The sequence below is a fragment of the Pseudophryne corroboree genome, chromosome 11 (assembly GCF_028390025.1).
Source record: "Pseudophryne corroboree isolate aPseCor3 chromosome 11, aPseCor3.hap2, whole genome shotgun sequence".
In the NCBI taxonomy this organism is placed as follows: Eukaryota; Metazoa; Chordata; class Amphibia; order Anura; family Myobatrachidae; genus Pseudophryne; species Pseudophryne corroboree.
In genome coordinates this window covers 361,212,144-361,500,501 of record NC_086454.1, presented here as the reverse complement: position 1 = coordinate 361,500,501, position 288,358 = coordinate 361,212,144, and the positions used below count along the sequence as shown (strand labels likewise).

General features: G+C 48.4%; 1 protein-coding gene across 1 annotated transcript; it reads right to left on the bottom strand.

The window, feature by feature from the left end:
* Positions 1 to 58,282: 58,282 nt before the first annotated feature.
* Positions 58,283 to 284,868, bottom strand: URI1 (URI1 prefoldin like chaperone). Its single transcript, XM_063946044.1, has 11 exons — positions 284,699 to 284,868; positions 202,478 to 202,512; positions 193,497 to 193,575; positions 192,611 to 192,746; positions 148,299 to 148,390; positions 148,135 to 148,195; positions 143,684 to 143,861; positions 142,531 to 142,777; positions 142,179 to 142,321; positions 68,152 to 68,383; positions 58,283 to 59,139 (listed from the first exon to the last, which is right to left on the bottom strand). Exons 1-11 carry the CDS (start codon positions 284,768 to 284,770, stop codon positions 58,954 to 58,956), a joined length of 1,461 nt encoding a protein of 486 aa, XP_063802114.1. The 5' UTR covers positions 284,771 to 284,868; the 3' UTR covers positions 58,283 to 58,953.
* Between the last annotated feature and the right edge of the window lie 3,490 nt (positions 284,869 to 288,358).

Genomic DNA, 288,358 nt, shown 5'->3' with positions numbered 1-288,358 from the left:
AGAGCAGCGGGGAGACGGAGGGAGAGCAGCGGGGAGACGGGGGGAGAGCAGCGGGGCGACGGAGGGAGAGCAGCGGGGAGACGGAGGGAGAGCAGCGGGGCGACGGAGGGAGAGCAGTGGGAGACGGAGGGAGAGCAGCAGGGAGACGGGGGAGAGCAGCGGGGAGACGGAGGGAGAGCAGCAGGGCGACGGAGGGAGAGCAGTGGGGAGACGGGGGAGAGCAGCGGGGAGACGGAAGGAAAGCAGCGGGGAGATGGGGGAGAGCAGCGGGGAGACGGGGAGAGCAGCGGGGAGACGGGGAGAGCAGCGGGGAGACGGGGAGAGCAGCGGGGAGACGGAAGGAGAGCAGCGGGGAGACGGGGAGAGCAGCGGGGAGACGGGGGAGAGCAGCAGCTATAACACAGCATATGCAGGAGGATAGGGCACAGCTGTTGCTCACGTCAGCGTCCACCCGGCTCCAGCAAGCGAGGTCTTGCTTGCTGGTGGCAGGTGGGCGCTGCCATGAGGTCTGCCGGTGGTGCCACATCCTCCTACAATGCTGCTGTAGCGCTGCTCTCTCCCGTCTGCCCGCGGCTCTCCCCCATCTCCCCCACGTCTCCCCCTCTTGACTCCCTCATTTCAATTTGACTTTTTTTTAAGTCGGATTGAAATAACCATTGAATAGCCCTTGTCGGATCCATTCCGACAAATGCATGTCGGAATGGATCCGACTTTAATTGAATATACTCCTCAGACTGTGAAACGGTCACGCAACGCCTGCGTCTGGGTCACCGCTCCCCCCATCACCTCCCACAAAAAATGTTGTTCACAGATATATTGCGTCGGCTGTGTATGCAGGCTGATATCACAGCTGGGAGAGCCAGTCCAGAAGTTTGTCATGACCGACACATCAGGCGTCTGATCGGTAAGAGTGTATACGTACCTGAATCGGCCGCCGTATCCATCAAGTCGGTCCAGTGTGTACCAGCCCTTATACTCATGTGCAGTGGCAATGAAATCGCTCCACTGCGTACAAAATCGCCACTGCGTTCATTCCAGGCCCTTAGTACGTCTTGCGGGCTATGTTCATGTGTTTATGAAATGGATCACACGGGACAATATGTTCAATTCAAGAGAATGATAATGAGCGGAAACAGCTAAACTAATAGGGAAGGGGGTCAGGCCCCTAATTAGGTGAAATCTCCGTAACAAGAGGACCACCACGTGGTAAACGAAGGGGCTTAATGAACAAATATGGCTTCTACTCACCCTGGGTTAAGCCGACGACTCATCCCTAAATCTTCCTAGTTAACTTGCAAAAGAAGCTGACGGGAAAGTTGAGCCATTTAAGGTTGTCGTATAATTTCAAACACTGCAATTAAAGGCTTATTTAAATAATGTTATCACCAGAATATTATAACTAATTAGGAACTCACTACACAGTTCATAATAATGTACAAAGATAAATAAATAAATAAGTAAATACACTTTAAAAAGTTTTCAGGGACATTTAAATAATCACATCACCTGGCTGTCTAAATGTTCTCTGCGATTTCCAAAGTTCTGAGGAGCAGCTTTAAAAATATGTATATTTCATGTAAGTGCGGAAGGATCAATTAAAGAATTAAAGTTAATGCTCTTCGTTTTCATCGCACATAATGAATATATTACCCAAACGAACCAATCTGTTTTCCAGAGAAAAGCATTCATTATATTAGCAATCAAAGTGTATACACACAAAATTCAAATTTATGAGTTTCAACATCCCGGCAATAATTGGAGCACTGTATTTTGAGGGTATAACCCGGCTCCCGGATGATTAACTGCCGAAATCGAACGGTGATTATTTATTTATTTTAAATTCCAAAGCCGTCAATGTTATGAAGCCTCCTCCTCCACCTCATTATAATATTAATAATATAATCATCCATATTGCATACAACAATGTAATCTATACATATAATAAAACTGTAAGGGTTCGTTCCGGCATCACGCAAACACTACAGGATGAATTTGGATGGCGTTTTAACTATTGTATAGCTTACTGACCTAGAAAGAAACTGAGGTATGTATGATCTCGAAGTGACGTTAGGGAGAGGAGCAATAAAGGAGAAACCAAACGCTTGACACTCGGTGTTCCGATCATGTTTCTGAGGAACTTGACTCCGCCCAAGTTATGCAACGGAACCCAACTTAAAGTGACTGCTCTGCAGAGGAACCTAACTGAGGCAGAGATTCTAATGGGATGTGGCGCAGGTGAGACTGTGTTTTTACCACATATACCCTTGTCCCCAACAAGTTTCCTTTTCAAGTCAAGCGCCTGCAGTTTCCTGTAAGCAGCTGCTTCGCTATGACGATCACCAAGTTGCAGGGGAAAACGCTCAGGGCTGCAGACGTAGATGTCAGGACCAGCTGCTTCTCCCACTGGCAGCTTCACGTGGCTTGCTCACGAGTTAGTAGCCCCAAGCGTCTTTTTGTGCTAATCCCAGAAGGAAAAACTACAAATATTGGCCCTCATTCCGAGTTGTTCGCTCGTGCTTTTTCATCGCATCGCAGTGAAAATCCGCTTAGTACGCATGCGCAAAGTTCGCACTGCGACTGCGCCAAGTAACTTTACTATGAAGAAAGTATTTTTACTTACGGCTTTTTCTTCGCTCCGGCGATCGTAATGTGATTGACAGGAAATGGGTGTTACTGGGCGGAAACACGGCGTTTCAGGGGCGTGTGGCTGAAAACGCTACCGTTTCCGGAAAAAACGCAGGAGTGGCCGGGGAAACGGTGGGAGTGCCTGGGCGAACGCTGGGTGTGTTTGTGACGTCAACCAGGAACGACAAGCACTGAACTGATCGCACAGGCAGAGTAAGTCTGGAGCTACTCTGAAACTGCTAAGTAGTTAGTAATCGCAATATTGCGAATACATCGGTCGCAATTTTAAGAAGCTATGATTCACTCCCAGTAGGCGGCGGCTTAGCGTGAGCAACTCTGCTAAATTCGCCTTGCGACCGACCAACTCGGAATGAGGGCCATTGTTTACAAAGAAATGTTGTGATCAATGTGTACAATATAAAATATACATCACCAGATAAGATGCCACTACTGTCTTTGTAAAATTAGTTCCGCTGAGCAAAAACAGACATCCACACGAGCGAAGCCGCAGGAAAAAGCTATTTATTTGTTAAAAAAAAAAGTTTTAAATAACTTGTGAGTTTTATTCATTGATCTGCCCCTTGGTTTACAAATTAATCTATATATTTTTAAATGACCGAAAAACGTCAAAGTTTTCAATTACTCCTAATTTAAATGGTTAGTCCCAGCTTTTTGTCCTTTGTTTTCTCCCGCAGGCTATTTTCGGGCAGCTGTTTGTTTTTAAAGTCCAGATACCCTTCCAATACGGGTTCCAGTGCAGGGGCGTCAGAATGGGGGGGGGGGGGCAAAGGGGCCGCTCGCCCCCCGCAAAGATAAGAGAGGCTCCTATCAATTGCAGCAGAGGAGCGGCAGTCGGTCAGGTGAAATGCCGCTGCCGCTCATCCTCACTATCTGGTGGTCCGGGACACCTCCAGTGTGCCATCTCCTCCCCCACAGTGGCGCTGCGGCAGCGCGGCTCCTCCGATGGTCTCACACTCCACAGTGATAGCCCCAGGGTCGGGTCCTCATCAGGCGAGGCTGACCTAGCCGATGCCTGTACTGTCCCTGTTCTTCTCTCCGGGTCTCCTGTCAAGCCGTCTGCGGATGGATCGGGGGGATAGACACTCACTCGGCGCTCCTCTGGTCCACGCTTCTGTGCCGCCTGCTCAGCGGGATCACCTCCATCAGCAGTGTCCTGATTGTCAGGCACCTCTGCAGGCAGCCCTCACTCCGGCACAGGGGTCCTCCCTGCTCTCCTCATCACAGCAGTCCCGCAGTCATTGCCTCAAGGCATTATGGGAAAGGTCCCCACGGGGAAGGGGATCTGGGCTTAGGTGAAGGGACCTAGGCGCTAGTCACCACAACTACCAATCAGCTAGTGGTCATTTTCCCCTTTTCCCGGGCTTCCGGTGCTGCTGGCCGCAGGGGAGAGTCTGCCTGAGGCTGCGCAGACTGAGAGGCCCCCAGGGAGAAAGGGTGTAGGGGTCACTGCAGCTCTACTATAAAATCCTATGGGGCTGCACCAGGCTTGCCGACTTTCTGGATGGCCCTTGCGGGATGGGGCAGCTGGGACGGCATTACAGGGGGCATGGTCTCATTGGAGGTGGGCAGTTCGGCGGCATGGACGCGCGATCGCATCATCGTGGCCCCGCTCCTGCTATTCAGTACCCTGATTAGCGCCATTGAATAGCGGGGGTGGGACTAGTATGACATGATTCAGCGTAGATTGCGTCACCGGCCTCCCCGGACCACCCACTGTAAAGGACAGCTGCAGGGGTGAGGCCGGGTCTGGGAGTTTAACGTGACAGCAGCAAGTAGTCAGGTAGTGTACGGTATCTCTGGATGCCCCCTCCCCCCCCCCTCCCTCTGCCACTCTCCCTTTCCTCTTTCTCCCTGACACTGTCTCTCTGTCCCCTCCCTACACTCACTCTCTTTGACATCATCTCCCTCACTTTCTTCCTGACACTGTCTCTCTCTCCCTGGCACGCTCTCTCTCTCTCTGTGACAATGTCTCTCCCTGATGCTGTGTCTAGCTCTCTCCCCCTGCTGGCACTGTCTCTCTCTCTCTCCCTGACACTGTCTGTCTGTCCGTCCCTCTCTTTGACACTGTCTCTCCCTCTCTCTCCCCCTGACAGTCTCTCTCTCTGAGTCAGTCACTCTCTCTGACACTGTCTCTCCCCCTGACACTATCTCTCCTTCTCTCCCCCTGACACTATCTCTCCTTCTCTCCCCCTGACACTCTCTCTCTCTCTTTCCCTGACACTTTCTTTCTTTCTCCCATAAGGGGGTAATTCTGAGTTGATCGCAGCAGGAACTTTGTAAGCAGTTGGGCAAAACCATGTGCACTGCAGGGGAGGCAGATATAACATGTGCAGAGAGAGTTAGATTTGGGTGTGGTGAGTTCAATCTGCAATCTAAATTGCAGTGTAAAAATAAAGCAGCCAGTATTTACCCTGCACAGAAACAAAATAACCCACCCAAATCTAACTCTCTCTGCACATGTTATATCTGCCTCCCCCTGCAGTGCACATGGTTTTGCCCAACTGCTAAAAAATGTCCTGCTGCGATCAACTTGGAATTACCCCCAAGGGGCGTACACACTAGGTGATTTTAGCCTAAAAAATAAACGATAACGACATAAATGTCATTATCGTTTATTTTTATGCTTATATCGTCCAGTGTGTATGGGGGCAATATCTGTGACCGATGAACGACGCGCGCTCCCGCACGCCGTTCAGCAATCACCAATATTGAGCTGACATGTAGCTTAACCCATCAATGTCGGGCTGAGCTGCATGTTCGGAAATGCCGGCGGTGACATTACTGGTCGTTATCGTTGAACGATAACGATCAGTGTGTACGCACTATGTCATTGAACGCTCGCCTACTGTGTACCCGCCTTCACACCCTCTCTCTCTCTCTCCTATCGTTTGCTCATTCCCTGTTTTTCCGTGAAAACCTCTCTCTCCCTGACCTGACTCTTTTCCTCGCACCCCTCTCTCTTTCGCTCTAAGCCTGTTACCCGATTTGTCTTTCTCACTCTCTCCTGCTCCCCAAGGGCATTGAAGTGACAATGGCGGGGGTCAGGGGAGGCCCTGTCAAGATTTTTCTATGGGAACCACAAAGTTCTAGTTCCGCCCTGCCTTACACCACCCTGCATCAGCCGCCTTGTCACAGCCTATCCTCTCCTCCTCCCGCCTACCTCCCCCCCTTTTTCCCTACGGCCACCAAATTTTTGCTGGACTACTGCCTAAATGTGAGTGACGGCTTGGGAGCCCCCCAGAGCCTGCGCCGGAGAGACAATGCAACCTCCTCCCGGAGACCTCCAGGTAACTGCTCTCTTGGGCACACATTCTGGTGCTGATGATATACCTCTCTCTCCAGGTGTCTCTCTCTCTCCATGTGCCTCTATCTCCATGTGTCTCTCTCTCTCCCCATCTCTCTCTCTCGCCATGTCTTTCTCCATCTCTCTCTCTCCATTTTTGTTATGAGGTATAACACAGAGGGGGCGACATTTAGATATTTAGAGGCGCCAAACTGAAATGATATCTTTCCCCCCCCAACCTAAAACGTTCTGACGCCACTGTTCCAGTGTATAGGTCGACAGTGAATAGGAACTCCGTCGACAGTCAATAAGCCAACCCCATATGGTTGACACGCATTAGGTGAACAGATACACAAGGTCAAGAGGTCGACAGGTAAAAGGTAGACAGACAGCGCTTTCGGTTGACAGGTACAAATATTCACATATTACATCCTGGTAATAACCGGGGCACTTTATTTTGAGGGTACGTTTCATGTTCAAAATGGTCTGGATAGTGTTATTTTTAAGGATTTTTTTTTGTTCAAATGCTAATACGGTCACTGCCCTGAACCCTCCTAATAAAAATCATAATGTACCCACCTGTGAGACGAACTCCGCATCACAGGCAATTCCGATCATCACGTAGTTGGGCGATTTTCCTTTGCAACTGCGTGTGCACGAAAATCTCTGAACTCCCCCGCAGCACATACGTGGCATAAAGGCGATGTTGCGATCGGGATCAGATATGTTGCGGAAAAGTGATGGGCGTTCCTGGGCAGAGATGGGAGGTGGCTAGTAATGCACGCATTAATGGGCCACTCAGTGTATGTGCTATGGGAGTAGCGCAGGTGTGTATCGATGCAAGCGGCCGTGTTCCCAGACATCCAGCCGCAGGGGTAGGAGGCCGTGCTTAGACGGAGACACTGCACCTGCCGCGGGGCTGCTGCGAGTTTCATGCTCTGTGCTGGAACACTGTGACTTTACAGGCTGTCAGGCGGCTATGGTTACAGACACAATAATGAACTAACAGAACAGTGGAGTCCTCCGAGGCAATACAAATTTGTCCGTGTGTGTCCAGGATTTTAAATCGGAAATGTTGGAAGGTATGTAATCCAGAAACAAAAATACAGGTATCCCCCAGCACACGGAATGACGTCAGCAGCAATATTTGAAAATGGTGGTAGATAATTCAGAGATCATAGTTACATATATTTGCAAAGATATGGTAAGCCTCCAGGCCAACGTCACGATGTCTCTTATACTGGAGGTCCCTATTACGAAGTCTAAAGGGGAGATCCAATTATCCCCGGTAAAACATCGGGTCCAAAAAAAGTCCACTGTTTAATCGATTTTTTTTTTTTACAGGCTATCCAGATGGATCGCCTGTAAAAAAAAACAAAAAAACACTTCTCCCGAAAACACACAGGTTCAGTGAAACCTGTGTGTTTTCGTGTGAAACAGCCCCGGTTTCGGGCAAAAGCGGGGCTGTTTCTGGGGATTCTGCTTCGCCTGCTAGCTCCCAGCGGGACAATTAGCCCCGGTAAATTACCGGGGCTAATTGGATATCCCCCTAAGTCTAGCGCTATAACATTTTATTTAGCACTTTTTTTTTAACACTTTCAAATAATTTACTAATATTACTCCTTTAAGCATTTTAATGACACCTTTTACTTTTGTATCACCTTTTACTACAAAACATTTGCTTCTTATTAACACTAGCAGACACCTTAGCTTTTCACTGGTGTGCTGCATACTTGCCTACTCTCCCGGAATGGGCGGGAGGCTCCCAAAAATCGGGTGACCCTCTCAGCCCCACAGAAGAGAAGGCAAGTCTCCCGATTTTTCAAATCCCCCCCCTCCCCCCGGCCGCCCATCACGCACCCTGTGCACGACATAGCCCTGAAAACAGCCAGGATGTCGACATGTATAGTGTGCTGCCCTGGGGTAGCTGGCCTTCACCCGCATGTAGGGGTTCCACATCTTGGACTTATTATTAGGGAACTACAGTATCAGAGACACGTGACGTTGGTCTGGAGGCTTACCATATCTTTGCAAATATATGCAACTGAGATCTCTGCATTATTTACTAGCATGTAGTTTTCAAATCCTGTAGCTGATGTCATCCCATGTGGTGGGGATACTGTTTTTTTTATTCTTGTTTAGAATAACCCCTCCCTTTCATGAGCCTGGATGCCATTACTAATTAGATTAGGCAGATACCTAAATTTCTTATCAAATTTTTTTTATTGCAGGTATGTAATCCAGAAACATCAACATAATGGTCAGCATCTGTTGTTTGTAATCCACACTACAATTGGGCTCGGCTCTCACCATGGCCCTATACAGTGTGTATACAATTCAGAGCCTATCAGGTGCCTAGTGCACCTCACAGATCCCATTCTCTGCTGGCTAGTGTACGTAGCATACAGTCCCCATTCTCTTCTGGCTAGTGTATAGTACAGACCCCATACTCTGCTGGCTAGTGTACGTAGCATACAGTCCCCATTCTCTGCTGGCTAGTGTAGCATACAGACCCTATTCTCAGCTAGTGTATAGTACAGTCCCCATTCTCTGCTGGCTAGTGTAGCATACAGACCCCATTCTCAGCTAGTGTATAGTACAGACCACATTCTCTGCTGGCTAGTGTAGCATACAGGCTTCATTCTCTGCTGGATAGTGTAGCATACAGACCCCATACTCTGCTGGCTAGTGTAGCATACAGACCCCATTCTCTTCTGGCTAGTGTATCATACAGGCTTCATTCTCTGCTGGCTAGTATATAATACTGACCAAATTTTCTGCTGGCTAGTGTAGCATACAGACCTCATACTCTGCTAGCTAGTGTAGCATACAGACCCCATACTCTGCTGGCTAGTGTAGCATACAGACCCCATTCTCTTCTGGCTAGTGTAGCATACAGACCTCATACTCTGCTGGCTAGTGTAGCATGCATACAGACCTCATACTCTGCTGGCTAGTGTAGCATACAGACCCCATACTCTGCTGACTAGTGTAGCATACAGACCCCATTCTCTTCTGGCTAGTGTAGCATACAGGCTTCATTCTCTGCTGGATAGTGTATAATACTGACCAAATTTTCTGCTGGCTAGTGTACGTAACATACAGATCCCATTTTTTCTGGCTAGTGTATAGTACAGACCCCATTATCTGCTGGCTAGTGTAGCATACATACCCCATTCTCTGCTGGCTAGTGTAGCCTACAGACCCGATTCACTGCTGGCTAGTGTAGCATACAGACCCCATACTCTGCTGGCTAGTGTAGCATACAGACCCCACATCTGCTGGCTAGTGTAGCGTACAGACCACATTCTCTGCTGGCTAGTGTACATAGCATACAGACCCCATTCTCTGCTGGCTAGTGTACAGTACAGACCCCATTCCCTGCTGGATAGTGTATAGTACAGACCCCCTTCTCTGCTGACTAGTGTAGCATACAGACCCCACATCTGCTGGCTAGTGTAGCATACAGACCCCACATCTGCTGGCTAGTGTAGCATACAGACCCCACATCTGCTGACTAGTGTAGCATACAGACCCCATACTCTGCTGGCTAGTGTAGCATACAGACCCCATTCTCTGCTGGCTAGTGTAGCATACAGACCCGATTCACTGCTGGCTAGTGTAGCATACAGACCCCATACTCTGCTGGCTAGTGTAGCATACAGACCCCACATCTGCTGGCTAGTGTAACATACAGACCCCATTCCCTGCTGGATAGTGTAACATACAGACCCCATTCTATGCTGGCTAGTGTAGCATACAGACCCCATTCCCTGCTGGATAGTGTAACATACAGACCCCATTCTATGCTGGATAGTGTAACATACAGACCCCATTCTATGCTGGCTAGTGTAGCATACAGACCCCATTCTATGCTGACTAGTGTAGCATACAGACCCCACATCTGCTGGCTAGTGTAGCATACACACCCCACATCTGCTGGCTAGTGTAACATACAGACCCCATTCCCTGCTGGATAGTGTAACATACAGACCCCATTCTATGCTGGCTAGTGTAGCATACAGACCCCATTCCCTGCTGGATAGTGTAACATACAGACCCCATTTTATGCTGGATAGTGTAACATACAGACCCCATTCTATGCTGGTTAGTGTAACATACAGACCCCATTCCCTGCTGGATAGTGTAACATACAGACCCCATTCTATGCTGGCTAGTGTAACATACAGACCCCATTCCCTGCTGGATAGTGTAACATACAGACCCCATTCTATGCTGGCTAGTGTAGCATACAGACCCCATTCCCTGCTGGATAGTGTAACATACAGACCCCATTCTATGCTGGATAGTGTAACATACAGACCCCATTCTATGCTGACTAGTGTAGCATACAGACCCCACATCTGCTGGCTAGTATAGCATACAGACCCTCACATCTGCTGGCTAGTGTAGCATACAGACCCTTCATTTGCTGGCTAGTGTAGCATCCAGACCCCATTCTCTGATGGCTAGTGTATAGTACAGACCCCATTCTCTGCTGGCTAGTGTAACATACTGACCCCATTCTCTGCTGGCTAGTGAAGCATACAGACCCCATTCTCTGCTGGCTAGTGCAGCATACAGACCCCACATCTGCTGGCTAGTGTAACATACTGACCCCATTCTCTGCTGGCTAGTGAAGCATACAGACCCCATTCTCTGCTGGCTAGTGTAGCACACTGACCCCATTCTCTGCTGGCTCGTGTAGCATACAGACCCCATTCTCTGCTGGCTAGTTTATAGTACAGACCCCATTCTCTGCTGGCTAGTGTAACATACTGACCCCATTCCCTGCTGGCTAGTGAAGCATACAGACCCCATTCTCTGCTGGCTAGTTTATAGTACAGAACCCATTCTCTGCTGGCTAGTGTAACATACTGACCCCATTCCCTGCTGGCTAGTGTAACATACTGACCCCATTCCCTGCTGGCTAGTGTAGCATACAGACCCCACATCTGCTGGCTAATGTAGCATACAGACCACATTCTCTGCTGGCTAGTGTAGCATACAGACTCCATTCTCTGCTGGATAGTGTATAGTACAGACCCCATTCTCTGCTGGCAATTGTAGCATACAGTCCCCATACTCTGCTGGATAGTGTAGCATACAGACCCCATTCTCTGCTGGCTAGTGTATAGTACAGACCCCATTCTCTGCTGGATAGTGTAAAATACAGACCCTATTCTCTGCTGGCTGGTGTATAGTACAGACCCCATTCTCTGCTGGTTAGTGTAGCATACAGTCCCCATACTCTGCTGGCTAGTGTAACGTACAGATCATATTCTATGCTGGCTAGTGTACAGTAGGGATCCCATTATCTGCTGGCTAGTGTACGTAGCATACAGACCCCATTCTCTGCTGGCTAGTGTACAGTACAGACCCCATTCTTTGCTGGTTAGTGTACAGTAGGTACCGCATTCTCGGCTGGCAAGTGTAGCCTACAGACCCCACATCTGCTGGCTAGTGTAGCATACAGACCCCATTCTATGCTGGCTAGTGTAGCATACAGACCCCATTCCCTGCTCGATAGTGTATAGTACAGACCCCATTCTCTGCTGGCTAATGTAGCATACAGACCCCATTCTCTGCTGGCTAGTGTAGCATACAGACCCCACATCTGTTGGCTAGTGTAGCATCCAGACCCCATTCTCTGCTGGCTAGTTTATAGTACAGACCCCATTCTCTGCTGGCCAGTGTAACATACTGACCCCATTCCCTGCTGGCTAGTGAAGCATACAGACCCCATTCTCTGCTGGCTAGTTTATAGTACAGACCCCATTCTCTGCTGGCTAGTGTAACATACTGACCCCATTCCCTGCTGGCTAGTGCAGCATACAGACCCCACATCTGCTGGCTAATGTAGCATACAGACCACATTCTCTGCTGGATAGTGTAGCGTACAGACCACATCCTCTGCTGGCTAGTGTAACATACAGACCACATCCTCTGCTGGCTAGTGTAGCGTACAGAGTACATTCTCTGCTGGCTAGTGTACAGTACAGACCGCATTCTTTGCTGGCTAGTGTACAGTAGGTACCGCATTCTCTGCTGGCTAGTGTAGCATACAGACCCCACATCTGCTGGCTAGTGTAGCATACAGACCCCAAATCTGCTGGCTAGTGTAGCATACAGACCCCACATCTGCTGGCTAGTGTAGCATACAGACTCCATTCTCTGCTGGATAGTGTAGCATACAGACCCCATTCTCTGCTGGCTAGTGTATAGTACAGACCCCATTCTCTGCTGGCTATTGTAGCATACAGACCCTATTCTCTGCTGGCTATTGTAGCATACAGTCCCCATACTCTGCTGGATAGTGTAGCATACAGACTCCATACTCTGCTGGCTAGTGTAGCATACAGACCCCATACTCTGCTGGCTAGTGTAGCATACAGACCCCATTCTCTTCTGGCTAGTGAAGCATACAGGCTTCATTCTCTGCTGGCTAGTGTATAATACTGACCACATTTTCTGCTGGCTAGTGTACGTAACATACAGATTCCATTATTTCTGGCTAGTGTATAGTACAGACCCCATTATCTGCTGGCTAGTGTAGCATACATACCCCATTCTCTGCTGGCTAGTGTAGCATACAGACCCGATTCACTGCTGGCTAGTTTAGCATACAGACCCCACATCTGCTGGCTAGTGTAGCGTACAGACCACATTCTCTGCTGGCTAGTGTACGTAGCATACAGACCCCATTCTCTGCTGGCTAGTGTACAGTACAGACCCCATTCTTTGCTGGCTAGTGTACAGTAGGTACCGCATTCTATGCTGGCTAGTGTAGCATACACACCCCACATCTGCTGGCTAGTGTAGCATACAGACCCCACATCTGCTGGCTAGTGTAGCATACACACCCCACATCTGCTGGCTAGTGTAGCATACAGACCCCACATCTGCTGGCTAGTGTAGCATACACACCCCAAATCTGCTGGCTAGTGTAGCATACAGACCCCACATCTGCTGGCTAGTGTAGCATACAGACTCCATTCTCTGCTGGATAGTGTAGCATACAGACCCCATTCTCTGCTGGCTAGTGTATAGTACAGACCCCATTCTCTGCTGGCTATTGTAGCATACAGACCCTATTCTCTGCTGGCTATTGTAGCATACAGTCCCCATACTCTGCTGGATAGTGTAGCATACAGACTCCATACTCTGCTGGCTAGTGTAGCATACAGACCCCATACTCTGCTGGCTAGTGCAGCATACAGACCCCATTCTCTTCTGGCTAGTGTAGCATACAGGCTTCATTCTCTGCTGGCTAGTGTATAATACTGACCACATTTTCTGCTGGCTAGTGTACGTAACATACAGATCCCATTTCTCTGACGTCCTAGTGGATGCTGGGAACTCCGAAAGGACCATGGGGAATAGCGGCTCCGCAGGAGACTGGGCACAACTAAAGAAAGCTTTAGGTCACCTGGTGTGCAATGGCTCCTCCCACTATGACCCTCCTCCAAGCCTCAGTTAGATTTTGTGCCCGGCCGAGGTTGGATGCACACTAGGGGCTCTCCTGAGCCCTTAGAAAGAAAGTATAGATTTAGGTTTTTTATTTTCAGTGAGACCTGCTGGCAACAGGCTCACTGCAGCGAGGGACTAAGGGGAGAAGAAGCGAACTCGCCTGCTTGCAGCCGGATTGGGCTTCTTAGGCTACTGGACACCATTAGCTCCAGAGGGATCGACCGCAGGCCCAGTCCTTGGTGTTCGGTCCCGGAGCCGCGCCGCCGTCCCCCTTACAGAGCCAGAAGCAAGAAGAGGTCCGGAAAATCGGCGGCAGAAGACATCAGTCTTCACCAAGGTAGCGCACAGCACTGCAGCTGTGCGCCATTGCTCCTCATACACACTTCACACTCCGGTCACTGAGGGTGCAGGGCGCTTGGGGGGGGCGCCCTGAGCAGCAATAAAAACACCTTGGCTGGCAAAAATACCACAATATATAGCCCCAGAGGCTATATATGTGGTAAATACCCCTGCCAGAATCCAGAAAAAAGCGGGAGAAAAGTCTGCGAAAAAGGGGCGGAGCTATCTCCCTCAGACACACTGGCGCCATTTTCTCTTCACAGTGCAGCTGGAAGAAAGCTCCCCAGGCTCTCCCCTGTAGTTTTCAGGCTCAAAGGGTTAAAAAGAGAGGGGGGGCACTAAATTTAGGCGCAATATTATATATACAAGCAGCTATTGGGGAAATTTCACTCAGTTATAGTGTTAATCCCCACATTATATAGCGCTCTGGTGTGTGCTGGCATACTCTCTCTCTGTCTCCCCAAAGGGCTTTGTGGGGTCCTGTCCTCAGTCAGAGCATTCCCTGTGTGTGCGGTGTGTCGGTACGGCTGTGTCGACATGTTTAATGAGGAGGCTTATATGGTGACGGAGCAGATGCCGATAAATGTGATGTCGCCCCCTGTGGGGCCGACACCAGAGTGGATGGTTAGGTGAAAGGTATTAACCGACAGTGTCAACTCCTTACATAAAAGGGTGGATGACGTAACAGCTGTGGGACAGCCGGCTTCTCAGTCCGTGCCTGCCCAGGCGTCTCAAAGACCATCAGGGGCTCAAAAACGCCCGCTCACTCAGATGGCAGACACAGATGTCGACACGGAGTCTGACTCCAGTGTCGACAAGGTTGAGACATATACACAATCCACTAGGAACATCCGTGACTTGATCCCGGCAATAAAAAATGTGTTACACATTTCTGACATTAACCCTCTAAAAATGGGTTTTTATGTTGGGGAGAAAAAGCAGGCAGTGTTTTGTTCCCCCATCAGATGAATGAATGAAGTGTGTGAAAAGCGTGGGTTCCCCCCGATAAGAAACTGGTAATTTCTAAAAAGTTACTGATGGCGTACCCTTTCCCGCCAGAGGATAAGTTACGCTGGGAGATATCCCCTAGGGTGGATAAGGCGCTCACACGGTTGTCAAAAAAAGGTGGCACTGCCGTTTTAGGAACGGCCACTTTGAAGGTACCTGTTGATAAAAAGCAGGAGGCTATCCTGAAGTCTGTATTTACACACTCAGGTACTAGACTGAGACCTGCAGATCGTGCTGCTGCAGCGTGGTCGGTGACCCTGTCAAACATGAGAACATATTAAAGACGTTGTCTTATATATGAGGGATGCACAGAGGGATATTTTGCCGGCTGGCATCCAAAATGAATGTAATGTCCATTCTGTCAGGAGGGTATTAGAGACCTGTCACTGGACAGGTGATGCTGACTTTAAAAGGCGCATAGAGATTCTGCCTTATAAGGGTGAGGAATTATTTGGGGATGGTCTCTGGGACCTCGTATCCGCAGAAACAGCTGGGAAGAAATATTTTTACCTCAGGTTTCCTCACAGACTAAGAAAGCACTGTATTATCAAGTACAGTCCTTTCGGTTTCAGAAAAGCAAGCGGGTCAAAGGCGCTTCCTTTCTGTACAGAGACATGGGAAGAGGGAAAAAGCTGCACCAGTCAGCCTGTTCCCAGAATCAAAATTCTTCTCTCGCTTCCTCTGAGTCCACAGCATGACGCGGGGGCTCCACAGGTGTAGCCAGGTACGGTGGGGGGCCGTCTCAACAATTTCAGCGATCAGTGGGCTCGCTCACAGGTGGATCCCTGTTTCATTCAAGTAGTATTTCAGGGGTACAAGCTGGAATTCGAGTTGTCTCCCCCCCGCCGTTTCCTCAAATATGCCTTGCCGACAACTCGCTCAGGCAGGGAGGCTGCGCTAGAGGCAATTAATAAGCTGTATTCCCAGCAGGTAATACTCAAGGTGCCCCTACTTCAACAAGGACGGGGTTACTATTCCACACGGTTTGGGGTACCGAAACCGCATGGTTCGGTGTGACCCATTTTATATTTAAAATCCTTGAACACATACATAAAAAAATTCAAGTTCAAGATGGAATCGCTCAGGGCGGTTATTGCAAGCCTGGACGAGGGGGATTACATGGGATCCCGGGACATCAAGGATGCTTACCTGCATGTCCCCATTTACCATCCTCGCCAGGAGTACCTCAGATTTGTGGTACAGGATTACCATTACCAAGTCCAGACACTGCCGTTTGGACTGTACATGGCACCGAGGGTGTTTACCAAGGTAATGGCCGAAATGATGATACTCTTTCGAAAAAAAAAAGGGAGTTTTAATTATCCCGTACTTGGACAATCTCCTTATAAGGACGAGGTCCAAGGAGCAGTTGCTAGTCGGAGTAGCACTATTTTGGAAAGTGCTACAACAGCACGGTTGGATTCTAAACAGTCCAAAGTCACAGCTGGTTCCTACGACACGTCTACTGTTCCTGGGGATGGTTCTGGACACAGACCAGAAATAAGTGTTTCTCCCGGAGGAGAAAGCCAAGGAGCTGTCATCTCTAGTCAGAGACCTCCTGAAGCCAAAACAGGTATCGGTGCATCATTGCACGCGAGTCCTGGGAAAAATGGTAGCTTCCTACGAAGCAATCCCATTCGGCAGGTTCCATGCAAGAACTTTTCAGTGGGACCTGTTGGACAAGTGGTCCGGATCACATCTTCAGATGCATCGGCTGATAACCCTGTCTTCAAGGACCAGGGTATCTCTACTGTGGTGGCTGCAGAGTGCCCATCTTCAAGAGGGCCGCAGGTTCGGCATACAGGACTAAGGATGCCAGCCTTAGAGGCTGGGGGGCAGTCACACAGGGAAGAAACTTCCAGGGACTTTGGTCAAGTCAGGTGACTTCCCTACACATAAATATTCCGGAACTGAGGGCCATTTACAATGCCCTGAGTCAGGCAAGGCCTCTGCTTCAAAACCAGCCGGTACTGATCCAATCAGACAACATCATGGCAGTCGCCCATGTAAACCAACAGGGCGGCACAAGAAGCAGGATGGCGATGGCAGAAGCCACAAGGATTCTCCGATGGGCGGAAAATCATGTGTTAGCACTGTCAGCAGTGTTCATTCCCGGAGTGGACGACTGGGAAGCAGATCTTCTCAGCAGACACGACCTCCACCCGGGAGAGTGGGGACTTCATCCAGAAGTCTTCCAAAGGATTGTACACCATTGAGAAAGGCCACAGGTGGACATGATGGCGTCCCGCCTCAACAAAAAGCTATAAAAGATATTGCGCCAGGTCAAGGGACCCTCAGGCGATAGCTGTGGACGCTCTGGTAACACCGTGGGTGTACCAGTCGGTTTATGTGTTCCCCCCTCTGCCTCTCATACCAAAGGTACTGAGAATAATAGGAAGGCGAGGAGTAAGAACGATACTCGTGGTTCCGGATTGGCCAAGAAGAGTTTGGTACCCAGAACTTCAAGAAATTATATCAGAGGACCCATGGCCTCTGCTGCTCAGACAGGACCTGCGGCAGCAGGGGCCCTGTCTGTTCCAAGACTTACCGCGGCTACGTTTTGACGGCATGGCGGTTGAACGCCGGATCCTAAAGGAAAAGGGCATTCCGGAGGAAGTCATTCCTACGCTGATTCAAGCCAGGAAAGATGTAACTGCAAAACATTATCACCGCATATGGCGGAAATATGTTGCTTGGTGTGAGGCCAAAAAAGGCCCCAACAGAGGAATTTCAACTAGGTCGATTTCTGCATTCCTACAAGCAGGAGTGTCTATGGGCCTAAAATTAGGCTCCATTAAATTACAGATCTCGGCTCTGTCGATTTTCTTCCAGAAAGAACTAGCTTCAGTACCTGAAGTTCAGACATTGTAAAAGGAGTGCTGCATATTCAGCCCCCGGTTGTGCCTCCAGTGGCACCTTGGGTTCTCAACGTGGTGTTGAGTTTCTTAAAATCACATTGGTGTGAGCCACTAAAAACCGTGGATCTAAAATATCTCACGCGGAAAGTGGTCATGTTATTGGCCTTGGCTTCGGCCAGGCGTGTATCAGAATTGGCGGCTTTGTCATATAAAAGTCCTTATCTGATTTTCCATATGGATGGGGCAGAGTTGAGGACTCGTCCCCAGTTTTTCCCTAAGGTGGTATCAGCTTTTCACTTGAACCAACCTATTGTAGTGCCTGCGGCTACTAGGGACTTGGAGGATTCCAAGTTACTGGACGTAGTCAGGGCCTTGAAAAATTATGTTTCCAGGACGGCTAGAGTCAGGAGAACTGACTCGCTGTTTATCCTGTATGCACCCAACAAACTGGGTGCTCCTGCTTCTAAGCAGACTATTGCTCGCTGGATTTGTAGCACAATTCAGCTGGCGCATTCTGCGGCTGGACTACCGCAGCCAAAAATCTGTAAAAGCCCATTCCACAAGGAAGGTGGGCTCATCTTGGGCAGCTGCCCGAGGGGTCTCGGCTTTCCAACTTTGCCGAGCTGCAACTTGGTCAGGGGCAAACACGTTTGCAAAATTCTACAAAATTGATACCCTGGCTGAGGAGGACCTGGAGTTCTCTCATTCGGTGCTGCAGAGTCATCCGCACTCTCCCGCCCGTTTGGGAGCTTTGGTATAATCCCCATGGTCCTTTCGGAGTTCCCAGCATCCACTAGGACGTCAGAGAAAATAAGATTTTACTCACCGGTAAATCTATTTCTCGTAGTCCGTAGTGGATGCTGGGCGCCCATCCCAAGTGCGGATTGTCTGCAATACTTGTACATAGTTATTGTTAACTAAAGGGTTATTGTTGAGCCATCTGTTGAGAGGCTCAGTTGTATTTCATACTGTTAACTGGGTATAGTATCACGAGTTATACGGTGTGATTGGTGTGGCTGGTATGAGTCTTACCCGGGATTCAAAATCCTTCCTTATTATGTCAGCTCGTCCGGGCACAGTGTCCTAACTGAGGCTTGGAGGAGGGTCATAGTGGGAGGAGCCAGTGCACACCAGGTGACCTAAAGCTTTCTTTAGTTGTGCCCAGTCTCCTGCGGAGCCGCTATTCCCCATGGTCCTTTCGGAGTTCCCAGCATCCACTACGGACTACGAGAAATAGATTTACCGGTGAGTAAAATCTTATTTTTTTCTGGCTAGTGTATAGTACAGACCCCATTATCTGCTGGCTAGTGTAGCATACATACCCCATTCTCTGCTGGCTAGTGTAGCATACACACCCCACATCTGCTGGCTAGTGTAGCATACAGACGCCACATCTGCTGGCTAGTGTAGCATACACACCCCACATCTGCTGGCTAGTGTAGCATACAGACCCCACATCTGCTGGCTAGTGTAACATACAGACCCCATTCTATGCTGGCTAGTGTAGCATACAGACCCCATTCCCTGCTGGATAGTGTATAGTACAGACCCCCTTCTCTGCTGACTAGTGTAGCATACAGACCCCACATCTGCTGGCTAGTGTAGCATACAGACCCCACATCTGCTGGCTAGTCTAGCATACAGACCCTATTCTCTGCTGGCTAGTGTATAATACAGACCCCATTCTCTGCTGGCTAGTGTAACATACTGACCCCATTCCCTGCTGGCTAGTGTACAATACAGACCCCATTCTCTGCTAGCTAGTGTACAGTAGGGATCCCATTCTCTGCTGGATAGTGTACAGTAGGGATCCCATTCTCTGCTGGCTAGTGTAGCATATAGACCCTATACTCTTCTGACTAGTGTAGCATACAGACACCATTCTCTGCTGGCTAGTGTATAGTACAGACCCCATTCTCTGCTGGCTAGTGTAGCAGACCTCATTCTCTGCTTGCTAGTGTATAGTACAGACCCCATTCTCTGCTGGCTAGTGTAGCATACAGACCCCATTCTCTGCTGGCTAGTGTACAGTAGGGATCCCATTCTCTGCTGGATAGTGTACAGTAGGGATCCCATTCTCTGCTGGCTAGTGTAGCATATAGACTCTATACTCTTCTGACTAGTGTAGCATACAGACACCATTCTCTGCTGGCTAGTGTATAGTACAGACCCTATTCTCTGCTGGCTAGTGTAGCATACAGACCCCATTCTCTGCTGGCTAGTGTAGCAGAACTCATTCTCTGCTTGCTAGTGTACAGTACAGACCCCATTCTCTACTGGCTAGTGTACAGTAGTGACCCCATTCTCTGCTGGCTATTGTAGCATACAGACTCCATACTCTGCTGGCTAGTGTAGCATACAGACCCCACATCTGCTGGCTAGTGTAGCATACAGACCCCATACTCTGCTGGCTAGTGTAGCATACGGACCCCATACTCTGCTGGCTAGTGTAGCATACAGACCCACATCTGTTGGCTAGTGTAGCATACAGACCCCATACTCTGCTGGCTAGTGTAGCATACAGACCCCATACTCTGCTGGCTAGTGTAGCATACAGACCCCATACTCTGCTGGCTAGTGTAGCATACAGACCCCATACTCTGCTGACTAGTGTAGCATACAGACCCCATACTCTGCTGACTAGTGTAGCATACAGACCCACATCTGTTGGCTAGTGTAGCATACAGACCCCATACTCTGCTGGCTAGTGTAGCATACAGACCCCATACTCTGCTGGCTAGTGTAGCATACAGACCCCATACTCTGCTGGCTAGTGTAGCATACAGACCCCACATCTGCTGGCTAGTATAGCATACAGACCCCCACATCTGCTGGCTAGTGTAACATACTGACCCCATTCTCTGCTGGCTTGTGTAGCATCCAGACCCCATTCTCTGCTGGCTAGTGTATAGTACAGACCCCATTCTCTGCTGGCTAGTGCAGCATACAGACCCCACATCTGCTGGCTAATATAGCATACAGACCACATTCTCTGCTGGATAGTGTAGCGTACAGACCACATTCTCTGCTGGCTAGTGTAGCATACAGACCCCACATCTGCTGGCTAATATAGCATACAGACCACATTCTCTGCTGGATAGTGTAACATACAGATCATATTCTATGCTGGCTAGTGTACAGTAGGGATCCCATTCTTTGCTGGCTAGTGTACAGTAGGTACCGCATTCTCGGCTGGCTAGTGTAGCATACACACCCCATTCTATGCTGGCTAGTGTAGCATACAGACTCCATTCTCTGCTGGCTAGTGTAGCATACAGAACCCACATCTGCTGGCTAGTGTAACATACAGACCCCACATCTGCTGGCTAGTGTAACATACAGACCCCATTCTATGCTGGCTAGTGTAGCATACAGACTCCATTCTCTGCTGGCTAGTTTATAGTACAGACCCCATTCTCTGCTGGCTCGTGTAGCATACAGACCCCATTCCCTGCTGGATAGTGTATAGTACAGACCCCATTCTCTGCTGGCTCATGTAGCATACAGACCCCATTCTCTGCTGGCTAGTTTATAGTACAGACCCCATTCCCTGCTGGCTAGTGAAGCATACAGACCCCGCATCTGCTGGCTAGTGGAGTGTACAGACCACATTCTCTGCTGGATAGTGTACAGTACAGACCCCATTGTCTACTGGCTAGTGTACAGTAGGGACCCCATTCTCTGCTGGCTAGTGTAGCATACAGACCCCACATCTGCTGGCTAGTGTAGCATACAGACCCCATACTCTGCTGGCTAGTGTAGTATGCAGACCCCATTCTCTGCTGGCTAGTGTAACATACTGACCCCATTCCCTGCTGGCTAGTGAAGCATACAGACCCCATTCTCTGCTGGCTAGTTTATAGTACAGACCCCATTCTCTGCTGGCTAGTGTAACATACTGACCCCATTCCCTGCTGACTAGTGTAACATACAGACCCCATACTCTGCTGGATAGTGTAGCATACAGACCCCATACTCTGCTGGATAGTGTAGCATACAGACCCCATTCTCTGCTGGCTAGTGTAACATACAGACCCTATTCTCTGCTGGTTAGTGTAGCATACAGTCCCCACATCTGCTGGCTAGTGTAACGTACAGATCATATTCTATGCTGGCTAGTGTACAGTAGGGATCCCATTATCTTTTGGCTAGTGTACGTAGCATACAGACCCCATTCTCTGCTGGCTAGTGTACAGTACAGACCCCATTCTTTGCTGGCTAGTGTAGCCAGCATTCTCAGCTGGCTAGTGTAGCATACAGACCCCACATCTGCTGGCTAGTGTAACATACAGACCCCATTCTATGCTGGCTAGTGTAGCATACAGACCCCATTCTATGCTGGCTAGTGTAGCATACAGACCCCATTCCCTGCTGGATAGTGTACAGTAGGGATCCCATTCTCTGCTGGATAGTGTACAGTAGGGATCCCATTCTCTGCTGGCTAGTGTAGCATATAGACCCTATACTCTTCTGACTAGTGTAGCATACAGACACCATTCTCTGCTGGCTAGTGTATAGTACAGACCCTATTCTCTGCTGGCTAGTGTAGCATACAGACCCCATTCTCTGCTGGCTAGTGTAGCAGACCTCATTCTCTGCTTGCTAGTGTACAGTACAGACCCCATTCTCTACTGGCTAGTGTACAGTAGTGACCCCATTCTCTGCTGGCTATTGTAGCATACAGACTCCATACTCTGCTGGCTAGTGTAGCATACAGACCCCACATCTGCTGGCTAGTGTAGCATACAGACCCCATACTCTGCTGGCTAGTGTAGCATACGGACCCCATACTCTGCTGGCTAGTGTAGCATACAGACCCACATCTGTTGGCTAGTGTAGCATACAGACCCCATACTCTGCTGGCTAGTGTAGCATACAGACCCCATACTCTGCTGGCTAGTGTAGCATACAGACCCCATACTCTGCTGGCTAGTGTAGCATACAGACCCCATACTCTGCTGACTAGTGTAGCATACAGACCCCATACTCTGCTGACTAGTGTAGCATACAGACCCACATCTGTTGGCTAGTGTAGCATACAGACCCCATACTCTGCTGGCTAGTGTAGCATACAGACCCCATACTCTGCTGGCTAGTGTAGCATACAGACCCCATACTCTGCTGGCTAGTGTAGCATACAGACCCCACATCTGCTGGCTAGTATAGCATACAGACCCCCACATCTGCTGGCTAGTGTAACATACTGACCCCATTCTCTGCTGGCTTGTGTAGCATCCAGACCCCATTCTCTGCTGGCTAGTGTATAGTACAGACCCCATTCTCTGCTGGCTAGTGCAGCATACAGACCCCACATCTGCTGGCTAATATAGCATACAGACCACATTCTCTGCTGGATAGTGTAGCGTACAGACCACATTCTCTGCTGGCTAGTGTAGCATACAGACCCCACATCTGCTGGCTAATATAGCATACAGACCACATTCTCTGCTGGATAGTGTAACATACAGATCATATTCTATGCTGGCTAGTGTACAGTAGGGATCCCATTCTTTGCTGGCTAGTGTACAGTAGGTACCGCATTCTCGGCTGGCTAGTGTAGCATACACACCCCATTCTATGCTGGCTAGTGTAGCATACAGACTCCATTCTCTGCTGGCTAGTGTAGCATACAGAACCCACATCTGCTGGCTAGTGTAACATACAGACCCCACATCTGCTGGCTAGTGTAACATACAGGCCCCATTCTATGCTGGCTAGTGTAGCATACAGACTCCATTCTCTGCTGGCTAGTTCATAGTACAGACCCCATTCTCTGCTGGCTCGTGTAGCATACAGACCCCATTCCCTGCTGGATAGTGTATAGTACAGACCCCATTCTCTGCTGGCTCATGTAGCATACAGACCCCATTCTCTGCTGGCTAGTTTATTGTACAGACCCCATTCCCTGCTGGCTAGTGAAGCATACAGACCCCGCATCTGCTGGCTAGTGGAGTGTACAGACCACATTCTCTGCTGGATAGTGTACAGTACAGACCCCATTGTCTACTGGCTAGTGTACAGTAGGGACCCCATTCTCTGCTGGCTAGTGTAGCATACAGACCCCACATCTGCTGGCTAGTGTAGCATACAGACCCCATACTCTGCTGGCTAGTGTAGTATGCAGACCCCATTCTCTGCTGGCTAGTGTAACATACTGACCCCATTCCCTGCTGGCTAGTGAAGCATACAGACCCCATTCTCTGCTGGCTAGTTTATAGTACAGACCCCATTCTCTGCTGGCTAGTGTAACATACTGACCCCATTCCCTGCTGACTTGTGTAGCATACAGACCCCATTCTCTGCTGGCTAGTTTATAGTACAGACCCCATTCTCTGCTGGCTATTGTAGCATACATACCCCATTCTCTGCTGGCTAGTGTAACATACAGACCCCATACTCTGCTGGATAGTGTAGCATACAGACCCCATACTCTGCTGGATAGTGTAGCATACAGACCCCATTCTCTGCTGGCTAGTGTAACATACAGACCCTATTCTCTGCTGGTTAGTGTAGCATACAGTCCCCACATCTGCTGGCTAGTGTAACGTACAGATCATATTCTATGCTGGCTAGTGTACAGTAGGGATCCCATTATCTTTTGGCTAGTGTACGTAGCATACAGACCCCATTCTCTGCTGGCTAGTGTACAGTACAGACCCCATTCTTTGCTGGCTAGTGTAGCCAGCATTCTCAGCTGGCTAGTGTAGCATACAGACCCCACATCTGCTGGCTAGTGTAACATACAGACCCCATTCTATGCTGGCTAGTGTAGCATACAGACCCCATTCTATGCTGGCTAGTGTAGCATACAGACCCCATTCCCTGCTGGATAGTGTATAGTACAGACCCCATTCTCTGCTGGCTCGTGTAGCATACAGACCCCATTCTCTGCTGGCTAGTTTATAGTACAGACCCCATTCTCTGCTGGCTAGTGTAACATACTGACCCCATTCCCTGCTGGCTAGTGAAGCATACAGACCCCATTCTCTGCTGGCTATTGTAGCATACAGACCCCATACTCTGCTGGCTAGTGTAGCATACAGACCCTGCATCTGCTGGCTAGTGTAGTGTACAGACCACATTCTCTGCTGGCTAGTGTACAGTACAGACCGCATTCTTTGCTGGCTAGTGTACAGTAGATACCGCATTCTCTGCTGGCTAGTGTAGCATACAGACCCCACATCTGCTGGCTAGTGTAGCATACAGACCCCACATCTGCTGGCTAGTGTAGCATACAGACCCCACATCTGCTGGCTAGTGTAGCATACAGACCCCACATCTGCTGGCTAGTGTAGCATACAGACCCCATACTCTGCTGGCTAGTGTACAATTCAGAGTCCTTCCTCAGGTGCCTAGAGAACCTTACACAGCCCATTGCCTGGTGGCCACTGTACAATGCAGCACCCACCGCCCAATTATGGTGTTTAGTGCAGAACCCACTTAGCATGATGTCTAAGTATTAATTACAGAGAATAGATCCAGGTGACCTGGTATTAAAATTTGTAGCGCCCAGTCCCTGAGGACTAGAGCACGTTCACCTCACGTCTCCATCCAGTTTGAGCTCTGCCTCTAGGTTCTGTTATACTGACTGACAGCATCTTACACCGATTATAACCAATTAGATAGCACAGGAGGACAGTAAATGGGATGCCGTCAGCCAGTAGTAACATACATAGTATTTGAGTTTGAATTGAGGTAAATTGCCCATCGTGTTCAACCTGTTTTAAGTTGTGATGATTCTACATACTTGCTAAATAATGTTTTATGACTAGTTAGCTACTATAACTCATGTTACCCCCGGATTAACCACGTTGATATTTTAAGTATTATAACCTTGGATAGCTTTTTCATTCAGAAATTTATCCATTCCTTTTTTAAATCCAATTACAGAGTCCGCCATTACCACCTTCCCTGGCAGGGAATTCCACATCCTGATTGCCCTAACAGTGAAGAACCCTTTCCTCCGTTGTGTTCAGAACTTTCTCTCCTCCAGTCGCGAGTGCCCACGTGTCCTAAACTGTGTTCTTTTAATAAATAATTCCTCTGATAACTCTTTGTGATGTCCCTTTACATATTTGAAGATATTAATAATATCTCCTCTTAGGCGCCTCTTTTCTAGTGTATACATATTCAGCCTAGTAAGCCTTTCCTTATAGTCCAGTCCTTCTAGGCCTTTAATCAATTTAGTAGCTCGCCTTTGAATCCTATCGAGTTCACTGATGTCTTTTTTATACAATGGTGCCCAAAACTGACACAATATTCCAGGTGCGGACGTACCAATGCCTTATACAGCGGCATGATTACATCCGAGTCCCTTGTCTCAATTCCCCTTTTTATGCACGCTAGCACCTTACTTGCCTTCTTTACTGCGTTTTGACATTGTGTACGGTTATTAAGTCTATTATCAATGAATACCCCCAAATCTTTTTCCAGCTCTGTTTCCCCTAGGCGTTCCCCATTTAATATGTAGGATGCAAGTTTGTTTTTAGTCCCAAAATGTATAACCTTGCATATGTCTGTATTGAACCTCATTTTCCATTTAGACGCCAGGAGTTCAAGTTTAGATAGATCATTCTGCAAGGACTCCACATCCAATTCTGAATTAATTACCTTACACAGTTTAGTATCATCTGCAAAGATTGACACTGTGCTTTCCAGGCCTATTTCTAACTCATTGATAAATATGTTGAACAGTAGTGGTCCGAGTACGGACTGATAATGTCAATTATTATCTTCAAACATAAAGCTATACACTATTTCCGTGGAGCCGCTATGGCCGCTAGACCACGTGCACGTGCTACGCACTTTGTACGCTATTTGCGTACAGAGTCCCGCACGTGGTACACACAGCGGGCGCACACACAGTTGATAACCCTTAAACCTTGTTAATAAAACACAGTAAGAATATGCTTATACTCTAAACCTTAGTAGTCAAATACTGTAATGATGTAACGCTTAAAAACCTTAACAATGTGTATGCTGTTTGAGCGATTGAGACGCTAAGAGAGCCCTTTGCAGGAAAGTGAAAACACAACACCGGGTTTGGTTAAAACCACAGCAGCTCTAACACTGCCGTGGATTATTCAGAGAAAAAGGGGAAAACAGTACAAGTTATACACTACAAGCTACCACAGAAATCTAACAGAATAACAGAGAATAAGACGAACAATGGCTACAGAGAATATACATACGTGGGGAATCTTTCGCAAGTGCGACCTGGAATCCAGTCCTCAGCTATTCAGGTAGAAAGCCTTCAGAGTCTTGAGGCTGGCCAGGCAACAGTGGTCTTTATATACACAACATACATTCACAATACAATGGTACCTGTAATCTCATTGTTCATTGGACACAGGGATGTGTCTCTACATTACAGCAAATGTCATAGGTGGATTTGAACAGGTGGGCTGTGTCTTTCCCCAACTGCTCTGGTGGGAGGTATCCTCAGGATTCCCGCCGCATGTGTAATTTACAGCAAATACAGCAAATGTTCATAATCTACTTCTGTACATAACTATACGCAGGAGCGAGCGATCCTTTCCTAACTAACATCGGAATGTTACCCTTAAAATACCCTACAGCTGGATACTAGACACCACCTTTCAACCTTTATCTGACCCTTCCTATCATGCAAAGAGGAATCCCTCTGTCCAGGAACAGTTTAAACTAATCATACTCGCTGACATGGTCTAGGGCAGTGGTTCTCAAACTCGGTCCTCAGGACCCCACACAGTGCATGTTTTGCAGGTCACCCAGCAGGTGCACAGGTGTATTAATTACTCACTGACACATTTTAAAAGGTCCACAGGTGGAACTAATTATTTCACTTGCGATTCTGTGAGAACTGCAAAACATGCACTGTGTGGGGCCCTGAGGACCGAGTTTGAGAACCTGTGGTCTAGGGGAATATTATCTACTAAATGCACTATTTGGGTTAAATATGCTACGATCGAGTCGCACGCTACATGCTCACAAACTCCGCCGTAAATACACATCTTATGCGCACGAGACGCTGGAGCGTCCCCTATGCAACTTGCGGGTATGTGTACGCACGGGGGAACAGGTGCACGAGCAGCGTGCATGTGCATGAGGGGTTAGTACAAGGGGTATGCATCATGATATTTTTCGACTTTGACAGGACCCTTGTGGTATTCCGCTGACTACTGGGGACCAGGTTGAGGACTTCCCGTTGACCACTACTCGGCTGTACCCTGCTATCCAACCAGCTGCTTATCCATGTGCAAATAGTTTTTCCTAGGCCAATCTCCTTTAATTTGATCATCAGTCTCCTGTGAGGAACTGTATCGAAGGCTTTTGCAAAATACAGTTCCTCACAGGAGACTGAACAGAAGTTGCTTCCATCAGATGAAGGTAGCTGATAGAGGGGTTGCGAGCTGCAATGTCTATGATCATTATAATGGTGCAGTCTGGCAATCGGTACTGGCAAAGGTCCCAGGGAACTGGAAGGAGGAGGATGGGCGGTCCCCAACAGAGGGGGGAAATGCATTAAAACAATAACATCCCTCTGCAACATTTTGCATATATAAAGTGAAAAGGTGCTTAATTGGCTTCTTAACCCTTTGCAACCTGAGAACCCGGTTAAGACTTGGCATTGGGTTAGGTCAGTTCTAACTATATCGCAGTTTGTTTCATTTCAAGTATCGTATTAGGATTATTTTTAGATTGTTTACGGCTGTAAATTCCCCCCCCAAAAAAAAAAAAAAAAAAACAGGGAGAAGCATCTGATCAAACCACACACTGAACCTTCGAATCTATGCCCAATTTTTTGTAACAATTTTTTGAGTGCCCAAATTGGACATAACTCATGGTCAGATCATCATTCCATGTCCCAAAGATCCTGATCAGAATTTGATCAAGCTCTGCGGCCTTCTGGTTCCCATATATCCGATTAGGTCTACAGTGACATAGCTGGCCGGCATATCACAGCATCGCTGGAGAACATTAATGTTTGACTGGTAAAATTGTTTTGCGTTGGTGGAACCGAAACTATAAATTTTTTTTAGAAAAACCATTTTAAGACTCATCTTTCAAAATGTCGTTTCTGAAGAGCAAGTTCTATATTAATTAAAAAAAAATATCCAAATTTAATTTTAAAATAATTGCCTTTTTCCCCCCTTGAATTAGTAATAAGCTGAACTGTTGGGAATTGGCAATTGGCTGATCCCTACCCTACTTGTGTAACTGCAGACAGTACAGTATTTGGGGATTGATCTGAACGGTTCAACAAATGGAAACGTCAAGCTGCCTTTGCAATTTTCCCTCTGAATTAATTTGATTAAATGTATATTATTTTTTTTAGAAAATAAAATTTCGGACTTTTGGAATAAACTTTTTCAAACCCAGAGAGAATGCAACTCTAAGGGCAGGAAATATATATACACGTTTCATAAAAATCTTTACGGCTTTTTAGCAAACCCAGACGCCGTCTTATTACAAAGACTAATATTTCGGGTCTCATTATTAAAAAACAAAAGAAATCGGCCCATAAAATGTTTTACACCTCGCAATGAATCCGTGATCGTACTGGTAATGCCGTCCAGAAAATAGAATTTGCATTTTTATAACCCTGTTACTTAAAAGTGAATTGGTAGTAGGGACGGCCCTGCACTTGTGTTCACTGGGTTCTTTAATCCCAGCCAGGGCTGTTTTATGCCTGAGAGCACCTTATGATGCTGTAACTAACCTCCAGCCTCCAGCAGCAGGAGGTAAGCAGACCTCCAAATCCAGCAATGTCATGCTTTAGAGGTTCACTCTCTGCAACAGCATGAATGAAGAAAAAAAAAATAATGTGAAAAAAAAAATGGTTGCCTTGGAAACACTGGAGTCTTGGTAATTATTACTGTAACTATGTCTGCACACCCCACCTATAACAGAAATGAATAATGAATTCTAATCACTGACTGGCAGGTCTCTGTTCCTTCACTGTGCTCTCTGCCTCACCCTACTGGTCAACAGTATGAAATGCAAGCTCTGCAAGAAATATTTGTTCTTTTATTGTGCAGTAAGCAAGGAAAAACAAATGAAGAATAATATACTATTATTTGTTTTAGACCATGTTGCACCTACTTTATTTTAGCTATATATATATATATATATATATATATATATATATATATACACACACCATACATTTGAGATATTATGTGTTCTTTATATAGTGCACCCATATTATGCAGGGGTGTGGTTCATAGGGTCGACCATACTTAGGTCGACAGTGTCCAGGTTGACCACTATTGGTCGACAGTAACTAAGTTGACACCCAAAATAGGTCGACACAAGCATTAGGGCGACATGACAAAAGGTCGCTATGAGGTTTTTTTTTTTAAAAAGTAGTGTCGTTTTCTTCATACAGTGACCGGGAACCCCAATCAGTAAATCATGCTTCGGGCAAGGTCACCGCTCCCAATTGTAGTCAACGTGGATCGTAAAGTATGAAAAAGTAAAAAAAAAAAAAAAAATTGTGAAAAATGTCGAACTTTTGTCATGTCGACCTAGAACATGTCGACCTAGTGACCATGCCGACCTAGAAACCCTGGCGACCTAATGCATGTCGACCAATAGTGGTTGACCTAGTGACTGTTGACCTAGAGATCGAATACCATTATGCAGCGCTTTACATAAACTTTTCGGCCATTCACATTACACACACGCACACTAAGATTACTTACTGTCAGGAGCCAATTAACCTGATTATATATTTTTGGGATTGGGATTGTGGGAGGAAACCCATGCAAGCACAGGGAAAATATACAAACTCCACACTGTTATTGAGATCATTTTCCAATGGGGTCGGCTCTTCCCAATTTATAATCCACAACCACTGGGGTGCTTATCAGTCTTAACAGTACTAAGTATAAATACAATATATCAAATCCTAAATAGTAATGAATGAAGTTATCAAGTTTTTAGATCTTCAATACAAATGTATTGACTCACATGTACATCGCAAGGGTAGAAGCCGACGTTTCAGTCTTTTGAGAGACCTTCGCCAGGACAGTCTAGCAAAGAGAAGACATTTCAGGCTTCTGAGAGACCTCTGTCAGGACGATATAACAAAAAAAATTTCCTTGGTATTTTTCTAGTTGGATTGTCCTGATGAAGGTCTCTCAAAAGACCAAAACGTTGACTTCTACCCTTGAGATGTGATTCAATAAATTTGTGTTTGGAGAGCTAAATACCCGGCTAGTGCACTTTTTTTTACTAATTAGGATTATAAGTTAATATACTTTATATTATTATTATTCTTTAGATGGCGCCATAAGGGGTCCGCTGCACCTTCCTATGTACATAAATGGAAACAGAATGTACAGCACAAGAAAAAAGTGACTGCACCAGCAGTCATAATACTCAAATAAGCAGCAGGACGGCACAACCCAAGGGTTAGGTGCCATTGTAGGCAGTAGGGAGTAGATGATGGTATAAGGGAAGGCAAAGCACATGAGGGAAGAGGGCCCTGCTCGTGAGCACTTACATTCTAAAGGGGAGGGGCAGATATATATATATGAGTGACACAAATAGTATAGACAGTGAGCAAGTACAGAGGGCTAGGATGAGAGATGCCTGGTTTTGATAAAGAAGTGGGTCTTGAGAGCCCATTTGAAGTTTTGTAGAGAGGTGGAGGGTCTGAGGGGGAGAGGGAGTTCCAGAGGTAGAGATTTGGGAGTGGGAGGAGGCAATCAGTAGGCAGGAGAGGTGGTATGCATTTGTGGAGCGAAGTGGGAGGGCAGGAGTGTGAAGGGAGACAAGGTCAGAGATGTAAATGGGAGAGGAGTGGGTGAGGGCTTTGTAAGTGTGTGAGAGGCTTTAATTGGGGTAGTGGAGCCAGTTTAAGGCTTGTAGGAAAGAAGATACTGAATGTGTGATATGAAGGAGAGGAAGGAGTCAAGGATATCTTATTCTACATATATATATATATATGACTGTTTTTCTACTGACTGTATGGAAAGCTGCACAAGATTTATTGATTGTGTCTAATGTATAATATTTGAGATGTAAAGCAGTTCTGTCATGGCTGGGATACATAGTGTGCATGTTAGTCATCCTGTAACATGTATGGTGATGTGTAAATTAGGTCTGACAATGTTTAAAACAGAAAACATATCTGTAATCTGCTCAGAGATCTTTTTAAACCTTTTTATCACCAGTAGCGATAATGAAATGTATTGGTAGTTCATCAAATTGTGGTAGATACAGGGTTTTTGATTGGAGCCCGTTACTGCAACCCACATTCCTGTGCTTCACAAATATGACACAATGTTAATGAGTAAAGTGTAAAGCACATTGTAGGTAGCTCTTTATAACACGTTACCCCAGTATAAGTGGTGATGGACACAAGACCACCCTCCATGCCTTCCTGCTTTGTTGGCGTATCTGTCTGTTATAACATGCAATGTTAGTTTAAAAATCCTGTTGCTATGTTATTACAGATAAGTGCCTCTGTCATTTATTAAATATATTCATTTAAATTGCTACTAAGATTAAAATTCAAGTGCAGACCTTATAGAGGTTTTTAAAGGGCAGGTCGCTAAGCTTTAGATGGCGGCTGCCTTTCCCCTGATGACGCAGGGTGGTCAGAATGCAGCGCACACCATGATCTGGGTGGTTGTTGTTGGCAATGCTTGGCCATGGTATTCCTCACAATCACCTATAAATACCTCGCCTAATCCTTTGTACATCTCTACCACCTCTCCATCCACACTCCCACCCGCCCACTCCACTCCACCAATGACCACTGCATTGTGATGCTCCACACCACAGAGAGTCTGATTGGTGGAGGGAGAGTCCCACTCTCCCTCCACCAATCAGACTCTCCGTCGCTCTCCAGAGTTTCTTATGGACACTCAAAGCCAACTTCTTTACTAAAGCCTTCTAGCTCTCATCCTTACCCACTGCTCCATGCTCCTCCCACACTGTCTCTCCTCTCTGAGTCACCCCTGTCTGCTCCTCCCCTTTAGATTGTACATTCTCACGAGCAGGGCCCTTTTTTCCTTGTGTGCTTTTCCTTCCCTCACTTATACCATCATCTCATCCCCACTGCCTTTGGGTTCACCGGCCCTGCTTTTCTAGGTATTATGACTGCATGTGCAGCTATGGTTATATAGCCTGTCTCCCATGTTCTGTACTGTAATTATTTGGCACTTTATCTTGTTTGCACGGTTTCCGCTAATGTACTGTTTTAGGCGCTGTGAAACCCTTGTGGCTGGGTACACACTGGGGCGGTATCGGCAGATCGTTCAGTGTTTACAGGTAATCTGCGCGCTCACGCGGTTCTTAGCAATATCTTCCGGTTGGGATGCTGCACGGCCCCCTTGACGATACCACATGCGTCGCCATGCAGTGTAATGAAGAACGGAACTAGGGATCGTTCCGTTCTTCATTACATCATTCTGAGCGTGTAGCGGGAATACAGTATGTCGGCCAGCACATTGCCCGGGTACACATCGCCCGGGTACACATCGCCCCAGTGTATACCACAGCTTTAGTTTGCATAGGTAACATAAGCAATACCTTGAAACAGGTACAAGCGACAGTGAACTCCGCTGCTCCATAGAGAATCAGCCCTCTCCTTACGGGCCGAGGGACAGCCAATCACAAACGGTAAGGCTGGGGAGATGGTTGTCAAGGACCAACCTACTTGGAATGACGATATTTCGGCAGCTGGGTAGAGTGCCCCCTTATAAGAAATGTTTTACCATTTAGAGACTAACTTCACTGAGCTGCGAAAAGCTTTTTTAATTTTTTATTTTATAGCAGGACAATATGAAGCAGCCGTTGGTTTCGGTTACATTGCTAGAGATACACTATTAATCTGCTGGTGCGGAGTGAACAATTAGCCCAGGCAGGCCATCTATCACCTCTGGACTCATTTGTGATAGTGCGCTAACGCGTTGCCATCCAGAGCAGGTTATTTAGACGTTAGAACCCTTGCAATGATTTACTGGACGTAATTGAGGAGGCTCAGTGGGAGCGGGCGCGATTCACATACCGGGGGTTAATGTGGGTTACAAGGCAGCTATTTGTAAGACAAAAATATTGTGCAGTGCAGACGCACACACGTCTGACAGGCTCACCCTTCTTCATCTGTTACACGTGTCGTCTGTGGCATCAGACCCGTCGCAGGCACCGCACAGTGTCTCCACTAATTACAGGCTCGCCGGAATAAATGTCTGTGTATATAACAGTCAGTATATATTTGTAACAGTCAGTGATACAACTCAACCTGCATATATGTGTATATACAGCATGTATGTATGTATGTATGTATGTATGTATGTATGTATGTGTGTATATATACATATATATATATACACGTTTTTTTTCTACTAAATTCCTGATTTTATATATATATATATATATATATATATTAGATAAGTAATCACTGTCTATGCTTAGAGTCACCTAATTATACATGGCTGCAGCTGGATGGGTCTTCTGGGGTCACATCATTTATTGGAGACCACCTGTGTACACTTAACAAAAACAATTTCATTGATTTCCAAAATAAGAATACACCTGTCACGCAGCTGGTTAGCGCATCTCCAAATAAGAGCTTCATCATGAAGTTTAAACAACATCCAAAGTAAATAGAATATGTTCTTGAAAAGTATGAATGAACACAAAAACTAAGCGCCAGGGTGAAAGGGGCATTTGTTAGGTAGGCCATGGGAAGTCCTATGGCATCTCTGAAAGAGTTTTTGTCTTCTTTGGCAGTGATAGGAGATATTGTCCATGGGCCAATAATAATAACCCAGGTGCCCTAAAAAACAAAGTGAAAAGAGAAAACCTTTGCTGAAGAAATCTTAATGAATTATCTGCTAGAGTTCCTCAGAGGGCATGTGAGAGACCCAGTCGGCGGAGATTGTATGGTCTGGTGAGACCAAGATTGACTATAGCCGGGTACACACTGGGCGACCTCCCCTAGTTAGCAATCAGCACTTTATCGCACCCCCCGAACATGCAGCTCAATGATATAGTTAAAGTTGAGCTGCATGTTTGGTAGATAATGCCTGAATGAGAACGACCCGTGGGTGCGCTCATCGTTCATCCATACACACTGGACAATATGAACAATACATCTTTTTTTTTTTTTTTTTAAAGAGTGCTATGGTAGACTTACCATGGTTAGCGCTGTTTCTGTGAGGTACATTGGGTTCCACAGGGAAACATCGGGGTGTAGAATGGATCTTGATCCAAAGGCACCAACAGGCTAAACCTTTAGGCTGTCCCAGGATGCATTGGGGCCTCCTCTATAACCCCACCTCCAGGCACTGAGAGCTTAGTTTCGTTAACCAGTCCAATACAGGAGCAGGTAAGAGAGACGGCAGATGTTAGTCACATAGAACCACATTCTCACGACAGGAGAGGGTACCAGTGGCTAATGCCATACAAACCCAAAGAAGCTAGGTGCGTCAGGGTGGACGCCCTGTGAAACCTAATGTACCTCGCAGAAAGAATGTTAACCATGGTAAGTTCACCATAACACTCCTTTTCTGCTGCAGTGTACATTGGTTTCAACAAGGAAACATCGGGGATGTCCTAAAGCAGTTCCTCAAGGGAGGGGACGCACCTTAGCGGATATGAGAATCCGGTGTCCAAAGGAAGCATCCTGGGAGGCGAAGGTATCAAAGGCATAGAACCCAAGAAACATGATCATGGAGGACCATGTAGCCACTTTGCAAAATTGTTCAGCGGACGCACCACAGCAGGCTGCCCAAGAAGGTCCAACCGACTGAGTAGAATGGCCATTAATAGCAGCAGGAGCTGGGAGTCCAGACTGCGCATAAGCTTGTGCAATCACCATTCTAATCCATCTGGCCAAGGTTTGCTTATTCGCAGGCCAGTCACGTTTGAGGAAACCAAACAGGACAAAAAGCGTCTCTGACCTCCTGATAGAGGCAGGCCTCTCCACATAGATACGGAGAGCCCCAACAACATCCAAAGATCGTTCTTATAAAGGCTGGAACCACAATCTCTTGGTTAAGGTGAAAAGATGACAATACCTTAGGCAAATAACCTGGGCGAGTTCGGAGAACTGCCCAGTCATGCTGAAATTTCAAAAAGGGCAGAAGACAGGACAGAGCGCCTAAGTCCGACACCCGTCTTGTAGAGGCAATAGCCAGCAAGAACAGGACCTTGGCCGCGAGCCATTTAAGGTCTACCGATTCAAGAGGTTCAAATGGAGACCCTTGCAGGGCATTTAGTACAACAGCTAGATCCCATGGAGCCACAGGCATAGGGAGGCTGAATCCGCAGTACACCCTGAGTGAATGTATGAACGTCAGGTATAGACGCAATTTTTCTCTGAAACCATTCCGACAAGGAAGATAGGCGAACCATGAGGGAGGACAGATGAAGGCCTAAGTCCAGGCCTCACTGCAGAAAAGCCAGAATTCTGGAAGTTCTGAATCTGTATGTATCATAATTCTTATCTGCACACCAGGTGAAGTAAGAATTCCAGAACCTGCAATAAATCCGGGCAGATGCTGGTTTGCGGGCCTTCAACATACAGTAGTTTGGACAATCACCTCAGAGAATCCTTTGGCCCTCAGGAGTGATGCTTCAAGAGCCATGCCGTCAAAGACAGTCTGGCCAGGTCTAGGTAAAGACAGGGGCCCTGTACGAGGAGGTCTGGGCGTTGAGGAAGTAGAAGGGGATGCTCCTTCGACAGACCCTGCAGGTCTGAGAACCAATGCCGTCTGGGCCACGCTGGAGCGACTAGAAGTAGTATTCCTCCTTCTTGTTTGAGCTTCCGTAGTACCCTGGGCAGGAGTGACACTGGAGGGAACATGTTGGGCAGCCGAAAGTCCCATGGAACCGCCAGTGCGTCCACGAACGCTGCTTGAGGATCCCTGCTCCTTGATCTGAAGACCAGAACCTTGTGATTGTGTCGAGATGCCATAAGGTCTACGTCCGGTAGGCCCCACCTGTCCACTAGGAGTTGAAAGACTTCTGGATGAAGACTCCACTCTCTGGCATGCACGTCCTGGCGACCCAGTTCAGGACACCCGGAATGAACACTGCCGGTATGGCTGGCAGATTCTTTCCCAAGAAAGAATTTTTGACACTTCCATCATTGCCATGCAGCTTTGAGAGCCGCCTTGGTGGTTTATGTGTGCCGCCTTGGTGGTTTATGTATGCCACCGTGGTGGCGTTGTCTGATCGTACTTGAACAGGCCTGTTCTGTACTAGAGGCAGGGCAATAGATAGTGCATTGAACACTGCTCTCAGCTCTAGAATGTTTATCGGGAGGACAGATTCCTCCTTGGTCCAGCGACCCTGAAAAAAGTTTTGCTCCAACACCGCTCCCCATCCCCTCAGACTGGCGTCCGTCATCAGCAGGACCCAGTCGGGGATCCAGAAGGTATGGCCTCTGCTCAGTTGCTTTTCCTGGAACCACCAGGTCAGCGACAGACAAACCTCCGGAGTCAAAGTGATTATGTGAGATCTGATCCGTTGAGGTAGGCCGTCCCATTTGGAGAGAATTAACCTCTGTAAAGGGCAGAAATGAAATTGAGCGTACTCTGCCACGTCGAATGCCGACACCACCAGGCCAGGTACTTGCATCACCGAAAGTATCGATACTCTGGGGTGACAAAGGAAGCATCTTATCCTGTCCTGAAGCTTCAGAACTTTTTCTGGAGTCAGAAACAGCCACTGACTGTGTGTGTCCAGGAGTGCCCCCAGGTGCACCATGCTCTGAGCTGAGACCAGCAAGGACTTCTTCCAATTGATGAGCCACCCGTGGGCTTGCACGAAGGTTACCGTCAATTGCAGATGACTGAGGAGGATATCGTGGGAATTTGCCAGAATCAGCAGGTCATCCAGACACGGCAGGATTATGACCCCCTGGTGACGGAGATGAGCCGTCATCACGGCCATTACCTTGGTGAAGATCCGAGGAGCCGTAGCCAGTCCAAATGGCAGAGCCTGGAATTGATAGTGGAGGTTGCCAATAGCAAACCGCAGAAACTGCTGATGCGACATGGCAATAGGTATATGCAGGTAAGCATCCTGTATATCCAGGGATCCCATATAGTCTCCGGGTTCCACGGCCAGTACAATGAAGCGCAGTGTTTCCATACGAAACCTGGACACTCTCACAAACTTGTACAGAGATTTTAGGTTGAGTATAGGCCGGAAGGACTCATTGGGTTTCGGGACTAGAAACAGGGTTGAATAATAACCTCTGCCTCTCAGAGACTGAGGTACCGGCACAACTACTCCTGTACTCAGGAGACTGAGGAAACTGACAACCGTTTGCAAAGCTTGCGCCTTTAACGGTTGCAAAGGGAGAACTCTGGTGCAAAACTGGTGAGGGGGACATCTCTTGAAAGAGACCACTTACCCGTGAGAGACAACTTCCAGCACTCATATGTCTGAAGTGGTCTTTAACCAAACTTGAGGGAACAATAGAAGTCGGCCCCCCACTCTGGGGTTTCCCGGGGGGAGGCCCGCCCCGTCATGCAGCAAGCTTGTCTGGTTTAGAAGCAGGATGACAGGCTGCCCAGGATTGTTTCGCGTTGGGCTTGGTGGTTTTGGGAGCACGAGACTGTCTCGGGTATGCCTGACCTTTTGTTTTCCCTTGAGGCCAAAAGGAACAAAAGGTGGTACCTATTGCCTTCTGTGCAGAAGGATTAGTATATGGGAGAAAGGCAGTCTTAGCAGCTGCTAATTCAGACGCAATTTTATTCAGGTCTTCCCCAAAAGTTCGCACAAGTTTTTCATTGTTTTTTTGTGTGTGTATGTCGACATAGGTCAAAATGGACACCGTATAAGTGTACCGCGTCCCCTCGCATGGATCGCTGCGCTCGTCACACTATTATATTCCCCCTCCACGTCCACTGGGATGTTAAAAGTATGAACAACTCGGTTTCAATTAAAAAATCACGAAACACTCATGTCGACTTTTTGACCTGTCGACAATTTAAATGTCGGTATTTAGACCTTGTCGGGATTCTGACCGTAGGTCAATGGTTGTCGGTATTTTGACCGTTGGGATTTTGATTGTAGGTAAATTGATCGCATCCCCTGCCCGTGGGTAAAGTACAGAGCATATATTGGAATAATGGGCCTTAGTCGGAGTGTGACGTACACACGATTTGTGGCATTTTTTGGAAAGACACGGGCAGTGGGTGTGCAGATGCGGCCAAAGTACAGGGAGCGGTGTGGGCAAATATATGTAGGTGTCTGGCTGTGGGGGGTGTCCGCATTGTGTATATTGCAAACCGATGATGATGATTGTTTGCACAGAAACACCCCCATTTATGCAAATGCACTGAAGCTGCTGTAACTGTTTTAAAAGTCACCTTACACTGCGGTGCTCACGCGTTTCGCACAAAATAAGAGCGCATCATACTCAGCTGGGGAAGGGGAATCCTACTCTTATGTTCTTAAGCCTTGTCATAAAAAATTACATTTGCATCTGCTTATCATGACAGATGCACTTGTGTACTTATTGCATGCTCTAATTATCCATTATGTACAAAGCATTTGCATTGTGATTTTTAGTCATTTTAAAACCCAGTGTGACGTCACGCCTCCAGGCGTTCTCCAGCCGCGCCTGACCCAGGTATGTCTAGGGGAGGGAGATCTGCTTATGTGACCATCTCTGAATCAGTCGCATAGTTACAATTCTGTCTACTTACACCTCTGAATAAGGCCCATTCTTTAACTTCATCAAGAGCCACTCCAAGCATACATCACTCAATGGCATGTATCACTCAAATTTCATACACAATGGAGGAAAGGATTCTTCACAGTAAGAGCAGTACGGATTTGGAATTCTCTACCAGAGGATGTAGTAATGGTGGACTCACTAAATAAGTTTTGAAAATGGATTAGATACATTCCTAACTGAAAGAAATATTCAAGGTTACAGCATCTAAATGATATACACTGCTCAAAAAAATAAAGGGAACACTAAAATAACACATCCTAGATCTGAATGAATGAAATATTCTTATTAAATACTTTGCTCTTTACATAGTTGAATGTGCTGACAACAAAATCACACAAAAATTATCAATGGAAATCAAATTTATTAACCCATGGAGGTCTGGATTTGGAGTCACCCTCAAAATTAAAGTGGAAAAACACACTACAGGCTGATCCAACTTTGATATAATGTCCTTAAAACAAGTCAAAATGAGGCTCAGTAGTGTCTGTGGCCTCCTCGTGCCTGTATGACCTCCCTACAACGCCTGGGCATGCTCCTGATGAGGTGGTGGATGGTCTCCTGAGGGATCTCCTCCCAGACCTGGACTAAAGCATCCGCCAACTCCTGGACAGTCTGTGGTGCAACGTGGCATTAGTGGATGGAGCAAGACAGGATGTCCCAGATGTGCTCAATTGGATTCAGGTCTGGGGAACGGGCGGGCCAGTCCATAGCATCAATGCCTTCATCTTGCAGGAACTGCTGATACATTCCAGCCACATGAGGTCTAGCATTGTCTTGCATTAGGAGGAACCCAGGGCCAACCGCACCAGCATATGGTCTCACAAGGGGTCTGAGGATCTCATCTCGGTACCTAATGGCAGTCAGGCTACCTCTGGCGAGCACATGGAGGGCTGTGCGGCCCCCCAAAGAAATGCCACCCCACACCATTACTGACCCACTGCCAAACCGGTCATGCTGGAGGATGTTGCAGGCAGGGCCGTCTTTTCATATGGGCTCAATGGGCACTTGCCCAAGGGCCCCATTAGTATAAGGGCCATAGTCTGATAGCTGAGGGTCCCCTCTTTCCAGGGGTACCAGATTTTTGAAAATAGGCCCTAGGGAACCGGAGATATATGACTTCAAAGCAGTGGTCCCCATCCGAGCCTGTTAATTGCTCTTCCTAGTCAGATCTCTTGGGCTTTGTCTAACTTAGAGTTTTTCTGAGGGTATACTCCAAAAGCTGGGACTCTCCCCTTTCAGTGGACACTGGCAGCTTGTCTTTACTATGCGCAGAACCAGAGATATCAGCCTTCCAGCAGCTGCTCCCTGCTCCAGCTCCACACGTCTGATATGCAGTTTTATATGTTTGTTAGTGGATTGCTCTGGCTCCTGAACTCTGATTCCCAAGTGCCCAGTATCTCCTGAAAGGTGGGACTCTCTAGATTTTTTAGCCCATTCAAAGCTAAGAAATCTTTTTCCAGAAATTTTAGATATCTGCAGTCAAGCAAGCTGCCCTCCCACCTGAAAATGACGACTATAAAGCCCACTCCAATATCCACCCCTCCCCTGCATATTAAACACCCCCTACCACCCTGGAAGTCATGTACTGGGGCCCCTTCATTCAGCCCAATGTCCCCTTCTACAGTTTAGTGTTCTCTCTTGCCCCATCTCCACCATCTGTGCAGTAAAGAAGTACATGCTGAGTGGAAGATAGAACACCCCCTACCGTTCGAGGGACATCACAGCTGCCGCTGATAGCACCCCCCACCCCTACCGCTGGAGGATGGGTAGGGGCCCCAGTGCATAGCTGTGCCCAGGGGCCCACACTGCTGTTAAGATGGCCCTGGTTGCATGCAGCAGAACGTTCTCCTTGGCGTCTCCAGACTCTGTCACGTCTGTCACATGTGCTCAGTGAGAACCTGCTTTCATCTGTGAAGAGCACAGGGCGCCGGTGGCGAATTTGCCAATCTTGGTGTTCTCTGGCAAATGCCAAACGTCCTGCACGGTGTTGGGCTGTAAGCACAACCCCCACCTGTGGACGTCAGGCCCTCATACCACCCTCATGGAGTCTGTTTCTGATCGTTTGAGTAGACACATGCACATTTGTGGCTTGCTGAAGGTCATTTTGCAGGGCTCTGGCAGTGCTCCTCCTGTTCCTCCTTGCACAAAGGCGGAGGTAGCGGTCCTGCTGCTGGGTTGTTGCCCTCCTACGGCTTCCTCCACGTCTCCTGATGTACTGGCCTGTCTCCTGATAGCGCCTCCATGCTCTGGACACTACGCTGACAGACACAGCAAACCTTCTTGCCACAGCTTGCATTGATGTGCCATCCTGGATGAGCTGCACTACCTGAGTAACTTGTGTGGGTTGTAGGGAGGTAATACAGGCACGTGGAGGCCACACACACTACTGAGCCTCATTTTGACTTGTTTTAAGGACATTACATCAAAGTTGGATCAGCCTGTAGTGTGTTTTTCCACTTTAATTTTGAGTGTGACTCCAAATCCAGACCTCCATGGGTTAATACATTTGATTTCCATTGATAATGTTTGTGTGATTTTGTTGTCAGCACATTCAACTATGTAAAGAACAAAGTATTTAATAAGAATATTTCATTCATTCAGATCTGGGATGTGTTATTTTAGTGTTCCCTTTATTTTATTGAGCAGTGTATATTGTAAGCTCCACTGGGGCAGGGACTGATGTGATTGGGCAAATATTCTCTGTAAAAGCGCTGCGGAATATGTGTGCGCTATATAAATAACTGGTAATAAATAGATAATATATAATTTTATAATACAGGTTGAACTCAATTGACATTTTGTCTTTTTTTCAACCTCACCAACTATGTAACTAAATACAGGTTGAGTATCCCTTATCCAGAATTCAAAATGCCACATTTTTGGGTCCCCTACTGAGATAATGACACATATATATGTATATTATATATCTATATATACACATAATATATAATATATATGTCATTATCTCAGTAGGGGACCCAAAAATTTGGGATTTTGAATTCTGGATAAGGGATACTCAACCTGTATCTATAATAGGTGTATGGTTTGCTGTGCCCTTGGACCCCAGGAAGGCCCAAACCGCACACCCAGCTCCTATATAATCATATTGTACTTACTTCTTCAGAGTCTCACGTCGGCAATCCCGCAGATTTGTGCACGCTAAGTAGACAGAAAAACCAGACTGAACTGCCAAGGGGGCCCGCACGGTGCCTGCACACGGGCCCCTCTCCTCTCTCAAACCGGCCCTGGACACAATCTCCGTCCTGCCCTCTCCTTTACACTTTATTCTGTCCAAAAATAATCATTGTTTATCAGCAGCAGTCAGGAAGTGAATTGGTTAACGAGCTCACTTATTATAAGAGAACCATTAATTTATTGATCATCAATCATTCATACATCTCAGGAACACAGGTCGGTGGCCAGGCATTTGCTCCCTGCTCAATTTCTCCAAATACTCAAAATGTACCTGTAGAAATCTGCTAAGTGCTGAAGTCAAGATTATCGAAGTGTTAAAGGTCGTCAGCGCCTCAAAGTGGGAGTCAAAACTGCGGCAAAACATTTCCTGACGGAAACTTAATTGGACTTACTTTATTGAAACAAAAATCTTTGTACGGACTTGTTAGCTGGGAATAGCCTCCTGCCTTCTGCAAGACCACGTCTGCAAACCTCTGCACCCCGAGGATGAGGGGGGTGATGACTTGTGTCGTACAAACAAGGGTCAAAGCGGAACGGAAATAAAAACAACTTTAACTCTTAGAGTTTGCTGAAGCCCCAGACTTTCACGGTATTGATTTGTTTCTTTTTTGTACTTCGCTTTGTGAGATTCAATCCTGTGATTGTATTAGAATCTAACTTTGCAAAAGTGGACATTAAGCAAAAGGTTAGAAACAGGAGGCAGCACCTTATATTAACTAGGCAAACACTACAATTTATTGTCCCGGTTGCCGGTATTTTGGACCCAACTTTTGGAATGTAAGCTCCCACGGGCCTCTTCCCGCATGTGCTTATCCTTCTCTTACTTAAACTATCTTGGACGGCACCTAACTCCGCGGTTTTCTGCCACCGGGTACTTATGTCAGTGTCATATGCTGAGCAGCCATGTTTATTTACCCTGTACTTATCCTATATTGTCTTGTACTGTAAGTCGCTGTTTTCCTGTTTTGATTATTTGTTTATGTACTGTGTAATTGGGGGCGCTGCGGAACCCTTGTGGCGCCATATAAAGGATAATATGATAACTACCCAGTTATATGGGCTTGTTGTTTTCCCTTTTCTCATAGATTATGGCAGAGTAAAAACAAAAAAGTTCATTTTCTCGGTATCCAGTCTCTAGGTTGACAGTAACTAGGTTGACAGGGTTTATATGTCGACCGGGTCTCTAGGTCGACAGGTCAACACGAGTTTTTCACTTTTTCATACTTCACAATCCACACTGACTACGATTGGGAACGGTAATCTGTGCCGAGCGAAGCGAGCCATGCGAGGGGTTCCCGGTCACTGTACGGCAAAAACTACACAAAAAATAATAATTAAAAACTCATGTCGACGGTTTGACATGTCGACCTACGGACCCTGTCGACCTAGCATCCTGTCGACCTAGTTACTGTCGACCCTCCATACCACACCCATTTTCTCACCACCCCCTGCATAGAAATTATGGAAAATGCAATTTTATAAACAAAATAGAGAACGTTGGAGAAAAAGCAGAACTCACTGCAGCACACCGGCAAAGTGACTTCCCTTTCACTTCTCTGAGCGCCTCGCCACTATAGCCAAGCGCAGACATGTAATATAGATTTGTTAGTACATTGGAAGCAGCTTAGGATGGGGATCTGGGGGTAAAGGAATGTTATAGCTAGAGATGAGCGGGTTCGGTTCTCAGAGAACAGAACCCCCCTGGACTTCACGTCATGAGACCGGATCAGAGTCAGGCTCGGGTTTTCCCGCCTGACTGGAAACCAGAACGAAGCAAAACGTCATCATCCCGCTGTCGGATTCTCGTGGGGTTTGGATTCCATATAAGGAGCCGCGCTTCGCCGCCATTTTCACTCCGGCATTGGAGAGTGTAGAGAGAGGACGTATCTCCGTCCTCAGTGGTGGTGTATTGTGCTGCATCAGTCCAGTCACAGTGGTGGTGTCCTCTGCTGCCATATGTCCAGTGCTGCCGTATAAGTCCAGTCCATTGCAGTGATGCTGTGTTGTCCTGCATCAGTCCAGTGGTGTCCCTGTGCTACCATATATGTCCAGTGGTACTGCCGTATAATTCCAGTGATACTGCCGTATATATATATATATATATATATATATATATATATATATATACCCTGTTGCAAAGCGGATTACTGAGGCCATAACAACTATGCTGGTGTTAGACGTGCGTCCGGTATCCCCCATTAGTGCAGTGGGACTGCAGTGCCAACCCTAGATGGGCCAGGTGTTTGTGCCGCACACTTATGTCGCTTAGCTTAGTCATACAGCTATCTCATTGCACCTCTTTTACTTCTTGGCATCATGTGCTGTTTGGGTACTATTTTTTTTTTTAAGTGCCCTCTCTGTCTGACACTGCAGTGCCACTCCTAGATGGGCCAGGTGTTTGTGCCGCACACTTATGTCGCTTAGCTTAGTCATACAGCTATCTCATTGCACCTCTTTTACTTCTTGGCATCATGTGCTGTTTGGGTACTATTTTTTTTTTTAAGTGCCCTCTCTGTCTGACACTGCAGTGTCACTCCTAGATGGGCCAGGTGTTTGTGCCACACACTTATGTCGCTTAGCTTAGTCATACAGCTATCTCATTGCACCTCTTTTTCTTCTTTGCATGATGTGCAGTTTGGGGCCTAGTTTTTTTTAAGTGCCATCCTGTCTGCCACTGCAGTGCCACTCCTAGATGGGCCAGGTGGTTGTGTCACTTAGCTTAGTCATACAGCAACCTCGGTGCACCTCTTTTTCATCTTTGCATCATGAGGCATGGTTTTTTAAAGTGCCATCCTATCTGACACTGCCGTATAAGACCAGGGGTACTGCTGTATTAGTCCAGGGGTACTGACGTATAAGTCCACCAATTGCAGAATTTTTGAAAAATGACAGGGGCTTGCAGGTGATTCTGTCAGTGGACTGAAAAATTGTGGGCCACTTTCGACATTCAGCCACTGCGTGACACTACTAGATGGGCCAGGAGGTTGTGTCGCTTAGCTTAGTCATACAGCAACCTAACATAACATAATAACATAGTAATTGAGGTTGAATAGAGGCAAATTGCCCATCGTGTTCAACCCGTATTATGTTGTGATGATTCAACATACCCGCTGAATAATGTTTTATGACTAGTTAGCTACTATAACTCATATCACCGCCGGATTAACCATGTAGATATTTTAAATATTATAACCTTGGATATAATTTTCATTCAGAAATGTATCTATTCCTTTTTTAAATCCATTTACAGAGTCCACCATTACCACCTTCCCTGGCCGGGAATTCCAAATCCTTATTGCCCTAACAGTGAAGAACCCTTTCCTCCGTTGCGTTCGGAACTTTCTCTCCTCCTGTATACGGTTATTTAAGTTTATTATCAATGAGTACACCCAAATATTTTTCCAATTCTGTTTCCCCTAGACGTTCCCCATTTAATATGTAGGCTGCGAGTTTGTTTTTAGTCCCGAAATGCATAACCTTGCATTTGTCTGTATTGAACCTCATTTTCCATTTAGACGCCCAGAATCCAAGTTTAGATAGATCATTCTGCAACGACTCCACATCCAATTCCGAGTTAATTACCTTACACAGTTTAGTATCATCTGCAAAGATTGACACTGTGCTTTCCAGGCCTATTTCTAGGTCATTGATAAATATGTTGAACAGTAGTGGTCCCGTACGAACCCTTGTGGTATTCCGCTGACTACTGGGGACCAGGTTGGGGACTTCCCGTTGACCACTACTCGCTGTACCCTGCTATCCAACCAGTTACTTATCCATGTGCAAATAGTTTTTCCTAGGCCAATCTCCTTTAATTTGATGATCAGTCTCCTGTGAGGCACTGTATCGAATGCTTTTGCAAAATCTAGAAAGACCACATCCACTGCTTTTCCCTGATCAAGATTATTGCTCACTTCCTCGTAGAAGCTAATTAAGTTAGTTTGACATGACCTGTCCCTCACAAACCCATGGTGGTTCTTGATAATAATCCTAGCGGTCTGTAGATACTCCTGTATGACGTCCCTTAGAATTCCTTCCAATATTTTCCCCACTATAGATGTTAAACTAACTGGTCTGTAGTTTCCCGGAAGATTTTTGGATCCCTTTTTAAATAATGGCACTACCTCAGCTATACGCCAATCCTTCGGTACCATGCCTGATCTAATTGAACTATTGAAAATCAAGTATAGGGGTCGTGCTAGTTGTGAACTAAGCTCCATAAGAACCCTCGGGTGAAGTCCATCAGGACCAGGTGATTTATTAATCTTAATTTTGCTTAGTCTCTCCCGGACTACTTCTTCACTTAAACAAGTATCTAACCATGAATCATTACTGTCACAATTGTTATGCTCTACTCCCACCATCAGTTCTTCTCTGGTGAATACTGATGAAAAAAATGTATACAGTATTTCTGCTTTTATTTCGTCATCATTTATCAATTCTCCTAATTCATCTTTTAATGAACCTATATTCTCCTTTTTTAACCTTTTACCGTTTATGTATTTAAAAAACTTTTTAGGATTGGTTTTACTCTCTATAGCGATTTGCTTTTCATTTTCCATTTTAGCTATTGGTTTTTTGTATTTTTTATTACATTCCTTGTAATACTTGAAAGACTCCTCCTTTCCATTAGATTTAAATGCTTTGAAAGCCCACTTTTTTTTCAATCCAGTTCTGCCTTAACCTTCTTGTTAAGCCACATCAGTTTGAGTTTAATACTCCTGTGTTTACTGCCCATGGGAATAAATTTATGAATATTACTATCCAGCAACCCTTTTAAAACATCCCACATTTCCGAAGTGTTCTTGTTATTAGACAGAACCTCCCACTCAATGTCGTTAAGTGCACATCTCAGCATACTGAAATTAGCCTTCCTAAAGTTAAAAGTTTTGGTAGAACCCCTGTAGCTATGTTTCCTGAAACTGATGTCGAATGTAATCATATAGTGATCACTGTTACCCAAAGTCTCCCCAACTTTAGTGTTTGATATAATGTCCACATATGTAGTAATTAGTAGATCCAGGTTAGTTTTACCCCTAGTTGTGTCCTCAGCTAATTGAGACAAGTAGTGATCCTTTAACATATATAAGAACCTGTTGCCCCTCGCTTAGCACATGAATCATTACTCCAGTTTATATCCGGATAATTAAAATCCCCAATCACAAGGATGTCCCCCAATCCCGCAGCCGTTTCGATTTGCTGCAAGAGTTGTCCTTCCTCATGTATGCTAATATCCGGCTGTATGTAGCACGTGCCTATGTCTAGTTTTTTTCAATTCCCCCACTTGAGATTTCAACCCATAGTGACTCGGTGCACTTCTTTTTCTTCTTTGCATCATGTGCTGATTGGGGACTAGTTTTTTAAAGTGCCATTCTGTCTGACACTGCAGTGCCACTCCTAGATGGGCCAGGTGTTTTTGTCGCTTAGCTTAGCCATACAGTTACCTCATTGCACCTCTTTTTCATCTTTGCATGATGTGCTGTTTGGAGCCTATTTTTATATCTGCCATCCTGTCTGCCACTGCAGTGCCACTCCTAGATGGGCCAATTGTTTGTGTCGCTTAGCTTAGTCATACAGCAACCTCGGTGCACCTCTTTTACTTCTTTGCATGAGGTGCTGTTTGGGGCCTAGTTTTTTTAAGTGCCATCCTGTCTGACACTGCAGTGCCACTCCTAGATGGGCCAGGTGTTTGTGCCGCACACTTGTGTCGCTTAGCTTAGTCATACAGCCACCTCGGTACTACCTTTTGGCCTTAAAAACAATATGTGAGGTGTGAGGTGTTCAGAATGGACTGGAAATGAATGTTATTGAGGTTAATAATACCGTAGGATCAAAATTACCCCCCAATTCTGTGATTTTAGCTGTTTTTATGTTTTTTCAAAAATCATCCAGATCTAAAACCAAAACACGAAAGGGTGGTTTTGGAAAACCAAACCAAAACCAAAACACGAGCGGGGAATTAGAACCAAAACCAAAACACGAAAAGTGCCAGCCGCACATTTCTAGTTATAACATAGTTTATATAAGGCAGGCTTGTCCAGCGTTGTGATTGTGAGACGCTGTCTGGCAGTGCATCAGTGCATCCCTGTAGTCACAACACTATACTGAATACAGTAAGGGACAGTCTACTAACAACTCGCCACAATACTACCGTACTGAGTAATAAATTATGTTAAGGCAGCGTGTGTAACTCCAGCTGCTGTGGAACTACACACGTCAGCATGCCCTGCACAAGTTTTTGCATGCTTTAACAGCAAAACTGTGGCAGGGTATGCTGGAATGTGTAGTTACACAGTAGGTAGCATGCCAGACATTAACTACCCCTGGATTGGAGCATGGCGAGTAGCTTGTATACTGTCCCTCTCTACCAGTCTGCTGCCTAGTAGTAGATTGTGTGCAGCAGATTCAGCACACGCATCACAAGGGGATAAAGCCAGCAAAGATATGCGTGGTAAGTAGCATCCTGTTATTGTGAACTGGTAGCACTACGATAAGGTGTAATGTGATATGGCGGAACTAGACTGTGGCAGAATGCAAACTTGGGCACTGTAATGTGGCATAATGTAAACTATGGGAACGACAATGTGACATAATGTGAACTGGGGCACTGTGTGACATGTGAACTAGGGGCAGTGTGTGGCATAGTGTGAATTACAATGTGGCATAATGTGAACTAGGGGCAGTGTGTGGTATAGTGTGAACTACAATGTGGCATAGTGTGAACTGGGAAAAATACAATGTGGCATAATGTGAACAAGGGGCAGTGTGTGGCATAGTGTGAACTACAATGTGGCATAATGTGAACTAGGGGCAGTGTGTGGCATAGTGTGAACTGGGAAAAATACAATGTGGCATAATGTGAACAAGGGGCAGTGTGTGGCATAGTGTGAACTACAATGTGGCATAGTGTGCACTAGGGGCAGTGTGTGGCAGTGTGAACTATAATGTGGCATAATGTGAACTAGGGGCAGTGTATGGCATAGTGTGAACTACAATGTGGCATAGTGTGAACTAGGGAACTACAATGTGGCATAGTGTGAACTATAATGTGGCATAATGTGAACTAGAGGCAGTGTGTGGCATAGTGTGAACTGGGAAAAATACAATGTGGCATAATGTGAACAAGGGGCAGTGTGTGGCATAGTGTGAACTACAATGTGGCATAGTGTGAACTAGGGGCAGTGTGTGGCATAGTGTGAACTACAATGTGGCATAGTGTGAACTATAATGTGGCATAATGTGAACTAGGGGCAGTGTGTGGCATAATGTGAACTGGGAAAAACGTTATCTTGAAACTTGTTAGGTATTTATTTAATGTAATAACTAATCTTTTTTATTTATTTTTACTGAAATGAAGGCGTGGTGGAGCACTGTTACTTTAATGTGGTTAAACCAGTGGTTTAAGTGGGCCGGTAGGCAGCGGTATGGCATACGGGCACTTCGCCACTGACCCTGATTTGTTTTTATTTTTTTAATGTATAACAGTGTGCAGACTCGGGTGTGGATCATAGGGTCGACAGTGACTAGGCCGACACCTGAAATAGGCCAACACGGTCATAAGGTCAACATGAACAAGGTCGACAGGTGTTTTTTTCCCATTTTTTGGGGTGTCGTTTTGTTCGTAAAGTGACTGGGAACCCCAATAAGTGCACAGTGTTCCCTCGCATGGCTTCGCCATGCTTCGGGCAAGGTGCCTCCGTCCGCTACCGCTGCGCTCGGCACAGATTACTATTCCCATGCGCAGTCCTTGTGGATCATAAAGTATAAAAAAGTTTAAAAAATTACAAAAAAAAGTGAAAAACTCATGTTGACCTTTTTCCATGTCGACCTCGTGACCATATCGACCAATAGTGGTCGACCTAATGAGTGTCGACCTAAGTGCAGTCGATCTAAAGACCGGATCCCGTAGAGGCAGCAGTGCTGAGCAGCAGGAGGTGGGGGGAATGAGCAGCAGGAGGAAGGGGGAGTGGCCAGCTCTCCGGCATTAGTGTTCCCGCCACCGCCAGCACCACTAAATCCTGCTGGGCACCCATCTGTGGTGCACACGGTTTGCACCACCGCGGCTGGAACCCACTCCCGCCACAGCTGGAGCCCAAGCACGACACTGCTGCTTCTCCCGTCTTCTCCACCCCGCCATGTCCCTGCGGTGAGTACTGTCTTTATCTGGGGGTGTAACAGATCAAGGAGCAGTAGCAAATCCACACCTGTCCTAACATAATGTGTATAAGGGGCTCTACCGTGGCATAATGTGTATAAGGGGCTCTACCGTGGCGTAATGTGTGTATGGGGCTGTACATGGCATAATGTGTGTAAGGGGCTGTATCTGGCGTAATGAATATATTTGGCTGTACCTGGTGTAATGTGTGTAAGGGGCTGCACCTGGCATAATGTATGTAAGGGGCTGTACCTGGCATAATGTATGTAAGGGGCTGTACCTGGCATAATGTATGTAAGGGGCTGTACCTGGAATAATGTGTGTACGGGGCTGTATCTGGCGTAATGAGTATATTTGGCTGTACCTGGTGTAATGTGTGCAAGGGGCTGTACATGGCGTAATATGTGTAAGGGGCTGTACCTGTGTAATGTGTGTACGGGGCTGTACCTGGCATAATGTGTTAGGGGCTGAACCTGGTGTAATGTGTGTAAGGGGCTGTAACCGGCATAATGACTATATTTGGCTGTACCTGGCGTAATAAGTTTACGGGACTGTACCTGGTATAATATGTGTAAGGGGCTGTACATGGCGTAATGTGTGTAAGGGGCTGTACCTGGCGTAATGTGTATAAGGGGCTGTACCTGGCGTAATGTGTGTAAGGAGCTCTACCTGGTGTAATGTGTATAAGGAATTCTACCTCACATATTGTGTGTACGGGGCTATACCTGGTGTAATGTGTATAAGGGGCTGTACCTGGCATAATGTGTGTAAGGGGCTGTACTTGACATAATGTGTGTACGCAGCTGTAACTGGCATAATGACTATATTTGGCTGTACCTGGTGTAATGTGTGTAATAGGATGTACCTGGCGTTATGTGTATAAGGGGATGTACCTGGCATAATGTGTGTACGGGGCTGTACCTGACATAATGTGTGTACGCAGCTGTAACTGGCATAATGACTATATTTGGCTGTACCTGGCATAATGTGTGTACGGGGCTGTACCTGGTGTAATGTGTGTATGGGGCTGTACCTGGCATAATGTGTGTACGGGGCTGTACCTGGTGTAATGTGTGTATGGGGCTGTACCTGGTGTAATGTGTGTATGGGGCTGTACCTGGCATAATGTGTGTACGGGGCTGTACCTGGTGTAATGTGTGTATGGGGCTGTACCTGGCATAATGTGTGTACGGGGCTGTACCTGGTGTAATGTGTGTATGGGGCTGTACCTGGCATAATGTGTGTACGGGGCTGTACCTGGCGTAATGTGTGTATGGGGCTGTACCTGGCATGTGTGTATGCGGCTCTACCTGGCGTAATGTGTGTACGGGACTGTACCTGGCGTAATGAGTATGTTTGGCTTTACCTGGCATAATGTGTGTACGCAGCTGTATCTGTCGTAATCAGCATATTTGCCTGTACCTGGTGTAATGTGTGTACGCGGCTCTACCTGGCGTAATGTGTGTACGGGACTGTAGCTTGCGTAATGTGTGAATGCGGCTCTACCTGGCATAAAGTGTGTACGCAGCTGAATCTGGGGTAGTGAGTATATTTGGCTGTATCTGGCATAATATAAGGGGCTGTACCTGGGGTGATGTGTGTACGGTTCTGTATCTGGCGTAATGGGTGTACGGGGCTGTACCTGGTGTAATGTGTATAAGGAGCTGTACCTGGTGTAATGTGTATAAGGAGCTGTACCTGGCGTAATGTGTATAAGGAGCTGTACCTGGCGTAATGTGTGTACGGGGCTGTACCTGGCGTAATGGGTGTACGGGGCTGTACCTGGTGTAATGTGTATAAGGAGCTGTACCTGGCGTAATGTGTGTACGGGGCTGTACCTGGCGTAATGTGTGTACGGGACTGTACCTGGCGTAATGTGTGTACAGGGCTGTATCTGGCGTAATGTGTGTACAGGGCTGTACCTGGCGTAATGTGTGTAAGGGACTGTACCTGGCGTAATGTGTGTACGGGACTGTACCTGGCGTAATGTGTTAGGGGCTGTACCTGGCGTAATGTGTGTACGGGGCTGTACCTGGTGTAATGTGTGTATGGGGCTGTACCTGGCGTAATGTGTGTATGGGGCTGTACCTGGCGTAATGTGTGTACAGGGCTGTACCTGGTGTAATGTGTTAGGGGCTGTACCTGGTGTAATGTGTATAAGGAGCTGTACCTGGCGTAATGTGTGTACGGGGCTGTACCTGGCGTAATGTGTGTACGGGACTGTACCTGGCGTAATGTGTGTACGGGGCTGTATCTGGCGTAATGTGTGTACAGGGCTGTACCTGGCGTAATGTGTGTAAGGGACTGTACCTGGCGTAATGTGTGTACGGGACTGTACCTGGCGTAATGTGTTAGGGGCTGTACCTGGCGTAATGTGTGTACGGGGCTGTACCTGGTGTAATGTGTGTATGGGGCTGTACCTGGCGTAATGTGTGTATGGGGCTGTACCTGGCGTAATGTGTGTACAGGGCTGTACCTGGTGTAATGTGTTAGGGGCTGTACCTGGTGTAATGTGTGTACGGGGCTGTACCTGGTGTAATGTGTGTATGGGGCTGTACCTGGCGTAATGTGTGTACAGGGCTGTACCTGGTGTAATGTGTGTACGGGACTATACCTGGCGTAATGTGTGTACGGGGCTGTACCTGGCGTAATGTGTGTATGGGGCTGTACCTGGCATAATGTGTGTACGGGACTGTAACTGGCGTAATGTGTGTACGGTACTGTACCTGGCGTAATGTGTGTACGGGGCTGTACCTGGCGTAATGTGTATAAGGAGCTGTACCTAGCGTAATGTGTGTACGGAACTGTACCTGGTGTAATGTGTACGGGACTGTACCTGGCATAATGTGTGTACGGTACTGTACCTGGCGTAATGTGTGTACGGTACTGTACCTGGCGTAATGTGTGTATGGGGCTGTACCTGGCGTAATGTGTGTACGGGACTGTACCTGGCGTAATGTGTGTACAGGACTGTACCTAGCGTAATGTGTGTACGGGACTGTACCTAGCGTAATGTGTGTACGGTACTGTACCTGGCATGTGTGTACGGTACTGTACCTGGCATAATGTGTGTACGGTACTGTACCTGGCGTAATGTGTGTACGGTACTGTACCTGGCGTAATGTGTGTATGGGGCTGTACCTGGCGTAATGTGTGTACGGGACTGTACCTGGCATGTGTGTACGGGACTGTACCTGGCATAATGTGTGTACGGGACTGTACCTGGTGTAATATGTGTACGGGGCTGTACCTGGTGTAATATGTGTACGGGGCTGTACCTGGTGTAATGTGTATAAGGGACTGTACCTGGCATAATGTGTGTACGGGACTGTACCTGGCATAATGTGTGTACGGGACTGTACCTGGCATAATGTGTGTACGGGACTGTACCTGGTGTAATATGTGTACGGGGCTGTACCTGGTGTAATATGTGTACGGGGCTGTACCTGGTGTAATATGTGTACGGGACTATACCTGGCGTAATGTGTGTACGGGGCTGTACCTAGCGTAATGTGTGCACGGTACTGTACCTGGCGTAATGAGTATATTTGGCTGCACCTGGCGTAATGTGTGTACGGGACTGTATCTGGTGTTATGTGTTAGGGGCTGTACCTGGCGTAATGTGTGTTAGGGGCTGTACCTGGCGTAATGTGTGTTAGGGGCTGTACTTGGCGTAATGTGTAAGCAGCCATTGGCATAATGTGAATTTTGGCTCATCCTGTGGGAATTATGACTCATTATATGTGGCATAGTGTTTATGGGGCACCAGAACTAGATAGAATAAGGGGTCCTACTACTGAGGTGCATAATGTGTATAAGAGGTATATGGTGAGGTATGCTACAATTAAGGACACGCCCCTTTTAAATTGTCATGTCCCCTTTTCCGGAGCACGCACGCTTGAATTATTACACCCTTTACCCTTCACTGTTCCATACCCCCACTTCAAAATTTCCACTTCGACCCCTGGGTAGAACTGTAAAGTTTTTGAAGTTGGATATGTGTGATATAAACAGAATGTATAACCCGTGAGGTTCACAGAGGAGGTGGATGAAACAACGATCATGAGATTACAGGCTATGACCTTACACCTAGTTCCTAGTGATTTGATTGGCTGAATGTTGGAGTAGCTCAGAAATGGCGGCCCCTGATGAGAGACGCACTGTACTGTAAAAGGTCAGCAGGCGATGCCCCACTGTTGTCCTGCCCACTTTATTCCACTCTGTGTGCCTAGTGTTGGGCAGAGCACAAGTGCACCCACATGCCCAATAGAAGGGCTTCTCACTGATATTTTGCACAATGGGCAGGAGAGGGGGCTGGGGTGTTTCTACGAGGACTCATTTATTTCAGTGTTTGCTAGAGCTGTAGGAAAGGGTAAGCTGTCTTTTTAGCAGGAAAATATAGAGGACACATTGGGGTCATTCAATTTGCCAACAATTGAATAGCTGCGGGAATTAGCTCCCGGCGCTATTCAATAAAGCGCCATGTGAAACTTAATTGTCGGGATTTCCTCTTGCACCAGAAATCCGACAAAAGTGCTGGCGTGCGGCCGGCGCGATGCTGATTCTGTCGGGAATCAGCACCGCGCTGGGCAGTTAAGTCGTCGAATGCCCGTTGTCACGACAAATCAACCTGTTACGTCTGGGAGAACGGGCATTCGCCGACTTAACTTGAGCAGAATTAAATAGCGCCGGGAGCTAATTCTTGGCGCAATTCAACTGTCATCAAATTGAATTGACCCCACTGTGATATACGTGCACATTGCAAAGGTTCATCAGGAGGAGCGGAGATCCAGTTTGTGATTTGTAGTTTTAGATTTATGTGAACTAAATGGATATGTCCCTATTCCAGTCTCATTGCCTATGTAACAACCATGTCATGACAATTATAGTGTTAACTAGCATTTTGGAACCACCATTTGCCGGGACGCTAGCTGTTGTTATCAATGTTGCAGGTTTTTTCCCTTCCCTTTCCATCTCTCTTCTCCACCTTCCCCATCACCACTTTTTCCCTCTCCTTTTCTTCCTCCCATCTTTCTCTCCCTTCATCACTTTCTACACCTCTTCCTCCCTCACCCTTCCTCCCATCGCTCTCTTCCATCTTCTTCCCATCTCTTTTTCCCTTCTCTTTTATCCTTTTCATCTACCCCTCTTCCTCCCACCTCATTCCTTCCCCTCATAACTCTCCCTCCCGCATTTTCCCATCTCACTTTCCACCTTCTCCCAACTCTCTTTCTTTTCCGTCTTGCCTTCTTCCTCCCATCTCACTCCCTTTTCCTGCCCCCTCTCTCACCCGCTTATGAATTTTTTCCCTCCGTTCAGGATCTTCTCCTCAGGCGGGGGAGTGAGAGCTTGGATTGGAAAGGCCGTAGCCTTCAGGCAGCCAGTGAGAGCTGTGATGGGCGGTAGGGGGGCGGGGCCTCCGTCCAGCTCTTACTGTGCAGCTGCTAGACTGACGTATTAGACAGTTATATAATAAATGAAACATAGCAGAAAATACTTGTTCACAAGACAATTGGCTTACATTCACAGTAGAAACTTTATTTTTTTACATTTAACATTGTGAAAAATAGAATTCAAACAATTCACAAGAATTTTTTTCTTTGGAAAAAGATATTATTACAAAATACTATTTTTCCTTTGATAAACTTCCAAGTGAATGTCTAAAAAGCAGTATTGTGTGTGTAATGGTACAGAAAGCGCTCTCACATGGAACTACAAGTTTGGGAATACAAAAAGTTCTTGTTCATTGCTGTTTTACAGGAGTTTCAAATATCGGAGTTTAACAATTCAGAGAAGGGAAATCCTGCAAATTTACTAACAGAAAAAAATAATCCTTCCTTGAATTCAACTAACTTTCCTCATAAACTTTCTATATTCCAGACAGAGAAAGTCCAGACAAGGCCCATCACAGTCCAGGTACAGAACTCTCTCACCCGCTCTGAAGACATTTTTGGGGACTAGAAAGGTGTCACCAACAGCTGCCATATTACAATGCACGGTGCTACAGCCGGAGCTGACATTTTATGAGAATAACAATCAGCCTGTCACCTTATGTGCAAATACAATCTAGGATTCAAATAGTACAACGGTTCTTTGGGTCTGTCTGTTTTTTGCTTGTATTTTTTTGCAGGCCTGCTGCTGGGGTGTGTGTAAGATGGATGAAGAAGTCACTGAGGTCAGGAGGCCCTGGAGGTTAAGACCTGGCTTACACTTGTGACCTGAGGTGAGTCTGTATGGTCACTGTTAGCGATAGATAATAAGTTGGCTGTGGCAGAAATGGTCACTCGGATGTTGATGAAATGTGTGCACGCTGAAGGAGGAGTCAGAGAGGATGGGACAGGCCTAAAGAGAATTTCTTGCTACAGCCATAAGCCATGTAATATACCGTGTCAGAATGCTGTGTACTGATATTCAAGCCCAATATTTAATGAAGTCATAGTAACCATTGGTGATACCTTTCGTATCACCACAGGTTAATAATTATGTCATTCAAAATCACCCTCTAATAAATTACTTCAAATTGACACAGTGGAGGCGGCCATTTTGTTGGTCGAGCCAACTGTTACCAGAATGCAGCCTACTAATTCACCATGAACTAGTGACACCACAAATGCCTCTCTCAAAAGGAATCCCACTAGTTCCTAGTGAACGGACGCTGGGTCAGGATATAAAATGTCTGCCGCCACTGGGTGAAAAGTCCACTTTACAAGGCAATGCTGAGGAGTGACTGGTGACCTGGTTGCGGCCTACCAGTTTTTAGGCTTATTATACTGGGATGTCAGTACCTTCTGAATTCAATGAGGGGGAATGCAATTATTTCTCCCTGCAGCTGCCACTAGATGGCGCCAATGGAGGAATTCAATTGCTGCTCCGTTGGGGCACGATGAGCCACAAGGAGTCACATTTCAGCTCACAGCCCCCGAGCTGGAATGTCTGATAAGTGACCTGTCTGGGTGCCCAAATGACACTTTTCGCATATACGCAGTTAAACCTGGCTTGTCTGGGCACAATTTAAAAAAAAAAAACACAATTAAATTGCACCCCGCGATCCAGTCTTTAGACATGAGATTGGGCACGTAAAACAATTGAATCGCCCCCAACGTAACTTTGACAATGTCAGTGAAGTACCGGCTTCCTCCTTGTTCCTTGTAAAACAAGGGTCATACTCCCAAATTATTATGCACTAAAACTGACAATCGTAAAACGACTAAAAGGTTAAGAATTGAGGTCTTCATAAAAACATTCCAGTCCCAAAATATTTGACTGCTGAATTTGGTCAGATAATAAGTAGTTTACTCCCGGTATTGAGTAAAGAAAAGGTAGAACGTTTGCATTTCATTTCGCAGTTCAACACAGGGCTGAGCTGTGGTATCGGACATACAGTACATGTTTTATGCATATCCCTGTTTGAGCCTAGGTGTGTCACTATGAAAGGCAATACCTATATATGTTACTCCTGAGCTAAACAACGGTCTGGTGACATAAAGGACTGCAAGCCCCAGCTAGGCAACCTAAAAATATATATATCTGATAAAGAGTTATAACTCCACCACTGAGTATAGTGTCCTGAGCCACGGGGTTTGTTCTCAACTCTCCGCAACGTTAAATCACAAATAAGGTGCAAACTGTACCACTCAAATGAATTGCATATTTATTGAGAAAAAAAAGAAAATAAAAATCAGAATTCTTCTGAAGATTATCAAAATGATCAACTCAATCATTTTACATGACAGCGAGTACACAAAACGCCATCTGGCACAGACGGAACTGGTAAAAAAAACAAGTCAGACCTGTGTGTCTATGGGGGTCATTCAGACCTGATCGCTTGCTACTGTTTTTTGCAGCGCTGCGATCAGGTCAGAACTGTGTATGCACCGCAATGCGCAGGCGCGTCGTACGGGTACAATGCGGATCGCCGCTCAGCGATCAGTTTGTGCGAAGGATCCATTCGCACAGCAGATCGCAAGGAGAGTGACAGGAATTGGGCGTTTGTGGGTGTCAACTGACCGTTTTCAGGGAGTGTCTGGAAAAACACAGGCGTGTCCAAGTGTTTGCAGGGCGGGTGTCTGACGTCAAATCCGGTCGCGGACAGGCTGATGTGATCGCAGCGGCTGAGTAAGTCCCGGGCTGCGCAGAGACTGCACAAAATCTTTTTGTACCGCTCGGCTGCACATGCGATCGCACACTGCACAGCTAAAATACACTCCCCCTGTAGGCGACGACTATGCGCACGCAGGACTGCAAAAACCAGCTAGCGAGTGATCAGGCCTGAATTATGTCCCCGGAACGGAGGATACAACAGGTGTTAGTTACTTTGCTGTATTCTAGCCGCTTTGAACTTTGAGACTCTCTTTGCCCCCTCTTCAGGGACTTCAGGCGTCAGTTCTTCTGACCTCTTCTCTTGGATGGTGGGCAGAGCCGGGTGGGCAAGACTGGTCACTGGCACAGCTATAGAGAAAGGGTCCTTTTCTATTATGGTTCCTGAAAATGCCTGTAACACAATTATACAGTCATTATATAATGCATACGTTTATACACATACTATTGTCAAGTAGGAATCCTGATGCAGCCAATAGGAATAGTGGGAGAGAGACTTTCTGGCATCGTCAGGATTTTGCAAACTCTCCTCTTACAGGCTCTCTCTATACAACCACAAAACGGAATTGCTCTATCCAGTGAGTGCAGAGCCCTGGCGATTGGACAGCTCTTATCCAATCATCAGCCTTCTTATATAAAGGGAAGAAGAGGCCAGCTCTTATCCAATCACCAGCCTTCTTATATAAAGGAGAGGCCGGCTCTTATCCAATCACCAGCCTTCTTATATAAAGGGAAGGAGAGGCCAGCTCTTATCCAATCACCAGCCTTCTTATATAAAGGGAAGGAGAGGCCAGCTCTTATCCAATCACCAGCCTTCTTATATAAAGGGAAGGAGAGGCCAGTTCTTATCCAATCACCAGCCTTCTTATATAAAGGGAAGGAGAGGCCAGTTCTTATCCAATCACCAGCCTTCTTATATAAAGGGAAGGAGAGGCCAGCTCTTATCCAATCACCAGCCTTCTTATATAAAGGAGAGGCCGGCTCTTATCCAATCACCAGCCTTCTTATATAAAGGGAAGGAGAGGCCAGCTCTTATCCAATCACCAGCCTTCTTATATAAAGGGAAGGAGAGGCCAGCTCTTATCCAATCACCAGCCTTCTTATATAAAGGGAAGGAGAGGCACAAGTTGCAATTCTCAATGTAGCTGGTGCGGGATGGGAGGGGGGGAGGGGGTTATAGGTAATCCACCATGGTTTTACCCATTACCCCTCACCACTACTCCATGCAGATGAGGGGGCAGACAGGTAATGGAACACTCCCAGAGCATGCCTCTGTCCGTCCAGTTGGGATTGCCATGTGGGAAACCAGACCAGGGATTAAGTTCCAAGGGACAGAACCTCCCACCAAGGCCTAGCAGAGCAAGACGGCAGCTGTTAGCACATTAAACTATCCTATGCCTGGTGCAGGGCTGCTATCACTTGCTACACAGTCCCCCTGGCACCAGGCACCGGGATCTACATACAGTCCAGTGCTGTAACTAGCCCTATCGCAGAAAGAGCCATGGGGCGTCCTGGACACTATCTACGGCAGCTGTGATCAGGTACCCCCAGAAGTAACACATTCCACCCTAGGCATTTCCAGCAGTGAAGGGGACAATGAAAATGGAAAATAAATAAATAGGGAAAATAATGAACCAGCAATAAAAGAGATTGGCTGCCACAAGCCAGGAGATGCTGTAGAAAAGAAAAACGAAGTTCCCAGGCAGCCAATGGGGTTTAGAGGGGGAGGAGCCTGACGTTTTTGCTGGTAAATGTAAAGTGCCCAAGCTCCCTGCAGCCGCACTCTATACCCCATGGTAACACAGGAATATTGTTTTTCTTCTATTTTCGCATTTTGCTTTGGAGAATCCCAATACACACTTTTCAGTAACCCATTACTGTGCGCTAATAACAAGGTGTTCCTATTCTTGGCTGGCGCTGAAAATAATACATCTCCAAATACAATCACTTTGTTTCGTCAGTCATTAAAGAGATCCTTTTCTGTGGCAGAGGCTGGACCCGCAGGTCAGGAGAGAAGTCTCAAACAGACAATGATGATGTGATAACGCCGTCCTGACGTCCTCTCCATATCGTGGCTAATTTAAACCATAAATTAATCAAAGTCAGTTTGTATTTTAGGTAAAAAAATAAAAATGAAAAAAAGAGTCAGATCACAAGAAAGGGTTTCTTATAATTCGGTGTGACTTTGGTGCAACGTGACCTTCACCTTACACAGTGACAGGTCCTACTAAGGAATGGGTGGTGAGGTCCAGCAAGGACGTCTTGTGGGGTGTTCCCCTCATCTCAGACGATGAATACACTGCGGATTCTGCTTAGGGTAAGTAAAAGCCCATTTCTAATCCTGATAAGTGTGTGTAAGAATGCAGGGCCGTAGAATTGTAGAAATCTTTAGCTATAGGGATCAGACTTACACTGCAGTTTGCTATTTAAGAGGTTAATTTGCCAGGATCGCACTCGTCTGCAATATTTGGGGACAACCCCAAGCCAGGGGAAAAATAAGATTTTAAACCTACCGGTAAATCTTTTTCTCGTAGTCCGTAGAGGATGCTGGGGACTCCGTAAGGACCATGGGGACAGACAGGCTCCGCAGGAGACACGGGCACCCCAAAAAAGACCCTAGATCTGGGTGTGCACTGGCTCCTCCCTCCATGCCCCCCCTCCAGACCCCAGCCAGAGAAACTGTGCCCAGAGGAGACGGACAGTACGAGGAAAGGATTTCTGTTAATCCAAGGGTAAGATTCATACCAGCCACACCAATCACACCGTATAACCTGTGATAAACTACCCAGTTAACAGTATGAAAACGACATAGCATCAGTTCAAAACCGATGCAACTAAAACATAACCCTTATTTAAGCAATAACTATATACAAGTCTTGCAGAAGTAGTCCGCACTTGGGACGGGCGCCCAGCATCCTCTACGGACTACGAGAAAAAGATTTACCGGTAGGTTTAAAATCTTATTTTCTCTTATGTCCTGGAGGATGCTGGGGACTCCGTAAGGACCATGGGGATTATACCAAAGCTCCCAAACGGGCGGGAGAGTGCGGATGACTCTGCAGCACCGACTGAGCAAACAGGAGGTCCTCCTCAGCCAGGGTATCAAACTTATAGAACTTTGCAAAGGTGTTTGCCCCTGACCAAGTAGCAGCTCGGCACAGCTGTAGTGCCGAGACCCCATCGGGCAGCCGCCCAAGAAGAGCCCGCCTTCCTAGTGGAATGGGCCTTGACCGATTTTGGTAACGGCAATCCAGCCGTAGAATGCGCTTGCTGAATCGTGTTACAGATCCAGCGAGCAATAATCTGCTTTGAAGTGCTTCTGTTTCTCTGACTCTAGCCGCTCTGGCCACGTAAATTTTCAAAGCCCTGACCACATCAAGGGACTAGGAATCCTCCAAGTCACGTATAGCCACAGGCACCACAATAGGTTGGTTCATATGAAAAGATGAAACCACTTTTGGCAGGAATTGAGGACGGGTCCGCAATTCCGCTTTATCCATATGGAAAACCAGATAGGGGCTTATATATGACAAAGCCGCCAATTCCGACACTCGCCTAGCCTAAGCCAAGGCTAATAACATGACCACCTTCCAAGTGAGATATTTTAAGTGGTTCAAACCGGTGTGACTTAAGGAAACTTAACACCACGTTAAGGTCCCAAGGCTCCACTGGAGGTACAAAAAGGAGGCTGAAATTGCAGCACTCCCTTCACAAAAGTCTGAACTTCTGGGAGAGAAGCCAATTCTTTTTGAAATAAAATAGATAGAGCCGAAATCTGAACCTTAATGGAGCCTAATTTTAGGCCCAAATTCACCCCAGTTTGTAGGAAGTGAAGGAAACGGCCCAGATGGAATTCTTCCGTAGGAGCATTCCTGGCCTCACACCAAGAAACATATTTTCGCCATATACGGTGATAATGTTTTGCTGTTACGTCCTTTCTAGCCTTATCAGCGTAGGAATGACCTCATCCGGAATGCCTTTTTCCGCTACGATCCGGCGTTCAACCGCCATGCCGTCAAACGCAGCCGCGGTAAGTCTTGGAACAGACATGACCCCTGTTGCAACAGGTCCTGTCTTAGAGGAAGAGGCCACGGATCTTCTGTAAGCATTTCCTGCAGATCCGGATACCAGGTCCTTCGTGGCCAATCTGGAACAATGAGGATTGTTCTCACTCCTCTTTTCCCTTATTATTCTCAACACCTTGGGTATGAGAGGAAGAGGAGGAAATACATAAACCGACTGGAACACCCACGGTGTCACTAGGGCGTCTACCGCTACTGCCTGAGGGTCTCTTGACCTGGCGCAATACCTCTGTAGCTTTTTGTTGAGGCGGGACGCCATCATCTCTATCTGTGGCAATCCCCACGACTTGCAATCTGTGCGAAGACTTCCTGATGAAGTCCCCACTCTCCAGGATGTAGGTCGCATCTGCTGAGGAAGTCTGCTTCCCAGTTGTCCACTCCCGGAATGAACACTGCTGACAGTGCGCTTACATGATTCTCCGCCCAGCGAAGAATTCTGGTGGCTTCCGCCATCGCCACTCTCCTCCTTGTGCCGCCTTGGCGATTTACATGAGCTACTGCGGTGACGTTGTCTGACTGGATCAGAACCGGTTGGTCGCGAAGTAAGGTCTCCGCTTGACGTAGGGCGTTGTATATGGCCCTTAGTTCCAAGATGTTGATGTGAAGACAAGTCTCTTGACTTGACCAAAGAGCTTGGCAATTTCTTCCCTGTGTGACTGCTCCCCAACCTTAGAGGCTCGCGTCCGTGGTCACCAGGATCCAGTCTTGACTGCCGAACCTGCGGCCCACTAGAAGGTGAGCACTCTGCAGCCACCACAGGAGATATACCCTGGCCCTGGGGGATAGGGTGATCAACTGATGAATCTGTAGATGTGACCCGGACCACTTGTCCAGTAGGTCCCATTTGAAAGTCCTCGCATGGAACCTGCCGAAGGGAAGGGCCTCGTATGATGCCACCATCTTTCCCAGGACTCGAGTGCAGTGATGCACTGACACCTGTTTTGGTTTCAACAGGTTCCTGACCAGAGTCATCAGTACCTGGGCCTTCTCTATCTGAAGGTAAACCCATTTCTGGTTCGTATCCAGAATCATACCCAAGAAGGGCAGACGAGTCATAGGAACCAACTGTGACTTCAGGATATTGAGAATCCAGCCGTGTTGCTGTGACACCTTCAGCGAAAGTGACACGCTGTTCAACAACTGCTCTTTTGATCTCGCCCTTATTAGGAGATCGTCCAAGTATGGGATAATTGTGACTCCTTGCTTGCGTAGGAGTACCATCATTTCCGCCAATTACCCTGAAATTGGTAATGACAATACTGTACCGCAATTCTCAGGTACGCCTGATGGGGTGGATAAATGGGAACATGAAGGTATGCAGCCTTTATGTCCAGATACACCATAAAATCTCCCCCTTCCAGGCTGGCGATGATCGCTCTGAGCGATTCCATTTTTAATTTGAACCTTTTCAAGTATAGGTTCAGAGATTTTAATTTTAAAATAGGTCTGACCGAAACGTCCGGTTTCGGGACTACAGCCAAGGTTGAGTAATATCCCCTTCCTTGTTGCAGGAGGGGAACCTTGAGCACCACCTGTTGGAGATACAATGTGTGAATTGTATTTAATATTATCTCCCTTTCTGGGGGAGAAGCCGGTAGGTCCGATAAGGAAAACCGGCGAGGAGGCACCTCTTCGAATTCCAGCTCGTAACCCTGAGATTTATTGCACAGGGATCCACCTGTGAGTGAACTCAGATGTTGCTGAAGAGTCGAAGACGTGCCCCCACTGGGGCGGACTCCCTTAGCGGAGCTCCAGCGTCATGCGGTGGATGTAGTAGAGTCCGGGGAGGACTTCTGTTCCTGGGAACTAGTTGCGCCCTGTGCCCTTACCTCTGGTAAGAAAGGACGCTCCTCGTACTTTCTTGTTTTTCTGCGACCGAAAGGACTGCATTTGATAATGTCGTGCTTTCTTAGGCTGTGAGGGAATATAAGGCAAAACATCAGAATTACCAGCTATAGCTGTGGAGACCAGGTCCGAGAGCCCTTCTCCACACAATTCCTCAGCCTTGTAAGGTAAAACCTCCATATGCCTCTTTTAGTCGGCATCACCTGTCCATTGCATGTTCCACAGGACACGTCTAGCAGAAATCGACATAGCGTTGACTCTAGAACCCAGTAGACCAATGTCTCTTTGGGCATGTCTTATATATATATATATATATATATATATATATTTATAAGACAGCATCTTTTATTATAAATATATATATATATACATATATACAGTCCAGAATGACCCGGCACTCCTCACGCTCCCCAGCGTTGTTAGAAACTGCTCCCGTGCCTTTCCTCCTGTAACTGCGTCCCACTTACAACTGCTGGCAATGAGGACGGTACTTGAAGACTTTTTAAGAATGGTGAAAAAAACGTGCTATTTATTAAGAGTCTTAATAAATAGCACGTTTTTTTCACCATTCTTAAAAAGTCTTCAAGTGCCGTCCTCATTGCCAGCAGTTATATATATATATATATATATATCCAAGGGTCAATAACATGGTATCCTTATCTAGGGTGTCAATCTCCGCTGATAAGGTATCTGTCCACGCTGCTACAGCGCTATAAACCCATGCCGACACAATCGCCAGTCTGAGTAGTGTACCAGAATGTGTGTAAATGGACTTCAAAGTACTTTTACTGCATGCTATCTGCAGGATCCCTGAGGATAGCTATTAAGTCAGCGCTACCTTTTGGGTAAACGTGACAATGCCTTGTACACCCTAGGGGAAGATTACCATCGTATCCTGGCCCTAGCAGGGAAAGGATACGCCATGAGAATTCTTTTTGGGAATCTGCAGTCTCTTGTCTGGAGATTCCCGCTCTTTTTCTTCATGAGAGGGGGGGAATTTACCTCAGCTTTCTTCCCCTTAAACATGTGTACCCTTGTGTCAGGGACAGATCATCATAATCATCATCATCAGTGATATGCAAAACATCTTTTATAACAATAATCATATATTGAATACTTTTCTGCCAGTTTTGGCTGTAACTTTGCTTTATCGTAGTCGACACTGGAGTCAGACTCCGTGTCGATATCAGTGTCTATTATTTTGGATAGTGAGCGTTGTGAGACTCTGAAGGTCCCTGCGACATAGGGACAGACATGGGTAGATTCCCTGTCTGTTCTCTAATCTTTTGTGCAATAAATTTACCTTAGCACTTAATTCCACATATCCAGTCAGGTGTCGGCGTTGTCGACGGAGACACCACACACACACATTTGCTCCATCTCCTTCTTAGGAGAGCCTTTTACCTCAGACATGTCGACACATGCGTACCGACACACCACACACTCAGGGAACCCTCTTATCTGAAGACAGTTCCCCCACAAGGCCCTTTGGAGAGACAGAGAGAGAGTATGCCAGCACACACCCCAGCGCTATATGACCCAGGAAAAAAACACAGTAATTTAATGTTTTACCCAGTAGCGCTGTTATATATTATCTGCGCCGAATTATGTGCCCCCCCTCTTCTTTAAAACCCTCTTTTCTACCGTGGTATAAGCAGGGGAGAGTCCGGGGAGCTTCCTCTCAGCGGTGCTGTGGAGAAAAAATGGCGCTGGTGAGTGCTGAGGGAGAAGCCCCGCCCCCTCGACGGCGGGCTTCTGTCCCGCTCAAATATACTGTGCACTGGCGGGGGCTCTTTATATATACAGTGGTTAGCTGTATATATCCTATTTTGCCAGAAAAGAGGTTTACATGCTGCCCAGGGCGCCCCCCCCTGCGCCCTGCACCCTTACAGTGACTGCCGTGTGTGAGGTGTATGGGAGCAATGACGCACAGCTGCAGTGCTGTGCGTCACCTCAGTGAAGATCATGAAGTCTTCTGCCGCCTCTGAAGTCTTCTTTACTTCTCATACTCACCCGGCTTCTATCTTCCGGCTCTGCGGCTCCGGGACGAACTCCAGGGTGAGACCTGTGTTCTGACTCCCTCTGGAGCTAATGGTGTCCAGTAGCCTAAGAAGCAGAGCCTTGAAACTCACAGAAGTAGGTCTGCTTCTCTCCCCTCAATCCCTCGATGCAGGGAGTCTGTTGCCAGCAGTGCTCCCTGAACATAAAAAACCTAACAAATATACTTTCTGACAGGAAACTCAGGAGAGCTCCCTGTAATGCACCCAGTCTCCTCTGGGCACAGTAGTAAACTGGGGTCTGGAGGGGGGGCATGGAGGGAGGAGCCAGTGCACACCCAGATCTAGGGTCTTTCTTGGGGTGCCCGTGTCTCCTGCGGAGCCCGTCTGTCCCCATGGTCCTTACGGAGTCCCCAGCATCCTCTAGGACGTAAGAGAAATGTATCTATTATTACATCACTTGCACTGTCTGTGGCGCTGTACAAAGCGAGGGGAGGTTATTCAGAGAACATGTGAAAGTAACAGTATAATGAGATCTAGCAGTAGGCACTTGTAGCATAGATACACTGGAAGAAAAATGAAAAACGTAACGTGGTGACGGGACAGTGGAGGCTGGGTGTTCCGCCTTCCCACGCATATATTATAGTGTTCATTCTAGCACCCTGCACCTTTCAAATCCTGTGCAGTTCCTTGTTCCTGCCTGGGGTGCCGCTCCCTGCGCTGGTTCTTCACAGCACACACAGGTCTGTGGGGGTCACTCCAAGTTGATCGCTCGCTAGCAGTTTTTAGCAGCCGTGCAAACGCATTGTCGCCGCCCACTGGGGAGTGTATTTTCGCTTTACAGAAGTGCGAATGCATGCGCAGCAGAGCGCCTGCAAAATATTTTTGTGCAAAACAAGACCAGCCCTGTAGTTACTCTTTGTGTGCGTTGATTCTAACGATGGACGGACGGCTTTTGACGTCACACACCCACCCAGCGAACGCCCAGCCACGCCTGCGTTTTTCCTGCCACGGCTGCGTTTTTCGAAGCACTCCCTGAAAACAGTCAGTTGACACCCAGAAACGCCCACTTCATGTCAATCTTCCTGCGTTCGGCCATGCGACAGGAATGTTCCGTTAGACTCTCTGCAAACCCACGATGCTCATTGTACCTGTACGACGCGCCTGCGCATTGCGGTGCTTACGCACGCGCAGAAATGCAGATTTTTAGCCTGATCGCTGCGCTGCGAACAACGGCAGCTAGCGATCAACTCGGAATGACCCCCTGTATCACAGTACTAAGTAACAGATCAGTGTGCTAGAAGCACCACAGCAGAGAGCGACACCCCAGGCAGAAAAGAGGAACTGCACGGATTTTGAAAGGTGCAGGGTGCTAGAATGAACACTAATTATTATATAATGTAATGAGAACCTGACCTATAACGAATGGCCCGTACAGTGCAGTACGTACACATCACAGCTCCATGTAACGATGCGCCTCACCTCTAATGGTCCATACACTGGAGAAGGCTTTTTATGCGTCTGATCATCCTCGTCGCTGTGGTCGCTGAAGGCGCAGTCTTCAAAGCTAATGTTCCTCAGGAAACTTCTTCTCTCTTCCAACTCGTGGGAGCTGTTTTCGCTGGTGTCGCTACACATGCTGTTCTCGCGGCTCCGGGACTTCATAATGGATTTCCGTGGGATGTACTCTCCGTTTACCACGTCCACAAACACCCTACAGAGCAAAGAACGTCCTTCATGCTTGGTATGCGGGTGTTACATAAAGCATGCACTTCTAGCAGATTCCCAAAGAGACGAAATACCAGATCCCGGATCTACCCACAGGATGCCCTGGTGCCAGAGCAGGACAGCGGGTAGTCTGCATTCAAAGAGAACCCTCTGACACTTACATTCTATGCACCCACTGGCTCATTGTCCAGCACAGAAAATAATAATATATCATTGTCCCCCGATATAATATAATACACCCCCCCCCCCCCCCCCAGCTTGAAGACAGCTTTGTTGGCCCATATTCTTACAAACAGGCTCAATAAAAATCATATTATTAATATACTTTAAGAATTCAGCTCATGATTTTGTATTGTAAGAAAAAAAAAATTAAAAGTCCACAGGAAAACGTATAAACCCTTTAAAATAAATGTTTTCAATGAAAATTGAGGTGCCCACTTTATTTTCTAAATTACTACTTCTTGTTAGAAATGGAATAAAATAAGAAGCTCTTGTACAACTAATTTTTTTTTTTTTAAAGGAATATTTAGTCTCTTGGTTCCAGTCGAAGCAATCATAGGTCTAGACCGACCCGTGGCCAGTCACAGAAAGCGACCATGTAGTCAAAGCAGTACAACAGTTACAGGGCTAATATATATATATATATATATATATATATATATATATATATATATATATATCAGAGCAATCACACATCTAGACTAACCTGTAGCCAGTCACAGAACGAGACCAACATGCAGTCAAAGCAGTACAGGGATAGATAGATAGATAGATAGATAGATAGATAGATAGATAGATAGATAGATAGATAGATAGATAGATAGATAGATATCAGAGCAATCACACATTAAACATTAGCCAATTAAACCCTTCACACTCTTTCACTAATTTGTAGCCAGTCAGAACATGCACTGGTCTATAACCGGGTACACACTGATTATACGCTCCATGACCGATAACCATCAGTGTTTCCCCTTGAACTCCCAGCCGAACGAGGTAGTGCGTGCACAGGGCCTAATGCAGAGTTGATCGCAGAAGCAAATATATTACCAGTTCGGCAAGACCATGTGCAGTGCAGGTGGGGCAGATGTAACATGTGCAGAGAGAGTTAGATTTGGGTGGGGTGTGTTCAAACTAAAATCTAAACTGTAGTGTAAAAATAAAGCAGCCAATATTTACCCTGCACAGAAACAATATAACCCACCCAAATCTAACTCTCTCTGCACATGTTACATCTGCCCCACCTGCAGTGCACATGGTATTGCCCAACTACTAACAAATTTGCTGCTGTGATCAACTCTGAATTACCCCCACAGTGAACGATATCGTTCAGTGATGTCATCCTGCCTCCGTCTTGTACATGCATCGTCAACGACATAGTCAAAATTTACCAGCATGTACAGACGACAGAGGGCCTCGTTAACCACCCGCGTTAGCGTGCATAATTAACGAGATTGTGCGTACACACCGGGCGATAGTACAAGCAATATCACTCAAAAGGGTGAAAATGAGAACAACCTAGATAACTAGAATAATCACAATATTCACAGGACTAGACTATCCTGTAACAGATCACAGCACTCACAGGACTAGACTATCCTGTAACAGATCACAGCACTCACAGGGCTAGACTATCCTATAACAGATCACAGCACTCACAGGGCTAGACTATCCTGTAACAGATCACAGCACTCAAAGGGCTAGACTATCCTGTAACAGATCACAGCACTCACAGGGCTAGACTATCCTGTAACAGATCACAGCACTCATAGGGCTAGACTATCCTGTAACAGATCACAGCACTCATAGGGCTAGACTATCCTGTAACAGATCACGGCACTCACAGGGCTAGACTATCCTGTAACAGATCACAGCACTCATAGGGCTAGACTATCCTGTAACAGATCACAGCACTCACAGGGCTAGACTATCCTGTAACAGATCACAGCACTCACAGGGCTAGACTATCCTGTAACAGATCACAGCACTCATAGGGCTAGACTATCCTGTAACAGATCACAGCACTCACAGGACTAGACTATCCTGTAACAGATCACAGCACTCACAGGGCTAGACTATCCTGTAACAGATCACAGCACTCATAGGGCTAGACTATCCTGTAACAGATCACAGCACTCACAGGGCTAGACTACATAGCCAATCACAGCACTCACAGGGCTAGACTATCCTGTAACAGATCACAGCACTCATAGGGCTAGACTATCCTGTAACAGATCACAGCACTCACAGGGCTAGACTACATAGCCAATCACAGCACTCACAGGACTAGACTATCCTGTAACAGATCACAGCACTCACAGGACTAGACTATCCTGTAACAGATCACAGCACTCACAGGACTAGACTATCCTGTAACAGATCACAGCACTCACAGGACTAGACTATCCTGTAACAGATCACAGCACTCACAGGACTAGACTATCCTGTAACAGATCACAGCACTCACAGGGCTAGACTATCCTGTAACAGATCACAGCACTCACATGGCTAGACTATCCTGTAACAGATCACAGCACTCATAGGGCTAGACTATCCTGTAACAGATCACAGCACTCACAGGGCTAGACTACATAGCCAATCACAGCACTCACAGGGCTAGACTACATAGCCAATCACAGCACTCACAGGGCTAGACTATCCTGTAACAGATCACAGCACTCACAGGGCTAGACTATCCTGTAACAGATCACAGCACTCACAGGGCTAGACTATCCTGTAACAGATCACAGCACTCACAGGGCTAGACTACATAGCCAATCACAGCACTCACAGGACTAGACTATCCTGTAACAGATCACAGCACTCACAGGACTAGACTATCCTGTAACAGATCACAGCACTCACAGGACTAGACTATCCTGTAACAGATCACAGCACTCACAGGGCTAGACTATCCTGTAACAGATCACAGCACTCACAGGACTAGACTATCCTGTAACAGATCACAGCACTCACAGGACTAGACTATCCTGTAACAGATCACAGCACTCACAGGGCTAGACTATCCTGTAACAGATCACAGCACTCATAGGGCTAGACTATCCTGTAACAGATCACAACACTCACAGGGCTAGACTATCCTGTAACAGATCACAGCACTCATAGGGCTAGACTATCCTGTAACAGATCACAGCACTCACAGGGCTAGACTATCCTGTAACAGATCACAACACTCACAGGGCTAGACTATCCTGTAACAGATCACAGCACTCACAGGGCTAGACTATCCTGTAATAGATCACAGCACTCACAGGGCTAGACTACATAGCCAATCACAGCACTCACAGGGCTAGACTATCCTGTAACAGATCACAGCACTCATAGGGCTAGACTATCCTGTAACAGATCACAGCACTCACAGGGCTAGACTACATAGCCAATCACAGCACTCACTGGGCTAGACTATCCTGTAACAGATCACAGCACTCATAGGGCTAGACTATCCTGTAACAGATCACAGCACTCACAGGACTAGACTATCCTGTAACAGATCACAGCACTCACAGGGCTAGACTATCCTGTAACAGATCACAGCACTCACAGGGCTAGACTACATAGCCAATCACAGCACTCACTGGGCTAGACTATCCTGTAACAGATCACAACACTCACAGGGCTAGACTATCCTGTAACAGATCACAGCACTCATAGGGCTAGACTATCCTGTAACAGATCACAGCACTCACAGGGCTAGACTATCCTGCAACAGATCACAGCACTCACAGGACTAGACTATCCTGTAACAGATCACATCACTCTCTGGGCTAGACTATCCTGTAACAGATCACAGCACTCACAGGACTAGACTATCCTGTAACAGATCACAGCACTCACAGGACTAGACTATCCTGTAACAGATCACAGCACTCACAGGACTAGACTATCCTGTAACAGATCACAGCACTCACAGGGGTAGACTATCCTGTAACAGATCACAGCACTCACAGGGCTAGACTATCCTGTAACAGATCACAGCACTCACAGGGGTAGACTATCCTGTAACAGATCACAACACTCACAGGGCTAGACTATCCTGTAACAGATCACAGCACTCACTGGGCTAGACTATCCTGTAACAGATCACAGCACTCACAGGGGTAGACTATCCTGTAACAGATCACAGCACTCACAGGACTAGACTATCCTGTAACAGATCACAGCACTCACAGGACTAGACTATCCTGTAACAGATCACAGCACTCACTGGGCTAGACTATCCTGTAACAGATCACAGCACTCACAGGGCTAGACTATCCTGTAACAGATCACAGCACTCACAGGACTAGACTATCCTGTAACAGATCACAGCACTCACAGGACTAGACTATCCTGTAACAGATCACAGCACTCACTGGGCTAGACTATCCTGTAACAGATCACAGCACTCACAGGGGTAGACTATCCTGTAACAGATCACAGCACTCACAGGGCTAGACTATCCTGTAACAGATCACAGCACTCACAGGACTAGACTATCCTGTAACAGATCACAGCACTCACAGGACTAGACTATCCTGTAACAGATCACAGCACTCACAGGACTAGACTATCCTGTAACAGATCACAGCACTCACAGGACTAGACTATCCTGTAACAGATCACAGCACTCACAGGGCTAGACTACGTAGCCAATCACAGCACTCACTGGGCTAGACTATCCTGTAACAGATCACAGCACTCATAGGGCTAGACTATCCTGTAACAGATCACAGCACTCACAGGACTAGACTATCCTGTAACAGATCACAGCACTCACAGGGCTAGACTATCCTGTAGCAGATCACAGCACTCTCTGGGCTAGACTATCCTGTAACAGATCACAGCACTCACAGGGCTAGACTATCCTGTAACAGATCACAGCACTCACAGGACTAGACTATCCTGTAACAGATCACAGCACTCACAGGGCTAGACTATCCTGTAACAGATCACAGCACTCACAGGGCTAGACTATCCTGTAACAGATCACATCACTCTCTGGGCTAGACTATCCTGTAACAGATCACAGCACTCACAGGGCTAGACTATCCTGTAACAGATCACAGCACTCACAGGGGTAGACTATCCTGTAACAGATCACAGCACTCACAGGGCTAGACTATCCTGTAACAGATCACAGCACTCACAGGGGTAGACTATCCTGTAACAGATCACAACACTCACAGGGCTAGACTATCCTGTAACAGATCACAGCACTCACAGGGCTAGACTATCCTGTAACAGATCACATCACTCTCTGGGCTAGACTATCCTGTAACAGATCACAGCACTCACAGGACTAGACTATCCTGTAACAGATCACAGCACTCACAGGGCTAGGCTATCCTGTAGCAAATCACAGCACTCACAGGGGTAGACTATCCTGTAACAGATCACAGCACTCACTGGGCTAGGCTATCCTGTAGCAAATCACAGCACTCACAGGACTAGACTATCCTGTAACAGATCACAGCACTCACAGGGCTAGACTACATAGCCAATCACAGCACTCACTGGGCTAGACTATCCTGTAACAGATCACAGCACTCATAGGGCTAGACTATCCTGTAACAGATCACAGCACTCGACTATCCTGTAACAGATCACAGCACTCACAGGGCTAGACTATCCTGTAGCAGATCACAGCACTCTCTGGGCTAGACTATCCTGTAACAGATCACAGCACTCACAGGGCTAGACTATCCTGTAACAGATCACAGCACTCATAGGGCTAGACTATCCTGTAACAGATCACAGCACTCACAGGACTAGACTATCCTTTAACAGATCACAGCACTCACAGGGCTAGACTATCCTGTAACAGATCACAGCACTCACAGGGCTAGACTACATAGCCAATCACAGCACTCACTGGGCTAGACTATCCTGTAACAGATCACAACACTCACAGGGCTAGACTATCCTGTAACAGATCACAGCACTCATAGGGCTAGACTATCCTGTAACAGATCACAGCACTCACAGGGCTAGACTATCCTGCAACAGATCACAGCACTCACAGGACTAGACTATCCTGTAACAGATCACATCACTCTCTGGGCTAGACTATCCTGTAACAGATCACAGCACTCACAGGACTAGACTATCCTGTAACAGATCACAGCACTCACAGGACTAGACTATCCTGTAACAGATCACAGCACTCACAGGACTAGACTATCCTGTAACAGATCACAGCACTCACAGGACTAGACTATCCTGTAACAGATCACAGCACTCACAGGGCTAGACTATCCTGTAACAGATCACAGCACTCACAGGACTAGACTATCCTGTAACAGATCACAGCACTCATAGGACTACACTATCCTGTAACAGATCACAGCACTCACAGGACTAGACTATCCTGTAACAGATCACAACACTCACAGGGCTAGACTATCCTGTAACAGATCACAGCACTCATAGGGCTAGACTATCCTGTAACAGATCACAGCACTCACAGGGCTAGACTATCCTGTAACAGATCACAACACTCACAGGGCTAGACTATCCTGTAACAGATCACAGCACTCACAGGGCTAGACTATCCTGTAACAGATCACAGCACTCACAGGGCTAGACTACATAGCCAATCACAGCACTCACAGGGCTAGACTATCCTGTAACAGATCACAGCACTCATAGGGCTAGACTATCCTGTAACAGATCACAGCACTCACAGGGCTAGACTACATAGCCAATCACAGCACTCACTGGGCTAGACTATCCTGTAACAGATCACAGCACTCACAGGACTAGACTATCCTGTAACAGATCACAGCACTCACAGAGCTAGACTATCCTGTAACAGATCACAGCACTCACAGGGCTAGACTACATAGCCAATCACAGCACTCACTGGGCTAGACTATCCTGTAACAGATCACAACACTCACAGGGCTAGACTATCCTGTAACAGATCACAGCACTCACATGGCTAGACTATCCTGTAACAGATCACAGCACTCATAGGGCTAGACTATCCTGTAACAGATCACAGCACTCACAGGACTAGACTATCCTGCAACAGATCACAGCACTCACAGGACTAGACTATCCTGTAACAGATCACATCACTCTCTGGGCTAGACTATCCTGTAACAGATCACAGCACTCACAGGACTAGACTATCCTGTAACAGATCACAGGACTAGACTATCCTGTAACAGATCACAGCACTCACAGGACTAGACTATCCTGTAACAGATCACAGCACTCACAGGGGTAGACTATCCTGTAACAGATCACAACACTCACAGGGCTAGACTATCCTGTAACAGATCACAGCACTCACTGGGCTAGACTATCCTGTAACAGATCACAGCACTCACAGGGGTAGACTATCCTGTAACAGATCACAGCACTCACAGGACTAGACTATCCTGTAACAGATCACAGCACTCACAGGACTAGACTATCCTGTAACAGATCACAGCACTCACTGGGCTAGACTATCCTGTAACAGATCACAGCACTCACAGGGCTAGACTATCCTGTAACAGATCACAGCACTCACAGGACTAGACTATCCTGTAACAGATCACAGCACTCACAGGACTAGACTATCCTGTAACAGATCACAGCACTCACTGGGCTAGACTATCCTGTAACAGATCACAGCACTCACAGGGGTAGACTATCCTGTAACAGATCACAGCACTCACAGGGCTAGACTATCCTGTAACAGATCACAGCACTCACAGGACTAGACTATCCTGTAACAGATCACAGCACTCACAGGACTAGACTATCCTGTAACAGATCACAGCACTCACAGGACTAGACTATCCTGTAACAGATCACAGCACTCACAGGGCTAGACTACATAGCCAATCACAGCACTCACTGGGGTAGACTATCCTGTAACAGATCACAGCACTCATAGGGCTAGACTATCCTGTAACAGATCACAGCACTCACAGGACTAGACTATCCTGTAACAGATCACAGCACTCACATGGCTAGACTATCCTGTAGCAGATCACAGCACTCTCTGGGCTAGACTATCCTGTAACAGATCACAGCACTCACAGGGCTAGACTATCCTGTAACAGATCACAGCACTCAGGACTAGACTATCCTGTAACAGATCACAGCACTCACAGGGCTAGACTATCCTGTAACAGATCACAGCACTCACAGGGCTAGACTATCCTTTAACAGATCACATCACTCTCTGGGCTAGACTATCCTGTAACAGATCACAGCACTCACAGGGCTAGACTATCCTGTAACAGATCACAGCACTCACAGGGGTAGACTATCCTGTAACAGATCACAGCACTCACAGGGCTAGACTATCCTGTAACAGATCACAGCACTCACAGGGGTAGACTATCCTGTAACAGATCACAACACTCACAGGGCTAGACTATCCTGTAACAGATCACAGCACTCACAGGGCTAGACTATCCTGTAACAGATCACATCACTCTCTGGGCTAGACTATCCTGTAACAGATCACAGCACTCACAGGACTAGACTATCCTGTAACAGATCACAGCACTCACAGGGCTAGGCTATCCTGTAGCAAATCACAGCACTCACAGGGGTAGACTATCCTGTAACAGATCACAGCACTCACTGGGCTAGGCTATCCTGTAGCAAATCACAGCACTCACAGGACTAGACTATCCTGTAACAGATCACAACACTCACAGGGCTAGACTATCCTGTAACAGATCACAGCACTCACAGGGCTAGACTACATAGCCAATCACAGCACTCACTGGGCTAGACTATCCTGTAACAGATCACAGCACTCACAGGGGTAGACTACATAGCAAATCACAGCACTCACAGGACTAGACTATCCTGTAGCAAATCACAGCACTCACAGGACTAGTCTATCCTGTAACAGATCACAGCACTCACAGGGCTAGACTATCCTGTAACAGATCACAGCACTCACAGGGCTAGACTATCCTGTAACAGATCACAGCACTCACAGGGCTAGACTATCCTGTAACAGATCACAGCACTCACAGGGCTAGACTATCCTGTAACAGATCACAGCACTCACAGGACTAGACCATCCTGTAACAGATCACAGCACTCACAGGACTAGACTATCCTGTAACAGATCACAGCACTCACAGGGCTAGACTATCCTGTAACAGATCACAGCACTCACAGGGCTAGACTATCCTGTAACAGATCACATCACTCTCTGGGCTAGACTATCCTGTAACAGATCACAGCACTCACTGGGCTAGGCTATCCTGTAGCAAATCACAGGACTAGACTATCCTGTAACAGATCACAACACTCACAGGGCTAGACTATCCTGTAACAGATCACAGCACTCACAGGGCTAGACTACATAGCCAACCACAGCACTCACAGGGCTAGACTATCCTGTAACAGATCACAGCACTCACAGGGGTAGACTATCCTGTAACAGATCACAACACTCACAGGGCTAGACTATCCTGTAACAGATCACATCACTCTCTGGGCTAGACTATCCTGTAACAGATCACATCACTCTCTGGGCTAGACTATCCTGTAACAGATCACAGCACTCACAGGACTAGACTATCCTGTAACAGATCACAGCACTCACAGGGCTAGGCTATCCTGTAGCAAATCACAGCACTCACAGGGGTAGACTATCCTGTAACAGATCACAGCACTCACTGGGCTAGGCTATCCTGTAGCAAATCACAGCACTCACAGGACTAGACTATCCTGTAACAGATCACAACACTCACAGGGCTAGACTATCCTGTAACAGATCACAGCACTCACAGGGCTAGACTACATAGCCAATCACAGCACTCACTGGGCTAGACTATCCTGTAACAGATCACAGCACTCACAGGGGTAGACTACATAGCAAATCACAGCACTCACAGGACTAGACTATCCTGTAGCAAATCACAGCACTCACAGGACTAGTCTATCCTGTAACAGATCACAGCACTCACAGGGCTAGACTATCCTGTAACAGATCACAGCACTCACAGGGCTAGACTATCCTGTAACAGATCACAGCACTCACAGGGCTAGACTATCCTGTAACAGATCACAGCACTCACAGGGCTAGACTATCCTGTAACAGATCACAGCACTCACAGGACTAGACCATCCTGTAACAGATCACAGCACTCACAGGACTAGACTATCCTGTAACAGATCACAGCACTCACAGGGCTAGACTATCCTGTAACAGATCACAGCACTCACAGGGCTAGACTATCCTGTAACAGATCACATCACTCTCTGGGCTAGACTATCCTGTAACAGATCACAGCACTCACTGGGCTAGGCTATCCTGTAGCAAATCACAGCACTCACAGGACTAGACTATCCTGTAACAGATCACAACACTCACAGGGCTAGACTATCCTGTAACAGATCACAGCACTCACAGGGCTAGACTACATAGCCAACCACAGCACTCACAGGGCTAGACTATCCTGTAACAGATCACAGCACTCACAGGGGTAGACTATCCTGTAACAGATCACAACACTCACAGGGCTAGACTATCCTGCAACAGATCACAGCACTCACAGGACTAGACTATCCTGTAACAGATCACATCACTCTCTGGGCTAGACTATCCTGTAACAGATCACAGCACTCACAGGACTAGACTATCCTGTAACAGATCACAGCACTCACAGGACTAGACTATCCTGTAACAGATCACAGCACTCACAGGACTAGACTATCCTGTAACAGATCACAGCACTCACAGGACTAGACTATCCTGTAACAGATCACAGCACTCACAGGGCTAGACTATCCTGTAACAGATCACAGCACTCACAGTACTAGACTATCCTGTAACAGATCACAGCACTCACAGGACTACACTATCCTGTAACAGATCACAGCACTCACAGGACTAGACTATCCTGTAACAGATCACAACACTCACAGGGCTAGACTATCCTGTAACAGATCACAGCACTCATAGGGCTAGACTATCCTGTAACAGATCACAGCACTCACAGGGCTAGACTATCCTGTAACAGATCACAACACTCACAGGGCTAGACTATCCTGTAACAGATCACAGCACTCACAGGGCTAGACTATCCTGTAACAGATCACAGCACTCACAGGGCTAGACTACATAGCCAATCACAGCACTCACAGGGCTAGACTATCCTGTAACAGATCACAGCACTCATAGGGCTAGACTATCCTGTAACAGATCACAGCACTCACAGGGCTAGACTATCCTGTAACAGATCACAGCACTCATAGGGCTAGACTATCCTGTAACAGATCACAGCACTCACAGGACTAGACTATCCTGTAACAGATCACAGCACTCACAGGGCTAGACTATCCTGTAACAGATCACAGCACTCACAGGGCTAGACTATCCTTTAACAGATCACATCACTCTCTGGGCTAGACTATCCTGTAACAGATCACAGCACTCACAGGGCTAGACTATCCTGTAACAGATCACAGCACTCACAGGGGTAGACTATCCTGTAACAGATCACAGCACTCACAGGGCTAGACTATCCTGTAACAGATCACAGCACTCACAGGGGTAGACTATCCTGTAACAGATCACAACACTCACAGGGCTAGACTATCCTGTAACAGATCACAGCACTCACAGGGCTAGACTATCCTGTAACAGATCACATCACTCTCTGGGCTAGACTATCCTGTAACAGATCACAGCACTCACAGGACTAGACTATCCTGTAACAGATCACAGCACTCACAGGGCTAGGCTATCCTGTAGCAAATCACAGCACTCACAGGGGTAGACTATCCTGTAACAGATCACAGCACTCACTGGGCTAGGCTATCCTGTAGCAAATCACAGCACTCACAGGACTAGACTATCCTGTAACAGATCACAACACTCACAGGGCTAGACTATCCTGTAACAGATCACAGCACTCACAGGGCTAGACTACATAGCCAATCACAGCACTCACTGGGCTAGACTATCCTGTAACAGATCACAGCACTCACAGGGGTAGACTACATAGCAAATCACAGCACTCACAGGACTAGACTATCCTGTAGCAAATCACAGCACTCACAGGACTAGTCTATCCTGTAACAGATCACAGCACTCACAGGGCTAGACTATCCTGTAACAGATCACAGCACTCACAGGGCTAGACTATCCTGTAACAGATCACAGCACTCACAGGGCTAGACTATCCTGTAACAGATCACAGCACTCACAGGGCTAGACTATCCTGTAACAGATCACAGCACTCACAGGACTAGACCATCCTGTAACAGATCACAGCACTCACAGGACTAGACTATCCTGTAACAGATCACAGCACTCACAGGGCTAGACTATCCTGTAACAGATCACAGCACTCACAGGGCTAGACTACATAGCCAATCACAGCACTCACAGGGCTAGACTATCCTGTAACAGATCACAGCACTCATAGGGCTAGACTATCCTGTAACAGATCACAGCACTCACAGGGCTAGACTATCCTGTAACAGATCACAGCACTCATAGGGCTAGACTATCCTGTAACAGATCACAGCACTCACAGGACTAGACTATCCTGTAACAGATCACAGCACTCACAGGGCTAGACTATCCTGTAACAGATCACAGCACTCACAGGGCTAGACTATCCTTTAACAGATCACATCACTCTCTGGGCTAGACTATCCTGTAACAGATCACAGCACTCACAGGGCTAGACTATCCTGTAACAGATCACAGCACTCACAGGGGTAGACTATCCTGTAACAGATCACAGCACTCACAGGGCTAGACTATCCTGTAACAGATCACAGCACTCACAGGGGTAGACTATCCTGTAACAGATCACAACACTCACAGGGCTAGACTATCCTGTAACAGATCACAGCACTCACAGGGCTAGACTATCCTGTAACAGATCACATCACTCTCTGGGCTAGACTATCCTGTAACAGATCACAGCACTCACAGGACTAGACTATCCTGTAACAGATCACAGCACTCACAGGGCTAGGCTATCCTGTAGCAAATCACAGCACTCACAGGGGTAGACTATCCTGTAACAGATCACAGCACTCACTGGGCTAGGCTATCCTGTAGCAAATCACAGCACTCACAGGACTAGACTATCCTGTAACAGATCACAACACTCACAGGGCTAGACTATCCTGTAACAGATCACAGCACTCACAGGGCTAGACTACATAGCCAATCACAGCACTCACTGGGCTAGACTATCCTGTAACAGATCACAGCACTCACAGGGGTAGACTACATAGCAAATCACAGCACTCACAGGACTAGACTATCCTGTAGCAAATCACAGCACTCACAGGACTAGTCTATCCTGTAACAGATCACAGCACTCACAGGGCTAGACTATCCTGTAACAGATCACAGCACTCACAGGGCTAGACTATCCTGTAACAGATCACAGCACTCACAGGGCTAGACTATCCTGTAACAGATCACAGCACTCACAGGGCTAGACTATCCTGTAACAGATCACAGCACTCACAGGACTAGACCATCCTGTAACAGATCACAGCACTCACAGGACTAGACTATCCTGTAACAGATCACAGCACTCACAGGGCTAGACTATCCTGTAACAGATCACAGCACTCACAGGGCTAGACTATCCTGTAACAGATCACATCACTCTCTGGGCTAGACTATCCTGTAACAGATCACAGCACTCACTGGGCTAGGCTATCCTGTAGCAAATCACAGGACTAGACTATCCTGTAACAGATCACAACACTCACAGGGCTAGACTATCCTGTAACAGATCACAGCACTCACAGGGCTAGACTACATAGCCAACCACAGCACTCACAGGGCTAGACTATCCTGTAACAGATCACAGCACTCACAGGGGTAGACTATCCTGTAACAGATCACAACACTCACAGGGCTAGACTATCCTGTAACAGATCACATCACTCTCTGGGCTAGACTATCCTGTAACAGATCACATCACTCTCTGGGCTAGACTATCCTGTAACAGATCACAGCACTCACAGGACTAGACTATCCTGTAACAGATCACAGCACTCACAGGGCTAGGCTATCCTGTAGCAAATCACAGCACTCACAGGGGTAGACTATCCTGTAACAGATCACAGCACTCACTGGGCTAGGCTATCCTGTAGCAAATCACAGCACTCACAGGACTAGACTATCCTGTAACAGATCACAACACTCACAGGGCTAGACTATCCTGTAACAGATCACAGCACTCACAGGGCTAGACTACATAGCCAATCACAGCACTCACTGGGCTAGACTATCCTGTAACAGATCACAGCACTCACAGGGGTAGACTACATAGCAAATCACAGCACTCACAGGACTAGACTATCCTGTAGCAAATCACAGCACTCACAGGACTAGTCTATCCTGTAACAGATCACAGCACTCACAGGGCTAGACTATCCTGTAACAGATCACAGCACTCACAGGGCTAGACTATCCTGTAACAGATCACAGCACTCACAGGGCTAGACTATCCTGTAACAGATCACAGCACTCACAGGGCTAGACTATCCTGTAACAGATCACAGCACTCACAGGACTAGACCATCCTGTAACAGATCACAGCACTCACAGGACTAGACTATCCTGTAACAGATCACAGCACTCACAGGGCTAGACTATCCTGTAACAGATCACAGCACTCACAGGGCTAGACTATCCTGTAACAGATCACATCACTCTCTGGGCTAGACTATCCTGTAACAGATCACAGCACTCACTGGGCTAGGCTATCCTGTAGCAAATCACAGCACTCACAGGACTAGACTATCCTGTAACAGATCACAACACTCACAGGGCTAGACTATCCTGTAACAGATCACAGCACTCACAGGGCTAGACTACATAGCCAACCACAGCACTCACAGGGCTAGACTATCCTGTAACAGATCACAGCACTCACAGGGGTAGACTATCCTGTAACAGATCACAACACTCACAGGGCTAGACTATCCTGCAACAGATCACAGCACTCACAGGACTAGACTATCCTGTAACAGATCACATCACTCTCTGGGCTAGACTATCCTGTAACAGATCACAGCACTCACAGGACTAGACTATCCTGTAACAGATCACAGCACTCACAGGACTAGACTATCCTGTAACAGATCACAGCACTCACAGGACTAGACTATCCTGTAACAGATCACAGCACTCACAGGACTAGACTATCCTGTAACAGATCACAGCACTCACAGGGCTAGACTATCCTGTAACAGATCACAGCACTCACAGTACTAGACTATCCTGTAACAGATCACAGCACTCACAGGACTACACTATCCTGTAACAGATCACAGCACTCACAGGACTAGACTATCCTGTAACAGATCACAACACTCACAGGGCTAGACTATCCTGTAACAGATCACAGCACTCATAGGGCTAGACTATCCTGTAACAGATCACAGCACTCACAGGGCTAGACTATCCTGTAACAGATCACAACACTCACAGGGCTAGACTATCCTGTAACAGATCACAGCACTCACAGGGCTAGACTATCCTGTAACAGATCACAGCACTCACAGGGCTAGACTACATAGCCAATCACAGCACTCACAGGGCTAGACTATCCTGTAACAGATCACAGCACTCATAGGGCTAGACTATCCTGTAACAGATCACAGCACTCACAGGGCTAGACTACATAGCCAATCACAGCACTCACTGGGCTAGACTATCCTGTAACAGATCACAGCACTCACAGGACTAGACTATCCTGTAACAGATCACAGCACTCACAGGGCTAGACTATCCTGTAACAGATCACAGCACTCACAGGGCTAGACTACATAGCCAATCACAGCACTCACTGGGCTAGACTATCCTGTAACAGATCACAACACTCACATGGCTAGACTATCCTGTAACAGATCACAGCACTCATAGGGCTAGACTATCCTGTAACAGATCACAGCACTCACAGGGCTAGACTATCCTGCAACAGATCACAGCACTCACAGGACTAGACTATCCTGTAACAGATCACATCACTGTCTGGGCTAGACTATCCTGTAACAGATCACAGCACTCACAGGACTAGACTATCCTGTAACAGATCACAGCACTCACAGGACTAGACTATCCTGTAACAGATCACAGCACTCACAGGACTAGACTATCCTGTAACAGATCACAGCACTCACAGGGGTAGACTATCCTGTAACAGATCACAGCACTCACAGGGGTAGACTATCATGTAACAGATCACAACACTCACAGGGCTAGACTATCCTGTAACAGATCACAGCACTCACTGGGCTAGACTATCCTGTAACAGATCACAGCACTCACAGGGGTAGACTATCCTGTAACAGATCACAGCACTCACAGGACTAGACTATCCTGTAACAGATCACAGCACTCACAGGACTAGACTATCCTGTAACAGATCACAGCACTCACTGGGCTAGACTATCCTGTAACAGATCACAGCACTCACAGGGCTAGACTATCCTGTAACAGATCACAGCACTCACAGGACTAGACTATCCTGTAACAGATCACAGCACTCACAGGACTAGACTATCCTGTAACAGATCACAGCACTCACTGGGCTAGACTATCCTGTAACAGATCACAGCACTCACAGGGGTAGACTATCCTGTAACAGATCACAGCACTCACAGGGCTAGACTATCCTGTAACAGATCACAGCACTCACAGGACTAGACTATCCTGTAACAGATCACAGCACTCACAGGACTAGACTATCCTGTAACAGATCACAGCACTCACAGGACTAGACTATCCTGTAACAGATCACAGCACTCACAGGGCTAGACTACATAGCCAATCACAGCACTCACTGGGGTAGACTATCCTGTAACAGATCACAGCACTCATAGGGCTAGACTATCCTGTAACAGATCACAGCACTCACAGGACTAGACTATCCTGTAACAGATCACAGCACTCACATGGCTAGACTATCCTGTAGCAGATCACAGCACTCTCTGGGCTAGACTATCCTGTAACAGATCACAGCACTCACAGGGCTAGACTATCCTGTAACAGATCACAGCACTCACAGGACTAGACTATCCTGTAACAGATCACAGCACTCACAGGGCTAGACTATCCTGTAACAGATCACAGCACTCACAGGGCTAGACTATCCTTTAACAGATCACATCACTCTCTGGGCTAGACTATCCTGTAACAGATCACAGCACTCACTGGGCTAGACTATCCTGTAACAGATCACAGCACTCACAGGGGTAGACTATCCTGTAACAGATCACAGCACTCACAGGGCTAGACTATCCTGTAACAGATCACAGCACTCACAGGGGTAGACTATCCTGTAACAGATCACAACACTCACAGGGCTAGACTATCCTGTAACAGATCACAGCACTCACAGGGCTAGACTATCCTGTAACAGATCACATCACTCTCTGGGCTAGACTATCCTGTAACAGATCACAGCACTCACAGGACTAGACTATCCTGTAACAGATCACAGCACTCACAGGGCTAGGCTATCCTGTAGCAAATCACAGCACTCACAGGGGTAGACTATCCTGTAACAGATCACAGCACTCACTGGGCTAGGCTATCCTGTAGCAAATCACAGCACTCACAGGACTAGACTATCCTGTAACAGATCACAACACTCACAGGGCTAGACTATCCTGTAACAGATCACAGCACTCACAGGGCTAGACTACATAGCCAATCACAGCACTCACTGGGCTAGACTATCCTGTAACAGATCACAGCACTCACAGGGGTAGACTACATAGCAAATCACAGCACTCACAGGACTAGACTATCCTGTAGCAAATCACAGCACTCACAGGACTAGTCTATCCTGTAACAGATCACAGCACTCACAGGGCTAGACTATCCTGTAACAGATCACAGCACTCACAGGGCTAGACTATCCTGTAACAGATCACAGCACTCACAGGGCTAGACTATCCTGTAACAGATCACAGCACTCACAGGGCTAGACTATCCTGTAACAGATCACAGCACTCACAGGACTAGACCATCCTGTAACAGATCACAGCACTCACAGGACTAGACTATCCTGTAACAGATCACAGCACTCACAGGGCTAGACTATCCTGTAACAGATCACAGCACTCACAGGGCTAGACTATCCTGTAACAGATCACATCACTCTCTGGGCTAGACTATCCTGTAACAGATCACAGCACTCACTGGGCTAGGCTATCCTGTAGCAAATCACAGGACTAGACTATCCTGTAACAGATCACAACACTCACAGGGCTAGACTATCCTGTAACAGATCACAGCACTCACAGGGCTAGACTACATAGCCAACCACAGCACTCACAGGGCTAGACTATCCTGTAACAGATCACAGCACTCACAGGGGTAGACTATCCTGTAACAGATCACAACACTCACAGGGCTAGACTATCCTGTAACAGATCACATCACTCTCTGGGCTAGACTATCCTGTAACAGATCACATCACTCTCTGGGCTAGACTATCCTGTAACAGATCACAGCACTCACAGGACTAGACTATCCTGTAACAGATCACAGCACTCACAGGGCTAGGCTATCCTGTAGCAAATCACAGCACTCACAGGGGTAGACTATCCTGTAACAGATCACAGCACTCACTGGGCTAGGCTATCCTGTAGCAAATCACAGCACTCACAGGACTAGACTATCCTGTAACAGATCACAACACTCACAGGGCTAGACTATCCTGTAACAGATCACAGCACTCACAGGGCTAGACTACATAGCCAATCACAGCACTCACTGGGCTAGACTATCCTGTAACAGATCACAGCACTCACAGGGGTAGACTACATAGCAAATCACAGCACTCACAGGACTAGACTATCCTGTAGCAAATCACAGCACTCACAGGACTAGTCTATCCTGTAACAGATCACAGCACTCACAGGGCTAGACTATCCTGTAACAGATCACAGCACTCACAGGGCTAGACTATCCTGTAACAGATCACAGCACTCACAGGGCTAGACTATCCTGTAACAGATCACAACACTCACAGGGCTAGACTATCCTGTAACAGATCACAGCACTCACAGGGCTAGACTACATAGCCAACCACAGCACTCACAGGGCTAGACTATCCTGTAACAGATCACAGCACTCACAGGGGTAGACTATCCTGTAACAGATCACAACACTCACAGGGCTAGACTATCCTGTAACAGATCACAGCACTCACAGGGCTAGACTATCCTGTAACAGATCACATCACTCTCTGGGCTAGACTATCCTGTAACAGATCACAGCACTCACAGGACTAGACTATCCTGTAACAGATCACAGCACTCACAGGGCTAGGCTATCCTGTAGCAAATCACAGCACTCACAGGGGTAGACTATCCTGTAACAGATCACAGCACTCACTGGGCTAGGCTATCCTGTAGCAAATCACAGCACTCACAGGACTAGACTATCCTGTAACAGATCACAACACTCACAGGGCTAGACTATCCTGTAACAGATCACAGCACTCACAGGGCTAGACTACATAGCCAATCACAGCACTCACTGGGCTAGACTATCCTGTAACAGATCACAGCACTCACAGGGGTAGACTACATAGCAAATCACAGCACTCACAGGACTAGACTATCCTGTAGCAAATCACAGCACTCACAGGACTAGTCTATCCTGTAACAGATCACAGCACTCACAGGGCTAGACTATCCTGTAACAGATCACAGCACTCACAGGGCTAGACTATCCTGTAACAGATCACAGCACTCACAGGGCTAGACTATCCTGTAACAGATCACAGCACTCACAGGGCTAGACTATCCTGTAACAGATCACAGCACTCACAGGACTAGACCATCCTGTAACAGATCACAGCACTCACAGGACTAGACTATCCTGTAACAGATCACAGCACTCAAAGGGCTAGACTATCCTGTAACAGATCACAGCACTCACAGGGCTAGACTATCCTGTAACAGATCACATCACTCTCTGGGCTAGACTATCCTGTAACAGATCACAGCACTCACTGGGCTAGGCTATCCTGTAGCAAATCACAGCACTCACAGGACTAGACTATCCTGTAACAGATCACAACACTCACAGGGCTAGACTATCCTGTAACAGATCACAGCACTCACAGGGCTAGACTACATAGCCAACCACAGCACTCACAGGGCTAGACTATCCTGTAACAGATCACAGCACTCACAGGGGTAGACTATCCTGTAACAGATCACAGCACTCACAGGACTAGACTATCCTGTAACAGATCACAGCACTCACAGGACTAGACTATCCTGTAACAGATCACAACACTCACAGGGCTAGACTATCCTGTAACAGATCACAGCACTCATAGGGCTAGACTATCCTGTAACAGATCACAGCACTCACAGGGCTAGACTATCCTGTAACAGATCACAACACTCACAGGGCTAGACTATCCTGTAACAGATCACAGCACTCACAGGGCTAGACTATCCTGTAACAGATCACAGCACTCACAGGGCTAGACTACATAGCCAATCACAGCACTCACAGGGCTAGACTATCCTGTAACAGATCACAGCACTCATAGGGCTAGACTATCCTGTAACAGATCATAGCACTCACAGGGCTAGACTACATAGCCAATCACAGCACTCACTGGGCTAGACTATCCTGTAACAGATCACAGCACTCATAGGGCTAGACTATCCTGTAACAGATCACAGCACTCACAGGACTAGACTATCCTGTAACAGATCACAGCACTCACAGGGCTAGACTATCCTGTAACAGATCACAGCACTCACAGGGCTAGACTACATAGCCAATCACAGCACTCACTGGGCTAGACTATCCTGTAACAGATCACAACACTCACAGGGCTAGACTATCCTGTAACAGATCACAGCACTCATAGGGCTAGACTATCCTGTAACAGATCACAGCACTCACAGGGCTAGACTATCCTGCAACAGATCACAGCACTCACAGGACTAGACTATCCTGTAACAGATCACATCACTCTCTGGGCTAGACTATCCTGTAACAGATCACAGCACTCACAGGACTAGACTATCCTGTAACAGATCACAGCACTCACAGGACTAGACTATCCTGTAACAGATCACAGCACTCACAGGACTAGACTATCCTGTAACAGATCACAGCACTCACAGGGGTAGACTATCCTGTAACAGATCACAGCACTCACAGGGGTAGACTATCCTGTAACAGATCACAACACTCACAGGGCTAGACTATCCTGTAACAGATCACAGCACTCACTGGGCTAGACTATCCTGTAACAGATCACAGCACTCACAGGGGTAGACTATCCTGTAACAGATCACAGCACTCACAGGACTAGACTATCCTGTAACAGATCACAGCACTCACAGGACTAGACTATCCTGTAACAGATCACAGCACTCACTGGGCTAGACTATCCTGTAACAGATCACAGCACTCACAGGGCTAGACTATCCTGTAACAGATCACAGCACTCACAGGACTAGACTATCCTGTAACAGATCACAGCACTCACAGGACTAGACTATCCTGTAACAGATCACAGCACTCACTGGGCTAGACTATCCTGTAACAGATCACAGCACTCACAGGGGTAGACTATCCTGTAACAGATCACAGCACTCACAGGGCTAGACTATCCTGTAACAGATCACAGCACTCACAGGGCTAGACTATCCTGTAACAGATCACAGCACTCACAGGACTAGACTATCCTGTAACAGATCACAGCACTCACAGGACTAGACTATCCTGTAACAGATCACAGCACTCACAGGGCTAGACTACATAGCCAATCACAGCACTCACTGGGCTAGACTATCCTGTAACAGATCACAGCACTCATAGGGCTAGACTATCCTGTAACAGATCACAGCACTCACAGGACTAGACTATCCTGTAACAGATCACAGCACTCACATGGCTAGACTATCCTGTAGCAGATCACAGCACTCTCTGGGCTAGACTATTCTGTAACAGATCACAGCACTCACAGGGCTAGACTATCCTGTAACAGATCACAGCACTCACAGGACTAGACTATCCTGTAACAGATCACAGCACTCACAGGGCTAGACTATCCTGTAACAGATCACAGCACTCACAGGGCTAGACTATCCTTTAACAGATCACATCACTCTCTGGGCTAGACTATCCTGTAACAGATCACAGCACTCACAGGGCTAGACTATCCTGTAACAGATCACAGCACTCACAGGGGTAGACTATCCTGTAACAGATCACAGCACTCACAGGGCTAGACTATCCTGTAACAGATCACAGCACTCACAGGGGTAGACTATCCTGTAACAGATCACAACACTCACAGGGCTAGACTATCCTGTAACAGATCACAGCACTCACAGGGCTAGACTATCCTGTAACAGATCACATCACTCTCTGGGCTAGACTATCCTGTAACAGATCACAGCACTCACAGGACTAGACTATCCTGTAACAGATCACAGCACTCACAGGGCTAGGCTATCCTGTAGCAAATCACAGCACTCACAGGGGTAGACTATCCTGTAACAGATCACAGCACTCACTGGGCTAGGCTATCCTGTAGCAAATCACAGCACTCACAGGACTAGACTATCCTGTAACAGATCACAACACTCACAGGGCTAGACTATCCTGTAACAGATCACAGCACTCACAGGGCTAGACTACATAGCCAATCACAGCACTCACTGGGCTAGACTATCCTGTAACAGATCACAGCACTCACAGGGGTAGACTACATAGCAAATCACAGCACTCACAGGACTAGACTATCCTGTAGCAAATCACAGCACTCACAGGACTAGACTATCCTGTAGCAAATCACAGCACTCACAGGACTAGTCTATCCTGTAACAGATCACAGCACTCACAGGGCTAGACTATCCTGTAACAGATCACAGCACTCACAGGGCTAGACTATCCTGTAACAGATCACAGCACTCACAGGGCTAGACTATCCTGTAACAGATCACAGCACTCACAGGGCTAGACTATCCTGTAACAGATCACAGCACTCACAGGGCTAGACTATCCTGTAACAGATCACAGCACTCACAGGACTAGACCATCCTGTAACAGATCACAGCACTCACAGGACTAGACTATCCTGTAACAGATCACAGCACTCACAGGGCTAGACTATCCTGTAACAGATCACAGCACTCACAGGGCTAGACTATCCTGTAACAGATCACATCACTCTCTGGGCTAGACTATCCTGTAACAGATCACAGCACTCACTGGGCTAGGCTATCCTGTAGCAAATCACAGCACTCACAGGACTAGACTATCCTGTAACAGATCACAACACTCACAGGGCTAGACTATCCTGTAACAGATCACAGCACTCACAGGGCTAGACTACATAGCCAACCACAGCACTCACAGGGCTAGACTATCCTGTAACAGATCACAGCACTCACAGGGCTAGACTATCCTGTAACAGATCACAGCACTCACAGGGCTAGACTATCCTGTAACAGATCACAGCACTCACAGGACTAGACCATCCTGTAACAGATCACAGCACTCACAGGACTAGACTATCCTGTAACAGATCACAGCACTCAAAGGGCTAGACTATCCTGTAACAGATCACAGCACTCACAGGGCTAGACTATCCTGTAACAGATCACATCACTCTCTGGGCTAGACTATCCTGTAACAGATCACAGCACTCACTGGGCTAGGCTATCCTGTAGCAAATCACAGCACTCACAGGACTAGACTATCCTGTAACAGATCACAACACTCACAGGGCTAGACTATCCTGTAACAGATCACAGCACTCACAGGGCTAGACTACATAGCCAACCACAGCACTCACAGGGCTAGACTATCCTGTAACAGATCACAGCACTCACAGGGGTAGACTATCCTGTAACAGATCACAGCACTCACAGGACTAGACTATCCTGTAACAGATCACAGCACTCACAGGACTAGACTATCCTGTAACAGATCACAACACTCACAGGGCTAGACTATCCTGTAACAGATCACAGCACTCATAGGGCTAGACTATCCTGTAACAGATCACAGCACTCACAGGGCTAGACTATCCTGTAACAGATCACAACACTCACAGGGCTAGACTATCCTGTAACAGATCACAGCACTCACAGGGCTAGACTATCCTGTAACAGATCACAGCACTCACAGGGCTAGACTACATAGCCAATCACAGCACTCACAGGGCTAGACTATCCTGTAACAGATCACAGCACTCATAGGGCTAGACTATCCTGTAACAGATCATAGCACTCACAGGGCTAGACTACATAGCCAATCACAGCACTCACTGGGCTAGACTATCCTGTAACAGATCACAGCACTCATAGGGCTAGACTATCCTGTAACAGATCACAGCACTCACAGGACTAGACTATCCTGTAACAGATCACAGCACTCACAGGGCTAGACTATCCTGTAACAGATCACAGCACTCACAGGGCTAGACTACATAGCCAATCACAGCACTCACTGGGCTAGACTATCCTGTAACAGATCACAACACTCACAGGGCTAGACTATCCTGTAACAGATCACAGCACTCATAGGGCTAGACTATCCTGTAACAGATCACAGCACTCACAGGGCTAGACTATCCTGCAACAGATCACAGCACTCACAGGACTAGACTATCCTGTAACAGATCACATCACTCTCTGGGCTAGACTATCCTGTAACAGATCACAGCACTCACAGGACTAGACTATCCTGTAACAGATCACAGCACTCACAGGACTAGACTATCCTGTAACAGATCACAGCACTCACAGGACTAGACTATCCTGTAACAGATCACAGCACTCACAGGGGTAGACTATCCTGTAACAGATCACAGCACTCACAGGGGTAGACTATCCTGTAACAGATCACAACACTCACAGGGCTAGACTATCCTGTAACAGATCACAGCACTCACTGGGCTAGACTATCCTGTAACAGATCACAGCACTCACAGGGGTAGACTATCCTGTAACAGATCACAGCACTCACAGGACTAGACTATCCTGTAACAGATCACAGCACTCACAGGACTAGACTATCCTGTAACAGATCACAGCACTCACTGGGCTAGACTATCCTGTAACAGATCACAGCACTCACAGGGCTAGACTATCCTGTAACAGATCACAGCACTCACAGGACTAGACTATCCTGTAACAGATCACAGCACTCACAGGACTAGACTATCCTGTAACAGATCACAGCACTCACTGGGCTAGACTATCCTGTAACAGATCACAGCACTCACAGGGGTAGACTATCCTGTAACAGATCACAGCACTCACAGGGCTAGACTATCCTGTAACAGATCACAGCACTCACAGGGCTAGACTATCCTGTAACAGATCACAGCACTCACAGGACTAGACTATCCTGTAACAGATCACAGCACTCACAGGACTAGACTATCCTGTAACAGATCACAGCACTCACAGGGCTAGACTACATAGCCAATCACAGCACTCACTGGGCTAGACTATCCTGTAACAGATCACAGCACTCATAGGGCTAGACTATCCTGTAACAGATCACAGCACTCACAGGACTAGACTATCCTGTAACAGATCACAGCACTCACATGGCTAGACTATCCTGTAGCAGATCACAGCACTCTCTGGGCTAGACTATTCTGTAACAGATCACAGCACTCACAGGGCTAGACTATCCTGTAACAGATCACAGCACTCACAGGACTAGACTATCCTGTAACAGATCACAGCACTCACAGGGCTAGACTATCCTGTAACAGATCACAGCACTCACAGGGCTAGACTATCCTTTAACAGATCACATCACTCTCTGGGCTAGACTATCCTGTAACAGATCACAGCACTCACAGGGCTAGACTATCCTGTAACAGATCACAGCACTCACAGGGGTAGACTATCCTGTAACAGATCACAGCACTCACAGGGCTAGACTATCCTGTAACAGATCACAGCACTCACAGGGGTAGACTATCCTGTAACAGATCACAACACTCACAGGGCTAGACTATCCTGTAACAGATCACAGCACTCACAGGGCTAGACTATCCTGTAACAGATCACATCACTCTCTGGGCTAGACTATCCTGTAACAGATCACAGCACTCACAGGACTAGACTATCCTGTAACAGATCACAGCACTCACAGGGCTAGGCTATCCTGTAGCAAATCACAGCACTCACAGGGGTAGACTATCCTGTAACAGATCACAGCACTCACTGGGCTAGGCTATCCTGTAGCAAATCACAGCACTCACAGGACTAGACTATCCTGTAACAGATCACAACACTCACAGGGCTAGACTATCCTGTAACAGATCACAGCACTCACAGGGCTAGACTACATAGCCAATCACAGCACTCACTGGGCTAGACTATCCTGTAACAGATCACAGCACTCACAGGGGTAGACTACATAGCAAATCACAGCACTCACAGGACTAGACTATCCTGTAGCAAATCACAGCACTCACAGGACTAGACTATCCTGTAGCAAATCACAGCACTCACAGGACTAGTCTATCCTGTAACAGATCACAGCACTCACAGGGCTAGACTATCCTGTAACAGATCACAGCACTCACAGGGCTAGACTATCCAGTAACAGATCACAGCACTCACAGGGCTAGACTATCCTGTAACAGATCACAGCACTCACAGGGCTAGACTATCCTGTAACAGATCACAGCACTCACAGGGCTAGACTATCCTGTAACAGATCACAGCACTCACAGGACTAGACCATCCTGTAACAGATCACAGCACTCACAGGACTAGACTATCCTGTAACAGATCACAGCACTCACAGGGCTAGACTATCCTGTAACAGATCACAGCACTCACAGGGCTAGACTATCCTGTAACAGATCACATCACTCTCTGGGCTAGACTATCCTGTAACAGATCACAGCACTCACTGGGCTAGGCTATCCTGTAGCAAATCACAGCACTCACAGGACTAGACTATCCTGTAACAGATCACAACACTCACAGGGCTAGACTATCCTGTAACAGATCACAGCACTCACAGGGCTAGACTACATAGCCAACCACAGCACTCACAGGGCTAGACTATCCTGTAACAGATCACAGCACTCACAGGGGTAGACTATCCTGTAACAGATCACAGCACTCACAGGACTAGACTATCCTGTAACAGATCACAGCACTCACAGGGCTAGACTATCCTGTAACAGATCACAGCACTCACAGGGCTAGACTATCCTGTAGCAAATCACAGCACTCACAGGGCTAGACTATCCTGTAACAGATCACAGCACTCACAGGGCTAGACTATCCTGTAACAGATCACAGCACTCATAGGGCTAGACTATCCTGTAACAGATCACAGCACTCACAGGGCTAGACTATCCTGTAACAGATCACAGCACTCACAGGGCTAGACTATCCTGTAACAGATCACAGCACTCATAGGGCTAGACTATCCTGTAACAGATCACAGCACTCACAGGGCTAGACTATCCTGTAACAGATCACAGCACTCACAGGACTAGACTATCGTGTAACAGATCACAACACTCACAGGGCTAGACTATCCTGTAACAGATCACAGCACTCACAGGGCTAGACTATCCTGTAACAGATCACAGCACTCACAGGACTAGACTATCCTGTAACAGATCACAGCACTCACAGGGCTAGACTATCCTGTAACAGATCACAGCACTCATAGGACTAGACTATCCTGTAACAGATCACAGCACTCACAGGGCTAGACTATCCTGTAGCAAATCACAGCACTCACAGGGCTAGACTATCCTGTAACAGATCACAGCACTCACAGGGCTAGACTATCCTGTAACAGATCACAGCACTCATAGGGCTAGACTATCCTGTAACAGATCACAGCACTCACAGGGCTAGACTATCCTGTAACAGATCACAGCACTCATAGGGCTAGACTATCCTGTAACAGATCACAGCACTCACAGGGCTAGACTATCCTGTAACAGATCACAGCACTCACAGGACTAGACTATCCTGTAACAGATCACAACACTCACAGGGGTAGACTATCCTGTAACAGATCACAGCACTTTCTGGGCTAGACTATCCAGTAACAGATCACAGCACTCACAGGACTAGACTATCCTGTAACAGATCACAGCACTCACAGGGCTAGGCTATCCTGTAGCAAATCACAGCACTCACAGGACTAGACTATCCTGTAACAGATCACAACACTCACAGGGCTAGACTATCCTGTAACAGATCACAGCACTCACAGGGCTAGACTACATAGCCAATCACAGCACTCACAGGGCCAGACTATCCTGTAACAGATCACAGCACTCACAGGGGTAGACTATCCTGTAACAGATCACAGCACTCACAGGACTAGACTATCCTGTAACAGATCACAGCACTCACAGGGCTAGACTATCCTGTAACAGATCACAGCACTCACAGGGCTAGACTATCCTGTAACAGATCACAGCACTCACAGGGCTAGACTATCCTGTAGCAAATCACAGCACTCACAGGGCTAGACTATCCTGTAACAGATCACAGCACTCACAGGGCTAGACTATCCTGTAACAGATCACAGCACTCATAGGGCTAGACTATCCTGTAACAGATCACAGCACTCACAGGGCTAGACTATCCTGTAACAGATCACAGCACTCATAGGGCTAGACTATCCTGTAACAGATCACAGCACTCACAGGGCTAGACTATCCTGTAACAGATCACAGCACTCACAGGACTAGACTATCCTGTAACAGATCACAACACTCACAGGGCTAGACTACATAGCCAATCACAGCACTCACAGGGCTAGACTACATAGCCAATCACAGCACTCACAGAGCTAGACTATCCTGTAACAGATCACAGCACTCACAGGGCTAGACTATCCTGTAACAGATCACAGCACTCACAGGGCTAGACTACATAGCCAATCACAGCACTCACAGGGCTAGACTATCCTGTAACAGATCACAGCACTCACAGGGCTAGACTATCCTGTAGCAAATCACAGCACTCACTGGGCTAGACTATCATGTAACAGATCACAGCAGTCACAGGACTAGACTATCCTGTAACAGATCACAGCACTCACAGGGCTAGACTATCCTGTAACACAGTGGTTCTCAAACTCGGTCCTCAGGACCCCACACAGTGCATGTTTTGCAGGTAACCCAGCAGGTGCACAGGTGTAGTAATTACTTACTGACACATTTTAAAAGGTCCAAAGGTGGAGCTAATTATTTCACTTGCGATTCTGTGAGGAGACCTGGAAAACATGCACTGTGTGGGGTCCTGAGGACCGAGTTTGAGAACCTGTGCTGTAACAGATCACAGCACTCACAGGACTAGACTATCCTGTAACAGATCACAGCACTCACAGGGCTAGACTACATAGCCAATCACAGCACTCACAGGGCTAGACTACATAGCCAATCACAGCACTCACAGGGCTGGACTATCCTGTAACAGATCACAACACTCACAGGACTAGACTATCCTGTAACAGATCACAGCACTCACAGGACTAGACTATCCTGTAACAGATCACATCACTCTCTGGGCTAGACTATCCTGTAACAGATCACAGCACTCACAGGACTAGACTATCCTGTAACAGATCACAGCACTCACAGGGCTAGGCTATCCTGTAGCAAATCACAGCACTCACAGGGGTAGACTATCCTGTAACAGATCACAGCACTCACTGGGCTAGGCTATCCTGTAGCAAATCACAGCACTCACAGGACTAGACTATCCTGTAACAGATCACAACACTCACAGGGCTAGACTATCCTGTAACAGATCACAGCACTCACAGGGCTAGACTACATAGCCAATCACAGCACTCACTGGGCTAGACTATCCTGTAACAGATCACAGCACTCACAGGGGTAGACTACATAGCAAATCACAGCACTCACAGGACTAGACTATCCTGTAGCAAATCACAGCACTCACAGGACTAGTCTATCCTGTAACAGATCACAGCACTCACAGGGCTAGACTATCCTGTAACAGATCACAGCACTCACAGGACTAGACTATCCTGTAACAGATCACAGCACTCACAGGGCTAGACTATCCTGTAACAGATCACAGCACTCACAGGGCTAGACTATCCTGTAACAGATCACAGCACTCACAGGACTAGACCATCCTGTAACAGATCACAGCACTCACAGGACTAGACTATCCTGTAACAGATCACAGCACTCAAAGGGCTAGACTATCCTGTAACAGATCACAGCACTCACAGGGCTAGACTATCCTGTAACAGATCACATCACTCTCTGGGCTAGACTATCCTGTAACAGATCACAGCACTCACTGGGCTAGGCTATCCTGTAGCAAATCACAGCACTCACAGGACTAGACTATCCTGTAACAGATCACAACACTCACAGGGCTAGACTATCCTGTAACAGATCACAGCACTCACAGGGCTAGACTACATAGCCAACCACAGCACTCACAGGGCTAGACTATCCTGTAACAGATCACAGCACTCACAGGGGTAGACTATCCTGTAACAGATCACAGCACTCACAGGACTAGACTATCCTGTAACAGATCACAGCACTCACAGGACTAGACTATCCTGTAACAGATCACAACACTCACAGGGCTAGACTATCCTGTAACAGATCACAGCACTCATAGGGCTAGACTATCCTGTAACAGATCACAGCACTCACAGGGCTAGACTATCCTGTAACAGATCACAACACTCACAGGGCTAGACTATCCTGTAACAGATCACAGCACTCACAGGGCTAGACTATCCTGTAACAGATCACAGCACTCACAGGGCTAGACTACATAGCCAATCACAGCACTCACAGGGCTAGACTATCCTGTAACAGATCACAGCACTCATAGGGCTAGACTATCCTGTAACAGATCACAGCACTCACAGGGCTAGACTACATAGCCAATCACAGCACTCACTGGGCTAGACTATCCTGTAACAGATCACAGCACTCATAGGGCTAGACTATCCTGTAACAGATCACAGCACTCACAGGACTAGACTATCCTGTAACAGATCACAGCACTCACAGGGCTAGACTATCCTGTAACAGATCACAGCACTCACAGGGCTAGACTACATAGCCAATCACAGCACTCACTGGGCTAGACTATCCTGTAACAGATCACAATACTCACAGGGCTAGACTATCCTGTAACAGATCACAGCACTCATAGGGCTAGACTATCCTGTAACAGATCACAGCACTCACAGGGCTAGACTATCCTGCAACAGATCACAGCACTCACAGGACTAGACTATCCTGTAACAGATCACATCACTCTCTGGGCTAGACTATCCTGTAACAGATCACAGCACTCACAGGACTAGACTATCCTGTAACAGATCACAGCACTCACAGGACTAGACTATCCTGTAACAGATCACAGCACTCACAGGGGTAGACTATCCTGTAACAGATCACAGCACTCACAGGGGTAGACTATCCTGTAACAGATCACAACACTCACAGGGCTAGACTATCCTGTAACAGATCACAGCACTCACTGGGCTAGACTATCCTGTAACAGATCACAGCACTCACAGGGGTAGACTATCCTGTAACAGATCACAGCACTCACAGGACTAGACTATCCTGTAACAGATCACAGCACTCACAGGACTAGACTATCCTGTAACAGATCACAGCACTCACTGGGCTAGACTATCCTGTAACAGATCACAGCACTCACAGGGCTAGACTATCCTGTAACAGATCACAGCACTCACAGGACTAGACTATCCTGTAACAGATCACAGCACTCACAGGACTAGACTATCCTGTAACAGATCACAGCACTCACTGGGCTAGACTATCCTGTAACAGATCACAGCACTCACAGGGGTAGACTATCCTGTAACAGATCACAGCACTCACAGGGCTAGACTATCCTGTAACAGATCACAGCACTCACAGGGCTAGACTATCCTGTAACAGATCACAGCACTCACAGGACTAGACTATCCTGTAACAGATCACAGCACTCACAGGACTAGACTATCCTGTAACAGATCACAGCACTCACAGGGCTAGACTACATAGCCAATCACAGCACTCACTGGGCTAGACTATCCTGTAACAGATCACAGCACTCATAGGGCTAGACTATCCTGTAACAGATCACAGCACTCACAGGACTAGACTATCCTGTAACAGATCACAGCACTCACAGGGCTAGACTATCCTGTAACAGATCACAGCACTCACAGGACTAGACTATCCTGTAACAGATCACAGCACTCACAGGGCTAGACTATCCTGTAACAGATCACAGCACTCACAGGGCTAGACTATCCTTTAACAGATCACATCACTCTCTGGGCTAGACTATCCTGTAACAGATCACAGCACTCACAGGGCTAGACTATCCTGTAACAGATCACAGCACTCACAGGGGTAGACTATCCTGTAACAGATCACAGCACTCACAGGGCTAGACTATCCTGTAACAGATCACAGCACTCACAGGGGTAGACTATCCTGTAACAGATCACAACACTCACAGGGCTAGACTATCCTGTAACAGATCACAGCACTCACTGGGCTAGACTATCCTGTAACAGATCACAGCACTCACAGGGGTAGACTATCCTGTAACAGATCACAGCACTCACAGGGCTAGACTATCCTGTAACAGATCACAGCACTCACAGGGCTAGACTATCCTGTAACAGATCACAGCACTCACAGGACTAGACTATCCTGTAACAGATCACAGCACTCACAGGACTAGACTATCCTGTAACAGATCACAGCACTCACAGGGCTAGACTACATAGCCAATCACAGCACTCACTGGGCTAGACTATCCTGTAACAGATCACAGCACTCATAGGGCTAGACTATCCTGTAACAGATCACAGCACTCACAGGACTAGACTATCCTGTAACAGATCACAGCACTCACAGGGCTAGACTATCCTGTAACAGATCACAGCACTCACAGGACTAGACTATCCTGTAACAGATCACAGCACTCACAGGGCTAGACTATCCTGTAACAGATCACAGCACTCACAGGGCTAGACTATCCTTTAACAGATCACATCACTCTCTGGGCTAGACTATCCTGTAACAGATCACAGCACTCACAGGGCTAGACTATCCTGTAACAGATCACAGCACTCACAGGGGTAGACTATCCTGTAACAGATCACAGCACTCACAGGGCTAGACTATCCTGTAACAGATCACAGCACTCACAGGGGTAGACTATCCTGTAACAGATCACAACACTCACAGGGCTAGACTATCCTGTAACAGATCACAGCACTCACAGGGCTAGACTATCCTGTAACAGATCACATCACTCTCTGGGCTAGACTATCCTGTAACAGATCACAGCACTCACAGGACTAGACTATCCTGTAACAGATCACAGCACTCACAGGGCTAGGCTATCCTGTAGCAAATCACAGCACTCACAGGGGTAGACTATCCTGTAACAGATCACAGCACTCACTGGGCTAGGCTATCCTGTAGCAAATCACAGCACTCACAGGACTAGACTATCCTGTAACAGATCACAACACTCACAGGGCTAGACTATCCTGTAACAGATCACAGCACTCACAGGGCTAGACTACATAGCCAATCACAGCACTCACTGGGCTAGACTATCCTGTAACAGATCACAGCACTCACAGGGGTAGACTACATAGCAAATCACAGCACTCACAGGACTAGACTATCCTGTAGCAAATCACAGCACTCACAGGACTAGACTATCCTGTAGCAAATCACAGCACTCACAGGACTAGTCTATCCTGTAACAGATCACAGCACTCACAGGGCTAGACTATCCTGTAACAGATCACAGCACTCACAGGGCTAGACTATCCTGTAACAGATCACAGCACTCACAGGGCTAGACTATCCTGTAACAGATCACAGCACTCACAGGGCTAGACTATCCTGTAACAGATCACAGCACTCACAGGACTAGACCATCCTGTAACAGATCACAGCACTCACAGGACTAGACTATCCTGTAACAGATGTCGAAGTCAGAAAAATGTCTTAATGCACACTGCCATATTTGCACCGCACACTGGTCCGTGCTGCGCATGCGTACGCTCTCCCGTGGAAGCGCATACCCGCAATAGCGTGCACTCGCACGCGCAGTATGCGCATTTACGGTAGAGTTTATGTGATCGTAGCGTGCGACTCATTCGTTACAAATATTCACAATTAATGTATTTCATAGATCATGTTCCCCTCAATAGTTTCTGTAAGTTTGGTTTAGATAGAATGTCCCTGAGCGGAGGAATCCCTCTTTGTATTGCACGAAGGGTCTAACAGGAGTCATACAGCAGTGTTTGATACCCATCGGAAGAGTATTTAATTAGCAATATTCCGGTGTTGGTTTGGAGCGTATTAATCGCTCGTGCGAATAGTTATGGACATAAGAAGTTTATGTCCATTTCTATGATTTGCACATACTCAGGTATGCGGCGGGAAACCCAGTTCCCCACCCACCTGAGCTGTTGGAAATCAGCACAGCCCACCTGTATGAATCAACCTATGACCTTTGGTTACAGTACAGGGCCGAATTCCTGTGTCCAATAAACTGTAGGATTGTAGGGACTAGGAGATTGCATTGTGTGTGGGGCATAAATAGGCAGACCAACCACATCCAGCTCTCACTCTCTCATCAACGGTTATCTGCTGATAATCGGGAGCTGGATATCGAGGCGCTGGCGATCATACCCTTTGTGCGTAAGTTCTCTCCGTAATCATTGTCTTTCTGTGAGCCAATTCCTCTCTCTCTCTCTGTGTCTATCTCTCTCTCTCTCTATTTTCTCTTTTCTCTCATATCTCCCCTAGACTAAACTTTATAGTATTGTATTGTATTGTGTTAGACCAGGATAGTATTGTAGTTTATCCCTTAGTTAGGTGTTTGGTTAGGAAGTCTTTGTTATATTGTAGTGTATCATTTGTACTGTGTTACTCTTTTACAAGTATACTAGATATAATACAGATAATAGGCTTTGGAACCCTAAATCAGTATTTGTGTATTTACTATAGTGTTAAGTGTTCATTTGAGCGTCGGTGACGCTCAAACAGCTTTGTAGGTAGTCAGGTTACACAAGGTTGCATTTACACCCTGTACTCACATTAAGGTATTCTGTGTGTTTCATTGGTATAAGGTTTAATATCAAGGTAAAGTGTTGTAAGCGTCTGCATCGCTGGTGACCTCCTCGTGGTCTCTAGCGTACACTACGTAACAGCGAATCTTTCCCCTAGACTTAACCAATAACGTGTCCTGTGATCACTGGGCCGCGAGCGAACGTGACGCTTGAGCGTCTCGCCTACGGCTGAGCGATCGCTACGCAGATAGCGTACCATTACGGTACTTCTTAAGTAAACAGCGTACAGTGTTCTTAGCTTCATAAGGGTTGGTTATACGACAAAGGAATTTAGTAATTGTCAATTGCGGGCTCGCCCGGTCCTTTTCACATCTGCACTAGGTAGATCAGCAGACTTTATCCCCCAGCAAAAGGGTGGGAGGTTGTCTCGCAGTTGCTGACGGGATAAGCGTCTGCTTCGCTTAGGTAAAGAGTGCTGAAGGAACCCGGTAACCGGAAGTAAGAACAAAACGCTTGTGTCTTTTTAAAACTGTTTATTTTTTTTCTTTTGTCTTGCATACGCACGCATATATACCTGCATTTCTTTTCACTTGTGTATTTCATTTTTCGTATATCACTATTCCTGTTTGCCACATTTTTATAGTTGATAGAAAGGGCTAAAAGGAGATTTGCTGTTATTTAATAATAGAGGTAATAGTTAAAGTATAGAACAACACACGGCTTGTCCGAGAGACGAGGCAGCCAGTGTGCAGTGTGGATTGCGGTAGATGATCAGGGATCATCTACATTGATAAAATATATATTGTGTTACGGTGGATCCTTTGCATTGCGTACACGTGTCGCTAACAAAGACTAGCGTACGCAATCCAAAAGGCAGACGCACGCAGCGTACATTACGCAACGTAGCGTCTGGTTACGCCCACGTAGCTCAAGTTGTGATAAAGTTGGATTTTAGCGCAAAGCGATAATTAACGCACAGCGATAAATAACGCGAAGCGGTAAATAACGCAAATCTATTTTTGGAAAATCTGAAATTTAGTTTAACAGATCCTGCTCCTAATTGGTAACACACTTGGCCTGAAGACAATTTCTGCGCAGAAATAGATATAGAAACAAAAGTGTACATGTGTTGAGTGAGTGTGTTTTGTATACAAAAGTTTATACAATTTTAAAGGTGGAACCAAAAGGAAAGTCGGGTACTCGTAAAGGGACATACGTGTAAGTGACATATACGGTGGCTAGGGAGGCATCCCTGGTTAAATAATATTTGAGCATTAGAGTATAGCGGACCATAAGGTAACAAGACCAGGAGGTCATAAGGTAAAAAGGTCCGCTATAAAAGTCCAGTGGCACAACGCCTGGGGTGTTGGTGCAGAACCCATATAGGCCATACAAGCTCTGGTTGAAGGAATCGCAGCCGGAAACATCGATTCCATTAATCTTTCAGTACATGACAAATAGTGCTCGCGTACTGAACGATTGGACCGCACGTAATTGTGTGCAGTAGTTAGTAATCTGACCTCATACCATTAGAGAAAAGTGGTCACAAACGCTACTTGTACATTCTGACGTGATTTGTGTAATTTTTTATTTTTGGAAGGGAAGTTCGCTGGTCACTCAGGAACTATCTAACAACCCCAACTTTACTGGAAAGAGTAAGTGTCCTGCGGGTAACCCTCATATGTTCCAGTAAACTGAAGGTTCCATAGGGGCCCTGTATCGAGTACGCCAGCACCATATCGGTGTGATCAGGTCGTATTGGTCGAGGTGGGCGAGTGAGTGGGGTACTCGGTAAACCGCCACCGCCGGCCTACTGTGGAGTAATTTGGTTGTCTGTAAAGGCTTGCTGAAAACCTTGATACAGAAAATCCAAGGAGGACTAAGCAACACCTACAGACGATGGGGGCCAGTTGCTCAGGTAGGGGGCGATCAACCCAGGTTCAGGTTGATTCGGAGAACCGACCAGTCGGGTCGGCAAGATACATTATGTGTGAAAAATACGGTAGTCACACAGAGGTTTTATGTGATGAATGGGAGAGAATGACTGTACAAGACAGGGACAAGTTCCCAAGAATAGGTAGCTTCAGTCCAGATGTGTTACAAAATTTAAGGAGGAGGATATGTCTCGTAAAATCATCAAAGAGACGAATTCAGCATCATGATTACTTGCAGTTATGGCACCAGGAAGGTGAGATACAGAGAGGTTTGGCTCTGGCGGCGGGAACTGGGGCGGTCAGGAAGCTGATTGCCACAGCTCCTCCTCCACCATACATTGCAGGAGAGAGGTTGATTGCGGAGAGAAACGCACTGGGTTGTAAAACACAAACTCTTAGTAACCCTGTAAATGTAAATGATGTTAACCGAATAACTCATGCAAGTATTAACCCGTGCAAGTTGTACCCTGTTTTGAACCTTCCTCAGGAGTGTGAACAAGAAGACGATTCGGCAACAATTTCAGCTCTCTCTCTTGCAGCCACCATATCAGAGACCACAGTAGGCACAGCGACACCCACGAGATTAGTGAAAGCCCCTAGCGGAGGGATAGGTGAGGTCGTGTCAACGGGTAAGTACGGCACCATGCACTACACTGAAACCATTGTACCACAAGTTGTAGAATCTACACAGGAAGATGCTGTTAGAATTGCTCCTGTAAGGGTAATAGCAGTTCCCAATGGAAAAACAGATGTGTCTGGAGCCACTCCCCTAAGGAACATTGCCATGTACGCCCCATTTTCCAGAATGGAAATAAGAGCAATAGTGTCCGAATTTCCTGACCCCAGGAAAGACTTAGTTGCTAGCCAAAAATACATCAGGGATTTAGGTAACACTGTAGAGCCCAACAACAAGGATTGGCAGGTACTGCTAAGAGCTTGTTTACCTTCCAATGTCGACGCAACTCAGTTTTTAGCTGACTGTCAATTGGATAAAGATGTACCGCTTACAGACGTATACAATAAGGATAATGTAAAAAGGATAAATTTACAACTAAAGGAGTATTTCCCAGCCGTTGTTAAATGGAATAAAATATTTTCCATTAAGCAAAAAGAGTCCGAAACGGCAGCAGAATATTTCCACCGGGCACTAACAGAAATAGCAAAGTACACTGGTATAGAGGACATAAAGACCAACCCAAACCATCGGGAAGTAGCAGTGTCTGTACTGATGGATGGTTTGAAAGAAACATTAAAGACTAGGGTTCAGACCACGCAGCCATGCTGGCGAGGTCTGTCAGTGTCCACATTGAGAGAGGCTGCTGTTGATCATGACAAAAACATCACTAGGCACAGGGAGTCGCAAAGTGATAAGTTGATGTCAGTAAGTATACAGGCGCTGACCACAAGGCAGCCTGCGTATGTACCACCGAATCCTGTGGGTAAGGCAAGTATAATAACATGTTTTTCTTGTAACAAACCAGGACACTTTGCACGAGACTGTAGAGTAAGAAATGTACAAAGATCTTTTCAACCCCCTAGACAACAACACAACACACGACATTGGGAGCAGGGTCCACAGAGGCGGAGTTTTGAGCCACATACAGGGGAAACAAAAAGATATCCCCCGAACAGAGATTGGCATGCCTCTGGTAGTTCCCAGCTAACCCCCTCACAAATAGTTGCTGCCAATGGGATTCAGGGAGGTCAGCATACCCAATAGGGGTGTGGCCATACCTGTAATCTGCAACCAGTTAAATTGATTGCTAGTCTTGGAAGTGAACCAGAGATTGCAATCAATGTGGCTGGTAAAACTTTAAACTTTCTTGTAGACACAGGGGCGGCCAAGTCAGTGATAAATTCGACAGTGGGCATGAGAACCACTGGTAGGACAATTCCAGCCATGGGAGTAACAGGAGTAGTCCAGCACTACCCTGTTAGCAAACCAGCCGAGATTACAATAGGGCCTTTGCACACCAAGCATTCCTTTTTGCTGGCTGCATCGGCACCAACCAATCTCCTGGGAAGAGACTTACTATGTAAAATGGGTTGCGTCATCTATTGTACTCCTGAAGGTGTATTCTTGGACATCCCTGAGAATCACGCTCAGGAAGTACGAGACATGTTAGACTCCCCATCAAAATTAATGTCACACACCGTTATAACAAATAGGAACCCATCCCAGGTAGAAGAGATGACATCTCAGATACCAGAGTCACTTTGGACAAAAGATGGACAGGACACTGGATTAATGGCAAACGTAGCTCCAGTAGTAGTACAAGTAAAAGATGGTAGGATAGCTCCAAAAATCCCACAGTATCCTCTGAAGCCAGAGGTGGAGTTAGGAGTTTTTCCCGTAATAGAGCGCTTGCTACAACAGGGCATTCTAGTAAGAACGTCCAGCACAGCAAATAGTCCCATCTTCCCTGTTAAAAAGAGTGGGGGGAGGGGTTACAGGCTAGTGCAGGATCTAAGGGGGATTAACAAAATAGTCGAGAGTCAGTTCCCCGTAGTGCCTAATCCAGCTGTCATCCTAATGCAAATTCCTCCCACTGCCAAATTTTTCACTGTTATTGACCTCTGCTCCGCTTTCTTTTCGGTACCTCTGCACCCTGACAGCCAATATTTGTTTGCATTCACATACAGAGGAGTCCAATACACGTGGACTCGATTACCCCAAGGTTTCATAGATAGTCCAAGTATATTTTCTCAGGCTTTGCATGATTGTTTACAGTCTTTTCAACCAGAGAGTGGATCAGTATTGATACAGTATGTGGATGATTTACTGCTGTGTTCAGATTCACTGGAAGCTTCCCTGAAAGATACGAAACAGCTCCTGTTTCACCTTTCAGACACAGGTCACAAGGTTTCCAAAGACAAGTTGCAATTATGCCAGACTAAGGTAAAATATTTGGGACACTGTCTAACACAAGGACTGAGACACCTGACCGCTGATAGAATCCAAGCCATTAGAGACATGACACTGCCACAAACCCAGCAACAGATAAGGACGTTTTTAGGAATGTGTGGGTATTGCCGTAATTGGATCCCAGGGTTTTCCATATTGGCGTTACCTTTGCAGGAAATGGTCTCTTCAAACAAACCTGATCGGATTTCGCATACAGACGAATCCGAAACAGCATTTGAAAGACTCAAGCAATGCCTAACGCAGGCACCAGCACTAGGTATGCCAGACTATGGGAAACCCTTTGAACTATACGGAACAGAAAGTGCTGGGTGCGCAGCAGGTGTACTAACACAAAAACACGGTGATGCCAGCAGGCCAATTGCATACTACAGCGCGCAGCTAGACACGGTAGCGCGATCCCTCCCCACATGCTTGCGTAGTGTTGCGGCGATAGCATTGCTAGTGACGAAAAGCGAAGATGTCGTGCTAGGCCACAACCTCACAATCCATACGCCACATGCAGTATCTGCCTTATTGAATTCTGCCCAAACCAGACACGTCTCATCAGCCAGGTTTACGAGATGGGAATTGGCATTAATGGCCCCCGTAAACATCACCATAAGGAGATGCAGTGCATTAAACCCTGCAACATTTCTCCCAGGTGTGCCTGGACAGGCACAAAGGGTGGGAGGTGAGAGTGATGGGGAAGGAGGATTTAATGCAAAGGAAGATACACATGATTGTATGGAATATTTGACCCAAAATTTTACCGCAAGGCCTGACATCAGTGACAATCCACTAGAAGATGCAGAACTCACGTTCTACACGGACGGTAGTTGTCACAGACAGTCAGACTCGGGAGACTTGTGTACTGGATACGCAGTCGTAGATGACCAAGACACCATAGAAGCGGAACCGCTAGGCCCACCTCACTCAGCCCAGGTTGCTGAACTGGTCGCCCTAACCAGAGCATGTGAATTGGCTAAGGGAAAGTCTGCCAATATCTACACCGATTCTAGATACGCGTTCGGGGTAGTCCATGATTTCGGAGCCCTATGGCGGCTCAGAAATTTCATGACGGCAGCTGGCACACCGATAGCGCATGCAGCGTATATAAAAAGGCTTCTAACAGCGATACAGGAACCCGACAGAGTGGCTGTTATCAAATGTAAAGCACATACATATAGCCAAGACCCAGTATCCCTTGGTAACAGCCGAGCAGACGAAGCCGCAAAGCTTGCAGCTGCTACCCCCATACAGACAGACGCCACACAGTTGATGGTATTCAATACCATCAACACACAGAAGTTGTGTGAGATGCAGAATTTGTGTTCCACTCAGGAGAGAGCAGTCTGGAAGGCAAAGGGATATGGCCAGGAGTCCTCAGGGCTCTGGACGGATGGACATGGTAAACCAGTGGCCCCCAGGGCATACCTTCCATGTCTGGCTGAAGCAGCTCACGGGCTGACTCATCTAGGCAGGGAGGGGATGTGCAAATTGGTAAGAGCATACTGGTGTGCCCCAGGATTCTCCTCCCATGCTAGTAAAAGAGCAATGTCATGCCTTACCTGTCTGAGAAAGAATATTGGAAAGGCAATACCTACAGAACCCTCCCATATCCCACCTGCCGGCGGCCCTTTCCAAGTAATACAAATTGACTTCATCCAATTACCCCCATGTAGAAATTTGAAGTATGTACTTGTTTGTATAGATGTTTTCTCGAATTGGGTCGAAGCTTTTCCAGCAGCTACAAACACTGCTATGTTTACAGCTAAGAAAATTGTGCAGGAATTTGTATGTAGATATGGTATCCCTAGAATCATTGAAAGTGATAGGGGTACCCATTTTACAGGTGATGTCTTCCAAGGAATGTGTAAGTTGATGGGTATTGATAGTAAGCTGCACACTCCGTACCGTCCACAGGCGAGCGCGAAGGTCGAAAGAGTGAACAGCACTATTAAAAATAAATTGAGTAAAGTAATGGCAGAGACAGGTTTGACGTGGCCAGAAGCTTTACCCATTGTTTTGTATAGCATCAGAACCACTCCCAGGTCCCCTCTTAATCTGTCTCCTTTTGAAATTCTGTTTGGTCGACAACCGCACGTCATGATTAACCCTCAGGATGATTTGAAATGTAACAATGAAGTAACTGTAAAGTACTTAATTAACATGAGTAAGCAGTTGAGGAGTCAAAATGATAATCTGAAGTTGGTGATTCCTGATTTACCAGATAGTAATTGTCATGACATTGAACCTGGGGATTATGTAATGATACGAAATTTTCTACGCTCAGGTTGTCTTATTGATAGATGGGAAGGACCATACCAGGTCTTATTGACTAGCACCACAGCATTGAAGGTTGCTGAGAGAGAGACTTGGGTCCATTCATCCCACTGCAAAAAGGTTGCTGACCCAGAGAAGTCCCGTGATAAGGAACAGACGGTAGAGGTTGTATCACTGGAGTGTCTGTTTCAGGAGGACTAAGGCGGCACCTGAGCCTTGAAGATCGAAAGCAGCTGTCGACTCCCCACTCCCTTTTATTGTTTTTCTCCACTTCCCATCCCTTCTCCCTTGATATTTCTTTTTCCCCTTTCTCATTCTTCTCCATTTCCTCCTCAAAGATGGACTTGCCCCAAGAGACTGTAATCCGGATTTTGATGTTGACCATGATGTTGACCAGAGCAGTCTGTTCCGGCGAGAGTACCATAGAGGTCGAGAGAGGTTCTGGAATGGGTTCCGATTATGATGATGGAGGTGTAGTTTTCCAAGATCAACCAATCCAACAAGCAAAGGCGAGTATCAGAAAACGATCCGATAGAAGAAATTGTGATGGATTGTTAGCTGAAGAAAATTGTATCTGTAGGCTTTGTGATAATCTGGTTGAAGATGGATGCATAAAGAAATGCCAATCTAGTTTTAATATCCATATGGACCGGCATCCATTGAGTGACTATCACTCTCTAGTGGGTAACGTATTAAACAAGACCGATTGTTGGGTATGCTCTCAAGTACCTCAGGGTCACAGCAAATCAGGGCTAGTACCATTTCCTTTAACGTTAGGGGAGGTACTTGAGCTAAGTGGTGGGAGACCGGTGGACCGGAGGTTTAACATCTCCAGCCCTCCTAGTTTGAAGCTCCACCAATACCATGTGGATAGGTCCCTCATATGTTTTAACATCTCCAATCCTAGAAAACCGGGAAATTGGGAAGTGTCATGGAGCAACCTTACCATGACCTTTTCACACAGAGCAGATAGAATGCCTACAGATACAGAGCTCGTACGCCACATAGCCAGTAGAGGAAAATCTTTTCGGTATCGATATACCTTAGGAAATAGGATTACTAAAGTTGGAGAGGTATCACCAGGATACTGTGCACATATCGTACAAACTGATACGTGCATTAGACAGATGGAAGAATTAGGGTCAGGAGATTTCACCTGGAAGGTTTGTAACATGGTCATGTCCTTCTCCGTCCCTTATGTTCTCCCCGATGATGCATATTTCATATGCGGGAGAAAGGCGTACAAGTGGCTTGCCCCAAACTCTGAAGGATTGTGTTATATTGGAAAAGTATTGCCTGAAGTGATGACTGTAACACATGACAAAATGAAAGACATACACCGTGGTGCCCAAGCTCCTTATACTCACACTCACTACGAACACCGAGTTAAAAGACACCTGTCAGAAAGGTTAGAGCATCCGGCCTCTGATCTTATCCATGAATCCACCGGGATTCAGGTTCTGGTAGCGTTAGATTTCACTCGTACCGCTCGAGGAGTGATGAATTATAAATACATTTCCGCACTCGCCAATTTGTTAGATAATATCACTGAAATGTATGATGACACGTTTAGATACACCGGAAGAGAACTCCAAGCTTACAAAACGGAACTAGTTCAGCATAGGATGGTTCTTAATTACCTTACAGCAGTAACAGGCGGATATTGTGTTACATTGGCAACACAGTACGGCATAAAGTGTTGCACGTACATCACAAATAGTACCGAGGATCCGGTAGAGGTCATAGACCAAAAGATGGATGATATTCTGCAATTAAAATGGGAATTTCGTCGAAAACACAATCTCACCCTTGTTGCTGTAGGTAATGAGCTGACTGGTTGGGTGTCATGGTTGAACCCGCGAAATTGGTTCTCCGGTTTGGGAGAGTGGGCTCAAGGAGTCATAATGGATGTTGGAAAGTTTCTACTGTGTATCTTGGGTGTCGTTATATCGATTGGATTGATATTTAGATGCGGGCAGGCTTTGACGAAGTGTAAACAAAGTACGAAAGTGATGAGCTTGAGGAGTGAGGAAACTGTAATTAACCTGGATTTGATTTATGACCCAATGCTAGAAACCATGACGTAATGATGTAATGAGTATACGGTCCGTCTTTCACCCATTTCTATGTTTTCCTCCGAGGTACAAAGACCCACGTAGACGAAGGATTTGATGAGCCAAGGGGCCGACAACGGAAAGATGGAAAGAGGAAGAGCAGACGACCTGATATACAAGATTTTGATGGACAATGCCATGGGTACCCCAGTTTCCCTAGGAACTTTAAAATCACGCTAGCCCAACATTTTTTTGTAAATCCATGGACGTTGATTGCTTTACTCACGATTTATGAGCAAAAGCACAAAGAAGAAGACTTCAAGCAAATGACACCAATCAAGACCTCAATCGACGAATGTACATTTCCCTGACATAGAATATCATTGCATTTTCCATAAGTGTTCTTTATCTTCATCTCTACAACCCTCAGGTAATGACACACATAGTCGATAGGGAATACAGGCACAGATATCAGCAACCACATACCTCCCCCATTCATGTATCATCAACTAAAATGTGCATCCCCATTTTGTTGCAACCACAGCCGAAATGAGCTCGGTAGAGTTTGACAGCCCATCCACAGACCCTTAGTACGGGATAAGAAGGAATTCAAATGTATACTTCGCAATACCTCGAAGCTTGATTTACCACACGTACGGCACGATGATACATGACCCCCCCAAACATGGACTCATACACACATGCTTCTACTTTCTCACTAGGTCATACCCTCTTCACACCTTCTCCTCTCTCCTCCCCTACCCAACCATGGAAATCAATTAACCCCTGACTTACATTTTTCTCCTTAAATGTTTTGTGGCAGTTATTATTGACTGCCAAAGGGTGGACTGTCGAAGTCAGAAAAATGTCTTAATGCACACTGCCATATTTGCACCGCACACTGGTCCGTGCTGCGCATGCGTACGCTCTCCCGTGGAAGCGCATACCCGCAATAGCGTGCACTCGCACGCGCAGTATGCCCATTTACGGTAGAGTTTATGTGATCGTAGCGTGCGACTCATTCGTTACAAATATTCACAATTAATGTATTTCATAGATCATGTTCCCCTCAATAGTTTCTGTAAGTTTGGTTTAGATAGAATGTCCCTGAGCGGAGGAATCCCTCTTTGTATTGCACGAAGGGTCTAACAGGAGTCATACAGCAGTGTTTGATACCCATCGGAAGAGTATTTAATTAGCAATATTCCGGTGTTGGTTTGGAGCGTATTAATCGCTCGTGCGAATAGTTATGGACATAAGAAGTTTATGTCCATTTCTATGATTTGCACATACTCAGGTATGCGGCGGGAAACCCAGTTCCCCACCCACCTGAGCTGTTGGAAATCAGCACAGCCCACCTGTATGAATCAACCTATGACCTTTGGTTACAGTACAGGGCCGAATTCCTGTGTCCAATAAACTGTAGGATTGTAGGGACTAGGAGATTGCATTGTGTGTGGGGCATAAATAGGCAGACCAACCACATCCAGCTCTCACTCTCTCATCAACGGTTATCTGCTGATAATCGGGAGCTGGATATCGAGGCGCTGGCGATCATACCCTTTGTGCGTAAGTTCTCTCCGTAATCATTGTCTTTCTGTGAGCCAATTCCTCTCTCTCTCTCTGTGTCTATCTCTCTCTCTCTCTATTTTCTCTTTTCTCTCATATCTCCCCTAGACTAAACTTTATAGTATTGTATTGTATTGTGTTAGACCAGGATAGTATTGTAGTTTATCCCTTAGTTAGGTGTTTGGTTAGGAAGTCTTTGTTATATTGTAGTGTATCATTTGTACTGTGTTACTCTTTTACAAGTATACTAGATATAATACAGATAATAGGCTTTGGAACCCTAAATCAGTATTTGTGTATTTACTATAGTGTTAAGTGTTCATTTGAGCGTCGGTGACGCTCAAACAGCTTTGTAGGTAGTCAGGTTACACAAGGTTGCATTTACACCCTGTACTCACATTAAGGTATTCTGTGTGTTTCATTGGTATAAGGTTTAATATCAAGGTAAAGTGTTGTAAGCGTCTGCATCGCTGGTGACCTCCTCGTGGTCTCTAGCGTACACTACGTAACAGCGAATCTTTCCCCTAGACTTAACCAATAACGTGTCCTGTGATCACTGGGCCGCGAGCGAACGTGACGCTTGAGCGTCTCGCCTACGGCTGAGCGATCGCTACGCAGATAGCGTACCATTACGGTACTTCTTAAGTAAACAGCGTACAGTGTTCTTAGCTTCATAAGGGTTGGTTATACGACAAAGGAATTTAGTAATTGTCACAGATCACAGCACTCACAGGGCTAGACTATCCTGTAACAGATCACAGCACTCACAGGGCTAGACTATCCTGTAACAGATCACATCACTCTCTGGGCTAGACTATCCTGTAACAGATCACAGCACTCACTGGGCTAGGCTATCCTGTAGCAAATCACAGCACTCACAGGACTAGACTATCCTGTAACAGATCACAACACTCACAGGGCTAGACTATCCTGTAACAGATCACAGCACTCACAGGGCTAGACTACATAGCCAACCACAGCACTCACAGGGCTAGACTATCCTGTAACAGATCACAGCACTCACAGGGGTAGACTATCCTGTAACAGATCACAGCACTCACAGGACTAGACTATCCTGTAACAGATCACAGCACTCACAGGGCTAGACTATCCTGTAACAGATCACAGCACTCACAGGGCTAGACTATCCTGTAGCAAATCACAGCACTCACAGGGCTAGACTATCCTGTAACAGATCACAGCACTCATAGGGCTAGACTATCCTGTAACAGATCACAGCACTCACAGGGCTAGACTATCCTGTAACAGATCACAGCACTCACAGGACTAGACTATCGTGTAACAGATCACAACACTCACAGGGCTAGACTATCCTGTAACAGATCACAGCACTCACAGGGCTAGACTATCCTGTAACAGATCACAGCACTCACAGGACTAGACTATCCTGTAACAGATCACAGCACTCACAGGGCTAGACTATCCTGTAACAGATCACAGCACTCATAGGACTAGACTATCCTGTAACAGATCACAGCACTCACAGGGCTAGACTATCCTGTAGCAAATCACAGCACTCACAGGGCTAGACTATCCTGTAACAGATCACAGCACTCACAGGACTAGACTATCCTGTAACAGATCACAGCACTCACAGGGCTAGACTATCCTGTAACAGATCACAGCACTCATAGGACTAGACTATCCTGTAACAGATCACAGCACTCACAGGGCTAGACTATCCTGTAGCAAATCACAGCACTCACAGGGCTAGACTATCCTGTAACAGATCACAGCACTCACAGGGCTAGACTATCCTGTAACAGATCACAGCACTCATAGGGCTAGACTATCCTGTAACAGATCACAGCACTCACAGGGCTAGACTATCCTGTAACAGATCACAGCACTCATAGGGCTAGACTATCCTGTAACAGATCACAGCACTCACAGGGCTAGACTATCCTGTAACAGATCACAGCACTCACAGGACTAGACTATCCTGTAACAGATCACAACACTCACAGGGGTAGACTATCCTGTAACAGATCACAGCACTTTCTGGGCTAGACTATCCTGTAACAGATCACAGCACTCACAGGACTAGACTATCCTGTAACAGATCACAGCACTCACAGGGCTAGGCTATCCTGTAGCAAATCACAGCACTCACAGGACTAGACTATCCTGTAACAGATCACAACACTCACAGGGCTAGACTATCCTGTAACAGATCACAGCACTCACAGGGCTAGACTACATAGCCAATCACAGCACTCACAGGGCTAGACTATCCTGTAACAGATCACAGCACTCATAGGGCTAGACTATCCTGTAACAGATCACAGCACTCACAGGGCTAGACTATCCTGTAACAGATCACAGCACTCATAGGGCTAGACTATCCTGTAACAGATCACAGCACTCACAGGGCTAGACTATCCTGTAACAGATCACAGCACTCACAGGACTAGACTATCCTGTAACAGATCACAACACTCACAGGGGTAGACTATCCTGTAACAGATCACAGCACTTTCTGGGCTAGACTATCCTGTAACAGATCACAGCACTCACAGGACTAGACTATCCTGTAACAGATCACAGCACTCACAGGGCTAGGCTATCCTGTAGCAAATCACAGCACTCACAGGACTAGACTATCCTGTAACAGATCACAACACTCACAGGGCTAGACTATCCTGTAACAGATCACAGCACTCACAGGGCTAGACTACATAGCCAATCACAGCACTCACAGGACTAGACTATCCTGTAACAGATCACAACACTCACAGGGGTAGACTATCCTGTAACAGATCACAGCACTTTCTGGGCTAGACTATCCTGTAACAGATCACAGCACTCACAGGACTAGACTATCCTGTAACAGATCACAGCACTCACAGGGCTAGGCTATCCTGTAGCAAATCACAGCACTCACAGGACTAGACTATCCTGTAACAGATCACAACACTCACAGGACTAGACTATCCTGTAACAGATCACAGCACTCACAGGGCTAGACTATCCTGTAACAGATCACAGCACTCACAGGGCTAGACTATCCTGTAACAGATCACAGCACTCACAGGGCTAGACTATCCTGTAACAGATCACAACACTCACAGGGCTAGACTATCCTGTAACAGATCACAGCACTCACAGGGCTAGACTATCCTGTAACAGATCACAGCACTCACAGGGCTAGACTACATAGCCAATCACAGCACTCACAGGGCTAGACTATCCTGTAACAGATCACAGCACTCATAGGGCTAGACTATCCTGTAACAGATCACAGCACTCACAGGGCTAGACTACATAGCCAATCACAGCACTCACTGGGCTAGACTATCCTGTAACAGATCACAGCACTCATAGGGCTAGACTATCCTGTAACAGATCACAGCACTCACAGGACTAGACTATCCTGTAACAGATCACAGCACTCACAGGGCTAGACTATCCTGTAACAGATCACAGCACTCACAGGGCTAGACTACATAGCCAATCACAGCACTCACTGGGCTAGACTATCCTGTAACAGATCACAATACTCACAGGGCTAGACTATCCTGTAACAGATCACAGCACTCATAGGGCTAGACTATCCTGTAACAGATCACAGCACTCACAGGGCTAGACTATCCTGCAACAGATCACAGCACTCACAGGACTAGACTATCCTGTAACAGATCACATCACTCTCTGGGCTAGACTATCCTGTAACAGATCACAGCACTCACAGGACTAGACTATCCTGTAACAGATCACAGCACTCACAGGACTAGACTATCCTGTAACAGATCACAGCACTCACAGGGGTAGACTATCCTGTAACAGATCACAGCACTCACAGGGGTAGACTATCCTGTAACAGATCACAACACTCACAGGGCTAGACTATCCTGTAACAGATCACAGCACTCACTGGGCTAGACTATCCTGTAACAGATCACAGCACTCACAGGGGTAGACTATCCTGTAACAGATCACAGCACTCACAGGACTAGACTATCCTGTAACAGATCACAGCACTCACAGGACTAGACTATCCTGTAACAGATCACAGCACTCACTGGGCTAGACTATCCTGTAACAGATCACAGCACTCACAGGGCTAGACTATCCTGTAACAGATCACAGCACTCACAGGACTAGACTATCCTGTAACAGATCACAGCACTCACAGGACTAGACTATCCTGTAACAGATCACAGCACTCACTGGGCTAGACTATCCTGTAACAGATCACAGCACTCACAGGGGTAGACTATCCTGTAACAGATCACAGCACTCACAGGGCTAGACTATCCTGTAACAGATCACAGCACTCACAGGGCTAGACTATCCTGTAACAGATCACAGCACTCACAGGACTAGACTATCCTGTAACAGATCACAGCACTCACAGGACTAGACTATCCTGTAACAGATCACAGCACTCACAGGGCTAGACTACATAGCCAATCACAGCACTCACTGGGCTAGACTATCCTGTAACAGATCACAGCACTCATAGGGCTAGACTATCCTGTAACAGATCACAGCACTCACAGGACTAGACTATCCTGTAACAGATCACAGCACTCACAGGGCTAGACTATCCTGTAACAGATCACAGCACTCACAGGACTAGACTATCCTGTAACAGATCACAGCACTCACAGGGCTAGACTATCCTGTAACAGATCACAGCACTCACAGGGCTAGACTATCCTTTAACAGATCACATCACTCTCTGGGCTAGACTATCCTGTAACAGATCACAGCACTCACAGGGCTAGACTATCCTGTAACAGATCACAGCACTCACAGGGGTAGACTATCCTGTAACAGATCACAGCACTCACAGGGCTAGACTATCCTGTAACAGATCACAGCACTCACAGGGGTAGACTATCCTGTAACAGATCACAACACTCACAGGGCTAGACTATCCTGTAACAGATCACAGCACTCACAGGGCTAGACTATCCTGTAACAGATCACATCACTCTCTGGGCTAGACTATCCTGTAACAGATCACAGCACTCACAGGACTAGACTATCCTGTAACAGATCACAGCACTCACAGGGCTAGGCTATCCTGTAGCAAATCACAGCACTCACAGGGGTAGACTATCCTGTAACAGATCACAGCACTCACTGGGCTAGGCTATCCTGTAGCAAATCACAGCACTCACAGGACTAGACTATCCTGTAACAGATCACAACACTCACAGGGCTAGACTATCCTGTAACAGATCACAGCACTCACAGGGCTAGACTACATAGCCAATCACAGCACTCACTGGGCTAGACTATCCTGTAACAGATCACAGCACTCACAGGGGTAGACTACATAGCAAATCACAGCACTCACAGGACTAGACTATCCTGTAGCAAATCACAGCACTCACAGGACTAGACTATCCTGTAGCAAATCACAGCACTCACAGGACTAGTCTATCCTGTAACAGATCACAGCACTCACAGGGCTAGACTATCCTGTAACAGATCACAGCACTCACAGGGCTAGACTATCCTGTAACAGATCACAGCACTCACAGGGCTAGACTATCCTGTAACAGATCACAGCACTCACAGGGCTAGACTATCCTGTAACAGATCACAGCACTCACAGGACTAGACCATCCTGTAACAGATCACAGCACTCACAGGACTAGACTATCCTGTAACAGATCACAGCACTCACAGGGCTAGACTATCCTGTAACAGATCACAGCACTCACAGGGCTAGACTATCCTGTAACAGATCACATCACTCTCTGGGCTAGACTATCCTGTAACAGATCACAGCACTCACTGGGCTAGGCTATCCTGTAGCAAATCACAGCACTCACAGGACTAGACTATCCTGTAACAGATCACAACACTCACAGGGCTAGACTATCCTGTAACAGATCACAGCACTCACAGGGCTAGACTACATAGCCAACCACAGCACTCACAGGGCTAGACTATCCTGTAACAGATCACAGCACTCACAGGGGTAGACTATCCTGTAACAGATCACAGCACTCACAGGACTAGACTATCCTGTAACAGATCACAGCACTCACAGGGCTAGACTATCCTGTAACAGATCACAGCACTCACAGGGCTAGACTATCCTGTAGCAAATCACAGCACTCACAGGGCTAGACTATCCTGTAACAGATCACAGCACTCACAGGGCTAGACTATCCTGTAACAGATCACAGCACTCATAGGGCTAGACTATCCTGTAACAGATCACAGCACTCACAGGGCTAGACTATCCTGTAACAGATCACAGCACTCACAGGGCTAGACTATCCTGTAACAGATCACAGCACTCATAGGGCTAGACTATCCTGTAACAGATCACAGCACTCACAGGGCTAGACTATCCTGTAACAGATCACAGCACTCACAGGACTAGACTATCGTGTAACAGATCACAACACTCACAGGGCTAGACTATCCTGTAACAGATCACAGCACTCACAGGGCTAGACTATCCTGTAACAGATCACAGCACTCACAGGACTAGACTATCCTGTAACAGATCACAGCACTCACAGGGCTAGACTATCCTGTAACAGATCACAGCACTCATAGGACTAGACTATCCTGTAACAGATCACAGCACTCACAGGGCTAGACTATCCTGTAGCAAATCACAGCACTCACAGGGCTAGACTATCCTGTAACAGATCACAGCACTCACAGGACTAGACTATCCTGTAACAGATCACAGCACTCACAGGGCTAGACTATCCTGTAACAGATCACAGCACTCATAGGACTAGACTATCCTGTAACAGATCTCAGCACTCACAGGGCTAGACTATCCTGTAGCAAATCACAGCACTCACAGGGCTAGACTATCCTGTAACAGATCACAGCACTCACAGGGCTAGACTATCCTGTAACAGATCACAGCACTCATAGGGCTAGACTATCCTGTAACAGATCACAGCACTCACAGGGCTAGACTATCCTGTAACAGATCACAGCACTCATAGGGCTAGACTATCCTGTAACAGATCACAGCACTCACAGGGCTAGACTATCCTGTAACAGATCACAGCACTCACAGGACTAGACTATCCTGTAACAGATCACAACACTCACAGGGGTAGACTATCCTGTAACAGATCACAGCACTTTCTGGGCTAGACTATCCTGTAACAGATCACAGCACTCACAGGACTAGACTATCCTGTAACAGATCACAGCACTCACAGGGCTAGGCTATCCTGTAGCAAATCACAGCACTCACAGGACTAGACTATCCTGTAACAGATCACAACACTCACAGGGCTAGACTATCCTGTAACAGATCACAGCACTCACAGGGCTAGACTACATAGCCAATCACAGCACTCACAGGGCTAGACTATCCTGTAACAGATCACAGCACTCATAGGGCTAGACTATCCTGTAACAGATCACAGCACTCACAGGGCTAGACTATCCTGTAACAGATCACAGCACTCATAGGGCTAGACTATCCTGTAACAGATCACAGCACTCACAGGGCTAGACTATCCTGTAACAGATCACAGCACTCACAGGACTAGACTATCCTGTAACAGATCACAACACTCACAGGGGTAGACTATCCTGTAACAGATCACAGCACTTTCTGGGCTAGACTATCCTGTAACAGATCACAGCACTCACAGGACTAGACTATCCTGTAACAGATCACAGCACTCACAGGGCTAGGCTATCCTGTAGCAAATCACAGCACTCACAGGACTAGACTATCCTGTAACAGATCACAACACTCACAGGGCTAGACTATCCTGTAACAGATCACAGCACTCACAGGGCTAGACTACATAGCCAATCACAGCACTCACAGGACTAGACTATCCTGTAACAGATCACAACACTCACAGGGGTAGACTATCCTGTAACAGATCACAGCACTTTCTGGGCTAGACTATCCTGTAACAGATCACAGCACTCACAGGACTAGACTATCCTGTAACAGATCACAGCACTCACAGGGCTAGGCTATCCTGTAGCAAATCACAGCACTCACAGGACTAGACTATCCTGTAACAGATCACAACACTCACAGGACTAGACTATCCTGTAACAGATCACAGCACTCACAGGGCTAGACTATCCTGTAACAGATCACAGCACTCACAGGGCTAGACTATCCTGTAACAGATCACAGCACTCACAGGGCTAGACTATCCTGTAGCAAATCACAGCACTCACAGGGCTAGACTATCCTGTAACAGATCACAGCACTCACAGGGCTAGACTATCCTGTAACAGATCACAGCACTCATAGGGCTAGACTATCCTGTAACAGATCACAGCACTCACAGGGCTAGACTATCCTGTAACAGATCACAGCACTCATAGGGCTAGACTATCCTGTAACAGATCACAGCACTCACAGGGCTAGACTATCCTGTAACAGATCACAGCACTCACAGGACTAGACTATCCTGTAACAGATCACAACACTCACAGGGCTAGACTACATAGCCAATCACAGCACTCACAGGGCTAAACTACATAGCCAATCACAGCACTCACAGAGCTAGACTATCCTGTAACAGATCACAGCACTCACAGGGCTAGACTATCCTGTAACAGATCACAGCACTCACAGGGCTAGACTACATAGCCAATCACAGCACTCACAGAGCTAGACTACATAGCCAATCACAGCACTCACAGGGCTAGACTATCCTGTAACAGATCACAGCACTCACAGGGCTAGACTATCCTGTAGCAAATCACAGCACTCACTGGGCTAGACTATCATGTAACAGATCACAGCACTCACAGGACTAGACTATCCTGTAACAGATCACAGCACTCACAGGGCTAGACTATCCTGTAACACAGTGGTTCTCAAACTCGGTCCTCAGGACCCCACACAGTGCATGTTTTGCAGGTAACCCAGCAGGTGCACAGGTGTAGTAATTACTTACTGACACATTTTAAAAGGTCCAAAGGTGGAGCTAATTATTTCACTTGCGATTCTGTGAGGAGACCTGGAAAACATGCACTGTGTGGGGTCCTGAGGACCGAGTTTGAGAACCTGTGCTGTAACAGATCACAGCACTCACAGGACTAGACTATCCTGTAACAGATCACAGCACTCACAGGGCTAGACTACATAGCCAATCACAGCACTCACAGGGCTAGACTACATAGCCAATCACAGCACTCACAGGGCTGGACTATCCTGTAACAGATCACAACACTCACAGGACTAGACTATCCTGTAACAGATCACAGCACTCACAGGACTAGACTATCCTGTAACAGATCACAGCACTCACAGGGCTAGACTACATAGCCAATCACAGCACTCACTGGGCTAGACTATCCTGTAACAGATCACAGCACTCATAGGGCTAGACTATCCTGTAACAGATCACAGCACTCACAGGACTAGACTATCCTGTAACAGATCACAACACTCACAGGGCTAGACTACATAGCCAATCACAGCACTCACAGGGCTAGACTACATAGCTAATCACAGCACTCACAGAGCTAGACTATCCTGTAACAGATCACAGCACTCACAGGGCTAGACTATCCTGTAACAGATCACAGCACTCACAGGGCTAGACTATCCTGTAACAGATCACAGCACTCACAGGACTAGACTATCCTGTAACAGATCACAGCACTCACTGGGCTAGACTATCCTGTAACAGATCACAGCACTCACAGGACTAGACAATCCTGTAGCAAATCACAGCACTCACAGGACTAGACTATCCTGTAGCAAATCACAGCACTCACAGGACTAGACTATCCTGTAACAGATCACAGCACTCACAGGGCTAGACTATCCTGTAACAGATCACAGCACTCACAGGGCTAGACTATCCTGTAACAGATCACAGCACTCACAGGGCTAGACTATCCTGTAACAGATCACAGCACTCATAGGGCTAGACTATCCTGTAACAGATCACAGCACTCACAGGGCTAGACTATCCTGTAACAGATCACAGCACTCATAGGGCTAGACTATCCTGTAACAGATCACAGCACTCACAGGGCTAGACTATCCTGTAACAGATCACATCACTCTCTGGGCTAGACTATCCTGTAACAGATCACAGCACTCACAGGGCTAGACTATCCTGTAACAGATCACAGCACTCATAGGGCTAGACTATCCTGTAACAGATCACAGCACTCATAGGGCTAGACTATCCTGTAACAGATCACAGCACTCACAGGGCTAGACTATCCTGTAACAGATCACAGCACTCACAGGACTAGACTATCCTGTAACAGATCACAGCACTCACAGGGCTAGACTATCCTGTAACAGATCACAGCACTCACAGGGCTAGACTATCCTGTAACAGATCACATCACTCTCTGGGCTAGACTATCCTGTAACAGATCACAGCACTCACAGGGCTAGACTATCCTGTAACAGATCACAGCACTCACAGGGCTAGACTATCCTGTAACAGATCACAGCACTCACAGGGCTAGACTATCCTGTAACAGATCACAGCACTCATAGGGCTAGACTATCCTGTAACAGATCACAGCACTCACAGGGCTAGACTATCCTGTAACAGATCACAGCACTCATAGGGCTAGACTATCCTGTAACAGATCACAGCACTCACAGGGCTAGACTATCCTGTAACAGATCACATCACTCTCTGGGCTAGACTATCCTGTAACAGATCACAGCACTCACAGGGCTAGACTATCCTGTAACAGATCACAGCACTCATAGGGCTAGACTATCCTGTAACAGATCACAGCACTCATAGGGCTAGACTATCCTGTAACAGATCACAGCACTCACAGGGCTAGACTATCCTGTAACAGATCACAGCACTCACAGGACTAGACTATCCTGTAACAGATCACAGCACTCACAGGACTAGACTATCCTATAACAGATCACAGCACTCACAGGGCTAGACTATCCTGTAACAGATCACAGCACTCACAGGGCTAGACTATCCTGTAACAGATCACATCACTCTCTGGGCTAGACTATCCTGTAACAGATCACAGCACTCACTGGGCTAGACTATATAGCCAATCACAGCACTCACAGGGCTAGACTATCCTGTAACAGATCACAGCACTCACAGGACTAGACTATCCTGTAACAGATCACAACACTCACAGGGCTAGACTATCCTGTAACAGATCACAGCACTCACAGGGCTAGACTACATAGCCAATCACAGCACTCACAGGGCTAGACTATCCTGTAACAGATCACAGCACTCACAGGACTAGACTATCCTGTAACAGATCACAGCACTCACAGGGCTAGACTATCCTGTAACAGATCACAGCACTCACAGGGCTAGACTATCCTGTAACAGATCACAGCACTCACAGGGCTAGACTATCCTGTAGCAAATCACAGCACTCACAGGGCTAGACTATCCTGTAACAGATCACAGCACTCATAGGGCTAGACTATCCTGTAACAGATCACAGCACTCACAGGGCTAGACTATCCTGTAACAGATCACAGCACTCATAGGGCTAGACTATCCTGTAACAGATCACAGCACTCACAGGGCTAGACTATCCTGTAACAGATCACAGCACTCATAGGGCTAGACTATCCTGTAACAGATCACAGCACTCACTGGGCTAGGCTATCCTGTAGCAAATCACAGCACTCACAGGACTAGACTATCCTGTAACAGATCACAACACTCACAGGGCTAGACTACATAGCCAATCACAGCACTCACAGGGCTAGACTACATAGCCAATCACAGCACTCACAGAGCTACACTATCCTGTAACAGATCACAGCACTCACAGGGCTAGACTACATAGCCAATCACAGCACTCACAGAGCTAGACTACATAGCCAATCACAGCACTCACAGGGCTAGACTATCCTGTAACAGATCACAGCACTCACAGGGCTAGACTATCCTGTAGCAAATCACAGCACTCACTGGGCTAGACTATCCTGTAACAGATCACAGCACTAGACTATCCTGTAACAGATCACAGCACTCACATGGCTAGACTATCCTGTAACAGATCACAGCACTCACAGGACTAGACTATCCTGTAACAGATCACAACACTCACAGGGGTAGACTATCCTGTAACAGATCACAGCACTTTCTGGGCTAGACTATCCTGTAACAGATCACAGCACTCACAGGACTAGACTATCCTGTAACAGATCACAGCACTCACAGGGCTAGGCTATCCTGTAGCAAATCACAGCACTCACAGGACTAGACTATCCTGTAACAGATCACAACACTCACAGGGCTAGACTATCCTGTAACAGATCACAGCACTCACAGGGCTAGACTACATAGCCAATCACAGCACTCACAGGGCTAGACTATCCTGTAACAGATCACAGCACTCACAGGACTAGACTATCCTGTAACAGATCACAGCACTCACAGGGCTAGACTATCCTGTAACAGATCACAGCACTCACAGGGCTAGACTATCCTGTAACAGATCACAGCACTCACAGGGCTAGACTATCCTGTAGCAAATCACAGCACTCACAGGGCTAGACTATCCTGTAACAGATCACAGCACTCACAGGGCTAGACTATCCTGTAACAGATCACAGCACTCATAGGGCTAGACTATCCTGTAACAGATCACAGCACTCACAGGGCTAGACTATCCTGTAACAGATCACAGCACTCATAGGGCTAGACTATCCTGTAACAGATCACAGCACTCACAGGGCTAGACTATCCTGTAACAGATCACAGCACTCACAGGACTAGACTATCCTGTAACAGATCACAACACTCACAGGGCTAGACTACATAGCCAATCACAGCACTCACAGGGCTAAACTACATAGCCAATCACAGCACTCACAGAGCTAGACTATCCTGTAACAGATCACAGCACTCACAGGGCTAGACTATCCTGTAACAGATCACAGCACTCACAGGGCTAGACTACATAGCCAATCACAGCACTCACAGAGCTAGACTACATAGCCAATCACAGCACTCACAGGGCTAGACTATCCTGTAACAGATCACAGCACTCACAGGGCTAGACTATCCTGTAGCAAATCACAGCACTCACTGGGCTAGACTATCATGTAACAGATCACAGCACTCACAGGACTAGACTATCCTGTAACAGATCACAGCACTCACAGGGCTAGACTATCCTGTAACACAGTGGTTCTCAAACTCGGTCCTCAGGACCCCACACAGTGCATGTTTTGCAGGTAACCCAGCAGGTGCACAGGTGTAGTAATTACTTACTGACACATTTTAAAAGGTCCAAAGGTGGAGCTAATTATTTCACTTGCGATTCTGTGAGGAGACCTGGAAAACATGCACTGTGTGGGGTCCTGAGGACCGAGTTTGAGAACCTGTGCTGTAACAGATCACAGCACTCACAGGACTAGACTATCCTGTAACAGATCACAGCACTCACAGGGCTAGACTACATAGCCAATCACAGCACTCACAGGGCTAGACTACATAGCCAATCACAGCACTCACAGGGCTGGACTATCCTGTAACAGATCACAACACTCACAGGACTAGACTATCCTGTAACAGATCACAGCACTCACAGGACTAGACTATCCTGTAACAGATCACAGCACTCACAGGGCTAGACTACATAGCCAATCACAGCACTCACTGGGCTAGACTATCCTGTAACAGATCACAGCACTCATAGGGCTAGACTATCCTGTAACAGATCACAGCACTCACAGGACTAGACTATCCTGTAACAGATCACAACACTCACAGGGCTAGACTACATAGCCAATCACAGCACTCACAGGGCTAGACTACATAGCTAATCACAGCACTCACAGAGCTAGACTATCCTGTAACAGATCACAGCACTCACAGGGCTAGACTATCCTGTAACAGATCACAGCACTCACAGGGCTAGACTATCCTGTAACAGATCACAGCACTCACAGGACTAGACTATCCTGTAACAGATCACAGCACTCACTGGGCTAGACTATCCTGTAACAGATCACAGCACTCACAGGACTAGACAATCCTGTAGCAAATCACAGCACTCACAGGACTAGACTATCCTGTAGCAAATCACAGCACTCACAGGACTAGACTATCCTGTAACAGATCACAGCACTCACAGGGCTAGACTATCCTGTAACAGATCACAGCACTCACAGGGCTAGACTATCCTGTAACAGATCACAGCACTCACAGGGCTAGACTATCCTGTAACAGATCACAGCACTCATAGGGCTAGACTATCCTGTAACAGATCACAGCACTCACAGGGCTAGACTATCCTGTAACAGATCACAGCACTCATAGGGCTAGACTATCCTGTAACAGATCACAGCACTCACAGGGCTAGACTATCCTGTAACAGATCACATCACTCTCTGGGCTAGACTATCCTGTAACAGATCACAGCACTCACAGGGCTAGACTATCCTGTAACAGATCACAGCACTCATAGGGCTAGACTATCCTGTAACAGATCACAGCACTCATAGGGCTAGACTATCCTGTAACAGATCACAGCACTCACAGGGCTAGACTATCCTGTAACAGATCACAGCACTCACAGGACTAGACTATCCTGTAACAGATCACAGCACTCACAGGGCTAGACTATCCTGTAACAGATCACAGCACTCACAGGGCTAGACTATCCTGTAACAGATCACATCACTCTCTGGGCTAGACTATCCTGTAACAGATCACAGCACTCACAGGGCTAGACTATCCTGTAACAGATCACAGCACTCACAGGGCTAGACTATCCTGTAACAGATCACAGCACTCACAGGGCTAGACTATCCTGTAACAGATCACAGCACTCATAGGGCTAGACTATCCTGTAACAGATCACAGCACTCACAGGGCTAGACTATCCTGTAACAGATCACAGCACTCATAGGGCTAGACTATCCTGTAACAGATCACAGCACTCACAGGGCTAGACTATCCTGTAACAGATCACATCACTCTCTGGGCTAGACTATCCTGTAACAGATCACAGCACTCACAGGGCTAGACTATCCTGTAACAGATCACAGCACTCATAGGGCTAGACTATCCTGTAACAGATCACAGCACTCATAGGGCTAGACTATCCTGTAACAGATCACAGCACTCACAGGGCTAGACTATCCTGTAACAGATCACAGCACTCACAGGACTAGACTATCCTGTAACAGATCACAGCACTCACAGGACTAGACTATCCTATAACAGATCACAGCACTCACAGGGCTAGACTATCCTGTAACAGATCACAGCACTCACAGGGCTAGACTATCCTGTAACAGATCACATCACTCTCTGGGCTAGACTATCCTGTAACAGATCACAGCACTCACTGGGCTAGACTATATAGCCAATCACAGCACTCACAGGGCTAGACTATCCTGTAACAGATCACAGCACTCACAGGACTAGACTATCCTGTAACAGATCACAACACTCACAGGGCTAGACTATCCTGTAACAGATCACAGCACTCACAGGGCTAGACTACATAGCCAATCACAGCACTCACAGGGCTAGACTATCCTGTAACAGATCACAGCACTCACAGGACTAGACTATCCTGTAACAGATCACAGCACTCACAGGGCTAGACTATCCTGTAACAGATCACAGCACTCACAGGGCTAGACTATCCTGTAACAGATCACAGCACTCACAGGGCTAGACTATCCTGTAGCAAATCACAGCACTCACAGGGCTAGACTATCCTGTAACAGATCACAGCACTCATAGGGCTAGACTATCCTGTAACAGATCACAGCACTCACAGGGCTAGACTATCCTGTAACAGATCACAGCACTCATAGGGCTAGACTATCCTGTAACAGATCACAGCACTCACAGGGCTAGACTATCCTGTAACAGATCACAGCACTCATAGGGCTAGACTATCCTGTAACAGATCACAGCACTCACTGGGCTAGGCTATCCTGTAGCAAATCACAGCACTCACAGGACTAGACTATCCTGTAACAGATCACAACACTCACAGGGCTAGACTACATAGCCAATCACAGCACTCACAGGGCTAGACTACATAGCCAATCACAGCACTCACAGAGCTACACTATCCTGTAACAGATCACAGCACTCACAGGGCTAGACTACATAGCCAATCACAGCACTCACAGAGCTAGACTACATAGCCAATCACAGCACTCACAGGGCTAGACTATCCTGTAACAGATCACAGCACTCACAGGGCTAGACTATCCTGTAGCAAATCACAGCACTCACTGGGCTAGACTATCCTGTAACAGATCACAGCACTAGACTATCCTGTAACAGATCACAGCACTCACAGGGCTAGACTATCCTGTAACAGATCACAGCACTCACAGGACTAGACTATCCTGTAACAGATCACAACACTCACAGGGGTAGACTATCCTGTAACAGATCACAGCACTTTCTGGGCTAGACTATCCTGTAACAGATCACAGCACTCACAGGACTAGACTATCCTGTAACAGATCACAGCACTCACAGGGCTAGGCTATCCTGTAGCAAATCACAGCACTCACAGGACTAGACTATCCTGTAACAGATCACAACACTCACAGGGCTAGACTATCCTGTAACAGATCACAGCACTCACAGGGCTAGACTACATAGCCAATCACAGCACTCACAGGGCTAGACTATCCTGTAACAGATCACAGCACTCACAGGACTAGACTATCCTGTAACAGATCACAGCACTCACAGGGCTAGACTATCCTGTAACAGATCACAGCACTCACAGGGCTAGACTATCCTGTAACAGATCACAGCACTCACAGGGCTAGACTATCCTGTAGCAAATCACAGCACTCACAGGGCTAGACTATCCTGTAACAGATCACAGCACTCACAGGGCTAGACTATCCTGTAACAGATCACAGCACTCATAGGGCTAGACTATCCTGTAACAGATCACAGCACTCACAGGGCTAGACTATCCTGTAACAGATCACAGCACTCATAGGGCTAGACTATCCTGTAACAGATCACAGCACTCACAGGGCTAGACTATCCTGTAACAGATCACAGCACTCACAGGACTAGACTATCCTGTAACAGATCACAACACTCACAGGGCTAGACTACATAGCCAATCACAGCACTCACAGGGCTAGACTACATAGCCAATCACAGCACTCACAGAGCTAGACTATCCTGTAACAGATCACAGCACTCACAGGGCTAGACTATCCTGTAACAGATCACAGCACTCACAGGGCTAGACTACATAGCCAATCACAGCACTCACAGAGCTAGACTACATAGCCAATCACAGCACTCACAGGGCTAGACTATCCTGTAACAGATCACAGCACTCACAGGGCTAGACTATCCTGTAGCAAATCACAGCACTCACTGGGCTAGACTATCATGTAACAGATCACAGCACTCACAGGACTAGACTATCCTGTAACAGATCACAGCACTCACAGGGCTAGACTATCCTGTAACACAGTGGTTCTCAAACTCGGTCCTCAGGACCCCACACAGTGCATGTTTTGCAGGTAACCCAGCAGGTGCACAGGTGTAGTAATTACTTACTGACACATTTTAAAAGGTCCAAAGGTGGAGCTAATTATTTCACTTGCGATTCTGTGAGGAGACCTGGAAAACATGCACTGTGTGGGGTCCTGAGGACCGAGTTTGAGAACCTGTGCTGTAACAGATCACAGCACTCACAGGACTAGACTATCCTGTAACAGATCACAGCACTCACAGGGCTAGACTACATAGCCAATCACAGCACTCACAGGGCTAGACTACATAGCCAATCACAGCACTCACAGGGCTGGACTATCCTGTAACAGATCACAACACTCACAGGACTAGACTATCCTGTAACAGATCACAGCACTCACAGGACTAGACTATCCTGTAACAGATCACAGCACTCACAGGGCTAGACTACATAGCCAATCACAGCACTCACTGGGCTAGACTATCCTGTAACAGATCACAGCACTCATAGGGCTAGACTATCCTGTAACAGATCACAGCACTCACAGGACTAGACTATCCTGTAACAGATCACAACACTCACAGGGCTAGACTACATAGCCAATCACAGCACTCACAGGGCTAGACTACATAGCTAATCACAGCACTCACAGAGCTAGACTATCCTGTAACAGATCACAGCACTCACAGGGCTAGACTATCCTGTAACAGATCACAGCACTCACAGGGCTAGACTATCCTGTAACAGATCACAGCACTCACAGGACTAGACTATCCTGTAACAGATCACAGCACTCACTGGGCTAGACTATCCTGTAACAGATCACAGCACTCACAGGACTAGACAATCCTGTAGCAAATCACAGCACTCACAGGACTAGACTATCCTGTAGCAAATCACAGCACTCACAGGACTAGACTATCCTGTAACAGATCACAGCACTCACAGGGCTAGACTATCCTGTAACAGATCACAGCACTCACAGGGCTAGACTATCCTGTAACAGATCACAGCACTCACAGGGCTAGACTATCCTGTAACAGATCACAGCACTCATAGGGCTAGACTATCCTGTAACAGATCACAGCACTCACAGGGCTAGACTATCCTGTAACAGATCACAGCACTCATAGGGCTAGACTATCCTGTAACAGATCACAGCACTCACAGGGCTAGACTATCCTGTAACAGATCACATCACTCACAGGACTAGACTATCCTGTAACAGATCACAGCACTCACAGGACTAGACTATCCTATAACAGATCACAGCACTCACAGGGCTAGACTATCCTGTAACAGATCACAGCACTCACAGGGCTAGACTATCCTGTAACAGATCACATCACTCTCTGGGCTAGACTATCCTGTAACAGATCACAGCACTCACTGGGCTAGACTATATAGCCAATCACAGCACTCACAGGGCTAGACTATCCTGTAACAGATCACAGCACTCACAGGACTAGACTATCCTGTAACAGATCACAACACTCACAGGGCTAGACTATCCTGTAACAGATCACAGCACTCACAGGGCTAGACTACATAGCCAATCACAGCACTCACAGGGCTAGACTATCCTGTAACAGATCACAGCACTCACAGGACTAGACTATCCTGTAACAGATCACAGCACTCACAGGGCTAGACTATCCTGTAACAGATCACAGCACTCACAGGGCTAGACTATCCTGTAACAGATCACAGCACTCACAGGGCTAGACTATCCTGTAGCAAATCACAGCACTCACAGGGCTAGACTATCCTGTAACAGATCACAGCACTCATAGGGCTAGACTATCCTGTAACAGATCACAGCACTCACAGGGCTAGACTATCCTGTAACAGATCACAGCACTCATAGGGCTAGACTATCCTGTAACAGATCACAGCACTCACAGGGCTAGACTATCCTGTAACAGATCACAGCACTTTCTGGGCTAGACTATCCTGTAACAGATCACAGCACTCACTGGGCTAGGCTATCCTGTAGCAAATCACAGCACTCACAGGACTAGACTATCCTGTAACAGATCACAACACTCACAGGGCTAGACTATCCTGTAACAGATCACAGCACTCACAGGGCTAGACTACATAGCCAATCACAGCACTCACTGGGCTAGACTATCCTGTAACAGATCACAGCACTCACAGGGGTAGACTACATAGCAAATCACAGCACTCACAGGACTAGACTATCCTGTAGCAAATCACAGCACTCACAGGACTAGTCTATCCTGTAACAGATCACAGCACTCACAGGGCTAGACTATCCTGTAACAGATCACAGCACTCACAGGGCTAGACTATCCTGTAACAGATCACAGCACTCACAGGGCTAGACTATCCTGTAACAGATCACAGCACTCACAGGGCTAGACTATCCTGTAACAGATCACAGCACTCACAGGACTAGACCATCCTGTAACAGATCACAGCACTCACAGGACTAGACTATCCTGTAACAGATCACAGCACTCACAGGGCTAGACTATCCTGTAACAGATCACAGCACTCACAGGGCTAGACTATCCTGTAACAGATCACATCACTCTCTGGGCTAGACTATCCTGTAACAGATCACAGCACTCACTGGGCTAGGCTATCCTGTAGCAAATCACAGCACTCACAGGACTAGACTATCCTGTAACAGATCACAACACTCACAGGGCTAGACTATCCTGTAACAGATCACAGCACTCACAGGGCTAGACTACATAGCCAACCACAGCACTCACAGGGCTAGACTATCCTGTAACAGATCACAGCACTCACAGGGGTAGACTATCCTGTAACAGATCACAGCACTCACAGGACTAGACTATCCTGTAACAGATCACAGCACTCACAGGGCTAGACTATCCTGTAACAGATCACAGCACTCACAGGGCTAGACTATCCTGTAGCAAATCACAGCACTCACAGGGCTAGACTATCCTGTAACAGATCACAGCACTCACAGGGCTAGACTATCCTGTAACAGATCACAGCACTCATAGGGCTAGACTATCCTGTAACAGATCACAGCACTCACAGGGCTAGACTATCCTGTAACAGATCACAGCACTAACAGGGCTAGACTATCCTGTAACAGATCACAGCACTCACAGGACTAGACTATCGTGTAACAGATCACAACACTCACAGGGCTAGACTATCCTGTAACAGATCACAGCACTCACAGGGCTAGACTATCCTGTAACAGATCACAGCACTCACAGGACTAGACTATCCTGTAACAGATCACAGCACTCACAGGGCTAGACTATCCTGTAACAGATCACAGCACTCATAGGACTAGACTATCCTGTAACAGATCACAGCACTCACAGGGCTAGACTATCCTGTAGCAAATCACAGCACTCACAGGGCTAGACTATCCTGTAACAGATCACAGCACTCACAGGGCTAGACTATCCTGTAACAGATCACAACACTCACAGGGGTAGACTATCCTGTAACAGATCACAGCACTTTCTGGGCTAGACTATCCTGTAACAGATCACAGCACTCACAGGACTAGACTATCCTGTAACAGATCACAGCACTCACAGGGCTAGGCTATCCTGTAGCAAATCACAGCACTCACAGGACTAGACTATCCTGTAACAGATCACAACACTCACAGGGCTAGACTATCCTGTAACAGATCACAGCACTCACAGGGCTAGACTACATAGCCAATCACAGCACTCACAGGGCTAGACTATCCTGTAACAGATCACAGCACTCACAGGGGTAGACTATCCTGTAACAGATCACAGCACTCACAGGACTAGACTATCCTGTAACAGATCACAGCACTCACAGGGCTAGACTATCCTGTAACAGATCACAGCACTCACAGGGCTAGACTATCCTGTAACAGATCACAGCACTCACAGGGCTAGACTATCCTGTAGCAAATCACAGCACTCACAGGGCTAGACTATCCTGTAACAGATCACAGCACTCACAGGGCTAGACTATCCTGTAACAGATCACAGCACTCATAGGGCTAGACTATCCTGTAACAGATCACAGCACTCACAGGGCTAGACTATCCTGTAACAGATCACAGCACTCATAGGGCTAGACTATCCTGTAACAGATCACAGCACTCACAGGGCTAGACTATCCTGTAACAGATCACAGCACTCACAGGACTAGACTATCCTGTAACAGATCACAACACTCACAGGGCTAGACTACATAGCCAATCACAGCACTCACAGGGCTAGACTACATAGCCAATCACAGCACTCACAGAGCTAGACTATCCTGTAACAGATCACAGCACTCACAGGGCTAGACTATCCTGTAACAGATCACAGCACTCACAGGGCTAGACTACATAGCCAATCACAGCACTCACAGAGCTAGACTACATAGCCAATCACAGCACTCACAGGGCTAGACTATCCTGTAACAGATCACAGCACTCACAGGGCTAGACTATCCTGTAGCAAATCACAGCACTCACTGGGCTAGACTATCATGTAACAGATCACAGCACTCCCAGGACTAGACTATCCTGTAACAGATCACAGCACTCACAGGGCTAGACTATCCTGTAACACAGTGGTTCTCAAACTCGGTCCTCAGGACCCCACACAGTACATGTTTTGCAGGTAACCCAGCAGGTGCACAGGTGTAGTAATTACTTACTGACACATTTTAAAAGGTCCAAAGGTGGAGCTAATTATTTCACTTGCGATTCTGTGAGGAGACCTGGAAAACATGCACTGTGTGGGGTCCTGAGGACCGAGTTTGAGAACCTGTGCTGTAACAGATCACAGCACTCACAGGACTAGACTATCCTGTAACAGATCACAGCACTCACAGGGCTAGACTACATAGCCAATCACAGCACTCACAGGGCTAGACTACATAGCCAATCAGAGCACTCACAGGGCTGGACTATCCTGTAACAGATCACAGCACTCACAGGACTAGACTATCCTGTAACAGATCACAACACTCACAGGGCTAGACTACATAGCCAATCACAGCACTCACAGGGCTAGACTACATAGCTAATCACAGCACTCACAGAGCTAGACTATCCTGTAACAGATCACAGCACTCACAGGGCTAGACTATCCTGTAACAGATCACAGCACTCACAGGGCTAGACTATCCTGTAACAGATCACAGCACTCACAGGACTAGACTATCCTGTAACAGATCACAGCACTCACTGGGCTAGACTATCCTGTAACAGATCACAGCACTCACAGGACTAGACAATCCTGTAGCAAATCACAGCACTCACAGGACTAGACTATCCTGTAGCAAATCACAGCACTCACAGGGCTAGACTATCCTGTAACAGATCACAGCACTCACAGGGCTAGACTATCCTGTAACAGATCACAGCACTCACAGGGCTAGACTATCCTGTAACAGATCACAGCACTCACAGGGCTAGACTATCCTGTAACAGATCACAGCACTCATAGGGCTAGACTATCCTGTAACAGATCACAGCACTCACAGGGCTAGACTATCCTGTAACAGATCACAGCACTAATAGGGCTAGACTATCCTGTAACAGATCACAGCACTCACAGGGCTAGACTATCCTGTAACAGATCACATCACTCTCTGGGCTAGACTATCCTGTAACAGATCACAGCACTCACAGGGCTAGACTATCCTGTAACAGATCACAGCACTCATAGGGCTAGACTATCCTGTAACAGATCACAGCACTCATAGGGCTAGACTATCCTGTAACAGATCACAGCACTCACAGGGCTAGACTACATAGCCAATCACAGCACTCACAGGGCTAGACTATCCTGTAACAGATCACAGCACTCACAGGGGTAGACTATCCTGTAACAGATCACAGCACTCACAGGACTAGACTATCCTGTAACAGATCACAGCACTCACAGGGCTAGACTATCCTGTAATAGATCACAGCACTCACAGGGCTAGACTATCCTGTAACAGATCACAGCACTCACAGGGCTAGACTATCCTGTAGCAAATCACAGCACTCACAGGGCTAGACTATCCTGTAACAGATCACAGCATTCACAGGGCTAGACTATCCTGTAACAGATCACAGCACTCATAGGGCTAGACTATCCTGTAACAGATCACAGCACTCACAGGGCTAGACTATCCTGTAACAGATCACAGCACTCATAGGGCTAGACTATCCTGTAACAGATCACAGCACTCACAGGGCTAGACTATCCTGTAACAGATCACAGCACTCACAGGACTAGACTATCCTGTAACAGATCACAACACTCACAGGGCTAGACTACATAGCCAATCACAGCACTCACAGGGCTAGACTACATAGCCAATCACAGCACTCACAGAGCTAGACTATCCTGTAACAGATCACAGCACTCACAGGGCTAGACTATCCTGTAACAGATCACAGCACTCACAGGGCTAGACTACATAGCCAATCACAGCACTCACAGAGCTAGACTACATAGCCAATCACAGCACTCACAGGGCTAGACTATCCTGTAACAGATCACAGCACTCACAGGGCTAGACTATCCTGTAGCAAATCACAGCACTCACTGGGCTAGACTATCATGTAACAGATCACAGCACTCACAGGACTAGACTATCCTGTAACAGATCACAGCACTCACAGGGCTAGACTATCCTGTAACACAGTGGTTCTCAAACTCGGTCCTCAGGACCCCACACAGTACATGTTTTGCAGGTAACCCAGCAGGTGCACAGGTGTAGTAATTACTTACTGACACATTTTAAAAGGTCCAAAGGTGGAGCTAATTATTTCACTTGCGATTCTGTGAGGAGACCTGGAAAACATGCACTGTGTGGGGTCCTGAGGACCGAGTTTGAGAACCTGTGCTGTAACAGATCACAGCACTCACAGGACTAGACTATCCTGTAACAGATCACAGCACTCACTGGGCTAGACTATCATGTAACAGATCACAGCACTCACAGGACTAGACTATCCTGTAACAGATCACAGCACTCACAGGGCTAGACTATCCTGTAACACAGTGGTTCTCAAACTCGGTCCTCAGGACCCCACACAGTACATGTTTTGCAGGTAACCCAGCAGGTGCACAGGTGTAGTAATTACTTACTGACACATTTTAAAAGGTCCAAAGGTGGAGCTAATTATTTCACTTGCGATTCTGTGAGGAGACCTGGAAAACATGCACTGTGTGGGGTCCTGAGGACCGAGTTTGAGAACCTGTGCTGTAACAGATCACAGCACTCACAGGACTAGACTATCCTGTAACAGATCACAGCACTCACAGGGCTAGACTACATAGCCAATCACAGCACTCACAGGGCTAGACTACATAGCCAATCAGAGCACTCACAGGGCTGGACTATCCTGTAACAGATCACAGCACTCACAGGACTAGACTATCCTGTAACAGATCACAACACTCACAGGGCTAGACTACATAGCCAATCACAGCACTCACAGGGCTAGACTACATAGCTAATCACAGCACTCACAGAGCTAGACTATCCTGTAACAGATCACAGCACTCACAGGGCTAGACTATCCTGTAACAGATCACAGCACTCACAGGGCTAGACTATCCTGTAACAGATCACAGCACTCACAGGACTAGACTATCCTGTAACAGATCACAGCACTCACTGGGCTAGACTATCCTGTAACAGATCACAGCACTCACAGGACTAGACAATCCTGTAGCAAATCACAGCACTCACAGGACTAGACTATCCTGTAGCAAATCACAGCACTCACAGGGCTAGACTATCCTGTAACAGATCACAGCACTCACAGGGCTAGACTATCCTGTAACAGATCACAGCACTCACAGGGCTAGACTATCCTGTAACAGATCACAGCACTCACAGGGCTAGACTATCCTGTAACAGATCACAGCACTCATAGGGCTAGACTATCCTGTAACAGATCACAGCACTCACAGGGCTAGACTATCCTGTAACAGATCACAGCACTAATAGGGCTAGACTATCCTGTAACAGATCACAGCACTCACAGGGCTAGACTATCCTGTAACAGATCACATCACTCTCTGGGCTAGACTATCCTGTAACAGATCACAGCACTCACAGGGCTAGACTATCCTGTAACAGATCACAGCACTCATAGGGCTAGACTATCCTGTAACAGATCACAGCACTCATAGGGCTAGACTATCCTGTAACAGATCACAGCACTCACAGGGCTAGACTATCCTGTAACAGATCACAGCACTCACAGGACTAGACTATCCTGTAACAGATCACAGCACTCACAGGACTAGACTATCCTATAACAGATCACAGCACTCACAGGGCTAGACTATCCTGTAACAGATCACAGCACTCACAGGGCTAGACTATCCTGTAACAGATCACATCACTCTCTGGGCTAGACTATCCTGTAACAGATCACAGCACTCACTGGGCTAGACTACATAGCCAATCACAGCACTCACAGGGCTAGACTATCCTGTAACAGATCACAGCACTCACAGGACTAGACTATCCTGTAACAGATCACAACACTCACAGGGCTAGACTATCCTGTAACAGATCACAGCACTCACAGGGCTAGACTACATAGCCAATCACAGCACTCACAGGGCTAGACTATCCTGTAACAGATCACAGCACTCACAGGACTAGACTATCCTGTAACAGATCACAGCACTCACAGGGCTAGACTATCCTGTAACAGATCACAGCACTCACAGGGCTAGACTATCCTGTAACAGATCACAGCACTCACAGGGCTAGACTATCCTGTAGCAAATCACAGCACTCACAGGGCTAGACTATCCTGTAACAGATCACAGCACTCATAGGGCTAGACTATCCTGTAACAGATCACAGCACTCACAGGGCTAGACTATCCTGTAACAGATCACAGCACTCATAGGGCTAGACTATCCTGTAACAGATCACAGCACTCACAGGGCTAGACTATCCTGTAACAGATCACAGCACTTTCTGGGCTAGACTATCCTGTAACAGATCACAGCACTCACTGGGCTAGGCTATCCTGTAGCAAATCACAGCACTCACAGGACTAGACTATCCTGTAACAGATCACAACACTCACAGGGCTAGACTACATAGCCAATCACAGCACTCACAGGGCTAGACTACATAGCCAATCACAGCACTCACAGAGCTAGACTATCCTGTAACAGATCACAGCACTCACAGGGCTAGACTACATAGCCAATCACAGCACTCACAGAGCTAGACTACATAGCCAATCACAGCACTCACAGGGCTAGACTATCCTGTAACAGATCACAGCACTCACAGGGCTAGACTATCCTGTAGCAAATCACAGCACTCACTGGGCTAGACTATCCTGTAACAGATCACAGCACTAGACTATCCTGTAACAGATCACAGCACTCACAGGGCTAGACTATCCTGTAACAGATCACAGCACTCACAGGACTAGACTATCCTGTAACAGATCACAACACTCACAGGGCTAGACTACATAGCCAATCACAGCACTCACAGGGCTAGACTACATAGCCAATCACAGCACTCACAGGGCTGGACTATCCTGTAACAGATCACAACACTCACAGGACTAGACTATCCTGTAACAGATCACAACACTCATAGGACTAGACTATCCTGTAACAGATCACAGCACTCACAGGGCTAGACTACATAGCCAATCACAGCACTCAAAGGGCTGGACTATCCTGTAACAGATCACAACACTCACAGGGCTAGACTATCCTGTAACAGATCACAGCACTCACAGGGCTAGACTATCCTGTAACAGATCACAGCACTCACAGGACTAGACTATCCTGTAACAGATCACAGCACTCACAGGGGTACACTATCCTGTAACAGATCACAGCACTCACAGGACTAGACTATCCTGTAACAGATCACAGCACTCACAGGGCTAGACTATCCTGTAACAGATCACAGCACTCATAGGGCTAGACTATCCTGTAACAGATCACAACACTCACAGGGCTAGACTATCGTGTAACAGATCACAGCACTCACATGACTAGACTATCCTGTAACAGATCACAGCACTCACAGGACTAGACTATCCTGTAACAGATCACAGCACTCATAGGGCTAGACTACATAGCCAATCACAGCACTCACAGGGCTAGACTACATAGCCAATCACAGCACTCACAGGGCTAGACTACATAGCCAATCACAGCACTCACAGGGCTAGACTACATAGCCAATCACAGCACTCACAGGGCAAAACTGTCCTGTAGCCCAGGGATGGGGAACCTTCGGCCCTCCAGCTGCTGTTGAACTACACATCCCAGCATGCCTTGCAACAGTTTTAGCATGGCCAAATAGCAAAACTGTAGCAAGGCATGCTGGTATGTGTAGTTCAACAACAGCTGGAGGACCGAAGGTTTCCCATCCCTGCTGTAGCCAATCACAGCACTCACTCATTATTGTTAGACTATCCAGTTGCCCATCAGAGAATACACAGGGCTAAAGCAACCTATGACCAGAGCATCAGTATATACACACAGGCCTAGATCTTGACTACAGGAAGACAATACACAAGCCATTGATGCTACCTGTAGATATCGGCCGGGGTCCTGATGACTGGCAGTTCTGGGAGGCTGTGCCCATTTCCATTGCTGTTTTTTCTTTTCCTTTTTGCTTCTTCTTTCTTTTCGCTATATTTTAAAGTTGTGTTTTTTCCAGTGTTTATTCTCACCTGAGCGAACAAAAGATAAAAAACAAACCAAGACTTAAATACAAAACAATGGTTTTTGAAAGAGAAGCCACACGTATTAAAAGGAGAAATAAGTGGAAGATGGAAAGAGAGGAGGACGTTGTCACATCTAACAGGAAGCGAGTCCTTGTCTATTTCATTTGCACCACTCAGCTAGGAGACAATGGTTACAGATATTTGGCACCACGCACCCTTTTTGGTTCAACTGTATGGAGAAAATGTATGGTGGCCACAGAGCTTTTACTGCTTTCCGAGTCCTCTTCCTCATCACTATATTGAGGCATGGAGCCATTGACACGAGTGGTGTCCAGTGTCGGCACTGATTTTATAGGGCTGCCCTGAGCAGGGTCATCTTGTTCCACGTTTAGATGGGTATTCCCATTCTCTTTGTTTTCCTCAGAACAGGAACCGTTGCCGAGCGGATGAGTTTCGGCCACTCTGTAGGAATAAGAGAGAAATATTGCTGCAGCGCATAAAAAAAAAAAGACACAACCAAGCCGACTATGGGTGTGGTATATAAGATCTACACTGTCTAGATAGATTAGGTTGACCCAACATGGCCGACATGCATTAGGTCAACAGGGTCAAAAGGTTGACTGGTAAAAGGTAGACTGTGCGTAAGGTCGACACGTTCAAAATGTAGACATGAGAATGGTTGACACCTGTAAAGTTTTTTGGGTGCAAATTTGTATGCTTAACCATATCTAATCACATTCGGTGGAAATCCGTACCCTCACGGGCATGCTTCGCTCGCCAAGCTTCGGGTAAGGTGGCTCGCTGCACCCGCCACAGGTTACCCGATCCGAGTTCACGTGGATAAAGCAAATCAAGCAAACAACTAAAAACTCATTGACCATTGTCATGTCAACCCTTTGACCCTTGTGTCTGTCGACCTTAAGCGCTGTCTACCTTTTGGCCAAGACGACCTAATGCATGTCAAACATATGGGGTCAACAAATTGACTGTTGACCTATACATTGGATTCTGCAGACTATTTAATCCAACATGCCGGTCACTATCACGCAGGAGGTACCACAATTACTAAATGTAAGTCAGTGGTGGACAAAATTGGGCAGCCATGATCAGAAACTGTTGACCTTTGATACAGCAATCGGACAGATCCTATGGAAGCTCCTGCTCAACTTACATTTTAGCTATGAATGTTCTGTTAAGGAGTTTGTCGCCTGGACAAGCCTTTCTGCAGGCTGAGCCATGACATCCCCACCTCTTCGCAAGTTGATGGACTCTGTTCTCATGACTTCTTCAGCCCACTAAACAGCTGCCTTCAATATCTGTAGCTCATGGGTCCAACTCAAATTTTCGCCCGCCCCTTAGGAAACTTACTCCGTAAGCTCTCCTCGCAACTCTTCCTGCTTCTCCAGCTCTTCCAGCCTGGCCCAAAGCTCTGCATCATCTACGAATCCCTTTTCAGACCCTTCACTTCCTCCTTCCCGAAAATCCACTTGAGAGCTCTGTGCGGCCTTTGGTTTGGAGTGAGGACGGTGAGCGGTGCGTTGCTTACCTGCACAAAAGCAAATCACTATTATCCCTGGTGTGGCCAGGAGACTAATGCATATAAAGAGCTGGTCAGCAAGGACCCAACTCAGAGATACCGAGACGCAGAAGACGACCTAGGCAGCTGCACAGGATGAAGCTCGCTGACGGGTGACGGAACGGTGCTCAGCACGCGTCTGGAAGACAGAGCTTCCACTTAATTTTTGTTTTTGCACGCAGCAGCTGCACAGTGTGCATGGTAAAAATATCTCTGCCTCTGTAAGATCACATAAAACTAAACGACGCAGACAATTAACCCCGCTGCATTCAAAGTTGGCAAGATGTCAGAACTCTTAGCTGCATGCAACATGAAAAATCCTACATTTGCATTAAACTGTACATACAGCAACATACATGTATATTATATATTCGCCATCCTTTATAGAGCTACTGCGTTATAGCAGAGATGCAAACTTTCCCCACCAGCGGCTACTATAGTTATTCCGCCTCCTTGAGGCTCATTCAGGAGTGGTTGAATTGCGGCTATTGTACACGCAACGGTCAATGTTCTATCACTGCGCATGCATCTGATCCGAAGCGCGCATGAGCAGCGACTGAATTGCGATTACACCAAGGAATTATTCGCAGGGTTAGTGACAGTGTTTGGTGGCGGTAATGGGGCGTGGTCGGGTAAACGCAGGCCGTTCAGATGGCGTTTTCTGGGCGTGTATAAATTAGCAGTTGCGATCTCACTTACGGGAAAGTGGCTCAGCCTGCGCGTCTACAGAGGCACTCAGACTCTGCGTCATGACCCGATGTGCGACGATGGTACCGATGTATCAGCAATTAAACGCCATCGATGATGCAACAGCAGCCGGCGTCCCTATGCTCAGGTTAGCTTCTGCCCATATTAGCGTATACTCGCAATTGCGTACGGCAAAAGATAGCAACCGCAAGTACAACCGCATCTGAATGAGCCTCCTTATGTCTCACATCTTTCCAACACTAGGGATGACCATTGATGGTTTCGCCCCCATGGTAAATAGTTTTACCACCAATAGGGGCAGTTCCATAGTTTTTACACATTGCGCACGTTCGGGGCCACAGCCATCGTCCCTTTGTGTAGACCTGAACCATGAATGGGTCAACCTTTCCCGACCCCCTTCCAAAGGAAGGAAAAACCATCGATGACCATCTCTAGCCCATACCTCCCAGGTGTCGATGGCTCTGCCCAAATTAACTTATTTCATGGCATTGTGTCACAATCCCCACTCATCGTGCAGCACTACACAGTATGTCAGCACTGCACAGTATGTCAGCACTGCACAGCATGTCAGCTGCTGTATGGGTCCAGGGGAGAGGCGGGGGGGATAGGAGACGCTGTATGGGTCCAGGGGAGGGAGGGGGGGATAGGAACTGCTGTATGGGTCCAGGGGAGGGAGGGGGGAATAGGAGCTGCTGTATGGGTCCAGGGGAGAGGCGGGGGGGGGGGGGTAGGGAATAGGAGCTTCTGTACGGGTCCAGGGGACGGGGAGTAGGAGCTGCTGTATGGGTCTAGGGTAGAGGGGAGGATAGGAGACGCTGTATGGGTCCAGGGGAGGGGTGGGGGGGGGGGGGGTAGGAGCTGCTGTATGGGACCAGGGGAGAGGCGGGGGGGGGGGAATAGGAGCTGTTGTGTTGGTCCAAGGGAGAGGTGGGGGGGGGGGGGATACGAGCTGCTGTATGGGTCCAGGGGAGAGGGGGGGATAGGAGACGCTGTATGGGTCCAAGGGAGAGGGGGGGGGGGATAGGAGACGCTGTATGGGTCCAGGGGAGGTGGGGGGGTGTGGTGGGAGCTGCTGTATGGGTCCAGGGGGGAAATAGGAGCTGCTGTATGGGTCCAAGGGAGAGGCGGGGGGGATAGGAGACGCTGTATGGGTCCAGGGGAGGGAGGGGGGGATAGGAGCTGCTGTATGGGTCCAGGGGAGGGGGGGGATAGGAACTGCTGTATGGGTCCAGGGGAGGGAGGGGGGAATAGGAGCTGCTGTATGGGTCCAGGGGAGAGGCGATGGGGTAGGGAATAGGAGCCTCTGTATGGGTTCAGGGGAGGTGGAGTAGGAGCTGCTGTATGGGTCTAGGGTAGAGGGGGGGATTGGAGCTGCTGTATGGGTCCAGCAGAGGGGGAATAAGAGCTGATGCATGGGTCAAGGGGGGGTAGGAGCTGCTGTACGGGGGGGGGGGGGGGGGGGTTGGAATAGGAGCTGCTGCATGGGCCCAGGGGAGGGGGGTGTTGTGGGGGGAGATAGAAGCTGCTGTATGGGTCCCGGGGAGAATATTCACTAGAAGTATAAAGTGGCCCCCCAGCTGAAATAATTGCGACCCCCCCCCCCCTCCCCCGCTATAGACCTTTGCTATGCAGCTGAGTAAGAGTGACGCCAATTGCGGCCGAGAGAGGGGGGGGATAGGAGCTGCTGTATGGGTCCAGGGAAGAGGCGGGGGCGGAATAGGAGCTGCTGTATGGGTCCAGGGGAGAGGCGGGGGGGAGATAGGAGCTGCTGTATGGGTCCAGGGGAGAGGCGGGGGGGATAAGAGCTGCTGTAGTGGACCTTTAAATAAGGTTGCGTTACAATTGCAACAAAAAAAGGGGTCACAGACGTTACAGAGGGCCCTGGTATAGATGACCTATAAATATACTGGAGGGGGGGCACAATAGCCTAACATGGAGGACTACTATCACAGACCCCTGTAACAGTGCCAATGAGATGAGAAGACTTTCAGGGGTTGGGGGGAGGGGGGAAGGAGGCGAGAGGGGAGGGGGGGGGGGATTGCGAAACCTCTTTTTCCGGCACCGCTCTTCTATTTATTTTTTTGTGCCATGATTATGCAACTCGTTTATTTCTACTGCCATCTAAAATCTTTACTCTCATTACAAGTATCCTGCTCTGGTAATAGAAGATGCAACACAGAATCTTCCTTCAGCTCCGCTGTGAATTTTAATCCCTCTTAAAACAATCGGCCTTGATGGCACGGAGCAAAAGATCAATGCGGTAAACAGCGCCGGCTGACATCAAAGCAGGCGGCATCGCAGGGAGGACGAGCATCAGAGACACATGTAGGAGATGTATTCTATTTACATGTTCTGCGCACGGCCGTGTACTTACCCGCGCTCCCTAATTTCCAGGGACAGCGCCTGGTGTTACACATTTGTCCCTATTTTTAAATATTGATCATCTGCACAATGCAATTCCTCTGCCTGTCTCCGAGATGTGCCTCTTATTATCTATCCTCAGACGCTGCTCTCTGCAAGTTGAGATTTATTGATCCGTACAGATTTAATAAACATTTTATTTTTTTATCTGTAATAGAACCTACAGGGTTTTTACTAATATAACTGCAAAAAAATAAAAAGTGCGTTATAATCAAATTCAAAGACATGATGGAATTTGTAGTGCGGCAGCTGAATCTGACTGAAGAAGACACTGGTGTGTGCAGGTCTGTTGCAGCAGCAATTAGATTGCAAGCTACGCTAGAGCAGGGGCCGGCGAGAATGGCTGTGCAGCTCTGCAGAGTGTGGGACTGACGCGTCATTGGATGGAAGACGGACGTATGTGCTCCCGCAATGCGCGCAAGGAATACGTGTATATTGGTCGGTAGAATGGTATGGCGCATTCGCCTCAATCTGTACGCCTGGGTTGCTTACGGTACACATACATCCACAGCTGTGCCGACATTCAGCATGAGAACGTATCATGACAGCCCGGTTCTGCGTGCGCTAAGCTTTGTATGAGCCCCTTTGCTGTCACTATGGTGGTCATTCCGAGTTGATCGCTAGCTGCATTTGTTTGCAGCGCAGCGATCAGGCTAAAAAACGGCAGTTCTGCGTGATTGACATGAAGTGGGTGTTTCTGGGTGGCAACTGACTGTTTTCAGGGAGTGTTCGGAAAAACGCAGGCGTGTCTGGGCGGGTGTGTGACGTTAAATCCGGAACTGAATAGTCTGAAATGATCGCAAGCGCTGAGTAGGTTTTGAGCTACTCTGAAACTACACAATACATTTTTGCAGGCGCTCGACGATAAAAACGTTCACACTTCTGCTAAGCTAAAAAACACTCCCAGTGGGCGGCGGCATAGCGTTTGCACGGCTGCTAAAAACTGCTAGCGAGCGATCAACTCGGAATGACCACCTATATACAGTAAAGGATGATGATAAGGACACAGGATGGCGGACAGCCCATTTAAATCGATAAAGGAGTGTAAGAAAGCTATGTAACCCTCAGCATAATGTAGCAGATCAGACCACAAGCTACGAGCCGGCTGTAATACCTTTTGTAGACACTGTCGCCTCGTTGGCTTTTTCCCGGATGTCAAAGAACTCGCTGGATTCCTGCGGTAGGAGAAACAGAGGTTGGTTATCTGTAAGTACTGAGGCACCTCATGTAGATCGTCCTGGGCATTCCTTCCCCCACCTCTGCCCTGTACCCACTTACACTGCTCATTGTCTGCAGATCCTTTGTAAACTCAACCCTGGACTCAAAGTTCTTTATGACATCTTGCAAATCCTTCAATGCTTTCCTGACATCTGGAAGAAGAGAGAGGCATTCATGTCACACCAGCAAATCTGCAGGCTGGGGTATATAAAGGGCACACGCTAAGCTTGGAACCTCTGTGGACTTTATATGTGGCAGGCAAACTGTGGCACTGCAGAAGCTGTGGAACTATACATCCCAGCATGCCCATTCTCAGTTTTAGTATGCCCTAACGACAAAACTGCGTCAGTGCATGCTGGGATGTGTAGTTCCACAGCAGCTGTAGTGCTGCAGGCTGCCTTCCCCTGTCTTTTCTTAGGTGTACAAAATAAGACACCAAAACACTATTTTGCAACTATAAGATGTGTCCTATATCTAACAGCTACACCAGAGGTTCCCAAACTGTGTGCCGTGGCTCCCTGGGGTGCCTCGGGACACTTGCTGGGGTGCCCTGGGTTGGTGGTCCAGGACCAATTCAAATTATTCATGGTCAATGTAATAGGCAAAACCAGTGCTGGTGGCTGCCAGTCATAAAATATGTGGCCAAACAGAAGCAAATCTTGTCCCTCACCACACAACTGACCCTAAGGATGACATATAAACGCGATCTACTTAATGTAATATTTCTTTCTACATTTCTCAATAAGACATTTTTGGCCTAGGGGTGCCGTGAAAAAAATTCTGAGATTCTACACACAATACCCCATAATGACAATGTGAAAAAAGGTTTTTTTTTTAGATTTTGCTAATTTATTAAAAATAAAGAACTAAGAAATCACATGTACGTAAGTATTCACAGCATTTGCCATGAAGCTCAAAATTGAGCTCAGGTGCACCCTGTTCCCACTGATCATCCTTGAGATGTTCCTACAGCTTAATTGGAGTCCACCTGTGGTAAATTCAGTTGATTGGACATGATTTGGAAAGGCACACACCTGTCTATATAAGGTCCCACACTTGACAGTGCATGTCTGAGCACAAACCAAACATGAAGTCAAAGAAATTGTCTGTAGACCTCCAGGACAGGATTGTCTCGAGGCACAGATCTGAGGAAAGGTACAGAAAAATATCTGCTGCTTTGAAGGTCCCAATGAGCACAGTGGCCTCCATCATCCGTAAATGGAAGAAGTTCGGAACCACCAGGACTCTTCCTAGAGCTGGCCGGCCATCTAAACTGAGCGATTGGGGGAGAAGGGCCCTAGTCAGGGAGGTGACCAAGAACCCGATGGTCACTCTGTCAGAGCTACAGCATTCCTCTGTGGAGAGAGGAGAACCTTCCAGAAGGACAAACATCTCTGCAGCAATCCACCAATCAGGCCTGTATGGTAGAGTGGCCAGCTGGATGCCACTCCTTAGTAAAAAGCACATGGCAGCCCGCATGGAGTTTGCCAAAATGCACCTGAAGGACTCTCAGACCATGAGAAACAAAATTCTCTGGTCTGATGAGACAAAGATTGAACTCTATGGCGTGAATGCAAGGCGTTATGTTTGGAGGAAACCAGGCACCGTTCATCACCAAGCCAGTACCATCCCTACAGTGAAGCATGGTGGTGGCAGCATCATGCTGTGGGGATGTTCTTCAGCGGCAGGAACTGGGAGACTAGTCAGGATAGAGGGAAAGATGAATGCAGCAATGTACAGAGACATCCTGGATGAAAACCTGCTCCAGATCGCTCTTGACCTCAGACTGGGGCGACGGTCCATCTTTCAGCAGGACAACAACCCTAAGCACACAGCCAAGATATCAAAGGAGTGGCTTTAGGACAACTCTGTGAATGTCCTTGAGTGGCCCAACCAGAGCCCAGACTTGAATCCGATTGAACATCTCTGGAGTGATCTGAAAATGTCTGTGCACCGACGCTTCCCATGCAACCTGATGGAGCTTGAGAGATGCTGCAAAGAGGAATGGGCGAAACTGCCCGAAGATAGGTGTGCCAAGCTTGTGGCATCATATTCAAAAAGACTTGAGGCTGTAATTGCTGCCAAAGCTACATCAACAAAGCATTGGGCAAAGGCTGTGAATACTTATGTACATGTGATTTCTTAGTTTTTTTTTTAAATTTGCAAAAATCTCAAAAAAACAAACAAAACTTTTTTCACATTGTCATTATGGGGTATTGTGTGTAGATTTTTGAGGGAAAAAAATAAAATTTATTCCATTTTGGAATGAGGCTGTAACATAACAGAATGTGGAAAAAGTGAAGCGCTGAGAATACTTTCTGGATGCACTGTATGTATAATAGGGGGCATTTATGAAACTTGGAGCGGAAAGAGTGGTGTGCCAGATACCAACCAGATGCATTCATACTTATCATACAGTTTATAAAATGAAAGGAAACATGCAATTGGCCGTCACATTTTAGGCTTGAAAAGAAAATCTGTAAGTGGATGTACAGTATTACTTACTAAAGACCTCATTACATGATACTCAGAGCTGCACGTCCAGTTCGCACATCGAGCGATTAACGTTCACTGTTCTAAAATAGCTGCGTACATGGGCGTGGTCAGGATGCAATATGAGGTTGCAAGCTCTGTGCAGGCAGACAGGCAACAGAGCATGGGGAAAAAGTGCCCCCTTCCTGCCGGAACACCTATGATGGGAGTGGTGGTATGTGTATATGAGGGGGGTGAGAGCACAATTGGGAATGCATATATTATAGTGTAGCTGCTGCCTACAATGTATATACTCCTATCAGCACTAGATGTGTTATCTATAAACCCATTAAAGGCCATATCCTGTGTGTGAGCCTGTGTATACCTTTGTACCGAAAGCCACCTTCTGTGCAAACCATTCACAATGTGCTATGTTTTCCTCTAATATGGTAATGTGTCCGGGGGGCCAATCTCCTGGCTGTGCTATAAAACCAGACACCCTTTATAGGCGATTAACTCCTCCTGGTACCATGCCGGAAAAAAAGAAAATGTAGGTGCACTCTAAGCACTAAGTACACTGGATATCAGAACAATTATAATAAACAGAGCGAAACTGAGGTTCTTAGCACAATTTTTGGCCACAAATGTGGGCCCACCTACAACAGTCAGGTGACCTCATCAGCTGGGTCCCTAATAATGACATATTAATGTATCCAGGTCTTACCTATCATAGTGGCCATTATACTATGTAGAGAGCCACGGGGTTCCGCAGACTCTGATGTACACCTAAGATCTGATGCTAAGTGAATATTAAACCCTTTCCGCCGCTCTTGTGTGATCACTTTATCACGTGTTATTGTCACTGATATTCCTGCAACTTAAGTGCCACTGGGAACAATCTCTTACTCGGCATAACACACACCAGCTCCCAGGGATGATAGACATGGCTTGCCTGGGAGAGGAGTCTTTAGCAGCTTTTAGACCACTGTCCTCATTTCAAACAATGAAATGCAATATCTGGATCACTATAAAGCAATACTTTATAGTGATATAATGGCAAAACAAACACAACTCAGAAAGTGCGCACAAGCCAGATTATCAGACACCCTTACTAGATGGAGTTTAGAGTTTGGTTCGGACGGACGGTAAAATGCAGCCGGCTCCCCAGGCAGATGATAATGTCGCACGTTACAAATCTATTACACTTGTGTATTTGCAGACTGTGTGTAAACACCAGACTTTCCCCGCTCTCCAGCACGCGGTAATCTTTTTATGGAACTGAAAACCGCATTTGCTCAGCGATGTCGGCGCCTGACTTTCATGCTGCAGCTTGGAAATGATATTTTCTGTGTATAACGGGTGTTTAGAGTTTGCACTCTGCAATGTGCTGTGTTTGGGATTTACTGTTAAATTGGAGTTCGGTAAACCTGGGTGGGGGGGGGGGGGGGGGGGGCAGATCACACTATCCGTAGAACCCTTTCCCCTATTAGGAGCAGGAATAAGTACTAATGTCCAGTCTGTGGGAAGAGTCGGCAGCTGTGGAAAGTTATATGAAAGACGCAGAAGGCATCTTATGCAAAAAGCTGCCCAGTGGCGATTCTGAAGACGCAGCATCAGATCATATGCTGACCATCGGATACTTTAAGAAACTCCCGGAGCCAGTACACCTGGGACAGGAGATGCAGCCACTGGCATCAGCATGCCCAGGAAATGGGGCCAATGTGCTTTTATGGATCGCTGCCCGCAAACCCCAGCAGCATGTCCATCATACAGCATTTGGGGTAGAGCAAGCCTTACCATGTGAACGTCAACATTATAGGTTTTGGGTTAGACTGCAGTTAGGGTTAGGCTGCTAGGCTGTAGATAGGGCTAAACTATGGATAAGGCTAGGCTGTGGTTAGGGCTAGACTATGGATATGACTAGGCTGTGGTTAGTGATAGGCTGCAGTTAGGGCTAGGCTGCTGTTAGGGCTAGGCTATGGATAAGGCTAGGCTGCGGTTAGGGCTAGGCTGCAGTTAGGGCTAGGTTGCTAGACTGCAGTTAGGGCTAGGCTGCTAGGCTGTGGTTAGGGCTAGGCTGCTAGACTGCAGTTAGGGCTAGGCTGCTAGGCTGTGGTTAGGGCTAGGCTGCGGTTAGGGCTAGGTTGCTAGGCTGCAGTTAGAGCTAGGTGGTTAGGCTGCGGTTAGGGCTAGACTACTGGGCTGCGGTTAGGGCTAGGCTGCTAGGCTGTGGTTAGGGCTAGGCTGCAGTTAGGGCTAGGCTGCTATGCTGCAGTTAGGGCTAGACTACTAGGCTGCAGTTAGGGCTAGGCTATGGATAAGGCTAGGCTGCGGTTAGGGCTAGGTTGCTAGGCTGCAGTTAGGGCTAGGCTGCTGTTAGAGCTAGGCGGTTAGGCTGCGGTTAGGGCTAGACTACTAGGCTGCGGTTAGGGCAAGGCTGCGGTTAGGGCTAGGCTACTAGGCTGTGGTTAGGGTCAGGCTATGGATAAGGCTAGGCTGCGGTAAGGGCTAGGTTGCTAGGCTGCGTTTAGGGCCAGGCTACGGGATTAGGGCTAGGCTGCGGTTAGGACTAGGCTGCTAGGCTACGGTTAGGGCTAGGCTGCTAGGCTGTGGTTAGTGATAGGCTGCGGTTAGAGCTAAGTTGCTAGGCTGTGGTTAGGGCTAGGCTGTGGTTAGGGCGAGGTTGCTAGGCTGTGGCTAGGGATAGACTGCGGTTAGGGCTAGGTTGCTAGACTGCAGTTAGGGCTAGGCTGCAAGGCTGTGGTTAGGGCTAGGCTGCTAGGCTGCAGTTAGGGCTAGACTACTAGGCTGCGGTTAGGGCTAGGTTGCTAGGCTGCAGTTAGGGCTAGGCTGCTGTTAGAGCTAGGTGGTTAGGCTGCGGTTAGGGCTAGACTACTGGGCTGCGGTTAGGGCTAGGCTGCTAGGCTGTGGTTAGGGCTAGGCTGCAGTTAGGGTTAGACTACTAGGCTGCAGTTAGGGCTAGGCTATGGATAAGGCTAGGCTGCGGTTAGGGCTAGGTTGCTAGGCTGCAGTTAGGGCTAGGCTGAGAGCTAGGCGGTTAGGCTGCGGTTAGGGCTAGACTACTAGGCTGCGGTTAGGGCAAGGCTGCGGTTAGGGCTAGGCTACTAGGCTGTGGTTAGGGTCAGGCTATGGATAAGGCTAGGCTGCGTTTAGGGCCAGGCTACGGGATTAGGGCTAGGCTGCTGTTAGGGCTAGGCTGCGGTTAGGACTAGGCTGCTAGGCTACGGTTAGAGCTAGGCTGCTAGGCTGTGGTTAGTGATAGGCTGCGGTTAGAGCTAAGTTGCTAGGCTGTGGTTAGGGCTAGGCTGTGGTTAGGGCGAGGTTGCTAGGCTGTGGCTAGGGATAGGCTGCGGTTAGGGCTAAGTTGCTCGGCTGTGGTTAGGGCTAGACTGCGGTTATGGCTAGACTGCTAGGCTGCGGTTAGGGCTAGGCTGCAGTTATGGCTAGGCTGCGGTTAGGGCTAGGCTGCGGTTAGGACTAGATTGCTAGGCTGCGGTTAGGGCTAGACTGCTAGGCTGCGGTTAGGGCTAGACTGCTAGGCTGCGGTTAGGGCTAGACTGCTAGGCTGCGGTTAGGGCTAGGCTGCGGTTAGGGCTAGACTACTAGGCTCTGGTTAGGGCTAGACTGCTAGGCTGCGGTTAGGGCTAGACTGCTAGGCTGCGGTTAGGGCTAGACTGCTGCCGGTCAGGGTTAGGGCTCTAACAGAATAAACCCGTTATGCTGACATGCGGAATGTCAGCATTTTGTACATTGTGCCACTTATGGAGTACAGCCAATGCCCCCTTTGTAATGCGCCCTATGTCCGATACTGCTGGCAGCCACATTACAGGTGCCAATGTCCCCTCTTCTATTCCGGTGTTAGAACAGGGAACACAATCCACATTAGTGCAGCACAATATAGTAAAAGCACATAAATAGTAATGTAATTAGCTTTTAATGCAGTTTCCAATACCTTCTGTTACTATACCGGGAATTCATCCTACCAATAATAGTAAGTACACTTGTGTTCTCCTTCCTTCCGGAGTTTTCTGTTCTTTAATATCTTTGGGAGAATAATTTATTTATTACCAGTTATTTATATAGCGCACACGTATACCACAGCGCTTTTACAGAGAATATTTGTCCATTCACGTCAGTCCCTGCGCCAGTTGAGCTTACAATCTGTTACCAATGCATGTGTATGTACAGCGACAATATAGCTGACATGTCACATGCATGTTGCACTCAGGGCGTAGAAATAAAAGCACGCCGTCCCCATTGGCACAATGTAGATATGATATGTGACTTATCATTGGTAGGACCTCTCTCAGCTGCATTTCCGCTTTGTGAATGTCATCTAGCCATCGCTACAAATACGGTTTCCTGATCACTATGGGGAGCGCGACCGCGTTACACAGGATCCGTCGGAGTGAGTGCTGGATGGATGGCAAACGCAGTTGCGCTATTCACACATTATAACACGCATACAAAGAGCACGGATGAGACCCGGCTGTACCAGGGACCTCCTGGCCGACCACACAGGCTTCCAGGAGCAATTACTGGCCGACTGGGACACACAGGAGGATAGCCTATGTATCAAACCTCGGGGAGAGATAAGTACCAACCAATCAGCTCCTAGCTGCCACATCACAGGCTGTGCGTGAAATATGACAGTTAGGAGCTGGTTGGTTGGTACGTTATCTCTCTCCAAGCTTTGATACACCTCCACCACAGTGACAGAGCGAATATGTGTTCCGGCGCAGCATTCATGGAAAGGCCTCATCATCGGCTGTGTTTTCCTTCCCGTCTGGTGCACTAATTCCTGACATTATTCCACCCTATTAAAACCACAGGCACACAGGGCGACCGGAACGTCATAGCTGACAAAGATACGACCAGTCCTTCCAACCCCCGCCCCCCCCTTATATCACTCTTCCTTCCCTTTACCTTTCTATCTATACTTATATATCTGTAATCTATCTGACACATAGAGTTTTATATAAAGAGAGCTATGTCGGGTTTTGGGGTCTTTTTCACATCGTTCCTACTTAATTAAAGCAGCAAGAAACCCCCCCCCCCAAAAAAAAAAAAAAAAAAAAAAAAACAACAAAAACCTAAAGCATTAATAATATCTGGCCGGAGGAGAAAAGAAAAAAATATCCAAAAATACACCCAAGTCTGCAATCATCTCCTCTCAATACAGCGACCGGCTGATTTCCTACGCTCATCCTGCGCTCAGACAGCTGTTGCTGCGGTAGAAGCGAACGGGTTACAATAAAAGAAAAGGGAGAGGTGATGGGGGGGGGGGGGGGAGAGAGAGAGAGAAAGAAAAAAAAAAAAAGAAGAAGGGAATGGCATTAACAAAATGAAAATTACGGTGTAAACAGTTCATAAAATCTCACAGCCCTGATGTCGCTGTAGATCATTAAATTTCTGCAACAATTAGACCTTTTCTCACGGCAGCAAATTGGGCCGGTTGCCATGGCAAATCCGAGCCCTTAAGTCATATATCTTTGATTGCAGAAAGGTCAGACTCAGACAGCCTAATAACTCAAGAAGCTGTTTGACAGATTTCATCGGTGCATGGTCACATAACAGCACAAAAACGGTGTCGGCAGTTGTTAAAAGCGGAGGGTCAGGGAAAAGGTTGAGGTTGTGGAATGTTTCTGCTTCGCCGAGCCCAGCTAGATAATGTGTCTAACCAGCTTTAGATCCAAAGAACATTATTTTAGGTAGGAGGTCAAATCAATAACTTTTTCTATTTTTTTTTTCTTCTTCTTCTCCTCCCCCCTCTAAGACGGCTGGAAAATATTAAAAAAATAATGTGGAGCGCGGCGAGAAGAGCAGTAAGCGCGCAATTTATTTATTTCTTTACAAAATCGGACTTGCTTATGGAGTTCTGGGAGGAGGGGGGCGCTGTGGTGTTATCGGTGGAAACCTTGAGCTTTAAAATTCATGGCAGGTGGGCAGAGGATCATGAAGGGACAATGATGTTAAATCACCGGTCGGGTAGATTTTAGGCATATTTTATCTTGCGGCACCGGTTGAGGGAAAAGGGTTACATGAATGGAATTTAGCGATCTAGGAGAGCAGTCGCACGAGTTGGCGGAGGGAAAACGGCGCAGATGCTATTAGTCAGTGCTTTTGCTAGCTTCTGTGGAACTACAAGTTCCAGCGAGCACTGACTACTTATATTCTAGTCATGTCTGCTTATACAGAGAATATAAATTTCCTGTTTCAATGAGAAAGACATTCCTGATATTCTGTGGCAGGGGAGCGGGGATGCAGGGTCTTCCCTTTTTTGTTGATGGGTAGAACTGAGCAGTTGCTCAGTGCACATTGCCATATAGCTACAACAGTACATATACCATGTCACAGACTTGAATAAACAATTAGCAGCACTGTATTCTTCATTGCTTTATTGCCACGGAGGCTGTATGACAGTGTTTGTACAGTATAGAGTGATACAAGCACAACAGAGGAGCTTACACTCTAATTTGGACTAATATGTACATCCCTATCCAGAAGGGGGGAGGGGGAGTACACAGAAGTGAATGGACAATGTGATTCACCCTGAACGCTGTGACCAGAGAACATTGAGTGGGCGTATCTTAGCGCAGCCGCTCTGTACAGTGCCCAAGTGACCCGACCCAAAAGGTGGGTACACACTAGGCGATGTGCTCTATGAGCGACGTCGCCTAGTGTTTCCCCTCCCAGGCCGGGTGAGCGGCGGCGGCAGTTTGTACACACTGAGCAATATGACGACCATATCGCTCAGTGACATCAGGCTGCGGCCGGGCCGCGCAGGCAGCTCTTGGACGACAGTCCAAATTGAGCTGCATGCACAGGGCGACAGCGAGGGTCGTTAACGACTCGCGAGGTCGCGCATCACTCGTCGCCGCCGGCATACACACTTGTCAAGACAGTAAACAACGTTGCTCAGGAAGGGTGAAAATAAGAGACGTCGTTTACGTTCTCGGCAAGTGTGCACGCACTTTAACACTTTGGAAGCATAAGAAGGACATACTGTACAACCTTCATGCAGATATCAATCCAGTTACTGCACTGTGTGGTGGTTATTACTGGAGTATATTTAATACATGGGGAAGAAGTAACACAGATGAGAACAGTACAGTTAGTCTAGAACTTTGTCATTTGACTCGTGAAACATACAGGGAACCACGGCCTGACCACTATAGAAAGTGCTTCCAAAGGCCTAGATTAGGGCTGACCATCAGAACGCGACGGTTTGTAACCATCAATGTTTTTCATTTGAAGTAAGTGTTTTTACCATTAGATGGCGGCTTTCCAATGTTTGCCACCATCGAATGGTAAACATTTGAAGGTGTACCGATGTTTGTTCCGGGTCCCGCCCCAATTCCCATCCTCACCCTGCCGTACTGCGGAGGATTTGCGCATGCACAAATCATATGATTTTTTTTCTCTTATTCTTTTGATGCGATGGTTAGTTATCATCGCATCGAAAGATTTGATGGCGGAACCCCAACCATCATATAACGGTGGGCTTCAGACGTCCACCCACAGCAAATGTGTCTATCAGTGGAGTAGACGATTATCAATTACCAGTGTCAGCGTTTAAGATGCCAAGTATGTACGAGAGCGGCCAATGGCGGCCATATAACACACATTCATGCTGTACGGCGGCACCCAATCCGTTCCTATGCAATTGTACTGTACAAACTGCAGCATACATCTGGCCTCATTGCAATATAAAGTCACACCCTGCTGTATTACACTGGATGGGTAATGCCAGCCTCCTGCCTCCGTGACATCACCGGCTCCTGCAGACTGTCAGTGATGTCACTGGCTACTAGCGAATCGCTCAGCCACACACTAGCGACACTTCTTATAACGTGTACGGATATTGTTAGGGGAGGCTTGCGCACCCCTGTACGTGGGATAAGTAGTAACACATGGCGGCAATATCTGGAGATCAGGGCTCCGCGCAGTAACTCGCATACAGCCACAGCGCCTGATTCTCTCCCAGGACGTACTGTCGATGCTGCAAGCAGTGGACTAATGTTTTAAGTCTGAGCATATGTCCCAGTCGCACAGAAGATGCGTCCGGATTGTCGACGCGCACAGACGCAGTACAGATTTGGACGCAGGGACTGCAAATTTTAACGGGCATTCCTGGTAGATAAGAGGGCGCTGGCTAAAACCGACGATGATACCCATATAACCCATCTCAGCGCCCCTTACCGGGCGTCCCCGTGTAACATAATCCTGCGCAACACAAACTTACACACAAATTTACAATAATATAAAAGCTGTGTGGTTGCAAATCTGCTTAGACGAGTTTAAAAGGCTAAAATCCCATTTATCACACTTTAGACAACGGCCACACTTTAAGACCATCCGCCTTGCATTTGTCTTTTTAAAGAAGCGTATCCCAACAGCCCAGTCTGCAACCTTATGACATTTATTATATATGCATCGTAATGAGACGTCTTCTTTTGCTACAAGCGTCTTAAAAAAAAAAAAATCAATAAAATTAGAGGCTTCGGCAATTTACATACTTTAACCCTACCATCCCCCATTGGGATCTTTCAAAAATATCAATACTCGTGCTGCGGAAGCCTTGGCCTGATCTAAAGTGGGAGGTTATTAAAAAATTGCAGCTGACAGCTGCTTAGCATGGCTGTGCTTAACCCGTAGCCTGCCGCGGCGCACGGCGCAGCCATGGACTGCTGGTAAAGGAGGGTGACCGGGAGGAGACGCAGAGCCTCTTACAAGCAGGGTGTGTTGTCAGATCCGTGGTGGCGGCTAATTAGCAGAACACAGAAAGCGGCTCAGGCTGCATTGTTATCTGTCCTCTGCGAGCCCGCACTACCCAGCGCGGAAAACCATTTACGAGTCATCTGTGATTCTTGAGATCAAACCACAAGTGTCTGGCACAGCTGGGAATTCTTACAAGCTTCCAGTGTGGATATTAGAGCGGGAAGGTTTAGCTTAACGTCTCAAAGAGCACTCAGCGAGGATTGCCAAGAACACCTTCAATTACCTCTTACGCCTGCCCCTAGCCACTGCTTCTGACACGCAGAGCGCTCGGGCAGCCAAAGAGTTAACAGCAAAACACTTAACAGGGGCATACTATACAACCTGTGTCACACTGCTAGCAATCAGTAGCTGCAGACAGCACGCCTCTATCTGTCTATCCCCACTCTCATCAGAGGTACCTGGAGCGTAAAGGTTCCTGAATGCAAGGATTTGTACCTATGGGAGATTGCAAGACATATGATGTCCCCACTCCTCCGCCTGACTTCAATATATGGTGATATGGGACCCAGAGGTGAGAGGGACCTGGTAAAGCTGGGTCACCCTCCTGAGGTGATCGCTCTGCAGGCTGCGGGGATGATATGGGACCCAGAGGTGAGAGGGACCTGGTAAAGCTGGGTCACCCTCCTGAGGTGATCGCTCTGCATGGGGTGATATGGGACCCAGAGGCGAGAGGGACCTGGTAAAGCTGGGTCACCCTCCTGAGGTGATCGCTCTGCGGGGGTGATATGGGACCCAGAGGCGAGAGGGACCTGGTAAAGCTGGGTCACCCTCCTGAGGTGATCGCTCTGCGGAGGTGATATGGGACCCAGAGGCGAGAGGGACCTGGTAAAGCTGGGTCACCCTCCTGAGGTGATCGCTCTGCAGGGGTGATATGGGACCCAGAGGTGAGAGGGACCTGGTAAAGCTGGGTCACCCTCCTGAGGTGATCGCTCTGCGGGGGTGATATGGGACCCAGAGGCGAGAGGGACCTGGTAAAGCTGGGTCACCCTCCTGAGGTGATCGCTCTGCAGGGGTGATATGGGACCCAGAGGTGAGAGGGACCTGGTAAAGCTGGGTCACCCTCCTGAGGTGATCGCTCTGCGGGGGTGATATGGGACCCAGAGGCGAGAGGGACCTGGTAAAGCTGGGTCACCCTCCTGAGGTGATCGCTCTGCGGGGGTGATATGGGACCCAGAGGCGAGAGGGACCTGGTAAAGCTGGGTCACCCTCCTGAGGTGATCGCTCTGCAGGGGTGATATGGGACCCAGAGGTGAGAGGGACCTGGTAAAGCTGGGTCACCCTCCTGAGGTGATCGCTCTGCATGGGGTGATATGGAACCCAGAGGCGAGAGGGACCTGGTAAAGCTGGGTCACCCTCCTGAGGTGATCGCTCTGCAGGGATGATATGGGACCCAGAGGTGAGAGAGACCTGGGAAAGCTGGGTCACCCTCCTGAGGTGATCGCTCTGCTGGCAGCGGGGATGATATGTGACCCAGAGGTGAGGGGGACCTGGGAAAGCTGGGTCACCCTCCTGAGGTGATCGCTCTGCAGGGATGATAGGAGACCCAGAGGTGAGGGGGACCTGGTAAAGCTGGGTCACCCTCCTGAGGTGATCGCTCTGCAGGGATGATATGGGACCCAGAGGTGAGGTGGACCTGGTAAAGCTGGGTCACCCTCCTGAGGTGATCGCTCTGCAGGGATGATATGGGACCCAGAGGTGAGAGGGACCTGGTAAAGCTGGAACAACCCCCAGAGGTGATCGCTCTGCGGGGGTGATATGGGACCCAGAGGTGAGAGGGACCTGGTAAAGCTGGGCCACCCCCCAGAGGTGCTCGCTCTGCTGGCAGCGGGGATGATATGTGACCCAGAGGTGAGGGGGACCTGGTAAAGCTGGGTCACCCTCCTGAGGTGATCGCTCTGCAGGGATGATATGGGACCCAGAGGTGAGAGGGACCTGGGAAAGCTGGGTCACCCTCCTGAGGTGATCGCTCTGCTGGCAGCGGTGATGATATGTGACCCAGAGGTGAGGGGGACCTGGGAAAGCTGGGTCACCCTCCTGAGGTGATCGCTCTGCAGGGATGATATGGGACCCAGAGGTGAGAGGGACCTGGTAAAGCTGGAACACCCCCCAGAGGTGATCGCTCTGCGGGGGTGATATGGGACCCAGAGGTGAGAGGGACCTGGTAAAGCTGGGTCACCCTCCTGAGGTGATCGCTCTGCAGGGGTGATATGGGACCCAGAGGTGAGAGGGACCTGGTAAAGCTGGGCCACCCCCCAGAGGTGCTTGCTCTGCTGGCAGCGGGGATGATATGTGACCCAGAGGTGAGGGGGACCTGGTAAAGCTGGGTCACCCTCCTGAGGTGATCGCTCTGCGGGGGTGATATGGGACCAAGAGGTGAGAGGGACCTGGTAAGGCTGGGTCACCCTTCTGAGGTGATCGCTCTGCAGGGATGATATGGGACCCAGAGGTGAGAGGGACCTGGTAAAGCTGGGCCACCCCCCCGAGGTGATCGCTCTGCGGGGGTGATATGGGACCAAGAGGTGAGAGGGACCTGGTAAAGCTGGGTCACCCTCCTGAGGTGATCGCTCTGCGGGGGTGATATGGGACCCAGAGGTGAGAGGGACCTGGTAAAGCTGGGCCACCTCCCCCAGAGATGATCGCTCTGCCCTCCTGTGTACATGCTGCATCCTACACGTGGTCAGAAGAGTGGCGCTCTTTACCAATCACGTGTGCAGGTATGCACTAAATGTGGCTCCACTGCACATGTCCCGGCTACTGAGAAGAACACAGAAGGGGCCGACGGAGCGGTGGACCAGAGCATTCAGCCATGTTTTTAGCCAATGCCCATGTGTACGAGGAACTGGTTGCATAAGTTTGCAAATATATGTTTACGCCATCTACTTACACGGCGCTTCTGCCAATAGGATGGTTCTAATTAATGAGTGCGGCGATACGGCAGAGCTCCCAAGATGCCCCGAATTAAGTTGATCAGCTCTTTATTTGCCATAACGTTAAATGCGATTGGAGGAGGAGCTATGGATGAGAGGTATAGACCGACACCCGGTACAATGTGCACTGCTCCTGAGTTCCTGACTTCATTTCCCTTCACAGTTTCCTGTTCCGAAGTTCATTATTTTATGCTACAAATAAAAAAAAACAAAAAAAACCCACCTTTCTAATCATTTAATATAGCTGAATTTCTATATACAGCAGGCAGTGCAGGAGCAGGGCACTGTATACTGGGTGGACGATATGGGGGTGAGAGGACTGGCCGCGTGCTCAGTTTGGGCAGATTGGAATGTAGACATGTGACAGTAGCCTGGGACTATTTCTGGAGACAAAAAGCTGAGTTGGGTAAAGTGAAAAGACTAATTTTTGCCGTTTGGGTACAAGATAAGTAACTAAAGGGGGGAGCGATCTCTACGATAAGCAGTAATCTCTGGATGGAATAAGACTGTCATGGAATAAGACTGTCATATAATACATTGTCAATGCTGGGCCGTCTCACTTCTCAGGGGGTGCGTGCAGCTCAACACTGTGGTGGCACATCGCCAAGGATTTAATTTCCTCTACGGAGTGCAGGAACCATTTTTTTTTTTTTTTACCAACATTGGTCACGGTTCAGTGGATACACCTCAGGGTTAACAGGCGGAAAACGAGCCACAATAAAACTAGAAAAAAAATGGTGACATTGGACCAATCTGTAATCTACTACAAGAGCGACCACCAGGAACATAACATGATCTGTAACTCGCCGAGTCGCGTCCGCCGGTGTAGCACACTCTGTCGAAGCCCTTCGTTACTGGCATGTACACACAAGTGGCTTGGGCCTTCCCACGTGCTCTGCAGATTTAAGGCAGGATGGGGGAACAGATGCAGGACAGACACTGCCGTATCTATGAGAGTCTTGGCTGCTCAAAAAAGACAACTTGCAGTAGAGGCTTCCTGCCACATTCTTCCACAATGGTGAAGAGAACGACGCATGACATAAACCCTGTCTGCTTAATCTAACCAGGGCGGAGAGTGCTGCGACCCTAGCCTGACCACGAGGAGGAGCTCAGGAACGGTCCTACAACATAAATAAATAAATATGTTCAATTCATTAAAACAAGAAACTTTTTTTCAGACAAACTGTAAATAAGTAAAAGAGCCTGTATGGGTAATCTTATGCTAAACTCTAGGTGGCTACAGTCATTAATATGGTCATCCTGTTTGCACCAAAAATAGCAGCAGTGCCACCTGTAGGCACGGAGAAGATACAACACCTTATCCTTCCAATATTTCGAGTTTCACCAATAACCTTTTGAGTGAGGGCTGTTTGCCAGGAACACAAGATACATGATATATATGTAACGATCAAACAAGAGAACTCTCTTACTCTAAATTCGTTTTCAACGTGATCTTGCAGGTCTGAGAATACACATGGAATTAAGATGTTTTGTAAACAAAGCAAAAACACTAGAAATAAAATATACTTGTAACACGCAATGTTCTAGTTTACATACCAGAGCCAACAAAGGTGAAAGTACACATCGATTCACCTTCTGAACATAGCTCACAACCATAGGACTGGACCTGGACCAAAGTGCTACAGGAACACCCATAGGGCTAGATCAGGATCCAAGGCACTAAAGAAAGAATCATCGGGCTGGACCAGGATCAAAGCACTACATTCATAAGGTTGGACCAGGAACAAAGCATTTCAGGAATAACCATAGTGCAGGAACAAGATCCATGGCACTACAGGTACACTCATATGGATAGACAAGGAATCTAGGCACTAAAGAAACAACCATAGGACTGGACCAGAATCCAAAGCATTACAGGAACACCATAGGGTTTGATCAGGAGCCAGGGCGCCATTAGAACAATTACAGGGCTGGAGTCAGGACCGAGTCACTACAGGAACAATCACAGGACTGGAATAGGAACCAAGGCACTTGAGGAACACCCACAGGGCTGGCCCATGACCAAGGTGCTACAGGAACACCCATAGGTCTAGACTGGAGCCAGGGCACTGTAGAAACAATTACAGGGCTGGAATAGGAGCCAAGGTACTACAGAAGCACCCACAGAGCTAGGCCTGGAACCAAGGAACTACAGGAGAACCCATAGAGCTAGACCAGGAACCAATGCACTACAGAAGCACCCATAGGGCTTGACCAGGAACCATGACACCACAGGAGAACCCATGGGGCTGAGCCAGGCATGAAGGCACTACAAGAACACCCACAGGGTTGGACCAAGAATGAAGGTAATACAGGAACACCCATAGAGCTAGACCAGGAACCAAAGCACCACAGAGCAGGACCAGGAATGAAGACACTACAGGAACACCCATAGAGCTAGACCAGGAACCAATGCACTACAGGTACACTCAGAGGGCTGGACCAGGAGTGAAAGTACTACAGGAGCACTCACAGGGAAGGACCATAATCAATGCACTATAGGAACAAATCACATGGCTGGACCAGGAATAAAGGCACTACAGGAGTTCCCAAAGGGCTGGACCACAAGCCAAGGCACTACAGGAGCACCCAAAAGACTGGACCTGAGTACAAGAACACCCACAGAGATGGACCAGGATCCAGGCACAACAGGAGCACCATAGGACTCAACCAGGACCAAGGCACTACATGCTACACTGAAACTTTCCAAATAGTTCCCCTTATTATGCCAAGGTCTTTTTCTATATAAGAGAACATTAGAATAACAAATAAAACATGTTGTTTTTTTTCCCTTTGCCGGCGAAACGTTTTAAATAGACACCAAATCAATCATATTACTGATTTCAAGGATTTATCTGAGGGTCTTAATTGCGCGCCTGTCAATGCCGCGTTCTCTGAGGTTTATTAACCCTACCAAATGATTCTCACTCCTATCTTATACCAATCAATGAGGAGCGGCTTGATATTCCTTATTTCAATAATCCTGGTAATTTGCTCTTTCATAAAAGGTCCTCCCCCCCCCCCCACCACCACACACATCTCCTCTCCCGATGATTTCTTTTCTCATGCTAAGTAGTTTTGAATATTTTTTTTTCTTGTGCCAGGATATTTATGCTGCAATGCAGTTGTCTTATTTCTATTTTTGGCGAATAAAATCAAAGTCTTTTAAAGAACTTTAATGGCTTAATATGTGCAAACGCATCTCTAGAAAGTTTTGGAAGGCAGCACAATGGAAAGGAGGTAATTACGTACCCTGTTTCATTATTGCAAAGCCAAAAAAAAAATAAGATAGCTGGTGGCTTTAGCAAACGTCTTCCAGACAGACCTGGAAATGCCAGGGGATGTGGGAGTGAGAAGTAGTCAGCTGGATTCACAGCAGAATCTTTTTTAGATTGAAGCGGAGTGCTCTGATAACATGCCAAAGAGGAAATATGTACCATTACACTACAAATAACTCCAGTATTGCATGAAATGTCAGAGCTTTACTGCAAGTGACAGCCTGACACCTGAATACAGCCACCCTGTCACGGCGGTGATTTGGCAGAGGAATCCGGTTACACCTGAAAGGTTAGTGCTGTATTTTGACTTGTCATTCGGATGGCACATGAGGTCTGTGTGCGCTGAAACATAGATGGTTTTTTTTTCCCCCACAGCCACAAATATAAAGGCACGCCGCGCTCGCTGAAAGTTTTTGCAATATTTCTTGATAGGAAAAAAAATGCGCTACGGTGGTACAATCATTTAGACAATTACGGGAGGCACGCGGCCTGATGAAGAGCCTCAAACAATTGCTGATGCACACGGAGCTTGCTGCTACTGCACGTGCGCTAAAAGTTCTAAAAACTTCTACTGTGATTGGCAGTCTGATGCCGTTCGGGGGAAGGTGATGGCCCTCCGTTTCAGAAAATGGAGGTGTGTCGCGGGGGAGAGAAGAGGCCAGGATCTCCGTCAAAGGACAGAGATGTCCTGGCCTCTAGGTAGCAGCTTCAGTGGCCGGCTTGCACGACCCCATGGCCGGCTTGATCCGATACTGCGCCCTAGGACGTAGTTGGGCATGACCCCTGCTGCATTACCAAATTAGTGCTATCGCCTGAGGTTCACACGGGTTTACAACACTTTCCCTGGCATGCTTAACGGGTTCTATGTGATTTATACAGGGCTCCACTGGGGTTTTGGCCTGTCAGAATTGTTACTAGAAAGTTGGTATCTGCAAAAACAAATTATGCTGGACAGATCGCTTTGTGAGATATGCACACCTGGGATGACCCAATAGTTTCGGCTTTGGGTTACCACGAACGCCAGTGTAGGCTTAGGATAAGCCTCGTGTATAATCTATTCTTGTTGGACCAAATCTAATGTAAACCTAATGGTTCAGAAAGGATGGCATGCTCTTTAGACTCTCTTACCAAACCGGATGGCCGTAAACTGGCTCACTCATTTTGCAAAGTACTGGGAGATCCTGTGAACCACATTTCTGGATGCCAGAATAGGGAACGGTTCCCTTGAAATGTTCGGCCTCATAAATAAAACTCACAAGAGGTAGAGCAGTATGATCAGCTGAAGAAAATCAGATGACTTGGGCATGGAAGGTTAAACGAATCCAGAGAGAAGTCCAGGAAATACTACGGAGGGTTCCGTGCACCATTATCACAATGGCAGTGTTTCTCCCCACAACGTCCACATCCTGATACATACATAAATAATGGATGGTGAAACTGACGGGCGATTCAGAGTTACACGCAAGTTGGCCACAGATGCATGGAAAATAAGATTTTACTTACCGGTAAATCTATTTCTCGTAGTCCGTAGAGGATGCTGGGACTCCGTAAGGACCATGGGGAATAGACGGGCTCCGCAGGAGATAGGGCACTTTAAGAAAGCTTTGGATTCTGGGTGTGCACTGGCTCCTCCCTCTATGACCCTCCTCCAGACCTCAGTTAGGGAAACTGTGCCCAGAGGAGATGGACAGTACGAGGAAGGATTTTTGTAAATCTAAGGGCGAGATTCATACCAGCCACACCAATCACACCGTATAACTTGTGATAAACTTACCCAGTTAACAGTATGAACAACAACATAGCCACGGTACCACCGAAAACTATAACATAATCCTTATGTAAGCAATAACTATATACAAGTCTTGCAGAAGAAGTCCGCACTTGGGACGGGCGCCCAGCATCCTCTACGGACTACGAGAAATAGATTTACCGGTAAGTAAAATCTTATTTTCTCTAACGTCCTTGAGGATGCTGGGACTCCGTAAGGACCATGGGGATTATACCAAAGGTCCCAAACGGGCGGGAGAGTGCGGATGACTGCAGCATCGATTGAGCAAACAGGAGGTCCTCCTCAGCCAGGGTATCAAACTTATAGAACTTTGCAAAGGTGTTTGTCCCCGACCAAGTAGCTGCTCGGCACAACTGTAATGCCGAGACCCCTCGGGCAGCCGCCCAAGAAGAGCCCACTTTCCTAGTGGAGTGGGCCTTAACCGATTTCGGTAACGGCAATCCTGCTGTAGAATGCGCCTGCTGAATCGTGTTACAGATCCAGCGAGCAATAGTCTGCTTTGAAGCAGGAGCGCCAACCTTGTTGGCCGCATACAGTACGAACAAAGCTTCAGTCTTCCTGATTCTAGCCGTTCTGGTCACATAAATCTTCAAAGCCCTGACTACATCCAGGGACTCGGAATCCTCCAAGTCCCGTGTAGCCATAGGCACGACAATAGGTTGGTTCACATGAAAAGATGAGACCACTTTTGGAAGAAAGTGAGGGCGAGTCCTCAACTCTGCCCTATCCACGTGAAAAACCAAGTACGGGCTTTTATGTGATAAAGCCGCCAATTCGGAAACACGTCTTGCCAAAGCTAACGCCAACAACATGACCACTTTCCACGTGAGGTATTTCAACTCCACAGTTTTGAGTGGTTCAAACCAAGGTAACTTGAGGAAACGTAACACCACGTTAAGATCCCAAGGCGCCACCGGAGGCACAAAAGGAGGCTGAATATGCAGCACTCCCTTCACAAAGGTCTGTACTTCAGGAATAGAGGCCAATTCTCTTTGAAAGAAAATGGATAAGGCCGAAATCTGGACCTTTATGGACCCTAATTTTAGGCCCAAAGTCATTCCTGTTTGAAGGAAGTGGAGTAGATGGCCCAAATGGAACACCTCCGTAGGAGCAGCTCTGGCCTCACACCAAGAAACATATTTCCGCCATCTACGGTGATAATGTTTTAACGTCACGTCTTTCCTAGCCCTGATCAGGGTAGGAATGACTTCCTCCGGAATCCCTTTTTCCGCTAGGATCCGGCGTTCAACCGCCATGCCGTCAAACGCAGCCGCGGTAAGTCTTGGAACAGACAGGGCCCCTGCCGCAGCAGGTCCTGCCTTAGAGGAAGAGGCCACGGATCCCCTGCGAGCAACTCTTGCAGCTCCGGATACCAAGTCCTCCGTGGCCAATCCGGAACAATGAGTATTGTTCTGACCCTGCTTCTTCGTATTATTCTCAACACCTTGGGTATGAGAGGAAGAGGAGGAAACACATAGACCGATCTAAACACCCAAAGTGTCACCAGAGCGTCTACCGCTACCGCCTGAGGGTCCCTTGACCTGGCGCAATACCGCTTTAGCTTTTTGTTGAGACGGGATGCCATCATGTCGATTTGAGGCAGTCCCCAACGATCCGTGATCTGTGCGAAGACTTCTTGATGAAGTCCCCACTCTCCCGGATGCAGGTCGTGCCTGCTGAGGAAGTACGCCTCCCAGTTGTCCACCCCCGGGATGAACACCGCTGACAGCGCGCTTACATTGCCTTCCGCCCAGCGTAGAATCCTGGTCGCTTCTGCCATGGCCATTCTGCTCCTTGTTCCGCCTTGGCGGTTTATATGAGCCACTGCCGTGACATTGTCTGACTGAATCAGAACCGGTTTTCTCCGTAGCAATTCCTCCGCTTGACGCAGGGCGCTGTATATGGCCCTCAACTCCAGGACGTTGATGTGGAGACAAGACTCTAGGCTTGACCAGAGACCTTGGAAATTTCTTCCCAGTGTCACTGCTCCCCAGCCTCGGAGGCTTGCGTCCGTGGTCATCAGGACCCAGTCCTGAATGCCGAACATGCAACCTTCTAGTAGGTGAGCACTGTTCAGCCACCACAGGAGAGATACCCTGGTCCTGGGAGACAGTGTGATCCTTTGATGCATTTGTAAATGGGACCCGGACCACTTGTCCAAGAGGTCCCATTGAAAAGTCCTCGCATGGAACCTGCCGAAAGGGATGGCCTCGTAGGAAGCCACCATCTTCCCCAGGACCTGCGTGCAATGATGCACTGAAACCTTTTTTGGTTTTAATAGGTTCCTGACCATGGCTATGAGTTCCTGAACCTTTTCGATCGGAAGAAAAACCTTTTTCTGGTCTGTGTCTAGAATCAGGCCCAAAAAGGTCAGACGCGTTGTAGGGACTAGCTGGGACTTCGGTATATTGAGAATCCAGCCGTGTATCTGCAACGTCTTCATGGACAGAGACACGCTGTCCAGCAACCTCTCCCGAGATCTCGCCTTTATGAGGAGATCGTCCAAGTATGGGATAATCGTGACCCCCTGCCTGCGCAGGAGCACCATCATTTCCGCCATTACCTTGGTGAAAATTCTCGGGGCCGTGGAAAGGCCAAACGGTAACTTCTGAAATTGGTAGTGACAGGCCTGCACTGCAAATCTCAGGAACGCCTGATGCGGGGGGAATATCGGAACATGAAGGTAAGCATCCTTTATGTCCAGGGACACCATCCAATCCCCCCCCTCCAGGCTGGCGATGACCGCCCTGAGTGATTCCATTTTGAACTTGAACCTCTTCAAGTACAGGTTCAGAGATTTCAGGTTTAAAATGGGTCTGACCGAACCGTCCGGTTTCGGGACCACAAACAGGGTTGAGTAATATCCCTCTCCTTGCTGGAGATGAGGAACTGTGACAATCACCTGTTGAATATACAATTTTTGGATTGCTGCCAACACTAGCTCCCTCTCTGACGGGGAAGCCGGCAGAGCCGATTTGAAAAATCGGCGAGGAGGCAAGTCTTCGAATTCCAGCCTGTATCCCTGGGAAACAATCTCTAATGTCCAGGGATCCACCTGCGAGTGAACCCAGACGTGGCTGAAAAATCGAAGACGAGCCCCCACCAGATCTGCCTCCCTTCCCCGGAAAGCCCCAGCGTCATGCGGTGGACTTTGCAGACGCAGGGGAGGACTTTTGCTCTTGGGAACTAGCTGTGTGCAGCTTTTTTCCCCTGCCTTTCCCTCTGGCAACAAAGGAAGATCCACGTACCTTCTTGTTTTTATTGGAACGAAAGGACTGCATTTGATAATGAGGTGCCTTTTTTGTATGCTGCGGGGGGACATAAGGTAAGAAATTTGACTTACCAGCCGTAGCCGTAGAGACAAGATCCGAGAGGCCGTCTCCAAACAACTCCACCCCTTTGTAAGGCAAGGACTCCATATGCCGCTTTGAATCGGCATCTCCCGTCCACTGTCGGGTCCACAAGAGCCGCCTAGCAGAAATAGACATAGCATTTATTCTGGAGCTTAATAAACAAATGTCTCTCTCAGCATCCCTCATATACAAGGCAGCATCTCTGATATGCTCTATGGTCATTTGAATGGCGTCCCTATCTAAGGTGTCAATTTCCGTAGATAAGGAATCTGCCCATGCTACAACCGCACTACAAACCCAGGCCCGACGCCATAGCCGGTCGAGCAATAGTACCGGAATGATTGTAAATGTGCTTTAAGGTAATTTCCTGCCTGCGATCAGCAGGTTCCTTGAGGGAAGCCGTATCCTGAGAAGGCAGTGCCACCTTTTTGGACAAACGTGTCAGCGCCTTGTCAACTTTTGGTGAAGATTCCCAGCGTATCCTATCAGTTTGTGGAAAAGGATACGCCATGAGAATCCTTTTGGGAACTTGTGGTCTCCTATCCGGAGATTCCCAAGCCTTTTCGCACAAGTCACTTAATTCAAATGAGGATGGAAAAGTGACTTCAGGCTTTTTCCCTTTATACATGTGTACCCTCGTGTCAGGGACAGGGGGTTCCTCAGTAATATGCAAAACCTCTTTAATGGCCATAATCATGTACCATGTACCATTAGCCACCTTGGGCTGTAATTTTGCATCTTCATAGTCGACACTAGAGTCAGTATCTGTGTCATCGATCTGGGATATGGGGCGCTTCTGAGACCTCGAAGGACCTGGCGCCCCAGGGACAGGCATGGGCTGGCTACCTGACTGATCCCTAGCTTCTGCCTTGTCTAATCTTTTATGCAATAGATTGACATTTGCATTTCCACCCATTCCGGTGTCGGCGTTGCCGACGGCGACCTGACATTCAAGCACTCCCCCTCCACATTAAGCGAGCCTTCCTCGTCAAACATGTCGACACACGCGTACCGACACACTTCACACACACACAGGGAACCCCTTTCCTGAAGACAGTATCCCTGTCAAGGCCCTTTGGAGAGACAGAGAGAGAGTATGCCAGCACACACCCCAGCGCAATAACCCTGGAGACCAACACAAATTGTTTTACCCCAGCAGCGCTGTATAATATGTAAACCGCCAATTATGTGCCCCCCCCCCTCTCTTTTAAGCACCCTTTCACCGTGTGTAAGCAGGGGAGAGTCCGGGGAGCTTCCTCTCAGCAGTGCTGTGGAGAGAAAATGGCGCTGGTGAGTGCTGAGGGAGAAGCCCCGCCCCCTCGGCGGCGGGCTTCTGTCCCGCTCAAAATTAGTGAAATATGGCGGGGGCTCTTTTATATACATGTACAGAGCCCACCTGTACATGTATATAGTCTTTTTGCCATGCAGAGGTTTATATTGCTGCCCAGGGCGCCCCCCCCTGCGCCCTGCACCCTTACAGTGACCGGAGTATGTGAGGAGTGTGGGAGCAATGACGCACAGCTGCAGTGCTGTGCGTTACCTCAGTGAAGCTGAAGGCTTCTGCCGCCTGACGACTTCTGTCTTCTGTACTTCTAGCTCTGTGAGGAGAACGGCGGCGTGGCTCCGGGGGTGGACGCCCAGTAAGAACCTGCGTTCACCCCCTCTTGAGCTAATGGTGTCCAGTAGCCGAGAAAGCAGAGCCTATCTTTGACAAGAAGGTCTGCTCCTCTCTCCTCAGTCCCTCGATGCAGGGAGCCTGTTGCCAGCAGTGATCCCTGTGAAAAAGTAGAAAAAGTAGAGAAAAAAATCCAAACAAAAATGCTTTTAGGCAGAGAACTCTGGAGAGCTCTCTGCAGTGCACCCATCTTGCTCTGGGCACAGTGTAAAACTGAGGTCTGGAGGAGGGTCATAGAGGGAGGAGCCAGTGCACACCCAGAATCCAAAGCTTTCTTAAAGTGCCCTATCTCCTGCAGAGCCCGTCTATTCCCCATGGTCCTTACGGAGTCCCAGCATCCTCAAGGACGTTAGAGAAATTGAGAACTGTATGACTCTATGCATCCCCACGCTTGTGAAACTAGCAGCCATTACTACCAGCGCACATTTTCACCAGCACTGTCCGTGGAACAAGAGAGACGTTTACCACTCAAAGTTTTGTACACTGAACCCAGAAGACTGCGCAGCGCAAAAAAGTCCGTCCACAAAATGGTCTTGAATCCCGGGTAAGACTCATACCAGCCACACCAATCACACCGTATAACTAGTGATACTATACCCAGTTAACAGTATGAAATATAACTGAGCCTCTCAACAGATGGCTCAACAATAACCCTTTAGTTAGGCAATAACTATATACAAGTATTGCAGACAATCCGCACTTGGGATGGGTGCCCAGCATCCACTACGGACTACGAGAAATAGATTTACCGGTGAGTAAAATCTTATTTTCTCTAACGTCCTAAGTGGATGCTGGGGACTCCGTAAGGACCATGGGGATTATACCAAAGCTCCCAAACGGGCGGGAGAGTGCGGATGACTCTGCAGCACCGAATGAGCAAACTCTAGGTCCTCCTCAGCCAGGGTATCAAACTTGTAGACTCTTGCAAGAGTGTTTGAACCCGACCAAGTAACAGCTCGGCAAAATTGTAAAGCCGAGACCACTCGGGCAGCCGCCCAAGAAGAGCCCACTTTCCTCGTGGAATGGGCTTTCACAGATTTAGGGTGCGGCAGTCCAGCCGCAGAATGTGCAAGTTGAATCGTGCTACAGATCCAGCGAGCAATAGTCTGCTTAGAAGCAGGAGCACCCAGCTTGTTGGGTGCATACAGGATAAATAGCGAGTCAGTTTTCCTGACTCCAGCAGTCCTGGAAACATATATTTTTCAGGGCCCTGACTACGTCCAGAAAACTTGGAATCCTCCAAGTCCCAAGTAGCCGCAGGCACCACAATAGGTTGGTTCACATGAAAAACTGCTACCACCTTAGGAAGGAATTGGGAACGAGTCCTCAATTCCGCCTTATCCATATAAAATACAGATAAGGGCTTTTGCATGACAAAGCCGCCAATTCTGATACACGCCTGGCCGACGCCAAGGCCCACAGCATGACCACTTTCCACGTGAGGTATTGTAGCTCCACGGATTTAAGTGGCTCAACTCAATGTGACTTCAGGAAATCCAACACTACGTTGAGATCCCCCGGTGCCACTGGAGGCACAAACGGGGGCTGACTATGCAGCACTCCCTTAACAAAAGTCTGAACTTCAGGCAGTGAAGCCAGTTCTATTTTGGAAGAAAATCGATAGAGCCGAAATCTGGATCTTAATGGAACCCAATTTTAGGCCCATAGTCACCTCTGACTGCAGGAAGTGCAGAAATCGACCTAGCTGAAATTCCTCCTTTGGGGCCTTACTGGCCTCACAGCACGCAACATATTTCCACCATATGCGGTGATAATGGTTTGCGTTCACTTCTTTCCTAGCTTTAAATAGCGTAGGGATAACTTCCTCCGGAATGCCCTTTTCCTTCAGGATCCGGCGTTCAACCGCCATGCCGTCAAACGCAGCCGCGGTACGTCTTGGAACAGACAGGCCCCCTGCTGCAGCAGGTCCTGTCTGAGCGGCAGAGGCCATGGGTCCTCTGAGATCATTTCTTGGAGTTCTGGGTACCAAGCTCTTCTTGGCCCACCCGGAACAATGAGTATAGTTCTTACTCCTCTCCTTCTTATTATTCTCATTACCCTGGGTATGAGAGGCAGAGAAGGGAACACATACACCGACTGGTACACCCACGGTGTTACCAGAGCGTCCACAGCTATCGCCTGAGGGTCCCTTGACCTGGCGCAATATCTTTGTAGCTTTTTGTTGAGGCGGGACGCCATCCTGTCCACCTGTGGCCTTTCCCAACGGTGTACAATCATTTGGAAGACTTCTGGATGAAGTCCCCACTCTCCCGGGTGGAGGTCGTGTCTGCTGAGAAAGTCTGCGTCTCAGTTGTCCACTCCGGGAATGAACACTGCTGACAGTGCTAACACATGATTTTCCGCCCATCAGAGAATCCTTGTGGCTTCTGCCATCGCCATCCTGCTTCTTGTGCCGCCCTGTCGGTTTACATGAGCGACCGCCGTGATGTTGTCTGACTGGATCAGCACCGGCCGGTGTTGAAGCAGGGGTCTAGCCTGACTTAGGGCATTATAAATGGCCCATAGTTCCAGAACATTTATGTGTAGGGAAGTCTCCTGACTTTTCCATAGGCCTTGGAAGTTTCTTCCCTGTGTGACTGCCCCCCAGCCTTGAAGGCTGGCATCCGTGGTCACCAGGACCCAGTCCTGTATGCCGAATCTGCGGCCCCCTAGAAGATGAGCACTCTGCAGTCACCACCACAGCGACACCCTGGCCCTTGGAGACAGGGTTATCCGCCGATGCATCTGAGGATGCGACCCGGACCACTTGTCCAACAGATCCCACTGGAAGATCCTTGCATGGGACCTGGCGAATGGAAATTCTTCGTAAGAATCTACCATCTTTCCCAAGGCTCGCGTGCATTGATGCACCGACACCTGTATTTGTATTAGGAGGTCTCCGTCTAGAGACGCCAACTCCTTGGACTTCTCCTCCGGGAGAAACCCTTTTTATCCTGTTCTGTGTCCAGAACCATACCCAGGAACAGTAGACGCGTCGTAGGAACCAGCTGCGACTTTGGAATATTCAGAATCCAGCCGTGCTGTTGTAGCACTTCCCGAGATAGTGCTACTCCGACGAACAACTGCTCCCTGGACCTCGCCTTTATAAGGAGATCGTCCAAGTACGGGATAAGTACTTCGGCCATTACCTTGGTAAATACCCTCGGTGCAGGGGACAGACCAATGGCAACGTCTGGAATTGGTAATGACAATCCTGTACCACAATTTTGAGGTACACCTGGTGAAGAGGGTAAATAGGGACATGCAGGTAAGCATCCTTGATGTCCAGTGATACCCTGAAATTCTCCAGGCTTGCAATAATCGCCCTGAGCGATTCCATTTTGAACTTGAACCTTCGTATATAAGTGTTCAAGGATTTCAATTTTAGAATGGGTCTCTCCGAACCGTCTGGTTTCGGTACCACAACATTTTGGAATAGTAACCCCGGCCTTGTTGAAGGAGGGGTACCTTGATTTCACCTGCTGGAAGTACAGCTTGTGAATTGCCGCCAGTACTACCTTTCTCCGAGGGCAGCAGGCAAGGCTGATGTGAGGTAACGGTGAGGGGGAGTCGCCTCGAACTCCAGCCTGTATCCCTGTGATACTACTTGCTGAACCTAGGGATCCACCTGTGGGCAAGCCCACTGGTCCCTGCAGTTCCCGAGACGCGCCCCCACCGCACCTGTCTCCACCTGTGGAGCCCCAACGTCATGCGGTGGACTCAGAGGAAGCGAGGGAAGATATTTGATCCTGGGAACTGGCTGACTGGTGCAGCTTTTTCCTTCTTCCCTTGTCTCTGTGCAGAAAGGAAGCACCTTTGACCCGCTTGCTTTTCTGAAGCCGAAAGGACTGTACCTGAAAATACGGTGCTTTCTTAGGCTTTTGTGAGGAAACCTGAGGTATAAATTTTTCTTCCCAGCTGTTGCTGTGGATACGAGGTCCCAGAGACCATCCCCAAACAATTCCTCACCCTTATAAGGCAGAATCTCCATGTGCCTTTTACAGGCAGCATCACCTGTCCACTGCCGGGTTTCTAATACCCTCCTGGCAGAATGGACATTGCATTAATTCTGGATGCCAGCCGGCAAATGTCCCTCTGTGCATCCTTCATATATAAGACAACGTTTTTAAAATGCTCTATGTTAGCAAAATATTATCCCTGTCTAGTATTAATATCATCTGACAGGGTATCAGACCACGCTGCAGCAGCATTATTTTGCTGAGGCAATTGCAGGTCTCAGTATAGTACCTGAGTGTGTATATACAGACTTCAGGATAGCCTCCTGCTTTTTATCAGCAGGCTCCTTCAAGGTGGCCGTATCCTAAGACGGCAGTGCCACCTTTTTTGACAAACGTGTGAGCGCCTTATCCACCCTAGGGGATATTTCCCAGCGTGACCTATCCTCTGGCGGGAAAGGGTACGCCATCAGTAACTTTTTAGAAATTACCAGTTTCTTATCGGGGGAACCCACGCTTCTTTACACACTTCATTCATTCATCTGATGGGGGAACAAAACACTGGCTGCTTTTTCTCCCCAAAAATAAAACCCCTTTTATGTGGTACTTGGGTTCATGTCAGAAATGCGTAACACATTTTTCATTGCCGAGATCATGTAACGGATGTTCCTAGTGGATTGTGTATATGTCTCAACCTCGTCGACACTGGAGTCAGACTCCGTGTCGACATCTGTGTCTGCCATCTGAGGTAACGGGCGTTGTTTGAGCCCCTGATGGCCTTTGAGACGCCTGGGCAGGCGCGGGCTGAGAAGCCGGCTGCCCCACAGCTGCTACGTCATCCAGCCTTTTATGTAAGGAGTTGACATTGTCGGCTAATACCTTCCACCTATCCATCCATTCTGGTGTCGGCCCCACAGGGAGCGACATCCCATTTATCGGCCTCTGCTCCGCCTCCACGTAACCTTCCTCATCCAACATGTCGACACAGCCGTACCGACACACCGCACACACACAGGGAATGCTCTGACTGAGGACAGGACCCCACAAAGTCCTTTGGGGAGACAGAGAGAGAGTATGCCACACTTAACTTAACACTATAACTGAGTGATTTTCCCCCAATAGCTGCTTGTATACATATATTGCGCCTAAATTTAGTGCCCCCCCCCCCTCTCTTTTTAACCCTTTGAGCCTGAAAACTACAGGGGAGAGCCTGGGGAGCTGTCTTCCAGCTGCACTGTGAAGAAAAAATGGCGCCAGTGTGCTGATGGAGAAGCCCCGCCCCTTTTTCGGCTGACTTTTCTCCCGCTTTTTTATGGATTCTGGCAGGGGTAATTTATCACATATATAGCCCTGGGACTATATATTGTGATGACTTGCCAGCCAAGGTGTCTTATATTGCCCTCAGGGCGCCCCCCCCCAGCGCCCTGCACCCATCAGTGACCGGAGTGTGAGGTGTACATGAGGAGCAATGGCGCACAGCTGCAGTGCTGTGCGCTACCTTGGTGAAGACCGAAGTCTTCTGCCGCCGATTTTCCGGACTCTTCATGCTTCTGGCTCTGTAAGGGGGACGGCGGCGCGGACCGGGAACGAACACCAAGGTCGGGTCCTGCGGTCGATCCCTCTGGAGCTAATGGTGTCCAGTAGCCTAAGAAGCCCAAACTACCACCTGTTAGGTAGGTTCGCTTCTTCTCCCCTTAGTCCCTCGCTGCAGTGAGTCTGTTGCCAGCAGATCTCACTGTAAAATAAAAAAAACTAAATATACTTTCTTTCTAGGAGCTCAGGAGAGCCCCTAGTGTGCATCCAACTCAGCCGGGCACAAGAATCTAACTAACTGAGGTCTGGAGGAGGGTCTTAGTGGGAGGAGCCAGTGCACACCAGGTAGTCCTAAAGCTTTCTTTAGTTGTGCCCAGTCTCCTGCGGAGCCGCTAATCCCCATGGTCCTTACGGAGTCCCCAGCATCCACTTAGGACGTTAGAGAAAACTGATTTACAACCAGATTACTTTCTATTATTCAAACTGTATTTTTGATAATTTACACATACCCAACTATTTCCACAGAATGGAATCAGACCAATCTACCACCGCTGGAAACGTGTGAGAGAACGGTCCACGTGTGTTTCTCAAAACATTTCCAATGTATCATTGGCTTGAATTCCGTTTGCTTCAAACTGTCATCCAATAAGGTTTGAGAAAGAAGCCTTTAGTCTTGGACATTCGCGCTTTGCACAGTCCGTACGAGCGCATATCAAGCACAGGGGGCTGATTCGGTCGGATGGATTTTCGTGCAAAGACAGCTGAATGCCAAGACCCTCGTGTACTTCTATTAAGCGGTTTGCATTGGTTACACAGAATACAGATTCAGAGATATAGGTAATAAATGGTCTCCAAGTTTATATTCCCCAAAAAACACCTTTTTTATGGCCGACTTTATTTTCGCTCTCGGAAAAGTTGAATTGATCTGCCGCAAAAAGACAAACTACTGTTCCAGTATCTCAAATCCGTTTTGCTAATCTGCAGTCAAATCAAACACAGATCTAGTCTGTCTATTAGAGCTTAGCTGGAGCCGCAGTCATAGATATGAAGATATCAGACGCCACGTATGCAAAAGGAGCTGGCAGTGATTCCGTCCCCTCGTAGGGCTTGTGTGTCTTGGGATTATGCTACTAGATTGATCCTGTGCCGTTCATATCACCCTGACCTGGGGATCCCCTGAAGCAACTGCAACGTCTCTCTGCAAAACATGCATTTCAACATCTCTTTCTGTGACAACCGAAATGAAACCTAATCAGTCTTGCTATCACAATCTTGGTAAATAGCGGGTGATCTCCACCTGAATCTTATTATCTGACACGTTCTAGGCTAGTCACCGTAGTGGCGAGAGAGAGGACGAGTACAGAGACGGAACTTCCCACTGACGCCCATTATTTTCTCCCCAGTATTTTAATTTTAACAGTTGTGCTCCGTAACGAAGCGTTTGCTTTGCGAGGTTACCCAACTGGCTATGGAAGGGTTAAAGTCGGGAAACCGCTGTTTTTCTTTTCCCACTACATATAATAACAAAACTAATCAAACGGTGAAACACGACGCTATAGAAACTTGTAGCGTTATTAAAGACACTTGAAGGTACGTTCTTATTGAGCGTTTGTGGCTAATAAGTGTCTACCGGAAGGTGCCGCTCGTCCTGGGAGGTCTCCGCGTTCTCCGGCTATGAATGTACGTTATAAAGGCCACTTATTTTATGTTATGTAATGAATGGGCTGAAAACTCCCAAATAAATCAGACACCCTGGAATCCATACAGTGTTGCCTAGTTACCGTAAGTGGTGATCATCTCGCGGCAGCTAAAAAACGATGGCGGATCCTAGATGTAGCAGCACTACCGTTACACCTAAGGGTGTCCTTTAAATATTACTACGGCACATAATGGACTTTGTAGCAGAAAACAGGTTCAGCATACTAAGCCGGCGGAGCTTTATAATACAGTCTATAATGAGAAGAGAGCGGCAGCGTGTCTGTATAGAAACTAATTGTATGCAGAATTTCAGCTGTAACTACCGGCAGGTCAGGAGACCGGGGGGGGAGAGAAATACTCCCTCTCATCGCACTCCTATGCACAAGTGTGGTGAACGCAAAGTCACAAGTACAAAATGTTGATGCTGGAAAATAAAACTATATGGATTAGATCATGCATAAATCCCCCCCCCCCCCCCCCCGTTCCTTGGTCCTGATTTAGATGCATCGCTGATTTAGAGGTGGCCGCAATAGCGCAAATGCTGCTGCTCTGCTAAAATGTAATGACCGCAGGAGGCGTCTTAAATAAATAAAAAGTCGGATTCTGTGATTAGCTGCAGCATCCAAAAACGCAGCCTCGGGACTTCTATGTGACCATCGGACACCTGGGTAACGGGTCACTCAGGATGTCCGGAGAAATCACACTGCATCCAAGGACGCAGCTCAGAAGATGGGGCCGACACGCCCGTTTTCTGGAACACTGGTGGTCATTCCGAGTTGTTCGCTCGCTAGCAGTTTGTAGCAGCCGTGCACATGCTATGCCGCCTCCCACTGGGAGTGTATCTTATAGGCCCTACACACTGGCCGATTTTTTGAAAGATATGAACGATCTCGTTCATAAATGAACGAGAACTCGTTCATATCTTTCAGTGTGGAGACTCCAGCGATGAACGATGCGCGTCCCCGCGCTCGTTCATCGCTGGTCTCCCGTCGGGTGTGCATGCAGGCCAATATGGACGATCTCGTCCATATTTGCCTGCACTTCAATGCAGCCGCGTGACGGGGGGAGTGAAGAAACTTCACTCCCCCCGTCACTGCCCCCCCGCCGCCGGGTCGCTCGTCGGCCGTATCCGCCGTCGGGCAGCTCGGCGGCGGGTCGGCCAGTGAGTAGGGCCCTTTAGCTTAGCAGAAGTGCAAACGAAAGGATCGCAGAGCGGCTATAAAAAAAAATTGTGCAGCTTCAGACTTAATCAGCGCTTGCGATCACTTCAGACTGTTCAGTTCCTGTTTTGACGTCACGAACACACAATGCGTTCTCCCAGCCACGCCTGCGTTTTTCCTGGCACGCCTGCGTTTTGTCGAACACTCCCTGAAAAGGTCAGTTGACACCCAGAAACGCCCACTTCATGTCAATCACTCTGCGGCCAGCAGTGCGACTGAAAAGCTTCGCTAGACCTTGTGTGAAACTACATCGGCCGTTGTGAAAGTACGTCGCGCGTGTGCTTTGCGCAGCATACGCATGCGCAGAAGTGCCTTTTTTTGCCTCATCGCTGCACAGTGAACGATTGCAGCTAGCGAAGAACTCGGAATGACCCCCACCTCCCCCAATCATGTCTAGATCTGCAAACATCGCCTCTTATGCAAATACAGCTACAAAGCCCTCCATGGTGTACATCAATGTGCCGGGTCTGTGACGCCAACTGTCCGCGACCGTGGACGCTGTTATACCACCAGGTGCATCCTTAGACGACACCATCTGTTGCACCATAGAAGTGTACACTAACCCCGTGCTGGGTGCAGTGTCTCCGTCTGTGTACGCCTCCAGCGGCAGCCCCATAACGTGGCCCAAAAGAGGGACCATCTTTGAATAGCAACCTCCTAGGTACCCAGGAACGTCCAATACATCTCCAATGTACACCTCCGAGTGTGCCGCTGAATTGAAACTGCAACCCTGACACAATCAGGACACATGCACAGTCTGGCTTAGACGCATAAGGGCCCTCATTCCGAGTTGTTCGCTCGCAAGCTGCTTTTAGCAGCTTTGCACACGCTATGCCGCCTCCCACTGGGAGTGAATCTTAGCTTATCAAAATTGCGAACGAAAGATTCGCAATATTGCGATAAGACTTCTCTGTGCAGTTTCTGAGTAGCTCGAGACTTACTCGGCATCTGCGATCAGTTCAGTGCTTGTCGTTCCTGGTTTGACGTCACAAACACACCCAGCGTTCGCCCAGACACTCCTCCGTTTCTTCAGCCACTCCCGCGTTTTTCCCAGAAACGGTAGCGTTTTTTCACACACACCCATAAAACGGCCAGTTTCCGCCCAGAAACACCCACTTCCTGTCAATCACATTACGATCACCAGAACGAAGAAAAAGCCGTGAGTAAAATTCCTAACTGCATAGCAAATTTACTTGGCGCAGTCGCAGTGCGGACATTGCGCATGCGCACTAAGCGGAAAATCGCTGCGATGCGAAGAAATTTACCGAGCGAACAACTCGGAATGACCCCCAAAGAGTGTAAGAACAAAAAGTACTACATCCATGACCAACATAGCGTGCGATTTATCATCAGAGCCTCCGTGTTCTTAGCTGGATTTTTTTCCTGTTGTCTACCTTGTACGGCCAGGTGTTAGGAATGCTCTGTTTTTGCCCCGTCTGGTGCTGCTAAGCATGGGGGTGTCGTACAAATCAGCGACCATAATAGTACGCGTTACAAGCGCAGACATAAACGTGTCACTAGGTGTCTGATCTGGGATACAGTCGGTAACGGCCTCCAGCGAGGCCTGAAACAGAGCGACCTTATCTGTAAGCAGGTAACAACAATCTCCACCGGCGCACCGTACGCCTTGTGTGGTCTGACAACTATTACATGCACGCTTCTACCTTGCAGCTGCTTACACGGAATACGCTTTGTGAACGCAGCAGGCGGATACTTAGGTCAACCAATATTATTCAATTCAATATTATCATATGGTCGACATGCAAATGATCGACAGGGTCAACATGTAAAAGTCAAACCCTTGAAAACATCAACAGGGTACAAAAGGCCGACACAGTTAAAACAAAATAGGATTTTAATACCTACCGGTAAATCCTTTTCTCCTAGTCCGTAGAGGATGCTGGGGACTCCAAAAGGACCATGGGGTATAGACGGGATCCACAGGAGCTTGGGCACACTAAAAAGACTTTGACTGGGTGTGCACTGGCTCCTCCCTCTATGCCCCTCCCCCAGACCTCAGTTAAAGGAACTGTGCCCAGGAGAGACGGACATTTCGAGGAAAAGGATTTTTGTTTAAACTAAGGGCGAAACACATATGCCAGCCCACACCACAAACATACCAGCCCACACCACAACACACCAGCCCACACCACAAACATACCAGCCCACACCACAAACATACCAGCCCACACCACAACCATACCAGCCCACACCACAACACACCAGCCCACACCACAACCATACCAGCCCACACCACAACACACCAGCCCACACCACAAACATACCAGTCCACACCACAAACACACCAGCCCACACCACAAACATACCAGCCCATACCACAACACACCAGCTCACACCACAAACATACCAGCCCACACCACAAACATACCAGCCCACACCACAAACATACCAGCCCACACCACAAACACAGCAGCCCACAACCATACCAGCCCATACCACAACACACCAGCCCACACCACAAACATACCAGCCCACACCACAAACATACCAGCCCACACCACAAACATACCAGCCCACACCACAAACACAGCAGCCCACAAACATACCAGCCCATACCACAACACACCAGCCCACACCACAAACATACCAGCCCACACCACAAACATACCAGCCCACACCACAAACATACCAGCCCATACCACAACACACCAGCTCACACCACAAACATACCAGCCCACACCACAAACATACCAGCCCATACCACAAACACAGCAGCCCACAACCATACCAGCCCACACCACAAACACAGCAGCCCACAGCACAACCATACCAGCCCACACCACAAACATACCAGCCCACACCAAAAAACATACCAACCCACACCACAACACACCAGCCCACACCACAAACATACCAGCCCACACCACAAACATACCAGCCCACACCACAACCATACCAGCCCACACCACAACACACCAGCCCACACCACAAACATACCAGCCCACACCACAACCATACCAGCCCATACCACAACACACCAGCTCACACCACAAACATACCAGCTCACACCACAAACATACCAGCCCACACCACAAACATACCAGCCCACACCACAAACATACCAGCCCACACCACAAACACAGCAGCCCACAACCATACCAGCCCACACCACAAACACAGCAGCCCACACCACAAACATACCAGCCCACACCACAAACATACCAGCCCACACCACAAACATACCAGCCCACACCACAAACACAGCAGCCCACAACCATACCAGCCCACACCACAAACACAGCAGCCCACACCACAACCATACAAGCCCACACCACAAACATACCAGCCCACACCAAACACAGCAGCCCACAACCATACCAGCCCACACCACAAACACAGCAGCCCACACCACAACCATACCAGCCCACACCACAAACATACCAGCCCACACCACAAACATACAGCTCACACCACAACCATACCAGCCCACACCACAAACATACCAACATACCAGCCCACACCACAAACATACCAGCCCACACCACAAACATACCAGCCCACACCACAACACACCAGCCCACACCACAAACATACCAGCCCACACCACAAATATACCAGCCCACACCACAACCATACCAGCCCACACCACAACTATACCAGCCCACACCACAAACATACCAGCCCACACCACAACCATACCGTACAACTGGAGTAACAGGAAACCAGATAACAGTATGAACAAACCACAGCAACAAGCTGAATACAGGTTGAGTATCCCTTATCCAGATATTCCCGAAATACGGAATTTTTTGAGTGAGAGTGAGATAGTGAAACCTTTGTTTTTTGATGGCTCAATGTACACAAACTTTGTTTAATACACAAAGTTATTAACAATATTGTATTAAATGATCCTCAGGCTGTGTGTATAAGGTGTATATGAAACATAAATGTATTCTGTGCTTAGACTTAGGTCCCATAGCCATGATATCTCATTATGGTATGCAATTATTCCAAAATACGGAAAAATCCGATATCCAAAATACCTCTGGTCCCAAGCATTTTGGATAAGGGATACTCAACCTGTATAACTAATACACAACCCACGTGTAATCAAATAGAACCAGCAATACTACAACTGCAAGTAACAGTCCGCACTGGGACGGGCGCCCAGCATCCTCTACGGACTAGGAGAAAAGGATTTACCGGTAGGTATTAAAATCCTATTTTCTCTTACGTCCTAGAGGATGCTGGGGACTCCAAAAGGACCATGGGTTCTATACCAAAGCTCCAGACCGGGCGGGAGAGTGCGGACGACTCTGCAGCACCGATTGAGCAAACATGAGGTCCTCCTCAGCCAGGGTATCAAACTTGTAGAACTTAGCAAAGGTGTTTGACCCCAACCACGTAGCTGCTCGGCAAAGTTGAAGTGCCAAGACCCAAGATGAGCCCACCTTTCTGGTAGAATGGGCTTTTACCGACTTCGGCAATGGCAACCCAGCCGAAGAATGAGAATGCTGAATCGTATTACAAATCCAGCGCGCAATAGTCCGCTTGGAAGCAGGATTTCCAATCTTGTTGGAAGCATACAGGACAAACAGAGCCTCCGTTTTCCTAACAAGAGCCGTTCTGGCGACATAAATCTTCAACGCTCTTACAACATCGAGAGATTTTGGCACCGCCACGGCATCCATAGCCACAGGCACCACAATAGGTTGATTTATGTGAAACGAAGAAACCACCTCCGGCAGAAATTGTTGACGAGTCCTCAATTCCGCTCTATCCACATGGAAAATCAAATATGGGCTCTTGTGAGACAAAGCCTCCAATTCAGACACCCGTCTGGCGGACGCCAAGGCCAAAAGCATGACCACTTTCCAAGTGAGAAATTTCAACTCAACCTTTCGCAAAGGTTCAAACCAGTGAGACATAAGAAATTGTAACACCACGTCAAGATCCCACGGTGCCACGGGTGGCACAAACGGAGGATGGATATGCAGCACTCCCTTCACGAAAGTCTGAACTTCAGGAAGGGCGGCCAATTCTTTTTGAAAGAAAATAGATTAAGCCAAAATCTGCACTTTGATGGAACCTAATTTTAGGCCTGCATCCACACCGGCCTGCAAAAAATGGAGGAAACGACCCAGCTGAAACTCCTCCGCAGGAGTTTCCTGGCTTCACACCACGACACATATTTTCTCCAAATACGGTGATAATGCTTCGCCGTGACCTCCTTTCTAGCCTTAAGGAGAGTGAGGATGACTTCCCCGGGAATACCCTTTCGAGCTAGGATTTGGCGTTCAACCTCCACGCCATCAAACGCAGCCGCGGTAAGTCCTGAAATACGCATGGCCCCTGCAGTAACAGGTCCTCTCTGCGAGGAAGTGGCCAAGGATCTTCTATGAGCAATTCCTGAAGATCTGGATACCAGGCCCTCCGTGGCCAATCTGGAACGACGAGCACTGCCAGAACTCTTGTTCGTCTTATGATCAACAACACTTTCGGAATAAGAGGAAGTGGAGGGAACACATATACCGACTGAAACACCCACGGAGTTACCAGGGCGTCCACTGCACTGGCTTGGGGGTCCCTTGACCTGGAACAGTACCTCGGAAGCTACTTGTTGAGGCGAGATGCCATCATGTCTATTTGAGGAATTCCCCAACGCCTTGTCACTTCTGCAAATACCTCTTGATGAAGAGCCCACTCTCCTGGATGGAGATCGTGTCTGCTGAGGAAGTCTGCTTCCCAGTTGTCCACGCCCGGAAGGAAGACTGCTGACAGAGCGCTCACGTGCTTTTCCGCCCAGCGGAGAACTCTTGTGGCCTCCGCCGCTCTGCTCCTTGTTCCGCCCTGACGGTTTACGTACGCTACCGCTGTTACGTTGTCCGACTGAATCAGGACAGGTAGACCTCGAAGTAGGTGTTCCGCTTGCAGAAGGCCGTTGTAAATGGCTCTTAACTCCAGAACGTTTATGTGGAGACAAGTTTCCTGGCTTGACCATTTTCCCTGGAAACTTCTTCCTAGCGTGACTGCTCCCCAGCCTCGGAGACTTGCATCTGTGGTCAGCAGGACCCAATCCTGGATTCCGAACCTGCGTCCCTCTAGAAGGTGAGAACTTTTCAGCCACCACAGGAGAGAAATTCTGGTCCTGGAAGATAGACTTATTTTCCAGTGCATGTGCAGGTGAGACCCGGACCATTTGTCCAGCAGGTCCCACTGAAACACCCTTGCATGAAACCTGCCAAACGGAATGGCTTTGTAAGCCGCAACCATCTTCCCTAGCACTCGAGTGCATTGATGAATCGACACTCTTGCCGGTTTCAGAATCTCCTTGACCATGCATTGGATTTCCAGAGCTTTTTCCGCTGGAAAAAACACTCTTTGTAGTTCCGTGTCCAGGATCATGCCCAAGAAAGGCAGCCGAGTTGTCGGAATCAACTGAGATTTTGGCAAATTTAGAATCCAACCATGATGCTGCAGAACCGTCAGGGCGAGTTCCACATTTCTTAGCAACTGCTCCTTCGATCTCGCCTTTATCAGGAGATCGTCCAAGTACGGGATAATCGTGACATCTTGCTTGCGTAGGAGCACCATCATTTCCGCCATCACTTTGGTGAAGACCCTCGGGGCCGTGGAAAGCCCAAACGGCAACGTCTGAAATTGGTAATGATAATCCTGCACCGCAAATCTCAGGAAGGCCTGATGTGGAGGATATATCGGGATGTGTAAGTAGGCATCTTTTATGTCGACTGACGCCATAAAATCCCCCCCTTCTAGACTGGAAATCACTGCCCGAAGTGATTCCATTTTGAACTTGAAAGTTTTCAAATACAGATTGAGGGATTTTAGGTTCAGGATCGGTCTGACCGAGCCGTCCGGCTTTGGTACGACAAAGAGGCTCGAATAAAACCCTTCTCCCCGTTGGGACGGGGGTACCGGGACAATGACACGCTGTTGACACAGCTTTTGTATTGCCGCACTCACTAGTTCCCTTTCTGGGATAGAAACTGGCGAGGCTGATTTGAAAAATCGGTGGGGGGCCAGCTCCTGCAACTCCAGTTTGTATCCTTGGGACACTATGTCTAACACCCAAGGATCTAGGCCCGAGTGAAACCAGACCTGACTGAAGAGTCTGAGACGCGCCCCCACCGGCACGGACTCTCGTAAGGGAGCCCCAGCGTCATGCGGTGAACTTGGCAGAGGCCGGGGAGGACTTTTGGTCCTGGGAGCCTGACGCAGCAGGCGCCCTTTTTCCCCTTCCTCTACCTTTTGAAGCAAGGAAGGACGAGCCTCTTCCTTTTTTGTATCTATTAGAACGAAAGGACTGCATCTGATAATGGGGTGCCTTTTTCTGTTGTGCAGGGACATAAGGAAGAAATGATGACTTACCCGCTGTAGCGGTAAACACCAGGTCAGCAAGGCTGTCACCAAACAAGACACTACCTTTATATGGGAGAGCTTCCATAGCTTTCTTGGAGTCGGCATCAGCATTCCATTGATGAATCCACAGCGCTCTCCTGGCCGAGACTGCCATGGCATTGGCCCTTGATCCCAAGAGGCCAATATCCCTCGCCGCATCCTTTAGGTAAGCTGCAGCGTCCCCGGTATAACTGAGACTCAAAAGAATGTTATCCCTATCCAGGGTATCCATGTCAGATGCAAAATTATCAGCCCACTTAGCAATAGCACTACTCACCCAAGCCGACGCCACGGCAGGTCTGAGGAGTGCACCCGTAGTAACATAAATGGCCTTTAATGTCGTTTCCTGCTTAGGATCCGCAGAATCCTTGAGGGCAGCAGTGTCGGGAGACGGAAGTGCCACCTTCTTGGACAGCCGGGACAGAGACTTGTCCACATTGGGAGATGACTCCCACTTTTCCCTGTCGACAGAGGGGAAAGGATATGCCATAAAAATTCTCTTGGGAATCTGCCACCTTTTGTCAGGCGACTCCCAAGCCTTTTCACAAAGAGCGTTCAGTTCATGAGAGGGGGGAAACGTCACCTCAGGTTTTTTCCCTTTATATAAACAAACCCTCGTATCTGGAACAGCAGGCACCTCAGAAATATGTAAAACATCTGTAATTGCTACAATCACGTACTGAATACTCTTCACCACTCTTGGATGTAAACTGGCCTCACTAAAGTTGACACTGGAATCAGAGTCCGTGTCGGTATCAGAATCCGCCATCTGGGTAAATGAACGCTTTTGTGACCCTGAGGGGGCCTGTACCTGAGACAAGGCGTCCTCCATGGATTTTCTCCACGTTTGTGTCTGAGAATCAGATTTATCCAGCCTCTTAGACAATAATGCCACATTTGCATTCAATGTACTTAACATGGCCACCCAATCAGCAGCCGGCGGTGCCGACAGAGACACTCCCAACTCTTTCTCTGCGCCCCGGGTAACCTCCTCCGGGGAGGAGCACTCAGCCTCAGACATGTCGACACACCGTACTGACATACACACACTCACACTGGCAAAAGGGGACAGACCCACAGAGAAGCCTGTTAGAGAGAACACAGAGGAAGTATGCCAGCTCACACCCCAGCGCCCATATACTACAAAAAAAATAATACATGATCACTGCGCTGCTTTGATGGCACCGAATGACTGTGCCCCAACCCCCCGTTTTGCTCCCTTTACTTGTCAAGGAGAGTGGAGGTCCCGGGCCAGCGTCTCTGCATGTCTTTGAAGAGAGAAAAATGGCGCTGGTAAGCTGTGAGGGCTAAGCCACACCCCCTCCCGGCGCGCTGTAGTCCCCGCTCATATTTGAATATTTAGACTGGCGGGGGTCTTATAGTTAGTGCCTAAGCACTTAATATGTTTTTGCCAGTGTATTTAGCTCCAGTAACTTGCTGCTCAGGGCGCCCCCCTCTGCGCTCTGTGAGTGCCGTTGGTGTATGGGAGCATGGCGCGCAGCGCGACCGCTGCGCTGTACCTCCGTTACTGAAGTCTTCTGCCGTCACTGAAGTCTTCTTGCTTCTTTATACTCACCCGGCTTCTTTCTTCTGGCTTCTGTGAGGGTGTTGACGGCGCGGCTCCGGGAACAAGCAGCTAGGCGCACCAAGGGATCGAACCCTCTGGAGCTAATGGTGTCCAGTAGCCGAGAAGCAGAACCTTTAACTCAGAAGAAGTAGGTCCTGCTTCTCTCCCCTCAGTCCCACGATGCAGGGAGCCTGTAGCCAGCAGGTCTCCCTCAAAATAAAAAAGCCTAACATAAAGTCTTTCCAGGGAAACTCAGTAGAGCTCCCCTAGTGTGTGTCCAGTCACTCCTGGGCACAGAATCTAACTGAGGTCTGGAGGAGGGGCATAGAGGGAGGAGCCAGTTCACACCCAGTCAAAGTCTTTTAGTATGCCCATGTCTCCTGCGGATCCCGTCTTTACCCCATGGTCCTTTTGGAGTCCCCAGCATCCTCTAGGACGTAAGAGAAATTAACATGGGAATGGGCGACACAAATGGTCGACACCCTTATTTATTTTTGGGGGACTCCGTGTCAACGTCAACCCACATGTACCCCAATTAGTGTACCGCTCTGCTCGCCACAGGTTACTATTCCCAACCGTAGTCTAGACGTAATTGGGTCTGTCTCAATACGCCGGTTTCTGCTGCGCAGTCTGCGTCCCCGGTGAGAGCGCACCCTGCAACGACTGCCATGGCAAGCCTGGTTCTTCCCTGCAAGTCACTGAGGATACGTAACCACTTCACAGGGCGGACAAGAGTATATTATATGGGTGGGGTCATTTCATTGCACACCTGATTCTATTTCGGAGATCCCTCGGCAAGAAACGAGACGTGCGCTGATTCCAGGTCAGGATTTGCTTGTACGTGCCAATGACACGATCTTTAAATAGAACGGAATTAAACAGTATCTCTACTCTAAAGAGACAGCATAGTCGTTGGAGTCTAACTTTAGAGAGGAGATAAATTGTTTATTCCCTGGTGTGGGGTGAGTATCACTGACTGAGCAGGATTCAGACTCGGAGCGTTTGAAAGCCTGATTAACATTCTCCCTAATCAAGAGGGGAAGGTGAAGTGGCGGGGAGCGGCGCTTCTCAGCTGGTTCCTTCTCCACAAATAATAAATAAATCCCGGCGCTGCCTCTCATTACTATTCACTCTCGTGAGCATTAAACTCGTCAGACCAGATCACCCCTGCAAAGTTCCGCTCACCCTACTGTGTAGCGGGAAAGGGGAGGCAGGAGGCACTTTGTAATGCTCTACCGCACGGTTCACCTGCATTTCTGCATAGGGCCAAAAAAGTTCTGCCTGAACTGCGGAGCTTGGTTTAGCGCCATAGACAGCACGCTGGACGAAAGAGTGAGGACAACGCCCAAAGACCGCGGCAGACATCAAGGAACCCCCTTGTATCTGGTGGAAACCAAGTTTACACTCAACTCATGGAACTCCACCCAAATACAACTCAGAATAGGCCGCAACTCTATGTGCATGCCCACAGGACGCCTCTCCGACGTGCGAGCGGCCCGCTGCCTTCCCAATAACCAAACGCTTGGGATAATCTATATCGCTCTGACCGATGCTGCCTGTTAGTAGGATATCTGTAACCTAATGAAAAATGGAAGAACCGGCAGAGAAACAGAAGTGCTGTGTGTCAGATAATATATCTTTATATAAGGCGACAATGAAATCACACTGCCGGCGAAACATATAAACAAACCGCACTGTACATGCTAAAGTGCGCACGTGCAGATACAATCAATTCATTCCAGGCGCCATATTGGTCCTACGCATTCAATAAACCGGGACCTCTAGTCTTCTGTGTATCTAATCCATTATAAGTGTCGTACCGGGACTCACTGTATGGTCAAAGGACCGGACTGCAGGATATTATTATTAACAATAAATATTGTATCCTGGGTACTCAAACACATCCAGAATTAGACTGAGGACTGGGTAGCAGGAACCCTCCCGGGGAACGCTCCATAGGAAGCGCCAGCGGCCGGGAGGTGTGAGGCTGCCTCTTGCCTTTTTTCATTATAGTGTAATTTCAGTGTATGTGGAGGTTTTACTGAGTAGGGGTCTATTCATGAAGCAGTGATAAGTGTGGAGAATTGAGCCAGTGGAGAAGTTGTCCGTGGCAACCAGTCAGCTGCTCTGTAGAATTTTACAGAAAGCACTTTATAAATCTTACCTCAACAGCAATTGGTTGCCACGGGCAACTTCTTCACTGGATCACTTCTCCACACTTCACTACTTCATAAATAGACTCCTTTGTATCCAATAATTACTAACCTCACTCACCTCCAAACTGGATGGGATTTACACTCTGAGAGGGTGATTGTAAATTACCATTAGAAGAGCATTTGATATACAGCTATATCCAATATTGGAACATTAAATAGTCACAGGTGGCATTGCTGCAAGTACAGTGGATAAATGGAGACTTTATCCTATCCTTCTAACTACGATACCTGCTGATTATTGGAGAGGCTCATTGCAAAAGACAGCGAATTACATTGGACATTTTACTATTAACCATGCGACTGTGGTTGCCATGGTAGTCACATGACAATGTGGAAAATCTGCAGAATTATCAAGCTAGGACTATAAAAACAACAACAACAGTACATACCATAGCCTTACACAGTGATAAAAAAGTATAATCTTGTGGGATTGTTGCTTTATAGTGTTGGAGTGACAGGAAACAGACACATCTTTGTAACATAAGTAATTATTTCTGAATACTTACGTTTTTTCCTGTGGTCAACTAAAGTGGCGGCTTGTTTGGCTGAACATTTGGCAAACCAATTGTCCCCAAGTAAAACGGTTACTTCATTGGTTTGGACAAGTCGCCCCGGCATAAAGGCAAGAGCGCCAAACGGTACCTGAGGAAACAGGGAAACTATTACAGAGGGACAAACCATTTTGTATGGAACTAAGGGGCAGATGTATTAACCTGGAGAAGGGATAAAGAAGTGATAAGTGCAAGGTGATAATGCACCAGCCAATCATTACGGATTTGAAAAAATTATTGGAGCTGATTGGCTGGTGCGTTATCACCTTGCACTTATCTCTGCTCTATCACTTCTCCAGAAAATACATCTGCCCCTCTGTTCCATGAAAGTATTTGATACACTGTGGCAGAGAGTGAACTGTACTTTCTTGGGTTTGCCACCCTTTCATGAGTCATTCACTGCACACTGTCATATTTATGTCAAAGTCCATTTCCTATTTCAAATGAATGACATGGATGAATACCTATCACGCTCATTTGGCAGGAGAGACCAGCTGATATCATAATACACACAGCTTATAATGTACCAGCCTCAATAACATGACGCAGGAGTAGAATCAGTTAGCTGCGGGTTGTGTTTCGCGGTTTGTACTCCCAGATAAAGCGCCCGCAGCCATTCGGTTACAGACGTGAGATCAGCACCGATGCAACAGTTACCGCTTACTTCTGCTTGCACCGCCAGAGGGTGTGAGCAGAAACAAGTGTTAGCTTCTGCCTCAGGCCTTCTTGCCGGGTCTGTAATTAAAAAGCCCTTACGTGGCCGAGCAGATCGCGGAACTGAACCCAAAGCTGCCCAAACTCTAATGGCAATGATAATATTACTAGTAATATATACACCTACCATGATATCATGCGACAACTTATCAGGCAACGTTCCCAGCCGCTCCTGAAGAGCATCATAGTCACCTTCCACCTTCTTCCTGCAGAGAACAGAGGATTACATTAATACTACACAAAGTGCTCAAACAACAGCTTCAACTTTATACTTTAGTTTAAAACTTCAGCTGTAGCGCTGAGAGCCGGCGGCAGGCACAGAGAACAGATGGCGCGGCATTACACGGTACATGCACTGGAAATTACAGCTGAAGAACGCCACTGGACATGTACGATCCCAATGTCACACTGCCCAATGCAGGGGAACCGGGAATATTCTCATCAAGATTTGTCCCAGATTGCTGAAACTGCCATAAAACCTAAAAGAAGTTAGTGTGTGACTGGGTGGCGATATCACACAGTGCACGTAGCAGGTTAGTGTGTGACTGGATGGCGATATCACACAGTGCACGTAGCAGGTTAGTGTGTGACTGGATGGAGATATCACACAGTGCACGTAGCAGGTTAGTGTGTGACTGGATGGAGATATCACACAGTGCATGTAGCAGGTTAGTGTGTGACTGGATGGAGATATCACACAGTGCACGTAGCAGGTTAGTGTGTGACTGGATGGAGATATCACACAGTGCATGTAGCAGGTTAGTGTGTGACTAGATGGAGATATCACACAGTGCACGTAGCAGGTTAGTGTGTGACTGTATGGAGATATCACACAGTGCATGTAGCAGGTTAGTGTGTGACTGGATGGTGATATCACACAGTGCATGTAGCAGGTTAGTGTGTGACTGGATGGAGATATCACACAGTGTATGTAGCAGGTTAGTGTGTGACTGGATGGTGATATCACACAGTGCACGTAGCAGGTTAGTGTGTGACTGGATGGAGATATCACACAGTGCATGTAGCAGGTTAGTGTGTGACTGGATGGAGATATCACACAGTGTATGTAGCAGGTTAGTGTGTGACTGGATGGTGATATCACACAGTGCACGTAGCAGGTTAGTGTGTGACTGGGTGGCGATATCACACAGTGCACGTAGCAGGTTAGTGTGTGACTGGATGGAGATATCACACAGTGCATGTAGCAGGTTAGTGTGTGACTGGGTGGCGATATCACACAGTGCACGTAGCAGGTTAGTGTGTGACTGGATGGCGATATCACACAGTGCACGTAGCAGGTTAGTGTGTGACTGGATGGAGATATCACACAGTGCACGTAGCAGGTTAGTGTGTGACTGGATGGCGATATCACACAGTGCATGTAGCAGGTTAGTGTGTGACTGGATGGCGATATCACACAGTGCACGTAGCAGGTTAGTGTGTGACTGGATGGCGATATCACACAGTGCACGTAGCAGGTTAGTGTGTGACTGGATGGAGATATCACACAGTGCACGTAGCAGGTTAGTGTGTGACTGGATGGCGATATCACACCGTGCATGTAGCAGGTTAGTGTGTGATTGGATGGTGATATCACACAGTGCATGTAGCAGGTTAGTGTGTGACTGGATGGCGATATCACACAGTGCACGTAGCAGGTTAGTGTGTGACTGGATGGAGATATCACACAGTGCATGTAGCAGGTTAGTGTGTGACTGGATGGTGATATCACACAGTGCACGTAGCAGGTTAGTGTGTGACTGGATGGAGATATCACACAGTGCATGTAGCAGGTTAGTGTGTGACTGGATGGAGATATCACACAGTGCACGTAGCAGGTTAGTGTGTGACTGGATGGTGATATCACACAGTGTATGTAGCAGGTTAGTGTGTGACTGGGTGGCGATATCACACAGTGCACGTAGCAGGTTAGTGTGTGACTGGGTGGCGATATCACACAGTGCATGTAGCAGGTTAGTGTGTGACTGGATGGCGATATCACACAGTGCACGTAGCAGGTTAGTGTGTGACTGGATGGTGATATCACACAGTGCACGTAGCAGGTTAGTGTGTGACTGTATGGAGATATCACACAGTGCATGTAGCAGGTTAGTGTGTGACTGGATGGAGATATCACACAGTGCACGTAGCAGGTTAGTGTGTGACTGGATGGTGATATCACACAGTGCACGTAGCAGGTTAGTGTGTGACTGGATGGTGATATCACACAGTGCACGTAGCAGGTTAGTGTGTGACTGGATGGAGATATCACACAGTGCATGTAGCAGGTTAGTGTGTGACTGGATGGAGATATCACACAGTGCACGTAGCAGGTTAGTGTGTGACTGGATGGAGATATCACACAGTGCATGTAGCAGGTTAGTGTGTGACTGGGTGGCGATATCACACAGTGCACGTAGCAGGTTAGTGTGTGACTGGATGGTGATATCACACAGTGCACGTAGCAGGTTAGTGTGTGACTGTATGGAGATATCACACAGTGCATGTAGCAGGTTAGTGTGTGACTGGATGGAGATATCACACAGTGCACGTAGCAGGTTAGTGTGTGACTGGATGGCGATATCACACAGTGCATGTAGCAGGTTAGTGTGTGACTGGATGGAGATATCATACAGTGCGTGTAGCAGGTTAGTGTGTGACTGGATGGTGATATCACACAGTGCACGTAGCAGGTTAGTGTGTGACTGGATGGTGATATCACACAGTGCATGTAGCAGGTTAGTGTGTGACTGGATGGCGATATCACACAGTGCACGTAGCAGGTTAGTGTGTGACTGGATGGTGATATCACACAGTGCATGTAGCAGGTTAGTGTGTGACTGGATGGTGATATCACACAGTGCACGTAGCAGGTTAGTGTGTGACTGGATGGCGATATCACACAGTGCATGTAGCAGGTTAGTGTGTGACTGGATGGAGATATCATACAGTGCGTGTAGCAGGTTAGTGTGTGACTGGATGGCGATATCACACAGTGCACGTAGCAGGTTAGTGTGTGACTGGATGGCGATATCACACAGTGCACGTAGCAGGTTAGTGTGTGACTGGATGGTGATATCACACAGTGCACGTAGCAGGTTAGTGTGTGACTGTATGGAGATATCACACAGTGCATGTAGCAGGTTAGTGTGTGACTGGATGGAGATATCACACAGTGCACGTAGCAGGTTAGTGTGTGACTGGATGGTGATATCACACAGTGCACGTAGCAGGTTAGTGTGTGACTGGATGGTGATATCACACAGTGCACGTAGCAGGTTAGTGTGTGACTGTATGGAGATATCACACAGTGCACGTAGCAGGTTAGTGTGTGACTGGATGGAGATATCACACAGTGCACGTAGCAGGTTAGTGTGTGACTGTATGGAGATATCACACAGTGCACGTAGCAGGTTAGTGTGTGACTGGATGGAGATATCACACAGTGCATGTAGCAGGTTAGTGTGTGACTGGATGGTGATATCACACAGTGCACGTAGCAGGTTAGTGTGTGACTGTATGGAGATATCACACAGTGCACGTAGCAGGTTAGTGTGTGACTGGATGGAGATATCACACAGTGCATGTAGCAGGTTAGTGTGTGACTGGATGGTGATATCACACAGTGTATGTAGCAGGTTAGTGTGTGACTGGATGGAGATATCACACAGTGCATGTAGCAGGTTAGTGTGTGACTGGATGGAGATATCACACAGTGCACGTAGCAGGTTAGTGTGTGACTGGATGGAGATATCACACAGTGCATGTAGCAGGTTAGTGTGTGACTGGGTGGCGATATCACACAGTGCACGTAGCAGGTTAGTGTGTGACTGGATGGTGATATCACACAGTGCATGTAGCAGGTTAGTGTGTGACTGGATGGTGATATCACACAGTGCATGTAGCAGGTTAGTGTGTGACTGGATGGTGATATCACACAGTGCACGTAGCAGGTTAGTGTGTGACTGGATGGCGATATCACACAGTGCATGTAGCAGGTTAGTGTGTGACTGGATTGAGATATCATACAGTGCGTGTAGCAGGTTAGTGTGTGACTGGATGGCGATATCACACAGTGCACGTAGCAGGTTAGTGTGTGACTGGATGGTGATATCACACAGTGCACGTAGCAGGTTAGTGTGTGACTGGATGGTGATATCACACAGTGCACGTAGCAGGTTAGTGTGCGACTGGATGGTGATATCACACAGTGCATGTAGCAGGTTAGTGTGTGACTGGATGGAGATATCACACAGTGCATGTAGCAGGTTAGTGTGTGACTGGATGGAGATATCACACAGTGCACGTAGCAGGTTAGTGTGTGACTGGATGGAGATATCACACAGTGCACGTAGCAGGTTAGTGTGTGACTGGATGGTGATATCACACAGTGCATGTAGCAGGTTAGTGTGTGACTGGATGGAGATATCACACAGTGCATGTAGCAGGTTAGTGTGTGACTGGATGGAGATATCACACAGTGCACGTAGCAGGTTAGTGTGTGACTGGATGGAGATATCACACAGTGCACGTAGCAGGTTAGTGTGTGACTGGATGGAGATATCACACAGTGCATGTAGCAGGTTAGTGTGTGACTGGATGGAGATATCACACAGTGCATGTAGCAGATTAGTGTGTGACTGGATGGAGATATCACACAGTGCATGTAGCAGGTTAGTGTGTGACTGGATGGTGATATCACACAGTGCATGTAGGTTAGTGTGTGACTATATGGAGATATCACACAGTGCATGTAGCAGGTTAGTGTGTGACTGGATGGTGATATCACACAGTGCGTGTAGCAGGTTAGTGTGTGACTAGATGGTGATATCACACAGTGCACGTAACAGGTTAGTGTGTGACTGGATGGCGATCTCACATATAGTGCGTGTAGCAGGTTAGTGTGTGACTGGATGGAGGTATCACACAGTGCATGTAGCAGGTTAGTGTGTGACTGGATGGAGGTATCACACAGTGCATGTAGCAGGTTAGTGTGTGACTGGATAGGGATATCACACAGTGCATGTAGCAGGTTAGTGTGTGACTGGAGATATCACACAGTGCATGTAGCAGGTTAGTGTGTGACTGGATGGCAATATCACACAGTGCATGTAGCAGGTTAGTGTGTGACTGGATGGAGATATCACACTGTGCATGTAGCAGGTTAGTGTGTGACTGGATGGAGATATCACAGAGTGCATGTAGCAGGTTAGTGTGTGACTGGATGAAGATATCACACAGTGCATGTAGCAGGTTAGTGTGTGATTGGATGGCGATCTCACATATAGTGCGTGTAGCAGGTTAGTGTGTGACTGGATGGAGGTATCACATAGTGCATGTAGCAGGTTAGTGTGTGACTGGATGGAGGTATCACACAGTGCATGTAACAGGTTAGTGTGTGACTGGATGGAGGTATCACACAGTGCATGTAGCAGGTTAGTGTGTGACTGGATGGAGATATCACACAGTGCATGTAGCAGGTTAGTGTGTGATTGGATGGCGATCTCACATACAGTGCGTGTAGCAGGTTAGTGTGTGACTGGATGGAGGTATCACACAGTGCATGTAGCAGGTTAGTGTGTGACTGGATGGAGGTATCACACAGTGCATGTAGCAGGTTAGTGTGTGACTGGATGGAGGTATCACACAGTGCGTGTAGCAGGTTACTGTGTGACTGGATGGAGATATCACACAGTGCATGTAGCAGGTTAGTGCGTGACTGGATGGAGGTATCACACAGTGCATGTAGCAGGTTAGTGTGTGACTGGATGGAGATATCATACAGTGCGTGTAGCAGGTTAGTGTGTGACTGGATGGTGATATCACACAGTGCATGTAGCAGGTTAGTGTGTGACTGGATGGTGATATCACACAGTGCATGTAGCAGGTTAGTGTGTGACTGGATGGTGATATCACACAGTGCATGTAGCAGGTTAGTGTGTGACTGGATGGTGATATCACACAGTGCATGTAGCAGGTTAGTGTGTGACTGGATGGTGATATCACACAGTGCATGTAGCAGGTTAGTGTGTGACTGGATGGAGATATCACACAGTGCATGTAGCAGGTTAGTGTGTGACTGTATGGATATCACACAGTGCATGTAGCAGGTTAGTGTGTGACTGGATGGATATCACACAGTGCATGTAGCAGGTTAGTGTGTGACTGGATGGTGATATCACACAGTGCATGTAGCAGGTTAGTGTGTGACTGTATGGAGATATCACACAGTGCATGTAGCAGGTTAGTGTGTGACTGTATGGATATCACACAGTGCATGTAGCAGGTTAGTGTGTGACTGGATGGTGATATCACACAGTGTATGTAGCAGGTTAGTGTGTGACTGTATGGAGATATCACACAGTGCATGTAGCAGGTTAGTGTGTGACTGGATGGTGATATCACACAGTGCATGTAGCAGGTTAGTGTGTGACTGGATGGTGATATCACACAGTGCATGTAGCAGGTTAGTGTGTGACTGGATGGAGATATCACACATTGCATGTAGCAGGTTAGTGTGTGACTGGATGGTGATATCACACAGTGCATGTAGCAGGTTAGTGTGTGACTGGATGGAGATATCACACATTGCATGTAGCAGGTTAGTGTGTGACTGGATGGTAATATCACACAGTGCATGTAGCAGGTTAGTGTGTGACTGGATGGAGATATCACACAGTGCATGTAGCAGGTTAGTGTGTGACTGGATGGAGATATCACACATTGCATGTAGCAGGTTAGTGTGTGACTAGATGTAAATTTCAAGAGACTTTGGGCTGTGATTGATCCTCCCCGCTCACACACACTCTCCCCTTGGTGCACATGAAACATTGGGGGGAATTCAATTGTTTTGGGTGTCTAAAAGTCCAGTGTAAACGGGACTGTTTAGATGCCCAAACAATTGTCACTATTCATTTGTTGTTTGGGCACCCATGCACATCACGCATGTCACGCCCAAACAGACAGCGTTTAGCAGCGTAAAATGGCTAAACCCATGTAAACTCCTGCTTTGGGCGTCCAAAGTGCCGGGATTGGAAACATTTTTTCACGCACCTCAGGAGGCTGAAAAAATTGAATTGCTGCCGCTGGGCACCCTCTAGTTGCGAACGCCAAAAAACAACAACATTTGAATCAGCCCCATTGTCTCCTTTACCTTTATTACAAACTGCAAAACAAATTACCTAGGAGACTGCAAGACAACTAGCTTCCTTAGGCTCACACTTTGACATATGACCTTAAACAATGGTTAGATACTTGTTGTTTAATTATGGTTATTATATAGATTAGTAACAAAATAATAATATTCTATTAATTCGCTTGCCCCGTACTTTTAATGAATAGGCTACTTCTTGTACAGATATAACGAGGTCGGCCATTCAGTGACAGCCTCTGGTGTTACAGCAGCTCCTCTCTGAAAATAGTCTTATAAACCTAATATCCAAGCTATGGGCACAGGAGAATAATTGGAAACAAATACAAGTAACGCAGCTCTGTTTAGTCTCCTGCTACCTACTCTGGTCTGATATGATTAATCACAGTTTATAAACTCATTACTTAGCAGGCTCCGTCTGCCTCCGGTAAAGGAACTTATAATGTAATAGTAACCGTTCACCCATTTGAACTAGTCTAATAATGTGCCTGAATAAAATATAATTAAAACGGGACTTATCAGGAATTCCTAAGCACCAAGGTTCCCTCAGCTCTCCGTTCTAAAGAACATTATTTCCTCATTAATCCACACAATTAAAACATTAAAAAACGTACAATTTCTATCAGCCTAGTGCTTTCATATATAAATGAAACTAAACCAGGAAGACATTGATAAAGGCTCACACGTCAGTAAGAATCTGTAGACGAGGGGTAATGTGCATGACTGCATCAAGTACATGTATTTCATCATCGTTTATACATCAGCACACCCTCATTCCCAATACTTGGGATGAGCAGAGAGGCTTAGGAGCAGACTCTCTGAGCTCTTTGTACCATAGAATCCTCGCACCTCTGTCATCACATGATATGCTGAGATGTATTGCTCCCATTGAATGGGAGCAGCATTTGGAAGGCATGCTGGTCCTTGTAGTGCTAATGGGAGATCTATGGGGTGGCTCTAAGGTAAGCTGGCCCTCAGTCTGGATGCGGTTTTGTATGAGCCTTCATCATGAGGCCTTACTGTAGACAAATCACATGGCCCTATGTGGGCACTGCTATTATGTAGTGTTAGGACTGCTGATATCGGAGAAGCCTTGACGCGGCTCAGCAGCTTATCCATGTCCTTGCAAACGCATGTGACCAATTCTCTGAAATTCTATTACCAGATAGGTTCAGGTATGGTTACAGGTAATTGTCAGTGTGCTGGGGGGAAGTACCATGGGGGGAAAGCACCTCCCCTTCCACACCTCTCTGTCTGCTGAGATTTATTGTCAGCCATATTTGTCTGCCCTCCAGAGTGATTTTGAACAGGAGATAATGATTTGCAGAAGGACAGCCAAGTAAAAATGAGATCATGGGCACGCTTATACCCCTTTCACATCTCCAAAGCCGGATCCCATCCGGGAATTGAAAACGGGTCCTTCCCAGATGGGATCCAGTATTGGAGACTCTAGCGCTGCCACTACTGGCTTCCGGGTCAGTTGCCATAGCAGCGGGGGGCGGAGCTGGCAGCGGGGGTGGAGGCGGCACTGGGAGATGAGATTATCTCCGCGCTGCCTCTCCCCATCAACCCGGCAACCCATTCACACTGCGCCTGACCCGGTATTCAACCCGGGAATAACCCTTCTTAGTACCCAGGTTGAATTACTGGGTCAGGCGACCCGGGAATTCTCCAAGGCCCCTTTTACATCGCACACTGACGCGGGTTATTTTTGCAATGTGAAAGGGGTATTAGAAAAGGTGATGTTTACAGGATGCCACTTTAGTGCAGGCGTCAGATATAAAGAGAACGCTATGCAAAACTGAAATACAAAAAGCAAAGGCCATTACGTAGACAGCAATATTATTTTCAATAGAAGGACACGTCTACATCAGTACAGCAGCTAGAACACAGACTGAATTAAGGATTACGGATAGGAAGACAGTAATGTTATTCTTTTATCAGTATTTTACACTTACCAGTGCTGGATCTTCTCCTGACAGCTGCTGACCACCTGTCATTAAAACAGATAACGGCTGGTGAGAAAACACGGGACACGAAACTCGGAGGCAATATCAATGTATCAGAGACACCGGCAGATTCCAGGAGTCCTGGTTAAACATTTTTATTTGTCACCGCAAAGGGCGAGGATCGTTCATTTCCCAGCACAAGACTTTATCACAGCCTTCCAACGCCGGCAGATAACAGCGCAAAACATTGTCACTCCTGTCCAATATCTCCGCTCGTGGACACTGGAGAGGTCTCTGCTCGCTGGGTGATTTTTTTTTTGTTTTATTTATTTTTTTAATACAGTCAATAAAATGGGAAAATTTTGATAAGAAAAAAAAAAAAAAGACGGGATCTTAAAGTGTGTAACCGCTGCCGCATTCCTCGCGATTGCTCGGAAAATGCAAATAATATATATTTAATGTTCTTGTAAATAAAAGCAACCAAAGTAGAAATCATAAAAGGTTAACTCAGTTATTAAAAAACAAAAATAAAACGGAATTCTATAAATATTAACAGCAACAGCCCTATTAGAGTGACATACGGCCTAATTATATCTTTATAGAGGACGTTTCAGATAAACACTTCCAAACAAATGAACATAATATTTGCAGCAAGTGAAATTAGATTGTGGCTCCAGAAATGAGGGTTTGGGGGGGGGTTCATGGGTGGTTAACGGTCACTTAACCCATTGTGGGCTGCTCAGGGGTACAGGAACCACGTTCTCCCTTTTACAGACCCAAAATGCATCAACTTAGAAACTTGTTCCAATAAAGATCCGGTTTTACTTTGTACTTACTTGCAAGATTATTACCCACCTAGCCTATCTAGAGACCTGCAGATCATTCCCTCCATAGGGACTAGTCATGTAATACTCTGTACATGAGTGCACAGTAAATGGGATTTGGAGTGGTAAATTGATGGAAGAATATATGTGCGGAGAAAAACTGCGGTAACTTGCGCATGTAGAGTTGCGGTAAGCTGCATATGGTGTAGAGTTGCTGTAAGTTGTGTATGGGGAAGTGTTGAGGTAAATTGCGTATGGATTAGAGTTGCGGTAAATTGCATATAGAGCAGAGTTACTGGTAAGTTGTGTATGAGGAAGTGTTGCGGTGAATTACGTATGGAGTATAGTTGCGGTAAGTTGCATATGGAGTAGAGTTGCAGTAGGTTGTAAATGAAGTACAGTTGCGGTAAGTTGCATATGGAGTAAAGTTGCGGAAAGTTGTGTATGAGGAAGAGTTGCAGTAAACTGTGTTTGGAGTAGAATTGCAGTACATCGTGTATGGGGAAGAGTTTGTTGAACAAAGTCGCAGGACCTTGCATTAGCAGTGGGGTAGAGTTGCGGTAAATTGTGTTGCACACGGAGTAGAGTAGCGGTAAGTTGCATATGGAGTAGAGTAGAGGTGGGTTGCATATGGAGCAGAGTTGCGGTATGTTGCATATGGAGTTGAGTAGCGGTAAGTTGCATATGGAGTAATGTAGCGGTAAGTTGCATATGGACTAGAGTTGCGGTAAATTGTGTATGGAGTAGAGTTGCTGTACGATGTGTATGGGGAAGAGTTTGTTGAACAGGACCTTGCAATAGCAGTTGCATATGGAGAAGAGTTGGCGCAAGTTCATTTGGAGTAGAGTTGCTGTAAGTTGCGTTGCATATGAAGTAGAATTGCAGCAGGTTGCGTATGGAGTAGAGTTGCGGTAAGCTTGTGTGAGGAGCAGAGTTGTGCCAAGCTGTGTATGAGGAAAAGTTGCGGTAAGCTGTGTATGGAGTAGAGTTGCAGTACATTGTGTATGGGGAGCAGTTTGTTGAACAGAGTCGCAGGACCTTGTACTAGAAGTCGCATATGGAGTAGAGTAGCGGTAAGTTGCATATGGAGTAGAGTAGCGGTAAGTTGCATATGGAGTAGAGTAGCGGTAAGTTGCATATGGAGTAGAGTAGCGGTAAGTTGCATATGGAGTAGAGTAGCGGTAAGTTGCATATGGAGTAGAGTAGCAGTAAGTTGCATATGGAGTAGAGTAGCGGTAAGTTGCATATGGAGTAGAGTAGCGGTAAGTTGCATATGGAGTAGAGTAACTGTAAGTTGCATATGGAGTGGTAATTTATGTATGGAGTAGAGTTGCAGTACGTTGTGTATGGGGAAGAGTTTGTTGAACAGGACCTGGCAATAGCAGTTGCATATGTAGTAGAGTAGTGGTAAGTTGCATATGAAGTAGAGCTGTGGTAAGTTGCGCATGGGGAAGAGTTTGATGAACAGAGTCGCAGGACCTGGAAGACAAGGGGGGGTTAGTGGGTGTAGGGTATGAAGTATGGATGGGTGAAGCCAACAAACACATTGATGTGTGTTCATCGAATCTTCAGCCAATTTTAGAATAGATATTACACTGTATATCAGTGGTTCCCAAACTATTTTGAATCACGGCACCCTAGAGCAGCAGAATACTTCTCACTCCACCCTAGAGCAGCAGAATACTTCTCACTCCACCCTAGAGCAGCAGAATACTTCTCACTCCACACTAGAGCAGCAGAATACTTCTCACTCCACCCTAGAACAGCAGAATACTTCTCACTCCACCCTAGAGCAGCAGAATACTTCTCACTCCACACTAGAGCAGCAGAATACTTCTCACTCCACCCTAGAGCAGCAGAATACTTCTCACTCCACCCTAGAGCAGCAGAATACTTCTCTCCACCCTAGAGCAGCAGAATACTTCTCACTCCACACTAGAGCAGCAGAATACTTCTCACTCCACCCTAGAGCACCAGAATACTTCTCACTCCACCCTAGAGCAGCAGAATACTTCTCACTCCACCCTAGAGCAGCAGAATACTTCTCACTCCACCCTAGAGCAGCAGAATACTTCTCACAGCACCCTAGAGCAGCAGAATACTTCTCACAGCACCCTAGAGCAGCAGAATACTTCTTACTCCACCCTAGAGCAGCAGAATACTTCTCACTCCACCCTAGAGCAGCAGAATACTTCTCACTCCACCCTAGAGCAGCAGAATACTTCTCACAGCACCCTAGAGCAGCAGAATACTTCTCACAGCACCCTAGAGCAGCAGAATACTTCTCACTCCACCCTAGAGCAGCAGAATACTTCTCACTCCACCCTAGGCCAAAAGTCTAGAAAATATTAGATTAAGTAAACTGTGTCTATATGTCATCCTTACGCTGAGTTATCTGGTGAGGGACAGGATTCGCCAGCCCTGGTTATACATTGGACCACCAATCCAAGTCCCCCCTGCAAGTGTCTCGAGGCGCCCCAGGGTACAACGGCACACAGTTTGAGAACCACTGCTGTATTTTATTTATATATATACATTATACACATACATATGTATATGGGATCGGAATGTAAAGCCAGTGGGCGGGATCCCGGATGTCAGTGTACAGACAGCAGGATCCTGACAATCTGTATGCGGCAGTGGGGTGAGCCCTAGCAAGCCCCTTGTGGCTCACGCTGTGGGGCATTGACACCCAAAGAGCGAGGAAATCCTGTGGCGCTAGTGTCGGGCGTCGGTATTTCAGCGCTAGTTGGGATTCCGGTGTCGGCACTGCGACGTCCGGGATTCCGACCGCTTCCCATATATATATATATATATATAATAAAATCTGTATGTAGTGGAATCTGTATGTATGAGACCTCACAGTACTATAATCCCCTATATGCAGAGTATTCCTGCACTCTCTTTGTAGTTAGGATGATGCTAGCAGCCACCAAGAGACCAATACGCTCAAAAATATCCTATACCACAAACCAATATAATAAAGAAGCCAGAGAAAGAGAACCCTATTGTATATACGGTCTGGGCAGCGTGTGGCCTGACCCTGTATTTCATATAATATAATGGGATGCAGCCAATATCCCGAAGAACGTAATCTCGGCGGTCAATATTCCACGAGTGATGGCAGAAGCCCGGCGTCAAAATACAGACAGTCAGAATCCAGATCATTCTTCAAGCGGGCCGCGCTCGCATCCTGCCAAATGTGTGTGTGTGTGTGTTGGGTGGGGGGGGGGGGGGGGGGGGTAGGTTTAGCCATTAGAAGGGGGTTGGGGTGCAGGGACGGAAGGGGGTTGGTTAGGTACCGGGGAGGGAGGATGGGTTAGGCCAGGGATGGGGAACCTTTGGCACTCCAGCTGTTGTTGAACTACACATCCCAGCGTGCCCTGCAACAGTTTTAGCATGGCCAAATAGCAAAACTGTAGCAGGGCATGCTGGGATTTGTAGTTCAACCACAGCTGGAGTGCCAAGGTTCTCCATCACTGGGTTAGGCACTTAGAAGGGGTGGTTAGGGTTATGCACCAAGCGTGGAGGGATTAGGTGTAGGCAGCGGGGAAGGGAGGGTTAGGGTAGGGGGCAGTGAAGCCATTAGGTGTAGGCAGCGGGGAAGGGAGGGTTAGGGTAGGTGCAAGTGAAGGGATTAGGTGTAGGCAGCGGAGAAGGGAGGGTTAGGGTAGGGGGCAGTGAAGGGATTAGGTGTAGGCAGCGGAGAAGGGAGGGTTAGGGTAGGGGGCAGTGAAGGGATTAGGTGTAGGCAGCGGAGAAGGGAGGGTTAGGGTAGGGGGCAGTGAAGGGATTAGGTGTAGGCAGCGGAGAAGGGAGGGTTAGGGTAGGGGGCAGTGAAGGGATTAGGTGTAGGCAGCGGAGAAGGGAGGGTTAGGGTAGGGGGCAGTGAAGGGATTAGGTGTAGGCAGCGGGGAAGGGAGGGTTAGGGTAGGGGGCAGTGAAGGGATTAGGTGTAGGCAGCGGAGAAGGGAGGGTTAGGGTAGGGGGCAGTGAAGGGATTAGGTGTAGGCAGCGGAGAAGGGAGGGTTAGGGTAGGGGGCAGTGAAGGGATTAGGTGTAGGCAGCGGAGAAGGGAGGGTTAGGGTAGGGGGCAGTGAAGGGATTAGGTGTAGGCAGCGGAGAAGGGAGGGTTAGGGTAGGGGGCAGTGAAGGGATTAGGTGTAGGCAGCGGGGAAGGGAGGGTTAGGGTAGGGGGCAGTGAAGGGATTAGGTGCAGGCAGCGGGGAAGGGAGGGTTAGGGTAGGGGGCAGTGAAGGGATTAGGTGTAGGCAGCGGGGAAGGGAGGGTTAGGGTAGGGGGCAGTGAAGGGATTAGGTGTAGGCAGCGGAGAAGGGAGGGTTAGGGTAGGGGGCAGTGAAGGGATTAGGTGTAGGCAGCGGGGAAGAGAGGGTTAGGGTAGGGGGCAGTGAAGGGATTAGGTGTAGGCAGCGGGGAAGGGAGGGTTAGGGTAGGGGGCAGTGAAGGGATTAGGTGTAGGCAGCGGAGAAGGGAGGGTTAGGGTAGGGGGCAGTGAAGGGATTAGGTGTAGGCAGCGGGGAAGAGAGGGTTAGGGTAGGGGGCAGGGGAGGGTTATTTTACTTTCAACGTAGCTGTTGCGATGCCGCTTTTGGTATTATGACTGCCAGCATCCAGTCCATCAGGATATCATACTAAACCCTATATAATATTTTATAAATATAAATATATATATATGCAGAAACAGAATTGTACATATCAGACGTGCAGCTATTACGGGTCAGACACTAGCAACTGCTACTGTTAGAGAATGGGGACAGTAAATCAATAAAGCCGCCTTCGGTGGGAGACCCATATGTGACGATGGGATTCCGTGCCACATACATACTATAAATCTACATTGATCTTTGAAGCTGCCGTCTTACTCCGGCACAAAACGATGCTCCGGTGCCCATTTCACGCCACAGACAGGAGATTTACGGGCGGCTGGCATAACATCTGCCAGCACATTCGTACGTGCATCCAAAATAAAATAAAAGTTACCCAGCGCTCCGCAGCTAAACAAACAGTTCCCCAGTTCTTACAGTGGCGCTTACACAGCGAGCAGACTCGGGGAAGGGCGGCTATACTGTCACTCACTTTCTGCCTGATTACAAGTCTCCCATCTTGAGATATAGCGTTCCCTGCATTGATGAGGGGATATGGTAATGCAACCTTGACTTGGAAAAGCTGCAATATTTACCTGTACAGCGCTGTGTGCGCTAATCCATCACGGGGCCGCCGCCGGCCGAGATCAATGCGTTCTGTCACATATTGATAATATCACCGCTTACGCCAATTATAGCCTTTGTGGTAAGAGCGTGAGATGATTAGGCAGATATGAGGGACACAGGTCTGTCCTGATTTATGGGGGATAGTCCCAATTTTGTGGCTGTGTCCCAACCACGAGCAGGGCTGTCATACAATGGGAAAGTTGGGATTTTATGTCCTGTGCACCGCCATCCTACAAGGCAGAGCAGCAAACACAGGGTGCCAGGGGCTACAATGCAGTAATGGATGCGGGTCTGGAGGGGAGGAGTCAGAAGTGCTAGACGTCCCCGGAGCTGCGATCATGCCCCCTGTCCCAACTCATGGAACTTATACACTGCTCAAAAAAATAAAGGGAACACTAAAATAACACATCCTAGATCTGAATGAATGAAATATTCTTATTAAATACTTTGTTCTTTACATAGTTGAATGTGCTGACAACAAAATCACACAAAAATTATCAATGAAAATCAAATTTATTAACCCATGGAGGTCTGGATTTGGAGTCACACTCAAAATTAAAGTGGAAAAACACACTACAGGCTGATCCAACTTTGATGTAATGTCCTTAAAACAAGTCAAAATGAGGCTCAGTAGTGTGTGTGGCCTCCACGTGCCTGTATGACCTCCCTATAACGCCTGGGCATGCTCCTGATGAGGTGGCGGATGGTCTCCTGAGGGATCTCCTCCCAGACCTGGACTAAAGCATCCACCAACTCCTGGACAGTCTGTGGAGCAACGTGGCGTTGGTGGATGGAGCCAGACATGATGTCCCAGATGTGCTCAATTGGATTCAGGTCTGGGGAACGGGCGGGCCAGTCCATAGCATCAATGCCTTCGTCTTGCAGGAACTGCTGACACACTCCAGCCACATGAGGTCTAGCATTGTCTTGCATTAGGAGGAACCCAGGGCCAACCGCACCAGCATATGGTCTCACAAGGGGTCTGAGGATCTCATCTCGGTACCTAATGGCAGTCAGGCTACCTCTGGCAAGCACATGGAGGGCTGTGCGGCCCCCAAAGAAATGCCACCCCACACCATTACTGACCCACTGCCAAACCGGTCATGCTGGAGGATGTTGCAGGCAGCAGAACGTTCTCCTTGGCATCTCTAGACTCTGTCACATCTGTCACATGTGCTCAGTGAGAACCTGCTTTCATCTGTGAAGAGCACAGGGCGCCAGTGGCAAATTTGCCAATCTTGGTGTTCTCTGGCAAATGCCAAACGTCCTGCATGGTGTTGGGCTGTAAGCACAACCCCCACCTGTGGACGTCGGGCCCTCACACCACCCTCATGGAGTCTGTTTCTGATCGTTTGAGTAGACACATGCACATTTGTGGCTTACTGGAGGTCATTTTGCAGGGCTCTGGCAGTGCTCCTCCTGTTCCTCCTTGCACAAAGGCGGAGGTAGCGGTCCTGCTGCTGGGTTGTTGCCCTCCTACGGCCTCCTCCACGTCTCCTGATGTACTGGCCTGTCTCCTGGTAGCCCCTCCATGCTCTGGACACTACGCTGACAGACACAGCAAACCTTCTTGCCACAGCTTGCATTGATGTGCCATCCTAGATGAGCTGCACTACCTGAGCCACTTGTGTGGGTTGTAGACTCCGTCTCATGCTACCACTAGAGTGAAAGCACCGCCAGCTTTCAAAAGTGACCAAAACATCAGCCAGAAAGCATAGGAGCTGAGAAGTGGTCTGTGGTCACCACCTGCAGAACAACTCCTTTATTGGGGGTGTCTTGCTAATTGCCTATAATTTCCACCTGTTGTCTATTCCATTTGCACAACAGCATGTGAAATTGATTGTCAATCAGTGTTGCTTCCTAAGTGGACAGTTTAATTTCACAGAAGTGTGATTGACTTGGAGTTACATTGTGTTGTTTAGGTGTTCCCTTTATTTTTTTGAGCAGTGTATATCGACAGGTATAGTTACTGGTGCTATCCCAGAAGCTCTGCCAAACCGAAGGAAATGGGACAGAGGGTACTATACTGTGACAGAACAGGGCGGGATAATTAAGCTAGACGTTGCGTCAATACTGTACCCTTCCCCTCTATCATCTCACCCCTCTTCAGTCCATGCTCGCCAACACACCTGCTGCCCACCTCCATCAATGTCTCGGCTGGCTCCCTAAACTAAACTGAGCCAAATTCAAACTCCTCTCACTCACATACAAAGCCCCCGACCACTGCCCACCCCCCATTCCTTCTCACCCACTGACCACGTCCTCTTCTCCATCCTGATGACTTCCTATTATTCCCACCACCAGGACTTCTCCTGCGCCGCTCCCATCCTCTGGAAGGTCCTCCCCTGATCAATCAGACTTTAACCTAGTCTTCCAGCCTTTACAACGTGCCCCCAAAACACACCAAGTGTAGCCAACTGCCCCTCCTCCTAACTCTCCATATTGAGCGTCCCACTGTTCTGCTCCCCACACTCTCCGTTTCCCCCCATTTCCGCTTCACAGAATACAGGTTGAACCCGATGGGCATTTTGCCTCTTTTCAACCTCACTGACTATGTAACTATGTAATGTTGCGAGCAGGGTCCTCTCTTCTTGTTTTGTTTGTAGCTATACATTTTGAAGGTTGTAATTATGTATCTAAGTTTATAGTTTCTTGTCTGTATCTGTCTATACTGTTCAGTGTGTAACCGTATAATCCTCTATGTGCGGGCGCTGCAAAGTCAACTGGCGCCACAGAAATAAAATTTGACAATAACTTTTTTTTTTTTGCAATGAAGCATATTACAAAGTTCCACTACAAGTAAATATGTATTTAGGTCAGAGCTGACTTGTGTAAATGTGTCACATAGCCGTGTTACAGCCAAGTTTCAGTAAGCTGCATATGGAGTAGAGTAGCGGTAAGTTGTATTGCACATGGAGTAGAGTGCATATGCAGTAGAGTAGTGGTAAGCTGCATATGGAGTAGAGAAGCAGTAAGTTACATATGGAGTAGTGGTAAGTTGCGTTGCACATGGAGTAGAGTAGTGGTAAGCTGCATATGGAGTAGAGTAGCGGTAGGTTACATATAGAGTAGTGGTAAGTTGCGTTGCACATGGAGTAGAGTAGTGGTAAGCTGCATATGGAGTAGAGTAGCGGTAGGTTACATATAGAGTAGTGGTAAGTTGCGTTGCACATGGAGTAGAGTAGTGGTAAGCTGAATATGGAGTAGAGTAGCGGTAAGCTGCATATGGAGTAGCGGTAGGTTACATATAGATTAGTGGTAAGTTGCGTTGCACATGGAGTAGAGTAGTGGTAAGCTGCATATGGAGTAGAGTAGCGGTAGGTTACATATAGAGTAGTGGTAAGCTGAATATGGAGTAGAGTAGTGGTAAGCTGCATATGGAGTAGCGGTAGGTTACATATAGATTAGTGGTAAGTTGCGTTGCACATGGAGTAGAGTAGTGGTAAGCTGCATATGGAGTAGAGTAGCGGTAGGTTACATATAGAGTAGTGGTAAGCTGAATATGGAGTAGAGTAGTGGTAAGCTGCATATGGAGTAGCGGTAGGTTACATATAGATTAGTGGTAAGTTGCGTTGCACATGGAGTAGAGTAGTGGTAAGCTGCATATAGAGTAGAGTAGCGGTAGGTTACATATAGAGTAGTGGTAGGTTGCGTTGAACATGGAGTAGAGTAGTGGTAAGCTGCATATGGAGTAGAGTAGCGGTAGGTTACATATAGAGTAGTGGTAAGTTGCGTTGCACATGGAGTAGAGTAGTGGTAAGCTGAATATGGAGTAGCGGTAGGTTACATATAGATTAGTGGTAAATTGCGTTGCACATGGAGTAGAGTAGTGGTAAGCTGCATATGGAGTAGAGTAGCGGTAGGTTACATATAGAGTAGTGGTAAGCTGAATATGGAGTAGAGTAGTGGTAAGCTGCATATGGAGTAGCGGTAGGTTACATATAGATTAGTGGTAAGTTGCGTTGCACATGGAGTAGAGTAATGGTAAGCTGCATATGGAGTAGAGTAGCGGTAGGTTACATATAGAGTAGTGGTAAGCTGAATATGGAGTAGAGTAGTGGTAAGCTGCATATGGAGTAGCGGTAGGTTACATATAGATTAGTGGTAAGTTGCGTTGCACATGGAGTAGAGTAGTGGTAAGCTGCATATGGAGTAGAGTAGCGGTAGGTTACATATAGAGTAGTGGTAAGTTGCGTTGCACATGGAGTAGAGTAGTGGTAAGCTGCATATGGAGTAGAGTAGCGGTAGGTTACATATAGAGTAGTGGTAAGTTGCGTTGCACATGGAGTAGAGTAGTGGTAAGCTGCATATGGAGTAGAGTAGCGGTAGGTTACATATAGATTAGTGGTAAGTTGCGTTGCACATGGAGTAGAGTAGTGGTAAGCTGCATATGGAGTAGAGTAGCGGTAGGTTACATATAGAGTAGTGGTAAGTTGCGATGCACATGGAGTAGAGTAGTGGTAAGCTGAATATGGAGTAGAGTAGTGGTAAGCTGCATATGGAGTAGCGGTAGGTTACATATAGATTAGTGGTAAGTTGCGTTGCACATGGAGTAGAGTAGTGGTAAGCTGCATATGGAGTAGAGTAGCGGTAGGTTACATATAGAGTAGTGGTAAGTTGCGTTGCACATGGAGTAGAGTAGTGGTAAGCTGAATATGGAGTAGAGTAGCGGTAAGCTGCATATTGAGTAGAGTTGTGTTAAGTTGCACTGCATATGGAGTAGAGTTGCGGTAAGTTGTGTATGGAGTACACTTGCAGTACGTTGTGTATGGGGAAGAGTTTGTTGACCAGGACCCGGTAATAGCAGTTGCATATGGAATATAGTTGCAGTAAATTGCCGTGTTACATGCTACTGTCCGCAGTTATCAGCCTGTAAGAGTGTGCAGCTTCTTATGTCATTACAGGAATTTCTGCCTTGTAAAAGGTACACACACCAATCACTTCACATTATTTGCATCCTATTCCCCAATGGATAATATTTGGAGACGCTTATTAACCCCTGTGCTGGTTTCTGGTGATGGGAATGAGCATAGATTAAATATGTTTGGGAAGTGAGACTCCCCCCATACAGTCATTAGTCAGTGTACACAGAACACACGGTACATACATGGCACACACTGTAATAAGCATTAGGTCGCTCATGCGTGAAGCGTGCCCCTAGTCTTCCATACTACAAGAGCGGCACATTCATTAACCTCAACAGGATAATCCTTTCACTGCTGCCTATTAACTAGTTACATATTCATAATCATTTACATTATTTAAAGGGCCGTCTATGAGATTTGCTAGACTATATCCATTAACTGCGGTGATAAAGGTTACAGAAGATATTTTACTTAATGTTTCCAAGAAGCTACTTTAATTAGCAAATATGCAAATGAATGAAGCATATTTTTTTTGACAGATAGGGCCGGTGGCAGCGGTTCATACGATGCGAGAGCCATCTTCACACTAATATAACACAGTCTGAGTGGAAGATTCTAGGGGCGCTTCAAGAAACGCGGCCACTGCTACAGGATTCTGGCTACGGCGCGTTATCCCACCGCTCTGCTAGGGCAACACGACTGCATCCGGACTGCAGAAATGGCTTATACACAGGCTAGTCCCTGGATAACAACACGAATGTGGGCTGCGGGCTGGGAGAAGTCCACGTGCCTCCCCTGGTAGTGAGAACGTCAGTGGGGTGTAAGATGATGTAGACAAAGAGAAAAGAGGGGTTCTCTCTCCTAGACAGCGCTGATGCGGGGTTCTGCCATAACAGCTACCAAAAGCTCGCCAATGCGTGAAAAGTGACCAAGCACTTTTGTCGGGTTTAGCCGCTTTACGCAGCTAAACGCAACCTCTATGGAACGCGATCAGCTCGATAACGGAACTCAATTGAATATCGCCCCCACGACTTCCCATCACTTTAGATGGGAGATTGGGCGCGATAATCATATCACTCTTAGCGTTTATTATTTATTGTTCATATTTATTATTTATTACCAGTTATTTCTATAGCACACACATATTCCGCAGCGCTGTACAGCGATTAATTCACCACTCACATCCATTCCCTGCCCCAGTGGAGCTTACAATCTCTGGGCCTGATTCATTCCTGACCGCTGCTGTGCGTTTTCGCACAGCGGGCGATCAGGTCCTAACTGAGCATGCACCGCAATGCGCACGGGCACCGGACACAAACAAAGGGCATCGCCGGTCAACGACCGGATAGTGTGAAAATTCCGAACGCACGGGCGTTTGCAAGGTGATTGACAGGAAGAGGCCGTTTGTGGGTGGTAACTGACCGTTTACTGGGAGTGTCCGGAAAAACGCAGGCGTTCCCGAGCGTTTTCAGGGCGGGTGTGTGACCTCAGCTTCGGCCCCGATCATCGCACTGGGGGAGTAAGTCCTGGGCTGCGCAGAGACTGCACACACTGGATTTTTGCAGCTCGGTGTACACATGCAATCGCACACTTGCCCGGCGAATCTACACTCCCCTTGGGCAGCGACTATCTGAACGCTGGACAGTAAAGTTAGCAGCCCAGCGACCAGATCTGAATCAACCCCTATGTTCCTTACCACATGTACTAGCGAACGCACACAAACACGGGTTCATTTTTGTTTGGAGCCAATTGACCTACCAGTATATGTTTGGGTTGTGGGAGGAAACCGGAATAACCCGGAGGAAACCCACGCAAGCACGGGGAGAATATACAAACTCCACACAGAACCACGGTGGGAATCGAACCCATGACCTCAGTGTTGTGAGGCAGTAATGCACCATCCATGCTGCAGAAACACTATCTGCGGGTGGTGAAGGGCATTTAATGCAGGCAATGCCCTCTATCCTGGTATAGTCCCCCCCCCCCCCCCCCCCACATCCTCTTTATGCCAAGCACGACCAGAAAAGGACAGGTGTCTCAGCCCCCTTGATGCAGATCTCTAAACATATCAAAGGCATTACCTGACCGGTCAGAGATAAATAGGTGCCAGATCATCCGGACAGCTGGCAAAGAAGGGGTGAAATGAATAGCGCGGCCTGGTCTTGGCCAAGTCTCGCCGCAGAGGGCCGTCGACGCTCCAGGTTTGTGAGACAAAACACGCTAAAACACTTTGCCGAGCGATGTGTGCAGCACACTTAATTGATTGCCTGTTAATTAGAGAAATCAGAAAACATTGGCAGGTCACCGGCCCTTGAGAATGAAGTTGGAAAAGGATGGTGTCATAATATTTAAAAAAAAGAGAGGGCTCAGAAACATTCTAAGTAGAGCAGTCTATTATGTGCTCATCCATCTTCCCATCACGCTCAGTCTCCTGAATCCGCAATTATCAGCTGTTACCGGATCTTAAGCTCGGAAAATCCCTTCCTAGGCAGTGTAAATAGCCACATGCCTTATCACACTTGGCCACTAGGGGGAAACAGATATTCCTTTAAATCAGCAGCACAATGTACTCTGCATTCTAGCAGGATGTGAAGATAATAAAAATAACTTGTGTATTATATTTATTAAACAATTTGTCTTATTTTACAACAATAGAATAATGCAGAAAAGAATAATACGGACAAATCCCCCGGCTTTGTAGTACTGTGGACTGGCAACCCACCCATCTACATTAAGCATGTACAACGTCCTAAGTAAGATACGGGCAACTTAAGAGGACGCAAGGATCCAGCAGTCTTTACTTACTCATTACAAGGACGCCAACTAAGGGGATACTAATTCTGAGTTACAGCTACCAACAAGTAGCTGCACCTATAAAGACTGCGCCATAAGTAGAGATTTCGAGTTGGCAGGCCACCCAATGTTCCAGGGTCAAAGGGTCCGGAACCAGGCGGCAGTCACTGTAACAAGCAGAAGTGATCCGACCGATAGAAAGTGTAAAGCGGCAGTCATAAGACAATAAAGATCCGGAGTATCCCAGAAAACCAATTCAAGATATCACATTTATCATTCCCAGCGATGGCAGATATTTCTCTATACCATAACGCGATCACATTGCAGAGGCAGCCTCCACCACCTGATCTTCGAATACCGAAACAGACACATTGGCGCACTGCGGCGCACAGTTAGTGCGTTGTGACCGTCTATTATTGGCTGTTAGACTATATAGAAACTGGTAAGTAACAACCTATGTATATGGGAAACAGGCTGGAGGACTAGAGAGATACCGGTCATTGGGTCTAATTCAGACCTGGTCGCACGCAGGCGGTTTTTTGCACTGCTGCGACGAGGTAATCGCCGACTACAGGGGGAGGGGGTAATTGCTGTGCAGGGGAGCGATCGGCTTTCTGCATAGCCCAGGACTTACTCAGCCGCTGCGATAATCCGGGCCAATGCTGATGTCAGGAATCCTCCTCCCGAACAGCTGGGCACGTCTGCGTTTTTCCGGACACTCCCTGAAAACGGTGAGTTGCCACCCTCGGACGGCCTCATCCTGTCAATCTTCTTGCGTTCGCCGCTGCGAACGCTTGCTTCGTTAGTGCTATCGCTCCGTGGCGAGTGCCGTCGCCGGCGACCGATGCGCCTGCGCATTGCGGCCCACATGCATGCGCGCTGTTTAGACTATCGCGCGGCTGCGAAAAAAGGCAGTGTGCGATCAGGTCTGAATGACCCCCATTGAGCATAAAATGGAAAGCGGCAACCTATATTAAGTGCTCTCTATTCATTTACATACTTAATATTAGCGCAGCTTTAAATTTTGAGCTCAAACCCAGCGAGAAGCGGCAGCTTGCATAAGCCACCACCTCGTACCTCCTGATGTGGGTAGAAACCCCTGCACAAATCAGTAAAGGTGCACACACACTTGCCGATAAAATGAACATCGCTCATTCATTCCCTTCATCAGCGACGTTCACATTCTCACCGTGTTTACGCGGCGATGAGGGCCGATGCATGGCACCACGGGTCGTTAACGACCCTCGGTATTGGCGGCAGTGCTCAATCTGGACTGTCATCCAGGAGCTGCCTACACGGCCCGGCCACCGTGTGACGTCACTAAGTGGTATGAACGGTCATATCGCTCAGTGTGTACGGGCGGTCGGCAGGCCAGAGCGACGTCGTCTAGTGTGTATGCAACTTAAAGTGTGATTCTGTTCCAGTCCTGTTCCCAGTGGCGTAACTACAGCCGCCGCAGCCACTGCAGAGGTTTGGAAGTGCAAGGCTGGCGGGCATCGCCGCTGTTTAAGCAGCAGATTCTCATGCGGCTTGGAGGAGACAGATGCTAGAGGTCATACTTGACCTCTAGCATCTGACAGGGAGCCGGGTAGAGCCGGGAGCGCATATCGCTGGCAGCAGCATTACACCCCTGGCGACGGGCATGACACCAGGAGCATGAAACCCCTGGCAACATGGAACCCAGAGCATGAAACCAGGAAACCATCATGGGACCCAGAGCATGAAATCCCTGGCAATGAGCATGGACCCAGAGCATGAAACCCCTGGCAATGAGCATGGAACCCAGAGCATGAAACCCATGACACCCAGACCATGAAACCCCTGGCAATGAGCATGACACCCAGACCATGAAACCCCTGGCAATGATCATGACACCCAGAGCATGAAACCCCTGGCAATGAGTATTACACCCAGAGCATGAAACCCCTGGCAATGAGCATGGAACCCAAAGCATGAAACCCCTGGCAATGAGCATGGAACCCAGAGAATGAAACCCCTGGCAACGAGCATGGAACCCAGAACATGAAACCCCTGGCAACGAGCATGACACCCAGGGCATGAAACCCCTGACAATGAGCATGACACCCAGAGCATGAAACCCCTGGCAATGAGCATGGAACCCAGAGCATGAAACCCCTGGCAATGAGCATGACACCCAGAGCATGAAACCCCTGGCAATGAGCATGATACCCAGAGCATGAAACCCCTGACAATGAACATGGAACCAAGAGCATGAAACCCCTGGCAACATGGGACCCAGAGCATGAAACCCCTGGCAATGAGCATGGAACCCAGAGCATGAAACCCCTGGCAATGAGCATGGAACCCAGAGCATGAAACCCCTGGCAATGAGCATGACACCCAGAGCATGAAACCCCTGGCAATGAGCATGACACCCAGAGCATGAAACCCCTGGCAATGAGCATGGAACCCAGAGCATGAAACCTCTGGCAATGAGCATGACACCCAGAGCATGAAACCCCTGGCAATGAGCATGATACCCAGAGCATGAAACCCCTGACAATGAACATGGAACCAAGAGCATGAAACCCCTGGCAACATGGGACCCAGAGCATGAAACCCCTGGCAATGAGCATGGAACCCAGAGCATGAAACCCCTGGCAATGAGCATGGAACCCAGAGCATGAAACCCCTGGCAATGAGCATGACACCCAGAGCATGAAACCCCTGGCAATGAGCATGACACCCAGAGCATGAAACCCCTGGCAATGAGCATGGAAGCAAGAGCATGAAACCCCTGGCAACATGGGACCCAGAGCATGAAACCCCTGGCAATGAGCATGGAACCCAGAGCATGAAACCCCTGGCAACAAGCAGACAATTTAAAAGTAATTAGAAGTCTTACTGTAGGGCATAATGTATAACGGCCATTGCGGTGTGTGGCATACTCTATCACAGGCATTGCGGTGTGTGGTAAATTGTGTCAGGGGCATTGCGGTGTGTGGCATATTGTATCACGGGCATTGCCGTGTTTGGAAAAATGTGTCACGAGCATTGCGGTGTGTGGTAAAGTGTGTCGGGGACATTGTGGTGTGTTGCATAATATGTAAAGGGCATTGCGGTGTGTGGCATATTGTGTAATGTACATTATGGTGTGTGGCATAATGTGTAAGGGGCATTACTTTAAGGAGGAAAAATGACAAATAATGTAAGGGGCATGAATCAGGATTTTTTTTCCTGTGGTGGCCAAAGTCTGGGCGTGCAGGTTGTAAAACTGGGGTGTAAGGTAGTCTTTTCCTGCAATGCCACGCCCCTTGCAGTGAGGCCATGCCCCTTTTTCTATACTTTTAAAATGGCAATGAGAAAGGGGGGGCGGATACTTTTTTTGGCTTGGGGGAGCAAATTTCTAGTTCCGCCACTGCCTGTTCCGTACTCAGAATGTACAGCCAGTAAGGCTAGAAGATGACAGCTGCTGTTCCACTAGCTACTGATGTGTACAGTCACAAGGGTGCAGCTTCAGCATTCCCATAACCCCTCTCTACAATGTAAGCATGTCATCATTTCCTCCTAATAGCAGGGGGCTGATCTGCAACAGCCGGGACCAGGGAAACCGCTTTTTACCGTCCCAGAACAATATATTCACTCAAAGGGACAACACACAACGCGTCATCAGGGCAACACGCAGCCCGTCATCAGGGCAACACGCAGCCCGTCATCAGGGCAACACGCAGCCCGTCATCAGGGCAACACGCAGCCCGTCATCAGGGCAACACACATCGCGTCATCAGGGCAACACGCAGCCCGTCATCAGGGCAACACACAGCCAGTCATCAGGGCAACACGCAGCCCGTCATCAGGGCAACACACATCGCGTCATCAGGGCAACACGCAGCCCGTCATCAGGGCAACACACAGCCAGTCATCAGGGCAACACGCAGCCCGTCATCAGGGCAACACACATCGCGTCATCAGGGCAACACGCAGCCCGTCATCAGGGCAACACGCAGCCCGTCATCAGGGCAACACGCAGCTCGTCATCAGGGCAACACGCAGCCCGTCATCAGGGCAACACGCAGCCCGTCATCAGGGCAACACGCAGCCCGTCATCAGAGCAACACGCAGCCCGTCATCAGGGCAACATGCAACCCGTCATCAGGGCAACACGCAACCCGTCATCAGGGCAACACGCAACCCGTCATCAGGGCAACACGCAGCCCGCCATCAGGGCAACACGCAGCCCGTCATCAGGGCAACATACAACCCGTCATCAGGGCAACACGCAGCCCGTCATCAGGGCAACACGCAGCCCGTCATCAGGGCAACACGCAGCCCGTCATCAGGGCAACACGCAGCCCGTCATCAGGGCAACATACACAATTCATCATCATGCCTGGGGCACACTGGCAGTGATTACTCCGCAGCCTGGGGCACACTGGCAGTGATTACACGGCAGCCTGGGGCACACTGGCAGCGATTACTCCGCAGCCTGGGGCACACTGGCAGTGATTACACGGCAGCCTGGGGCACACTGGCAGTGATTACTCCGCAGCCTGGGGCACACTGGCAGTGATTACACGGCAGCCTGGGGCACACTGGCAGCGATTACACCGCAGCGTGGGGCACACTGGCAGCGATTACTCCGCAGCCTGGGGCACACTGGCAGTGATTACACGGCAGCCTGGGGCACACTGGCAGTGATTACTCCGCAGCCTGGGGCACACTGGCAGTGATTACACGGCAGCCTGGGGCACACGGCAGCCTGGGGCACACTGGCAGTGATTACTCCGCAGCCTGGGGCACACTGGCAGTGATTACACGGCAGCCTGGGGCACACTGGCAGCGATTACACCGCAGCCTGGGGCACACTGGCAGTGATTACACCGCAGCCTGGAGCACACTGGCAGTGACTACACCGCAGCCTGGGGCACACTGGCAGCGATTACACCGCAGCCTGGGGCACACTGGCAGCGATTACACCGCAACCTGGGGCACACTGGCAGTGATTACACCGCAGCCTGGGGCACACTGGCAGTGACTACACCGCAGCCTGGGGCACACTGGCAGTGACTACACCGCAGCCTGGGGCACACTGGCAGCGATTACACCGCAGCCTGGGGCACACTGGTAGCGATTACACCGTAGCCTGGAGCACGCTGGCAGCGACTACACCGCAGCCTGGGGCACACTGGCAGTGACTACACCGCAGCCTGGGGCACACTGGCAGTGACTACACCGCAGCCTGGGGCACACTGGCAGTGATTACACCGCAGCCTGGAGCACACTGGCAGTGACTACACCGCAGACTGGGGCACACTGGCAGTGATTACACCGCAGCCTGGAGCACACTGGCAGTGACTACACCGCAGCCTGGGGCACACTGGCAGCGATTACACCGCAGCCTGGAGCACACTGGCAGTGCCTCCACAACGCAGCTTTACACAATAGCCTGTGTGCCTCCACAACGCAGCTTTACACACCAGCCTGTGTGCCTCCACAACGCAGCTTTACACATCAGCCTGTGTTCCTCCACAATGCAGCTTTACACACCAGCCTGTGTGCCTCCACAACGCAGCTTTACACACCAGCCTGTGTGCCTCCACAACGCAGCTTTACACACCAGCCTGTGTGCCTCCACAATGCAGCTTTACACATCAGCCTGTGTTCCTCCACAATGCAGCTTTACACACCAGCCTGTGTGCCTCCACAATGCAGCTTTACACACCAGCCTGTGTGCCTCCACAACGTAGCTTTACACACTAGCCTGTGTGCCTCCACAACGCAGCTTTACACACCAGCTTGTGTGCCTCCACAACGCAGCTTTACACACCAGCCTGTGTGCATCCACAACGCAGCTTTACACACCAGCCTGTGTGCCTCCACAACGCACCTCTACACACCAGCCCTCATGACTCCACAAATAAAGTGATACATCAGACTGCACCCCTACATATAAGGAGCATGACCCCTGCCTACAAGAGATTCCAGTGACAGCCATCTGCAATACCAGAGGATCACACAGCTGAACCCATGATCTATAAAACCACATAGAGCAGCTGTATTTCCAGGATTGAGCGGGATGTGCACCAGCATGAGAATAGAGCAGCTGTATTTCCAGGACTGAGCGGGATGTGCACCACCATGATAATAGAGCAGCTGTATTTCCAGGACTGAGCGGGATGTGCACCACCATGAGAATAGAGCAGCTGTATTTCCAGGATTGAGCGGGATGTGCACCACCATGAGAATAGAGCAGCTGTATTTCCAGGACTGAGTGGGATGTGCACCACCATGAGAATAGAACAGCTGTATTTCCGGGACTGAGCGGGATGTGCACCACCATGAGAATAGAGCAGCTGTATTTCCAGGACTGAGCGGGATGTGCACCACCATGAGAACAGAGTGTAAGCCAAAGATCATCCTGATCCCAGGGAGAGACCACATTTACCACATTCTTCAACAATGACATTTTAGGTCATTACTTCCCAAACTCAGTAATCACTAACCGTCCAGGTTTTACGTATATCCATGTTTGGCCACAGGCGACTTAATTAGCACCTCATACAATATGATATAAACATCTGCGCTGAGCCAGGGATACACTTATACCCACCCTGGACCTTTGTGCTCCTTGAGAACGGAGTTTGGGAACCACCGTTTTACGTCACTGGTGTAATACCGGGTGTGGTTTCTAGGGTCAACCAAACTTAGGTCGACAGTTTCTAGGTCGACCACTATTGGTCGACACCCAGAACAAGTTGACACAAGCATTAGGTTGACATGAGCAAAGTCGACGTGAGTTTTTCAAAAAATGTTGGTATCGTTTTCTTCGTAGAGTGACCGGGAACCCCAATCAGTGCACCGTGTCCCCTCGCACGGTGTGCGATTCGCTGTGCTGGTCACCGTTCCCAATCGTAGTCCACATGGATTGTAAAGTATGAAAAAGTAAAAAAAATTGTGAAAATCTCATGTCGACCTTTTGTCTTTTGGACCTAGAAATCATGTCAACATAGAAACCATGTCGACCAATAGGGCTCAACCTAATGACTGTCGACCTAGAGACCGGATACCGTAATACCGGCTGTGTAAAAAGTAAAGTTTACCTGTAATAAAGCTCTAGTAATATTGTATAATGACACAGAGGAACGGAGCATATACCCTTCATTATCCTATACAGAACGGCGGAACGCTTTGTGTGTGACTATTTAATTGTCCGGCATAGGATTTCCCTCACCCTACACATCTGGATCCACAGGCGCTGTCCTGTTCTAGTAAGTCAGGTGACCTAGGGCCTAATTCCGATCTGATTGCAACAGCAAACTTTTCCTCTAATGGGCAAAACCATGTGCACTGCAGGTGGGGCATGTAACATGTGCAGAGAGAGTTAGATTTGGGTGGGGTGTGTTCAAACTGAAATCTAAATTGCAGTGTAATGGGCCCTAAACACTGCGCTGAAAGATATAAACGGTATCGTTCATATCTTTCACTCATATCGCCCAGTGTGTAAGGCCTATAAGAATAAAGCAGCCAGTATTTACCCTGCACAGAAACAAAATCACCCACCCAAATCTAACTCTCTCTGCACATGTTACATCTGCCCCATCTGCAATGCACATGGTTTTCCCATTAGAGAGATTTTGCTGCTGCGATTAGGTCTAAATTAGGCCCATAACTCACGCCTCACTGCTTCACGTATCTTGCACTTGATTAATAGCGATGATCTCTGATCATACCTCAAACCTCCGGAACCAGCTGCTCTCCCCCGTCTCCCCGCTGCTCTCCCCGTCTCCCCGCTGCTCTCCCCCATCTCCCCGCTGCTCTCCCCCGTCTCCCCGCTGCTCCTCTCAGCTCCCTCACCTCAATCCACCTTTTTTTAAAGTCAGATTGAGATGGTCAGAAACGGGCAAATCCTGTCGGCTTTGGCCGTTCATTGAATAGCCCTTGTCGGACAAGTGCATGTCGGAATGGATCCGGCTTTAACTGAATATACCCCTTATAATAGTGATTGTTGGGAGAGATGGAACACCTTTCTGTAGTAGTAAATACTGTAGTGTAGACCCCCTGGTGAATTGCTCGCCCCATGCGCTGTGGGATAAATGGGCTTCTCTTCAGGACACTCTCCGACTCACGGGACCCCCAGCAGCTGGCTCCGGAGGTTTGAGGTGCGATCAGAGATCATCGCTATTAATCAAGTGCAAGATACGTGAAGCAGTGAGGCGTGAGTTATGGGCCTAATTCAGACCTAATCGCAGCAGCAAAATCTCTCTAATGGGAAAACCATGTGCATTGCAGGTGGGGCAGATGTAACATGTGCAGAGAGAGTTAGATTTGGGTGGGTGATTTTGTTTCTGTGCAGGGTAAATACTGGCTGCTTTATTCTTATAGGCCCTACACACTGGGCGATATGAGTGAGCGGGGAGTGGGAGAGCAGCGGGGAGACGGGGGAGAGCAGTGGGGAGACGGAAGAGAGCAGCGGGGAGACGAGGGAGAGCAGCGGGGAGACGGGGGAGAGCAGCGGGGAGACGGAGGGAGAGCAGCGGGGAGACGGGGGAGAGCAGCGGGGAGACGGGGAGAGCAGCGGGGAGACGGGAGAGAGCAGCGGGGAGACGGGGGAGAGCAGCGGGGAGACGGGGAGAGCAGCGGGGAGACGGGGAGAGCAGCGGGGAGACGGGGGAGAGCAGCGGGAGACGGGAGAGCAGCGGGGAGACGGGAGAGCAGCGGGGAGACGGGCGGAGCAGCGGTGAGATCAGCGGCTACAGCAGTGGGGAGACGGGGAGAGCAGCGGGGAGATGGGGGAGAGCTACGGGGAGACGGGGGAGAGCAGCGGGGAGACGGGAGAGAGCAGCGGGGAGACGGGAGAGAGCAGCGGGGAGACGGGGGAGAGCAGCGGGGAGACGGGGGAGAGCAGCGGGGAGACGTGGGGAGCAGCGGGGGGAGCAGCGGGGAGACGGGGAGAGCAGCGGGGAGACGGGGGGGAGCAGCGGGGAGACGTGGGGAGCAGCGGGGGGAGCAGCGGGGAGACGGGGAGAGCAGCGGGGAGACGGGGCAGAGCAGCGGGGAGACGGGGGGGGAGCAGCGGGGAGACGGGGGAGAGCAGCGGGGAGACGGGGGAGCAGCGGGGAGATCAGCGGCTACAGCAGGGTAGCAGGAGGATGGGGCACCGCCGTCAGACCTCACGGCAGCCTTCACCCGGCTCCAGTAAAGCGGGACCTCAATTCATCCTCCTGCTACGCTGCTGTAGCCACTGCTCTCTCCCGTCTCCACGCCGGATTCAGATGGTTGGAAACGGGGCCAAAACCTGTCAGATTTGGCCCCGTTTCCGACAGAAGCACGCGGATCGGCAGCTATTCCGCCGATCCACGTGCTTTCCGACAAGTTGAATTCCCCAAATTGTTGGATAAAAAAGTCAGGGATTGAATAGGTCGGAACCCCTTCCGACCTGAAAAAGTCGTAAACTGCCGTCTTTCTGACAAAACGGCAGTGTCGACAGCAATTGAATATACCCCTAAAACTTTAACACCAGTGATCTAGCAAGGCAAAGGAGAATCATTAATGGGCATACTGTAAACTACTCATCCAACAGCAATCATTACACACACACATGAAAGGGAAGACAAGGGCATTCTGCGCACCGCCACGCTACCCTAACGAAATAAAATTGTCAATGTTCATATGGAGCTGAGAAATAATAAGAATTTACTTACCGATAATTCTATTTCTCGGAGTCCGTAGTGGATGCTGGGGTTCCTGAAAGGACCATGGGGAATAGCGGCTCCGCAGGAGACAGGGCACAAAAAGTAAAGCTTTTCCAGATCAGGTGGTGTGCACTGGCTCCTCCCCCTATGACCCTCCTCCAGACTCCAGTTAGGTACTGTGCCCGGACGAGCGTACACAATAAGGGAGGATTTTGAATCCCGGGTAAGACTCATACCAGCCACACCAATCACACCGTACAACTTGTGATCTAAACCCAGTTAACAGTATGATAACAGAGGAGCCTCTGAAAGATGGCTCCCTAAACAATAACCCGAATTAGTTAACAATAACTATGTACAAGTATTGCAGATAATCCGCACTTGGGATGGGCGCCCAGCATCCACTACGGACTCCGAGAAATAGAATTATCGGTAAGTAAATTCTTATTTTCTCTATCGTCCTAGTGGATGCTGGGGTTCCTGAAAGGACCATGGGGATTATACCAAAGCTCCCAAACGGGCGGGAGAGTGCGGATGACTCTGCAGCACCGAATGAGAGAACTCCAGGTCCTCTTTTGCCAGGGTATCAAATTTGTAAAATTTTACAAACGTGTTCTCCCCTGACCACGTAGCTGCTCGGCAGAGTTGTAATGCCGAGACCCCTCGGGCAGCCGCCCAAGATGAGCCCACCTTCCTTGTGGAATGGGCCTTAACAGATTTAGGCTGTGGCAGGCCTGCCACAGAATGTGCAAGTTGAATTGTGTTACAAATCCAACGAGCAATCGACTGCTTAGAAGCAGGCGCACCCAACTTGTTGGGTGCATACAGTATAAACAGCGAGTCAGATTTTCTGACTCCAGCCGTCCTTGAAATGTATATTTTTAAAGCTCTGACAACGTCCAACAACTTGGAGTCCTCCAAGTCGCTTGTAGCCGCAGGCACTACAATAGGCTGGTTCAGGTGAAACGCTGATACCACCTTAGGGAGAAAATGCGGACGCGTCCGCAGCTCTGCCCTATCCGAATGGAAAATTAAATAAGGGCTTTTATAAGATAAAGCCGCCAGTTCAGATACTCTCCTGGCGGAAGCCAGGGCCAGTAACATAGTCACTTTCCATGTGAGATATTTCAAATCCACATTTTTTAGTGGTTCAAACCAATGGGATTTGAGGAAATCTAAAACTACATTTAGATCCCACGGTGCCACCGGAGGCACCACAGGAGGCTGTATATGCAGTACTCCTTTGACAAAAGTCTGGACCTCAGGGACTGAGGCCAATTCTTTTTGGAAGAATATTGACAGGGCCGAAATTTGAACCTTAATAGATCCCAATTTGAGACCCATAGACAATCCTGATTGCAGGAAATGTAGGAAACGACCCAGTTGAAATTCCTTCGTCGGAGCACTCCGATCCTCGCACCACGCAACATATTTCCGCCAAATGCGGTGATAATGCTTCGCGGTGACTTCCTTTCTTGCCTTAATCAAGGTAGGAATGACTTCTTCTGGAATGCCTTTTCCTTTTAGGATCTGGCGTTCAACCGCCATGCCGTCAAACGCAGCCGCGGTAAGTCTTGAAAGAGGCAGGGACCCTGTTGAAGCAGGTCCCTTCTCAGAGGTAGAGGCCACGGATCGTCCGTGACCATCTCTGTATGATTCTCAATACCTTTGGTATGAGAGGCAGAGAAGGAAACACATACACCGACTGGTACACCCAAGGTGTTACCAGCGCGTCCACAGCTATTGCCTGCGGATCTCTTGACCTGGCGCAATACCTGTCCAGTTTTTTGTTGAGGCGAGACGCCATCATGTCCACCATTGGTCTTTCCCAACGGTTTATTAGCATGTGGAAAACTTCTGGATGAAGTCCCCACTCTCCCGGGTGAAGATCGTGTCTGCTGAGGAAGTCTGCTTCCCAGTTGTCCACGCCCGGGATGAACACTGCTGACAGTGCTATCACGTGATTCTCCGCCCAGCGAAGGATCCTGGCAGCTTCTGCCATTGCACTCCTGCTTCTTGTGCCGCCCTGTCTGTTTACATGGGCGACTGCCGTGATGTTGTCCGACTGGATCAACACCGGTCTTCCTTGAAGCAGAGGTTCCGCCTGGCTTAGAGCATTGTAGATTGCTCTTAGTTCCAGAATGTTTATGTGAAGAGACTTTTCCAGGCTCGACCACACTCCCTGGAAGTTTCTTCCTTGTGTGACTGCTCCCCAGCCTCTCAGGCTGGCGTCCGTGGTCACCAGGATCCAATCCTGTATGCCGAATCTGCGGCCCTCCAATAGATGAGCCCTCTGCAACCACCACAGAAGAGATACCCTTGTCCTTGGAGACAGGGTTATCCGCAGGTGCATCTGAAGATGCGACCCTGACCATTTGTCCAACAGATCCCTTTGGAAAATTCTTGCATGGAATCTGCCGAATGGAATTGCTTCGTAAGAAGCCACCATTTTTCCCAGGACTCTTGTGCATTGATGTACAGACACCTTTCCTGGTATTAGGAGGTTCCTGACCAGGTCGGATAACTCCTTGGCTTTTTCCTCGGGAAGAAAAACCTTTTTCTGAACCGTGTCCAGAATCATCCCTAGGAACAGCAGACGAGTTGTCGTCATTAATTGGGATTTTGGAATATTCAGAATCCATCCGTGCTGCTTTAGCACCTCTTGAGATAGTGCTAATCCCATCTCTAGCTGTTCTCTGGACCTTGCCCTTATTAGGAGATCGTCCAAGTATGGGATAATTAATACGCCTTTTCTTCGAAGAAGAATCATCATCTCGGCCATTACCTTTGTAAAGACCCGAGGTGCCGTGGACAAACCAAACGGCAGCGTCTGAAACTGATAGTGACAGTTTTGTATAGGCCTTACCGAGCCATCCGGCTTCGGTACCACAATAGAGTGGAATAATACCCCTTCCCTTGTTGTAGAAGAGGTACCTTGACTATCACCTGCTGAGAGTACAGCTTGTGAATGGCTTCCAAAACCGTCTCCCTTTCGGAGGGGGACGTTGGTAAAGCAGACTTCAGGAAACGGCGAGGTGGATCTGTCTCTAATTCCAACCTGTACCCCTGAGATATTATCTGCAGGATCCAGGGATCTACCTGCGAGTGAGCCCACTGCGCGCTGTAATTTTTGAGACGACCGCCCACCGTCCCCGAGTCCGCTTGAGAAACCCCAGCGTCATGCTGAGGCTTTTGTAGAAGCCGGGGAGGGCTTCTGTTCCTGGGAAGGAGCTGCCTGTTGCTGTCTCTTCCCTCGACCTCTGCCTCGTGGCAGATATGAATAGCCCTTTGCTCTCTTATTTTTAAAGGAACGAAAGGGCTGCGGTTGAAAAGTCGGTGCCTTTTTCTGTTGGGGAGTGACTTGAGGTAGAAAGGTGGATTTCCCGGCTGTAGCCGTGGCCACCAAATCTGATAGGCCGACTCCAAATAACTCCTCCCCTTTATACGGCAAAACTTCCATATGCCGTTTTGAATCCGCATCGCCTGTCCACTGTCGCGTCCATAAAGCTCTTCTGGCCGAAATGGACATAGCACTTACCCGTGATGCCAGTGTGCAGATATCCCTCTGTGCATCACGCATATAAAGAAATGCATCCTTTATTTGTTCTAACGACAGTAAAATATTGTCCCTGTCCAGGGTATCAATATTTTCAATCAGGGACTCTGACCAAACTACCCCAGCACTGCACATCCAGGCTGTCGCTATAGCTGGTCGTAGTATAACACCTGCATGTGTGTATATACTTTTTTGGATATTTTCCATCCTCCTATCTGATGGATCTTTAAGTGCGGCCGTCTCAGGAGAGGGTAACGCCACTTGTTTAGATAAGCGTGTTAGCGCCTTGTCCACCCTAGGAGGTGTTTCCCAGCGCTCCCTAACCTCTGGCGGGAAAGGGTATAATGCCAATAATTTCTTTGAAATTATCAGCTTTTTATCAGGGGCAACCCACGCTTCATCACACACGTCATTTAATTCTTCTGATTCAGGAAAAACTATAGGTAGTTTTTTCACACCCCACATAATACCCTGTTTAGTGGTACCTGTAGTATCAGCTAAATGTAACGCCTCCTTCATTGCCAAAATCATATAACGTGTGGCCCTACTGGAAAATACGGTTGATTCGTCACCGTCACCACTGGAATCCGTGCCTGTGTCTGGGTCTGTGTCGACCGACTGAGGCAAAGGGCGTTTCACAGCCCCTGACGGTGTTTGAGGCGCCTGGACAGGCACTAATTGATTGTCCGGCCGCCTCATGTCGTCAAACGACTGCTTAAGCGAGTTGACGCTATCCCGTAATTCCACAAATAAAGGCATCCATTCTGGTGTCGACCCCCTAGGAGGTGACATCCCCATATTTGGCAATTGCTCCGCCTCCACACCAATATCGTCCTCATACATGTCGACACACACGTACCGACACACAGCAGACACACAGGGAATGCTCTACACGAAGACAGGACCCACTAGCCCTTTGGGGAGACAGAGGGAGAGTCTGCCAGCACACACCAAAAAAGCGCTATATATGACAGGGATAGCCTTATAATAAGTGCTCCCTTATAGCTGCTTTATATATATCAAAATATTGCCATTAAATTTGCCCCCCCTCTCTGTTTTACCCTGTTTCTGTAGTGCAGTGCAGGGGAGAGACCTGGGAGCCGTCCTGACCAGCGGAGCTGTGAGAGGAAATGGCGCCGTGTGCTGAGGAGATAGGCCCCGCCCCTTTTCCGGCGGGCTCGTCTCCCGCTATTTTGTGAATCCAGGCAGGGGTTAAATATCTCCATATAGCCTCTGGGGGCTATATGTGAGGTATTTTTAGCCTTTTAATAGGTTTTCATTTGCCTCCCAGGGCGCCCCCCCCCCCCAGCGCCCTGCACCCTCAGTGACTGCGTGTGAAGTGTGCTGAGAGGAAAATGGCGCACAGCTGCAGTGCTGTGCGCTACCTTTAGAAGACTGCAGGAGTCTTCAGCCGCCGATTCTGGACCTCTTCTTACTTCAGCATCTGCAAGGGGGCCGGCGGCGCGGCTCCGGTGACCATCCAGGCTGTACCTGTGATCGTCCCTCTGGAGCTGATGTCCAGTAGCCAAGAAGCCAATCCATCCTGCACGCAGGTGAGTTCACTTCTTCTCCCCTCTGTCCCTCGTTGCAGTGATCCTGTTGCCAGCAGGAATCACTGTAAAATAAAAAACCTAAGCTAAACTTTCTCTAAGCAGCTCTTTATGAGAGCCACCTAGAATTGCACCCTTCTCGGCCGGGCACAAAAATCTAACTGGAGTCTGGAGGAGGGTCATGGGGGGAGGAGCCAGTGCACACCACCTGATCTGGAAAAGCTTTACTTTTTGTGCCCTGTCTCCTGCGGAGCCGCTATTCCCCATGGTCCTTTCAGGAACCCCAGCATCCACTAGGACGATAGAGAAATTTAACATACAACATATACAGATATGCCGTTTGTATTTAAAGGACAGGTCTATCCAGAGAATTGCCAGTAACAACCCTCCTGACCTCATTGCTGCAGTGATCCCAGGATACTCACCCACTGTCACTGGGGATGATTCAATTGTTTTAGCAGCTCCCATCACGCTATTCAATCCTTTGCTGCAGACGGGCACAAATGCCGCAATCACCCATATTTCTGATTGCACCCTCCTAAAGCGACAAGCAGAAATCGGTGAAAATTCCATCTTCAGGGTGTACTAACCAGTACTTTGGATGGGTTTATCCGCTTTGCGCGCAACAAGCATCATAAGCAATGGAGCAACAATTGAATAGCTCCGTCAGGCGCACATTACTCAGAGCACCCAAAACAAAAACAATTGAATCTGCCCCAGCAAATTACAACACTGTCCTGTAACAAGCGGCATTGTGATTTGTACGTATGGGAAATTCATGAAGGAGGAGCTAAGCCCACCCCACCGCTTGTCTGGTTATTATATACAGGACATTGGGATCAGGATTAATGTTACAGCCAAGGTAATATTCCGCTTCCAATACAGAGACTCTAACGTTAGCAGAGGAGTTTGGGTTGACATTGCCTAAAGCTCAATTACTGTAAGGAGAAACAAGATCGGTAGAACAAAATATACACAAGCTGTTCTTGCAAATATCCGCATGCAGAACCTGCAATACAGGGATGATCTGCAGAGAACACGGTCACCAAGACAGATGCACCTGGAGTTACACAGAAGCAGAAAATCGCTGCAACAGGCTAGGTAGAAGTGTAAGTACAGAGCAATCAGCCAATAGCTGGATACAGAGCGGTGATTTTCCTGCAAACGGCCGAACCTCACCGGTACAGTCAATCAGGTAAGAGACCTGGCAGTGTGCAGAAAAGGTTTGTCTTACGATGTTGATGTTAAAAATAATAAAGTATAATTATTATCAGTATAATAAAGGTGTACAATACAACAAAGACAACATCATATTTTTTGCATTACAAGCTAATGGAGAACTACCTAACTACTAATAGGCTGCTGCATATACATTACTGTCCTTGTAGCCATAAACAGATAGATACACACATATATATATATATATATATATATATATATATATATATATATATATATATATATATATATGTATTTATTAACTGCGAGATGGATATGTTTCATTTTGAGCAGGTGCAAGATGGGTGTGCAGTGTGATGTCCAATGAAAACAAGCCGTGCAGTGCAGCACAAATCCTGCAGGTGGCACCAGAGAAGACAAACAATACAGGATGACATTTCCTAAATGATGCAATGATACATAACACTACACTAAGACAGTGATGCAATGGTAAGCAATACTAAGCAAAGGATGTACATGGGTGTTTCTGATGCCCTGGTCAGAAGCTATGGGGCAGCAGTCCTATGCTAAGGCCATATACAGGAGTATATCCTGATAAACAAACCGGGAATACATCTGAAGAGAGTGACCCATTGATTTCATTTAGTACGCACTAAGGGGCCAATTCAGTAAGGATGGCAGATGCTGCTAATCAGCAGAATTTGCTATCCTTTTGCATGCATGCTGACCGGCGCCTCCCCCCTGCTACAAGCAGAAAATACGATCGCCTCGCAATTTCTGCTTATCAGCAGAAATTAAGGTTGACTCCTGCCGGCGCAGCTTAGAGTCCTAGCGCCATCTTACCTGTCGCGGCGGCTGCGTGTGATGTCACACAGCGGCTGCGACCCCAACGTGCCCCCGTTCACGCCGCACAGACAACCATTCGGGTTGCCCCGTCCCCGCAGCGCTCCGTTTCCTCCCTGAAAACGGAATGCTGCCGCCCCCCCCCTCCCGCCCCACGACGCCTCTGCCTGATTGACAGGCAGAGGCAAACGCATTTTCTGCGGCCCCCTGCAGAAAATGCGGAAGCATGCGCAGTAGGGCCCGCTGCCCATGCGCCACCACCGCAAAAATTCCGGGCGGATCACGATTTGCGATCCGACCTAAATTAACCCCAAAATCTCCAGTGACCTCTTACACACAAGTAAACAGACACTCGTCAAATATACCTCCATCAGACACACGCTTTCAGTGTCTATGAGGCCTTGGAATAATCATTTTATCACCATTTATATTGTCAATTCAACCAACTCTTGAATACACGTCAATATAATTTAACATTTCTGGTTCACAACATAATAACAGAATAACCAAAGTGTATTTTTATCATGCAACATTTGGCGTAACCGACAGGAATGCACGGCTGCAAACGTTATTACACAACTAGAACCGGTTTAAAAACTAAGTTAGATATGAAAGGGTTTCAAAAACGGTAGAAAACAAAATAGATGACAGGAATAATATACAGCGGGTGCAATATAAAGATCAAGTACAAACAATATGCTCCATTTGCACTCTGTTTATTTCCCGGCATAGGCTAATTGCAGGCGCACTGCAGCCTGAATAACTACAAGCAGTCACAGTCACTTAAAGCTGCATTAAGAAGCATCACGGCCTAAGGCAAGACATACACAGCGCCTTGTCAGTATGTGTGCATATAAACTAAAAAGCAATTTGTGCTTTACGTGCAGTACCGGATCCAAACATTGCAGGAAAGGTGCAGCAACAGTTCACCAATGTTCTCGGGTGTGTTAGAGAGCAGCTCCAGCTACTGATTTCAAGGGTACACACAAATCTGCTGCAACTGCGATTACTTGTGGAATCTCAAGTGCAATAATATGCAAATGTCAGCTTGTGTACGCCGGTGCGACAGACGGAGCAAACCCTGTGACACCCACTTTTCTTTTTTTTTTTTTTTTTAAACACATTTTATTGAATGGATCATGAAATAGGTACAATGATAACATAGCAGAGCACCCGAACATTTTGGGTGCTTAAAATACAAATGTAGGTACAGTAAATTGTTGCTACAACAGCATGGATCCTTTTTTTTGTTTTTGTGTTTTCCCGTGTTTAGAGATTCAAGTTAGAGCATAAAAAGTGGGAAACTCTCGGCAACGGAGTGGCCTTCCGTCAAGAGAGTCAGCAAAGGAAATGAGAAAAAGAGAGTGCTCAGAGAGCGATCAGAAGGGGACAGAGAAGCATAGGAGGCTGGGCACCTCCGGTTGAAGAAAAGAGGGGGGGGAGTAGAGAGAGGGAGGAGAGGTGGAGGGGTAGCCTTCGGGGCAAGAGGTGGATAGGACCTTGGCATGCCGTGTCAGATTATGAATGGGGAGGAAGCCTGTTGTAGGTTTAGCCATGGGGACCATACTTTATCGAATTGCTTCGAAGTATTACGAATAACTGCGGTCATGTATTCCATTTTGTGGACATACCATATCCGAGAAATTATCCCCTGCATTGGTGAGGGGGTCGGGCTCTTCCAGTCTGTGGCAATTTGGCATGTCATTGCCGAGACTATATGTCGGAATAGTTTGTTTTGATGTCTGTTGAGGGTAGGAAGAGTCATGGGGAGCAAAAAGTATTGGGGGTCGGAGGGGATGGAGGTGTCGAATAAACGCGAAAGCATGGTGATGAGTTCACCCCATATTGTGTAGATTTTAGGGCAGGCCCACCATATGTGTAAGAATGAACCAATGTCCGTACAGCCCCTCCAGCATCTATCTGGAGTATCGGGGAACATAGTATGTAGACGGGAAGGGACATAGTACCATCGGTAGAGTAATTTATAGATATTTTCTTTAATTCTCACAAAGATGGAGCTGGAAGCCGCATTGTCCCATATATCTACCCAGTCCTCATTGTCTATAGTGAATCCCAGTTCCTTTTCCCATGCCGACTCGTGAGGGGCCCGGGATGTTGTGGGGAGGTCGTCCAGGAGGGTGTAGATGTCTGATATGAGGCCTTTAGTGTTGGTGCGTTTCCAGCTAATGTGTTCAAAGGGGGATAAGTGTCTGTGGAGAAGGGTAGTGGTGATGGTGGAGTGGAAATGTCTAATTTGTAGATAGCGGAAGAAGTCCGATGAGGGGATTACTGTTCCTTCACGGATATCTGCGAATTGTGGGAAAATAGCTGTGGAGGTGATATCATTAACATAGAAAATACCACTCATGCGCCAAGATGTGTGCGTGGCTGTACTCATACCTGGTGGGAAGGCTGGGTTGTTAAATAACGGAATTAGCGGGGACGGGTATGGGGCCAAACTGACCGTCTATTTGTCAGGTCCCATGTTGCCAGGGAGCGACTTACTACAGGGTGCAATAGGGCCGCACGGGGACGCTGGTTCCGGTGAAGCCACAGTAGAGAGGATAGTGTAGCTAGGCCCGTCTCCTCCGCCTCTATCCCCACCCAGACCTTCCGTGTCCCGCCTTCGTTGCACCATTGTGCACATTGAGCGAGTTGCGCGGCATAAAAGTATTTCTTAAAATCCGGGATACCCAGGCCGCCGCCTCTGGAGGGGCGTTGAAGCAGTTTAAGTCTGACTCGAGGGCGTTTGTGATTCCAAATAAAGAGGGAGGATTGGCGTTGTAGACACCCACTTTTCTTATCTGAGCATCGGCCAAGTGCACGGGTGGATCCGATCTCTCCTTGAGCTTCGCCTTCCACGTAACGTTCTGTAAAAATGGCCACTATGGCTGCAGTGCTGCAAACGAAACGTGCGGGAGCTTGCATACCCACAGTAGTCCATAACTGGGCACGAGGTACACAAGGTTTTTTATCTCGCACAATTGAATCCCCCTACTAGTGTCAGAATCATGGGGGCCGATCCAATTGTTTTTTGTGCAGCCGTCACTAGAGGGTGGCTGACGGCAGCAATTTAATTGTTCTGCCTTTCGGGCGCCCAGCAGCCACAGAGCTCACATTTTTATCTCGCGGCTTGTTGAGGTTCGAGAAAAAATGAGTTGAAACTCTGCACTTTGGGCGCCCAAAGCAGGAAGTTTAGCCGGGTTTAGCCGTTTCAGGTGGCTACACCCGGTCCGTTTGGCTACGACATGCGCGATATGCATGGGCACTAAAACACAATTGAATAGCGACAGGTGTTTGGGCATCTAAAAAGTCTAGTTTAGACGGGATTTTAAGACGCCCAAACAATTGAATCGGCCAATAGGGTCCAACACCAAGTAAAAAGGTAACACAGAATGGAGTCTGAAATGTAATGGGACTAGTGATACCAGGGGCCAGCGACCTGTGACCCTCCAGCTAGTATGGAACTATGCATCCCAGCATGCCCTGATATAGTTTTAACATGCCCCAAAAGCAGAACTGTGGCAGTGCATGCTGGGATGTGTAGTTTCACAGCGGCCGGAGTGCTGCAGGTTGCCTACCTCTGAGATAGACCATTCTAAGGCTGCACGTAAATGTCTGATACACAGAGACATCAAACCAAACAATATTACTGTATAGGAGACGCGGCAGTCCTGGATCTTCACGGGTTCATTAATATGTACCTCTGGGCTAGATGTACTCTATGGAAGACACTTTTTGGGAAGTGGAATCACTCGGTAAAGCCCAGGACTATGACACAGGTTAATGCAAGATAGACGATGAAACCCCATCATACAGCGTGTGGACCTTTCATCAGTCTAACATCCATAAAGCGAAGAATGGAGAGCATCTGTCTGATGAATCCGATTCGCCAGCCGCCGCCGTATTTCTCAGCGTTTTGGGTTTGCGTTGCACTCTCTGATTACATGTTTTCATTTGCAGAGAAAATAAAATGTGTCCCGGTAATGATGTATTAGCATTTCTCACGTAATGTCTAAATCTAATCTGGAAATTAATTTTATCTCCTGGTTCATACGCTGATGGTGAGAGCAGAATAATTACATTGTCTCTTCGACGTGTTTCTCTAGAAATGGAATCAGGCTGGGTTTGTTTCTAGATATATGTGTGTGTCTGGGAGTAGCTCCGGGGACACCGAGGTGTCTAATGGGTCCCGGCGCTGATCTGATCCCCTAGTGCCTAACCCTAATACCCCCCTTCCTCCCACAACCTAACCCTAACCCTCCCCATAGTGCCCTCCCGCAGCCTAACCCTAACCCCCTTACTCCCACAAATTAACCCTAACTCTCCCCTCCCGCAGCCTAACCCTAACCTCCCCTCACGCAGCCTAACCCTAACTCTCCCCTCCCGCAGCCTAACCCTAACCTCCCCTCACGCAGCCTAACCCGCCCTTCCTACAGCCTAACCCTCCCCTTCCGCAGTCTAACCCTAACCCGCCCCTCCTGCAGCCTAACCCTCCCCTTCCGCAGCCTAACCCTAACCTCCCCTCCTGCAGCCTAACCCTAATCCTCCCGTCCCACAGCCTAACCCTAACCTCCCCTCCCGCAGCCTAACCCTAACCCTCCCCTACCGCAGCCTAACCCTAACCCTCCCTCCCCGCAGCCTAACCCTCCCCTCCCTTCCCCACAGCCTAACCCTAACCCTCCCTCCCCGCAGCCTAACCCTCCCCTCCCGTCCCCACAGCCTAACCCTAACCCTCCCCACAGCCTAACCCTAACTCTCCCCTCCTGCAGCCTAACCCTCCCCTTCCGCAGCCTAACCCTAACCTCCCCTCCTGCAGCCTAACCCTAATCCTCCCGTCCCACAGCCTAACCCTAACCTCCCCTCCCGCAGCCTAACCCTAACCCTCCCCTACCGCAGCCTAACCCTAACCCTCCCTCCCCGCAGCCTAACCCTCCCCTCCCTTCCCCGCAGCCTAACCCTAACCCTCCCTCCCCGCAGCCTAACCCTCCCCTCCCGTCCCCACAGCCTAACCCTAACCCTCCCCACAGCCTAACCCTAACTCTCCCCTCCTGCAGCCTAACCCTAACTCTCCCCTCCTGCAGCCTAACCCTCCCCTCCAGCAGCCTAACCCTAACCCTCCCGCAGCCTAACCCTAACCCTCCCGCAGCCTAACCCTAACCCTCCCCTCCCACAGCCTAACACTAACCTCCCCTCCTGCAGCCTAACCCTCCCCTACCGCAGCCTAACCCTCCCCTCCCACAGCCTAACACTAACCTCCCCTCCTGCAGCCTAACCCTCCCCTCCTGCAGCCTAACCCTAACCCTCCCCTCCCGCAGCCTAACACTAACCTCCCCTCCTGCAGCCTAACCCTCCCCTACCGCAGCCTAACCCTCCCCTCCCACAGCCTAACACTAACCTCCCCTCCTGCAGCCTAACCCTCCCCTCCCGCAGCCTAACCCTAACCTCCCCTCCCGCAGCCTAACCCTAACCTCCCCTCCCGCAGCCTAACCCTAACCTCCCCTCCCGCAGCCTAACCCTAACCTCCCCTCCTGCAGCGTAACACTAGTAGTCCCCTGCCGCAGCGTTTGCCCTAGTGCTAAATCCGAACCCTCTGCTTCCTGCAGAATGTCAACACTGTGAGCACGTTGACATGTGTCATGTTGACATTTCAACAATGTTGACATCACAACTGTCAACACCCATAGTCGACATGATGACTGCATCCCGTTTACGCTGGTTGAAAAAAGTCACTTCACATAATAGAGAAAATAAGAATTTACTCACCGGTAATTCTATTTCTCGTAGTCCGTAGTGGATGCTGGGAACTCCGTAAGGACCATGGGGAATAGACGGGCTCCGCAGGAGACTGGGAACTCTAAAGAAAAGATTAGATACTATCTGGTGTGCACTGGCTCCTCCCTCTATGCCCCTCCTCCAGACCTCAGTTAGGGAAACTGTGCCCGGAAGAGCTGACATTACAAGGAAAGGAAATTTTGAATCCAGGGTAAGACTCATACCAGCCACACCAATCACACCGTACAACTCGTGATAACCTTACCCAGTTAACAGTATGAACAACAACTGAGCCTCACTCAACGGATGGCTCATAACAATAACCCTTATTTAAGCAATTACTATATACACGTATTGCAGAAAGTCCGCACTTGGGACGGGCGCCCAGCATCCACTACGGACTACGAGAAATAGAATTACCGGTGAGTAAATTCTTATTTTCTCTGACGTCCTAGTGGATGCTGGGAACTCTGTAAGGACCATGGGGATTATACCAAAGCTCCCAAACGGGCGGGAGAGTGCGGATGACTCTGCAGCACCGAATGAGCAAACACACGGTCCTCCTCAGCCAGGGTATCAAACTTGTAGAACTTTGCAAATGTGTTTGAACCCGACCAAGTAGCCGCTCGGCAAAGCTGTAAAGCCGAGACCCCTCGGGCAGCCGCCCAAGAAGAGCCCACCTTCCTTGTGGAATGGGCTTTTACTGATTTTGGATGCGGCAATCCAGCCGCAGAATGAGCTAGCTGAATCGTGCTACAGATCCAGCGAGCAATAGTTTGCTTTGAAGCAGGAGCACCCAGCTGGTTGGGTGCATGCAGGATAAACAGCGAGTCAGTTTTTCTGACTCCAGCCGTTCTGGCTACATAAATCTTCAAAGCCCGGACTACGTCCAGCAACTTGGAGTCCTCCAAGTCCCGAGTAGCCGCAGGCACCACAATAGGTTGGTTCAAATGAAACGATGATACCACCTTTGGGAGAAATTGGGGACGAGTCCTCAATTCTGCCCTGTCCATATGGAAGATCAGATATGGGCTTTTACATGACAAAGCCGCCAATTCCGACACACGCCTAGCCGATGCTAAGGCCGACAGCATGACCACTTTCCACGTGAGATACTTTAGTTCCACGGTCCTGAGTGGCTCAAACCAGTGGGATTTCAGGAAATCCAACACAACGTTGAGATCCCAGGGTGCCACTGGTGGCACAAAAGGGGGCTGAATATGCAGCACTCCCTTAACAAACGTCTGAACCTCAGGCAGTGAAGCCAGTTCTTTTTGAAAGAAAATGGAAAGGGCCGAAATCTGGACCTTTATGGACCCCAATTTTAGGCCCATAGTCACCCCTGACTGTAGGAAGTGCAGGAAACGACCCAGCTGGAATTCCTCTGTAGGGGCCTTCCTGGCCTCACACCAAGCAACATATTTTCGCCATATACGGTGATAATGCTTTGCTGTCACGTCTTTCCTAGCCTTTATCAGCGTAGGAATAACTTCATCCGGAATGCCTTTTTCCGCTAGGATCCGGCGTTCAACCGCCATGCTGTCAAACGCAGCCGCGGTAAGTCTTGGAACAGACAGGGCCCTTGTTGCAGCAGGTCCTGTCTGAGAGGCAGAGGCCATGGGTCCTCTGTGCGCATTTCTTGCAGTTCCGGGTACCAAGTCCTTCTTGGCCAATCCGGAACAATGAGTATTGTTCTTATTCCTCTCTTTCTTACTATTCTCAGTACCTTGGGTATGAGAGGAAGAGGAGGAAACACATATACCGACTGGTACACCCACGGTGTCACTAGGGCGTCCACAGCTATCGCCTAAGGGTCCCTTGACCTGGCGCAATATCTTTTTAGCTTTTTGTTGAGGCGGGACGCCATCATGTCCACCTGTGGCAGTTCCCATCGCTTTGCAATCTGTGTGAAGACTTCTTGATGAAGTCCCCACTCTCCCGGGTGGAAGTCGTGTCTGCTGAGGAAGTCTGCTTCCCAGTTGTCCACTCCCGGAATGAACACTGCTGACAGTGCTTGCACGTGATTCTCCGCCCACCGAAGAATCTTTGTGGCTTCCGCCATTGCCATCCTACTTCTTGTGCCGCCCTGGCGGTTTACATGGGCAACCGCCGTGATGTTGTCTGACTGAATCAGCACTGGCCGGTTTCGAAGCAGGGGCTCTGCTTGACTCAGGGCGTTGTAAATGGCCCTTAGTTCCAGTATATTTATGTGTAGAGAAGTCTCCAGACTTGACCACAGCCCTTGGAAGTTTCTTCCCTGAGTGACTGCCCCCTATCCTCGGAGGCTTGCATCCGTGGTCACCAGGACCCAGTCCTATATGCCGAACCTGCGGCCCTCGAGAAGGTGAGCACTCTGCAGCCACCACAGAAGAGACACCCTGGCCCTTGGGGACAGGGTGATCAGCCGATGCATCTGAAGATGCGATCCGGACCACTTGTCCAACAGATCCCACTGAAAGATCCTCGCATGGAACCTGCCGAAGGGAATGGCTTCGTATGAAGCCACCATCTTTCCCAGGACTCGCGTGCAGTGATGCACCGATACCTGTTTTGGTTTCAGGAGGTCCCTGACCAGAGATGCTAATTCCTGGGCCTTCTCCACCGGGAGAAATACCTTCTTCTGTTCTGTGTCCAGAATCATGCCCAGGAAAAGCAGACGCGTCGTAGGAATCAGCTGCGACTTTGGAACATTCAGAATCCAGCCGTGCCGTTGCAACACTTCCTGAGAGAGTGCTACGCTGATCAACAACTACTCCCTGGACCTCGCCTTTATGAGGAGATCGTCCAAGTACGGGATAATTATAACTCCCTTCTGCCGAAGGAGTATCATCATTTCGGCCATTACCTTGGTAAATATTCTCGGTGCCGTGGACAGGCCAAACGGCAACGTCTGGAACTGGTAATGACAGTCCTGTACCACAAACCTGAGGTACTCCAGGTGAGGTGGATAAATGGGGACATGCAAGTAAGCATCTTTGATGTCCAGCGACACCATAAAATCCCCCTCTTCCAGGCTTGCAATAACCGCTCTGAGCGATTCCATTTTGAACTTGAATTCAGACCGTCCCCAAACAATTCCTCACCCTTATAAGGCAAAACCTCCATGTGTTTTTTAGAATCAGCATCACCTGTCCATTGCAGAGTCCATAAGACCCTCCTGGCAGAAATGGACATAGCATTAATTCTAGAGCCCAGCAGGCAAATGTCCCTCTGAGCATCCCACATATATAAGACGACGTCATTGATATGGCCCAGGGTTAGCAAAACAGTATCTCTGTCGAGGGAATCTATGTCGTCTGACAGAGTATCTGTCCATGCTGCTACAGCACTACACATCCAGGCTGAAGCAATAGCTGGTCTCAGTAGAGTACCAGAGTGTGTATACACAGACTTCAGGATAGCTTCCTGCTTTCTATCCGCAGGCTCCTTTAGGGCGGCCGTATCCTGAGACGGCAGGGCCACCTTTTTAGATAAGCGTGTCAGCGCCTTGTCCACCCTAGGGGATGTTTCCCAACGTAACCTGTCCGTTGGCGGGAAAGGGTACGCCATCAGTAACCTCTTAGAATTCACTAGTTTCTTATCAGGGGAACTCCACACAATTCATTTAATTCATCAGATGGGGGAAAAGTCACTGGCTGCTTTTTCTCCCCAAACATATAAACCCTCTTGGTATTAACAGGGTTAATCTCAGAAATGTGTAATACATCTTTCATTGCAATAATCATGTATCGGATGGCCTTGGTCATTTTAGACTGTAAATGTGCCTCATCATCGTCGACACTGGAGTCGGACTCCGTGTCGACATCTGTGTCAACCATCTGAGATAGAGGGCGTTTATGAGCCCCTGACGGTTTCTGATTCGCCTGGGCATGCGCGGGCTGAGACCCCGGCTGTCCCAAGGCTGCAGCGTCATCAAACCTTTTATGTAAGGAGTTTACATTGTCATTTAAGACCTTCCACATATCCATCCAATCAGGTGTCGGCCCCGACGGGGGCGACACCACACTTATCTGCCCTTGCTCCGCCTCCACGTAACCTTCCTCATCATACATGTCGACACAGCCGTACCGACACACCGCACACACACAGGGAATGCTCAGACTGAGGACAGGACCCCACAAAGTCCTTTGGGGAGACAGAGAGAGAGTATGCCAGCACACACCACAGCGCTATATAACACAGGGATTTTCACTTATAATAAGTGATTTACCCAATAGCTGCTTTATATGTCTTATTTGCGCCTAAATTTATGTGCCCCCCCTCTCTTTTTAACCCGTCTTGTACCTGGATACTGCAGGGGAGACAATTATACAATAAACAAACAAGGAGCGCTGAAACCAGATATAAAAAAATAAGAATTTACTTACCGATAATTCTATTTCTCATAGTCCGTAGTGGATGCTGGGGACTCCGAAAGGACCATGGGGAATAGCGGCTCCGCAGGAGACTGGGCACAAAGTAAAAGCTTTAGGACTAGCTGGTGTGCACTGGCTCCTCCCCCTATGACCCTCCTCCAAGCCTCAGTTAGGATACTGTGCCCGGACGAGCGTACATAATAAGGAAGGATCTTGAATCCCGGGTAAGACTCATACCAGCCACACCAATCACACTGTACAACCTGTGATCTGAACCCAGTTAACAGCATGATAACAGAGGAGCCTCTGAAAAGATGGCTCACAACAACAATAACCCGATTTTTGTAACAATAACTATGTACAAGTAATGCAGACAATCCGCACTTGGGATGGGCGCCCAGCATCCACTACGGACTATGAGAAATAGAATTATCGGTAAGTAAATTCTTACTTTCTCTAACGTCCTAGTGGATGCTGGGGACTCCGAAAGGACCATGAGGATTATACCAAAGCTCCCAAACGGGCGGGAGAGTGCGGATGACTCTGCAGCACCGAGTGAGAGAACTCCAGGTCCTCCTCAGCCAGGGTATCAAATTTGTAGAATTTAGCAAACGTGTTTGCCCCTGACCAAGTAGCTGCTCGGCAAAGTTGTAAAGCCGAGACCCCTCGGGCAGCCGCCCAAGATGAGCCCACTTTCCGTGTGGAATGGGCTTTTATAGATTTTGGCTGTGGCAGGCCTGCCACAGAATGTGCAAGCTGAATTGTACTACAAATCCAACGAGCAATCGTCTGCTTAGAAGCAGGAGCACCCAGCTTGTTGGGTGCATACAGGATAAACAGCGAGTCAGATTTTCTGACTCCAGCCGTCCTGGAAACATATATTTTCAGGGCCCTGACTACGTCCAGCAACTTGGAATCCTCCAAGTCCCTAGTAGCCGCAGGCACCACGATAGGTTGGTTTAAGTGAAATGCTGAAACCACCTTAGGGAGAAATTGAGGACGAGTCCTCAATTCTGCCCTGTCCGTATGAAAAATTAGGTAAGGGCTTTTATAGGATAAAGCCGCCAATTCTGATACACGCCTGGCTGAAGCCAGGGCTAACAGCATTACCACTTTCCAAGTGAGATACTTCAAGTCCACAGTGGTGAGTGGTTCAAACCAATGTGATTTTAGGAATCCCAACACTACATTGAGATCCCAAGGTGCCACTGGAGGCACAAAAGGAGGCTGTATATGCAGTACTCCCTTGACAAACTTCTGAACTTCAGGTACAGAAGCTAGTTCTTTTTGGAAGAATATCGACAGGGCCGAAATTTGAACCTTAATGGACCCTAATTTGAGGCCCATAGACAGTCCTGTTTGCAGGAAATGCAGGAATCGACCCAGTTGAAATTCCTCCGTAGGGGCCTTCCTGGCCTCGCACCACGCAACATATTTACGCCAAATACGGTGATAATGTTGTACGGTTACATCCTTCCTGGCTTTGATCAGGGTAGGGATGACTTCATCCGGAATGCCTTTTTCCTTCAGGATCCGGCGTTCAACCGCCATGCCGTCAAACGCAGCCGCGGTAAGTCTTGGAACAGACATGGTCCCTGCTGGAGCAGGTCCTGTCTTAGAGGTAGAGGCCACGGGTCTTCCGTGAGCATCTCTTGAATTTCCGGGTACCAAGTCCTTCTTGGCCAATCCGGAGCCACGAGTATAGTCTTTACTCCTCTCCTTCTTATGATTCTCAGTACTTTTGGTATGAGAGGAAGAGGAGGGAACACATACACTGACCGGTACACCCACGGTGTTACCAGAGCGTCCACAGCTATTGCCTGAGGGTCCCTTGACCTGGAACAATATCTGTCCAGTTTTTTGTTGAGGCGAGACGCCATCATGTCCACCTTTGGTTTTTCCCAACGGTTTACAATCATGTGGAAGACTTCCGGGTGAAGTCCCCACTCCCCCGGGTGAAGATCGTGTCTGCTGAGGAAGTCTGCTTCCCAGTTGTCCACTCCCGGAATGAACACTGCTGACAGTGCTATCACATGATTTTCCGCCCAGCGAAGAATCCTTGCCACTTCCGTCATTGCCCTCCTGCTTCTTGTGCCGCCCTGTCTGTTTACGTGGGCAACTGCCGTGATGTTGTCCGACTGGATCAATACTGGCTGACCCTGAAGCAGAGGCCTTGCCTGACTTAGGGCATTGTAAATGGCTCTTAGTTCCAGGATATTTATGTGAAGTGACGTTTCCATGCTTGACCACAAGCCCTGGAAATTTTTTCCCTGTGTGACTGCTCCCCAGCCTCTCAGGCTGGCATCCGTGGTCACCAGGACCCAATCCTGAATGCCGAATCTGCGGCCCTCTAGGAGATGAGCACTCTGTAACCACCACAGGAGAGACACCCTTGTCCTTGGAGACAGGGTTATCCGCTGATGCATTTGAAGATGCGATCCGGACCATTTGTCTAGCAGATCCAACTGAAAAGTTCTTGCGTGGAATCTGCCGAATGGAATCGCTTCGTAAGAAGCCACCATCTTTCCCAGGACCCTTGTGCACTGATGCACTGACACCTGGCCTGGTCTTAGGAGTTTCCTGACTAGGTCGGATAACTCCCTGGCTTTCTCTTCCGGGAGAAACACCTTTTTCTGTACTGTGTCCAGAATCATCCCTAGGAACAGCAGACGTGTCGTCGGAATCAGCTGCGATTTTGGAATATTTAGAATCCATCCGTGCTGTCGTAGTACTATTTGCGATAGTGCTACTCCGACCTCTAACTGTTCTCTGGACCTTGCCCTTATCAGGAGATCGTCCAAGTAAGGGATAATTAAGACGCCTTTTCTTCGAAGAAGAATCATCATTTCGGCCATTACCTTGGTAAAGACCCGGGGTGCCGTGGACAATCCAAACGGCAGCGTCTGAAACTGATAGTGACAGTTCTGTACCACAAACCTGAGGTACCCTTGGTGAGAAGGGCAAATTGGGACATGGAGGTAAGCATCCTTGATGTCCAGAGACACCATGTAGTCCCCTTCTTCCAGGTTCGCTATCACAGCTCTGAGTGACTCCATCTTGAACTTGAACCTTTTTATGTAAGTGTTCAAGGTTTTCAGATTTAAAATGGGTCTCACCGAGCCGTCCGGCTTCGGTACCACAAACAGCGTGGAGTAATACCCCTTTCCCTGTTGTAGGAGGGGTACCTTGATTATCACTTGCTGGGAATACAGTTTGTGAATGGCTTCCAATACCGCCTCCCTGTCGGGGGTAGACGTTGGTAAAGCAGACTTCAAGAACCGGCGAGGGGGAGACGTCTCGAATTCCAATTTGTACCCCTGAGATACTACCTGCAGGATCCAGGGGTCCACTTGTGAGTGAGCCCACTGCGCGCTGAAATTCTTGAGACGGGCCCCCACCGTGCCTGAGTCCGCTTGTAAGGCCCCAGCGTCATGCTGAGGACTTGGCAGAAGCGGGGGAGGGCTTCTGGTCGTGGGAAGAAGCTGTCTGTTGTAGTCTTTTTCCCCTTCCTCTGCCCCGGGGCAGATATGAGTGGCCTTTTGCCCGCTTGCCCTTATGGGGACGAAAGGACTGAGCCTGAAAAGGCGGTATCTTTTTCTGCTGCGAGGTGACTTGGGGTAAAAAGGTGGATTTCCCAGCCGTTGCCGTGGCCACCAGGTCCGATAGACCGCCCCCAAATAACTCCTCCCCTTTATACGGCAATACTTCCATATGCCGTTTGGAATCCGCATCCCCTGACCACTGTCGCGTCCATAATCCTCTTCTGGCAGAAATGGACATCGCACTTACTCTTGATGCCAGAGTGCAAATGTCTCTCTGTGCATCTCGCATATATAGGAATGCATCCTTTAAATGTTCTATAGTCAATAATATATTGTCCCTGTCCAGGGTATCAATATTTTCAGTCAGGGAATCCGACCAAGCCACCCCAGCACTGCACATCCAGGCTGAGGCGATTGCTGGTCGCAGTATAACACCAGTATGTGTGTATATACTTTTAAGGATATTTTCCAGCCTCCTATCTGCTGGCTCCTTAAGGGCGGCCGTTTCTGGAGACGGTAACGCCACTTGTTTTGATAAGCGTGTGAGCGCCTTATCCACCCTAGGGGGTGTTTCCCAACGAGCCCTAACCTCTGGTGGGAAGGGATATAGTGCCAATAATTTTTTAGAAATTAGCAGTTTTCTGTCGGGGGTAACCCACGCTTCATCACACACTTCATTCAATTCATCTGATTCAGGAAAAACTACGGGTAGTTTTTTCACACCCCACATAATACCCCTTTTTGTGGTACCTGCAGTATCAGAGATGTGCAAAACCTCCTTCATTGCCGTGATCATGTAACGTGTGGCCCTACTGGAAAATATGTTTGTTTCTTCACCGTCGACACTGGAGTCAGTGTCTGTGTCTGGGTCCGTGTCGACCCACTGAGGTAATGGGCGTTTAATAGCCCCTGACGGTGTTTGAGACGCCTGGACAGGCACTAACTGAGCTGCCGGCTGTCTCATGTCGTCAACAGTTTTCTGTAACGTGCCGACACTGTCACGTAATTCCTTAATTACGGCCATCCATTCAGGTGTCGACTCCCTAGGGGGTGACATCACCATTATAGGCAATTGCTCCGCCTCCACATCATTTTCCTCCTCATACATGTCGACACACACGTACCGACACCCAGCACACACACAGGGAATGCTCTGATAGAGGACAGGACCCACTTAGCCCTTTGGGGAGACAGAGGGAGAGTTTGCCAGCACACACCAGAGCGCTATATATGTATAGGGACAACCTTACAATAAGTGTCTATCCCTTATAGCTGCTTATATCTGTTATTTTGCCAAATAAGTGCCCCCCTCTCTTTTTTACCCTGTTTCTGTAGTTGCAGGATGCAGGGGAGATTCTGGGAGCCTTCCTACCAGCGGAGCTGTGTGGGAAAAATGGCGCTGTGTGCTGAGGAGATAGGCCCCGCCCCCTTCACGGCGGGCTCTTCTCCCGCTTTTTTCTGGAAAACTGGCAGGGGTTAAATACATCCATATAGCCCAGGAGCTATATGTGATGTATTTTTCGCCAACTAAGGTAAATTCATTGCTTCCCAGGACGCCCCCCCCCCCAGCGTCCTGCACCCTCAGTGACCAGAGTGTGAAGTGTGCTGAGAGCAATGGCGCACAGCTGCAGTGCTGTGCGCTACCTTATGAAGACAGGAAAGTCTTCTGCCGCCGATTTATGGACCTCTTCTTGCTTCAGCATCTGTAAGGGGGCCGGCGGCGCGGCTCCGGGACCCATCCATGGCTGGGCCTGTGATCGTCCCTCTGGAGCTAATGTCCAGTAGCCTAAGAAACCCAATCCACTCTGCACGCAGGTGAGTTCGTTTCTCTCCCCTAAGTCCCTCGATGCAGTGAGCCTGTTGCCAGCAGGTCTCACTGAAAATAAAAAACCTATTTAAACTTTTACTCTAAGCAGCTCAGGAGAGCCACCTAGATTGCACCCTTCTCGTTCGGGCACAAAATCTAACTGAGGCTTGGAGGAGGGTCATAGGGGGAGGAGCCAGTGCACACCAGATAGTCCTAAAGCTTTTACTTTGTGCCCAGTCTCCTGCGGAGCCGCTATTCCCCATGGTCCTTTCGGAGTCCCCAGCATCCACTAGGACGTTAGAGAAATATATTTTGTACAGCTTTATTAAAATACAATCCACATATATGACCACATTTAAAATAAATATAAGAATTACTTAAATCCTGTGCCTCTGACTCAATATAAATGTCCGTTAAGATTTTTATATAAATCCATCCATATATGTACTGAGGTAAGTCTATATCAACTTCTCATGAGGATATATTTGGCATCCAAAATATATAGTCTCTGTGACCCAGTTTCTTATAACCACATATGCATGTGTGTCCACGGGGGAGAGCGCTGTGATGTTTAGATGTCTCCAGCGGTATGCTACGACCCCGAATTAGCAGTGTGAGCTGATGGATACTCACGGCAGCCGCAGCTGTGATAGTTAGATGTCTCCAGCGGTATACTGCGACCCCGGAATGATATAGCCGCAATGTGAGCTGATGGATACTCACGACTGCCGCAGCTTGTGATGAGCAGGGAGCGTGCCTCTTTAGCCAGGTCACGCTTCAGCAATAACCCCAATTAGCGGCTCGCCGGCCAATGCTGCAGCCACAGAGAGAAGTGAGGAGTCGTCAGACAACAGGATTCAGGTGATGAGTGCCCTCCTTACGCGTTTCTCCGCCAGTAGGGCAAGCGGTTTCGTCAGAGGTTTGTGGGGGAGAGCCTGGGGAGCTGCTTCCAGCGGAGCTGTGAAGAAAAAATGGCGATGGTGTGCTGAGGAAGAAGGCCCCGCCCCCTCAGTGGCGGGCTTCTGTCCCGCTTTCTGTGTAAAAAAATGGCGGGGGTTTTTACATATATACAGTGCCAGACTGTATATATGTATTTTTATGCCAAAAGGTACTTCAATTGCAGCCCAGGGCGCCCCCCCCCCCCCCCCCCCCAGCGCCCTGCACCCTACAGTGACCGGAGTGTGTAAGTGTGCTGGGAGCAATGGCGCACAGCTGCGGTGCTGTGCGCTACCTTAATGAAGACAGGAGTCTTCAGCCGCCGATTTCGTCGTCTTCAAGCTTCTGTTCTTCTGGCTCTGCAAGGGGGACGGCGGCGCGGCTCCGGGAACGGACGATCGAGGACAGGTGCCTGTGTTCGAACCCTCTGGAGCTAATGGTGTCCAGTAGCCCAAGAAGCACAAGCTAGCTGCAAGCAGGTAGGTTTGCTTCTCTCCCCTTAGTCCCACGTAGCAGTGAGTCTGTTGCCAGCAGAAGCTCACTGAAAATAAAAAACCTAATAAATACTTTCTTTACTAGTAAGCTCAGGAGAGCCCACTAGGAGCACCCAGCTCTGGCCGGGCACAGATTCTAACTGAGGTCTGGAGGAGGGGCATAGAGGGAGGAGCCAGTGCACACCAGATAGTATCTAATCTTTTCTTTAGAGTGCCCAGTCTCCTGCGGAGCCCGTCTATTCCCCATGGTCCTCACGGAGTTCCCAGCATCCACTAGGACGTCAGAGAAAACAGTTTTGCCAATTTGAGAAGATGAACGAACCTACAGCCGATACAGACAATTAGTGAGACGATACGGCAGCCTAACAACTCACTTGTGACCAGTGATATCACCAATGTGCTTCCTTTCCTAATAGTCATGGTTCCTGGAGAATAAGCTTCTTGCTCATCATTACTGGTTCATCCATCTAACTCAGGGGTGGGCAATTATTTCAGCTGAGGGGCCACTTGACGCTTTTTTGTCAGTATCCGAGGGCCACACATAAAATAGCAGCTCCCCCCCCCCCCCCCACGTGCCAAAAATATAGGGACGTGGCTTCATGTGGAAGGGGCATGGCCAAAAAAGAATAGATTCATATTAGGCTGCTCAATAGTCTCCATTATTCAAATTGCGCCACACAGTAGCGCCACTTACACACATTATACCAGGTAGAGCCCCTTTTACACAGTATGGACGGTAGAGCCCCCTTTTTACACAGTACGGAAGGTAGAGCTCCCTTTTACACATTACAGCAGGTAGAGCCCCCTTTTACACATTAACATTTTATTTGGGATAATCATTGCGCAGCAAGCAAATTATCCAGTGTCTTATGGCCCCTGGGGAAAGGTGTGACACAGTGATAGGACACGGGGGTGTGACACAGTGACAGAACACAGGGGGGTGACACGATGACAGAACATGGGGTGACACAGTGACAGAACACGGGGGGTGACAGTGACAGAACACGGGGGTGTGACACAGTGACAGAACATGGGTGACACGGTAACAGAACATGGGGTGACACGGTGACAGAACACTGGGGTGTGACACAGTGACAGAACATGGGGGGTGACACAGTGACAGAACACTGGGGTGTGACACAGTGACAACATGGGGGGGTGACATGGTGACAGAACATGGGGTGACACGGTGACAGAACACTGGGGTGTGATACGGTGACAGAACATGGGGGGGTGACATTGTGACAGAACATGGGGTGACACGGTGACAGAACACTAGGGTGTGATACGGTGACAGAACATGGGGGGTGACATGGTGACAGAACATGGGGGGGTGACACGGTGACAGAATACGGGGGGGTGACACGGTGACAGAACACTGGGGGGTGACTCGGTGACAGAACATGGGGGGGTGACACGGTGACAGAACATGGGGGGGTGACACGTGACAGAATACGGGGGTGTGACACGGTGACAGAACACTGGGGGGTGACACAGTGACAGAACATGGGGGGGTGACACAGTGACAGAACATGGGGGGGTGACACGGTGACAGAACATGGGGGGGTGACACGGTGACAGAACATGGGGGGGTGACACGGTGAAAGAACACTGGGGGGGTGACACGGTGACAGGACATTGGGGGGTGACATGGTGACAGAACATGGGGGGGTGACACAGTGACAGAACACAGGAGGGGTTGGTACAGCGAGAGCTAAAGATCTCTACCCCCCAACCTAAAGACAGTCTGACGCCACTGTCCGCACACACAAATATACGCACACTAACACACACACTCTCACATACACACACACACAAATACACTTTCTTTCACTCACTTTTTCCATTAACTCACTGATCTGGCTGGCAGTGCAGGAAAGATTGATCCGTAGCAGTCTGGCTCTTGTCCCGTGTAGCTCCGCCCCCTGAGGTCCCGTGTAGCCCCGCCCCTCATCGACACGTATCTCCGCCCCTTTTCGGCTGTACGCAGCCGTTGTCACTGGGGACTCTGCAGGCGGGAGGAGGAGGAGGCTACTACAACACAGGCGCCGTGCAGCAGCAGCAGGGGAGACAGGCACCGGCAGCTTGGAGGTACTGCAGAGCAATGACAAGCAGCTCAGCCGGTCGGGCCGCTTGTCATTGCTTGCTAGTGGGAGGCAGTGGGCCGGGCAGGATCGGTTTGCGGGCCGCATCCGGCCCGCGGGCCGTATTTTGCCCACCCCTAATCTAACTGGTCACCATTACTGTATACCCTGACCGGCCTTCTCAGCATGTTCAAGCATGAAACGTACACTTCCCAGACAACCTGTCCCAGCCTTGGGCATGAAACAACTATCTTATAGGGATAAGATAAACTATGTGTTGCACACGCATTTGCCTTTGCCAATAAAGCACTGAACGTTTATGGAGACAATAAGTCTTTAGATGTAAAGCAACACTCAGTGGGAAAGAGAATGTCCTCCTAAGACCCTGTGGGACCCCAGAACAGCAGCACTATATCGTACATGGACAATCTATTTCAGACAGTGGGAGCTACGGTGATGATAGAAAGTTTGTGAATTGTTTTAACACGGGGCAAGCAGCTTGTGCAGAAATGCACCAAAAAGAAGGATCACCAGCTTAAACTAACCAGAGTTATTGTACACCAAACAATTTCCTGTATTCTGCCATGCAATTGTTTAGAAACCGTCAAGTTCATCAGGCAAGTAGATCCTTTAAGTACACAAATGCAGAACATTATTATATGGAGCTTAGTATGACAAAGAAAGTCACAACGCTTACTATGTAAGATAAAAGATAAATTACATACACATGGAAAACTAATTTGCAAAACAGTTCCATAACATAAAAAGTATGATGAGGAAAGAGAAACGTAACTTTCTTGTAACGGTTTCCAGGGATAGCAGTAAAACAAATAGCGCCTCAATCGCAGATTAATCCTCTGGAACTGGCAAAATTCTTTTATCAGGATAGTATTTTTAAATACTGTCTTTCTGTCCAAACGCTCCCCTATAATGTGACATCACTATAAAAGGATGTGTGAATGTGAAAATGTTTTAGAACAGCTTTTATGACCTTGTGTTCCAAAACACAGCTAAATACAATATTCCTCTTTTGGAATCTGGTTAGAATATAATATTGTATTCATTAAACAGATCATAACTGTTGGCATATAAATTAAAACATTTGATATTATTTCGGATAATCATTTATACAGATATACTTCACTTACTACCCTCAACTAAGTCACATGATACATGAAAACTGGTTCATAGAATGTTGTTCTTCTAGGCAGCTGCGGATGGAATGATTACATCAGAGAACGCACTTTACATGGATTTTTCCTCGCACGCTCTGGGACTTGACGTGGAATCTGTGGGTTAATGCGCATTACCTGCGGGTTTACAGCGCAGGGAAACGGACATAGTTAAACAGCTCTGGGCGGTAAACCCTGACCTTTACCCACGCAGTAAACACCGCAGGAAAATAAGATTTTACTTACCGGTAAATCTATTTCTCGTAGTCCGTAGAGGATGCTGGGACTCCGTAAGGACCATGGGGAATAGACGGGCTCCGCAGGAGAGAGGGCACTTTAAGAAAGCTTTGGATTCTGGGTGTGCACTGGCTCCTCCCTCTATGCCCCTCCTCCAGACCTCGGTTAGGGAAACTGTGCCCAGAGGAGATGGACAGTACGAGGAAGGATTTTTGTAAATCTAAGGGCGAGATTCATACCAGCCACACCGTATAACTTATGATAAACTTACCCAGTTAACAGTATGAACAACAACATAGCCACGGTATCACCGAAAACTAAAACACAACCCTTATGTAAGCAATAACTATATACAAGTCATGCAGAAGAAGTCCGCACTTGGGACGGGCGCCCAGCATCCTCTATGGACTACGAGAAAATAAGATTTTACTCACCGGTAAATCTATTTCTCGTAGTCCGTAGTGGATGCTGGGAACTCCGTAAGGACCATGGGGAATAGACGGGCTCCGCAGGAGACTGGGCACTCTAAAAGAAAGATTAGGTACTATCTGGTGTGCACTGGCTCCTCCCTCTATGCCCCTCCTCCAGACCTCAGTTAGGATACTGTGCCCGGAAGAGCTGACACAATAAGGAAGGATTTTGAATCCCGGGTAAGACTCATACCAGCCACACCAATCACACCGTATAACTCGTGATACTATACCCAGTTAACAGTATGAAATATAACTGAGCCTCTCAACAGATGGCTCAACAATAACCCTTTAGTTAGGCAATAACTATATACAAGTATTGCAGACAATCCGCACTTGGGACGGGCGCCCAGCATCCACTACGGACTACGAGAAATAGATTTACCGGTGAGTAAAATCTTATTTTCTCTGACGTCCTAGTGGATGCTGGGAACTCTGTAAGGACCATGGGGATTATACCAAAGCTCCCAAACGGGCGGGAGAGTGCGGATGACTCTGCAGCACCGAATGAGAGAACTCAAGGTCCTCCTCAGCCAGGGTATCAAATTTGTAGAATTTTGCAAACGTGTTTGCCCCTGACCAAGTTGCAGCTCGGCAAAGTTGTAAAGCCGAGACCCCTCGGGCAGCCGCCCAAGATGAGCCCACTTTCCTCGTGGAATGGGCTGTTACTGATTTAGGATGCGGCAATCCAGCCGCAGAATGCTCCAGCTGAATTGTGCTACAAATTCAGCGAGCAATAGTCTGCTTAGAAGCAGGAGCACCTATTTTGTTGGGTGCCTACAGGATAAAAAAACGAGTCAGTTTTCCTGACTCCAGCCGTCCTGGAAATATACATTTTTAAGGCCCTGACTACGTCCAGTAACTTGGAATCTTCCAAGTCCCTAGTAGCCGCAGGCACTACAATAGGTTGGTTCAAGTGAAAAGCTGATACCACCTTAGGGAGAAACTGGGGACGAGTCCTCAATTCTGCCCTATCCATATGGAAAATCAGATAAGGGCTTTTACATGACAAAGCCGCCAATTCTGAAAAACGCCTGGCCGAAGCCAAGGCCAATAACATGACCACTTTCCACGTGAGATATTTCAAATCCACAGTTTTAAGTGGCTCAAACCAATGTGATTTTAAGAAACTCAACATCACGTTGAGATCCCAAGGTGCCACAGAAGGCACAAAAAAGGGGCTGAATATGTAGCACTCCCTTTACAAATGTCTGAACTCCAGGCAGTGAAGCCAGTTCTTTCTGGAAGAAAATCGACAGAGCCGAAATCTGGACCTTAATGGAACCCAATTTTAGGCCCATAGTCACTCCTGACTGTAGGAAGTGCAGAAAACGACCCAGCTGAAATTCCTCTGTTGGGGCCTTCCTGGCCTCACACCACGCAACATATTTTCGCCAAATACGGTGATAATGGTTTGCGGTTACTTCTTTACTTGCTTTTATCAGCGTAGGAATGACTTCCTCCGGAATGCCCTTTTGCTTTAGGATCCGGAATTCAACCGCCATGCCGTCCAACGCAGCCGCGGTAAGTCTTGGAACAGACAGGGCCCCTGCTGTAGCAGATCCTGTCTGAGCGGTAGAGGCCATGGGTCCTCTGATATTATTTCTTGAAGTTCTGGGTACCAAGCTCTTCTTGGCCCATCCGGAACCACGAGTATCGTTCTTACTCCTCGTTTTCTTATTATTCTCAGTACCTTTGGTATGAGAGGCAGAGGAGGGAATACATAGACCGACTGGTACACCCACGGTGTCACTAGACCGTCCACAGCTATTGCCTGAGGGTCCCTTGACCTGGCGCAATATCTAGTTTTTTGTTTAGGCGGGACGCCATCATGTCCACCTGTGGCCTTTCCCAACGGTTTACCAACAGTTGGAAGACTTCTGGATGAAGTCCCCACTCTCCCGGGTGTCGGTCGTGTCTGCTGAGGAAGTCTGCTTCCCAGTTGTCCACTCCCGGAATGAACACTGCTGACAGTGCTAAGACGTGATTTTCCGCCCATCGGAGAATCCTTGTGGCTTCTGCCATCGCCATCCTGCTTCTTGTGCCGCCCTGTCGGTTTACATGGGCGACTGCCGTGATGTTGTCTGATTGGATCAGTACCGGCTGGTTTTGAAGCAGAGGCCTTGCCAGACTTAGGGCATTGTAAATGGCCCTCAGTTCCAGAATATTTATGTGTAGGGACGACTCCTGACTTGACCAAAGTCCTTGGAAATTTCTTCCCTGTGTGACTGCCCCCCAGCCTCGAAGGCTGGCATCCGTGGTTACCAGGACCCAGTCCTGTATGCCGAATCTGCGGCCCTCTTGAAGATGAGCACTCTGCAGCCACCACAGTAGAGATACCCTGGTCCTTGGAGACAGGGTTATCAGCCAATGCATCTGAAGATGCGATTCCGACCACTTGTCCAAGAGGTCCCACTGAAAGGTTCTTGCATGGAACCTGCCGAATGGAATTTTGCTTCGTAAGAAGCTACCATTTTCCCAGGACTCGTGTGCAGTGATGCACCGATACCTGTTTTGGTTTCAGGAGGTCTCTGACTAGAGATGACAGCTCCTTGGCTTTCTCCTGCGGGAGAAACACTTTTTTCTGTTCTGTGTCCAGAACCATCCCCAGGAACAGCAGGCGTGTGGTAGGAACCAGCTGTGACTTTGGAATGTATAGAATCCATCCGTGCTGTTGTAGCACTTCCCGAGATAGTGCTACTCCGACCAACAACTGCTCCATGGACCTCGCCTTTATAAGGAGATCGTCCAAGTACGGGATAATTAAAAACTTCCTTTTTTCGAAGGAGTATCATTATTTCTGCCATTACCTTGGTAAAGACCCTCGGTGCCGTGGACAGTCCAAACGGCAGTGTTTGGAATTGGTAATGGCAATCCTGTACCACAAATCTGAGGTACTCCTGGTGAGGATGGTAAATGGGGACATGTAGGTAAGCATCCTTGATGTCCAGGGATACCATGTAATCCCCCTCCTCCAGGCTTGCAATAACCGCCCTGAGCGATTCCATCTTGAACTTGAATTTTTTTATGTATGTGTTCAAGGACTTCAAATTTAAAATGGGTCTCACCGAACCGTCCGGTTTCGGTACCACAAACAGTGTGGAATAGTAACCCCGTCCTTGTTGAAGTAGGGGCACCTTGACTATCACCTGCTTGGAATACAGCTTGTGAATTGCCTCTAGCACAGCCTCCCTGCCTGAGGGAGTTGTCGGCAAGGCAGATTTGAGGAAACGGCGGGGGGGAGACGCCTCGAATTCCAGCCTGTACCCCTGAGATACTACTTGAAGGATCCAGGGATCCACCTGTGAGCGAGCCCACTGATCGCTGAAATTTTTGAGGCGGCCCCCCACCGTACCTGGCTACGCCTGTGGAGCCCCCGCGTCATGCGGTGGACTCAGAGGAAGCGGGGGAAGAATTTTGATTCTGGGAACTGGCTGACTGGTGCAGCTTTTTCCCTCTTCCCTCGTCTCTGTGCAGAAAGGAAGCGCCTTTGACCCGCTTGCTTTTCTGAAGCCGAAAGGACTGTACCTGATAATACAGTGCTTTCTTAGGCTGTGAGGAAACCTGAGGTAAAAAAAATTCTTCCCAGCTGTTGCTGTGGATACGAGGTCCCAGAGACCATCCCCAAACAATTCCTCACCCTTATAAGGCTCTATGTGCCTTTTAAAGTCAGCATCACCTGTCCAGTGTCGGGTCTCTAATACCCTCCTGACAGAATGGACATTGCATTAATTCTGGATGCCAGCCGGCAAAATATCCCTCTGTGCATCCCTCATATATAAGACGACGTCTTATATTCGCAAAATAGTATCCCTGTTTGACAGGGTTACAGACCACGCTGCAGCAGCACTATCTGCAGGTCTCAGTCTAGTACCGGAGTGTGTAAATACAGACTTCAGGATAGCCTCCTGCTTTTTATCAGCAGGTACCTTCAAAGTGGCCGTATCCTAAGACGGCAGTGCCACCTTTTTTGACAAACGTGTGAGCGACTTATCCACCCTAGGGGATATCTCCCAGCGTAACTTATCCTCTGGCGGGAAAAGGTACGCCATCAGTAACTTTTTAGAAATTATCAGTTTCTTATCGGGGGAACCCACGCTTTTTCACACTTCATTCACTCATCTGATGGGGGAACAAAACACTGCCTGCTTTTTCTCCCCAAACATAAAACCCTTTTTTAGTGGTACTTGGGTTAATGTCAGAAATGTGTAACACATTTTTTATTGCCGGGATCATGTAACGGATGTTCCTAGTGGATTGTGTATATGTCTCAACCTCGTCGACACTGGAGTCAGACTCCGTGTCGACATCTGTGTCTGCCATCTGAGGGAGCTGGCGTTTTTGAGCCCCTGATGGCCTTTGAGACGCCTGGGCAGGCGCGGGCTGAGAAGCCGGCTGTCCCATAGCTGTTACGTCATCCAGCCTTTTATGTAAGGAGTTGACACTGTCGGTTAATACCTTCCACCTATCCATCCACTCTGGTGTCGGCCCACAGGGGGCGACATCCCATTTATCGGCATCTGCTCCGCCTCCACATAAGCCTCCTCGTCAAACATGTCGACACAGCCGTACCGACACACCGCACACACACAGGGAATGCTCTGACTGAGGACAGGACCCCACACAGCCCTTTGGGGAGACAGAGAGAGAGTATGCCAGCACACACCAGAGCGCTATATTATGTAGGGATAAACACTATCACTGAGTGAATTTTCCCCAATAGCTGCTTGTATAAACAATATTGCGCCTAAATTTAGTGTGCCCCCTCTCTTTTTAACCCTTTGAGCCTGAAAACTACAGGGGAGAGCCTGGGGAGCTGTCTTCCAGTTACACAGTGAAGAGAAAATGGCGCCAGTGTGCCGAGGGAGATAGCTCCGCCCCTTTTTCGCTGACTTTTCTCCCGCTTTTTTATGGATTCTGGCAGGGGTAATTATCACATATATAGCCTCTGGGGCTATATATTGTGAATATTTTGCCAGCCAAGGTGTTTTTATTGCTGCTCAGGGCGCCCCCCCCCAGCGCCCTACACCCTCAGTGACCGGAGTGTGAAGTGTGTATGAGGAGCAATGGCGCACAGCTGCAGTGCCGTGCGCTACCTTGGTGAAGACTGAAGTCTTCTGCCGCCGATTTTCCGGACCATCTTCATGCTTCTGGCTCTGTAAGGGGGACGGCGGCGCGGCTCCGGGAACGAACACCAAGGACGGGTCCTGCGGTCGATCCCTCTGGAGCTAATGGTGTCCAGTAGCCTAAGAAGCCCAAGCTAGCTGCAAGCAGGTAGGTTCGCTTCTTCTCCCCTTAGTCCCTCGTTGCAGTGAGCCTGTTGCCAGCAGGTCTCACTGTAAAATAAAAAACCTAACATATACTTTCTTTCTAGGAGCTCAGGAGAGCCCCTAGTGTGCATCCAGCTCGGCCGGGCACAGAAATCTAACTGAGGTCTGGAGGAGGGGCATAGAGGGAGGAGCCAGTGCACACCAGATAGTACCTAATCTTTCTTTTAGAGTGCCCAGTCTCCTGCGGAGCCCGTCTATTCCCCATGGTCCTTACGGAGTTCCCAGCATTCACTAGGACGTCAGAGAAATAGATTTACCGGTAAGTAAAATCTTATTTTTTCTAACATCCTTGAGGATGCTGGGACTCCGTAAGGACCATGGGGGTTATACCAAAGCTCCCAAACGGGCGGGAGAGTGCGGATGACTCTGCAGCACCGATTGAGCAAACAGGAGGTCCTCTTCAGCCAGGGTATCAAACTTGTAGAACTTTGCAAAGGTGTTTGTCCCCGACCAAGTAGCTGCTCGGCACAACTGTAATGCCGAGACCCCTCGGGCAGCCGCCCAAGAAGAGCCCACTTTCCTAGTGGAGTGGGCCTTAACCGATTTCGGTAACGGCAATCCTGCCGTAGAATGCGCCTGCTGAATCGTGTTACAGATCCAGCGAGCAATAGTCTGCTTTGAAGTAGGGGCGCCAACCTTGTTGGCCGCATACAGAACAAACAAAGCTTCAGTCTTCCTGATCCGAGCTGTTCTGGTCACATAAATCTTCAAAGCCCTGACTACATCCAGGGACTCAGAATCCTCCAAGTCCCTTGTAGCCACAGGCACGACGATAGGTTGGTTCACATGAAAAGATGAGACCACTTTTGGCAGAAAGTGAGGACGAGTCCTCAACTCTGCCCTATCCACGTGAAAAACCAAGTATGGGCTTTTATGCGATAAAGCCGCCAATTCTGAAACACGTCTCGCCGAAGCTAACGCCAACAACATGACCACTTTCCACGTGAGGTATTTCAACTTCACAGTTTTAAGTGGTTCAAACCAAGGTGACTTGAGGAAACGTAACACCACGTTAAGATCCCAAGGCGCCACCGGAGGCACAAAGGGAGGCTGAATATGCAGCACCCCCTTCACAAAAGTCTGTACCTCAGGAAGAGAGGCTAATTCTCTTTGAAAGAAAATGGATAAGGCCGAAATCTGGACCTTTATGGACCCTAATTTTAGGCCCAAGGTCACTCCTGTTTGAAGGAAGTGAAGTAGACGGCCCAAATGGAACTCCTCCGTAGGAGCAGCTCTGGCCTCACACCAAGAAACATATTTCCGCCATATATGGTGATAATGTTTCAACGTCACGTCTTTCCTAGCCTTGATCAGGGTAGGAATGACTTCCTCCTGAATTCCTTTTTCCGCTAGGATCCGGCGTTCAACCGCCATGCCGTCAAACGCAGCCGCGGTAAGTCTTGGAACAGACAGGGCCCCTGCTGCAGCAGGTCCTGCCTTAGAGGAAGAGGCCACGGATCTTCTGTGAGCAACTCTTGTAGTTCCAGATACCAAATCCTCCGTGGCCAATCTGGAACATTGAGGATTGTTCTGACCCTGCTTATTCTTACAATTCTCAACACCTTGGGTATGAGAGGAAGAGGAGGAAACACATAGACCGATCTGAACACCCAAGGTGTCACCAGAGCGTCTACCGCTACCGCCTGAGGGTACCTTGACCTGGCGCAATACCGCTTTAGCTTTTTGTTGAGACAGGACGCCATCATGTCTATTTGAGGCAGGCCCCACCGATCCGCGATCTGTGCAAAGACTTCTTGATGAAGTCCCCACTCCCCCGGATGCAGGTCGTGCCTGCTGAGGAAGTCCGCCTCCCAGTTGTCCACCCCCGGGATGAACACCGCTGACAGCGTGCTTACATGGCCTTCCGCCCAGCGTAGAATCCTGGTCGCTGCTGCCATGGCCACTCTGCTCCTTATTCCGCCTTGGCGGTTTATATGAGCCACTGCCGTGACATTGTCTGACTGAATCAGAACCGGTCTTCTCCGAAGTAAGTTCTCCGCTTGACGCAGGGCGTTGTATATGGCCCTCAACTCCAGGACGTTGATGTGGAGACAAGTCTCCAGGCTTGACCAGAGACCTTGGAAATTTCTTCCCAGTGCCACTGCTCCCCAACCTCGGAGGCTTGCGTCCGTGGTTACCAGAACCCAGTCCTGAATGCCGAACCTGCGACCCTCTAGAAGGTGAGCACTGTTCAGCCACCACAGGAGAGATACCCTGGTCCTAGGAGACAGGGTGATCCTTTGATGCATTTGTAAATGGGACCCGGACCACTTGTCCAAGAGGTCCCATTGAAAAGTCCTCGCATGGAATCTGCCGAAAGGGATGGCCTCGTATGAAGCCACCATCTTCCCCAGGACCCGCGTGCACTGATGCACTGAAACCTTCTTTGGTTTCAATAGGTTCCTGACCATGGTCATGAGTTCCTGAACCTTTTCGATTGGAAGAAAAACCTTTTTCTGGTCTGTGTCTAGGATCAGGCCCAGAAAGGTCAGACGCGTTGTAGGAACTAGCTGGGACTTCGGTATATTGAGAATCCAGCCGTGTAGCTGCAACGTCTTCATGGACAGAGACACGCTGTCCAGCAACTTCTCCCGAGATCTCGCCTTTATTAGGAGATCGTCCAAGTATGGGATAATTGTGACCCCCTGCCTGCGCAGGAGCACCATCATTTCCGCCATTATCTTGGTGAAAATCCTCGGGGCCGTGGAAAGCCCAAACGGCAACGTCTGAAATTGGTAATGACAGTCCTGCACTGCAAATCTCAGGAATGCCTGATGAGGGGGGAATATTGGAACATGAAGGTATGCATCCTTTATGTCCAGGGAGACCATTCAATCCCCCCCCTCCAGACTGGCGATGACCGCCCGGAGTGATTCCATTTTGAACTTGAACCTTTTCAAGTACAAGTTCAGAGATTTCAGGTTTAAAATGGGCCTGACCGAACCATCCGGTTTCGGGACCACAAACAGGGTTGAATAATATCCCTCTCCCTGCTGGAGATGAGGAACTGTGACAATCACCTGTTGAACATACAATTTTTGGATTGCCGTCAACACTGACTCCCTCTCTGACGGGGAAGTCGGCAGAGCCGATTTGAAAAACCGGCGAGGAGGCAAGTCTTCGAATTCCAGCCTGTATCCCTGAGAAACAATCTCTAATGCCCAGGGATCCACCTGCGAGTGAACCCAGACGTGGCTGAAAAACCGAAGACGAGCCCCCACCAGATCTGCCTCCCCTCGGGAAGCCCCAGCTTCATGCGGTGGACTTTGCAGACGCAGGGGAGGACTTTTGCTCTTGGGAACTAGCTGTGTACAGCTTCTTTCCCCTGCCTTTCCCTCTGGTAACAAAGGACGATCCCCGCACCTTCTTGTTTTTATTGGAACGAAAGGACTGCATTTGATAATGAGATGCCTTCTTAGTATGCTGCGGGGGGACATAAGGTAAGAAATTCGACTTACCAGCCGTAGCCGTAAAGACAAGGTCCGAGAGGCCGTCTCCAAACAACTCCTCCCCCTTATACGGCAAGGACTCCATGTGCCGCTTAGAATCGGCATCTCCCGTCCACTGCCGGGTCCACAAGAGCCGCCTAGCAGAAATAGACATAGCATTTATTCTGGAGCTTAATAAACAAATGTCTCTCTGAGCATCTCTCATATGCAAAGCAGCATCTCTGATATGCTCTAAGGTCATTTGAATGGCATCCCTATCTAAGGTGTCAATCTCCGTAGATAAGGAATCCGTCCATGCCACAACCGCACTACAAACCCAGGCCGACGCCATAGCCGGTCTAGCAATAGTACCTGAATGAGTGTAAATGTGCTTCAAGGTAATTTCCTGCCTGCGATCAGCTGGTTCCTTGAGGGAAGCCGTATCCTGAGAAGGCAGTGCCACCTTTTTGGACAAGCGTGTCAGCGCCTTGTCCACTTTTGGTGAAGATTCCCAGCGTATCCTATCAGTTTGTGGAAAAGGATACGCCATAAGTATCCTTTTGGGAACTTGTGGTCTCCTATCTGGAGAGTCCCAAGCCTTTTCGCACAATTCACTTAGTTCAAATAAAGATGGAAAGGTGACTTCAGGCTTTTTCTCTTTACACATGTGTACCTTTGTGTCAGGGACAGGGGGTTCCTCAGTAATATGCAAAACCTCTTTAATGACCAAAATCGTGTACCGAATACCTTTTGCCACCTTCGGCTGTAATTTTGCATCTTCATAGTCGACACTAGAGTCAGAATCTGTGTCGGTATCTGTGTCATCGATCTGGGATATGGTGCGCTTCTGAGACCCCGACGGGCCTGGCGCCACAGGGACAGGTATGGACTGGGTACCTGACTGATCCCTAGCTTCTGCCTTGTCTAACCTTTTATGCAATAGATTGACATTTGCATTCAAGACATTCAGCATATCCACCCATTCCGGTGTCGGCGTTGCCGACGGCGACCTGACATTCAAACACTCCCCCTCCACAGTAAGCGAGCCTTCCTCGTCAAACATGTTGACACACGCGTACCGACACACTTCACACACACAGGGAACCCCTTTCCTGAAGACAGTATCCCTGTCAAGGCCCTTTGGAGAGACAGAGAGAGAGTATGCCAGCACACACCCCAACGCAATAACCCTGGAGACCAACACAAAATGTTTTTCCCCAGCAGCGCTGTGTAATATTTAAACCGCCAATTATGTGCCCCCCCCCCCCTCTCTTTTAAGCACCCTTTCACCGTGTGTAAGCAGGGGAGAGTCCGGGGAGCTTCCTCTCAGCGGTGCTGTGGAGAGAAAATGGCGCTGGTGAGTGCTGAGGGAGAAGCCCCGCCCCCTCGGTGGCGGGCTTCTGTCCCGCCCAAACTTAGTAAAATATGGCGGGGGCTCTTTTATATACATGTACAGAGCCCACCTGTACATGTATATAGTCTTTTTGCCATGCAGAAGTTTATATTGCTGCCCAGGGCGCCCCCACCCCTGCGCCCTGCACCCTTACAGTGACCGGAGTGTGTGAGGTGTATGGGAGCAATGACGCACAGCTGCAGTGCTGTGCGTTACCTCAGTGAAGCTGAAGGCTTCTGCCGCCTGACGACTTCTGTCTTCTGTACTTCTAGCTCTGTGAGGAGAACGGCGGCGCGGCTCCGGGGGTGGACGCCCAGTAAGAACCTGCGTTCACCCCCTCTGGAGCTAATGGTGTCCAGTAGCCGAAGAAGCAGAGCCTATCTTTGACAAGAAGGTCTGCTCCTCTCTCCTCAGTTCCTCGATGCAGGGAGCCTGTTGCCAGCAGTGATCCCTGTGAAAAAGTAGTAAAAAGTAGAAAGAAAAATCCAAACAAAAATGCTTTCAGGCAGAGAACTCTGGAGAGCTCTCTGCAGTGCACCCATCTTGCTCTGGGCACAGTGTAAAACTGAGGTCTGGAGGAGGGGCATAGAGGGAGGAGCCAGTGCACACCCAGAATCCAAAGCTTTCTTAAAGTGCCCTATCTCCTGCGGAGCCCGTCTATTCCCCATGGTCCTTACGGAGTCCCAGCATCCTCAAGGACGTTAGAGAAATTAAATCTGCTCCAAGGTGTATGTGACCACATCTATACAACAGGTGTGATAGAGAACTCTGACGGTGGGGATGCCGGTGGTCACATGACTGCCGACAGGGGATGAGGCACTTATATTACCCCTCCCCTGTACCCTACACTAACCCTGACCCGCCTGGGGTAGCACCTAGGGCTAATATAGTGGGGGTGGCAGCTAGGGCTAAGACTCTGGGGGGTAGCGGATACGGCTAACCCCCCTCCCCTGTAGTGCCTTACCCTAACTTTGATACTTACCTTCGGGATGTCGACGCTCGATGTTACAGCGACGCTATAATGGCTATAATGGCGACGGTCACATGATCGCCGGGATCCTAACCGCATCCGCAATACAACATTTAGGAAAAACACTATAGGCAGAAACAACTTCCCTGGAAAAAGGTTTCTCTGATAAATATAAAATAGATTTCCTTCAGGATAACAGTTTCAGATAAATAAATAAATCAAACTTCAGGTGCGTACAGACGAGGCGATATTGCAAACATATATATCGCTCCTTTTTACCCTCCTGAGCAATCTTGTTTACAATATTGCACAGTGTGTACGCAACCAGCGATGCCCAATATGCGCACTCCCGCCCGTCGTTAACGACCCCCGCTGTCGGCTGTACTTGCAGCTCAATCTGACTATATCGTCAGAAGCTGCATGTTCAGGCCGGCCGCAACAAGACGTCGCTGAGTGTGTATGCACTATGTCGGCTGCCCGGGAGGGGAAACACTATGCGATATCGCTCATGGAGCGTATCACATAGCGTACTGTGTACCCACCTTTACTTAAAAGAGAAAGCCTCTGTTAAGTCGTAAATCTGACACTCTCCGTAAAGAATACAAACTCTTGCGCTGGAGCGACCAGATCATATATATTATATATAATATATATATATATATATATATATATATGAAACAACACGCTTATGAAGTGGAGATTATGATAATAAAACATTTGAGATTTTGCTGCAGAATGGTCATCATCAGGCCAGACATGCTGGGACTTGTAGTTGCACCACAGCTAGAGCGCCAGGTTGTTTCCTATATCTGCTTTAGAAGTTCTAGAAACCAAGGCGTGTGGAAGGAACAGAATGATTTCTGTAGGCAGCAAAGCTGAATATTTATGGAGAATGTAAATAAGAGCCCTCCGCACACACGGGAGGCCATTTGCCAGCATGCGATTCCCGGGGATCCACTCGGGAGAAGCAGGCGGTGATAACGGACGGAGAAAGTGTTAAAGCTACAATAAACATTCTGCCACAAGGCATTTTAAAAAAATAATTGCTGTAAAACTTTTGCAACTTTTATTCCAACTGCTCTTAATGCACAATGGTGCGCAGTCGTGTGCTTAGGTGAGCCAACAATTTGCTGGGTCACCCTGAAAAACGTCCGTCTGCTCTGTGCACGTGACAAGCACAATTCAATAACATTTACAACGATTACAACAAAGGGTAGTCAGACATAGTACGACTTATGACAAATGCATCACAACATCACTCTTCTCTAATCAGACTTCAGATACAGGGTGTCCTTAAAGGGATTAGCCTCGCTCCTGACAGCCAGCTCAGTGCAAGCGATTACACAGAAGAGAGATTATTAGCAGTCCCCGCGGCCTGCTCACACCGCCTGTTTGTGCTGAATATTTGCACAAGAACGTGAAGTTGCAGGTCACATGCAAACATCAAAGTGCACAATCGCTGGCAGAAAATAAGTGCTGACAACTTACTCTGAGCATCCTTCTCCTGTCCAACTGCTGGGACTGACGCCATTCCAGTAATGAGACGTCACCCTCTTGTCTTTCCTCATAAAGAGCTTTAAATGCCCAAACGCAGGGGAACATTAACCCTTTACTTCTCCCGTGCTGCTCCCTACCTCTGAAACTCTCTCCCTCACCCTATCAGACTCTCCACAAAACTTACGGGCTCTCAAGATCCACTTCTTCCGGCTCTCACCTTACCCCACTGCTCCATGCTCCTTGCTCACCGTCTCTCCCCTCTGTGTGGTTGTGGATCATTGGGTTGAGCAGAAATAGGTAGACACCACAAAAGGTCAATGGGTACAAAAGGCCGACACAGTGAAAAGGTAAATATGGGAGTGGTCGACACACTTTTTTTGTGTCATTTTGTATGTCTAACCACATATGAGGTATAAGCCAAATTAGTGGTTACTATTCCCCACTGTATTCCTTGTGGATGCTAAAAACGATACAACAAAACTTGTATCAACAATATGTGTCCACGATTTGAACCTGTCGACATTAAGCACTGTCGATATTTTAAATGCCGTCCTTTGTACCCGTCGACCTAACGACTGTGAACCTATCATCTGGAACCCCTCTGTGTCACCTCTGTCTGTCTCCCCCTCCCCTTTACACTGTTACGAGCAGGGCCCTCTTCCCTCACTTATACAGTCATCTCTTCCGCTGCCTACTATAGCACCTAACCTTTGGGTCTGCGCCCTGCGGCTAATCTGAGTGGTAAGACGGCGGACGCAGCGATATTTATAAATCATGTCTATGTCCTGCAGTGTTCTGTACTGGAAGTCATTTTTTTCTTGTTTTGTTGAAACGGTTCCTGTTTACGTACTCTGTAAGGCGCTGCGGACCCCTTGCGGCGCCATATAAATAAAGGGTAATAATAATAATTATATTAATAACAATGCCAGGATGAGGCTTAAGCTGGCCATACACCAGAACGATATCGTTCCAACCAGCCAACTAGTTGTAATGACAAATCGGGCAGTGTGCGGGCGATAAACGTTCATTTGCGCCCAAATGCACAAAAACTGCAACAACAACAAAAAAAAAAACAGTCAACACAACAGGTTTGATTTTTCCCAATGAATCGTTCTAGTGTTGGGGGAAAGGATCAATGGGGGTCATTCCGAGTTGTTCGCTCGCAAGCGGATTTTAGCAGATTTGCTCACGCTAAGCCGCCGCCTACTGGGAGTGAATCTTAGCATCTTAAAATTGCGAACGATGTATTCGCAATATTGCGATTACACACCTCGTAGCAGTTTCTGAGTAGCTTCAGACTTACTCGGCATCTGCGATCAGTTCAGTGCTTGTCGTTCCTGGTTTGACGTCACTAACACACCCAGCGTTCGCCCAGACACTCCTCCGTTTCTCCGGCCACTCCTGCGTTTTTTCCGGAAACGGTAGCGTTTTTTCCCACACGCCCATAAAACGGCCTGTTTCCGCCCAGTAACACCCATTTCCTGTCAATCAGATTACGATCGCCAGAACGATGAAAAAGCCGTGAGTAAAATTCCTAACTGCATAGCAAATTTACTTGGCGCAGTCGCAGTGCGAACATTGCGCATGCGCATTAAGCGGAAAATCGCTGCGATGCGAAGATTTTTACCGAGCGAACAACTCGGAATGACCCCCAATGTTTCCCTGGAAGGGTGAAAAGCAGCTCAGCAGTAATGTGGGCAGCTCGCCCCCAGATCTTCCACGCCCTCTCGGGTGACACGGAGTATGTGGGGCTGCAGCCGCCACTCTCTCCGGCGCACAGGGAACCTCCGCAGGCCGCTGTAGGATATTGAGGCTGTAAAGCACGCTTTCTGCAGTGCTGCAACACTATCCAGTCTCCATCTGAATACGGAATGTATTTTTAAAAGTTCAGATATCAGACAGTATAGGAAGCAGTGGGCATGTGCCCGAGTGTTAGATATACAGATGCTGCCATGCTCATCTTGGCTACATCCTACGTATATGTGCACACGCGGCACGGCTAGCCACGCCAAGCTGCAGATTTTGCCGTCCCATTCAAAGTGAATGGGTCGCATCTGCGTCTAAGGTGCGCGCACCTTAGACACGAACGCAGTCGCGGCAAACAAGGCGCGAATGCACCTAGATGTAGCTACAATGAGCGTGGCTACATCTGTAAACAGTTCCCACTGCAAGGGGGATGGAGGAGACCTCGCTCCACAGGACCCAGCACAACACCAGGGTAAAGCAAGGGAGCGGACGGATCATTGGCGTGACAGGACAGAACAGAGCACGGTAGGAGGTCGGGGCAGAGCAGCAGTGAGGAGCGGACTTAGGCTTCCTTTACCATATATATATATATATATATATATATATAAGTAGCGGTAAGGTTCGGCACTCAAATGGGTAAATAACAAAATACTTGCTGCGGTGCCCTCTGCGATCTGTAGCAAGATCCATGCAATATGAAGAGGAAGTCAGCGGCACTCAGCAGACGGATTGATGAAATAAAGATGGCTTTATTAGAGTCCTACGCCGTTTCGGGGACTACACCCCGTCTTCAGGGACAAATCATACATATATATATACATATATATATATATATATATATATATATAATGAAAAGTATATATATATATATAATGAAAAGTACAGTATGTGCAAAACTATAAGGCACCATTATCTTCCCCAGCACATAACAATTTCCATTAAATTATGAAGGATCATGTAGATTTTATTTTAGAATAAAGTGGTGAACAATGATATGGATGGTGATGTCACAGAGTGAGCGCAGTGCAGTCACACAGTCTATGTAGCAGGTTAGTGTGTGACTGGATGGTGATGTCACAGAGTGAGGGCAGTGCAGTCACACAGTCTATGTAGCAGCTTAGTGTGTGACTGGATGGTGATGTCACAGAGTGAGGGCAGTGCAGTCACACAGTCTATGTAGCAGGTTAGTGTGTGACTGGATGGTGATGTCACAGAGTGAGGGCAGTGCAGTCAGAGTCTATGTAGCAGGTTAGTGTGTGATTGGATGGTGATGTCACAGAGTGAGCGCAGTGCAGTCACACAGTCTATGTAGCAGGTTAGTGTGTGACTGGATGGTGATGTCACAGAGTGAGGGCAGTGCAGTCACACAGTCTATGTAGCAGGTTAGTGTGTGACTGGATGGTGATGTCACAGAGTGAGCGCAGTGCAGTCACACAGTCTATGTAGCAGGTTAGTGTGTGACTGGATGGTGATGTCGCAGAGTGAGCGCAGTGCAGTCACACAGTCTATGTAGCAGGTTAGTGTGTGATTGGATGGTGATGTCGCAGAGTGAGCGCAGTGCAGTCACACAGTCTATGTAGCAGGTTAGTGTGTGACTGGATGGTGATGTCACAGAGTGAGCGCAGTGCAGTCACACAGTCTATGTAGCAGGTTAGTGTGTGACTGGCTGGTGATGTCACAGAGTGAGGGCAGTGCAGTCACATAGTCTATGTAGCAGGTTAGTGTGTGACTGGATGGTGATGTCACAGAGTGAGGGCAGCGCAGTCACACAGTCTCTGTAGCAGGTTAGTGTGTGACTGGATGGTGATGTCACAGAGTGAGGGCAGTGCAGTCACACAGTCTATGTAGCAGGTTAGTGTGTGACTGGATGGTGATATCACAGAGTGAGGGCAGTGCAGTCACACAGTCTATGTAGCAGGTTACTGTGTGATTGGATGGTGATGTCACAGAGTGAGCGCAGTGCAGTCACACAGTCTATGTAGCAGGCTAGTGTGTGATTGCATGGTGATGTCACAGAGTGAGGGCAGTGCATTCACACAGTCTATGTAGCAAGTTAGTGTGTGATTGGATGGTGATGTCAAAGAGTGAGCGCAGTGCAGTCACACACTCTATGTAGCAGGTTAGTGTGTGATTGGATGGTGATGTCACAGAGTGAGCGCAGTGCAGTCACACAGTCTATGTAGCAGGTTAGTGTGTGATTGGATGCTGATGTCACAGAGTGAGGGCAGTGCAGTCACACAGTCTATGTAGCAGGTTAGTGTGTGATTGGATGGTGATGTCAAAGAGTGAGCGCAGTGCAGTCACACAGTCTATGTAGCAGGCTAGTGTGTGATTGCATGGTGATGTCACAGAGTGAGGGTAGTGCAGTCACACAGTCTATGTAGCAGGTTAGTGTGACTGGATGGTGATGTCCCAGAGTGAGGCAGTGCAGTCACACAGTCTATGTAGCAGGTTAGTGTGTGACTGGATGGTGATGTCACAGAGTGAGGGCAGTGCAGTCACACAGTCTATGTAGCAGGTTAGTGTGTGACTGGATGGTGATGTCCCAGAGTGAGGGCAGTGCAGTCACACAGTCTATGTAGCAGGTTAGTGTGTGACTGGATGGTGATGTCCCTGAGTGAGGGCAGTGCAGTCACACAGTCTATGTAGCAGGTTAGTGTGTGACTGGATGGTGATGTCACAGAGTGAGGGCAGTGCAGTCACACAGTCTATGTAGCAGGTTAGTGTGTGACTGGATGGTGATGTCCCTGAGTGAGGGCAGTGCAGTCACACAGTCTATGTAGCAGGTTAGTGTGTGACTGGATTGTGATGTCACAGAGTGAGGGCAGTGCAGTCACACAGTCTATGTAGCAGGTTAGTGTGTGACTGGATGGTGATGTCCCTGAGTGAGGGCAGTGCAGTCACACAGTCTATGTAGCAGGTTAGTGTGTGACTGGTGATGGCACAGAGTGAGGAAAGTGCAGTCACACAGTCTATGTAGCCGGTTAGTCTGGGATTGGATGATGTCACAGAGTGAGCGCAGTGCAGTCACACAGTCTATGTAGCAGGTTAGTGTGTGATTGGATGGTGATGTCACAGAGTGAGCGCAGCGCAGTCACACAGTCTATGTAGCAGGTTAGGGTGTGATTGGATGGTGATGTCACAGAGTGAGCGCAGCGCAGTCACACAGTCTATGTAGCAGGTTAGGGTGTGATTGGATGGTGATGTCACAGAGTGAGCGCAGCGCAGTCACACAGTCTATGTAGCAGGTTAGTGTGTGACTGGATGGTGATGTACTTTGAAGTCACAAGTTGTTATTATTGGAAGCTATGGATGCAGCCGCTCATGGTAGCACTCTCAGCTAGGGGCACTTATATAAATTACTTTGTAAAAGAAAATAAGAATTTACTCACCGGTAATTCTATTTCTCGTAGTCCGTAGTGGATGCTGGGAACTCCGAAAGGACCATGGGGAATAGCGGCTCCGCAGGAGTCTGGGCACAACTAAAAGAAAGCTTTTAGACTACCTGGTGTGCACTGGCTCCTCCCACTATGACCCTCCTCCAAGCCTCAGTTAGGACACTGTGCCCGGAAGAGCTGACACAATAAGGAAGGATTTTGAATCCCGGGTAAGACTCATACCAGCCACACCAATCACACCGTATAACTCGTGATACCATATCCAGTTAACAGTATGAAATTTAACTGAGCCTCTCAACAGATGGCTCAACAATAACCCTTTAGTTAGGCAATAACTATAAACAAGTATTGCAGACAATCCGCACTTGGGACGGGCGCCCAGCATCCACTACGGACTACGAGAAATAGAATTACCGGTGAGTAAATTCTTATTTTCTCTGACGTCCTAGTGGATGCTGGGAACTCCGAAAGGACCATGGGGATTATACCAAAGCTCCCAAACGGGCGGGAGAGTGCGGATGACTCTGCAGCACCGAATGAGAGAACTCAAGGTCCTCCTCAGCCAGTGTATCAAATTTGTAGAATTTTGCAAACGTGTTTGCCCCTGACCAAGTAGCAGCTCGGCAAAGTTGTAAAGCCGAGACCCCTCGGGCAGCCGCCCAAGATGAGCCCACCTTCCTTGTAGAATGGGCTTTTACTGATTTAGGATGCGGCAGTCCAGCCGCAGAATGCTCCAGCTGAATTGTGCTACAAATCCAGCGAGCAATAATCTGCTTAGAAGCAGGAGCACCCAGTTTGTTGGGTGCATACAGGATAAATAGCGAGTCAGTTTTCCTGACTCCAGCCGTCCTGGAAACATAAATTTTCAAGGCCCTGACTACGTCCAGTAACTTGGAATCCTCCAAGTCGCTAGTAGCCGCAGGCACTACAATAGGTTGGTTCAAGTGAAAAGCTGATACCATCTTAGGGAGAAACTGGGGACGAGTCTTCAATTCTGCCCTATCCATATGGAAAATCAGATAAGGACTTTTAAATGACAAAGCCGCCAATTCTGATACACGCCTGGCCGAAGCCAAGGCCAATAACATGACCACTTTCCACGTGAGATATTTTAGATCCACGGTCTTTAGTGGCTCAAACCAATGTGATTTTAGGAAATTCAACACCACGTTGAGATCCCAGGGTGCCACTGGAGGCACAAAGGGGGGCTGAATATGCAGCACTCCTTTTACAAATGTCTGAACTTCAGACAGTGAAGCTAGTTCTTTTTGGAAAAAAATTGACAGAGCCGATATCTGTACCTTAATGGAGCCTAATTTTAGGCCCATAGTCACTCCTGCCTGTAGGAAGTGCAGAAATCGACCCAGCTGAAATTCCTCTGTTGGGGCCTTATTGGCCTCACACCAAGCAACATATTTCCGCCATATGCGGTGATAATGTTTTACCGTTACATCTTTCCTGGCTTTAATCAGCGTAGGAATGACATCCTCCGGAATGCCCTTTTCCTTTAGGATCCGGCGTTCAACCGCCATGCCGTCAAACGCAGCCGCGGTAAGTCTTGGAACAGACAGGGCCCCTGCTGCAACAGGTCCTGTCTGAGCGGCAGAGGCCATGGGTCCTCTGAGATCATCTCTTGAAGTTCCGGGTACCAAGCTCTTCTTGGCCAATCCGGAACCACGAGTATTGTCCTTACTCCTCGTTTTCTTATTATTCTCAGTACCTTTGGTATAAGAGGCAGAGGAGGGAACACATAAACTGACTGGTACACCCACGGTGTCACTAGAGCGTCCACCGCTATCGCCTGAGGGTCCCTTGACCTGGCGCAATATCTCTCCAGTTTTTTGTTTAGGCGGGACGCCATCATGTCCACCTGTGGCCGTTCCCAACGATTTACAATCAGTGTGAAGACTTCTGGATGAATTCCCCACTCTCCCGGGTGGAGGTCGTGCCTGCTGAGAAAGTCTGCTTCCCAGTTGTCCACTCCCGGAATGAACACTGCTGACAGTGATAGTACGTGATTTTCCGCCCATCGGAGAATCCTTGTGGCTTCTGCCATTGCCATCCTGCTTCTTGTGCCGCCCTTTCGGTTTACATGGGCGACCGCCGTGATGTTGTCTAACTGGATCAGTACCGGCTGGTGTAGAAGCAGGGATTTTGCCTGACTTATGGCATTGTAAATGGCCCTTAGTTCCAGAATATTTATGTGTAGGGAAGTCTCCTGACTCGACCATAGTCCTTGGAAGTTTCTTCCCCGTGTGACTGCCCCCCAGCCTCGAAGGCTGGCATCCGTGGTCACCAGGACCCAGTCCTGTATGCCGAACCTGCGGCCCTCTAGAAGATGGGCACTCTGCAGCCACCACAGTAGAGACACCCTGGTTCTTGGAGACAGGGTTATTAGCCGATGCATCTGAAGATGCGATCCGGACCACTGGTCCAACAGGTCCCACTGAAAGATTCTGGCATGGAACCTGCCGAAAGGAATTGCTTTGTAAGAAGCCACCATCTTTCCCAGGACCCGCGTGCAGTGATGCACCGACACCTGTTTTGGTTTCAGAAGGTCTCTGACTAGAGATGACAGCTCCTGGGCTTTCTCCTCCGGGAGAAACACTTTTTTCTGGACTGTGTCCAAAATCATTCCCAGGAACAGTAGACGTGTCGTCGGAACCAGCTGTGACTTTGGAATATTCAGAATCCAACCGTGCTGGTGTAGCACCTCCTGAGATAGTGCTACTCCCACCAACAACTGCTCCCTGGATCTCGCCTTTATTAGGAGATCGTCCAAGTACGGGATAATTAAAACTCCCTTTTTTCGAAAGAGTATCATCATTTCCGCCATTACCTTGGTAAACACCCTCGGTGCCGTGGACAGTCCAAACGGCAGCGTCTGGAATTGGTAATGGCAACTTTGTACCGCAAATCTGAGGTACTCCTGGTGAGGATGATAAATGGGGACATGCAGGTAAGCATCCTTGATGTCCAGGGATACCATGTAATCCCCCTCGTCCAGGCTTGCAATAACCGCCCTGAGCGATTCCATCTTGAACTTGAATTTTGTTATGTAAGTGTTCAAGGATTTCAAATTTAAAATGGGTCTCACCGAACCGTCCGGTTTCGGTACCACAAACAGTGTGGAATAGTAACCCCGTCCTTGTTGAAGTAGGGGCACCTTGACTATCACCTGCTGGGAATACAGCTTGTGAATTGCCTCTAGCACAGCCTCCCTGCCTGAGGGAGTCGTTGGCAAGGCAGATTTGAGGAAACGGCGGGGGGGAGACGCCTCGAATTCCAGTTTGTACCCCTGAGATACTACTTGCAAGATCCAGGCATCCACCTGTGAGCGAGCCCACTGATCGCTGAAATTTTTGAGGCGGCCCCCCACCGTACCTGGCTCCGCCTGTGGAGCCCCACCGTCATGCGGCGGACTTGGAAGAAGCGGGGGAGGACTTTTGCTCCTGGGAACCTGCTATTTGTTGCAGCCTTTTTCCCCTACCTCTGCCTCTGGACAGAAAGGACCCGCCTTTTCCTCGCCTGTTTCTCTGGGTCCGAAAGGACTGTACTTGATAAAACTGCGCTTTTTTAGGCTGTGAGGGAACCTGGGGTAAAAATGCTGATTTCCCAGCTGTCGCTGTGGAAACTAGGTCTGAGAGACCATCCCCGAATAACTCCTCACCCTTATAAGGCAAAACTTCCATGTGCCTTTTGGAATCTGCATCCCCTGTCCACTGCCGAGTCCATAAGCCTCTCCTAGCAGAAATGGACAATGCACTTGTTTTAGATGCCAGCCGGCAGATCTCCCTCTGTGCATCTCTCATGTATAAGACTGAGTCTTTTATATGCTCTATGGTTAGGAGAATAGTGTCCCTGTCTAGGGTGTCAATATTTTCTGACAGGGAATCTGACCAAGCAGCAGCAGCACTGCACATCCATGCTGACGCAATAGCTGGTCTAAGTATAATGCCTGAGTGTGTATATACAGACTTCAGGATCGCCTCCTGCTTTCTATCAGCAGGCTCCTTTAGGGCGGCCGTATCCGGAGACGGAAGTGCCACCTTTTTAGACAAACGTGCGAGTGCTTTATCCACCATAGGAGGTGTTTCCCAACGTGCCCTATCCTCTGGCGGGAAAGGGAACGCCATTAGTAATTTTTTAGGGATTACCAATCTTTTATCGGGGAAAGCCCACGCTTCTTCACACACTTCATTTAATTCTTCAGATGGGGGAAAAACTACGGGTAGTTTTTTCTCCCCAAACATAATACACTTTTTAGTGGTACCTGGGTTTATATCCGAAATGTGTAATACCTCCTTCATTGCCTCAATCATGCAACGAATGGCCCTAGTGGACATTAGATTTGACTCATCGTCGTCGACACTGGTATCAGTATCCGTGTCGACATCTGCGTCTGCCATCTGAGGTAGCGGGCATTTTAGAGCCCCTGATGGCCTTTGAGACACCTGGGCAGGCACAAGCTGAGAAGCCGGCTGTCCCGCATTTGGCATGTCGTCAAATTTTTTGTGTAAGGAGTCGACACTTGCACGTAATTCCTTCCATAAAACCATCCACTCAGGTGTCTGCCCCGCAGGGGGTGACTTCACTTCTATGGGCATCTGCTCCGCCTCCACATTATTTTCCTCATCAAACATGTCGACACAGCCGTACCGACACACCGCACACACACCGGGAATGCTCTAATAGAGGACAGGAGCCCACAGAAGCCCTTTGGGGAGACAGAGAGAGAGAGTATGCCAGCACACACCAGAGCGCTATATAATGCAGGGACTAACTGAATTATGTCCCCTATAGCTGCTATAATATTTACTGCGCCTAAATTTAGTGCCCCCCCCCCCCCTCTCTTTTTTACCCTTTTCTGTAGTGTAGACTGCAGGGGAGAGCCAGGGAGCTTCCTTCCAGCGGAACTGTGAGGGAGAAATGGCGCCAGTGTGCTGAGAGAGATAGCTCCGCCCCTTTTTCGCTGACTTTTCTCCCGCTTTTTTAAGGATTCTGGCAGGGGTAATTATCACATATATAGCCTCTGGGGCTATATATTGTGATTGTTTTGCCAGCCAAGGTGCTTTTATTGCTGCTCAGGGCGCCCCCCCCCCCCCCAGCGCCCTGCACCCTCAGTGACCGGAGTGTGAAGTGTGTATGAGGAGCATACACAGAAGTCTTCATGCCGCCGATTTTCCGGACTTCTTCTTGCTTCTGGCTCTGTAAGGGGGACGGCGGCGCGGCTCCGGGACCGAACACCAAGGCCAGTTCCATGCGGTCGATCCCTCTGGAGCTAATGGTGTCCAGTAGCCTAAGAAGCCCAAGCTAGCTGCAAGCAGGTAGGTTCGCTTCTTCTCCCCTTAGTCCCTCGTTGCAGTGAGCCTGTTGCCAGCAGGTCTCACTGTAAAATAAAAAACCTAAATTATACTTTCTTTCTAAGAGCTCAGGAGAGCCCCTAGTGTGCATCCAGCTCGGCCGGGCACAAAAATCTTACTGAGGCTTGGAGGAGGGTCATAGTGGGAGGAGCCAGTGCACACCAGGTAGTCTAAAAGCTTTCTTTTAGTTGTGCCCAGACTCCTGCGGAGCCGCTATTCCCCATGGTCCTTTCGGAGTTCCCAGCATCCACTAGGACGTCAGAGAAACAAGCTATAAAAAGCAAAGCGTAATAGGGATTACTGGGGAAAAAACGGAGCTTATCTGCATAATACACAATGGAAGATTGACGGTAACTAACACAGGACATTTCTAGATGGGGTCAGTGCAGTATGTATAGATGTGGGGGGTGTATAGCTTGGGTCAGCGCAGTATGTATAGATGTGGGGGGTGTATAGACGGGGTCAGTGCAGTATATATATATAGATGTGGGGGGTGTATAGACGGGGTCAGTGCAGTGTGTATACATGGGGGGGTGTATAGATGGGGTCAGTGCAGTGTGTATATATGTGGGGGGTGTATAGACGGTGTCAGTGCAGTATGTATAGATGTGGGGGTGTATAGACGGGGTCAGTGCAGTATGTATAGATGTGGGGGTGTATAGACGGGATCAGCGCAGTGTGTATAGATGTGGGGGTGTATAGACGGGGTCAGCGCAGTATGTATAGATGTGGGGGTGTATAGACGGGGTCAGCGCAGTGTATAGATGTGGGGGTGTATAGATGGGGTCAGTGCAGTATGTATATATGTGAGGGGTGTATAAATGGGATCAGTGCAGCATGTATAGATGTGGGGGTGTATAGATGGGTTCAGTGCAGTGTATATAGATGTGGGGGTGAATAGATGAGGTCAGTGCAGTATGTATAGATGTAGGGGGTGTATAGATGGGTTCAGTGCAGTGTATATAGATGTGGGGGTGAATAGATGGGGTCAGTGCAGTATGTATATATGTGAGGGGTGTATAGATGGGATCAGTGCAGTATGTATAGATGTGGGAGGGACGTATAGATGGGGTCAGTGCAGTGTATATAGATGTGGGGGTGAATAGATGAGGTCAGTGCAGTATGTATATATGTGAGGGGTGTATAGATGGGATCAGTGCAGTGTATATAGATGTGGGGGGTGTACAGATGGGTTCAGTGCAGTGTATATAGATGTGGGGGTGTATAGATGGGGTCAGTGCAGTATGTATAGATGTGGGGGGTGTATAGATGGGGTCAGTTCAGTGTATATAGATGTGGGGGTGTATAGATGGGGTCAGCGCAGTGTGTATAGATGTGGGGGTGTATAGATGGGGTCAGTTCAGTATGTATAGATGTAGGGGGTGTACAGACGGGGTCAGTGCAGTATGTATAGATGTAGGGGGTGTACAGACGGGGTCAGTGCAGTATGTATAGATGTGGGGGTGTATAGATGGGGTCAGTGCAGTATGTATAGATGTGGAGGATGTATAGACAAGGTCAGTGCAGTATGTATAGATGTGGGGTGAATAGATGGGGTCAGTGCAGTGTGTATAGATGTGGGGGGTGTATAGACGGGGTCAGTGCAGTGTATATAGATGTGGGGGGTGAATAGATGAGGTCAGTACAGTATCTATATTTGTGAGGGGTGTATAGATGGGATCAGTGCAGTATGTATAGATGTGGGGGTTGTATAGATGGGGTCAGTGCAGTGTATATAGATGTGGGGGTGAATAGATGAGGTCAGTGCAGTATGTATATATGTGAGGGGTGTACAGACGGGGTCAGTGCAGTATGTATAGATGTGGGGGTGTATAGATGGGTTCAGTGCAGTATGTATAGATGTGGGGTTATAGATGGGGTCAGCGCAGTGTGTATAGATGTGGGGGTGTATAGATGGGGTCAGCGCAGTGTGTATAGATGTGGGGGGTGTATAGACGGGGTCAGTGCAGTGTGTATAGATGTGGGGGTGTATAGATGGGTTCAGTGCAGTATGTATAGATGTGGGGTTATAGATGGGGTCAGCGCAGTGTGTATAGATGTGGGGGTGTATAGATGGGGTCAGCGCAGTGTGTATAGATGTGGGGGGTGTATAGACGGGGTCAGTGCAGTGTGTATAGATGTGGGGGGTGTATAGATGGGGTCAGCGCAGTATGTATAGATGTGGGGGGTGTATAGACGGGGTCAGTGCAGTATGTATAGATGTGGGGTTATAGATGGGGTCAGCGCAGTATGTATAGATGTGGGGTTATAGATGGGGTCAGCGCAGTGTGTATAGATGTGGGGGTGTATAGATGGGGTCAGCGCAGTGTGTATAGATGTGGGGGGTGTATAGACGGGGTCAGTGCAGTGTGTATAGATGTGGGGGTGTATAGATGGGTTCAGTGCAGTATGTATAGATGTGGGGTTATAGATGGGGTCAGCGCAGTGTGTATAGATGTGGGGGTGTATAGATGGGGTCAGCGCAGTGTGTATAGATGTGGGGGGTGTATAGACGGGGTCAGTGCAGTGTGTATAGATGTGGGGGGTGTATAGATGGGGTCAGCGCAGTATGTATAGATGTGGGGGGTGTATAGACGGGGTCAGTGCAGTATGTATAGATGTGGGGTTATAGATGGGGTCAGCGCAGTATGTATAGATGTGGGGTTATAGATGTGGTCAGCGCAGTGTGTATAGATGTGGGGGTGTATAGATGGGGTCAGCGCAGTGTGTATAGATGTGGGGGGTGTATAGACGGGGTCAGTGCAGTGTGTATAGATGTGGGGGTGTATAGATGGGGTCAGCGCAGTATGTATAGATGTGGGGGGTGTATAGACGGGGTCAGTGCAGTATGTATAGATGTGGGGGTGTATAGATGGGGTCAGCGCAGTATGTATAGATGTGGGGGGTGTATAGACGGGATCAGTGCAGTATGTATAAATGTGGGGGTGTATAGATTGGGTCAGTGCAGTGTGTATAGATGTGGGGGTGTACAGATGGGGTCAGTGCAGTATGTATAGATGTGGGGGTGCATAGATGGAGTCAGTGCAGTATGTAGAGATGTGGGGGGTGTATAGATGGGGTCAGCGCAGTATGTATAGATGTGGGGTGTATAGAAGGGGTCAGCGCAGTATGTATAGATGTGGGGGGTGTATAGATGGGGTCAGTGCAGTATGTATAGATGTGGGGTGTATAGATGGGGTCAGCGCAGTATGTATAGCTGTGGAGGGTGTATAGACGGGGTCAGCGCAGTATGTATAGCTTTGGGGGGTGTATAGACAGGGTCAGCGCAGTATGTTTAGATGTGGGGGGGGGGTGTAGACGGGCTCAGCGCAGTATGTATAGATGTGGGGGTGTATAGACGGGGTCAGCGCAGTGTGTATAGACAGGGTTAGTGCAGTATGTATAGATGTGGGGGGTGTATAGATGGGGTCAGTGCAGTATGTATAGATGTGGAGGGTGTATAGATGGGGTCAGTGCAGTATGTATAGATGTGGGGGGTGTACAGACGGGGTCAGTGCAGTATGTATAGATGTGGGGGGGTGTAGACGGGGTCAGTGCAGTATGTATAGATGTGGGGGGTGTATAGACGGGGTCAGTGCAGTATGTGTAGATGTGGGGGGTGTATAGACGGGCTCAGCGCAGTATGTATAGATGTGGGGGGTGTATAGACGGGGTCAGCGCAGTATGTATAGATGTGGGGGTGTATAGACGGGGTCAGTGCAGTATGTATAGATGTGGGGGTGTACAGATGGGGTCAGTGCAGTATGTATAGATGTGGGGGTGTATAGACGGGGTCAGTGCAGTATGTATAAATGTGGGGGTGTACAGATGGGGTCAGTGCAGTATGTATAGATGTGGGGGTGCATAGATGGGGTCAGTGCGGTATGTAGAGATGTGGGGGGTGTATTATACAGTGATCGCAAAAACGCGCTATAGCGCGTATTTTACCCGATTTTGAGGGAAGGTGACTCACTTTTCTGAAATGGGCGGGTCCCCGGGGACGCGCTCTGCTGCAGCAGCCAATCACTTCCTGTTAAGTGACTGATTGATGCCTGTGACTGTGGGGGGAGAAGGTGAGCACCGCGGAGGCGCCGATTCATCAGACTTGGCGCTGCTGTTGCGTGAACCCTCCGCTCCGGCGCCCGTGCTCATGGACTGAGGGCACCGCCTCTCCGCAGGTCAGTTTCCCCGCCGCTCCTGACAGCCGCTCTGAGCGCCGGCCAGTGTGTGTGTCTGTGCGGTGTACATCTCCCGCCATCCCGGTCTCCGCGCTGCTGTAAACGGACTTCTGGCTGCTGGCTCTCGCCGTGCCTGCCATATGGGCTCTCCCAGCACTGTTGCGGTGTGTAAGTGGAGGGGGCCAGTTAGTGTGTGTGTGCTTTGGGTACAAGGGGGTTGTCAATTACTGCTTGTGTGTCCGGGTTATTTTGGGAGGGGGCAATTACTGGGTGTGTGCACTGGGTATAAGAGGGGGGAGATTATGAGGTGGGCAGATGTGTGTGTGTGCCTGGAGTATGAGGTGGGCAGCTGCTGACTGTGCCCGGGGTATGAGGTGGGCAGATGCTGTGTGTGCCCGGGGTATGAGGTGGGCAGATGCTGTATGTGTGTGTGTCCGGGGTATACAGTGGGCAGATGCTGTGTGTTTGTGTGTGTGCGTCTGGGGTATACGGTGGGCAGATGCTGTGTGTGTGTGTATGTCCGGGGTATACAGTGGGCAGGTGCTGTGTGTGTGTGTATGTCCGGGGTATACAGTGGGCAGGTGCTGTGTGTGTGTGTATGTCCGGGGTGTACAGTGGGCAGGTGCTGTGTGTGTGTATGTCTGGGGTATACGGTGGGCAGATGCTGTGTGTGTGTGTATGTCTGGGGTATACGGTGGGCAGATGCTGTGTGTGTGTGTATGTCCGGGGTATACAGTGGGCAGGTGCTGTGTGTGTGTGTATGTCCGGGGTATACAGTGGGCAGGTGCTGTGTGTGTGTATGTCTGGGGTATACGGTGGGCAGATGCTGTGTGTGTGTGTATGTCCGGGGTATACAGTGGGCAGGTGCTGTGTGTGTGTGTGTCCTGGGTATACGGTGGGCAGATGCTGTATGTGTGTGTGTCCGGGGTATACAGTGGGCAGATGCTGTGTGTTTGTGTGTTTGTGTGTGTGCGTCTGGGGTATACGGTGGGCAGATGCTGTGTGTGTGTGTATGTCCGGGGTATACGGTGGGCAGATGCTGTGTGTGTGTGCGTCCTGGGTATAAGGTGGGCAGATGCTGTGTGTGTGTGCGTCCGGGGTATAAGGTGGGCAGATGCTGTGTGTGTGTGTGTGTGTGTGTGTGTGTGTGTGTGTGTGTGTGTGTGTGTGTGTGTGTGTGTGTGTGTGTTGTGTGTGTGTGTGTGTTTGTGTGTGTGCGTCTGGGGTATACGGTGGGCAGATGCTGTGTGTGTGTGTATGTCCGGGGTATACAGTGGGCAGGTGCTGTGTGTGTGTGCGTCCGGGGTATAAGGTGGGCAGATGCTGTGTGTGTGTGCGTCCGGGGTATAAGGTGGGCAGATGCTGTGTGTGTGTGCACGCGTCCGGGGTGTGTGGTGGGTAGCTGCTGTGTGTGTGCCCGGGGTATGATGCAATGTATCTTGGCGCTCTACCTGGCGCAATGTGTCTCGGCGCTCTACCTGGCGCAATGTGTCTCGGCGCTCTTCCTGGCGCAATGTGTAGAACGTGCTCTGCCTGGCGCATTGTGTATAACAAGCTCTACCTGGCGCGATGTGTGTAACGTGCTCTACCTGGCGCAATGTGTGTAACGTGCTCTACCTGGCGCAATGTGTGTAACGTGCTCTACCTGGCGCGATGTGTGTAACGTGCTCTACCTGGCGCAATGTGTGTAACGTGCTCTGCCTGCTGCAATGTGTATAACGTGCTCTGCCTGCTGCAATGTGTGTAACATGCTCTAACTGGTGCATTGTGTATAACGTGCTCTACCTGGTGCATTGTGTATAACGTGCTCTACCTTGTGCAATGTTTATATTTTATTTACCTGGTGCAATGTTTATATGTGCTCTACCTGGCGCAATGTGTGTAACATGCTCTGCCTGGGCGCAATGTGTGTAACATGCTCTGCCTGGGCGCAATGTGTGTAACGTGCTCTACCGGGCGCAATGTGTATAATAATGTGCTCTAACTGGCGCAATGTGTATAAAGTGCTCTACCTGGCGCAATGTGTATAAAGTGCTCTGCCTGGCGCAATGTGTATAAAGTGCTCTGCCTGGCGCAATGTGTATAAAGTGCTCTACCTGGTGCAATGTGTATAACGTGTTCTACCTGGCGCAATATGTATAACGTGCTCTGCCTGGTGCAATCTGTATAAGCGGAACTACTGTGTGGTGTAATGTGAATTGGCACTATTATGTGGTTACGCCCCTTCCCCATGAAGCCACGCCCCTTAAATTTTGCAGCGCGCCTTCGGCGCGCACTGCCTATGCTTTATTGTCTGGTGAGGTGGAACACCAATTCACTTTCTGCCTAAGGGCACCAAAATGTCTAGTTACAGCTCTGGTGCAGCCCCACAGCACTGTCACCCCATCCCCCCACCTTGCAACACTTTTGTATTGTCCAAACAAGATTAAGATTAATAAGAACCTTCATTCCGATGGGACCCAGAAAAAGACCGGTAGGACCCCAATTTTCGAAAGTGAGGGGTCCCTGGGACCCACTTTTTTTTGGGATCAGCGCGATCACTGTGTATAGATGGGGTCAGCGCAGTATGTATAGATGTGGGGTGTATAGAAGGGGTCAGCGCAGTATGTATAGATGTGGGGGGTGTATAGATGGGGTCAGTGCAGTATGTATAGATGTGGGGTGTATAGATGGGGTCAGCGCAGTATGTATAGCTGTGGAGGGTGTATAGACGGGGTCAGCGCAGTATGTATAGCTTTGGGGGGTGTATAGACGGGGTCAGCGCAGTATGTTTAGATGTGGGGGGGGGTGTAGACGGGCTCAGCGCAGTATGTATAGATGTGGGGGTGTATAGACGGGGTCAGCGCAGTGTGTATAGACAGGGTCAGTGCAGTATGTATAGATGTGGGGGGTGTATAGATGGGGTCAGTGCAGTATGTATAGATGTGGAGGGTGTATAGATGGGGTCAGTGCAGTATGTATAGATGTGGGGGGTGTACAGACGGGGTCAGTGCAGTATGTATAGATGTGGGGGTGTATAGACGGGGTCAGTGCAGTATGTATAGATGTGGGGGTGTATAGACGGGGTCAGTGCAGTATGTATAGATGTGGGGGGTGTATAGACGGGGTCAGTGCAGTATGTATAGATGTGGGGGTGTATAGACGGGGTCAGTGCAGTATGTATAGATGTAGGGGGTGTATAGACGGGGTCAGCGCAGTGTGTATATATATATATATATATATATATATATATATGGGTGTATAGATGTGGGGGGGTGTATATATAGATGTGGGGTGTAGATAGATAGATAGATAGATAGATAGATAGATGTGGGGTGTATATATGTATAGGTGTGGGGTATATATATATATATATATATATATGGTATAGGTGGACAGTGATTGGTCGCACATGTTGCACAGTAGTAGGGGCCCCTGTATCAGTACTGTGGCCCCATGTGAGATACAGAGCAGTGTGACCACCAGGGCACAATATCAGAGGGCACACGGGTCAGCAGTTATCACGTGCAGAGGGTGTACACCCCATGTGCACTGCGCAGGCTCCTCCTCCCCTCGGGTTACCTGGCTCTGCTCTTGCTGCAGTCGGGTCACCTCCCGGGTGCTGGGCCGCCTCCCCCCATCTGCGCCCTCCATGCTCCGGGCTCACACCCGTTCCTGGTTCCGCCTCCCGGTCCCCTCACTCCGGGCTGCACATTCCCCCAGCTACGTACACCGCCGGCGTCACCGTCTCGCGAGATCCTGTCACACGTGGGAGAGGGGGGGCCGCGGCTGTGCTCGCTCAGTGTACTCAGCGCTGTACCCACCACTGTGCCCTCACCTGTACCCACCACTGTGCCCTCACTGTCCTACCCTGCACCCAGCGCTGTACCCACTGTGCTCTCACCTGTACCCACCACTGTGCCCTCACTGTCCTACCCTGCACCCAGCGCTGTACCCTACCCTGTACCCACCACTGTGCCCTCACCTGTACCCACCACTGTGCCCTCACTGTCCTACCCTGCACCCAGCGCTGTACCCACTGTGCTCTCACCTGTACCCACCACTGTGCCCTCACTGTCCTACCCTGCACCCAGCGCTGTACCCACTGTGCTCTCACCTGTACCCACCACTGTCCTACCCTGCACCCAGCACTGTACCCACCACTGTGCCCTCACCTGTACCCACCACTGTGCCCTCACTGTCCTACCCTGCACCCAGCACTGTACCCACCACTGTGCCCTACCCTGTACCCACCACTGTGCCCTCACTGTCCTACCCTGCACCCAGCGCTGTACCCTCACCTGTACCCACCACTGTGCCCTCACTGTCCTACCCTGCACCCAGCGCTGTACCCACCACTGTGCCCTCACCTGTACCCTCACTGTCCTACCCTGCACCCAGCACTGTACCCACTGTGCTCTCACCTGTACCCACCACTGTGCCCTCACCTGTACCCACCACTGTGCCCTCACTGTCCTACCCTGCACCCAGCACTGTACCCACCACTGTGTCCTACCCTGTACCCACCACTGTGCCCTCACCTGTACCCTGCAACCAGTGCTGTACCCACCACTGTGCCCTCACTGCCCTACCTTGCACCCAGCGCTGTACTCACAATGCCCTCACCTGTACCCACCACTGTGCCCTCACCGCCCTACCCTATACCCACTGTACCACTGTACCCTCACCTGTACCCACTGTGCCCTCACTGCCCTACCCTACACCCAGCTCTGTACCCACTGTGCCCTCATTGCCCTACCCTGCACCCAGCGCTGTACCCACTGTGCCCTCACTGTCCTACCCTGCACCCAGCTCTGTACCCACTGTGCCCTACGAGGCACCCAGCGCTGTACCCACTGTGCCCTCATTGCCCTACCCTGCACCGAGTGCTGCACCCACTGTGCCCTCACTGCGTTACCCTGCACCCAGCGCTGTACCCACTGCTCTACACTACCCAGCTTCTACCCACTGCCCTGCACCCAGCTCTGTACCCACTACACTACACTACCCAGCATCTACCCACTGCCCTGCACTACCCAGCTTCTACCCACTGCCCTACACTACCCAGCTTCTACCCACTGCCCTACACTACTCAGCTTCTACCCACTGCCCTACACTACCCATCATCTACCCACTGCCCTACACTACCCAGCTTCTACCCACTGCCCTACCCTGCACCCAGCTCTGTACCCACTGCCCTACACTACCCAGCATCTACCCACTGCCCTGCACCCAGCTCTGTACCCACTGCTCTACACTACCCAGCTTCTACCCACTGCCCTACACTACCCAGCATCTACCCACTGCCCTACACTACCCAGCATCTACCCACTGCCCTACACTACCCAGCTTCTACCCACTGCCCTACCCTGCCCCCAGCTCTGTACCCACTGCTCTACACTACCCAGCTTCTACCCACTGCCCTACACTACCCAGCATCTACCCACTGCCCTACACTACCCAGCATCTACCCACTGCCCTACACTACCCAGCATCTACCCACTAACCTACACTACCCAGCTTCAACCCACTGCCCTACCCTGCACCCAGCTCTGTACCCACTGCCCTACACTACCCAGCATCTACCCACTGCCCTACACTACCCAGCTTCTACCCACTGCCCTACCCTGCACCCAGCTCTGTACCCACTGCTCTACACTACCCAGCTTCTACCCACTGCCCTACACTACCCAGCATCTACCCACTGCCCTACACTACCCAGCATCTACCCAGCTTCTACTCACTGCCCTACACTACCCAGCATCTACCCACTGCCCTACACTACCCAGCTTCTACCCACTGCCCTACCCTGCACCCAGCTCTGTACCCAATGCCCTTCACTACCCAGCATCTACCCACTGCCCTAAACTACCCAGCATCTACCCACTGCCCTACACTACCCAGCTTCTACCCACTGCCCTACCCTGCACCCACTGCCCTACACTACCCAGCTTCTACCCACTGCCCTACCCTGCACCCAGCTCTGTACCCACTGCCCTACACTACCCAGCTTCTACCCACTGCCCTACACTACCCAGCTTCTACCCACTGCCCTACCCTGCACCCACTGCCCTACACTACCCAGCTTCTACCCACTGCCCTACCCTGCACCCAGCTCTGAACCCACTGCCCTACACTACCCAGCATCTACCCACTGCCCTACACTACTCAGCATCTACCCACTGCCCTACACTACCCAGCATCTACCCACTGCCCTACACTACCCAGCTTCTACCCACTGCCCTACACTACCCAGCATCTACCCACTGCCCTACACTACCCAGCTTCTACCCACTGCCCTACCCTGCACCCAGCTCTGTACCCACTGCCCTACACTACCCAGCTTCTACCCACTGCCCTACCCTGCACCCAGCTCTGTACCCACTGCCCTACACTACCCAGCATCTACCCACTGCCCTACACTACCCAGCTCTGTACCCACTGCCCTACACTACCCTGCACCCAGCTCTGTACCCACTGCCCTACACTACCCAGCATCTACCCACTGCCCTACACTACCCAGCTCTGTACCCACTGCCCTACACTACCCTGCACCCAGCTCTGTACCCACTGCTCTACACTACCCAGCATCTACCCACTGCCCTACACTACTCAGCATCTACCCACTGCCCTACCCTGCACCCAGCTCTGTACCCACTGCCTTACCCTGCACCTAGCTCTGTACCCACTGCCTTACCCTGCACCCAGCTCTGTACCCACTGCCCTACCCTGCACCCAGCTTCTACCCACTGCCCTACCCTGCACCCAGCTCTGTGCCCACTGCTCTACACTACTCAGCACTCTACCCACTTCCCTACAATGTTCCCTGGCCTGTACCCACTGCCACACACTACCCAGCTTCTAATCACTGTCCTACCTGCACCCAGCATTGTACAGACTGTATATACTGCCTATACATCACACTGTACCGTGTGCATACTGCCCCACACTGTACCCTTTACCCACTGACCCAGGTTGTATCCAACACTGATTGTACCTACTGAATCCAGTATTGAAATCTGTACCTTGTACTCACTGCCCCACACTCTAACCAGCACTGTACCCACTGCTCCAAACCGCACCCAGCACTGTACCCACTGCTGATTTCCTCATACTGCAATTAGCACTGTACCTACTGGCCAACATCCCCACGCTGCCAAATACACCCATGTTGTACTCAGCACTGTACCTACTGCCCAACATCCCCCCACTGCCAAATACACCCATCCTGTACTCAGCACT

Bases quoted from the DNA above. Each gene is read 5' to 3' on its own strand.
- URI1 (XM_063946044.1), bottom strand. From the start codon at position 284,770: ATGGAGGGCGCAGATGGGGGGAGGCGGCCCAGCACCCGGGAGGTGACC. The intron at 202,513-284,698 runs GTAACCCGAGGG...TTTTAATGACAG, and splicing joins TGCAGCAAGAGCAGAGCCAG to GTGGTCAGCAGCTGTCAGGA. The intron at 148,391-192,610 runs GTAAGTATTCAG...CTCTTCTTCCAG, and splicing joins AGTTGACCACAGGAAAAAAC to ATGTCAGGAAAGCATTGAAG.